We start from the raw sequence: 288358 nt of genomic DNA, 5'->3' as shown, positions 1-288358 counted from the left end.
CATCTGCCCAGCTGGGGCACAATTTTTCTAATTTGCATAAGTGCATTATATGGGCTAGTGCTTGAGTATCACACCCCCTTCATCAAGGTTCCTCTGTTTCTGAGCTGCATCTTCCCTTGCCTTCCCCACGTCCACACTGGCTGGACCTCCCCTGTCTCCTCATGTCTACCCCATTGGGGACCCCACCCTCCCACAGTGGCCATCCCTGTTGGCATCACACCTACCCTAATTGTCTCCTTTTTTTGGAGCCTCTTGGCTGGATCAATTGTCCCAATTTTTCTATTTACTGCTCAGGCTCACCGACTCTCCTGTCATATTTTAAGATGACATAGTAACCAGCAGACAAAACATCTTTGTCCATTTAAGTTTGAGGTCATTTCATTACAACATCTCTTAAGACATTCCATTCATAGATGTGCTGGGAAGGCCTTCCTTATATGGCCTGCCTGATGTTTCAGCCCTTGCACCTTCTGCACATTAGGAGCCGGGCTCCCTCTGCCCCAGGGAAGCCCTCAGAGACTTGGAAACCATGCTCCATGCTACCTGGATCTTTTCTTCCTCTTTCCACTTTTGGCTTGGTCTCTCCCGTCACTGCAAGTCAAGCTCTGCTATGTTGATTCTGCTAATTGATTTTTTCCAGACAATTGAACACACACCAGTAGGCACCTAACTTTTCTATTTTAACCACTTGGGATTAAGAAAAATCTTTCTAGAACATAAAGTATTCTTCTCCACCTCCTGTAACAGATGAAAGAAGACATCTTGCAGCCTTTTCTTGGGGTCTCTAGATAATAATTACTTTGTGAGCCACTGTAAAAGCATTTACAACAACTCAAGTAATTAAATAATCTCTGTGGGGGAAAAAAAAGGAAAATATAGATGAATGAAAAGAAAAAAGAATGGTATCACCTGGTATCTTACCAACCAGAGACAATGAGTAATGACTTTTTGTTGTATAACTTTCTGGACTTTTTCCTAAGCAAACACACTTCGCCAGTCTGGGGCATAAATTCAGTCACTTTTATTTATTCAATAATTGCTTGAGTTCCATATGCCCATACAAACAGGAAGCCTCATTCCACACCCACTATTCCACACCCACCCCCCCAACAAATCGGGGGCATACTTAGTCCTACCAGTAATTCTGATTGCAAATGGCAATTGGAGAGAAACTGGAAAATCAAGAGGTCCTGATTTCCATGGCTTCTGGCACAGCACTGAGGTGTCTCTATGAAAAATTGTCTTGCAAAGTCTACTGGGAACATACCTCCCTGGGTCTGCCCCTTGCCTGGTCTGCAGAGGTGTCCAATGTCGGGCTCCAAGGTTATCACTCTCGTAGCTCACATTTCCAAGTTCAGCCATGTTCCCCAGCAGAGGGTGACCAGGCAGAGGCAGCTGAGTCCAGGGGGGCGTCCATCCTCAGCCACACTCCGGGCCCAGGCACGTCAAGACCCCGAGGTTAAGCCAGGTCACCAATTCTGACCCCTCCTTTCTTCCTAGTGTCATTCCCTTGCGGGTAGTGGGCCTCTCCTGCTGGAGCACTTCATCAGAGGAATTCCAGCTTCAACATGGGAGGGGCCTTTGTCTTCATCCCTTTCTTCCCAGGTTTTCCTCAGCCCCAAAATCCTGCTCCTCCATGCGGGCACTTAGATGTTTCCACCTTTGTCAGGCCACCCAGGAAGCTGTTCCAACCTTTCCCCTGGGAAATCAAGTTCCGCTAGCCTAACCTTTGGATAACCAAGAGGGGCCACTCAAGGGACAGTTCCCTGAAGAAAGAAGTCAGTTCTTACCCAGTTGTCTAGCTAAAGAAGGAGCTGATAGCAACTTGCATTAAAAGAAAGAAGTCTCATCTACTGGGCTGCAGGAACCAGCGTATTTGCCATACGCCCAATCTCCAGATGAGGTCACTGAGGTCATCCACTTACTACTTAAGAGACTGAAGCGCCAGCCTCCAGCACTGAGATTTCATCAAAAGCAGTTTCCTTGATGCCCTGATACATCAGGGATCCCTGTCCTGCTGGGAAGAACCGAGTACACCGTCTGGCCCCTGGCCCCTGGGGCATGGAACCTGGTGCTGACCTGACAGCACTACTTACTGGGCTTCAGGTGCAGCCATGGTCACCTCCACGGACAGCTCAGCTCCAAGGACAGGGAGGGCTTTGCTTCCAGGCCAGAGGCAGCCATACTCTGTCAGCTGCTGCCTGGGCCAGGGAGGTGTCTCCTTGCCAGCTCAGGAGCGTGGCGGGAGCTGCCCTGGGACCTTCCCTGCAGTCAGTGCCTCCTCAGCCGCCATGCATACAGGGGGCGGGCGCTTTGATATGCAGCTGTGTGTTGATGTACTGAGGTGACCTGAGATAATTAAATGTTTTTCCCAGGTTGAGAGAAGAGGAGAATGAAGGGGGCCAGAGTGCTTAGGGTGCTGCGGAAGCCCCCGCTGGCCCCAACTTCTTACCCGTGGCTGGTACAGAATTTTCAAGTAGGAGGAGCAGGAGGAAATGGCTAGAGGCAAAGGACTTGCCTGGAAGCAGCCCCTGCCCAGCAAGTGCACCATTGTTATCTGAAGTGGTCTGGGAGGAGTGTTTCTCATGTTACACTTCATCTGCCTTCTCGTTTCCCCAGTTCAGTCCTCCCCTGATTCTTCTGCCTTCCTGCCTCCAGCCTCTCCTTCCAATCTATCCCAGCTGGCTGCTTCCTTCGTCTTCTTAGAACACCAATTCTATTGGGTGTCAGTGTTCTGCTCCAGAAACTTCAATGGCTCCCACTGTGACGAGGTGAAGTTCAAATCCCTTAGTCTGCATTCAAGGTCTTCTGGGGTTAGGGTGGTCACACAGCCCAGTTTGTCTGGGGCAGTCTAGGTTATACCAGCTGTCCTGGAGTAATGATTAATAGCACGTCCTCTCATGCAAAAGATGTCCCAGTTTGGACAGTGAGTGATGTGGTCAGCTTGCCTCCAGCTCAGTCCCCACCTAATGCTCCAGGCTGACGTCCAACCATCTCGCCTTGAGTCTTCGAGTCAGTGGTTTTTAACTCTGGCAGCTCATTAGAATCACTTGGGAAGCTTTTAATAGATACTGACTGTGCTCACGCCAAAAGCAATTTCATTAAAACAGAATCTCTAGGGTTGGGGCCCAGGCTTTGGTATTTTTTTTTAAAGCCCTCAGGTGACTCTGATGTGCAGTCAGGGCTGAGAACAAATGACTGGAGTAAAACAGGTGTCCCGGAACTCTGTCCCTCAGTCCATCTCTGTCCCTGACTTTTCCTTCCCATTGTCTATCACCCATGTAAGCCCCGCCCAAGCTGCCAAGCCCAGCTCCAGCGCTGCTTCCTCCTTTACCTTTCCCAACCCCTGAGCCAGAAGGGCCTCCCCCTCCACCCATCCCTGCCTGCTCCCTCCACAGCTACCCTGTATTATGCTGTAATCGGGGTCCAGGTTTTGCCTCCTTCATAGTCTATGAGCTCTGTGGGTTGGATCATGACCGATTCATCTCTGGGACCCCAGGGCCCAGACCCAACCTGCAGCAAAGGCCCCCGCCCTTGGCTGAGTGACGGTCACTGCTGGTCCTGAACTTGGGCAGCCCCTCCACCACACGTCTGGGCACCATGCTGCCTCTCCAAGTTACCTTTCTTTTCCTGTGTGTGGTCTCTCATTCATTCATTCATTCATTCATTCATTCTGCCAGATGCTATGTTCCCCATCCCCTCTTCTTGATTCCCTACACTACTAGAGAACTCATCTCCATTCCCTGGGCAGCCCAGCAGACTGTCTGGCACATAAATAATACTTGGCAGATATTGATTAATAACCAATTGATAATGGATAAACAAAATGCGATATATCCATATAGTGGCATATTACTCAGCAACAAACAGGAACGAAGTACTAACACATGCTACAACATGAATAAATCTTGAAAACATTATGCTAAGTGAAAGAGCCAGACACAAAAGGTCATAAATTATATATCATTTATTCGAAATGTCCAGAATAGGCAAATTCATAGAAACAGAAAATAGATTAGTGGTTGCCGGAGCCTGGGGTAGGAGGAAATTGGGACCAACTGCTAAGAGGTATGGGGTTTCTTTGGGGGAGGTTAGAAATGCTCTGAAATTGGATAGTGGTGATGGTTGCACAGCCTTGTGACTATACTAAAAACCACTGAGTCGTACACTTTCAAATGGTGAATTTTATGGCATTTGAATTATATCACAATTAAAAAGAAATACTGCTGATGGATTTTTCCTCCTTTACCCTGTTCTCAAACTTTAATATTCACAAGAATCACTTGGAATATTTGCTAAAAGTGCAGGTTCCTGAGCCTCACCTTGAAACTTCAGATGCCGTAGATGAGGACAGAGCCCAGGAATCTGCATTTGACGGTGGTACCCTAAATGCCACTTCTCTCTGCCCCAAAGGACTTGGGTCAGAGCATTTCTGAGCCAACCTCAGAACCTCAGAAGACAAATAAAAATTTTAACCTGTTATTTCAAGAAAAAAGCTGAAGATTTCAAACACAACCTACACTTTGTTTTTAGTCTGCTCCTTATTAAAAACAGACTGGGACCCAAAGAAACCCCGTCAGGGGTAGGTAATGAAGTAATCGTGATCATAATAAAAGAACAGCATGGAAAAACTGCCTGGCCTCGAGCAAACCACAAAAAAGTGGTCTTCTGCTGCCAGTGTTCAACTGAGGCATTCAGTTGAAAATATCCCACTAGCCACACGGAGAGCTTAATTTGGGGAAGAATTAAACATTAGAAAACCACTGCTCACTGCCCCTGTACAAATACATGCTTAGAGACACCCACGCCTACACAGCCAAAATTCTAATTTTTGGTATGTGCTCCATGATTAAGGCTTTCTTTGGAGTTACAAGGAAGCAGAGCTGTAAAACGGTATTAGAATGTGATCAAAAGGAATGTCTGTATGCAATTATTTTGTTTTGAGACCAGTGTTCAGAGGCACGGGCTTTAAAGTGCTGGCTTGGTCACATGATGTGCTCTCACATACATACACACACAAGACTTTGGTCCCCATGAAAGAGGGAAGACAAAGGCCTGGGTTTTATCATTGTTGCTTCTTTGTTACAGGATAGAGTCTCATCCCTAATAACTCAAAAAGGACCCTCTTCATATTCCCTGGCTGGTCCTGAACCATTGCAAGAGGAAGTCTTGCTAATAACCTCTTGCCCTGGAAAGTAGCAGTTACTGTAATTTGAGAACGGACATCCCTTGCTTAACAAAAATTCAGTTAACAAAACTCCAAATTGAATAAGGAATGAATGAGAGGAAATAACATTTGCGGTGCACGTCTACTGAGTTCTGGGTACTGTGCTGCGCAGTTTTACGTGGATTTTCTAATTTCATTCAATGCGTCACAACAACAACCCCACAGTGGAGGTATTATTATCCCCCAGAAGACAGTGAAGAATCTGAGGCTCAGAGTGGTTGTGTAACTTTCTCATGGTCACAAGGTTAGTGAGTTCCCACTTGTTAAATCAAGTAAAAGATCTCAAAGGTACAACACAGAAAAAGCATGGAGGGAATTTGGGTGTCAATGAGTCCATGTTGGGGTGGCTAGCTTGCTAAGGCTGCTGCCATCAGTCGTACATGCACATGGGAAAGCAAAACCCAATTTGTCAGACAACACCTGAGGCCATCAGCGCTTTGCCAAGCCCAGCAAGCCACCATTACCAATGGGCATAAAAGCAACAGGCTGTATTTGGGAAGGAAATTGTTAACACAGACGTGAACCAGTGATTGCATTACTGGCATCCTAAGTCATAGGCTGTGGTCTGAGACCCTGTCTACCAGTCCAGCCCTCATCTGTATCTGCCCTTCTCTTCCTCTCTGGGCTCCAGCCAAACAGGGTATGGTTGTCCCTTGAGAGTTCCATGTTCCTTTCTGCCTCAGGCCCTTGGCTCCTGCTTTCCCTCTGACCACCTCTCTCATGACCCCAACTTCACTCATTAACTGTGAGAAGGAAGCTCATGAGGGCAGGGACTTGGGATGGCTGGTTCACCACTGTATCCCGAAAGCCTAGAACAGTGCCTGGTACATAGTCAACACTCAATAAATATCTGTCAAGAGAATGAATGAATAAATTAATTAATGAATATTTCATACCTCAGCTCACACCTTACTTCCTCAGTTCAGCCCTCTCTGGGTCACATTCCCCCTTGTTAAATAGTCCAATTACTGACCTACTTTTTTCTTTTATATATATATTATTTGTCTAACATCCGGCTCTCCCACAGACTATAAGCCCATGAAGGCAAGGACTATACTGGTTCTGCTCATCATGATACTCTTAGTGACAGTTATATTGTAGGTATTCAATACATGTGTGATGGATGAATAAATGACTAAGCAAGTCTTAGAGAGGTCAAGTCTTTCTGAGCTGCTATTTTCATCATGAAGTACTCAGGGGAACTGAGGAAAAAAATGAGTCAGGAATCATCAGAAGAAATCTGATTTTAAAGGCAGTAATCTGATTTTAAAATGGTCAAAGGACCTGAATAGACATTTTTCCAAAGAAAACACACAAATGGCCAACATCACTAACCATCAAGGAAATGCAAATCAAAACTACAATGAGATATCACTTTAAACATGTCAGGATGGCTGTTATCAAAAAAACAAGAGATGAATGTTGGAGAGGGTATGGAGAAAAGGGAACCCTGGAACACAGTTGGTGGGAATGTAAATTGGTGCAGCCACTATGGAAAACAGTATGGAAGTCCCTCAAAAAGTTAGCAGTAGGACTTCTGGGTAGATATCCAAAGGAAATAAAATCAATATCTCAGAAAGATATCTGCACTCCTATGTTCATTACAGCCTTATTTACAATAGCCAAGAAATGGAAACAACCTGAGTATCTGGTGACAGATGAATGGATAAAGAAAATGTGATACACACACGCACACACGCACACACTCCCACAGAGGAATGTTATTCAGCCATAAAAAAGGAAATCCTGCCATTTGTGAAAACATGAATGAGGCTGGAGGGTATTCTGCTAAGTGACAAGAAGCAAGACAGGGAAAGACAAAACTTATGGTATCACTTACATGTAGAATCAAAAAAAAAAAAAGATTGAACTCATAGAACCAGAGAGTAGAATGGCGGTTGCCAGGGCCTGGGGGTGAGGGGGAGATATAGGTCAAAGGTTATAAACTTCCAGTTATAAGATGAAGAATTCTGAGGATCTAACGCACAGCGTAGTGACTATAGTTAATAATACACTACTGTATACTTGAAATTGCTAAGAGAATAGATCTCAAGTGTTCTCACCACAAAAAAGGTAATTATGTGAGGTGATGTGTTAATTAACTTGATTGTGGTAATCATTTCACAATGTGTGTTTATATCAAATCACCATGTTGCACACTTTAAAAATATACAATTTTATTTGTTAATTATACCTTAATAAAACTGGGGGGAATATCATATTTAAATGGCCAATTATTTTTTCTCCAGAAGAACACAGTCCTGATTTTAGAATGAAAATCAGTGGGGAAGTGAGGTTCACTTAAAAGTCTATCACCTTGCAGCCATTTTTGATGGAGTACATGTGCTCCATTAAGTGAGGGGAACTTCATGAGATCAATTTGATTTACTGCTCTTGCATTTCCTAAAGCATATGGTGGCGGGCAGAGATATGGGTTGTGAAAGTCTGAGGGGATGTATAAAATCTTCTTAGGAGCCAAAGGCCGTTTAGTTTTCATGGCTTAGTTTGCAGGGGCTGCCTGGCAGATCCTGATGCAAACCTCAGCTGTATGGGGCAGTCTGAAAACCTGGACATGTGGAGGCCAGAGATGGGGTTGGGACAAACCATGAATTGACAGATTCCCCATAGACCACCCTGCTACTTCCTATTTCCTGGCAAGTTTGGTCATCTGTGCCCATGCAGGGACTATCCTGGTTGTTGGTGTGCTGATGGGCATGGGAGGCCTGGGTCCTCTGTGGCTCCAAATACCGCAGAACTCCTGGAAATGGGCAGAAATCACTGGAGCACAGAGCGTGCAGAATCCAGGGTGAAGGGACTGCCCGCTGATGCCCTCTGAGGACCCAGTTATCCAACACAGCTCCCTGCTCCTAGGTCCAGATGTCTTATTTCTCACCTCTATTTTAGAGTGGACCAGGGGAGGGGATGTCTTTGGAAACAAGGTAGATTTTTTCTAACCTGTCCTAATAGGCTGGGTGGGTCCTGCTGTATAGCAGGCAGAAAGGCTAATAATAAATCCCCTCACACTTTTTGTGTATGTGAGGTGGTAAAACATACATTACATTTACCATTTTAACCCTTTTTAATTTGACAATTGAGTGACATTAAATCTACTCACAGTGTTGTGCAAGCATCACCACTATCCATTTCCAGAACTTTTCATCAGCCCAAACCAAAATTCTGCACCCATTAAATAATAACTCGTCGGGAATTCCCTGCCTGTCCAGTGGTTAGGACTCCATGCTTTCACTGCCAAGGGGAGATCTAAGATTCCGCAAGCTGCGAGGTGCAGCCAAAAATAAAAAAATAATTAATTAAATAAATATAATTTAAAAAAATTTTTAAATCCTCCCTCCCTGGTAACCTCTGTTCTACTTTCTGTCTTTACAAATTCACCTATTCTAGATACCTCATATAAGTGGAATCATACAGTATTTGTCCTTCTGTGTCTGGCTTATTTGACTTAGTGTAATATTTTCAAATTTCATCCATGTTGTACCATGTATCAGAATTTCCTTCCTTTTTAAGGCTGAATAATATTTCATTATATAGATGAACCACATTTTGTTTATCCATTCATCTGTTGGTGGACATTTGTTTCCACCTTTTGGCTATTGTGAATAATGCTGCTGTGAACATGGGTGTGCAAATATCCCTTTGAGACCTTACTTTCAATTCTTTTGGATATATAAACTGAAGTGGAATTGCTGGCTCCCATGGTAATTCTATTTTCAATTGTTTTTCTTTGGTGAGTATTAAGCAAGGTCATCAGCTGGCTGTGAAGCAGGGAGTGGGTGTGGGAAATGTGAGGAGAGAGAAGATACAAAATAGTCATTTTAGAAAAAGAAAATAAACTTAGGAGAGAAACGTTTTAGGATTACCAGGTTGTGTTGCATGATCATTTGAGGTTTGTGGTCATGAACATAAAACGAAAATTACCTCCAGAAACTGTGTGTATGCTTACATGAATGTTGTCTATCATTCTCTCTGTATTATTTAGCAACTTGCTTTTACTACTTCCAATGTGCTCTACACACAGTATTCCAAAGAATTGAGGCACCAGGGTTTATGTAACCATCCCCTCCGTGACAGACAGCTAGGTCAGGTCAATTCTTCACTATGATGAGGAAAGCTGCAGGAAGGACCATTTACCTGCTGCTTCAGGCACACAGGACTGTTCCAGGGATGAACCAAGAAGCAGATTTACTGGGTCATAAGGTAAGTGCATCTTAAAGTTTAACAGATTCTTCAGTTGCCCTCCAAAGTGATTCTACAAACTTATACTCCCACCAACAAAATATGAGAATACCCCCCATCTTCACCAGCCCTAGATCCATCAAATTTTCTCTTTTATTTGTCTGATAGAATAAAAGGTTTTGTTTTAATTTACATTTATTTGATTATTGGATATATTACATGTCATAGGTTTCTTGACTGTTTGAATTTCTCCTTTTGTGAATTGTCCTTTCATATCCTTTAACCTATTTTCTTGTGCCTTGTTTACTTTTTCATATTGATTTAAAACAGATACTTACATAATTTGAATATTAATTATGTGTATACTGTACCTGTTGCAAATATTTTTCTTAGTTTGTTGATTGCTTTCCATTTTGTTTATGGTGTCTTTTGATGTGGTTGAATTTATTGATATCTTCTTTAATGGCTTTTGTGTTGAGTGTCTTATTTTACAAGCTTTCGCTGTCATAAATCCATGAAAATAATATCTTATATTTTCTTCTAATTCTTTTGTAGTTGTTTTAACTGAACTTTTGATCTTGAGATAATTGTAGATTCACATTCTTTTCAAAGAAATAATACAGAGAGATCTCGTGTACTTTTTTTAAAAAATTTATTTAACTTATTTATTTTTGGCTGTATTGGGTCTTCATTGCAGTGCACGTGCTTCTCATTGCAGTGGCTTCTCTCGTTGTGGAGCACAGGCTCTAGGCGCGCGGGCTCAGTAGTTGTGGCACACGGGCTCAGTAGTTGTGGCTTGCGGGCCCTAGAGTGCAGGCTCAGTAGTTGTGGTGCACGGGCTTCGTTGCTCCGTGGCATGTGGGATCTTCCCAGACCAGGGCTCGAACCTGTGTCCCCTGCATTGGCAGGTGGATTCTTAACCACTGCACCACCAGGGAAGTTCCCACCCCACTTTGTTTAACCATTCATCTGTTGAAGGACATCTGGGTTGTTTCCAGTTTGGAGCTATTACAAATAAAGTTGTTCTGAACATTTGTGTACAGATTGTTCAAAAATGCAATTAGTTCGAATGACCATTGCATGTTTAGTTTTTTAAGAAACTGCCACCCTGTTTTCTAATGTCTGTACCATTTTATATTCCCACCTACAAGGCTTAAGAGATCCAATTTCTTCACATCCTGGTGAGCAGTTTTAATTGGCATTTCCCAATTAAACATATAGCTAAGTATGTTGAACATCTTTTCACGTGCTTATATACTCTTCAGTGAAACGTCTGTTTATGTATTTTGCCCATTTTTGAATTTCATTGTTTCTTTACTGCTCAGTTTTGAGAGATCTTTATATATTCTACATACTAGTCCTTTGTGAGGTAAGTGTTTTACAGATATTTTCTCCCAGTCTTTAGCGTATCAGCTTATCCTTTCATCCCCTTTACTGGATCTTTCACAAAGCAAGAATTCTTAATTTTGGGATGTCCCTGGTGGCGCAGTGGTTAAGAATCCAACTGCCAATGCAGGGGACATGGGTTCAAGCCCTGGTCTGGGAAGATCCCACATGCGGCAGAGCAACTAAACCTGTGCACCACAACTACTGAGCTCTGTGTTCTAGAGCCCGTGAGCCACAACTGCTGAGCTCATGTGCTGCAACTACTGAAGCCCATGCGCCTAGAGCCCGTGCTCCGCAACAAGAGAAGCCACTGCAATGAGAAGCCCGCACACCGCAACGAAGAGTAGCCCCAACTCACCGCAACTAGAGGAAGCCCGCGCGCAGCAACGAAGACTCAATGCAAACAAAAATAAATAAATAAAAATAAAATAAAATAAAAATGTTTTGTTCTGTAAGTGATCTAGAGTTTTTATTATGAATGGTGCAAAGTAGGGATCAACCTTGATTTTCATTTTTTGCAGTCATTTCTCCCAGCATTTTTAATTGAATGTTTTTTCATTCATTTGAAATACCAGCTTTATCATACACTAAATTCTTATGTATTCAAGGGTCTGTTTCTGCACTCACTGTTCCATTCCATTTGTCTATTTGTCTATTCCTATGTAGTTTTTAATTCTATAAGTTCATAACATGTTTTGATATCTGGAAGGATAAGTTTCCCTTCACTGTTCTTCCTTTTCAAAATAGTCTTTTCTTATGCATTTTTTCTTCCGTGGGAATAATAATAATAACACTGTAATTTTAATTAGAAATCTTAGTGAGATGGTTATTGGGGCTGTGCTGAATTTTATAGATAATTTCCACAATAGGTAGCTTCATAATATTGAGATTCCCTTATATACCAATAGTATCTATTGCTCTTTCTTGGGTCTTCTTTTATATCCGGTATTATGTTTTTATTTATTTATTTATTTATTTATTTTTGGCCATGCCATGTGGCTTGCAGGATCTTGGTTCCCAGCCAGAGATCGAACCCGTGCCCCTTGTGATGGAAGTACAGAGTCCTAACCTTTGGACTGCCAGGGATTTCCCCATGGTTTTCTTCTAGTAAGCCTCTCGTTTCTTTTTAGGACTGGTCTTAAAAATTTTGTGAGTTTTAATTGTGTTGTGAAGAGGATCTTTTTCACATATATTTTCAAATTTGTGGCTATTGTATAGAAACAAAGCCTTTTGATGTGGATGTTCCCATAGGATATGTATAGGAACCTTTTTATGAAAGAAGAAGCTTGGAGCTTAGAGAGAGAAGCTTGGGGCCAAATGCAAGTCCTCTGTCCCCTAAGTGCCAGGCACTTCCCAGAAGGCTCTGGAATGGGGGGAGGGACAGCCGCAGGGTCTCCGTTTCACTTGCTGAGTGGGGACCCAGCAGATAGCAGATCCCGAAAGACAGCACACAGCCTCCTCTCCACCACCCCCTACTTCCCTCGTTCCCTGTTGCTTTGCAACTTGTCTCTCAGAGGCCAGGCCTGCACTTCTACCTGGATCTGTGACCAAAGCCATGATCATTAAAAGGTTAAAGGGTCATTACTCGATGGGATGGATAATGGGGGCCTGGCAGCTGACTGGTCCCTGAGGACAAGATGAGAGGTTCAAGGTGAGTACGGAGGAACCTGCTGGGCAGGGTTAGAACCAAATCCCTGGCTTGGGCAGCAACGGGTCCAGGAATAAGGAGACCAGCCTGCACATACCAGGGCACAGGATGGTACCCTTTATGGGGAGGCAGGCCTGCAGCAGGAATTGAGGGGGAGGCCTGGCCAGAGGCTTGTGAAGTAGCCACCATGCTCCAAGAGAAGGAGCATCTAAGAGGATACAGGATCTACATCCTGGGGGCCAGTGTAGACAGGGTCAGTAGAATGCAAAAAGAGAATGCTACAGAGGGAAGGAAGGCCCTGGGCTGGAATCCACCTGCTCTTCCTCCCCTGAAATACTTGGTTTCAGTGGCACCATGCAAATTCAGGGCTTCATTAGGAAGTGAAGAAGGTTATTCAGCTTCTTAGCTATGTCACCATACCTATTTTCTCACCTGAAAAATAGGGGTAATAATTCTACAGAGTTTCCTAAATTGTAGAATGCTTATCACTGGAGATTTTAAATGGTATAATAGATTATTTTATGTAGTATGTTGACATACTTTTAAATGATGATGAATTACATGGTGGGAAATTTATTCCTTTTTCCTTCCTTCCCCTGCAAATCTTCTGATTATATAAGAAGAAAGTCTCTGATACCTGTACAAGTTGGGATGCTTTGAGTGCAATAATAGTACACTCAAATTAAAAGTGAATAAAACAGTGAGGAAAATGTATTATTTCACATAACTTTTCAGGGGAAGGCACTTTCAGGGAAGTTCAACAGCTCAAAGAAGTCATGAAAGACCCAGGTCCTTTCCATCTTTCCTTGTCCTTTTCATCTTATTGGCTTGGTTCTTAGGCATGTTCCCTCATAGCTACAAAATGGCTGCACCTGCACCAGGATTCGTATGCATCTATGACCTTATTTAAAGACATTAAGAGTAGCTTAAATCAGGATTTGTTCGTTTAAGATAAACACAAAATAAATGTTATTTAAGTGAAATTCACATAAAATAACCATCTTAGAGTGAACCATTCAGCAGTTCACAATATTGTACAGCCATCACCACTATTTAATTCCAAAACTTTTTTTTACTATGGTAAAAAATATATAACATAAAATTTATCATCTTAAGCATTTTGGGGTGCACAATACAATAGTAACTATGTATTACTATCTCTAGAACTTCTTACATTTTTTTGCAAAACTGAAACACTGTACCCAATGAGCAACTACCCATTTTCCCCTTTCCCCAGCCCCTGACAACCACCACTCTACTTTCTGTTTCTAAGAGCTTGTTTTAGATACGTCATATAAATATAAATGAAACTATGCAGTATGTCTTTTTGTGACTGACTTATTTCACTTAGCATGATGTCATCCATTGAGGTTCATCCATATTGTAGCATATGACAAGATTTCCTTCTTTTTTAAGGCTGAATAATATTCCATCGTATGTATATACCACATCTTTATCCATTTATCCTTCGGTAAGCATTTTGGTTGCTTCCAGTGTTTGTTTCACATAAAGGGGAAGCAAATCTTCCTTAGAAGTTTCCAGCAGACTTCATTCAGGTCACAGGGGCCACAGATGGGCCATAATCCCATGTCCTGGCTGAAGGGAGGCTGGGGAAGGGGACATAGCATTTCTAGCCTCTTTAGGAGGGGGTAGGCTCTTCCTTCCAGCCAGGAAGAAGGTGTAAGAGTGCTGAAGTTAACAGTGTAGCCACAGTGAGAGTCTGGAACCTCCCATAAGTGGTTAAAATACCTCCCCAACACCTCAGCCTACAGCAGGGAATACAATGATAACATTGTATTTAATTTTGCATCTATTTATGACAGGTGATAGTGGATGTAAATTTTCCTTTAAAAATAAATGGATTTAAGGGTTTTTTTTTTAAAGTAAATTAACTAAAGAAAAGAATTAAATTAAAAAAATAGTACAGGTACTATAAATCAACTATACTCCAATAAAAATTAAAAAAAAAAAATAGTACAGGGCTTCCCTGGTGGCGCAGTGGTTGAGAATCTGCCTGCCAATGCAGGGGACACGGGTTCGAGCCCTGGTCTGCGAAGATCCCACATACCGCAGAGCAGCTGGGCCCGTGAGCCACAATTACTGAGCCTGCGCGTCTGGAGCCTGTGCTCCACAACAAGAGAGGCTGCGATAGTGAGAGGCCCGCGCACTGCGATGAAGAGTGGCCCCCGCTTGCCGCAACTAGAGAAAGCCCTCGCACAGAAACGAAGACCCAACACAGCCATAAATAAAAAAATAAATAAACAAAAATTAAAAAAAAAATAGTACAGGTGTTGTGCAAAAGGTATGGCAAACATCTTAAAGGTATTAGGAAAATCATCCAAGTTTGGGATACGGGGTAATGGGGAGGTTTAAATGAAAGAACACATTCAAAGGCTCAGCCCAGTGCCTGGAACACAGAAAAGACTCTCTCAATGACTTTCGACAATAGCTGTGGTTCCCTTCAAGTTAAGGTTGCCAGATTCAACAAATAAAATCATAGGATGCCAAGTTAAATCTGAATTTCAGATAAACAATGAATGATTTTTTTTTTATTTAGTACAAGTATGCCCTGTGCAATATTTGGGACATAATTATACTAAAAAAATTACTCTTTGTTTAACAGAAATTCAAATTTAACGGAGCCACCTGTGTTTGATCTGGCAACCTTACTTTACACATACTTTCCCTGGAATGAGGAAGAGCTGGGACATAGCTTGGAGATGCTGGGACCCTCCACCACCACGGAGCTGGGCAGAAGCTAATCAGGGAAAGTGGCAGTTCCTTGGGAGGCTGAAGAAGCCCTGCCCGGTGGCCGCCTCCACTCTTCCCCCAACCCTGAGACAGCCACCTGGACTCTCCAGCCACCTCCCCACCCCCATCTCCCCCATCTTCCCATCCCCCCCGCACCCCAACTTCTCCATCTCCCAGTGGCTGTGACGTGGGAGGGGACCAGCAAGTGTTGCTGGGGCAACATATTACAGACAGAAAGGAACTTATGAACACACAGGAGTCTGCTATGTGACTTTAAAGGCTTACCGCGGGGACCTGGGCCCATAAACACTCAGATGAAGAGGTTTTATGAGTGTTGGGGCTACACCCATCCCACCCTCCCCCCCCCACCCCCCTCCCTGTCTGCGCTGAGCCGGGCCAGGGAACCTCTTCTGTCCAGAGAAGGGCAGGAGCCTGGTCCATGTGCTCTGGAAGCACAGGGGCCTCGGGATGTGTCCCATCCTTTCTCCATCCTTTCTGGCCATGCTGAGCAGGATCCCCACACACACGTGCGCACGCGCACACACGCACACACAGGGACCACTACACAAAGCATGCCTCCTCACCTCAATTTGCTGACTCAGCTCTTTTGGGGCGGCTGTGTGTGGGGGGGGGCTGTCCTTCAACCCAAGACTTTCAAGCAATCATCTACATCTCTGGGTTGACAGGCCAGCTCATTGGTCATTCCCAGAAATATACCCAGCAGGGAGATGTTGTCAACTACAAAAGCCTGGATACGTGAGTCCAGCGCCTCTGTATTTCATAGCAGACCCCACTTGAACTCTCCAGATCTCCTGATGCCGCCTGCCAGTTATGGTGAGCATGAGTTGGATTTAAGTGGGATTCACTCCAGATGGCAGGAGAATATCACAATCTCCAGGGCGGAGAGCCTCAAAACTCCGTGGATGCTCGCGCCTGGCAAATGGCAGCTGTGATTCACACCAAGCCAAGAAGAAAGAGATTCATGAGCCCGGGGTGTCTTCTGCGTGTCCCATGGCATTGCTTAGCCCCATTACTCACACCGCAGACCAGGGTGACACAGCCACTGTCTAGTGCTTACTCACACTCTGATTATCCCTTCGGTGTCTGGGGTCGGGGTGTGGGCGGGGTGTGTCTTTCCCAGACAGATTGGAACCCCTCTCCGACAGAGAGGTCCTCTTCTTCCTTTGCGGCTCCGTGGAGACACAGTAAGTGCACAGTGCTAGCTGCCTGCCCTGCTGGGAGCTTCTGTCTGAGCATACCTCGTTCCTGGAAGGGTGCGTGTGCATGCACAAGTGCACATGCACAGACGTACACACACACCCCTGTCTAGTCCACACATCTGCTGTTAGCAGTCTTATTATTATTGCACACCTTACCCTCTGTCCATCAGGCTCATACAGGGAGCCCCGGAGCAAACCCAAGCAGTCCTTTATTTCAAGGTCACGTCTACCAGCCCAGGCAGAGGCCCCGCAGGAAAGGAGGTTCTGCTGGGGCACCTCTGCTCCATTTCATTCACCCCCTTGTGCTTGGGGGCGCCTCACAGGACCCTACTCTTGCAGGTCACAGGGAGCAAGCCCCTCCCTCTTGGCCTCTCTCTTCTGTCCCCTCCCGAAACCACTAAGGTCCTTCTCCCTTCTCCTTTCTGGCTGGACGCTGACCCTTTGACCCCCAACCAATGGCTTGTGTTGTCAGCTATTTTGCTCCATCTGTTCTCACTCGAAATGTGCCCAGAGGGAGGGAATTGACTTCAGATCCCAGATGTAGGTCTCCAAGATAAATGGTCCACTCACCTTGCCACCGTGGGCCACCTATCTGCATACAGCCAGTGTGGAATTATGCTCAGTCTCTCTCTCTCTCTTCGCCTTGAGTTCAATGCTCTATTCATTACCCTGGCATTGCTATGTGCCAGGGATACCGGTGTTTGCCAGGTCCAGAACGGAGGATGTGGGCAATGTGGGAAGAAAGAAAAAAATCCCATCTCACGACGTGGGGACACGTGGGCACAGTGGCCCCCAGAAGCCTGCCCGGCTAGTCTTGCTGGGTCTCCTGGGTCTGAGCTTGAGTTACTGTTCCAGCTGATGGGGGTTGGGGGCTGCTCTGAGAGCACTTGTGCCCCAGCACTGCGGGGGGGAGGAGGGAGGCAGGAGCGCTGTGCTTTGTGGCCGGCATTAGACTGAGAGCTAAAGCCCTTCCCAGCTTATAAAGCCCCCTCACCCCCCTGAAAGCTCTGTGGCAATTCCAAGCAGCAGGTGGGCCAGGAGCAGAGGGTCCGGAGGAACCAAGAAAGCCCCCTAGGGAGCTGTTCTCCTGAGATGACCCCAGTTCCCACCATCGAGCCCACGCCCCTCGGGGGCGCCAGGGGGCCCGATGCTCACCATCTCTGGGCACGCCTGCTGTGGAGGTCGCGCTGGGAGGGCTCTCAGCCACGCGGCCAGGGGATGTCGTCCTCCTTGCTCCCTCACTTCCTTTGCAACTAAAAGATCCCAGAGTGAAGGCTGATTTCAGGCAATCAACTTGCACTTGGGCTGCACCAGTTACGGGCCACACCCTGTCCCACACACAGGGACAGAAGGAGTCCCTGTCTCAGGAGCACGGGGTTCCAGGGCCCTACCAGCGTGGGCGTGGACACTGAGACGCGGCTGTGACACGCCGCACAAGGCTGACCTGTCTTTCCATCAGGGTAGCTCCGTGGTGTCAGGGGTCAAGACATCTTCTGGGGTCAGGAATTGGGGGGATAAAGAAAGAGAGGGTGTGTGTGTCATGGCCTCCACGGTGGGGACTCCCCCGGCTGCTGGGCGCCCCTCCATCAGCCCAGCCCTGGGTCTGACAGGCTGTTTTATGTTGATAGTTAATGTTTTATAGATATTTCTCCAGCAGCAAGTTAAATCGCATATGCTCGGGCAGACATCCAGGCCCAGGGCAGGCAGGCGGATGGAGCAGCTGGGCCCTGAGGCTCTGGTGGGCAGGCCTTCCTGCTGCAGAGCTCTGTGTCTAATAGGAAGCGCAGGCTGGGGGTGGGGCTCAGGGCAGCCTGGGTTGCTTCCTTATGGTCTCAGAGCCTCGGAGGACGCAGCCTTTTCTTGGAAATGGTCTTCACGTGGATTTTAAGTTCTGGGTCTGGGCAAACCTTCTTGTGGGAAAACAGCAGTCAGAGCTGATATCAGACTGTGGCTTGTACGACCAGTTGGGCAGGAAGACGGAGAGCCTCACCCATCAGCTGTGACGGGGTAGGGGCTGGAGGAGGCTGGCCGCCGAGCAGGCAGTGCGCGGGGAGCCGGCGGGAGCTCCAGCCATGGGACCCCATCCTAGGGGACTCCCAGGACTGGGCAGGTTATTGCCAGGGGATTGGCCATGGAACATGGGGCACAAAGCAGGACAGGGCCTCCAAACTCGGCCTGAAGGGAGGGTGCTGCCCCCCTCCCCTGGCCTCTTCTCCCAGCAGGGAGGGCGGGGGGAGGGGGGATGCTCCCACTCTGGTCCTTCAGCCACCAGCACAGCAAGCGTTCGGGGGGCCACTTCAGCTCGTGGCCACCCCCTGCCCTGGTTCTGGCTACTCAGCGAGATGCTCAGAGACCTTCAGCACACATTTATTGGACACTTAACTCGTGCCAGCCTGTGTATTGAGTTCTGGGCTAACAAAATAAAGTAGAAGGCCTTCCCTGAAGGACTTCCTGGTTGTGAGGGAGCGAGAACAGCAAATAGATGTGTGATGGTACAGGCATAAGAGAACGCACAGCCAGTCTTGGAGGCACAGAGGAGAGGCCCCCGGCCTCGGGGTGAGGGCACAGAGCCCAGATGGCGGCAGGGCAGGCTGTGGATCCCAAAGGGACCACCATCACCCAGCCCAGCCTCAGCGTGTTGCTCCCAGGCCCTCCTCACTGTCCCCACCCCTTCCTGGGAACCGCGTGGTGACCAACAGCCAGTAGGAAAAAGAACACCCTCCCTCTGTGCGCTTTCCCCATAGGGCCTGTGTCTGGTCCAGAGGCACACACACCACCCCTCCCCCAAGGAACCAGCTGATTGGCTGGCCTGGGGTGACTAAGCCTTTGCACCTCTAGAAACCCCGAGTGACTTAGCTTAGTTAAACAGACGTGCTAGTGACCAGATTATTCTGCAACATGACCGACAGTTGCTCACACTGGCCCGATTTTAGGTCACAGGTATTCGGTTTTATTGAGTACCTACCATGTGGAAGGTATCCTGCTAGGTGATGCTTACGACTTCCTTTGAAGGTAGGCAGGGTGTTGGGTTATCATCTAATGCTACATAACTAACCACCCCAAAACTTAGTGGCTTAAAACAACGGCAACATGTATTTTGCTTGTGAATGTGCAAGGTGAGCAGGGCTCAGCAAGGCCAGCTTGTCTCTGCTCCCCTTGCCATCAGCTGGGGCAGCTCCAGGGCTGCGGCGAACAGTCATCTGAAGCCGCTCACTCACCTGCCTGGCTTCCGGCCCGGGAATACCTGATGGCTGGGGGCAGGACAGCTGGGGATCCTCCCTCTCACCCCAGAGTCATGCCTCCTATCTCTCCAGCATGACCACTTCTGCGCAGCCAGACTTCTGACATGCGGGCTCAGGGGCTCCTGGGGCGTGTATCCTGGGTGAGAGAAAGCCAGGCAGACGCTATACCCCCTTTTCAAACCTAGCATCTGGAGTTACACCGCCTCATTCCGGCCTCTATTCATTAGAAGCATCTCAGCAAAGCCGGCCCATACTGAAGGGGAAGACAGATTCCACCTGTTGATGGGAAGCATGTCAAAGATGTGTGAACGTGACTGTGAATGTGTTTTTAACTCACCACACAAGACAAAGGCTATTGTCCCATTTTAGAGAGGGCCTAGGATAAAGTGGCTCCTCCAGTTCATGAAGTAATTTGGAACCAGGTGAGGATTCTAAGCCACATCCCCTGGCTCCAAGCCCAAGCCCTTCTATCCACCACCTGGCTCTGTGACAAAGGGCTCAGAATACCTTGGAGTATCTGACAAAATCTACAGACACTTTTCTGTAGATTAAAAATGCACATACATAAAAAAGTGTGTCTATAAATTTATGGGGTCACCTCCTGTTTTCCATCCAGCACACAAGAATCTAACCCTAGTAGGATGCCACTTCATCCTAACAAGTGAAAAGCTGGACAAAGTGAAAAATCAACTCTTCTTAGATTTTTCAGAGCAGTGGGGTCACTGAACAAGCCACCTTCCCCAAAGTTGGAGAGACTGACAAGCAAATCCAGGAATCACTGCAAATGTGGGAGCAGAGCAGAAAACTCCCCTGGGCTGGAAGCAGTTCTGAGTAGGGAAATTGAACTGTAATTGACAAATTGCTAGAGGCTCAGTAGAAAATCTGCAGGGAGACCAGTCATGGGGGCAGCGCCACACTTTTGTGAGATTTATCTCCAAGAGCTCTCCAGTAAAGTAGCAGAGAAAAATCCCCTCGGGCTTCCGGCAGGAGGAGGGAAAAGGAACTCTTCTAAAGGTTCTTCTTAACAAGCCTTGCCCTCAGGGGAAACTGGTTAACCAGAGCCTAACTTGCTGGGGTTTACATCAGAACCTAACTGATCTGGGGGAAGGGAAACACCCATCTCCAGTGCACTCTAGCCGTCCTGCCCCACTTAAGAGAGGAGAAAAAGACTAAGAAACAGAGTCCAGAGGCCTAGGCTCTCTAAAAAACTGACACCTAGTCACAGGCTATAGCACACTTTCCCATTCCCACACCTCACTGCCACATCACTAAACACCTACTTACAGCAATACTTTTTGCCCAGTACATCATGCCTGGCTAGCAAGAAAAATTATAAAACATACTAAAGGGCAAAAAACCCCCACAATTTGACGAGACAGAGCAAGAGTGTCAGAACCAGACACGGATGGGATGTTGGAATTTTCAGAGCAGGCGTTTAAAACAGCTGTGATTGAGATGCTGCGGCTCGAATGGGTAAAGTAGACAACATTCAAGAACAGATGGGCAATGTAAGCAGGGAAATGGAAATTCTAAGAAAGAACCAAAAGAAATATGCTAGAGATCAAAAGCAGTAACAGAAACGAGGAATGCCTTTGATGGGTTTATGAATAGACTGGACACGGCTGAGGGAAGAATCTCCGAGCTTGAGTTTATCTCAGGAAATTTGTGGGGTTGCAGAACAGTGTCCAAAAATACAAGGCTGGGCGAAAACAGTTCTGACCTCAGCCTGCTTCCAGTACAGCCTCCACACCCAGGGCAGCCAGCGCCAAGAGCAGGTTCATGCCCCTACACCTGTCCGGCAGACTGCAGGCCTCTCCCAGCACCCAGCCTTGGGGTCTGGGGAAGGCCTTGCTTGTGGTCGTGCCCTGAGGCTTGCTGTGCAAGTGCCGCTGTAGTGCTGTGTCAGCCGAGACCTCCTTCCCATACACGCCTCATGGCCGAAAACCAGAAGTCCCTTCCTGCTCCTGATGTGGGTGTGTTAGGGGAGCCACTGACCGGAACTGCCCGCCCTGGCCAGGCATGATGGTCACCACCTGCATGAGTTATCTTACAGCAGGAGGTCCTGGTAAGGAACACAGAACTGACAAGCTACCACCAACTGGAAGAATTCGAGAAACGTCAAAAGGAGAGAGGAGGGGCTTCCCTGGTGGCGCAGTGGTTAAGAATCCGCCTGCCAATGCAGGGGACATGGGTTCGAGCCCTGGTCCTGGAAAATCCTACATGCTGCAGAGCAACTAAGCCCGTGTGCCACAACTACTGAGCCTGCGCTCTAGAGCCCGTGAGCCACAACTACTGAAGCCCGCGGGCCACAACTACTGAAGCCCGCGGGCCACAACTACTGAGCCTGCGCTCTAGAGGCCACGAGCCACAACTACTGAACCCTTGAGCCACAACTACTGAAGCCCGTGCGCCTAGAGCCCGTGCTCCGCAACAAGAGAAGCCACTGCAATAAGAAGCCCGCGCACCGCAAGGAAGAGTAGCCCCCGCTCGCCGCAACTAGAGAAAGCCCGCACGCAGCAACGGAGACCCAACGCAGCCAAAAATAAATAAAACTATTAAAAAAAAAAAAAAAAAAAGGAGAGGGGAGATGCCAGTCCCTATGTCCTGCCAACCTCCTAGAATCCTTCTTGCTGGAATCAACCTTGTCTGAGCAATGCACGTGCCACCAGGAAGGACCCTGAGCCAGAATGATTAGCCAGAGACAACCCAGAAACTAACTCTATTACCATAAAACCCAAGACTGCGAGCCACGTGGCAGAGCAGTTCTCCTGGGTTCCCTTACCCTGCTGCTCTCCACCCGGGCGCCCCCTCCCAATAAAGTCTCTTGCTTTGTCAGCATGTGTGTCTCCTCAGAGAATTCATTTCCGAGTGTTAGACAAGAGCCCACTCTTGAGCCCCGAAGGAGTCCCCACTCCTGCAACAGGCGGACTCCAGCGGCCTGGAAGGAGGGAACCAGAACCCAGACTCCCCTCGTGGCAGCCCCAGGGCAGCCACACGACAGAACAGGAAGCTTCCTACGGGAGGTTTCAAGTTCTGCACTTGACACGATGAGGGGTAGCACAGTGGGTCCCCACCCTCCTTTCCTTCTGTTTACACCTGAGGGAGGAACAGGTGCATCAGACTCTGCAGGAGGGAGGGGGCTTGAAAAGTCCTTTGGGTGATTGGCATAAATGACGCCCACCCATCCCTGAGGTAGAGACAGCATGTGAGAGGAAGACGTAGAGGCTTTATACGTGGAAAAGTGGGGTACACTCCCTGGCACTGACCGATGACTTTCAACAAGTCCCCCTCTGGCAATGTTCCCCTGATCTGTACTTAAGAGTTGGAGTGACATGGGACCCACATGTGCAGGATGGGGAAGGGAAGGGCCCGCCTAAGCAGACGTGCTAGTCAGATTGACAAGGAGTTTCCTGGGTATCCTTTTAGGCAAGTAGGTTTACCCATGGGTTTTCTTTTGCCCTTTCATTTATTTTGGGGAGGGGGGTGGTGATGAAAAAGAAAGGAAACCTCAGGTGTAAGAGACAGTTGTCTAAAGAGTGCGGGGGAGTGTATGTGGCCGAGCAGGACCTATGGGGCCTTCCGGGGACAGACCCCCGCCCCCATATCCTCTGCTGTAGCTCCTCTCTGAAGTGCCCAGATAATAGTATCTCATGCATATTTCCTGAGTTTTTCAGATGCTAAACACCACCGCCAAATGGAAGAAATTAACTACTTGATGATCATGAGCCGTATCCCCCAGACCTACTGGCGCCTAAGGATTGATGACGTCAACCACCCTGTGACCTCACCATCAACCAATCAGAAAGAATTGTGCACGAGCTGATCACACACCATGGGACGCCCCTCTCTCACCTGGCCTTTAAAAATCCTTTCGCTGAAACCCTTCGAGGAGTCCGGGGATCTTTGAGCACGAGCCACCCGTTTTCCTTGCATAGCCCTGCAGTAAACCTTTCCCTGCTCCAAACGCTGATGTTTCAGTTTGTTTGGCCTCACTGTGTCGTGCACACAAACTTGTGTTCGATAACACATAGGACCATGGAGGGATGTGACCCCATCTGGTCCCCTGCCCACCCCTTGGGCTAGTTTTTGAGGCTGTATGGCGAGAGGGGTTATAGACAAAAACTGAAAATAGTTTTGTTTCCTTTCATTTTCTTGAAATAAAGAGCTTTCTGAGAGCCTGGACATCAGCAGCTTACTACCTTAAGGCCCAGGTGACAAAATGTGACACAAAAGTTTGGAAGGAGAGCAGACCTGGAGATGTGGCCCATCCCAAGGGGGCCTGAAGGGACCGCTGCCCTGGGTTGGTGGCTCAAGCATTTGATGCTTTGGAACGAGGAGCAGCAAAAGTGGAAGGAGCAGGCGACACAGGTTTCAGTGGGCAGGTAAATGCCCCCAGGCCTGCTGGGAGAGAAGGCCGCAGCGCCAGCAGGTGTGGCTCGTTCTTGAACAGACCTGAGCCGTCGTGGGGTGGGGTGCCCTGCAGCCCTACAGTGGAAGGGGGAGCCATGCTCACGTGGCCTCCTTTGTGCCCACAGGATGGTGGGAGCTGAGAAGTTTCATCTCACTGGGGTCTTTGACAGAAGTTTAATAGAGGGATATACAGGGAGCAAGTGAAGTTGGGAAGATCGAGGTAGTAAAACATCACATTCAGTTGGGAAAGTAACATTGAACTTGGCCTTGAAGGACCAGAAGGGCTAAGACACACAGAGATAGACAGAAGTCAGGTCATTCCAGGAGAAGGAAACACCTGATTTGGGGAAATGAAAATGCACCATTCTGAGTGTGGTCATGGTAAAGTTCCTACAGGAAGGGAACAGATCTCTGAAAGGAGGTTTTGTAAGGCTTCTCTGGGGTTGCTGTGGTGTCACTGTCATGTTGAGGTACTGGATTACCGTTGGGCTTCTTCTGAGCATAGGAAATGCACCTAAACATTTCCTGGCTGACGTGGACATCCTCCAAAGTGTGACTTTATTCCTGGTGTCAGAAATGGGGAAGTTTGTCCTTGGATCCAACGTAGCCCAGAGAGGTTCAAGTAGGCAGAAAGCAAGTCAGCCTCAGCCTGGGCTGAGGGGCTATCAAAGGCCCATGGAAGAGAGGCCAGGGCTTGGGAGGGCATGCAGCCCTCTGGGGAGAGAGTGGGTCCATGTCAGACCAGGTATGGCCTGGGCTGACCCGGGAGCCCTGGGCACCGGTTCGAGCAGTGAGAGCTCACCTGTGCATACCTCTGCACCTGTCTTCCATGTACTGTGTCCCTGGGGTTCTCCCTTGGGGCTCGGAGAGGGCCTGGGAGCCTCAGCCTGACACTGCTACTAAGAAGAGCCCGAGGAAAGCCTACCTCGACTTCCTCATGACACTAAAGAATTGGTGGAGTGCCGAAGCACTGCTGCCAGACAATCCCACATCTGCACAACATTGCTGGAAGCACCAGAACTGTAGCTCTGCCTCCCCTCTGCTTTCCAGGTCTTTTGTGAGTGCATCTGTATGGGGGGACCAAGTCACCCCCAGAACCCTAGCTGCAAGGGAATGTATAAATGTAGTTTGGTCTTTCTCACCTCTAGAGAGCGGGAAGGCACGTTAGGAAGGGAAAATGGATGCCGACAGTCCATCAAGCTGCTGGCATATTTGACACGTTAAATTCCCATTTTACAGATGGTGACACTGGGGCTTAGAGAGGAGAAGCATTTGAATTAGTCACCCTGCTAGCAACTGGCAAAACCAGGACTTAAAGGACTTAAGCCAGTAGAGAGCTGGCAAAGTTTTGAAAACCAGTTCTCCACGTGTCATTCCAACAGGAATGTTGGTTGATATTTTTCTTTCTGGTAATGAATAAAACAGAAGTGAAACAACAAAGACATATATTGGAACTTCACTCTTTCATCACTGACACAAGTGTCTGCTTTGCTGAATTGGATATTTCCTTAGTCTCTTATGCTATTCACAATGTAATAACTACAGACACGACACACATTTTACCTGCATTATTAACATTTCCTCCAGTGCTTTCTTACATCTAGACAACCAACTAAACAATAAATCAAGCCATGATTTATAGTTTTTGCCACTTTCCACGGTGTAAATATTCTCACTGTGGCTGATTTCAAGCTACCAAAGTGATGTTATGGGAAAAGAGTTGGTAGGAGATGTAAAGTGGGACACTGGCTGTTATGTAGGATTTCCATCTGCAGACACAGTAGTTGTAAATGACCTCAGAGTGTAGACAATAGTAAAATAATTGGGGAGTGATGAGTTTTGATCGTTTGCTATGTTCGTTTTTCATATGATTTATTCAAGTTTAAGTTAATTATTAACAATGGCCACATTTATTAACTGGCTTGCAAAATCTCCAAAAATTTCACAATCATTCTTGTGAAGTGTCCAAGCCGGGTACAGCACACACTGATTTAAACCCAGGACCTCTGACACGGAAGCCCACGCTCTTAATCCTACTCGACACAGCTAAACGTACCAGAGGTCCACAGGTAGTAAGTAGCGGAGTTGAGATTTGAAACCAGTCTGGCTCCAAAGCCACATTCTTAACCACTACCACTGGGATAATTGTCTCCAATATTTTTCTTTGGCTCTGGAAAGCCGTCCCATTAGCCACTGGTGGGCCTGATGGGGAAGAGGAGGAGAAACAAGGAAGGATGTCTAGCTGAACTGTACCTCTCTGGACCCCAGGCCACGGGAGAGCCATGGAACTCAGGCACCGTCAAGCCCTGTTCTGCTACGGTGGAGAGGCAGAGAAGCCCAGGGCACCACAAAGTCTGCAGTGAGTTGGGACCAGAACCCAGGTCTCCTCCATCATCCCCAGGCCGAGGCACGTCCACAGCCCCTGTGACCTGGGCCCAGTGGGGACTGGGCAACAGGAACCACTACTGCAGACAGGCGTGAACTGGGAAGAAGCTGCATGAGACACACAGAGACGAGTCAGCCTGAGGCCTGCCGTGTGCCCAGGCCTGTGCCAGGCCCTCTGTGTAGACAGCACGTAGGAGGAGAGCAGCCATGGGCCAAAGGGGGCCCTGCTCACGGTGGCACCATCCAGTTCCACTGCCACTAGCCACGTTTCACAAGTTATATTTAAATTAATTAAAATTAAGTAAAACTTAAAATTCAGTTCCTTAGGTCCAAGAGCCACATTTGGTTAGAGGTTATTGGATTGGATAGTCAGATACAGGACATTTCCACTGTCACAGAAAATTATGGGCTTCCCTGGTGGCGCAGTGGTTAAGAATCCACCTGCCAATTCAGGGGACATGGGTTCGATCCCTGGCCCGAGAAGATCCCACATGCCGCGGAGCAACTAAGCCCGTGTGCCACAACTACTGAGCCTGTGCTCTAGAGCCGGCGAGCCACAACTACTGAGCCCGCGTGCCGCAACTACTGAAGCCCACGCGCCTCGAGACCGTGCTCCGCAACAAGAGAAGCCACCGCAATGAGAAGCCTGCGCACCGCAACGAAGAGTAGCCCCCGCTCGCCACAACTAGAGAAAGCCCGTGAGCAGCAACGAAGACCCAACGCAGCCATAAATAAATAAATAAATAAATAAATAAATAAAAGAAATTTATAAAAAAAAAAAAAGAAAACTCTACTGACAGCACTGGCCCTAGAAGGAAGCCAGGTGAAATGAAAAACGCTGGAATTGAGCCAGATGCGGAGGTGTGCTTCTTGGAGGGAGAAGACCTTGAAGGACCAGCTAGCTGGGGAAGGGCCCCACCCAGGGCCCAGGCCTGAGCCCCTCTCTTGGGCTGCCTAACCTGACCGGACGCCTGTCTGCTGCTGCCCACACCCACCCAGGGACGAGGAATGCGGCTTGCGGGAACCTGCAGGCAGCTGACCAGGAGCCAGCAGTCATGGGAGCAGCTGAGCCTCCTGAGGCCCAGGGGTCTAGGGCCTACGAGGGCCGCCGCCCACCTGCCTGCATCCCAGGCTCTGGCGTCCGGAAACCCAGCACTGGGAAGAGAGCTGATTCTGTGTGCCTTTTGGAAGCCGCTCGCCTTGGTCCTAACGAGGGGCCCCAGGAGGGGGCGGGCACTGAGTGCTTGTGTTGCGGCATCTTTGATGCTCCTCGGAGCCTTTGATGTCGGAAGATGTCCCTAGCCAAGCCAGCCATGTGCTGTTTGCTCTGGGGTTTTCCTTTTATTCGTTTATAAACTCCTCTTGATTGGTTCTGTAAAGGGCAAAAGAAGGAACCCAGCGGAAAAGAAATGCTATATAATTCATAGGGGAAGGGGAGGTGGGCGGCCAGTTGTGGTGGGCGGGGCGCAGCCGAAAGCAGAGGCTGATCACCCAGCTCACACGCCAGGGCTTCCGCGCTCGACACAGTGAAATCTCTCAGACTCTTTACAGAGTCCGTGCAGACTTCTTGTGGATGAACCTAAAATCCTTATGCGATCTTAACGGAATCCACGTAGAAGATTCATAGAATCCTTTTAGAAGCCACATAAAATTCACATAGAATTCACCAGACTGTTTCTAGTAGCCTAAATCCCCACTGCCCACCCCACACACACACACTTCTGTCCTCGCCAAGGGAAAGAGAAAGTCACCTTGAACTGCGCTTTCTCTCCTCAGAGAGAGGCCACTTGACAGATCTATCTCTTATGTAAAGGTAGGGGCTGGGGTCCCCCAGTGTCCAGGGTAAGGGGGTAATGCGACCTTTTGTGGCCTGACCAGGGCAGGCCTCTCTTCAGGGCCTTTGACCTGCAATCCTGGTCCCTTGGGAAGAGGAGAATCATTTGCATAAGAATCCCAGGGCTTCCAAAAAAAGAAGGGACCCTAACCCCTATATGAAAACTCATCATGGTGACCTGGGTGCAAATGGCCCCTGGAATAAGAGCCCCACAGTGCAGGTTTGGTTTGTATTGCTTCAATGTGTTCCAGCACCTAGTCCTGTGCCTGGCACGTGGTAGGTCCTCAGTATTTGTTTCATGAATAAATGAATGAAGCTGTGCTGGCAGGAAAGGACTCTAAGGGCCCAGAAGGGTACCCACCAGGAAGACAGGGCAAACATGAGGCCAACTCAAGGCCTGGGCCAGGCACTGGGTACTAGAGAGGACTGGCTAGAGATCTGGACAAACGAGTCCTCCCTACTGGGCAGACAGAGGGAGACCTGTCTAGGGTGGGGAAAGCCAAGGAACGGGGTTCTGCAAGCACCAGGGCAAGGTCTGTCTTGATGGCATCCTGGTGGTAGGTGGCCAGGACCTGAACAGGCCAGTCTCCAGCCTGTCCTGGGCATGTGGCATGAGACAGAGCTGAGGGGTATGGCCTTGTGGGATCTGGAACAATTTTCTGGTTATTTTTAAATTTCATCTCAGTCAGTATGGCTTGCTTTCATTCTTCAGAGTCGTGGCTCGGCAAGAAGCCCCCCCAGATCAGGAGGTTTGTAGAGACGTACAGAGATAGAAGCTCCCCCAGCAAGCCTGGCTGTGGAGCTGGGGTTGCCAGAGAGGAAAGAGATTCTGCCTTTTCCAGGCAGAGAGGGCAAGACTCCTTTACTGGGAGCCCTGGGCTCTGAGGAGACCCTCCTGGGAAGCAGCAGTACTGACTCTGGACAAACAAGCTGACGTCTGTGTATGTCTGTCTGTCCATCTGTGCGGGGGTGATGGCCCCTCCACTGCTGGCAGCTCTGGCTATACACCTCGGCCGAGCCCCAGCTCTGCACCCTTCCCCGGGCATGGCTGAGGATGGATGAGAGCCTGAATTTGGGAGTAAGTGTTTTCAGTCCTGCAAAAGCAAAGTAGGGTATGTGTTTGAAAAAAAAAGAAAGGAGGGAAGAAAACAAAATTTTTTAATAAATAAGATAAAATAAAAAATAAAATAAAATGGGAATTCCCTGGCAGTCCAGTGGTTAGGACTTGGTGCTTTCAGTGCCCGGGCCCAGGTTCCATCCTTGGTTGGGGAGCTAAGATCCCACAAGCCGAGCAGCGTGGCCAAAAATTTAAAAAAAAAATAAAAGAAAGAAACAAGGGAGGGAGGAAAGGGACAAAAAAAACGTCAGACCAGGCTGAGCCCTCACTAGCCCAGAACATGTCTTTTACAGCAAACACCAAACATCCTACTTCTGCCAGCTGTCAAATTCATGTGCCTGGAAGGGAGAGCTAGAACTTAAGTGAACGAAGAAACCACGTCCAGGGCTCTCCCAGTGCCTCGCTGCACATACACACACCCTGCCCCATGTGCCAGCATTGTCTTTGGGCAGCAGGAAGCAGGCGGATGGTCTCCTTGGGAGATTTGGTCACCAGATGTAACCTCAGTAGCGGCAGGAGAGGGACCATCAGAGGATAAGGCAGAAGCAAGGGGAACCATATCATAGGGGGCCTTGAGGGTCAGCTTGGGTCGGGATTTTGTGTTTTGGCACTGGGTAGCCTTTGGAGGTTTTTGAGCTGAGGAATGACTCTTAGGACATGTGCCTTAGGAGGGTTCTGTTTAGGGAAGCCAAATGTTCCAGTGTGCCTGGCTCAGTCCTGGTTCTCCTGGACAGTCTTGATTTATGCCCGCCATCCCCATCCACTCCCCGTGACACTCTCAAAAGTATCCTAGTTTTACTTACTGGATATTTTATGATATTAAGGAATTCGTTTTAATTTTTAAAGATAGGATAAGAGCCTTGTGGTTATGTTTAAAAAAGAGTTCTTGTCTTTTAGAGATATATACCTCAATATTTATAGACGAATGTTGTCTGAGATTTGCTTCCAAAAAATCTGAGGGGAGGGCTGGTGGGAGGGAATGGGTGGGAGCAGAAACAAAACTGGCTGAGTTCATCATCGCTGGGGTTTGGTGTGGATACATGGGTGTTCGTTAACTCGTCTCTATTTTTATATTTGTTTGAAATTTTCTGATATAAAAAGTTTTTAAAAAGTGTCCCAGACTGAACAGAAATATGGTCACTCTAGTTCACTCATCAGGAGGGATTTTGCCCCCAGGGGACAGTTGGCAGCGTCTCGAGACGTTTTGGGTCATTCTGTCACAGCTGGGGGGGGTGATTGTCATCTCGTGGTACAGGCCAGAGATGCTGCTAGGTGCTCAGGCAGCCCCACAGCAAAGCATTACTCGGCGCAAAGTATCAGTTGCGCTGAGGCTGAGGAACCTAGGCATGTGGAATTGCCTGCAATTTACCTTAAAGCACTGCTGTATGAACAGGAGGAATGTGTATCCATGTGTGAGTTCATGGTAATTTATGCTCTAGGGATGATTAGTTAACACTGAAAGGAATTCACACTCTAGAAGTGGCTAGCCAGGGCTTCCAATATAGTCATCTAAATCTGCTCCCCAGAATTCATTAGTTAGCATAAAAGGTGTTCTAGGGAATTCCCTGGCGGTCCAGTAGTTAGGACTCTGTGCTTCTACTGCTGGGGGCCTGGTCAGGGAAATAAGATCCCACAAGCCACACAGCACGGCCAAAACAAAAACAAAAACAAAAGGTGTTCTAGATAATTTGTTATTGAAGAAATAAGTGATGTTCAAGAAATGTGTTTGGGGACTTCCCTGACGGTCCAATGGTTAAAACTCCGTGCTTCCAAGGCAGGGGGCACGGGTTCGATCCCTGGTCGAGGAACTAGGATCCCACATGCCACACAGCGTGGGCAGAAAGGAAAAAAAAAAAGAAAAGAAATGTGTTTGGCTGGAATGATTGTGCAAGCAACTTTGTCTTTGCTTAAACAAGACAGAAGGATCCAGCAAACCCGTTGCCTCACGCCCATGGACCAGTGCTCCGGGTCTATTCCCATTTGGTTCTGGGCTCTCCTCTGGGCCCAACCATCCCCAGTTCTGATAGACGTCTCTGTCTCCTGGTCCAGCTAGAAGGTGGGTTGGTCCTGATGACAGAGCATAGGCTTATTTTGGGGGTACTGAACTTTTCATGCAAGTGCTTGACAAAGAGAGGGGATGCCCCCAAGCTTAGTGAGGGGGTCAAATGACTGTTTCGGTGCTTACTTGCTATTAAAAATATGTCACTGTGGCAGAATCTGGTCTGAAATGTGCTTTTATGTAACATATGCTCCTTTAGGGCATCGCCTAAAGACTCAGAGTCCCAGCCTAATCCTTGGGGACACCAGTGTTTACCTAAGCCCCTGATAGCCATTGAAGAGCCAGATTGGCTGAGATCAGGAGGATAATGCTGGTGGTGTGTGGAGGGGGTAGATTAGAGGGGAGGTTAGACCGCTGTCACTTCCTTCAGGAATTTTCTAACATCTTTCACGTACCTCCTTGGCACCAGCACCGCGTATCACACCTCTTCCCACCCCGCCATGGTCTCACCCATGCTCCCAACGCCTACATCTGTGGCTTCAACCACGGCCGGGAAAGGTGTCCTTGTGCTCAAGGCCTCCAAGGCACGACAGTAAACATGCAGAAGCGCTCCGGGGCCAGAATCTGGCCTCTGGGCCTGGGATTCATCATGGTGGCCAAGCCTGGTTTTCGGCTCCCTTTCATCTGCTTCCAGCTGTAGCCAGGCGGGAACAGCCTGCCTCACTGTCCTATGAAGCCACGGGCCTGGCTGCTCAGAGCCGCGCTCCCTGGGCTCCCTGGTCACAGGTAGTAGCCACGCACTTAGAGGCAGGGCGACAGTCGTGGATGGCGGGAGGGGCTGGGAGGGGCCCCACAGGAAGCCTTATTCTCAGCCATCAACAGCTCAGGGGAAGCGAGTTTACCAGAGCGTATTCTGAGGGCCTGCTTGGCTGGAGAGAGGTGCAGTGGGTTGAGGGCGCTGAGTGTTTGAAGGGGGTGGGGGAGGGAGGAAAGGGGTGGGTGTCCATGCCAACAGATGGACGCAGGGAGGGTGGCAGGAGGATGCAGAGGGAGCTTTCTAGAGCTGTCATGAAATGAACTGCAGAATTCTGAGGAGGAGCACTGATGCCCTAGCCAGCTCTCAACACAGGCACACACACACACACACACACACGCACGCACGCACGCACGTGCACACACACACACACACACACACACACACCCCTGAGGTCTCCGGGCTGCATTAGTTGCCCTCATGGCCCTTTCTTTCCCAAGGTCTCAGATCACATGTCGGACAGGGATTTCCCTAGCTGCTAATCCCACGGTGTGCTGGCTCCCATGGGGCCCCCAAATGCTCCCCCTGGCCCAGGGGCAGGCTACCCGAGTCCCAGGACTCTCCCTCAAGGTACGCCTCTGAAATAGCAGAGGAGCCCCTGCAGGGGGCAGAGTCCCTCCCTGGAGGCGTGTGCTCCTCTGCCGGGGTCATTCAGCTGGAATCTCTGGCACAATCCCGCTGTGACTGTCTTTGCCTCCTGCTGCGCCTTGGGGAGGCTTGGGGTGGGCTGGAGAAGGGGTTCTAGGCCTCTCACAGTCCCCTCTCACGGCTCCCCTTCCCCAAGCCGTGCCACGTCAACACAGACTGCCGAAAAACCCCAGCGGGCCTCAAAGCCCTTGTCCCTCCAGCTACGACCCAAGCCCGGCCACAGTGGCCCTGGGGTTCTGCAGGCCTGTGCACGGCTCTTCCTGTCTCCTCGTCTGTCTGGGGTTCTCTGAGCATACGAACTGGGCTGGGCTTTTTTCATCTCTGTCTTTCTCACAGCAGAACCCAGCCCAGAACCCCTCGCCCCATTCCCACCCCCGCCCCCATGCTCCAAGGATGTCAGTGAGTGTGGGCAGAACTTAAGCGCCTGACAACTTCAGATTCACATCTTTGATCTGCAAACCTGGCAGCGCTGGGTAGCTGAGAGAACTCGGGATTGGGGCACAGATGCACCTGGGCTTGAATCCCAGCTTTGTCACTTACACCATGTGCCCATGGGCAGTCACTTCACTCCCAGAGCTGGGTGTCCTCATCAGGGAAATGGGGACAGTTGTACCTGACTCATAACGAACCACATGAAGGGTGATTACACAACGTGCACCAACAGCCCAGCCCAGCCCAGCCCCTTGGCTTCCTCTTGGGAGTTAGCAGAGCCCAGTGACGAGTTGCTTTAGGCCTGGTTCTGGGCACTGGGGTTTCTGTGTTGTTGACACAGTAGAAGCACTTTGTATATGTGTATCGTAATCCTCACAATGGTCCTTTGAGGAAAGTAGCAGCAGCAGCAGCTTTTTATAGCCCAGGAAACTGAAGCACAGAGAGACTGTGATTCTTGGCCAGCGTCACACAGCTGGTAAGTGGCAGAGCTGTGGTTTGAACCAAAGCCTCTTGGCTTTGGGCCGCCCTCCTAGCCCTGCCACTGAACTTCTCTGAGTTCACCCTAAGAGAGGAAACCGACAAAGGGACGCTCTTTGATGGGATAGAAGATGTTTGCCGAGTTCCTACGAAAGAACTAGGAGAGGTGGTCTCAGCCCCACTGTAGGATGTGGGGTCCTGGGGAGCGGCTCGAGCTTTGCTGAGAGCTGGCCGGGGCGGGGGGGCCTGCCCTTCCTCCGCAGCCCGCTCGCCTGCCAGGGTGTTTGAACAATGATTAACTGCAGCGGGCAGGCTGGTGCAGGCCAGGGCGGGCACGGCGGGTGAGCTCACCCCTTGCACAACGGCTGCCGCACCCGCCTGCCCAGCTCGGGGGTGACCCAGGGGGCAGGGCCGGGCAGGCTCCCAGACGCTGGGGAAACGGCCCTGGGAAGGACAAGGGACACCCTGGCTGGACCTGCAGACGTGATCACCACCACATTCCGCGCCTCCCAAGCCCCCAAGCTCGTGGAGCCTCTTCTGGGGGTTCCTGGGCACCACAGGAGCAGACTCCAGCCCCAGTGCTCACGGGGTCCGCCTTGAGGAAGATGTTCCTCAAACAATGTCACCTGAAATGGCCCCCTTGGCTCCAGCGACAGAGCAGCACGCGCCAGATTGGCCCGGAGGAGGCAGGAGCTCACCCTGGGCCCTCCAGCCCGGCTCCGGGCCCAGGACAGCGAGGGAGCCCCGCACACTGCTCCTCTGCACCTCCCTCCCTGCTCCTTGCCGGTCGAAGAACACAGGCACATGCGGGTCCCAGGCCTGGTGCACCCACGCACGCGCCAGCCCCCGGGGCCCCTTCCCCGGGAGCACCTTGTTCCCAGAGTGCTGGTGGGGGCGCACTCACACTCAGACTGGGCCAAAATCCGCCTGGAGACTCACTGCCACACCCGTACCCTCGCACCCCAGCCTCGCCTGAACCTGGGCCTCCGTTTGTTTGTTGAACGAAGCACTGAAGTCCTTTGTCCTCAATAAACTCTGTGCCCGTTTCAGGTCCAGCTTCGCCACTCCAGAGTCTGGAGAAGGCTGGGATGTGTGGGTAGGTGGGTGGGGAGTGGGCAGTGAGAGAGAATTTTCTCTGAAGGTGGGAGGGGGTGGAGGGCGCCTCGGACGAGGTTGCCCCTCTCCCCAGCCCCACTTGGGTTCCTCAATATTCCGGAAAGGCCCCTCAGCAGACCATCCCCCAGGCCCAATGGTGCCCACGAGTCTGGGCCTGACTGGGCTGCCCGGCCCTTCCTCACAACCCAGGGACATTGTGACCTCGAGGATTTCCAGAAACTTTGCGGCAACACAGGGTGGGCTCCTCCTGACCGACAGGTTGGGCCCTGTTTTGCCCCAGATTCACCTGCCCAGCCTCTCCGGGACCCCAAGTTCTGGGCTATGTACTCAGGGGTACCATATGCTGTTTATTCCCTCATAGGAGGACCCCCTCTCCAACCTGGACTGGGAAGACCCGGGTCTCAACTTCTCAGGGCCACGTGAGACCCCTGCCCTGACCCCTCGCACCTGCCTCCTTACGGGAAGTCTGTGTTTACTGAACACCTGCTCTGGTGAAGAGAATAGAATACGCTGACTGCCCTCAGGGCACGTGAACAAATGGCAGAGAACGAGTGAGAAGTTCCGTGACGGAGGCCAGTCTGGCTGCTGTGACATGAGCTGCGGCTCCTAGCAGCACCTTCTGTATACCAGGCCCTGTTCTAAGCGGGTCACAGGTATTTACTTGTTTTCATCACATGAGTTTCACGGCAAGATATGAAGGAGATAAATTCATGACCCTCATTGCAGGATAAGGGAAAAACCAAGGTACAGCGACGTTGAGTAACTTGCCCAAGGACATAAGTAGCAGGACCAGGATTCAAACCCTGGCACCTGTGCTCTTAGCCACCATGCTACGCTGCCTACAAAGCAAGGTAGATAAGACAGGGAGGGCCAGGGAAGCTTCCCAGACGGGATGGCGGCAGAGCTAGGCCTGGATTACAGGCACAACATAAACACACACGCCAACACAATGAAGACAGTAGCACATCAAAAAGCGACACTCTGAAGCAGGAGTTGGCAAACTTTTCCCGTAAAGGGCCAGACGGTAAATAGTTGAGGCTTTGCAGGTCATGCCTTTCCTGTCACAACTACTCAGCTCAGCCCATGGAGCCCCAGAGCAGTCCCAGATAGTATATGAACAAATGGGCCTGGCCATATGCCAATAAAACTTTATTAACAGACATTGGATGTCACATGATTCTCACAGGCCACAAAATATTTTTCTTGTATATTTCTCCGTGGTTTAAAATGTAGAAAGTGTTTTTAGGTCTCAGGCTGTACAAAAGCAGGCCCGGAAGAGTGATTGGGCCGCGGGCCACAGTTTGCTGACCCCCGTCCTCCAGGCTCGGAGCAGTGAGAGTGTATGGAGGCTGCAGAGAACTAGTTACGCAGATGGACCAGAGCCCAGAGGCCCCAGGAGTGAGGAGCGGGGCTGGTCAAGATGGGAGGGGGCCTTGAGGACCCAGAGAGGAGGTGTTGTCACAGCAGGGTCAGCCCAGCCTCAGGCTCCAGTGTCACCAGGCCCTGGCTGTGAGACCCAGGCGTTTGTTTCTCTGAGCTTCAGCTGTAAAATGGGAACCTGGCATTGACCTTGAAAGTCCTGTGCAAGGGGCCACCGAGGGTGAGAGTGTGACGGTTATTAATTCACCTGCTTCATAGGCAGGAACCTGCTCAGGTATGGGTTTTGGCAGCACTGCCCTGGTGGCTACGTGGAGAACGGTTGGGCATCTGTGTGAACACCGGTTTGCCCTCCAGATCCCTCCTCCACCCTCCTCCCCGCTGCCCTGTGCTGGGAAGACCAACCTGTGTGGACAGAGTCATGGGCTCCTCTGCTCTCCTACTGCCTGATGGGCTCAGACGATGGGGAGCCCAGCAGGAAGCGGGAGAGAGAGGAGAGTGAGGTTAACTCCCCAACCCCTCCCTGCGGAGTGTCTGCAAGCCGGCTGCCTCCCTTAGGGAAAGCCACAGCCGGAGGCCTGACTTACCTCACCAGTTCTAGGGGTCTCACTACCCTTGCCCACATCTTTGCCAACTCTTCTCAATTTATCCTGAGTGCCACTTGGCTGATTGATTCAAAGAGAGTGAGACTGGAGAGAGACACCAGTTAGGAGACCGTTGCTGCGATTTTGATAAAGGAAGATGAAGCAGCAGAATGGGACAGCGCTGGTGAGAGGAAGGAGGAGCTGGAACAGAGACATATTTAGAAGCTGAACAGGCCGAAGGAGGAACGTGAGGGAGCGGGAAGAAGCTCTAGGATGAGTGGCCTTGATGGCGGGGGTAGCTGGGAGGACGGAGATGCTGAGAGAGGATCCCCAGGGAGAGAGTCAGGGGTTTGGCATGGAAACGATGAGTTTGTGGTGGTGCCTGAAGGATATCCAGGTGGCTAAATGCACTGGTGTACCCCGCCTTCCTGCAGCCCTGATTCTCTTCCCGACCTTTAGCCATGACCCACTCAGTTCTCCCAGATGAGCCACCACACTGGGAATGACCTGGGAGCCCTGGAGAACAGTCCGTGAATAAGTATTTGCTGGACTTTTCCTTCTCTTTCTGAGGCAGGGAAAAGGCTCTCAGATGCGTGAACTTAGCTGGGAGGAGTGATGGGAGGATGCTGGGGTCTCCAGGAGAGGTCTAAGGGGACTCCATCCCCAGCAGGGCTGAGGGTTAAATAAAGCCAGAGCAGCCAGCTGACAGGAGATGCTTTTGCCCACCAGCCAGGGATGCGGAACACCATGAGGCACCTCTATTTGGGGGATATTTGGTTTAAATCTTCCCTTTAACCACTCATCTTTTGTGGCTTGCAGGAGGCAGGAGGTCAGGTCCAGGCTTTCCTCCAGGGTGGGTCCTTGTGTTAGGACAATACTACATGGGGTGAAGGGGGCGTGGGGATAACTCTATTAGACCTCTCCAGGGTTTCATCCCCTTCATAGCTGGACTGCCTTCTGATTACATCGTCCTTCCAAAAACAAACACTTGATTGAATATTTCTCAACTGAGTCACTGTTCAGTTTGCCTTCTCCCAGGAAATCAAACACACTCTGGTTTTGCCTCTCCATCGTGCTGACCACACTCATGCTTTACCCTCTCCTGGGACTGCTTCCAGGCTTCTCTGCTGGCTCTCACCCACCGAACACCAGGCAGCTACAGTCTTTATCTTACACTCAATGCCTCTGAGGGGGCGGTAGTTTGCACAATGTTTTTCTCCCTTTGCCCACCGTGAATTACCACATCGTCTTCTCCTGAAAGGCGCCCTCAAGCCCCCGCCACCACAGCTTTGAGCCCCAGTCCTTTCATGTCTAGTCAAGGCCTGATTCAGCCACATTGCTTCACAGGCAGCCCAGTGAGCAGACAGCTGATGCTGTGGGAAACCCAGGTCTGACTGACTGCTGGTCTACGCAGCTCACAGGAACAGCTGGGTGTACTTCAGCCTTGGGAGGCTAAGACAGGGCCCACGGAACAGCCCCTTGCCCTGACTCACCAGGTGATGCCTTGAAACCTTGAAAAACTCAGAAGGGCTTTTTTCCCAGAGAGCCTTCCCGGCTCTGCCATCAGGCCTGGGACCTCTCCTTAGTGTAGCCCAGCAATCGCTCCTGGTCAGTGCACAGTGCAGGGGGTGTTAGTTGGCTGAGGACTGCTGTCTGGGTCTTTCTTCTCCGACATCCCAGAACCTGCTGAGGACTCGGGCTTTCCAGAAGACCCATTAGGTGATCAGCTAGTGAGCCTACACCTTATTGGGCATGAAGGAATTAAACTGTAACTCTAGGGTTCCAGTTGTGAGGGTGGAGGATGGAATGTGATGACGTCCTCTTCCTCCTGGGATTCCCCTGGTGACTTTCTGAGCCTCAAGGCCTCTGTGGCAGCAGCTCAGATGAGCCTGTGGGGTTAGAGGAGCCTGGATTCCGCTGCCCAGGGCGGGCCCAGCCTGTAAGCATCTCTGCTTAGAGAAGCGTGACTCTCGGGGCTCGTTCTAACTGTGCACGGGACACTTTCTGAGGTCAGGAGCCCCAGGGGTCATTTGAACAGGAAGTTCTCAGGTCACATCAGATGTTCCATGTCACAAACCCCTTCCATTTAACCCCTTTTCAGGAAGTCATCAGTCTCCCTGGCAGGGTGGAGGAGGGGCATGGTATTGTAACTGTCACGAGTCCAGCGTCCAGCCACCGTCAGGGCACCTGGCTAAAGCACGGGCTCTCTGCGCTGGGCACCCAGGCTGCGTTCCAGAGCAATCTGCACAACAGCACAGCACAGGGAGAAGGGCCTCTCTGGGGACGGGCACCATGGAACCATCCTAAGATCACCAGGGGCTCCAGGGAAAAGCCGAGGAGGGGCTGCCTGGCGACAGAGATGCCAGGACGCTGATGTGAGAGTCAGGAGCGCTCCTGTGTTCAGGATGTAGGGGCACTGACGAGCGACAGCCTCACCCCCTTCCCTCTCTCTCCGGGTTCTAAATCCTGCTGTGTCCCCAGGCAGCCCCGGACCTGAGGACCCCACCAGACAGACAGAATTCTTTGTCCCGTACCCTGAGAACTCCTCAGTCTAGTCCTACCTTCTTCCCATTGCTCAACCCCCCACTCCCACTTGTGCCGGAAGAGGATCTGTCCGTCAGAGTGAGGGTGGGGAATGAGGGGCCCAGCTGCTTCCCCTCACAGTCTCGGCCCTCCCCTGGAAGCTCCTAGAAACTCCCAGAAGTTTCTAAAGTCACAGACAGATTGTCCTTGTGCTCAAGGACCCAGCTGAGTGAACACTCCCTCCTGGAAGTCCTCCCTGTGAGTGCGGATGGCCTTAGAATCAGAGCAGCTGCTGAGAAAGTAATAAGGAAAAGAAGAGGCCAGGGGAGTACACTGGGTGGGAGAGGTGGGGAGGAGGGAGGAGGAGGAGGAGGGGGAAGAAGGAGGAAGGAGAGGGAGAAGAAGCCACACGGTGCATCCTGGGCTCTTGCTCCCCGGGAGGCTGGCTCCGTGGGTTTGGGGACCCAGCTCCTGAAGACCCCTCCTCCAGGTGGCCGCCCATGGCACAAGGGGAGCTATGCGGAGAGGCAGCAGCGAGAGGGAAGCTCTCTGGACAGGACAAAGGGAGCGTCCAGGAGGCCCAAGAGAAGCCCCTCCCCCCACCAAGAGGAGGAGCTGGGCGGATGGGGGACACACTTATTAACTGTGCTGTCTGAGCTCCCCGCCTGGGGGCACCCACAGAGCTGACTAACCGGCACAGGAAGTGGTCCTCGAGCAGGGAGGGAGTGCTGGGAATCAGGGGTCAGGGGGCGGCCCCTGACTCACTGGAGCCCACGTCATCACAGTTCCACGAGACATCATGCCCCTCGGGGGCGGCCTGCTCCGACCACTGCTGTGGCTGCTGCAGGGGGCTGCTCCCGGAGAGCCAGTGCCGTCACCAGCACCACCCGAGAGGCTGGGGTCCAGGCCAACTTACTTCCCCAGCCTGGACTTTAGTTTCCGATTTTTTCATATCGCTAGACTTTTCCCATGGGGAATTCCTACCCATCCTTACAGGCCAGGCCGAGGACCCCTCCTTGACAACCCCCCTCCCCCCTCCCCCTCCCCCACCCTCAGCAGGCTTCTGCCTCCTTCCTGCACTTCTGCGGGACTTAGGGTCCAGCTCACAGTTTGCCAGGTCCGCTGGTGTGTGTTTTCCCAGCAGGATCGTGGGGTCCCTAAGGGCAGGGTACCTATCCCAGAGGGGAGCCCGGGCTGGGCCTCTTTGGGTGCTCAGTGGGGACGCTGATGGACTGATTCCCCAGCTCCAGCCCCTTCTGGTCTACACCCTCTCGCCACTCTCCGAGGCCAGCGCTGGCCCGCCTGTAAGAGCCACTGGAATTCCTGCCTGCAGGCTCAGCCCTGCTCCAGGAATGCGGGCCGCAGCCCAGCTTCTTGCAGCCTGCACAAACCTGGGGCCTGGTCTTAGCAACTGACCGCCCAGGGAGCTCTCAACAACTTCTTTCCTCCTGTCACTGGCCTCTGCTCCTCTCCCTTCGAGGAACTAAGTGCCGTCTGTGAGTCAGTAACTGGAGGCAAAGGCAGAGGGTGGTCTCATGTGACAGCTACAGTCACGGAGGGAGGCGCATCGCTTCTGCTTCTCCCGGGGGACGGCTCCTCCCGTTGGAGGGAGGCCCCCAGGCACAACATGGGCTCGATGTACCTGCAGCCTAACCAGCATGGGTTTCTAGAGCCCACCCGGAGCAGCGCAAAGAGAACTGGGCTGGGAGCAAGGAGACCCAGGGAGTCTTGGTCCCCCCTCTGCCTGGCAAATCACTTCCCTTCTTTGAACCTCCGTTTCAAGGTGTGGCTGCAAGAACCCTAAGAATCTTCGCAACTCTGGGACCTTCCAGAAGAGTCCACATCTGAGAAGAAGCACTCAGGAGCAGCCCATGTCCTAAAGGAGCCCGTTAGGGGCATGTCCCAGCTGGCACCGTCTGCCCTGGCTGGCAGAGCGGCGCTGTGGTGACGCGAGGAAGCTCTGAAACCAGCAGCTGTGGGTTCTGACCCCAGCTCTGTCTCTCACTTGCACATTATGTAACTTTCTGACCTGGTTTTACAGAGGGGAGACCGGAGGGTCCCCCAACACACACACGGAGGGAAGAATGTGCCCATGATCTAGGGCCGGTCCCTGGGCCTGCCGGCCTGCAGCTCTGTGTTCTTCCCCTCTTTTCCCAGAGGATTTGCCCTAAAGGGTGGACCGTCAGAAGAGCGCCCGCGTGCTGGGAAGGGTGTTTAACTTGCAAGGGCTGAGCTGAAGGAGCCACCTCTCAGAGCCCAGCCGGCAAGACCAGTTCCTCTGCCCAGGAGGGTCTGTGGCTCCGCCCCCGATGCCGCCTGTCTGGAGGTGGGGTGGGGGCCAGATGGGACCACATGGCACCGGAGGGAAGCCCTGGAGGGGTGGCGGGGCTGCAGCTGGTCCTGTGCCTTTCATCTCCAGATGCCTGGGCCTCCCTCCCCACCTGGTGCCCAGAAGGAGCGCGGGCCTTCCTCTCCTGGAAGCGGCCGCAGCAGGACCGTCAGCAGGGGGTGGGTGGTCCGAGTGGGGTGCAGAGTGGGTGACGCTTTCTGCATTCAAGGCACCCCTCCCCACCCTTCAGGTCCCTCCGATCCTTTCCAGGGCTGTTTATGACAAGGGCTGGGGTGGCCCATGGTTGGGGGCAGGGCAGGGCGGGCATGGCAGCCCTAGTTGTGTGTATGCACACAGAGCCTCTTCTCCAGCCTCTGGAGCGTGTGCTTGGGGCCACCGTGTGCCCGCTGGTCACCTCGGAAGGGCTGCGTCTGCTTGAAGAAAGTATCCTCCTTCCTACTTGCAATCAAGGTCGTGTCTCCTCACCAAGCCACGTGCCCAGAGGGCTGGGTCTCCCCAGAGGGGCTGCTGTTTCTAATGTACACTGAGGTGATCTGTGTGCCCCTGAGGCCCTGAGACGGTGTCTGGGAGTCACCCATCCCTGGGCAGAATATGGATGGGGAGGAGGGCTCTGAAGGTGCATAACCGGCGGGAACTCAGTTCACAAGCTGGCATCCCCCAGTGACAGAACAGCCTTTTTCCAATTTCTGACCCACCCGGTTGTTGACCACTGGCACTTCCAACTGGGAGCCTCAGCTCTGCCAGTGGGCACGGGGACCGGGAGCCCCATGGATGCTTCTGCGCCAGCCCTGGACGGTCTCGAGAAGCCAAGAGAAATGCTGCCCAGTTGGAAGTGCCCTCCCACCCAAGGCAAGTCTTGCCCTGTCAGCACCTCCTTCAAGAGAAGGGTGGGCGGAGGACTGGGGCACAGCCTCCCCAGTGGCCACCTTGGTTCTCCAGGCACCAAAGCCCATGGGGCAGTTCAGATATGAAGGCCAGGCTAGGCCAGGCCAAGCCCCAGTGGGCTTGGGGATCAGCCAGTCTCCCCTTAGGGGTCTCAGACACTCGCTGCCCTGTGCATCCCGGGCAGTGGGGGAGAGGGTGGGCGGGGAACGGGGGAGTGACGCTCAGCCTGCATCCTTCCTGCGTTCTCACCGATCAACCCCTTAGCCCCACGCAGGACTCTCTGGGGAAGTCGTGGGAGACCCAGGACCCTGCCTGTTGTGGCTCTGACACGCTGTGACCTTGACCAGAAGCTTCCATAGAATCAGCACCCACGCAATCAGCACCTTGCCTCAGATGATCCCCGGGGGCCCGTGTGCAGTGATCCCATCACTGTGACTTCTTTTGCCCCTCTTCCCCCAGCACCCCATTCTCCTCCCCCAGGCCCAGGCCCCAGGAGCTGATGAACCAGCAAGTGAATGCATGGACCACTTCACTTCCAATCCCCTAATCCCCTCGGGTCCCAGCTCACAGCCTGGGCTGGGGCAGAGCCCAGGTGTTTCTCGTTAAGGGTTTTGTTGCAGATTCTCAGGCTCCGGCTGAGAAAGGCTGAGGTGTTACCCAAGCCTCCTCCCCACCCCCAGGCTGCGCCGACACAGCGGCGTCAGGTGACCCATGGGCCAGTCCTCTCCACTCCCTCCCTACCCCTTTCCCTTGCCGGGAGGTCACCCAAGGCCAAGCTCCAGTCTCCAAGTGCGTTGCTTTCCACCCATCCTTCACGCCAGACAGAGCATCCTTCTGAGGAACAAAGTTAATCATCCTGTGCCCTGACTTTTAAATCCGCCAAAGTCTGCCCTTTTGTATTTTTTAAACGACCGACTCTGATTTGTAGCACTTGCCAATGCCCACCATGGCCAATTTCAAACCACCAACGTGAGGTCACTGAACTCGAGCTCCCACAAGCCCGGAGGAGCCGGCTCCTCACACCTCTTCGCTTTACCCCGGCCTAGGGTGCAAGCCCTCCTTTACCGGCCCCTGTTGTCCCTCCTGCCTCATCTCCCACTGCTTTCCCGCCTGCCCCCCTACAGATACCGCCCACTAGATAGGACCTGCGGATCCCTGAGTGCACCTAGCGCATGCCCCAAACACCCCTCTCCTGCTCGGCCTGGCCAGCTCCTTTAATAATACCCTGCTCAGATGTTTCCCCCTCCAGGCCGTTTCTCAGACTCCCCAGGCTGGACTAGGTGCCCTTCATCTGTGTCCCTAGGATACTGCCTTGGACATCTATATTGTTCAATAATGCGGGTCTGTCCATATCACGAAACTGTAGGCTCTGCAGAGGCTCTGACCCAGGAAAAGCCTCAGTGATTGTGTTGAGGGCGTGAGATGCATGAAGTTGCATGTTCAGGGCTCCAGGGGGAGAGCCGCCCCAGGGGCCCGAGTCGAGATCTTGGATGTTTCCCGGCAGATCCCAGCGCCACCTTCTTGGCTGGCTTCCTAGGAGAGCTACAGGACAGGGATTGGGGGAGGGGGCCATCCTTCAGCTCCTGGATCTGAGATATGCCAGGTGTCACCCCCAGCCCACCCCCAGGGGCACAGAGCTGGCAGGGGCTGGGGCAGAAGGGAGCTGTTGTTTGTATCCTTGTGACCGTGGTGTCCTGCAGGGCAGGTTATCATTGTTGACTTTGGCACCAGCACCCAGGCATTTCGGGGGTGGGGGAGCATCTTATCCTGTGCCTGGAAATAGCCTCAGGGCTTGCTGGGGCAGCCCCCGCCTAGAAGAGCCTCCTGCACCTGTCCAGGTGGTCCTGTGTGACCAAAATGGATGAGACAGGAAGCAGCAGTGTTCAAGGGAGTGCCATGTGCTTCCGAGTGAAAAAGACCTGGGTTTACGTGTCAGCTTGGTCACTCAGCAGCTGTATGAAGTCATGGCTTGGGACCTCAGTTTCCTCATCTGTAAAACGGGGTAGTCATGCCTGCCTCTCAGGGCTCTCGTCAACATAAGAGTAATGGCCACTATTTATGGAGTGCTTACAAAGTGCCACAGCAAAATTCAGTTTTTGTGATGCGGTTTACTCACATTATCTTATTTAATCCCCGCACCACCCTATGAGATAAGAGCTGTTAGCCCCATTTCATGGACGAGAAAACCGAGGTTCTAAGGGAGTCACGCAGCAAGTAAAGTGGGGTCAAACTGCAGAGCCCCTGAATTTAGAGGGTAGGTGTGTGTCGGGCTATTATTAGTAATTGTTGCCAATCCTGCTGACTGGCATGTGTCAGGACATGGAGTTTTAAAAAAATCTCTTCCAGGGAACTCCCTGGCGGTCCAGTCGTTAAGACTCCACGCTTCTACTGCAGGGGGCCCGGGTTCGATCCCTGGCCAGGGAACTAAGATCCCGCAAGCCTCGCGGTGTGGCCAAAAAAAAAATATCTCTTCCAAAGTCTCTGAACCTGAACCTAAAGGTAGGCACCAGCTTTCCTAGCTTTCAGACGAGGAAAATGAGGCCTAAGGAGGTTCAGGCTTTGGTCCCACATATAGTCCTGGCAGACCCTGGCTGAGCACCGGGTCCAGGCTCCCAGGCTGCCCTCTGCAGGGTGAGCAGCTGCTCCTGGCTCGTCGGAGAAACCTGCTCTGTCTGTGGGTGCGGTGAGGAAGGGGGCTGGAAAGACAGGGCTGAGGAGAAGGGCTGACCGTTGGGTCTGGACCGGGCGTGTCTGGGCAGAGAGACCCTCCGCTCCCCACCGGCCCCCTCCTCTGCCCCCCACCGTGGGCCACAGAACTTAGTGGGGGGAGGGGTGACCTTCAGCAAATTTTTCTCCTCTCCAGACCTCTGTTTCCTCATCTGTAGAACGGGAACAATACCGATACCTGCACCACTGTGAGGCCCCAGGAGTCTGTGAGAACGCGAGGAGCTGATGATTGATAACACCCCGTAAACCTTGTAGCGGGGGAAGGAGCCCTGTCTGGGGAGGGGTGTCCTATGAGCCTTGGGTAGCCAGCCTCGCACTGAACTGTAGCTGAAAAGCACATCTCAGGGACAGCTAAGCTCACCTTGGGAACAGTGATTATGTGGGCACTTAGGTGCACAGAGCATAACGAGGTCCCTGTGATGGAAGGAAGGAGGCTTTGCTTCTTTTCTGCATTCTCAGGCCTGAAAGCTGCTTGTCTGTCACACCAGGAAAGACTTCTTTCATAGTTTCGAGCGGTAGCACAACTGATATGGCAAAACGTCTTAATTAAAGAAGAGAAAACAGATACACATTTTATGTGGCCTTGAGAACCTGGTGGTATAGAGAAAAGTGGTTGGTAAAATTCTTCCTCCTTCTGTGGACTCTGGCTAGGCAGCCATCAGCTGGAACTTGGACGAGCCCACGCAGGTTCTGTCGTGGCTCAGAGCCGCCAGGCTGGACCCATCGGGGAGGCTCAGGCCGCTTCTGCACTGGGGACGCCTGGAGCCCTGTGTGGACCCTCAGGCTGCAGGAACGCCTCCCAGAAGGGCGGGTGCTGGGGTGGCATCACTGAAGCCCCTGGACCTGGTCCTCATGGGGTCTGGTCAGCCTGCTCTGGCAGAATCCTGAGAGGTGGGAGGGGTCATCTCACCTACAGCCACATCCCACCGGGGAACAGGGCAGAGGGAGAGGACCTTAGCAAGAGAATGTCCACCTGGGGCTCCTGACACCTTCTCAGCAGGTGCTGCTGTCACTGGTTTAACCCCAAAGTCTGCCACTTGCTGAGAGGAAGCAATGATCAAATGCTGTCTGTATGATACCTAGTAGTCCTCAGGACACCCCGTGAGGGCGGTCACGTGATTGGCAGATGGAGCAACCAGGATCTGAGCACAGGCCACTGGCTCTGGGCTTTTTCTTAACCACCATGCTAGCCTGCCTTCCCCACGAGCTCTGAAGAGGTGACCACACCTCCTGCTCCTGCACACCACCTTCACTTTGGGGGCTAACATGGGGGCCAAGAGCCCCCATCGGGGGAAGCCCTTAGATCTGGGGCTGCTGGAACAGGTGTGCCAAGGGGAGGCCAATGTGGGTCCTGACAGGTTAGCCTCCTGACAGGTCAAGATGCTCCCCTGGCAAGGTCTCTGGGATCCCGACTGCCCACTGGGGCCCTGAGGCAACACGGGGGACACCACACAGGCCAGCTCTGAGGCTCACACAGGGTCTCATGCTTGCTTGCCTCCTGGGTCTGCAGTCTCAGCACTTTGCAGCCTTTGAGGGTGGGACGTCCCAATCTGGGCTGTCCCGTGGGCTTTGTCTGGGTCAAGGAGCAAGTCGGGGCTGAAATCCTGTTGTCCTGCTGTGAGGCTTACCGGCCTAGAGGGAACAGTGCCTTTCTCTTAACGGATAAAGGCGCCATCCGCCAAATGAGCTGGGCCCCAAATGGGGAACTTTTTCCGACTCACCAGACATGCTGTGCAGTCTGGGGGTGGGCCTGCCTCTAAGGAGGTAGGGCAGTCAGTCCCACAGTCCTGGAGCAGGTGTCCTGTCCTCCAGCCCTGGTCCCCCTCTTCACAAGGGGCCTGTTAACCTCTGCAGGGTCTTGAAATTAACTTTTCACCCTCAGGCAATAGGCACCATGCTTTCTGCATCCTAAATCAGGATTTGTACTTGGACAAAGGAAGTGTTCTGACTTATGAATCTAGAAATAAGGAAGTCCTTATAGTTGAAGAGCACTTGGGTTTTTCTAGTTTGGGGTGATGACAAATAAAGTCGCCATATCGGTACCATGGAACACTACTCAGCGACACAAAGGAGCAGATCCTGGTACAAGAGCTCGGATGAAGCTCAAATGGAGTCTTCTAAATGAAAAAAGCCAGACTCAGAAGGCTCCATGCTATATGATTCCATTTATAGGACACCTGGAAAAGACAATACTACCAGGACACAAACAGATCCGGGGTTGCTGGGTCTGGGGAGTGGGGCGGGAGGTTCGACTACAAAGGGACGGGAGGGAGTTTTAAGGGTGCTGACACTGCTCTATATCATAATTGTGGTGTAGTTACACAACTGTATGTGTTTGTAGAAGAACTGTACAACAATAAGAATGAATTACTGATTGTAAATCAACTATACTTCGATTTAAAAAAACAAAAAATACTGGATTTTGATTTTTTAAATTAAAAAAAGAATGAATTACTGTACATAAAACAGAACTTAATTTTTTAAAAACAGAAAAAAATTACATTTCCTTTTCAGTCCCTTTCCCATTCATTTTGACCTTAACCTAAATTTGAATATTAACGAATTTCACTTGGTGGATATTTCTGAAGTGCCTCCTGTGTGCCAGGCCCTCTGCTCTGCACGGAGATGGGAGTGGGACTCCCGCCCCTCCTCAGCTGTGTCATCAGCCCGTACCTCCCCCTACACCTCCCAACACATGGGCTCAGGCCCAGTGCACCCCTATTTCCCTTTTGGGGGACTCTGGATCACTTCTGCCTAATGTGGGTCAATCGATATCTATGTGCTGAAACACTGGAATTTCTGAGACATTTCCATGGTTTATGGGACCATAATATATGAAGTGGGAACCTGGGAACCGTCCTCGACACCTCCGTCCTCCTTGTCACCTCACCCCTCTGGTGCCCCACACAGTCGGGGAAGATGAGCAGGGGGTGGCATAAACTACCAGGCAGGCGCTCTGGCCCAACTGTGTCTTATCAATACGAATCCAGTGTTACTACGTTTCGGGAGGGCAGCTGGTGATGTTTTTTTCTCACTGACCCAAGAGTGCCTGGACTATTGTGCAAAAAATCAATCCCCTGGCGAGTCCTGTAGGTGCTCCTTCCTGAATGTTTTCACAGCCCCCGTCCCCAAGGCCCCTGCTTGCTCCAGGCCAGGCACCTCTCACAGGGACCCCTGCACAGGCCTCCCAGCAGACCAGTCCCCCCTTCCCCTCACATCGCAGCCAGAGGGATATTTTCAAGACCAAAGCTTGACAGGCCGCTCTTGCTCAAAATCATTAGCGTGCAAGAAACCCATGCCAATCGATGAGGAAAAGACAAGGGGCCCGTTAGAAAAATGGGCCAAATAATATGAAGAAGCAGTTCGCCTATGGAAAAAAAAAATGCAAATGGCAAAAACATATGAAGAGATTCCTAACTTCATTTATAGTTAAATAAATGAAAATCAAAACAACCATGGGATACCACCTCCATCCCCCATCCCAGTGGAGAAAAGAAAATGGAACCATTTGATGATATGTGTGGTGACATGGGAGGGGGTGGTCTCAGGGCCTTTCCCACACAGGCTGGGTGTGGCGACAGGTGTGGCAAACTGGTGGAACTTTTGGAAGATGATCATAAGGAACGGCCCCTTCCATCCAGAACCCACTGCAAGAGAGGTGCCCGTGGTGTATCCTTCCAGCAGTTGCCTGTGTCTGGACCACGTGATACCCTGACGGCTGTCAGGGAAGGTTTCCTCCAGCAAGGTTTATAACAGCAAACGCCTGGAAATAAGACGCCCACCCAGGGGGAAGAGTTGGTAGTGTTCATCTGCTGCATCCGTACAAGCAAATGCTCCGCAGATGTTAAGAACAATGGGGTAGAGACTTCCCTGGCGGTCCAGTGGTTAGGACTCCGCGCTCCCAATGCAGGGAGTATGGGTTCGATCCCTGGTCGGGGAACTAAGATCCTGCATGCCGAGCCATGCGGCTCAGCACCCCCCAAAAAAAGAGAACAACGGGGTAGGACCGAATGCACGTGCTGAAATGAAACCAGGTCAGAAAAGGGAGCTGCAGTCTCGGCATATAGCACCATCCCTTTGGTGTAGCTCTGCGAAAGTGTAGACTTATCCTAACAAGTATATGCACGGAAAAAATTTCTGGAAGCACACACCAAAAATCTGTTAAGTGAAATTGCCTTTGGAGAGAGAGACAGGTGGGGAGAAGGAGGCTTTAACTTTACATGGTGTACTCTTCTGTTCTGCTTGGATTTCGAATCGTGTGCACAGAGTATTTTAATGTTTAAAATGTCATCAGGAAAGATCTGGGGCGGTGGGGGATTTGAGGCCAATTTCGGTTTCTTCTTTACACTTTGCTATATCAAAAAGAATCGAAATCAATGTGTTTAAATGTTGCAAAACAAACAAAAACTTTCACTGCCCTGGGATAAAGTCCACGCTCCTGAACTCACGCTGGGAGGTCCCACGGCGCCAGGGGCAGCTTCCGCCTTCAGTCTCCTGACTCCTGGGTCTCGGCCACGGCCAACCCCACCCCCCGTCCACACCCCAAAGCCCCTCGCTCTCTCTCGCTTCTGGGCCTCTGACCATGCTACTCCGTCTGATCGCCCCTAACCTTTGCTTCCTCACCCCTCAGCCTGACGCCAGGTGCCCGCCCATCCTCCCCCAACTGACAGCCTTGCCTGCCTACCCTGGCCCCAACTCCATCACTCCACAGCTCCCCCTAGGCTGTCACGGCCTCCCCACCAGTCAGCCTGCCTCGCTAGCTTGCAAGAGCCTTGAGGTAAGGGCAGGGCCTGGTTCACCGACAGTGTCCAGGGCCCTGCACTGTGCCAGGCACATAGTAGGTTTCATAACCGTCTGCTGACGAGACTGACAGATGACTGCCTGAACGGAATGAGGAAGGCAGGAGAAGCTGGCACCCCAGGCCCACCCCTGAAGCAGGCCCGTCTGTGGAGTGGGATTCCTGGGCCTGGCCCGGGACGGCGGGCCTGAGAGCCTGCGAGGCAACCTGGAGGGGCAGACAAAGCAACCGCAGCAGGGCCGCCTGCTCGACTCCAAGGTGGCTTTTATTTCCTCCTCTACGGGTGCCAAGTCCCTGAGCAAATATTTTCCTGGAGTGGAGGAGCGGCTGAGCTCCCAGCCTTAAGTGCTGGAAACACCACTGGGTCGGGCAGGTTCCAGGAACCAGAGGAAGAGCGGGGTCTGGCTGCAGCTGGGGGAGGAGGGGGTCATCAGGGCTGCCCTCTGGGCAGTGCCCACCCTCCTGGTCGGGAAGCAGCCCTGGAAGGCTTTTGTCCTGGGTCTCTCCGCCCATAAATTAGAATCCTCTGCGATCCTGAAGAAAACGTGGGTCATGCGGGCCTCCCTCATTTTTGCTGCAAAAGCTACAGTGGGTTTAAAGGAACTAATTAGAATCTCAGAAGCCCTTTTATAAGCTGTTTTCCCCCTCCCTTTAACTTTCTTATTGCAGAATAAAACAGAGTACACGCATCTTAAGTGTATAGTTTGATGATTTATTTATAGATACATACACCCTTGTAATCACCACCTACAACAAGCCAGGGAACCTTTCAGAGAAGGGTCCTTCATGCCCCCGCCTTGTCAGTACCACACCCCCAGCAGAAGTACCACAGGCTTCTATCACCAATTAGTTTTGCCTGTTCCTGAACTTTATATAAATGGAATCACACAGTCTGGGCTCTTTTGTGTCTGGCTTCTTGTGCTTAATATATAGCCTGTGATGTCATCTATGTTGGATGCGTAGCAGTCGTTGGTTCTTTTTCATCACTGAGTAGTACTCCATTGTAGGGCCGTAGCACAATTTATTTATCTGTTCTCCTGTTGGTGGAGACTTGGGTTGTTTCCACATTTGGGCTGTGATGGCGTGAGGCTGCTGTGGACCTTTTCACACACCCCTTTCCACAGACACGTGCTCTCCTTCTGCCTGGAGCATAGCATAGGCGTAGGTTTGGCTTTAGTTTCCCAAGTGCTCATACAATTGGCACATTTTCCAGCAGCACAGGAGCTTCCTGGTGGCTCCACGGGCCCTTCAACAATCGTCCGATTTTAACGTCAGCCTTTCTGGAGGGTGTGTGGTAGTGTCTTGCACCGTTAGTAAGCTTCTAACAACCACCTGACTTGCAGAACAGGACAGCAGCGCCAGGCGTCCACAGGGAAAACCCAAAAGCAGAGGCTCCCATATCTGCAGCGAGCTCCCCCATGCCACGCCTCATGCTGGGCTCATAATAATGCATCTACCCTCAAGAAGCACCCGAGGTAACAGGAAGCCAGTGTGGAAACGGACACCTGCGGTAATGGGGCGAGAGGTGCCGAGAGCAGTGACCCAGAAGTTATGGGGGCACAGAGGATGCAGGGGCACAGAGGATGCAAGGCCTCTCCCTGGAGGAGCTTTGAGCCGAGCCGTGAAGTCGCGCAGGCACTGGGGTAGCACAGCCGAGGGCCTGATTTGGGGGCACCCTCACACTCACTCTCACACCTACACACCATGAGTGGGTGCAAAGCTGGCATGGCTCAAGGATCAGTACTGGGGGTGAGGGAGTGCAGCTGTTAGGGATGGGGAGGAAGACAGAAAGCTAGGCGAGGGCTGTGCCCACGGCCCGGTGGAGCTGGCAGAATCCCAAGCCCCTCTAGGCTCCCTGGGCTGGGGCCTCCCCAGCCCCTGTAGCTCCAGGAACCAGGAGCTCCCCTCCTCCCGAGGTCAACTCAGCCTGACTTTCTCTTCTGCCAGGATCCAGGGACAGAGGGTGGGTGGGGTTGATGGGGAGAGAGGTGGGAGCGTGGCCCCGGGGCGCCTCTCCATGCAGGAGTTCCCTGCACCTGTTCAAAACTGCCTTCTCTCCCAGATGCTGTTTTGAGGTCTGCCTACCAGCAGTGTCTAACCTAGGAGGGGTGAGACCAGGCTCCTTGAGGCCCAGCTCTGGGACTACTGTCCCTTCTGCCCCTGTTAGACCCCACCCTTGCCCGCCAGCTCCGAGGACCACCTCATCACAGGTGCCTTTTCCCTCGGGCTCCATGTGAAAGTGGAAGAGCAAGGTGACGCCGGGCGAGGTGGAGACACGCCTCGCAGGTCCTGCCAGTTTTACTTCTTAACAAGCTCTCCAGTCCAGCCCCTCCTCCCCAGCCCTCCCCACCTAGCCCTCCTCTGTCCCCGGGCTTCCGTCCCCACCCAACCCCCATCCCTCTGCAATTCCTAATCTTTCCTGCATCTGCTCTGAGCCTCTCCTGCAGCCCTCGGAGAGGTCACTGCCACCTTCTCACCACATTCCAGCCCCCTCTCTTCTCACACCTGCTTTCAATCCACATCCAGCACGAAGCACCTCGAGTCCTTATTTTTGCTGAAGCTGTGCCTTCTGCCTGGAATGCCTTCTCCCCCTTGTCTGAGAGGCTGATTTGAATCTGTCCTTCAAGACTCAGATCAAGTGCCACCTCTGGGAACCGAGGTGCCCTGACTCCCCCTCCAGCCCGCACAGAGCTCTATCACCGACACCACTCTCTCGGCGTCCGTCTCCCCCTGGACCGCAACCTCCCTGAGAGCAGGGCTGCGCGTCTTTGTTCTTTAAGTGAAAACACAGTGCTTGCTCTCCAGAGCAAAACCCAAGAGGCAAGCAAGGCAGAAAACGCAATTTCAAGCAGAAACTGGCTGCAAATTAAGAAGGCAACACAATCAATCTAAGAGAAGATGGCTCATTAGTTTAGAAAATAACTTGAAAGAACTCAGTGGAAATGCAGCAAGTCCCCCATCCCCATACAATGTACAAACTGGCATACGCGGACATGGACACACACACACACACACACACACACACACACACACAGGCCACATGGGCGTGATCTAAAGGTGAGGGGAAAATGAAATAGTGCTCAATTGCTCCGTTCTCGGGCATGGGGGGGTGGCAGGGGAGAATCTTGGGAAAGTAGAAAAGAGAGAAGGAGAAGGGGGTCAAGGTCGTGGGAAGTAGGGCAGCAAGCTGACATCTGAGGATAGATGGGCAGAGAGAAATTGCTTGAGGCCAGGACGCTAGAGGAACCCCTTCACATTTTCATTTCTTCACTGTTCGTCTCAAACACTCAGGAAAGCCTGTTTTATGGCACCACGCTGTGCTGGCGGTGCCCTGGGATGGGGGGGATCCGGGGCAAGCACAGAGCAGTAGGGATATCAGCAGAGTGAGAGGAGAGTGGTAGGCGGGGCGCGGTTTAGCCCATTTGAATACGAGGAAAGCAAGTGGCCCAGGAGGCTGGGGTCTTGGGACTGTGCAGGTCCCACATTGCGGGGACGTCCTCCCCAGTCCTGTCACCCAGGGTCACCATTGCGGGCTCAGGGGTGGTTGTGAGCTCCACTGCTCTCTGGCATGCAATCATGGGCAGGGTACTTACCCTCCATACTGCAGGTTTTGCCTGCAAAGCGAGGATAAATCAGAGAAGTGTGTCTCCAACACGGCTGAAGTTTTTCCCAGTGAATGAAATCACCCAGGTGCTATGTCTAGCAGTGTCCAGCCCACAGTGAAAGTATTAATATCCAGGTGGCCAGTTCTGCAACTGTGCCCTTACTGTCCAGTCCGGGGACAGGCAGAAAATAGACAGTGTTTGTTGAATGAATGATCTGAGGACTTCGTCTCTGCCTCTGAACCCTTCAAGCACAATGTGTCGGTTCAAGCACAATGTGTCGGGGAGAACAGAACTCACTCTGCAAAGCCGCCCTGAACCCGCAGTGCCCACCCCACCAGCAGGTGCAGGGCCCTGGGAGCAATAGTCCCTCCCGCTCTGTGTTCCCAGGACACACTCGGGCTCTGGTGTCAGGGGCTGGCCTGCACCCAGGGCCAGAGAGCAGGTCTGGTGCCAAGGGCCCCAGGTGGGGAGACCTGCCATGGAGGGGCACCTGAGGGGCTGGGAGGGGGTCAGCAGTCTGGACGAGAATCAAGGGGAGGGTGGCCAGATGCCCTTAGAACACTAGGGTTCCTGCAGCGCACTGCGTTTTTTCAACCCCCCAAATTTTCATTATAGTTTTCCCCTAACATGCAGACATTTTTAGACCTTTGGCACTGAGACCGTTTGCTCGTGAGTTTCCAGGAGTTGTACAACAATGAGCAAACAGAATAGGTAGCAAACTTTGAGTCAGCAGGGAGCCTTGTGTCCTTGGGGAAGGGAATGATCTAGAAGGAGAGGCTGGGCAGGACAGAGTAAGGCAGAGAGTAAGGCCCAGGAGGAGGTGAGATGAAGATCTGACACAGGGCTTGGGGGAGGGGAGCAGGGGTGGACACGGATTCCCTAACAGCAAACGGGACTGGCTCCCATCCTGCCACAGCACAGAGCCAGGCTCCCCACAAGAAGGTGACAGGCAAGGACATCACCAGGCCAAGAGGAGATTCAACCACCACCACAGCCCGAATGACAAGTACCGTTTATTAGCTACATGAATGGGCCCAGCCATGGGTTGAGCGCCGTCCCATGGACCAGCAGAGATGAGCACGGTCACAGCCCCTTCTCCACCCCGGAGTCGTGTCCAGTCATACACTCTGGTAGAAAGTCTCTGTATGGAACACAGGGCACAAGTTCCTTCGTTGGGCAGGGCGTCTCTCCGAATCACAGACGGTCCCCTCTCGGAGCGGCCAACAGAGTAGCTGGAACGTTGTCAAATTAAATAAGCAACCACAGGAGTTCCCAGAAGCCAGGGCTGGGGGTCTCTGGTCCCAGCAAAGGTGTCTGAGAGGCAGGCCTTGGCTCCAGGCCTCCATGGGGCACGCGGCCTCGGATCAAACTGGACTGGGGCTGACACAGCTTCGTCACCATTTAGGAGACTGTCCTTCGAACTTGGCAACGCGGAAATTTACATCAGGCCTTGTATAACCTTGAATGAACCTACCAATCTCCAGAATAATTTCAGCAAAGACAAAAAACAAAAAGACAAACAAACCAGAGGGACTCTGGCCCCAGAATCCCTCCCCACGGGAAAGATGAAGGCACAGAGCTTTTAGCCAAGTTTCCCAATATCATTGGCGTTTAGAGAAAAGGCTGGTCACGGCCACAAGATCAGCACAGAAAGAAGCAAAGGCAGTAGAGTTCACATGACTACTTTATATTAAAGTTTATTACATCTGGAAAATCTACTGTACAGGGAAAAACCCATTGGATTAAGCAGAGTTTTGCCAAAAGCAAAAGACTATCAACTCTTTGGAATATTCCTGATTCCAGCCCAGAGTCGGGCCACAGGAGCTAATCAAAGTGAACCTGGTCCTTCGTGGGGCAGCTCAGTGGCAGGTAGGGCCAAGACCCCTCTCGTCACCTTCCAGGAGAAAGTGTCCCCGAGAGATGGCATCAAAGGAAGGGCCTGGTCCTCTCTCCTCGATCCCCAAGCCTGAGGCTCCAGGATTCAATTCTCACACAGGCTTCCCAGCATCCCAGCCACTTGGGCCATGGCCCTGGCCCCGAGTTCATGGACACAGGCATGACTGCTCAAAGAGGTGACCACCCACGGCAGCCGGGATGGGCCAGCCCACCAACAGGGCCACCCAACAGACATTCCATACCCTGTGGCACACGTGAGCGACAAACTCAAGAGACAACACACGAACTAAGCCTATATGTTGGCTTCTGGATTTGGTTCTCCTAGTCAAAAAAAAAAAAAAAAAAGTCTTCTTAACCCTGATGCTATCTCCTGACCATAGATTAGGGAAGCAGGATGGGGGATAACCAAATCAACTTACTTAACTTACCTCTGAAGTAACAAAGTCTACTGGGCTATAAACAAAGAAACTAGAGGAAACATGTGCAAAAACAATTTGACATCTAAATTAGACCTCTCCACAAAACAAAGTGAATTCCGACAGAGCCCTGACCTCCTGTCCCCACCACTCAGCGGGACACACCCCCAGCCAGGCCTGCTGGTCTCTACCAGTAAGTGCTACAGACATGTCAGCCCTCCCACAGCATCTTCCAGCCATCCGGGTCCCGGGCAGCGGGGTCCCCTTCTCTCCAGAGCTGGGCCTGGGGACGGGCTGCTCCGGTTTGGAGAAACTGAGTCAGCGTGGTGGGCTGCCAGGTGCCGGCTGTGATGGAAAGGTCAGTCATATGCAAGAAAGCCCTTGTGCCCAAGTCTCCAGGCAGAAGTCAGAGAAGCGGAGACGAGCCCTCTCCCCGGCACGCCCAGGACTCCGCGGGAAGGGAGCCGCCGGCGGGGCTGGGTGCGCCAGGAAGGTGGCGTGGTGGAGGAGCGCAGGGTCTGCAGTTCTTCACAGAAAAGGCAAGTGGGGGCCTAGCGAGTGGCAGGGGGAGGGGGAGGCATCCCCCCCATCAGGCGTAGAACTCCTCCTGCTTGCTGGGCTTCTGGTAGGCCCCGCCATTGGCTTGTTTCGGCTCCTCCAAGGAGTAGCTGCCCTCGTCCTTCTTCTTCATCCGGTACAGCATGAAACCCACCAGGCACACAGCAAAGATGAGTCCCACGAGGCCTCCGGCAATGACCCCTGGGGCGGGCGGGGAGGACAGAGCTGAGCTCGGCTGCTCCTTGGGCTGAGTGGCGGCCCCGCCAGGGCTAAAGACAGCCCCCCGCCCCCAGAGCAGCAGTTTGTCCCCCATCCTACCCACCGGAGAGAAAACTCACCTCCCAGCACTTCCTTCCTGTCCAGGAGGCCCTGCGAGGCTCCCGTGGCCCCGGGATCCCCTGGGGGCCCATTCCGCTGGCCAGGTTCCACAGTGGCCCCGGCTGAGTTCTCCGCGGACACGTCAAAGGTGAAGTCCTAGGGGAGGGCAGGTATGGGATCAGGTTTGGGCGACCACAGCTAAAGCTGCATCCAGGTCCACTTCCGGCTTCCCTGGTCACCTCTGCCACCAGCTCAGACACACCCAAACCCAGGTCCCTCTCGCCACATCACACTGGACCCTGCTGGACTGTGGCAAAGGTATCCCATCAAGTGATATAAAGCCCACGTTTTTATGTGAAAATAAATAGGCTCATTTTAGTGTAAAGTGTAACATTACCATGATGCTATAAGACGAAAAATAAGATCTGGTAGAACTTTCACACTCGCCGCAGAGGCGTACGTTTTAGGAAGCCCTCTCTTCGGGGATCTTGAAGGGCTCTTTTGCACTGGTCTCGTACTTAGTCTGTCCCACCCTGGGCTCAGCCCTGGGGGCGGGGGAGGATGGGACCTCGGGACCCTGCCTTCACTGTGGGGATTACGACGTGCTCACAGGGCGTAGGGGGTTGGCTGTGCCAGGTGTCCAGGCCAGTGCCCCCCACCCAATGCACTGTGCCCCGCCAGGCACTAAGGGCCACCCTACCCACTGGCCACCCAACGTCCCAGGAAATGCAGAGGACGACAGCGGGCCGACACCCACCTGCTCCCCAGAGTCCTCCCCTCCTGGGAGCTGGGTGGAGGCTTCGTCCTCAGCAGCCTTCTCAGTGGCAGAAGAACCTCCATCCTCCACGCTGGGAGCCTGAGGCTCGGGCTGACTGTGGCCTGTGGGAGCTGAGGTCTCGTGGTGGTCAGGCTGCACGTCCCTGTGGGGATGGGAGGTGGCAGGCCCCTGGGCCGTGGTGGCTCTGGCTGTTGATGCCCGGTGGGTGGTTGGGTGCAGCGTGGTCTCACTGGGTGGGTGGGTGGCCTCCTTCTCCTGGGCGGTGAGGCCAGGTTCCACCTCTGCCAGGAGCACCACCCCTCCCTCCTCAGGCTGTTCTCCAGTCGGCAGGATGGAGGTGGAGGTGGAGGTGGCGGAGGTGGAGGTGGAGGTGGCGGAGGTGGAGGTGGAGGTGGCGGTGGTGTCCGGGCGGCTGGGCTCTGGAGCCGTGGGCATGGCCGTCAGGAGCCCCTTGTCCTTCCAGGTGGAGGGGGTCTGCTGTGACAAGGTGATATCTGGCAGAGCACCTGCAGGGCCAGAAGCAAAGCGTGTGAGCTGAGGGAGGCCCCTGAACATCAAGACCAGCCAAGCTCAGGCCATGCGGAAGGCCTGGCCAAGGACCCGAGGCTCTGACTTCCAGGCCAGCACAGCAAACCCCTCCTCCCGTGAGAAGCTGTGTTTCCTGGGGTAGAGCTGGCTAAGGCGAAACTCAACTTTGGAAAATGAACTAGGAAAGCTGCCCTTTTCTGCTGCACGTGCCTGGGGACAGCCTGGTCTCTGGAGCCATCTGGGAAGGGATCTTTTCTGCGACCGCCGAAGCCCGCTCCCTGGGTGGGGGCATCCTTAGGGGCCTGAACGCCATATCCCCGTACACACACCTCTCTGGCCCCCTCCCTGATCCACCTGCCCTCTCCCCAGCCTCCCAAGTACAGAGGCCTGTGTCTTACGTCCTAGCTCCCGGGCCCCTGCCTAGGCCACTTTCCCCAGGGATGACCATAGCCCTCTTCTGAGGTCTAGTTCAAGAGCATCTCCTCAGAGAGCCTCCCTGACCACCTCTAGGCTCAAGGATTTCATTCCCCCAGGGAAAGGGGAAATAGGGAAGATAAAGAAACATTTATACCCCGCTAGGCTCTGCGCAGCCTAACAGCTCCCAACAACCTTATGAAGTCAAGATGTTATTCCCATTGTACAGATGAGGAAATAGAGGCTTGGAGAAGTCAAATCACCTTCCAAAGATTGCCCAGTGAGTTAAAAAGGAGAACACGAGCCCAAGTCTGTTTGCAGCAGGCAGCCCCCAGGACCTCGTGGAATCCACACCCTTCCCACCTCAACCCACACATGTTTTCTCCTTGCAGCAGGGTGCCCATTCTCTTCCTTAGCCTCACCCTTCTGGCCCAGCTATGGGCGCTGTCTGACCGCCACCCCCAGCCCACGGCCTGCTGCCGTCTTGGGGTGGAGCCCTCATGCCCACTCACCTGCGCCCGAGCCAGAGAAGTTGTCCGAGTCATCTCCAGAGCCATCCTGATCTTCGGGGGGCACATTTATAGCCACAGTTTGCTGGAAAATGATCAGAAAAGAATATGAGTGGAGGTTTGGCTGGGGCCCTGCTATTCTGGGGTCCCCATCCTAGGTAGCTGAGTAAATCATGCACCCCCCCTGCTCCCCAAACACACACACCACTACACACAGCACAGGAAGGAAGCCCTCGTGTGTGGCTCTGGAACCCTCGGTTCCGGGCTGCCCCTTGGTTCCCTGCCAACACACACACATCCCCTAGAAGCTCCGTCTGCTCAGGGCGCCCCACACCTCTCAGAGGAGCAGACAGACAACACCACTGGTGGGAACAGAGACTGTGGCCCCCCTGGGACCAAAGCCCACCGTACACTGAGAATCAGGTCCTCGGGGCCACTGACCAGGGAGCTTCAGAGTCCAAGAGTGGGGCTTTCAAGGGCACCCCGGAACAACATCACAACCACCTGGCTCCACGGAGGCCACCTCCAGGCATGCTGAGCACCAGGGTGCGGACACCGAGGGCCCCATGGCAGGGAGGGGCAGGGATGAGCACAGGGTGAGTTGCCTGTGCTGAGGCAGGCCTGGCCACGATGCTCCTTCCCACACTCAGCCTGTTTTCTCATCCACTGGAAAAACTGGGTCCAGACCCACTTGGGGAAGGAAGGACAGGACATCCATCAGCCTGGGGATAGATGAGGCTGATCTAGAAGGGACCCTGCACTAAGGAGGCAAATGGTCTGTGAGCCTGGGATGGGCCCTGTGTGCAAAGAGCCGCCCCAGGGATGCTGCCTGCCTGGCCGAGTCTAAGAGGCTGCAGGTGCCAGACTGCAAACATATACCCAGGCCCTGAAGCAGGGGCTGTGCCAGCAGGGCCAGGCAGTGGGACCAGGCGGAGGCAGCACACACCACACACAGCCGAGCTGGCCTGCGCGGAAACCCGGCGGCCTGGCGGACCACCCCCACCCCTAACACTGGCTCCAGGACAGCAGATGGGGAAGGGAGGACCCAGCAGCCAGGTGGCAGGAAGAGTAGCCCTAAGTATCCTGTTCAGCAACAAGACTTTGACCCAAATGACCCCGTGCTGCAGTCCCAATGTCAAGGGCCAGAACAAAGAACGAATGAAGAAGCAGGACAGCATAGTTCAGAGCACATGGGCTCCGCAAGCCCCCCTGACCTCTGCCACTTACTAGCTGAATGGCCCTGAGGACATCATTAAACCTCTTACGGCCTCAGTCTTCCCATCTGTAAAATGGGGACGGCAGTAATATCTACATCCCAGGACTGTTGCAGAAGTTTAATGAGGTTATGCATGAAAAGAACCTAACAGAGCCTGGTTCGCAGTAAGGGTCCCACCAACAGTGGTGGCTGCTCTAAGCTGGGGATGCAAGAGCCACTCAGCCTGGGGAAGAGGATTCTGGGGCCTGTCTAGGAAGAGGGGGAGTGGAGGTTGGTAGGGTTTCAGGAGAAGAGGGGGCAGAAGGGAGCCAATTCATGGGTAGCTCTGTGCAGACTTGTCAGAGGGCAGGCCCCGCCCAAGGCTGGGCTCCAGGGAATGGGCCTCCTCAGCCCAAGAGGCCTTGCCAGGTCCTGGCCACGGGCCACGGGGCCTCCCTCTTGAGTGGAGCAGAGCAGGGAGGGACAGGCAAGACCTCTGGTCTCCTGAGGCAGAGCTGGATCAGGTGGAGGCTCCACCCAAGGGCCCAGGTCAGAGGGAAGCTTCAGAAACGTGTAGAAACCGTGAGGCTTGAAATACCACTGGGCTTCCTTTGAAAGTACAAAACGCACACTGTACCTCCTCCCCTCTCCACCGCCCCCCCGCCCCGCAAGAGAAAAGTTTTGGCCGCAGCAGGGCCTGTATGAGCTGCCACGGCCCATCCACCATGCACAGTCACAGCCCCTGGCCTCCAGCTGCGCCTCAGGCCACATCCTGTCTGTACTGTCCCCAGGTGGCACTTCAAACACCTGTCCTGCCTCCACGGAGCTTCGATCGAAGCTGACCCTCGCCTCCCCAAAGCCTACCCCCTCCAGTAACAAAGAACACCGTCCCCCAGGCAGGTGCAGAGTGGGTACCCGCACCCTAACATACCCCCGCCCCAGGCCCCGGCAGATGCTCCCAACAGGGCAGCTTGAGGGGGACAAGCATTCAGGGGACACGCCCCACCCACACTCACCAAGACCCCCCTTCACTTCGCCCAACACCTTCGCAGCTCTGGAGGAGACCCTAGGCGGCAGTGCTCCAATTCCCAGCCTTGGGCAGAAAGCTGGACCTGGAGCAGGGGGCCGGGGCCGCAGCCATACCAGCCTCGGCCGCACACTGTGAAGCAGAAGCCAGGGTCCCCGGGCCCAGGCCCTGTTTCACAGACGGGGGCACTGAGGCCTGCAGAGAACACGTTGCACCAGGACCCCGTCCACCTTGGAGGCACCACCCAAGATGCAGGCAAAACCAGGTAGGCCCAGCCTCTCACCTACACAGAGAGGCCCCAACAGGTTAGCAGTTTCCGGAGAGAAGGGCTTCTCTCAGGACTAGATAAGACTTTGGATCTGCCCAGGCCCTAGAAACCATTTGTTCCCTCACCTTATCGCAGTCTTGTTTATACAACAAGCTCTTAAGCAAACACCTTCTCCCCTGAAACCAGCTCCCAGGCCTCAGGGCAGCCTCTCCCCTTTGGGGCTGGGTCTCCACCAAGGAGAGAGGCTGTAGTGATCTCCCAGACCTCCAGCTTGAACCTCCAGTGGCAGCCTCAGCTCCTTGGGGAGGAAGTTCACAGAAACTGCTGAGGTTGAACTTGGATCACCAGGTGCCAGCTGACTCTGGAGTTTGGGGTGAGACTTCCGGTTTCACCAGCAGGCCTGCTGTGCTACGAGCCTGTGGTCAGCTGCCTCCAAAGCCCCATATGGGGCTCTCCTCGGCACGGCCTCTGACACTGTTCTGAGACCACACGGCCACAACTCAGGGATGCCAGGGGTGGGTTGGCCCAGTTTGGAACCCACTTCAAACAGCCTGGGAAGACAAAGGCGAGCCAGCTGTGCCTTTAATGGGGCCCTTTAACCTCTGTAAGGCCCAGGAAAATCAGTTTTTTGTACAACAAATCAAAAGCCGTATGAGAAGGTCTAGATGTTCACACCTTTGGTCTGCTCAAGGCAAAGGCCAATTTGGTCCTTCCCACACGCAGCACAGACCCTGGAAGCCCAGGGCCTGAAAGGCCAAAGCCAAATGGTCCCAAATTGTTTCTAGGGCCTGGGCAGATCCAAAGTCTTATCTAGTCCTGAGAGAAGCCCTTCTCTTAGGAAACTGCTAACCTGTTGGGGCCTCTCTGTGTAGGTGAGAGGCTGGGTCTCCCCGGTTTTGCCGGCATCTTTCGCTCAGGTCGGGGGGCAGACACGTGGAGCCTGGGGGACAAGGAACACGAGAGGAACGGCCAGCCCATCTCATCTCAGCCACACTGGTCTCCGGGCCACACCTGGGGCGGCGTGAGGAGGACACCGCGAGAGAGGACCTGGGGTCAGGGGTCTGGCGGAGCAGGAAAGGGAGTGTGAAAGGAGGGAGGCCTTCTCTGACACTGGAAACATTTTCCATCCCTTTCCTACCATTATCCTTTGATTTGAGGCAGGCAGGGCTGAGATCAGCATCTCCCGGAGATAAGGGTGAGGGTCTTGCCAATGGTCACCGGGCAGTGAAGTATCTGCAGACTTGCAGGCAGTGTTTGCTCCCTTCACCTGCCATTTCTCTCCCTCTCCTGCCCCGAAGGACCACCTTCCCTGATGGTCCAGCTGTTTTAAGGGAAATTTGCCTAAATCTCCTCAATGCACTGCAGGCCCCAGGAGCCATGGGATGAGCATGTCATCCTCAACAAGTAAGAGTTCCTGGGCTTCCCTGGTGGCGCGGTGGTTAAGAATCCGCCTGCCAATGCAGGGGACACGGGTTCGAGCCCTGGTCCGGGAAGATCCCACATGCCGTGGAGCAACTAAGCCCGTGCGCCACAACTACTGAGCCTGTGCTCTAGAGCCCGCGAGCCACAACTACTGAAGCCCGTGTGCCTACAGCCTGTGCTCTACAACGAGAAGCCACCCACGCACCACAACGAAGGGTGGCCCCCATTCAGCGCAACTCGAGAAAGGCCCGCGCACAGCAACGAAGACCCAATGAAGCCCAAAATAAATAAATAAAATAAATAAATTTTTAAAAAAGGCAAACCATTAAAAAAAAAAAAAAGAGTTCCTGACCCCTGCCAGCAGCTGAGACCAAGATGCCAGCCCAGCTTCAGAGGTGGAGAGAGGATGGCATGGACAAGCAGGGTCAGGGCTACCAGGGGCTAAGGGTCTCCATCACCAGGTTGTCAGCCATTCCCAAGAGCATGTCGGGAGTCTGTGGGCAGAGGGCTGGCAGAGAAAGCTTCAAGAAGGCAGCCTCAAGCCCACTCCTGCCATCGCTCACCCCACACTGGCCATAGGAGGGCCACCTCCATCTGAGCAGACCTCCGCCCAGGCTGGCCCAGGAGGCCTGGGGCTGTGTTGCAGCATCCCTCCAAGACACCTTGGGCATAAGCATGAAAGTTCCTTGGGAGGGTCACAAGTCAGGATACCAAGTGGGCGTCTCAGAGATGTTCAGGTGAAGGGCTTCTAACTCCAGGCTGACTGAAGAGGTTGCCTGTCTGACCCCTGACCCCAGCACCCCATCAACCCGCAGCCGTCAGATCCAAAGACCTGTGGTTTCCAACCCACACCCTGAGTCACTAATGTGTTACCCACTGCTTGATCTAAGTGATGGATAAACACAAATCCTTTAAAAAGCATTACTGAAGGGACTTCCCTGGTGGCGAAGTGGTTAACAGTCCGCGCTTCCAATGCAGGGGGGCCTGGGTTCGATCTCTGGTCAGGGAACTAGATCCCACATGCATGTCGCAACTAACAGTTCACATGCCACAACTAAGGAGACCACCTGCCACAACTAAGACCTGGCACAACCAAATAAATAAATTTTAAAAAAAGAAAAAAGCATTACTGAGGTCACATGCCAAAAGTACAATATCACGCAAGGTCCTTTGATAGTAAAGAGAGTCTTCAACTTCAAAACTCAGGGGACCATCATCCAGGGGTTTTGGGGAGAAGAGAGGGTAAGAAATGGTCTCGTCTTGGCCTTGGTGAGCTCCCAGGTATAGCCCCCACTCCAGGACGCTTCTGGAAGGGGGAGCTGCACAGGCTGGGGTACAGAGGGTCACCCCACTGGGGACGCTAGGGCCGGCAGATGAAGCCTCCAGCCAGACCCCGGAGAGGTTAGGACAACGTTCAGCCCTGAGTCACAACCTCGGTGACGCTGGGGCCTCACTGGTGTGGCAGCCTCTGCAGCAAAGTGGGAAAGGGAGGTTTAGGTATCTGTTGGTTGTAAGGCTTGGGTGTGGCGACAGAAGCCCTGGCTGCCGTGGTGGGAGCTCAGTCACTGAATCCACAAGGATAAAGAGCTGCCCCTTGTCACAGTGCCCAGGTCACAGCCTTTCCCAAGCAGCCAGCCTTGGTGCCCGCACTGGGGCTGAAGACAGCGGGTGGAGGGTAAGGGCCCAAGTTGTTCCATGAGCCCAGGCTGAGGAGTCTAAAGGCAGGTGGGCCGCACAATCACACCAGGATAAACACTCCTCGTTCCCATCCCACCAAAATCCCACCCAACAGCAGGCATTCTTGGGAGGCTTAAATGAGATTCATGGTTTTTTAAAATCTTTTTTACCCCCCTCGGTTTCCTGGTCAGATCTATGGATCTAAGGGAAAAGAGCTGATTCCCCCAACCCCACACAACTCTCGGGGGCTGAGGTGTCTGGGCTACAGAACCTCAGCCTTTGCCCCTGACCTGTGTATCAAGATGCCAAACTGGCCAAGGTGACATTCACACCATCACCTGCCTCCAGGCCAGGGGCTCTCCTCTTTGGGGTCCCTAAGCATCATCAGGAGACTGTTGGAGATGAAGTCTTCCAAGCTCTATCCCTGAGGCTGATTCAGTGGGTTTGGGGCAAAGGCCTAGGACTCTGCACGTTGCAAGCTCCAGCTCCTGTAGGTGGTCTGCAGACTGCACGTGGAGAACGACAGTCTGGACAGGAGAAGGCCTCACCCAGAGTGGCCTGGGGGCTGGGGGAGGCGAGACCCCACCCCCAGCCCCACTCAGGTCCAGTGTTCAAAGAAGAGGTACCAAGTAGCCCCGAAAACAAGTCCTAGGGACAAAGTGATCCGAGAAAGTTCTAGAACATTCTCTCTACATTTCTGATACATCCATTCTCTAGAGTCAGTACACTGTAGTGCCTGCCCGGTCTGAGGAAGAGGCCTCGCCGCAGAGCTGGGAGAACCCCTCAATTCCCAGTAGTGCTAGAAACAGGAAACAAAGAAAAGCAACACTCGTCTGTCCTGAAGCTGAGCTGAGCCTCCATCCTGCCTGCCCGGGGCTGAGCATGACCTCCTCGATTCTCTGGGCAACTCTCATCCCGTCAGCTGGCCTGATGCAGTGACCAGGCTGAAACCAACAGGAGCCGCGCAGAGCCGCTGATGCCCTCTCTCGGGGGTGGGAGTCGGGGGGGGGGCACCACCAATGAGGCCAAGGAGCCGAGAGGGGATGGGGAGCTGCAGAGCCTCGGTGCCATCGTCCCGGGGTGCCTGCCCGCCTAGGGGTGGCGGGGGAAGAGAATGTTACAAATACCCAGCCCCCTCCCGTGGCCCACCAAACGCCCTGGTGCCCGGCAGCAGTGGGGTTTATGACTCTGCCTTCCCTCATCGGAGGGATCATTTGCACTCCCTCCCGCAGCACTTGCTATCACGGCCTAAGCACGGACCTGAGGGGCCAAGCAGGCCAAAGCATCTTGGATCAAGGGTCTCCGGGAAAGGACCAGAGCTAAGGATGCCGGGGGAAGAGAGTCCTGACCAGGGGGGGCCACCCCAGGTGGAGGTCCTGCTCTACTGTTCCCTTGCTGGGGGACCTGGGCAGCTCTCTGCCTCTCACTGGACCTGGTTCCCGCCTGGACGACACAAGGGGATTGGCTGAAGAGCCTAAACCCTCTCAGGGTTCTGACAGGCTAGGCTGGGCCCTGCGGCCCCAATTCCTTACCGGTGAGGCCAGAGTGGCGTGGGGGTGATAAACTGGCCACAGATGGTCATGGCGGGGTGGGTGGCAGGGCAGGACCGCAGCCCAGGGCCCAGGAAGACGCTGGGCTCCCCCTAGCCCAGGAGATCACGGAGAAATCACTTCCTCTCTGAACGCTGCTTTCCTCACTTGGGAGCTGCCAGGGAGGCCTGCCGAGGCCACTGAGGAGGCCCGGATCTCCTGGCTTTGGCCTCAAGACCCTGAAATCTTCCCCCCACCCCCTCTACTTCCGGGAGGGAGGGGCCCCACCGGTGCCTCGGGGCAGCACCAGCATTTCCTGGCCTGACAGGCATGGTGATTTATCAGCTCACCAAGAACCAAGTCAGGCTGGGACCTGCAGAGGGGTGATGGGTACAGCTCAAAGCGGGAGGGGCCCGGGAACAGACAGGCAGGGAAGAGGGGGCTTCTTCTGCCCTCGCCCTGAGAACGTGCATCGGTGAGGGCACCCACAGGGGCCCCTGAGGAGGAGCACCTTTCAGGGGACCTCCTGGGCATGCACCCTTCGACACACACACACACACACACACACACACACACACACACACACACACACACACACACACACACGACCCAACCTCAGCTGTTCCCACCCTGCCCCTAGGAGACAGACTTCACTGCTCTGGGGGATTCCAGGGCAGGGCCGGGGTGCAGGGCGCCATCCACACTTGGCTTAAAGACCCTTTGCAGTAGCATTTCCCAGGGCACTGCACGTCAGGGCTTTCACAAGGGAAACCCGAGGTCAAGGTCATAGAGCCTTTCTCCCTTGGAGTACCCCAGGGGTCAGGCTTGTGTTGAAGGAGGGGTGATCCTGGCAGCCAGCTCCAGCCCCGATGCCCAAGCCAGGTCAGAGCTGCCACCAGCAACCCCGTACCCACCCCTCCGGAGAGCTGGCGCCTGCCTCACTGCCCGCGTGCCGAGGCTCGTCTTAGAACAGGCCCAGCTGAGGGCTGGGTGTGAGGCCAGGAGCTGGAAGACCAGTTCCTCTGCTTTTCCCCACCTGCCAGAACCTGGGCCAGGCAGGGTAGGATTCCACTTGGGCACTGAGCAAGGCCGCCTGGCCCGGCCCAGCCAGCCTCTGTGCCCAGCACTGTCCTGGGAGCCAGACAAGGGCTGGCCAGGGGAGAGTGACCAGACCTGGTACTGGAAAACCTGGGCTCTATTTCCAACTTACTGGATGACCTTGAAGAGACCTTGCCTCAGGGTGCCCTTCTGCACGACAGGGGCTTGGCCAAGAGGTCGAAAGGGGGGTCCGAGTCCCAAGTCTGTGGGTGGGGACTCACGGCCCGCCCGGGAAGGGCAGCCAACCACCAACATGGCACTCGGCAGGGGGAGGACCCGCAGTGGCAAGTGGGGGGAGGGGTATTTGATCACAGTGACTCGGGGTCACCACTCTCCGCTTCCCAAGGGCATGATGGCCTAGGCAGGATGCTGGAGATGTCCCACATCAAAGTGACTCTGGAGATGGCAACTGTCAACCCACAGGGACAGAACGAGCAGCCAAGGCCCCCAGAGCCTCTTCCCTCCCCCCCACCGCCCTGGCTGTCCCAACGAGACAGCTAAGGCCAGAAGCTCATGGCAGGATCCCCCAGTCGGACCCCACGAGGGCCCCTAGAGCTGCTCTCTAGCTGATTAATCCCCAAACTCCTCCTGGCTTGGGGGCCTGACACGTCTGGCATAGGGGCTTCTAGAGACATCCTCCCCCTGCTCTGGCTAAATAAAGTGTCTTCAAGTTTCAAGGAGGCAGAAACTTGCAGCTTTTGACACACCTGCAGCCGCTGGTCAGGGCTCCAGCTGTGTGTATGCAGAGGGAGGGGAGCACTTTATCCTCCAGATCTCCCCAGCAGTGTCCGTGCAGTTACAGAGCATCCCTTTTAAGATGAAAATGCCTCTGGGAGGGCTAAGGGGTGCTAGTCACTGACACCAGAGCAGAAACTAGCTCTACGGGGGAAGGGAAGCTCCGGAACTGGGGCACTGGGGATGGGCAGGGGCTTTGGAAGATGGGAAAGGATTGCAAAAAGGAGGCTGAAAGATGCCAAGAGCAAATTTTTTAACCTGTGTCAGAATGTGGCTGCCAGCCAACCCCATACCCAAGAAAGAACGACGAAATTCCCTTTGCTCCTGCTTAAGCCACAGGTGTACATGGCTTCTCCTCCCGCGTCCAGAAGAATAATGGGCTAGTCTGGGAACCTGCCTCTGGGATAAAGTACGATTCAGACCAAGTAGGCACTGAGGCTGCTGGAGCCCAGACAAAGACAAAGGAAGGTCAGAGCGTCCTTGAAGGGGTCCAGCAGCAGAGCAGAGCTGGTACTTTCCGGCCTGAGTGATGGAAGGCAGAATTTCCTGTGAAGGCCAGGTCTGAATAGGCTGGGCCTGTTCCCCAGATTACTGGTGGGACCCCCACCAATAAGAAGCAAAGCAGCCTGGGCCCCTTCACTGTCAGCCTGCCCTCCTCCAGTGGCTTCCTGATGGCTAGAAGGTTCGCACAGCTTCAAATGTCCGGCACTGAGTTCCCAGGCCCTGGCAGCCTCTGCACACAGTAGGTGCTAAGGCAGTTAAAAGGAGGACTGTGGATGCAGCCCCAGTCTTATGAACTCAGAGAAACCCCAGAAAGGGGAAGAAGCGCTAACACCTGCCCAGGACTCAGGACAGTCATGGGGCAGAAGGAAGAACCCAAGGATCTGACCTGGGCTGGAGGGGGGGGGGTCACTTGAAAAATAGAAATATTGGAATTAGGTCTTGGGGGGAAAAATAGTAATCACGGCTAATATGTCTTGAGTACTATGTGCCAGGTACTAGTCTAGGCACTTTACCTGAACGAATTCATTTACACCTCATGATAACCTTAGATTCTAGTACCAAACCCACCTTACAGATGAGAAAATTGAGGCAAAGGGGACGAGTCATCTGTCCCAGGGCACACAGCCACTGAAGTGCTTAGAGAGGGGGTCTGGGGCCAGGAAGTCTTGCTCCAGCAGGCATGCAGTTAGCCACTCCATCACAGGGAGGACTGCGGGCTCTCTGACCCTCAGGGAGAAAACAGCCATCATTTCCACTGGAGGCGGCACAGGAGAAAGTGCAGAAGGAAGGAGGACCCTGGGGTGGGGTGGGGCCCGGGGTGGGGCCCTCGCCCTCCACCCTGCAGCCTAGCCCCGCTCCCACTCCAGGGCAACCCTCAGTCTGCAGTTCTGGGCACAGGCCATGGGTCCCCCACAGCCAGGGGGCCCTGCTCAGCTGGCCTGAGACCCCCCCACCCCAGGTGCCCCGGCATCTGGCTTCACCGGGCCTCTTCCCACTTTTTACCAGCCTAGCCCACACCTCCTCGGGGCAGGAGCCGGCCCCTGGCAAAGGCTCAGGCAGAGGCGAGCAAAGTCTGGCCTGACAGGGACTGCTCATATTTCTGAGAAGGGGCAAAAGCCGTGTTTGTAGGTCCTGCTACATCAGCACCCTGGGGTAAGACCAGCTGGCCATTCACACTGAGTGACGACTACACAGGTCAGGTCAGACTGTGCCCCTCCCCCCAGTCACAGCCACGGGGGGCTCTCCCCAGGGGACTCCCTAAGCAGCGTCAGCCCCAAAGCTCTCCCAGACTTGCTCCTCTGAGCCCAGACAAGGAAGAGGCTCCCAGTCACACCACACAGGTTATTTCACAGGATCTTTTCAAAAGCCCTCCGAAGCAGGACTTAAAAAATCCCATTTTACGTGTAAAGAAACTGAAGCTTCGAGGCAGGTGACGAAACCTGCCCAGGATGCTCCGGGGAGGAAGCGGTGGAGCCTGGTAATGACGTGGGTCGCCCAGACTCCACGTCCTGTGCTCTTCCGGCCTCCGCACAACACCTCTCTCTGCGCCAGCCCCAGGTGGGACTAACCAAGGCAGACTGACTGGCCAGTTCTGGGTCCCACCTCGCCTGCCCAGGTCCAAGGTTTCAGGACCCCAGACGGGGCCCCAAATCCGCTCCACAGGCAGGCAGACTCAGACACTCAGGCTCAGGCTGCCGCCACTACCCTGGGAGGAGAGCTGGACCAGGGCATCCACTGGACGCCCAGCCCCTAGATGAGGCTCTGGAAGGATGATCTTGTTCCACAGAGGGTGGAAGGGAGAGGGGGTTAGGTTGGGGGTTTTCTGCTATTCACACGATTCCCAGAACCCAGGTGGCCTCAGCCACTCCTTCAGAGTCACCATGAAGACCTCAGGGCCGACTTCCTGGCCTGAGCCCTCCCGGAACTTTACAACAACCAGGCCTGCCCCAGCGAAACTCTGCACCCATGCTCACCCTCCGACCCCTGTCCCCTGCTCCCCAGTGCCTGTGGGGGGCAGGGAGGAGAGGCAGGGGCAGCACTCGAGGATCTCAGCTCAGCCCCAGCGGGCCCATTCTCCCAGCCCGGCAGGCCCTGGCCAGCCTGGAGGTCGTGCTGCCCAGGCCCTCCCCCCACGGCATCCTGGAGGAGTGTGGTCACCAGGGACAGCAGTATGGCCCCCAGCGGTTTTCTCCGGGAGAAGCTGGAGTGACCTCAGCCTCTACTATAGTCTCAGAGGTTCCTGAAACACCCTGCGAGCCCAAACTTGACCACATGTCCATCCGGGACACTCCCCAGAGATGGGACTCCAAGGCCCTAGACAGTGTTGTGGGCAGCAGGGATGTTGAGAAGCTACTAGAAAGAAGAGGCAATGCACTCTGTGCCCCTGCCACGGGACTGACACAGTCAAGTCCCCAAACAGGTCAGACGCGGCCAGGGCATCAGACGTGACGTGGAAACAGCAGTGCAAGTCCTCAGGTCCTCCTGAGGCCTCCTGGGGCCCAACACGTGCTAGGAGCTGGGGTGGACGAGCCACCTCGGCCCTCCAGAAGTTCCCCCCCACGTCCCCACGCCCCACCCACCCTGGGCCAGGCCCCAGAACCCCGTCTCCTAAGCCTGCTGGGGGGCAGAAGGCACCCAGTGAGGCCCAGCATGGCCACAGGAAGCCTCAGGTAGCCCAAGCGGGAAAGGTTGTGAATTCAACGTTCCGTGGTGGGACAAGTCTCTGCACTGCTCCAGAGACGAAGGGAGCCCAAGAGGGGCCCCAGAGCAGCACGGGCAGTCTCCGCCCTCCCGCTGCCTCCATCGGGGGGGGGCCCCCTGCCCTAACACAGAAAATGCCCTGCCTTACGGCCTGAGTTCCTGATTTGAGGGGCTCTGGGATGAACCCTTTCTCAGGCTGAATGACCGTTGGTGGTCACTGCCCCCCTGGCCTGTCTGCACAGACCGACCCTGCTGTCTGGTCCCAGTGACGGCCACCCTCTCTTACACGCGGCCCCGGACCTGGCGCGGACCCTTCCCCACCTGCTCAGGGCTGTGCACACGGCAGGCAGCCAGGCTCTGGGCTTTAGATCTGGTCAAGCCAGGTAGGCTTCCCAACCCCCCGCGCTTGCGGCAGAACTCTCCTGAGGCAGCAGGAGCAGAGGCAGGCCCCACCCAGACGCCACCAGCCCTGTGACACAGCCACGAGACAGTCACCAACATCCAAATGCGTGACCTCGCCTCTGCCTCTCAGCCGCACTCCCATTTCACACGCGGACTCACTGAGCCCAAGAGAGGCCCGTGCCCAGAGTCACTCAGCAGTAAAAAGGGTCGGGCTGGAAGCCAGGCCCCCGAGCCCTAGTCTTGCCTCACACACAGTGCGCTCAGGGGCAAGCTGGTTGGATGAGTCTCAGGGGAGGATCTGTGGGCCTGGCACCATGACTCAGCCGAGGAGTGGAGCGATAAGCACGCCTGCCCGCCCAACTGCCACAACCTGCCCGCTGCGGCTTCCGTTCCTGAGGATGAGCGGACCTGGGGCAGGTGGCCAGGAGGCCTGGGCGTGTGCAGAGAACACCACCCGGCCCTCACCCCCAGCCTGACCTTGCCCAGGGGCCTCCATCCACCTCTGGTTCCCACACTGAGCCCTAAGTCCACCCCTTCCAAGAGCAGCCTGCCGCGACTTCCACCCCACAGATGAGCCCTCGGGCAGGCAGTGCTCCCTCGAGTCCCCAGAGGAGTAATGTTGGAGGATTCTGAGCCCCCGCTAGGTCCCCCCAGGGCCACGTTCACCCTCCCCAGGACAAGGTCTCTTTGCAACCACATGGCTGTTAGAGCTGAAGCAGATAAGAGGGGCCCCTTGAGTGCACAGGGGAACTGAGACGCAGAGGGGCACGGACCTGCCCAAGTCATACCATGGAGAATTAAACTGAGACTAGGCGGGACAGGGGTCCTGGCCACCCTTGTCTGTAGGAATAACTTCCGCACTCTTCTAAAGCCAGGGATAGAGGAAGAGCTGCAGTTAAAAAGGGAGGGAGGGAGGAAGACAGCTTCCTGGTTTCTGAGGAGGAAGTTGCAGACAGGTGGTGACCAGGTTTCCCCAAATCTCAGAGTGCAGCCTAACCTGCGGGGAAGCCCAGTGGGGAAATCGACGGGCCAAGCAAAGCCCAGCCATAGCTGCAACCCATGCAGCGTGCACACGCACGCACGGCCTCTCGTGGGGCTGCAACCCTCAGGTGAGTCACTGGGCAGAGGAGTTTCTTCCCAGGGCTGAAGGCCAGAGGAAGAGCAGCCTCTCCATATAATTAGGCAGCACCACAGAGCCATAAACGCGGGAGAGAGACCCTCAAGCCTTCCCCCTCCTGATCCGACGGCCCCGAGCCTCACGACCGCCCAGTGCCTCCACAGCCTTGAGGCCCTGCCAGACCCCCTGGCTCCCCAAACCCACAACGGCATGACAGGCAGCAGGACCCTTTCCAGAAAAAGCTTAGCCCACCCTGGCCCGTGCCACCCCTCCTCTGCACCACTCCCCCGCAGGGTACCAAGCCCCAGGGAGCTGACCAGGTGCCCCTGCCTTGGACCTGGAAATGCAGGGGACTTTCTAGGGCTGACTCCCCACCCAATGTCAGCATCCCAAGGACAGGCAGAGGTGGTAACACCACACAGATAAAGCCAGCGCTTCTGGGGGGGCAGTGGAGGGGGCTCCCCACGTCCACCTGGAGCTGGAAGTTGCATAGCTGCTGAAGTGACCCCGAGCGCAGGGTCGTGCCTCTGTGGGTGAGGGGATGCCCACATGCCTGCCCTCTCTCCGCACTGCCAGGGCACTCATGGCCGCTCAGAGGGAGGTTCCAGAATGCACGCCCAACCTCTGCCAGAACAGCTGAGAGGGAAATGACACCGCACTGAATCTGTTCCAGGGTGCAGGATCCTGGCGCCAAAAGCCCTCTTTCCACAGACTCTGTTAATCCCCTTCCCTCTCTCTAGACACACTTACGCAGGCCCTCAAGGGGGGGGGCTTTCAACCCAAGACTCCAAAATTCGTTGCTGAAAAGAAGGAGGAAATCAGGAAATCGTTTGTTCTGTAAAAATCCCAGGGTTCCAGGACTAGAACTCATTTAATGACAATTCCTCATGGCTGCTCTTGCAGCGGCGGCGGGACCTGGCATTGAAGGGGCCGGGAGGTGAGCCCAGTACAGGAGCCACGAGTCCTGGGTTCTGGTCGCCCCACTGGGGCCGCGGTGCCCGGCTTCAAGGCTTAAAAAAAGATCTACTAATTCCACAAATGTCTCCCCAGTGTCCACGACGAAAGTCAGTGCAGGCTGGTTGTTGCCCTGGGGACAAGCACAAGGGCAAACCTTGCTGGTTTCAGCCAGTCTCCTATGCCGGGTTCGTGGGGGAGACTTGCCAGTCCTTCAATTTCTTCACGCCATACACATATGCACACACGTATGTACAAATCCTGGTTCTCCCACGTCGGCCCCTTGCAGGGGCTCACCTCTGCAGGCCTCATCCACAAAATGGGGACAATGACATACATGGCAAAGGTTTGGGGTAAATATGAAATAGGGATGCAGGAAAAGCATCGAGCACCCAATAGCAGGCACTCAATTAAAGGTGATCCTGGGCTTCCCTGGTGGCGCAGTGGTTGAGAATCTGCCTGCCGATGCAGGGGACACGGGTTCGGCCCTGGTCTGGGAAGATCCCACATGCCGCGGAGCAACTAGGCCCGTGAGCCACAACTACTGAGCCTGCACGTCTGGAGCCCGTGCTCCTCAACAAGAGAGGCCGCGATAGTGAGAGGCCCGCGCGCCACGATGAAGAGTGGCCCCCGCTTGCTGCAACTGGAGAAAGCCCTCGCACAGAAACGGAGACCCAACACAGCCAAAATTAAATAAATAAATAAATAATGATTAAAAAAAAAAAAAGTCAGACCTAGGCTTTAAAGTGTCTTTAAAAAAAAAGGTGATCCTAATTCTATCGACAGCTAACAGTCCTCTGGCGTTTTCATTAGCAAACACTTTCACACCTTCATTATGAAATGAATACGCAAATAAGAATGAGGACAAGGAGAACAAGTATGATGTTCTCTTTACACAGGACATCAAGACTTGGCTGTGAAGTGACTCGCCTGAGACTACGTGGTAAATTAGTGGTGGAGCAGAGACCCAATACCAGGGCTCTACCTCACCCAAAGCTGTTTCTGGCCTGCCAAACAGTATGGGTGCACTGCCACCCGAATAAAACACAGTGTGAAAACTAGAGACAGGGCCCAAGCTAAGAATGAGAGCCCTTCGCAGTGGTTGAGAATCCATCTGCCAATGCAGGGGACACGGGTTCGAGCCCTGGTCCGGGAAGATCCCACATGCCGAGGAGCAACTAAGCCCGTGCGCCACAACTACTGAGCCTGCACTCTAAAGTCCACGAGCCACAACTACTGAGCCCACATGCCACAACTACGAAGCCTGCGTGCCTAGCGCCCGTGTTCCGCAACAAGAGAAACCACTGCAATGAGAAGCCCACGCACCACAACGAAGAGTAACCCCCGCTCGCCACAACTAGAGAAAGCCCGCGCGCAGCAACAAAGACCCAACGTGGCCAAAAATAAATTAATTAATTAAATAAATTAAGAAAAAAAAAAAAAGGAATGAGGGCCCTTGCCAACCAGGATTTAGACGGAGTTAGCCTTACTGGGTCCAGGCTACCCGTGACTGGCAAGGGCTTGGAACATGGGGTCATCATCAGGTGCTTACTCCAGAGGTCACTGACATCTGTTCCCCTAGGGAGCCCATAAGCACCTCCCTTGACAGCCTCTTTGTTATTCTAGGTACTATCAGGACACCACCGAGGTCATTGCTCACAGGTGAGACCCTTACTCAGCGCTGAAAACTCTTGTCTTAGAAATAATTCTAACAAATCTGACTTGTTTCTTAGTACAGCTGGAGAAAAGTGCCAGTTAGAACTGAACTGAAAAGCCGCTTGCTATACTTAGGCCCACAAATGTCACTTTTGGCTGCTATCAGACAGGGATGGAAGGGGAAAAAGAGCAAACCAGAATTCCAAGTGCACCAACAGAAGGGCACCAGGCCCAGGGGGAAAGTGCTCTTCACAGCTCAATAAACCCGGGAGACAAACGCCATAACCTAACATGGTGACAGCTATGAGGACCCTGGCATCCAGAGATTAAACTATGCTTAGTACTCTTTTGTTAATAAAGGAAGGGAAATAAGTATTTCAGAGTCCCGCCCAAAGTAAGAATATTTTTGAGGGTAATAAGGATTCTTAGCTTCCTGAAAAAACCTGGATACCAAGGATACCTCATTCTCAAGAGACTTCAGAATCCAAAATTCTGCGGCAATAAAAAAAGGTTCCTCTATAAACTACTCCAAAATTCAAGCTTTTCATTAATTCTTTCCAGGCTCCTCTCCCTCCCTTTCTTATCCCTCTCCCCACCAATCTGGGTTAATGAGGTTTTATTGGAACCCACTATGAGCCACAGGTAGAGACTTAAACCAGCCCCACCCTCCCTGTGGAGCTCAAGCCAGGAGTGACATCACCTCCAGAAGGCTCTGAGCCCAGGCGGAGGAAGTTAATGCCTCCCCCAGCCCCACCCACTCCGCCAGGCCGTCGGGAAATGTCTCTACTAGCCCCCATAATTAAGGCAAAAAGGGATTTTCTGCCTTTCAAGAAAGAGAAGAGAGAAAGAGAGGAAACAGCAAATAACTTTCCAGAACAAGCAATTTTTCTTGCATGGCAAAAACAAAAGACCATGGGAATCTCACACACACACAACCACACGGAAACCTCTTTAGACAAACCTGTTCTCGTCTCTTGGGAGTGGTTTTGAGCAACCTCCTGCCCTAGCAGCCTTCCCTTGTCCAAAGTCAGGCGCCCAGGATCATACCCTACCTCACTGATCCCCAGGGGATTCTGACCTGCTTCCCACTGGGGCCAAAGTGAACCCTGGGAGAAGCCAGATCTCTGCAACCAGTGGACACCTTCTCCTATTTCAGCAAATCCCACTGCCTTATTTCTTTTAGGAAGAGAGTAGAAGAGGGCTCTGGGAAGGTACTTTATGCCCCCACTTTGAACCAAATATAGACAGCCACTGTAAAAGGGAGAGGACAGGGCTGGGAAAGAGAAAACAAACTACACTTAATAAACAAACAATCAAACAAACAAAAACCTAAGTTCTGAGCCAGTGTCTGACCCCAAAGCTTAGTGCTTTCAGGCTCAGCTCAACCACCCCCTCCAGGAAGCCCTCCCACCACTGCAGCTCTAAAGAGCCTCCCTCCCTTCCTCGTTTCCCCCTTGAAACTCAACTGCCCTGCCCTTCCATAATATATCACATTTTCTAGGGTAGAAAAAAAAATGCAGCATCTGCTCCTTCCCAGCACACAGAAAAAGTCCAGGAAATGTGGCCCACAGAGAATCTCTAATCCCATCTGCCTCCCCGTGTTAAAAGGCGCTCTGGGATCCCCGCTCAGGAATGCCAGCCTCACCTAAGGCAAGCAAAGGAACCACCACCAGCACTCCTGATTCTGGCTGGAAATAGGTGGAGTACCGCTGAGGCCCCATCTTGTGCCTGGTGAGAGTGGGGCAGCCAGGAAAGGCCAGGTGGGCCAGGGAGGTAAGCCAAACAGCTTCACCCTCTTCTCCAGAGTATTAACTATTGGTTCAAGGTGCAGTCTGAATCCCACAGAAGCCATGCTCTTCAAGAGTGAAGGAGAAGCCAGATGCCAACTTCTTGGACCTAAAAGCCAGGAGTGCTATGGAGACCCAGCTCAGAAATCCTGTCCTTCCCCATGGCTCCCCCAGATAGGGCACCCCACATGAACACTCCAACTCATCAGCAATTCAAGCGGCATTAGGGACCCTTTCCTGGACTCCAAAATGTTTCCAAGCATAACAGTCACCTGGGAAGCAAGGAGGGCACTTCACATATCAGCCTGAAAAGCACCTCACCTGAGCCAGACCCTGCAAAATACCGCAAGGCTCTCAATAACTGGGAGCTACTATTATTATGGAGGGACTCGCTTTCAGAGGGTTGCCGTTGCTGAGGGACTTGTCCAGATAATACATTATAAGTGGAGGACCGGAGTACCCACTCCCAGCAGCCGCTCCTTCCCCTCCCACGTGCCTCCTTTTGCCAGAGCTAGGGAAGTCGAGCCGTCCAGCTGTGGTGGCCAGAGACTGCCACTTCCGGCACGGGAAGAGCCCCTCGGTCCGCACCTCCCCTCTCCATCCCGGGGGATGGCCGACCCGGCCCGCGGGGAGGACCCCGGGACTCTATCAGTGGGTGTGGGGACTCGGGGGGTGGACATGACCACCCGGCGGCCAGGGGTGACACCTGGCGGCAGCCCAGGTCCCAGCCCATATTAGGGACGGCGCTGCGGGGCGGTTCCCAGGAAAGGGTTACAGGGGCCGAGAACAAAGCGCCCCCTTTGGGGAAGGCGGGCCAGCGGACTGCGGCTGAGGCGGGAGATCACTTTCTGGGGACCCTCGGGATGCTCTTTGTCGGCCAGGTCCCTCTTCAGAGGGGACTCACCCCTCGCCAAAGGTGGATGCTGGAGTCCTACCCAAAGGCCTCCCCCCCAGCCTCGGGCTCCACATTTGTCCCCCTTTTCCTCCAGCTCCACTGGGCGGGCCAAGGGACCCGCCTTCCCTCGGCGCGACTCCAGCACAAAGCCAGGCCGGGGGAGGGGAAGAGCCATTCGCGGGTCCACTCTCGGGGAAGCAGCCCGCGCGCCGCGGCGGTGCCCAGCGCCGGCTCGCGTCCCTCCCCGGGCAGCACAACTTCAGCAGCCCAGAAGTTGGGTTCTTGCGGGTCTCTAGCATTCCGGGGCCAACTTCCCGGAACCTCCCTCTACCAGCTCGGCCCGGCTCCTCTCGGGCAGCCAACGGACAGCCGAGGACCCCGCCTCCGCCCGCCCGCCCGCCCCAGTCCCCCTCGCAGCCCTGGCTGGGGCTCCTTAGCGAACACGCCCGCCTGCTCCCGCGCCGACACCGCTGCGCCCAAACTTGCCTCCGCCCGAGGGGCCAGGAGCCGGGGCTCGGCGAGTCTGGTTTGAATTAGGGTCCGCGGACGGGGCGTAGTTGCCGCGATCACCGCATCCTCCCGGGTCACAGGCGGGGGAGCCGGCCGCCGCGGCGCCCGGGGTGACCGGGTGGGAGCCGGCGACCCCAGGCGCCGCCGCAGGCTGGCGGGCTCCTTCGCCTGTGGAACCGTTTTACCTAATTGAGCTCGGAGCCCCGGCGCAGGTTCCGCTCCACTGGGCGCCGCGGGCCCCGGGTCCCCGCCCCGAGCGGCGGCACCCGTGCGGCGCCCCCCGACGGCGGAGGTAATTGGGGCGGGAGCCCTGATTTCGGGGCTCCGGGTACCGGGGCCCGCCGGGCTAGCGCGGGAAGAAGGCAAGTCCCCGCTTCCCCTCCCCCTCCACGTGCAGCCGCCGACATCGGCGGCTCTGCCAACCCCGGCTTCCCGCCGCCTCCCAGCCCGGCCCCGGGCCGCACTCACCGGGAGGGCCGGCTGCAGGCGCAGCGCCAGCGCGCAGAGCCAGAGCCAGAGCGCCGGGCGCCTCATGCTGCCCGGACCGGCGGCTGGAGCGCGGCGAGCTGCGCGGGTCAGGGCTGCGCTGCGCTGCCCGGACTGCACGGGGCTCCGGGTCGGCTCCGAGGGTTGCGCTGCGCGCAGCTCCTTCGAGCGATGTCCAGCGCGCGGCTGGCTGTCCTAGGTGAGGGCTGCGGGGTCCGCCGGCTGCAATCCTTTCTACGGCTGGATTCCTCCTCGCTCAGCTCGGCTCCCGCCTGCACCTCTCCCGCCGAGCTCCGCCTTATAATAAAGCCGTAGGCCCTTGGACGTTGCAAAAACTAGCCCTCCACCCCCAGCTCTCCAGGTCCTGGGGCCAGCCCCAGTCCCCACCCCCTAGGACCCCGCCCCCTGAGTGGCCCGGCCCCTCAGGAGCGCCCCGCCCCCGGCCCGCGGTGCGTGGGCAGAGCCTCGCCTACCTCCAGAGCCACCTTCCCAGCTGGCCGCGGTTCCGGCGTTGCAGCTCAGCAGCTCCAAGGTTCCCGGGTGGTGGGGGCCGAGCGCACTCCTTTGCGCCCCGGCCCAGGATACTGAGGCTCTGCCCGGGAGAGTGGCGGGAGGGGCGGCAGTTGGTTGTCGACTGTGGGCGACGGTCTGCAGCGCCCTCTGGGAGTGGACACCGAGCGCCCTCCAGGTGCGTGGGACTCCCAGATCCGGTCAGGAACACTTCGAGGCTGTGCGGGGCCCCGAGGTGATGGGGTCTTAAACGGATGGACCCTTCCCTGGCTGCGGATGGGGCTGTCAGCGCCCCCCATCCCTCCCCCCAGCACAGGTTCCCACATGCGCTCGCCTTCTGCCAGTATTGGGAACGCGGGGCCTTACTTTAAACAGCTGGACACGCTCAGGAGGGGCTGTTAAAAAATGAAAAATTTAAGAATCTCCGGTCACCTCCGCCTGCCAAGGCGGGGTGGGGAATTAAGAAAGGACTTTTCGGTGTCTCTATAGAAAGCAGTTCCCTCTCTCTTCATCCTCCGAGCTAAAAGGAAAAATAAACGGCTTTGTGTCCAGGTGATCTCTGGCCTGCAGGTCTGAGAAGCACCACTGAGGTTCCTGCTCCTTCATGATTCCCGGAGAGGCCCCAGACCTCAGTCTTTCCATCACCAATCTGGAACCTCTGTGCAAAAAGACTATGGAAGACCTGTGGGTGTAGTGCAAAAGGCCCCGAAAGAAAGGGGTGGGGGGAGACTTCCCTGGCGGTCCAGTGGCTAAGACTCCATGCTTCCACTGCAGGGAAAGAAAAGGGGAAGAACCGGCGGAGCCCTGCCGGCAATCTGGTAGGCAGGAGAGATGGTGCCAAATGACCTTGGACCTGGAGACCAAAGATGGCGTCTTCCCCACCCGCCCTCCGCAGGCAGAGGACAAGGCCCGCCCGGTTGGCCGGAACTAGGAACCAAAAAGCCTCCTGAGGCGTCTTGGCCTCTTGGGCAGTCTCCCGTGTTTCTCTTTAAACGGATTAAACGTTCCTGGGTTTTGCAAGTAGGGACAATTGGCTGCGGGCCCCTGGATTCTTCTCCACCCACCCTGCAGGTTTGCGGTGAGCTAAGCAACTTCCTGCGTCCCCATCTTATCCGCTCCTCCATCAGGCCACTAAAAAGTGATGCCCCCCCCCCACCCCCAAACAGCACTCAGCCCTGGTTTTGCCTCTGCTCCTGTATACTTGTCTGACCTCAGGCAGCTCTCCCTTCCGGGGTCTCAGTGTCCCCGGATCTGTCTATGAGGGACGACAGATCCTCATCCGGGTTCTTGAGGCCTGATGCAGGGTCTCTTAGTGCCTCGGTTTCAAGGATCGTCCAACAGCTTGGCACCAGGCAGGGCTCCTTCAAGGAGCTCAGGGGGTCCTGGTGGGGTAAAATGCCCTTTAAGTAGAAGACCATGAAAAAAAAAAGAAGACCATGAGTGTGTCTGCCAGGGGGTGGCTCATGCTCTGAAGTCGGCTCTCTAGCCCTTTCAACCCAATATGGAGGAAAAGTAGGTACGTTTGAGATCTTGCCTTTCTCTAATGCACAAAATAAAGAAAATTGAGGTCAGGGAGCATTTGATGGAGTCTTTTTATATTATAAAAATGACCAGTTCACTGTTTCTTTCAAACTGAGTAAATTTGCCCCAGATCAATGTATATTTCTTTGGACAGATTAGGAAGAGGAGGGGACTCAAGGAGGACACTTAAACAGAGAAAGGAAGTAGAGGGTCAGGGCTTGCCTTGACCCAGCTGATTCCCGGCCTGCTTGCTTCTCCTCCCAACCCAAATTCTGCAAGAAAATCTTCCTCCCAGAAGCTCTCTCAGAGTCCCATAGTACCCAGGACATGTGCCTCCTCAGATTCCCAATGACCCCTTGGAATGCCCCAGGGACGTCAGCCCATATGCACTGCTGTGGTCACCCTGTCTGCACTCTCACCAGTCCCTTCCTTAGGATTCCCCCAGACCTTCACAGATCTGACAACTAAAGGGTTAATGTCTGGCTGAGCAGAGGGCCTCTAGCCTCCCATCTGGAGGCACTAAGGCAAGGCCTCCTCCTGATTTGTGTTCCTAATACGGAGTATTAAATATTTTTAATATCCCTGTTGAGTCACTAACTGCCTTCAATGTTGCTTCCTTCTCCCATGAGAGCAAAGAAGTTCCTGGAAGGCAGGGCCAGTGTCTCCTCCCCTCATTTCTGTCGTTCTTCCCACGTACACACACGGCTTCCTTCTGGGAGAAAGGCTTGCTGTTGCCACTGGGGTGGCAGCTGGAGGAGAGAAGGTAGGAAGAGGCCGGCAGCTGGAGGAGAGAGGGTAGGAAGAGGCCGGCAGCTGTGTGTGTGGGCGGGGGGAGGGTGAACCTTGGGCACGGGGGCTGCCCTTTGAGGCATTAGGCACCTACATTGGCACAAGCATTCTCTGGGCAAGTTGACATCTATCAAAACTTAAAATGCACTTATCCATTAACTCAGGAATTCTGCTTCAGTGAATTCACTCTTCATAAGTATTTTCACCAGTGCCCAAAGAGGCATGTCTAAATGTTCACTGATAAAGGAACAGTGAAATAAATGTGGGTATTCCCACACCATGGAATACTATACAACACTTTCTTAAATTAAGAAAATGGTACAGAACATTTTTCAAAACCTATTTTTAGGTAAAAAATGCGATGCAAAGAATGATCTATATGTAGTATAGCCAACATTTTCTTAAAACAAAAACGTGAGTAAACATAGACTGCATATGTATATAGTAAAAAAGGTCTAGGGAAGGAAAATGGGATGGGGAAAGCAAAGGAGAACTTTAAAATTTTCTCAGCATTATTAAGTGTTTATAATTAGAATATATATATTACTGATCTAATTTTTTAAATTAGAAGTTATTTACTCAATCAGTGAAGATGCTTTCAACCTCAACTAATAGCTTCCACTCAAGTCGCTTGAATAATAGGACATTTATTGCATGTACCTATACCTGTATTACCCACTCAACAGCCAAAAACTCCACAACGCTGGAACTTAAGCCCCTCCTACCCTTCGGCTCCGCCTTCTCCTCTGTGGCTCCACCTTCAAGATGGTGGCAGAATGGCAGCATTACAGCCACGCCCAGAACCGAGGCCACCTTCTCCTAGTGTTTTTCTTAGGAGTAAGGAAATAGTTCCTGAAGTTCACTCCCCGCCACACACACACTTCTTTTCCCATCTCACTGACCTGAAGTGTGTCCCATGCCTTCATGAAGCCAGCACTAGCAAGGGGAGCTTGAATACCGGTGTGGGTGTAGCTTAACCTTCTAGGGGCTTTGATTTGGGGGAGCCAATGCCACATCCACTAAATATTTCGAGTTCTTAAAGAGTATCAGACGCATGTAAAGGCATTCTTCCAGACGATACGTTTTCAGAGTAACTTCTTCCCATTATGAAGCATTTTAAAATACCGTTAATCGTTTTACTGTGAACCATTTCAAACATATAATAAAAAATAAGGTTCCCTTATATGTGGAATCTAAAAAAATGGTACAAATGAACTTATTTACAAAACAGAAATAGAGTCACAGATGCAGAAAACAAACTTATGGTTGCCAAAGGGGGAGAAGGGTGAGGAGGGATAAATTGGGAGATTGTGATTGACATATACTCACTACTATATATGGAATAGATAACTAATAAGGACCTACTGTATAACACAGGGAATTCTACTCAATACTCTGTAATGACCTATATGGGAAAAGTATCTAAAAAAGAATGGATACATGTATATGTACAACTGATTCACTTTGCTGTACAGCAGAAACTAACACAACATTGTAAATCAACTCTACTCCAATAAAAATTTTTAAAAAAGAAAAATAATAATGTTCCTCAGAAAATTAAAAATAGAATTACCATATGATCTAGAAATTTCACTTCCGGATGTATAGCCAAAAGAATTAAAAGCAGGGACTAGAACAGATATTTGTACACCCATGTTCATGGCAGCATTATTCCCAATAGCCAAAAGGTGGAAGCAACCCAAGTGCCCACTGACAGATGTATGGATAAATAAAAGGTGGTATATAAGTACAATGGAATATTACTCAGCCCTAAAAGGGAAGGAACATGCCATAACACTGATGAACATGCTATAACACTGATGAACCTGGAAGATTTTCTGCTCAGTTAAATAAGCCAGTCACAAAAGGACAAATACCGTATGATGCCACTTACATGAGGTTCCTGGGGTAGTCAGACTCATAGAGACAGAAAGTAGAGTAGTGGTTGCCAGGGGTTGGAGAGAGGGGAGAATGAGGCATTATTGTTGTTGTATTTTGGGTTTTTTTCTTGGCCATACCGTGCAGCATGTGGGATCTTAGTTCCCTGAACAGGGATCAAACCCATGCCCCCTGCGGTGGAAGCACGGAGTCTTAACCACTGGACCGCCAGGGAAGTCCCCATTTTAACCATTTTAAGTGTACAGTTCAGTGGCATTTAGCACATTCACATTGTTGTGCAACCATCACCATCTATCTACAGTATAGATCTTCTTTCATCTCCCCAAAATGAAACTCCATATCTGTTAAACAATAATGCCTTGGACTACCCTGGTGGTCCAGTGGTTAAGACTCTGAGCTTCCCTGGGACGAAGTGAGAGAGTGGCATGGACATATATACACTACCAAATGTAAAATAGATAGCTAGTGGGAAGCAGCCACATAGCACAGGGAGATCAGCTCGGTGCTTTGTGACCACCTAGAGGGGTGGGATAGGGAGGGTGGGAGGGAGACACAAGAGGGAAGGGGATATGGGGATATATGTATACGTACAGCTGATTCACTTTGTTATACAGCAGAAATTAACACAACATTGTAAAGCAATTATACTCCAATAAAGATGTTTAAAAAAAAGAAAGACTCCACGCTTCCACTGCAGGGGGCACGGGGTTTCATCCCTTGTAGGGAACTGAAATCCCGCACCGCCAAAAAAAAAAAAAAAAAAAGTTAATATGGTAAATTTTGTTATGTATATTTTACAGTAAAAAAGAATACAAAAAAAGAACCTTCAATTGCAATCCTGAAAAAAGAATACTATAATGAACACCTGTACAATAATAATATGATGATGAACACCCAGTTTGTCAAATCTTCACATGATGTCTTTTTCTTTTTTTATGAAACGAAACATCATAGATTCGACTGAGTCTTCTCAATTTATATTTTGAAATGTATCCATGTTGAGACATGTGGTGCTGGGTGATTTATCTTAATTGCTGTATTATAATTCTTTGCATGCATATGCCACAATTTATTCATCCATGGACATGTGGTTGTTTCCAGTTTTTCAAAATTACACACAGTGCTGCAGTCAATTCTTTTTTTTTCACATCTTTATTGGAGTATAATTGCTTTACAATGTTGTGTTAATTTCTGCTGTATAACAAAGTGAATCAGCTGTACGTATACATATATCCCCATATCCCCTCCCTCTTGTGTCTCCCTCCCACCATCCCTATCCCACCCCTCTAGGTGGTCACAAAGCACCGAGCTGATCTCCCTGTGCTATGCGGCTGCTTCCCACTAGCTATCTATTTTACATTTGGTAGTGTATATATGTCCATGCCACTCTCTCACTTCGTCCCAGCTTACCCTTCTCCCTCCCCGTGTCCTCAAGTCCATTCTCTACGTCTGCATCTTTATTCCTGTCTGCAGTCAATTCTTGTACCTTTCTCCTTGAGTGCATGTGAGGTTTTCTCTAGAAGTAGATAGAGCTCCTGGGCTATAGGTATAAATATCTTTGGTTTTCTTAGGAATTGCTCTAAGCAATTTCTCTAAACAAATCTCTAAAGCTCTCCAAAGGGCTTACAGCAATTTACACTCCCAGCAGCAGTTATGAGAGTTCCCATTTTTCTACATTCTACGTGACTTGACACTTATCGGACCTTTTGTACTGTGCCAATCTGATGCATGTAAGATGATACCTCATCACCATTTTGATTTTGAATGGCTCTCTTGCTGTGAAGCATTTTGCTGAGGCCTTTTGTTGCTGACTGGACAGATGCTACTTGTTGCTTCCCACATCTGTTTTACTCCGCTTTTCCAGTAAAAGAGCCCCTAAATTTCAGCTGGGCTCACGGCCCCTTGTGATAAAAACTACCTTTCCCAGCATCTCTTACAACTAGGTGTAGCCACGTGATTAGTGTTTTGCTGATTAGACGTGAACAGAAGTGGCGCACTTTCAGGGAAGTGTCAAAGGGAGGAGGCATGCCCTTCTCCTTCCCTTTTCCCTTTCCTTTTGGCTGGCATGCAGATATGATGGCTGCAGCTGGAGCAGTTATCTTGGACCACGAAGTGAACTTGGGAACCAAAGCATGCATGGCAGAAGAACAGGTTAGAAGGAGCATGGGTCCCTGACCCATGAAGCACCACGCCAACCCTGGACTGCCCACCCAAACATACTCATGATGGAGAAATAGACTTCTGCTTTGCTTCAGACACTGTTATCCTGTATTTTCTATCCCTCACCAGCTAATCCAATCTAACCATATACTGATCAATTCAGTCTTCTACACAGGACCCAAGGGAGTGTGGGAGGACAGTTGTCCCTGGGGAGGACGGAGAGAGGAACGGCTCTGAGGATGCCACCAATACGCCCCTATAGGAGGAAACCCAGCCAGTTTCCTGGTCTTGGACTGTGCGTTAAATTCTGGATTTGACTTGAGTCACCTAACAACATCCGTCCCCAAAAGAAGTATAGACAAGAAATATCTTGTTGGAGTGAGGGGGTTCTTTCAGAGTCTGAAGGGTGTGCAGACCCTTTGCTTCTCTTGGGGACTGCTCCTGGGGACCGCTCTCGCAGGGTGGCAGGCAGGCACGGCCCCGACCTCCACGGAGGCTCAGCATGTAGCCCCTCACCCAAGCCTGCTGTGGTGCTGGGCTTGAATCCACTGGGAGACAGGAAGAATAAAAGCCGTGGGACAGTTTTGTTTCTTCTAAGCAACTAATGTACTTGTTCTCATAGAAAGTGAGAAAGATGTAACTGCATGTGTTCTGTTTTTACTGAAACAGACCAACGGGTGATTGGGTTATTACCAGTGTACTGGACTGGACATCCTGCTTCTCTGGTACCATCCTCACACCCTGCCTCACCCCCCATGCTACCTGCCCACTTCTGATGTATAGTTTCCCTCGCCTTCTTTTTTTTGGTGGGGGGATGAAGTAGGAAATAATAGCTTTATCGCTTTCCCACAGCAGGCTAATGCCCTCAAAACTGTGTGTCCTGACCTGGAGGGGGTAGTGAGGAATTTTATAGTAATGGTTCAAAGAAGACGTGATCAGCTCGTGGACATTCTTCTGATTGGTTACCTTCCGTGGTGAGGTAAGTGGGAGTCAACATCATCAAGCCTTCTGGTTCCAACCGGTCTGGGGTCTACATGCTTGTGGGCAGCATACAGTTAACTTCTCCCACCTGGTGATGGTTTCAGTATCTGCAAAACAGCTCAAAGATATTATGTATATCTCTTGATGGGGAATCCCTCGCCTTCTAAGGTGCCTGTAATATTTGATAGAATATCATCAGCAGGGGAGAGAATAAGTACATCCTATGTAAATATCATTAGAATTTACCTGTCCAAATCAGAGTATTACTTTCCCAAAGTGGTCCCCTCCGGAGACCGTGCTTATCTCCTGATGCAGTTGCTACCCATCCCATCATCACCCCAGGGAGGAGTAGGACTCTTTGTCTATGAGAATGACTTTTTTTTTCTTTTTGAGGAGAGTGGAGTGTAGTAGTTCATGCACTTGATAAATGTGTCCAAAGTAGCAGTGTTGCCCAACTCCCCGGAAATGCCATCCCCAGTGCCTTCCAGGTAAACAGTGTCCCTTGGGATTGTGCCCTAGGGATTCACATCCCATAGCACCTGGCCCGAATGGTGGCCCTGGAATTGGGCAGTGCAGCACTGCGACAGGTGAAAGAGTACCTGCTGGAATCAGCCCCCAAATAAGGTTCTCAAGTTTGAGGAAGTCATAGTTTTGGGGAAGAAACAGATATAGACAATCATTATAAAACAAAGAAGAACAACGTGTCATATCAGCCTGTTTATTGATAGCTGGAGGGAACAATTGATTCAGAAGGCAGCAAAAGGTTTCCTGAAAGTTTCACGGATGGGGGTTGGGAAAGCCATTAGTACCTGTCCTTAGATGAAAAGAGGGTTTTGCAGTGTATTAGTTTCCTGTGGCTGGTGTAACAAATTACTACAAATTTGGCTGCTTAAAATAACACATATTTATTCTCTTACAGTTCTGGAAGCCAGAAGCCCAAGATCAGTTTCACTGGGCTGAAATCAAGGTATCGGCAGGATTGCACTCGCTCTGGAGGCTCTAGGGGTGAATGTGTTCCTTACCTCTTCCAGCTGGTGGTTGCCAGCATTGCTTGGCCTGTGTCCACCTCACTCCAATCTACAAGGCTCTCTCTGCTCTGTCTTAAAGGCTCTCTCTGCTCTGTCTTAACATCGCCTTCTCATCTGTGTGCAGTAAAATCTCCCTCTGCTTCCCTCTTTTAAGGATACAGGTGGTTGATTGCCTTTAGGGCCCACCTGGATAATCTAGGATACGCTCCCCATCTCAAAATGCTTAACTGAATCACATCTGCAAATCTGCAAAAGACCCTTCTCTCAGATTTTGTTTGTTTGTTTGTTTGTTTGGTTATGTAAAGTAATATTCACAGGTTCCGGGGATTAGGACATGGCTATTTGGGGGCCATTATTCAGCCAACTACAGAGAGAGGACTTCCCGACCTGGTTCCAGGTGGGGAACCCAGCAAAGAACAGCCAGGGAAGCGAGAAAGAGCTTCAGAGTGTTCTGGAACTGGAAGGAGTCTGGACTGGCCAAAGCACAGGCCCCCCGGAGAGCTGGGTCAGAGGTCAGAGGGAGACAGTTTCCACTACCTGGGCCACACCCAGGCCAGAGGAGCCACCGAGCAGAGGAGGGACTCAATCAGGGTCGTGTGTTACAAAGATCCTGTGACCACTGCATGGAGGACTGGCTGCAGGGGAGACTTCTGGATGGGACACAGGGAAAGGCAGCAGAGGGAGAGGGGACACGCCTGCCTAGAGAGGGTGGCATTGAAGATGGAGGAGAGGGCAGGATGGAAAACTACGGAGGAGGTAGAATGTGATGAAGCTCGGAGATGGATGGCGGGGAGGAAGTGTGAGATTCTGAAAATCAGCAGTGGCATTTTTCCACCTGGTTTATGTAAATAGCGCGCGTCAGCGTGTGAAGTGGCCACCAGGGCTGGGGCAGCGCCAGCACTGAAGTCAGGCAGCGAAGCCCCCTGTGGCTCGTGACGCAGTTCTGGGCTGCCTCGGGAGCCACCTTTGCTGGGACAGGAAGCTCTCCTCAGGCAGCTGTGCCAATACCAGCCGTGCCCGCCCAGCTACAGACAGTCAGATTATTCCTGAGCCATTCCTGGGGGGGACCGCTTGCTCCTGGCCCACGCCAGCCCATCCCCACTCGGCCATCATCAGTGACCTGGTGTCTGCGAAGCCGCCTGGCTCTCTGACTCAGCCGCGGGTTGGGAAGGGGCGCTGATACTGCCTGGTGGAGGGCCAGGGAGCAGGGGAGCTGAAGGCCAAGTCCATCCCACCCTCCCCCTCCCTCCCAGCTAACAATTTCCTCTGAAAAATTCTTAGCACTACTTTAGCTGTGTGACCTTGAGCAAGTAATTTAACCTCTCTGTGCTTTAATTTGCTCCTCTGTGCATTGGGGAAATGCTAGCATCTACCTTGGAGAGTTGGGAGGATTAAATGAGGTAAGCTCTGTGAGGGGGCGGGCAGGGTGCCTAGCACACACACAAGGGCTCCCTGCATGTTGGTGATGCTGAAGATGTGACAGTGGGACTGGGAGAAACAGATAGACTGGAGTTTGAACTTCAGCTTTACAGCCTGAGCCCTATGTGACCTGCGGCAAGTTCCTTAAGTATTCTGAACTCCAGCTGTTGTGAAGTTGAATGAGAAAATGCACATACGACCGTTAGCACCTTACCCGGTTCCAGGCCAGGTAAATAGAAATAATTTTTAGAGAAGTTAAGCATTCTAAAGCCCCCCAGGGGAGACCCCGAGGTGGGCTCTGAAGAGATTCCTGAACTCACAGCAGTTGGGCTGTAGAAGACATGGTGTTATGTGGGTGCAGGTACCTGTGTGTACACACGTGTGCACATCTGCACACACACGTGAGCCTCACGTCCAGCCCCAGGATACATACGCAGATTCACTCCACAGATAGTGACTTCGAATTCCATCTGTCGACTGAAAAAAAATGCACAACCTAAGAGTTGTGAGTTATGTGTTTTTTTTATTTCATAACCATAAACTTAACTTTGCAATTCAGCTAAACTTGGAGGGGAGTAAGGAAAATATGGAACCCAAAGAGGTGCAATGGGAGCACAAAGATTATAGGATATTTCGAGCAGATGGGGTGAAGGGGTGCTCTCCTGAGCTGCAGAAGGAATGTTCTGGTGGTTAAGATAAAACACAAGTCAAATCCATTATTAGATTTGTCCACAGTCAGCAATGTGATCTTCTTGCTGGTCTTGCCATTCCTGGACCCAAAGCGCTCCATGGCTTCCACAATATTCATGCCCTCTTTCACCTTGCCAAAGACCACATGCTTGCCATCCAACCACTTAGTCTTGGCAGTGCAGATGAAAAACTGGGAACCATTTGTGTTGGGGCCAGCATTTGCCATGGACAAGATGCCAGGACCGTATGCTTCAGGAGGAAATTCTCATCATCAAATTTCTCCCCATAGATGGACTTGCCACCAGTGCCATTATGACGTATGAAGTCACCACCCTGGCACATAAATCCCGGAATTATTCCGTGAAAGCAGGAACCTTTATAACCAAAGCCTTTCTCCCCAGTGCTCAGAGCACGAAAGTTTTCTGCTGTCTTTGGAAATTTGTCTGCAAACAGCTCGAAGGAGACGCGGCCCAAGGGCTGGCCGTCGACGACGATGTCAAAAAACACGTTAGGGTTGACCATGGTTGGGCAGCGAGGGAGGTTCCGGGGTGGCGGCGTCTGCAAAGCCGTGAGTTATGTTTTATTCGGCAGACTTACTGAGGACTTAAGCCCAGGATACACCTCTCAGATAGCTCTGAGAGACAGTTCCAAGGGGGTAAGGGAGGAGACAGGATATATAAGAGTTCCTGCTGAAGAAAACAAAAAAACAAACATGTTGTTGGACTTCAAAAGATTACTGCCAATCATAAAAAACCAGACATCTCAAGTTAATGCTTTTAGTGCTTTTCCATGTATGAGAAGATGCAAGAGTCTGGGCTCATTGAAATTGTTCCTTTGATATGCATCTTAACTACCTAGGGTTAGTATCCTGTTTTTCTGAATTCCCTTCAGGGTACACCATGGGGAGGGTGGGGGAGTGGCTCCCGTGGCTGATGGCTTGGTGGCCGTAACATCCTTTGTTTACTGAAATGGCAGGTGACATTCTCTGTCCACACTTTACAGAGACTGTATTAGGCAGAGGTTGCAAACTGATAGCTTCTAGGGCTGCATTTGGCCTGTAAAAGTGTTTTGCCCTCACAATGTTTTACTTTTTGGGGGGGGAGAGGTGGCACGACACACGGCTTTCAGGATCTTAGTTCCCTGATCAGGGATTGAACCTGGGCCCCTGCAGTGAAAGCGCCGAGTCCTAACCACTGGACCGCCAGGGAATTCCCACCCTCACAGTCTTTTAAAGGAGATTTCCATAAGTGATTACACATAAGAATCCAGATTTCTGCTTTCCTAGAAGAATGAGAAGAGCTAGTAACAACGGACCCACATCCCTTCACGGCAAAGACCAAGGACCAGCTGAAGCCTCGAGTCGTGAGGTGTGTGCATTTCCAGCTCATCCACCAGCTGCTGGGCCTTGCGGGGGTCTGAGTTCCAGACTCTGGCATCAGATTGGATTTGAACTCTGGCCCTGCCTCCCTGGACAAATCATACAACCTCTCTAAGCCTCAGTTTCTTCATCTGTAGAATGGGTATAATAATTGTACCTTCGTCATGCATTGTGATGAGGGTGAAATGAAATACTATATGTAAAGCACTTAGCACCTGGCCCTTAGGAAGCATGCTATACTTTCCACCTATTGCTGTTATTATTGCTTCTGGTACCAGCCCATGATTTTGGGATCAAAGCTGATCTCTATGAAGACTGGGAGGAAACTTCCTTAATTTGGATAGCTTGTTTTCCCTGGTCTCACCCCTGCCGGTTGATAATCCCTGGGGACCGCACTGTAGGAACCAGAACTCTCTCCCCAGACCTGATGTTTCCACACGTGTACGTGTTGACCACCTGATACTGTCCCCCCACGTTGCCCAGACTTTTTAGGCCTAATCAGGAAAAACACTTATTGTTGACGCAGAACCCCTGTGAGTTCTCATGGGGTACCATATTTGTTTATCTCCCTATCCTCCTCTTGGAATCCCGTGGTATGGAATGTTGGTGAAGCTGAAAAGAAATTCCTTTAAGTGAATATCAGGACTAAGCTGTGGGGTCAGTGGAGGAGGAGATGATGCTTGCTCTCTGAGACAGATGGACATGCAGGCAGACAGACACTTATTCAGGATACTCGGCCCAATAGGAGCCAGGCAGTGAGGCCAGGCGAGTTCAGAGGAGGCCCCTGAGATGGTGGGAGCTTCTAATGACAAGTAGGCCTTGTCTCTGCAGAGCAGAAAGGGAAGGGCCCTCCAGGCAGAGGACACAGAGTGAGCAAAGTGGGAGGGGCTGGAAAGCGCCTTGTTTTACTGGAAACCAGATCACTGGGCTTATGCTGGGAAGGTGCAGTGGGCTGGGGTCGTGGAGGGCTGTGAACGCCAACGCTGGGTGGTGGTCCTGCACCCGCAGGTGGTGGAGAGCCCTCTGATGAGAAGGCAATTTCCCCACACTTCTCCTGGCCTGAGGGGGAGCGTCTGGGCCACCCTCCAGTCCTCCAGACGAGCCCTCTTTGGGGAGGAGACAGGCTAGGAGTGAGAGCCTGAACTTCCTGCCAAAGGGTCTCTTAATTTACCCATCTTGTTGATCCATTCAATCGCTCAGTTATTCATTCATCAAACCCTTCCTTAGAAAATGGGCTTTATTGTTATTTTTAAAGTTTGCTGGTCATAATGAATTCAAACAGTGTCAAAGCAAACAACAAAACTTGAAAAGTTCCTTTAGCCCACTCCTCGAGGTAACCACTGTTAAAAGTTTGTTATGGATCCTTCCAGATTTTTTCCTATGTATACACAGTTGCATGTGTGTGTTAATATTTAGGTTAACAGTATATATTGGGCCTATTTCCAAGTCAACATATATAGATCGATCCCATTTTTTAAAAATACAAGTAACCCAAGTATATATTCAGGCTATCAAAAATTCAAACAAATTCAAATGCTACGAGAAGGGTGGGGTTTATTCAGACCTTTTCCTCTGCATTTACACACATAAATGGTACTTATACAAACATCTGCAACTCGCCTTTTTGACTTAACATGTCTTAGAAATGTCAGTATCTATAACCAGACTCAGTCTTGTGGCGATTCCCTGGTTTGGCTCTATGTTGCTCTTTAACCATCTCCCTTCTGATGGGTGTTGTTGTTAAGACTCTGCTATCAAAAAATGCTGCCGAATATCCTCACATGGGCTTCTTCATGCAGGGAATAAACCTTCCTAGGATGGCAGTGGATGGGCTGCATGGAAGGAGATTCTGAGAACTCTGTTGAATTGGTCCCCCTGCAGGCTGGGCTTCTGCATTCCTTCCCAGGGCTGTTAAAATGGCATTGAACACCTGTCCTGACCCAGGTCCTGGCACAGCTCTTGGCAGGGATACAGTCTTAGGGTCCTATGATGGGGTGATTCAGGAGCCATGGGGGCCCAGAACTGAACAGGGAAGGCTTCCCAAGAGTAGAGTTTTGCTGGGCAGAGCAGCAAGCGGGAAGGTCTGCTCCAGGTGGACGAGGGCTTGCCTGCCAGGCCTGGAAGAGCCAGGGCCATCCGTGCCCTGGTGAGTACCGCTGTCCTCTTAGTGTTCAGGGCCACGGAGGAGGGAAGGGGCAGAGGTGGAGCCAAGCTAGGGAGTGTGAATGTCACCGAGGACGGTCACAGAGGGGCATAAGCAGAGACGCTTCATCCCCCTTTCTCCCCCACCCACGCCTTTCACGCCCAAGCACACGGTCAAGGCCGACCCAGGAGAGTGGGAAGGGAAAGAGGCAGGGAACTCCCGTCTGCTAAGATCCTACAATGAAGCAGGCCCTGTGTGAAGAGGGGTTTTCTTTTGTCCCCCCTCCCTCCTTCCTTCTTTCCTGCCTTCCTTCCTTTCTTTTGTCTAATTAATAGACTTTTTATGAGCAGTTTTAGGTTTACAGAAAAATTGAGGAGAGAGTACAGAGAGTTCCCATATACAAGCCCCCCATAGTTTCCCCATTACTAACACCCTGCATTACTGGGCGGGGGGGTTACATCTGTTACAATTGATGAACCAATATTGATACATTATTATTAACTAAAGTTCACAGTTTACATTAGGATTCATTCTTGGTGTTGTACATTCTACGAGTTCTGACGAATATATACGGTCATGTACCCACCATTATAATATCACACAGGGTAGTTTCGCTGCCCTAAAAATCCCCTCTGGTCCACGTATTCATCTCTCCCCACCACCCAACCCCTAGTAAACCCTGGTCTTCTTACTGTCTCCATAGATTGACCTTTTCTAGAATGTCATATTGTTGGAATCACACGGCACGTAGCCTTTTTTTCTTTTTCATAGCAGCATTATTTACAATAGCCAAGACATGGAAGCAACCTAAATGTCCATCGACAGATGAATGGACAAAGAAGATGTGGTACATATATACAATGGAATATTACTCAGACACTGAAAAGCATGAAATAATGCCATTTGCAGCAACATGGATGGACCTAGAGATTATCATACTAAGTGAAGTCAGACAAACATCATGATAACGCTCATACGTGGAATCTTAAAAAAGAATACAAATGAACTTATTTACAAAACAGAAACAGACTCACAGACATAGAAAACAAACTTATGGTTACCAAAGGGGAACGGGGGATAGAGGGATAAATTAGGAATTTGGGATTAACAGACATACATTACTGTATATAAAATGGATAAACAACAAAGGCCTAATGTATAGCACAGGGAACTATAGTCAATATCTTGTAATAATCTATAATGGAAAAGAATATGAAAAAGAATAACTGAGTCAGTCACTTTGCTGTACACCTGAAACATTGTAAATCAACTGTACTTCAATTTTTAAAAAATTAAAAATAAAATTAAAAAAAAATTTTTTAATTTGTGGTAGAACCATAAGGGATTTCTTTGTGAAATAAGGTGATCAGACACCTTATCTGATCTTCCCACTTATTCTATAATAAATGTCATAAATGAACAAAGGGATGGATGAATGAATGATGTCCATCATGATGGATTTGGCCAATGCTTGGAGAAATGTGTACATCGAGATTGTTCTTTGGCGGGTAACTCCAGGCCTAGACCCTTTCGCCACTCAACAACACCCAAATGAAGGCAAATATTCTCTTCCTTGTTGGAAAAGACCAGAACCCACCCCCAAGCCCACCCTAGGACAACCTGTGCACTTACCAGCATCAAATATTCTCATCCCAGCTCCACACATGACCCTGGGTTTCCACATGTTCTTCCAAAGGCAGGATTCTCTCCCCCACCACCCTGCCCTGCTGCTCTGGCTTGAGAATTTTTGCAGAAGAGAACCAGAATTGCCCACAAACGGCTTTGTCTTTTCTTCCCAAATCCCAGAATTGTTAGAGATTTGCCCTGGGCTACACTTGTTAGTGAAAGATTAACGAATAAGAGAAATCTCCAAAATTAACACCAAGTCACCTCACTCCGCTTTTCTCATTAGACAGCACACTTTTTTTAGAAAATAAAGTGAACATAAAGATGAGGGTAGAAAAATTCCTTCTCTCTTTTCCGTCCCAACCCAACCGGGTCTCATCTGAAAACTTACGCGTCTCCTGGAGATACCATTGGCCTCCTTTGTAAGTGAATTGATGCTCATACACCTGCAGAGACCTGTGTCTTTCCATTTGCTAAGGGTCTCCTGTAGGCCTTGCTCTGTTCTTGCAGTTTTATTGCCTTAATTTGTTTAACCCACAATCATCTTGCAAAAAAGGGACAGTTACAGTCTGTGTTTTACCAATGAGGACACTGAGCTCACAGCACTTTGGGACTAACTTGCTCACAGTGTTGGGAGGGGGCGAGGCCAGGGCTCATGGCAGGTAACCGGGCCAAATGCAGCAAACAAGGGAATGCACGAGTGTACGCTTGAAGGCCTGGATACACACACAGCAGCCATCCGCTGAGTGCCCGCGCACACCAGGTGCTGAGAATCCACAAAAGGCAGCAGGAGTGTTCAACGTCCACCACGGGCCTTGCATCCCGCCTCAAGTCCTGGATGTCACAGCTGGTGCTTCTCCTGGAGCCTCTGGGATGTTGTGAGGTCTGCTGAACTCTGCCTCCACAAAAAGCCAGCACTCACAGGGACATCCTGATGCCATCCAGGCGTCCGAACGCCCTGATCCCCTGGAGCAGCCAGTGCCCGTCGAGCGCATCCACTCTCCAACATTCCGGAAAGAGAAGCCAGGTTCGGTTGTGAATGATGTGGGCTTTGTCGTGTGGACCTCCGTGGTTTTCTAGCTTACTTTCTGCTCAATGAAGGAGCCGGGGCACCGGTGCTTTGCCCCTTGCTCACGGCCGTCTCCGCAGAACCATGGTAGATGTTTAGTGCAAAGCTTTTTTTCTCCTTTCTGCTTCGTCCGGTGTCACTGGCTCACACGGTGCCGCACGCAGAGGACGTAGCCTTTTCATATTGGCTTCTTTCACCAAGTAACATGCATTTCAGGTTCCTCCCTGCCTTTTCATAACTTGATGGCTCATTTCTCTTTATCTCTGACTCATATTCCATTGTCTGGATGCGTTCATTTGTGTATCCATTCACCTACTGAAGGATATCTTTGTTGCTTCCAAGTTTTGGTAATTATGAATACAAGCTGCTATCAACATCTGTGTGCAGTTTTTTGCATGGACATAAATTTTCAGCTCATTTGGGTAAATACTTAAGAGCACCATTGCTGGGTCATGTGGTAAGACTTTAGTTTCATGATAACAAATACAGTCACATAATAAAAAAATCATAAAAAATCGAACAATACTATATATAACATGAAGGTTGCACCTTGGCCCCAGCCCTAATCCTGTGCTTACCTTATTTTACAAATGAGGAAAGCATGTCCCTGGGATGTAAGTGACTTGTTCTGGAGTCCACACCAGTAAGCTGTGGAACAAACACTTGCCCTGCAGGCCGTTGGAAGAGAGTCAAGGGTACTGGCCTGACTGCAGGTGTGAGGGTGATGGAGGCGGGGGGCTTGGCTTATCCCCTTCCCTTCCCCTTGCTGCTCCCTTTGGAACCCAGTCAGCACAAAGTGAGAAAACCAGGCTATGGGAAGAGGCCTCCGTGTGTGGTTGACAGCTGACAGCTGGCCTCAACTGCCAGACCTGTGAGAGAATTCACTGTCTTATGATTCTAGCCCCCAGCCTTCAGGCCGCCCCAGCTGACACCGAATGCAGCAGACACGCTGCCCTGCTGAGTCTGGTCCACGCTGCTAATCTAGGAGTGGTTTTTTTTTTTTCTTTTTTTGGCTGCACCACTCAGCTTGTGGGAACTTAGTTCCCTGACCACGGATTGAACCGGACCTTGGCTGTGAAAGCGTGGAGTCCTAACCACTGGACAGCCAGGGAATTCCCCAACTAATCTATGAATTAAAAAAAAGAAGAAGAAGAAGAAGGAGAATTGCTGTCGTTTTAAGCTGCTGGATTTGGGGGTGGTTTATTTCACAGCAAAAATAAGCAAAATGCATTAGAATATGACAGAATATTGCAGGCTCCTCTTGGACACTTCCTACCCTAGACCTGTAATTAGCCAATGAGAAATGGCACTTGAAGAGCATAGTCTGAACTCTTTGGGTGAATTGAATTTATAGATTAATTTGAGGAGAAACAACAATTTGCAACATCAAATCTTCTTATCCAGGAATATGCTGTCGCTATTTTAATCCATTCTTCTTTACCACCTTTCAATGAAAATTATTTTCTTCACATTGAAAATTTATTTGCTTTTTTTCATGGTTACTTCAGAGCTTTAGGTACTATCATGAATTTTTTTTTTTTTTTTAAATTTAGCTCTTTTGGGTGGATAGAAAAGCTATAGCTGTTATTAGTTGTTGTATATTAATCTTGTATCTGGCCAACTGCTTGAACTCTTAATAGTTCTAAAACTTTTTCAGTTGATTCTCTTGGATTTTTTAGGTAAACCATTCTATCATTTTTTTTCCTTTCTAAAACTTATACCTCTTACGCTTTTCTTTCTTTCTTTTTCTTTTTTTAAAAAAATATTTATTTATTTATTTGGCTGTGCCGGGTCTCAGTTGCGGCATGAAGGATCTTTAGTTGCGGCATGTGGAATCTAGTTCCCTGACCAGAGATCAAACCCAGGCCCCCTGCATTGGGAGCACAGTCTTAACCACTGGACCACCAGGGACGTCCCTCTAATGCTTTTCTTAATGCATTGTCTAGGGCCCCCCGCTTTATGCTGAATAGCGGTGGCGATTGTGGACATCCTTATTTGCTTCTGTCTTTAATGGGATTACTTCTAATGTTTCAACATTAACCTTGCTGTTTGCTTTATTTATTTATTTATTTATAATACAAACACCAAGCCATTTTATTTTATTTTTTTAATTAATTAATTAATTTTTGGCTGCATTGGGTCTTCACTGCTGCATGCGGGCTTTCTCTAGTTGCGGCAAGCGGGGGCTACTCTTCATTGTGGTGCTCAGGCTTCTCATTGCGGTGGCTTCTCTTGTTGCAGAGCACGGGCTCTAGGCACATGGGCTTCAGTAGTTGTGGCACACGGGCTCAGTAGTTGTGGCACACAGGCTTAGTTGCTCCAGGCATTTGGGATCTTCCTGGACCAGGGCTCGAACCTGTGTCCCCTGCATTGGCAGACGGATTCTTAACCACTGTGTCACCAGGGAAGTCCCACTATTTACTTTAAATTTTTGATAGATACTACTTTTTAGGTTAAGGAAGTTTCTCAACATTGTTAGCTTGTTGTGAGTTTTTATCAGCAATGAGTAGTGAGCTAGACACCTGAAACTAACACAACATTGTAAATCAACTATACTTCAATAAAAACTTAAAAAAAAGAAATGGGTATTGAAATTTATCAGTTACTTTTCTTACTGTTTGATATGATTTGTTTTCCCTTATGTATTAATGTACTAAATTACATTAATAGAATTTCTAATGTTCAACTATCCTGAATTCCTGTGATAAAATTCTGCTTGGTCATGAAATATGACTCTGCTGGATGTGATTGGTTTACATATTACTTAAGAGTTTTGTATCTATACACATAAATGAAAATAGCCCACGGTTATTGTTTGTGTGCGTACTATCATTCTGTGTTGTTTTCCAGGTTATCATAGTTTTGTAGAATAAGCTGGGAAACTTTCATTATTCTCCATGCTCTGTAAGTTTATATAAAGTAGGAATTACATGCTCCTTGAAGATTTACAGTAGGTTCACCGCCCAGACAGTCTGGGCTTGTGCCTTTATTTTAAGGGTATATCTTTGATACCTTCTTTTTTCTTTCTTTCTTTCCTTCCTTCTTAAACATTTTCAAGTGTACAGCTCAGTAGTGTTAAGTATACTCACGTTGTTGTGCAACAGATCTCTAGAACTTTTTCATCTTGCAAAACTAAAATTCTATATTCATTTAACAGCGACTCTCCATTTCCCCCCTCACCCCTCCAATTCCTGGCAACCACTATTCTGTTTCTATGAATTTAACTATTTAAAATTCCTCATTTAAGTGGAATCATACAGTATGACTTTTTGTGACTAGCTACTTCACTTAGCATAATGTCCTCAAGGTTTATTCATGTTGTAGCATGTGTCAAAATTTCCTTCTTTTTTAAGGCTGAATAATATTCCATTGTATGTATATACCACATTTTTTATCCATTCATCCATCAAGGGACACTTGGGTTGTTTCTGCCTTTTGGCTATTGTGAATAATGCTGCTATAAACATGGGTGTGCAAGTATCTCTTTGAGATCCTACTTTCTTTTGGATATATACCCAGAAGTGGGATTGCTGGATCATATGGTAATTCTATTTTTAATTTTTTGAGGAACCGCCATACTGTTTTCCATAGCAGCTGCACCATTTTACATTCCCACCAGCAGTGCACAGGGCTCCAGTTTCTGTACATCTTCACTAACACTTGCTATTTTCTGTTTGATAATAGCCATTCTAATGGGCAAGGGGTAATATCTTATTGTGGTTTTGATTTGCAGTTACCTAATGGTTAGTGATGTTGAGTATTTTTTCATATGCTTGTTGGCCATTTGTATATCATCTTTGGAGAAATGTTTCTTCATATCCTTCACCCATTTTTAAATAGGGTTGTGTTTCTTCTTCTTGAGTTGTAGTTCTTTATATATTTATATGTATATATATATTTTTTAAGATTTTTTTGATGTGGACCATTTTTAGAGTCTTTATTGAATTTGTTACAACATTGCTTGTTTTATGTTTCGGTTTTTTGGCCAAGAGGCAGGTGGGATCTTAGCTCCCCGACCAGGGATGGAACCCGCACTCCCTGCATTGGAAGGCAAAGTCTTAACCACTGGACCACCATGGAAGTCCCATGTAATTTGGATATTAACCCCTTATCAGATACATGGCTTGCAAATATTTTCTCCCATCCTGTAGGTTGCTTTTTCACTCTGCTGATTGTTCCCTTTGATGCAGGCATTTTAAAATTTGATACAGTCCCATTTATCTACTTTTATTTTTGTTGCATGTACTTTTGGCATTACATGCAAGGAATCATTGCCAAATCCAATGTCATGAAGCTTTTCCCATATGTTTTCTTCTAGGAGTTGTATAGTTTTAGGTCTTGCATTTAGGTCTTTAATCCATGTTGAGTTAATGTTTGTACATGCTGTAAGGTAAGGTCCAACTTCCTTATTTAGCATGAGGATATCCTGTTTTCCCAACACCATTTGTTGAAAAGACTGTTCTTTCCTCTATTGAACGTTCTTGGCACTCGTGTTGAAGATAATTTGACCATATATGTGAGGGTTTATTTCTGCACTCTCTCTTCTATTCTGTTGGTTTATATGTTTGTCTTTATGCTAGTCCCACACTGTTTCTGTTTGTCTTGTTTTGATTTTTTAAGATATAATTGACACATAACATATTAGTTTCAGGTGTACAGCATAATGATATGGTATTTGTATGTATTGCAAAATGATCACCATAAGTCTAGTTAACATCCAAACACTGTTTTTTGATTGCTGTAGCTTTATAAAAAGTTTTGAAATCAGGACATGTGAGACCTTCCTTCAACTTTGTTCTTTTGACTACCTTCTTAATTTCTTTTATGACTATTGGTCTGTTCAAGTTTTCTACTCTTCTTGAATCAATTCTTTTTTTTTATTGAAGTATAGTTGATTTACAATATTGTGTTAGCAAAGTGATTCAGATATATATATGTATATATATATACACACACATGTACACATATATGTATATATATATTTCAGATTCTTTTCCATTATAGGTTATTACAAGATACTGTTTCCTGTGCTATACAGTAAATCCTTATTGCTTATCTATTTTACGCATAGTACTTTGTATCTGTTAATCCCATATTCCTAATTTATCCCTCCCCCGTTCCCTTTCCCCTTTGGTAACCATAAGTTTGTTTCCTATGTCTGTGAGTCCGTTTCTGTTTTGTATCTCAATTCATTTGCATTATTTTTTAGATTCTACATATAAGTGGTATCATATATTTGTCTTTCTCTTGAATCAATTCTTGAACTTTATATTGTCCTAGAGAATTATCCATTTCATTTGATTTTTAATTTACAGGTAGACTTTTAATATAAATGGTCTCCTATAATTAAAAAAATAGATGCGCAGCCCAGCGAGTACGTGCCTCAGATTTCAGGCAAACAATGAGCAAGAAATTCCCTTTCATCTTAGAAGTTTATTACAAATCCATTGAACACTCTGGAATGTATGGAATCAGAGAGCAAGATCAAGAAAAATGGCTGAACAGCAAAAATTAGGAATTTGACCATCGATCAAAGTTTGCCCTATTTCGTAGTATCAGGCAAGATTAAAATCCCAAAGTTGACATGGATGGATTTTAGACTAAGTGTAAACTCTAATTAAGTCAGAGGTTTTGTTCTTTGGACTGTGAAGAAATTGATGGAAGGTTTGTTTATTATGTGATAAATGTTGTTTTGCTTACTACTCAAAATAAACCTGTTCTTTAAAAAAAACTCCCCAGTAATTCTAAACATATAAACCTTTCAAAATAGATAAGATAGTAAAGTATCTATTTTTAATATTTATTACATTTTTTCTTTTCCATTATAGTTTATTACAAGATATTGAATATAGTACCCTGCGCTATACAGTAGGGACCTTGTTTATCCAATTTATCCCCCTTTCCTTTGCCCTTTGGTACCACAAGTTTTTCTTCTATGCCTGTGAGTCTGTTTCTGTTTTGTAAATAAGTTCATTAATGTTTATTACATTTTAACTCAAACTATCTAAAACTATATTAACTAAAAATATTGCTTTTATCCATTTTCACTTTACCTGAAACAATACTTAAAACTCTACATCAATGTCTCTACTAGAGCCACTTTGGAATAAAATTCGTCATAAAATAAAAAAAAATAATAATAATTTTATATCTGATTACTAATGTTTGCATCTTCCATTTTTCATAATTCAAATTTGCCAAAAGCATGTCTAATTCATTATTGTTTTTAACTGACTCTGTTCTTTTATGTGGGGTTTATTAATTCCTTCTACTTTTTTTTTTGGTAACTATTTTATTTTATTAAATTATTAAATTATCTTCAGATATTTTTTGCTAAGCATTTTCTCTGAATAGGCTTTGGCTCGAATCCCCCAGGTTTTGTATAGCACTCTCACTGTAATTAATTTTGAAGTTAGCCCAAATAGTTTATTCCAGATTAGAGTAGGTCTTTTACCTAGGAGTTATTAAGAATGAACAGTATTTTAAAGATTCCGAAGATATATTTCTAGTAATAGATATATTTCTAAGATATACTTTCAGCCTCCTTTTTAAATTCTATTCAGTGAATCCTACTGCATTCCATTCAATGAATGTGCCCTGTATGATTTCAGAACTGAGTTTCAAAGAAGTAGGGGCAGGGAGGGCTCCCAAACATCCCTCCTCTCCTCTGGGTGATGCACATGCTTTCCTCCTAACCTTTGGTGTAAGATGGGCCCACCAGATGTTGAGACTCCCTGACTTTTCAAGGCTCCTTCTCATGAAAGGCCTGGGTGAGACTGAGGCGAGAGATGGGAGTTGGCAGTTGTAATGGGAATTCTTTAGCTCTGTAACTCGCAGAGCTAACTTCACCCTCCCTCCAGTTTCTCCCTACTTCTGATGCTTTGCCCATCATGTAGGTGGGTCCTTTCCAGCACTGCACTTGTCACTCCCTGCTCAAGAACTTATGACGATTTCTTATTGTTAACCACAGCATTGCTTCAAGGACCTCATTCTTTGAGGTGCTCATCAAATACAACTCTAAGAAAACATAGTAGCTGATGCCACAGCCTCAACCCCAACCTCCCAGATCCTCCTACTCATCCTAGTGTAAGTCTATTCACCTCTCCTTCCCTTTCCCAGCCCAAGGCACTGCATCCAGTGCTGTGCTTTTCACCAGTATTTATCTTTGAAATCTTGATTTCTGTCTAGATTTAAAGCTATTGAGGTAGAAACTAATTTTTTCTCAGGCTTACTCTCTTTCCAAACAATAAATGGGACATAATGTTTTCTCAGCATGATCTTACTTGATCATGGAATAGATTAGTGGTGTATTCTTCTCCACTGTTTACCATTTTTTCCATAAGCCCTGTCTGGCTATGACCTAGGTTCTGGATACACAGGAAAGACCTGGTCCTGAACTTGAAGGGAATCTCCTGCTCAACTGCACGGGCACCAGCACTGCTCCTAAAATGTCTGCTGAGGTGGGAAAATCATAATCTTCTCAAGCAGCCCTTGACTTGCCTAGGAAGTCAGACGGCCATGTCCATGAGGAGTTATCGGGCAGACTCTGAAGGCTGAATTCTGTGATTGGTATCAGGAGTTGGGTGAGACCCTCTGGGTTTCTGATTTCTAAATACTTACTTTGAGGAGCCTTCAGCTTGTCTTAACATTGTTGTGCAGGCAGATGCCAGAGGGATTGATTTAGAAGGCCAACAGGCATTATTTGTCTCAATTAAATGCTTTCCTTGTTACAATAAGCCAAATTGGCAGAAATTACTGAGGAGTGTTACTGTGGCTTCAAGTCACATCAGTCGGATGGACCCATACAGAACGCTTTTCCTCACTTGGCTATCACTAGAGCTCACCTCTCAAAGCAAGCAGATACCCATAAATGATCCAAAGTGACTCTTCAATCTTACACTCAGCAAAACATCAATACAGGGCTTCCCTGGTGGTGCAGTGGTTGAGAATCTGCCTGCCAATGCAGGGGACACGGGTTCGAGCCCTGGTCCAGGAAGATCCCACATGCCGCGGAGCAACTAAGCCCGTGCACAACTACTGAGCCTGCACCCTAGAGCCCGTGAGCCACAACTACTGAGCCTGCGCTCTAGAGCCTTCGAGCCACAGCTACTGAAGCCCGCGCACCTAGAGCCCGTGCTCTGCAACAAGAGAAGCCACCGCAGTGAGAGGCCTGTGCACGGCAATGAAGAGTAGCCCCCGCTCGCCGCAACTAGAGAAAGCCCGCATGCAGCAACAAAGACACAACACAGCCAAAAATAAATAAGTAAAATAAATAAATTTTAAAAAAAATCAATATATTGGCAGACCACTCTTTTTACTGAAGCATAATCCCAGAACCAAGGGCTCCCAAACTACTCAGTGAAAATGATGTAAGGGATGGGTGTGAGGAATGGCAGAGACCAAAAACCTCAGTGGCTTCTGAGCCTCTAATATGCTTTCCTAGGTGTGTGTGTGTGTGTCTGTGAGAGGGAGAGAAAGAGATCTTTCCCACCACATTGCCTTTGATTTCCTCGCGTTGCCTCCATCCTGGCAGCCATACACATCAGGGCAAAGCTACTGTTACCTGTATTAGTACCAAGAGAAAAAAGACTAACTGTACCAAGGAAAAGAATTAAAATGCTGTAAAGTTCCTTACTCATATCTTCAGTAGTTTTCCTACTTAGTGATTTATCTGCAGCTTGAATCGAGAGCTCATTTGCAGAAACATGAGCTCCAAGCCACATGTTTTGAGGCTGTATGTAGGCAAATTAAAAACAAAAAACCCCTTTTCAGTTAACTGTAACAGGAGGCACTGAGTACTCACTGCCCCTGCATGTCACACATATTTTCATTTAATCCTCACAATTTTAGGAGGCGGGTATTTCTTCCCTTGCCTACACATGAGGAAATTAAGGCTTAAAAGATGAAAGTGCTTGCCTAACAATGTAAAACTAAAGGAACCTGGGCAGTCTAGTTCCAGAATCCAAACCGAACCATTACATGCTAATGCCCAGGAAAATTTGAATCTTAAGGTAGCCAATTTCTTTCTTAAACTATCAAATAGAATACAGAGCTATTTCATTTAAGTTCCTGGTAAATATTTAGAAAAAAAAGTGTATGACTGGAACATAAACAAGAAATTACCTACAGGATGGGGAGGTAATAAAGTTCAACAAATATTCAACCTAATTTTGAGCTTCCCACAGGATCCATCCTGTAGTTGTAAGGTTTTTAGCATCAAAAGTACTCTCAGATCTGAGGTTCTCTGGGAAGTCAGGATATTATTCCTACTTTACAGATAGGTAACTTAAAGGCCTAAATGGTTACCATACAGACCACACGCCTCAGGGCCCAACCTAGGCCTGACCCACTCCTTTTCCCTCCGCAGTGCCTTCCAGAGGCCCACTGCAGCCTCTTCCAAGTGGGCACTATTCCTTCTCACCTCTGTCTAGAGATGAATTTACTAAATGTCTGTAGCATCCAAATCCCATCAGATGTTAATCCAGTCCTTTCAAGTTAGATGGGTAAGGCAGACAGTGAATGCTGCTCTGTAGGGCTTTCTCCGCCTTCCCCTACTCGCCCACCCCCTTCTGAGAAACCACTGTCATTAGGGCAGATATTATAGAACACTACCCAGGTCACTTTAGGAAGCTACTCTTCTGAAATTGATAAGCTAGGGTGGGAGGACATGACATTTATTTCCTTTTTAGGATCTTTAATTTCATCACTACAAGTGGCGCAAGTAAACAACTCCAGAGGGGCTTTCAGTTTGGAATAGAACCAAACCAGGATAAAATTAAAACGGAGGATAAACAATGTGTGTGATGAAAACTCCTTTTCCCATTTAGTTTTATAAGATCACCATTTTGGATTCTACTGAATTATCTGTATAGATTAAAAAAAAATTAGCTATAGAAGGGAAAGGAAAATGGAAACAGTATTAGCAGCGGTTGAGAATTAGGTTCTAGGTATCTTTTTATATATATTCTCAATTCTTAAAACCATGGATTTAAAAATAGTTCCATCTCATAGTAAAGATGAAGGCACTGAGGCTGAGATAACAGACCTAAGTTCACAAGGTTTGTAAATAGTGAGGTTAAATCCATGCCTGAACCCAAACTGTACTTAATCTCCTGAAGTGCATGTGGAAACAAACACGTGTGGGTGAAGATATGTGATTTAATTTGATCCTCAAAAACCATCATTTTATCAGTATCATTTTATCAGTAAGGAAACAGGCTTAAAGTTTCATCATATGAGGTGTGTAATCACGCTATGTAATTAGATTATGAATATTAAAAGACAGAATTAATACCATCAGTGTAATCAGTGGCCCTAGACTAGCATCCATGTGACAAAGATATTTTTGTTTTCCTTAAATCAGAGTAAACCTGAATGGTCAATGGAACTGTAATTGAGGTACAGAGGGGTATTTTATCTAGAGAAAAACACAAGACCAGGTTTATTTCATACAATGTTATTCACACATTTTTCACTTTCTAATTTATACATAATATACAAAGAAGTGAAGATAACATTATTTCATATGAACCAATAAGAGCCAGGACTTAAGACAAACTGGTCCAGAAACAACCCATATCAAGACACCCAAGAGTAAAGCCTAAGTGGCTCTGCCCAATTAAGTTTATTCTGAAATGTCATTTTCAGATTATACCAAAAATCCATGCCAATTTATTAAAAGGTGGAATTAGAGAGGTGGGCACCAAAAATAGCAGATCGCAAAATTTCTAGAAAACAAAATAAACCCTAAAATACTGGGAAGATTAGTTGTCAACACTGGGATACATGGGAACATCAAGAACCCAAGACAATTGTTCAGTTTCCCAGTGTGCCATTCTCTAGGACTTTCTAAATTTGCAGAAATAATTTGCCTGTGTGAACAGAAGATAAGGGTAAAGGAAAACCAGGAATTCAACTGTGCAAATCCAGGAAAGTCACCACCAATCTGCAACAAGGACAACTTTGATCCTGAAACCATGAGCTGATACTGGGAACAAAAGTTCAACACAGGTCCAAGACATTCTGAGGCTGGCAAAACAAAGTGGGGAAGAGTGGCAGAGAGCAGTTCTGTATGGAGGGAAAAAAGCTCTGTTACTGTGACTGGGACATGCTGATGAACTAGTGTGACTATGAGAAGGGACCGTGACAGTGACAAGTGGTTAAATTTTATGGCCTCAACACGGAATGTTGGGTTAGAAAACCAGAATAACTCAACATCAAACATGAAAAAGTATGCCTGGCACCCCAAACTTTATGCCGTTATTCTTAGGTTCATGATATGAACAGCTATGTGAAAAAACCTTTATATTCAATATTGTGCTCAGAAGATAGCTTTTCTTCTGCAGACTTCTAATAAAAAAATCCCTCACATGTTCAATTGAAAGAGATAGCATGGTTCATTAGTTTTTAGCACTAAACATAAGTGGGTCAACATAAAAGTTTTATACAAAATACTGACTTCAACAAAATACAAAGCACTTTCTTTATCTTTCAGAAACTGAATATACAAAGCAAGTTTTTTTTTTCCAAAATATTTTCATAGGCAAAGGATTAAAAACGATTTTAATTATACACATATGGTCACAATTTTGCCTTAAAAAGATTGTTGGGAAATGTACATAAGGCCGCTTGTAAATGTACATCATGTTACTGTTATGTCTTATGTCCAGAGAAAAAATGTTATCATACAGATTTGCTATTACTTGGGAGTAGGCTATTCAAAAATACAGTACTCTTCTGTACAAAGAAAAAAAGTCACATCACATTTAATAAGATGGAAAAAGCATTGGCCTCCATGGTAACCAAATATCTCAGGTCCAATACTTTCTTTTATGCACAATACCCTGACTTCTTCAAAGTGATCCAAATCCTAGCATGTCCATATTAACAGAGTCAACAACTATGTTATAAAACAAAATGTTTTTCACAATAATAAAAAGAAAGCTGGTTCATACTTCTGAAACCATATAAAGATAAAAAATTTTTAAAAAATCACTCTTGATTTGGAGAAATAAATTTACATTATACAACACTATATGCCAGGTCAGAGGGCAGGGACATAAATGTACACTAAAATGCAAATGTTTCCCAAAGAGATAAAACAAATTCCATTTACAGCATTAAGGTTTACAAATGTACACCTGTACAACCAAAGAAAACATCATTACTAAATTAGCAAGGCTTTTTATAATAAACATTGAAACATGATTTGCTTTCAAAGTGTAAACTTACATCTATTACTACACACACACAATGCATATATTTATAGGAAGCAAAAAAAGCTATCTGAATATGTAATCATGCTTAAATGTTGAGCTATCAAATTCACTTTTCAGTGGCCCCTTTTCACCTCTATCTGGTTCCTACTTTCTGAATCTACTATGAAAAAGCAAAATAAATCTCAACACTTTTTCAACATGTCCTTGTAATTCTATAAGCAAAACAATATACAAATCTCCACTCTTTCTCATCGCAAACCAAACTGAAAAGTTAAAATGGAACTTAACTTTTCGTTTAGCGTACTTAACTGGAAGTGTCACCATGATTTTGTTTTTTCTACCTCTTACAACAATTACATATGTAAGTATATACAATACTTCTGTACATTGCCAGAGACATTTTGGGGGGCAGTATTTGTATTAAAACCACATCTACTGTAAATAATGTAAGTTCTTTTCATTTCAAATCACTTAACTCTTGTCTTACCTGCCGAGTTTTTATTTGCATGATAGTTTGTGAATTACCAAAATACAACTTAACTTTCTTTTAAAAATATTAATAATATTTATGCAGTTGATTGTTAATCTGTTATAAAAGGCTTCACACAAAGGACAAAAAAACCCCATAAGGACTATATTTCTATATACATTTCTATAAACCTGTTGTGCTATGGGGTCCGTAGACCTACCAGACTGCAAGCCAGTTTATTAAAAGAATACTGTACTTTTTCCTTTAAAAACTATTTTTGTGACTTTACAAGGTAAAAATTTACAAAATATGTGACAGCATTTTTTGATACAGTTACATCATATACAGGCATTCTGTGCTTTGCCAGCAATCCAATCTGATAGGTCTCCACTCAGGGCTGAATATAATTTATAATTCACCACCCCCCACCCCCAAATATACACAAGAACCTTAAAAAATTTACAAATGGATGAATAAAGTCAATAAATAGTTTCACTTTAAAAAAAATTTGAAGATTCATAGTTGAGTTGTGTTTTGATAATTCACAAAAGAAACGTTCCTCTCACACGGTTACATCATCTTCTCTTTTTCCTTTACAGCATTCCATTTGGTGGTCCTCCAATAGGCCCTAGATCTGGGCTATTTTTCAAATAATATTTTTCCAACTTGGCCAGTATATGCTTCCCATATGTGTATTTGCGCAAAGTAGTAATGTGAGGTCGAATCTGAAAAATAAATGATCTGCTTAGGAAATCTAAGTTATTTTAGTTTCTGATTCCTTAAAAAAGCGCCCCCAAATTTGGGTGATTTGGAAGAATAACTGAAATTTTAAAATTCAAATCCCAAGAAAGTTGTTTGCAAAAGCAGTTCTGTTCCATTCAATCTCTCCCAACTTCTACTCTCAAAATTGTTCAATGAATAAACAAACCACTATTCCTATAAACTATTACACATGCAAACAAAACAGTAGAGGGGCTCCAAACATAGCAGAGAAGTATCACTAATGAGCTATTATATTCTTGTAAGGTTTACGAGGGCAAAGTTCTATAACTCTAAGCAACTGGACAAAAATTCAATACAAAATGGAGCAAAAGACATGAACAAGCAATCAGACGTGTGATAGCTAATACATTTAACACGTTCAATATCTCCTTAACTGTTTTAAAACTGGAAATGAGAAGAATCATATCATTATCTTTCCATCCAGACTGGCAAAGATTTTATAAATAATAACTGGTATTGATGAGACAACAGTAAAACAGGCACTTTTCTCAAATACTAGATAGATGTGCAAACTTCTACAAGATTTCTGGAGAGCTACTTGGCAGAAATCTATTAAAATGTAACATGTTCACATACTCTGTGCCAGCAATTCCACATCTAGGGATTTACCTTACAAAAACACTTAATTATGCAAAGATGTTTATATAAACACTGCTAAGAACAGTTATTAAATAATCAAAATGCCCTAAATATGATATTGATTAAATAATGCAGTTGTTAAAAATAAGACTGAAAAAAATGTTATAGTTATATATTCTTAAGCAGAAATACTAAATTTTTAAAAACACAGAAAATCAAGAGGGCAGTGTTCTTTTTAACAGTAAGTTTTCCTGTGGAAATTAATGATTTCTTAAAGAATCATTTGATTCTAGCAGGACAGAGAGAGAAAACAGCTTAATTGATTAAAAAAAAATTAAACCGATATAAATTTTCTCTTTAAGAAAATTTACTAGGTTAGTAAGAAAATTTAATCAGATTTTAAAATCAATGTTCAGCCAATGTATTATGGCAAATCAAATATACCTAAATCAGATGGTGAAGGGAAAAACAATGCTAACGGTAGGTAAATAGATGAGAAATGAATGTGATTTTACTGCGTTGATTACCTTAAGAATTTAATAAAGGGGTATATCATACCTACATCTGCCAATGGTTTTCCACTGATTTTAAATTTTCTGCAGTTGTAACAATTCTGAGGAAATTAAAGCCTAGGGAAGTTAAATGAGTAGCCTGAAGTCACACAAAGTGAATCATCTATTTTAAGTGCTATAAACTGTATTACCTTGTGCATGATTATCTTTCTCTGAGCAGGTTCAGCCATATCAATCATCTTCTGAACTACATAGTTGGCATACTGGTCCTTCATCATGGTGTATAAGGCACTGTGAGGACCATCATTCTGGCAGCAAACTTCATCAATCAGTAATGCTCTCTCAGCACGGGACGCATGAGTAACACACTTTTCTACTACATTGCTAAAAAATTAAAGTACATACAAAAAAAATTATTTTGTTATTTTTTAATAGAAAAATTTCCTTGGTTTTTGAAAGAACTTGCTCAATGAACTGGAAGACAGAAGAGTCAAAATAGGATTCTCTTGTAATTCTCTTACAGTTACTTTCAAAACAGAAATTAATATCATAGAAGAACCCATATTGGATATCTGCAAGTTTAATTACAGGCCTCAAAATTATAATTAAATAAAAATTAAAACTGTAATTCAAGTGTGGGGGAAGTAGGTCATTAATAAGGTCTGAGGCTTTCATGAACATGCACTAAATAAATTAGATTTGCATTTATTTACACATCTTGGGGAGAAATAATTTTCCAAATACACATTTCAAAAATGGAATACATGAGGGCAAACCAATTTGTTGTGTAGATTCTATAAGAACAAAAACAACATTCTATTATGTACCTTTTGCCTCTACTAAAAAAAAACTATATTCCAATGCTATATTTTACATGCATTTCTGTGCTTACTAATAAAAGCCAGAGAGTTGAAAGACTTGACCCCTGGAATTAAAACATAACGCAATACCTGGCAAACTTGTGTTGACTCAGGGCTAAGACCTTTCCTCTGATTTCAGAAACAATCTTGCTCTTGTCTTCAGGTCGACCATGTTCCAGTACATGCTGAATAACATAATTGCCATACTGATCCTAAGTGCAGATATTAAAAAATTACTTTCCTTAAGAATAATGGTAATTCTTTAAAAAGACGTTCATCAATTTTCTAAAAATCCAATAGTACAATCAGGAGAATACAACAGGCTTTTGTCTCACTGAGTGTTTCTATAATGTGTTAACAATAAATTATATTTCCTTTTAAAAAAATCAGAATATTTTCAAAAATATATAAACATTTCAAAATATTAGGGAGTTTATACCTGTACCAACTGCTCTGTATGTTGGTGAAGTTCTTCTAAGATAGGTAAGGTCTGTTCTGCAGTGCAGTGCTCTAGAATGCGCTGGATTACTCTGCAGCCATAAGGATGAGTTGAAAGTACAAACACCTTAAAACAATTAGAAGAAATAAATTTCCATTTTGTGACATTTTTGGAAGGACAGGTTTTTGATAACATGCTGAATTAATTTAAAATAGAACGGGGAATTCACATTTATTGATAATATGCCAACTGTCATGTGACAAAGGCTGGGAAGCAGGGTACTGAATTTAGGAGCTAACGGATATCCTTTTTGTTTGTTTTTATACTGACTTTTTAAAAACTTTTTATTTTATATTGGAGTATAGCCGATTAACAATGTTGTAATAGTTTCAGGTACACAGCAAAGCGATTCAGCCATACATATACATGTATCCATTCTCCCCCAAACTCCCCTCCTATCCACGCTGCCACATAACATTAAGCAGAGTTCCCTGTGTTATACAGTAGGTCCTCACTGGTTATCCATTTGATATACAGCAGTGTGTCAATCCCACGCTTCCTAACTATCCCTTCCCCCACCGCCGGTAACCGTAAGTTCACTAACGAATATTTTGATCAAAAGGAACCTAATCAGAAGATGGAAGGCATGTAATAATGACAAGGAATGGATTGTGCAGTAGGGGTAGTGCATGTTGTAATTAGAAGCTATTAATTATTGTTATTGATTACTAACTGATATTTATTTTGCCTTTTATTATACAGTCCTAAGTCTTCTTCCCTCCTCTCCCTCTCCCAGAAAATTTGGAAAACACTGTTGGGCTTACAATTCTAACAGTAGTTGTCTTTACTTCTTAGAGTAATATAAATTAAACTCATATTTCTACATTTTTCAGCTGCAAAAAATGAAGCTATCTATTGACTCACTCTATTAAAGAGGCAGAAATTAAGGCACATTCAGTATTTATCTCCTATTTTTGTATGAAAGTACTGGGTATTATCTTTTGATTTATAAAAAATATGTTAGTTAACACTCAAATTCTAACTAATTAGAAGCCAAAAATCAATCTTACTTGTCCTTTGAAAGCATCAATGATGAACTGTAGTGACTGTGGCTGAACACATTCAATACATTTTTGTACAACATGGTTTCCATTTTGATCTTTCACACATTTGAGTACATGACCATCTAGCTCCTTTACCATTTCACTCTGCAAAAGAGAAAACATTTAAATTACCTCACCAAACAGCATAGAAGGATTTTACATAAAAGTACTGAGGTAGGAACAAAAGTATACTCAAAAATTTATTTGCAATTTTTTATATGTCAAAGTTTAAAATTCCCACCCCATCCCCCAAAGTGTAATAAGCAGAAGCCACTGAAGGTGAGAATTACTAAAACATTTTACAGGATTATAATGTAAATGATACCTGCTGAAATATAACTTAGTGATACTCAATTTGCTATACACTACTATCTTCACTGTGTACATCTTCCATTTATCTTTCTCAGCTGACAACTAATATAATGATTTTAGAATTCTACGTTTTTTCTCTACTGAGCATACCCCTTCCCCCATTTAATAATAATAATTATTATCATTTTTTGGCTGTGCCACACAGCATGCGGGATCTTAGTTCCCCAACCAGGGATTGAACCTGTGCCCCCTGCAGTGGAAGTGAGGAGTCCTAACCACTGGACTGCCAAGGAATTTCCCCAAATAATTATTTTTGATGGCTCCTTGAGTTTATCAAGCACCCAGAAAAGGGTAAGGAGTTGAGTGAGCACTGATGGGCTATGTGATTTTCACGTAATATCTCAATTATGAGAAGAAATTATTGTTGAGCATTTTACTCTTCTTTTTAATAATCTTATAACAAAGAACTTGATTCAGGGAATTCCCTGGCAGTCGAGTCGTTAGGACTCCGAGCTTCCATTGCTGGGGCCTGTGTTCGATCCTTGGTCGGGGAACTAAGATCCCACAAGCCGCTTGGTGCGGCCAAAAAAAAAAAATAAGAACCTGACTCAATATAACTTTCCTTTATCATTTGATACCTTCTTCAGGGACAGATTCTCAGGAGATTTTAGATTTTTGCTCATTTAATGGGCAAAAATGACACCTTTCAATTTATATTTGATTACTAATAAGGTTAAACTTATTTACAGTAAGGTTTATTTACTAAGTGCATTTTCTTTTAAACTAACAATCTTAGTATTTTTCTCATAAGTTTGTAAGACTTCATTAAATAAACATCTTAATCCTTAGGGAAAAATACAGGTAGCCACACAATAACCTGCGTGCCTTATTAGTGCAATAGGAAATAGTACTGTGAAGAAATGGAGTACACCTAGTGTAAACATATTCACATTTTTTTTTTTTGGCTGCGCCGTGCAGCATGCAGGGTTTTAGTTCCCCGACCAGGGATCGAAGCCATGTCCCCTGCAGTGGAAGTGCAGAGCCCTAACCCCTGGACCACCAGGGAATTCCCGGTATTCACATTTAAAATTTCTCTCACCCAGGGACTTCCCTGGTGGCACACAGGTTAAGAACCCACCTGCCAATGCAGGGGACACGGGTTTGATCTCTGGTCCAGGAAGATCCCACATGTCATGGAGCAACTAAGCCTGTGCGCCACAACTACGGAGTCTGCGCTCTAGAGCCCACTGAGACACAAAAACGGAGCCCGCACGCCACAACTACTGAAGTCCACGCGCTCTAGGGCCCGCATGCTGCAACTACCGAAGCCCCGCGCCTAGAGCCCGTGCTCTGCAACAAAGGAAGCCACTGCAATGAGAAGCCGCGCACCACAACAAAGAGTAGCACCTGCTTGCTGCAACTAGAGAAAGCCGGCGCGCAGGAACGAAGACCCAACGCAGCCAAAAAAATCCCCAAAACACTCTCACCCAAAAAACTCTCAACTGTATTCTGACATAACTAGAGGAATCCTTGAAGTCAAGATATCACACAAATGTTAGTCATAAACTAAATATGAACTAAATTACAAAATCAAATGTACTTAAGAATCCAAACAGGAGGGAATTCCCTGGTGGTCCAGAGGTTAGGACCATGCACTCTCACTGCCGAGGGCCTGGGTTCGATCCCTTGTCAAGGAACTAAAATCCCATAAGCCATGCAGAGCGGGGTGGGGCGGGGGTGGGGGAAGAATCCAAATAGGAAATGTAATACCACTAATCATCTGAAGCTTACTCCCAATGCTTTATATTTTCAAATATTAAAGACACGTAAAATATCGTTTTTTTTTTAAAAAGAAAGAATTGGAAAATTTTACTCAAGCCAAACTTGAGGATTATAACCTGGGAAGGGCATCTCAGAAAGCTCTGAGAACTGTTCCCAAAATATCTTTAAAGTATCTATACCAGTCTGAGAGTTAAGAGCAGAGAAGTTCTAAGTACCAATACAATCAAACTGTTACTCTCTCTCCATTATGACACATCTTCAATGACTCTAAAACTCAGGATTTCCTCAAGAGGAACAATGCTATTTTCTCACAGATGTTCACTGCTGTGATTAATGTATATACATAACACATACATATCCATCCATCCATCCATATATATTATTGCCTTTAATTCTGGAATTTATCATATGAATGTAGGTTGAGAGTCAAAGCCAATCTCTTTCCAAACTTACTAATTACCAATACCTTTTAAGAAATATTTTCTTTACTCTTATTATATTTCATTGTAATACATAAACCAGTTATATACAGTATCTATGGGAGGTTATGAATTTCATTTTAAAAGTCTGTTTACCTCATGTGCAAACCATGCTAGTGATGCTACACAGTTTCTTTAAAAAATCTAGTGGATAAGCAATTTTCCTCATCCCTTACTCTCCTTAATATCCTTGTCTATTTAAAATAATTTAAAAATTTATTTTGATCATTTACAAGAAAATTCCTATGAGCACATAATTGGAATTGTACTAATCCCTTTTTTACTTAGAATACTTAGACCTTTCCATCCAAGAACATGGTATACTTCCCAATTAATTTATATGTGCTCTCTTTTCTCTTAAAGAACTGTAAATCTTGTTAAGAGGATGCTTTAGGCTACTTTTCCTGTTGAATGAAATTTTTAAAACTTTGTATATACTTTTTTTTTTTTTGGTCACGTCGTGCGGCTTGTGGGATCTTAGTTCCCCCGACCAGGAACTGAACCACTCCCTCAGCAGTGAAAGTGCGGAGTCCTAACCACTGGACCACCAGGGAATTCCCTGTATATACATTTTTAACTGGCATATAGGAATGCAATTGGTTTTAAAATATTTATTCTTATGACAGAAGTATAAGTGCAATCCAAATAAACACTGGGAATAGTAAAATATATTCCTGATACTACAGAAAATCAAATGAGTTGTGGTAGCAGAAACACCCACCATCTAGCACTCTGCTTGACATATAGTAGGTACTCAAATCCTTTCACTTAGAAATGAAAAGATGAAGAAAATGAACAGAGGACAGATCAAAGATCTGTTGTGTAACTTTCAATTAATTACATACTCTTTTGAGATAGATTTAAAAAAATATTTTAGTCTGTGGAAATATTTAACATTTCACTCCAAGATTATTGTAAGATAAAAATTTAAAAATTGGATAAAATAATACAAAAATTTTGTCTTAACTTACAATTACCTGCTGGTCAGATGAAATAGACTCTAATGCTTTCTGAATAACACGGCAGCCATACATCTGCAATGCTAAGGGTAGAACATGACCACGAATACGAGTAGCCAGGGCTAATTTTTGATCCAAACTCCCAAACTGACAGAAAAAAAAAATTAATAAAAATGACTATAATATTACTTGGTTAAACCTGAATAACCCACTGTTTGCAGTCTATTTAATCTATTTATAAAATATCACATTTGGCAAGTATGTAGGGAGAAGGCATTTAGGTAAAAGCGAATTAAGATAGACCCAGAGGTCCTTGAAATAATATCACTTTTTAGAGGGTAAGTCAGTCTATCTACTATTTCCTTTTTACTAACATATTAACCACCTGTTATTCTTTTAAAGTAAACATCTTCACTCTTCATTTCAAACAAACACCCCCACTGTCTTTTAATAAAATGAATTTCTGAGGCATACATTCAGAGCAGATAATTCTCAACTATATTCTGACTGTGGAGGAAATCTGTTAAGTCAAGCTACAACATAGATGTTTAGTTATAAACTAAAAAATTTGCTGAATTACAAAATAAATGACACCTAACAAATCCACATAAAGACTGTACTACTATTCATTAATTGCTTCACATAAGACTTACTCCTAATGCTTTATATTTTCAAATATATTTCAAATATTAATCAGGATTGGTATTAAACTTCTCATTTAATGTAAGACCATATACTTAAAAAACATATACCATAAAATATGACATTTTAACCATTTTTAATTCAGTGGCATTGACTATATTCTCACCATGTGCAATCACCACCACAATCTGATTCCAAATCCTTCCATTGCCCCAAACAGAAACACTGTACTCATTAAGCAATAACCCCCTATTCCCCCTCTTACCCCAACCGGTCTACTAGTAAGACTAGGAAACCCTAGCCGACTTTATGTCTCTATGAATTTGCTTATTCTAGGTATTTCACCTAAATGGAGCCCTGTAATGTTTGTTCTTTTGTACCTGGCTTATTTCACTTAGTTCCATCCATGTGTAAGCATGTATCAAAGCTTCATTCCTTCTTATGGCTGAACAATATTCTATTGCATGTATATACCACATTCTGTTTATACATTCATCTGCTGGATTGTTTCCACCTTTTGGCTATTATAAACAATGCTGAAATGAACACTGGTGTTTATGTCCTTGTTTTCAATCCTTTTGGGTATATACCTAAGGATGGAATTGCTGGGTTATATGGTAATTTTATGTTTAGATTTTTGAGGAACTGCCAAACTTTTCCACAGTGGCTGCACCACTTTACATTCCCACCAACAATGTACAAGGGTTCTCATTTCTCCACATCTTCACAAACATTTGTTATTTTCTGTTTTTTAAATTACAGCCATCCCACTAGATGTAAAGTAGACTCTCCTTGTGGTTTTGATTTGCATTTCCCTAATGACTAAGGGTGCTGAGCTTCTTTTCACGTGCTTACTGCACATTTGAATATCTCCTATGGAGAAATGTCTATTCAAGCCCTTTGTCCATTTTTTAACTGAGCTGTCTTTTTGTTGTTGAGTTTCAGGAATTCTTCATATATTCTGGATATAAAATCTTTATCAGACATATGATCTGTAAATATTTTCTCCCAAGCTCACATATTTTTATATGAAAATAAACTCACCCAACTTTCAGAGCTTTTCTAAGCATTAAGCATATACAAACATGTATGTGTGCTTACCTCAAAAAATTTCTGTATAACATAGTTGCCAAAAACATCTGTCATTAACTGATAGGCTGCTTGCAGAATTTCATTAAATACCATCTGTCGCTCAGCTGGAGTAGCTCTTTCTAGCTTTTGCTGTATGAATCTATGTGGGAAAAATTTTAATGCCATGACAGTATATTGATAATAAGCTCCAGCAATATCCGAATCTGACTCCAGTATTATACATCCCGATATATATTGGATATATATATATACATGGATATATATATATATATATATATATATATATATATGTGGATATATACATATCCACATAAATAAAATCATTTCCAGAAATAGTAGTAATATATTTTATTCAATTTAAAATAAAAAGAACAAAAGTTATGGAGCATTTCTTTGTTAACACCTTAATTTAAAATAACTTCTAGTTAGACTGGCAAAAAATCTGGATATGAAGATGTTTAATGCCTCTTAAGTTAGTTCTGGTTGTATTATAATCAATGAAAAACTACAAAGATATTACTGGTATTCATTTATTTTTAATAATCATATTATTAGTAAGTATTTTTAGAACATAATAAAAGAAACCTTTAGCAATAAAATTCATGAGACACAACTTAATTCCTAACTAAGCTAGCCACTGTGGACTTCCTTGGTGGTCCAGTGGTTAAGACTCCGTGCTCCCAATGTAGGGGGCATGGGTTCGATCCCTGGTTGGGGAAGATGCCGCATGCCACGGCCAAAAAAAACAAAGCTAGCCATTGTGAGTGACACAAGGTCGATTTGCTACTCTTAAGGAACTTTAAGAACTTTCAACCATAGGGAGATAAAATTTGTATGCAACTATATAATCCAAAATTATTTTAAAAAATTTTAGATTTACTCTAAAACTATAAAAAGATACCTCAAATTTAATAAATGTATTAGAATTCTACTACTCTTTTCCTTTCTGTGTATTATCTTGAGAATACTAATTTGCATGTACCTCAAGCATTACAGTACATGTGGTCTGTTTAATGTAAACTTTGTTTTAAACATTTTTTTAAACAAAGTATATATCAGGGACACAAGTCCATAAATGTAATTTGGAGTATTATTTTCAAAAGGAAATTTAAAGAAATTAAATGTATTCTGTCAATGTAATAAAGATAATCCAATAAAAGGACATTGCTATATTTTTATTATAGAAAACTGAAGAACCATAAAAAATAAATTAAAAACCTGTATTTTTATAGTTTATCCTAACAGGAAAGAAAAATCCATATTGGATATTTATTTTTTAAACAATTCCAACTTTTATAAAGGTTAAATCATTCTAGTCAAGAAAAACTTTGGCTCTTTCAAAGCAAAAATGCAATAGAAAGTATCATAAATAATAATCACCTACCTAGAACCATGCTGGTCTTGAGAAAACTCAACTATGTGTCCAATCAAGTCTCTAAGTTGAAGGTTTGGGAAGCGGTTGTTTCTGAAATCTTCCAATAATCTACTTCGGCCAGAAGGCATAATATCAGACCTATTATACCGAAGCCGAGAAGGAGGAAAGAGCTGGCTGCTGGAGCTAAACAGACTGGAAGTGCCTGAAGCACTTCGATATTTTGCTTCTGCTCCAGGTGCTGCAGAGATATATCGACCACTACCATTTGTCAGTCCTCCTACAACAAAGCAGCTGTGGTCAGCAAATATTTTTGACAAAGTCATTCCTCAAATAAAAGTCATTTAAACCAAAAAGTCAGTCAATATAGAAATATTCACCCCACTAATTCCTATATGGTATAACAGAAAATTAAAGTTGAAGGAGAAATCTCACACATTTACTTAATGTGTGTGGCTATAATATGGGGGAAAAAGAGACTAGAAAACATGAGAAAAATAAACCTGTATTTGTTCTTGGCAGTTTAGTTTAAAAACATCTAATGTCATACACAAAACCTGTATTTGTTCTTGGAAGCTTAGTTTGAAACATAATTATAACAACTAATGTCATACATACTAGTATCAATACCAGAATACTGAAACCACCAACAAAATTTTCAGTTACATTAACAAGCAAGTTACAAACAGCTAGCAAATTCAGATTTTAAGCCACTAAAAGTTTAATTGAAATTTACTCACAGTGTTAATAGAACACCAACTAAATCTGTACTTTTTTGGAATATATAAAAATTCATTAAGTCATATATACTTGTATGTAAAGAAAAATGATTTCTTAGTTAACCCGATTAAATTTCAAACATAAAAAACCCACAATATCAGATAATAAAGCCAAATAACACACTATTTAAATTTTTTATTTAAAAAATACTCTCCATAAAATACTACTGTTTTACAGACAAGAAATAGTAGCAGTAAACATATTTATCATTCCTAGAGCTTTAATGTTGACCATTTAAAACAAATGAATAAAAAGCTTTTTTAACTTATATCCCATTCCAAAGAATACTACTAAAGGGCAGTTGATAAAAACAATAGAAGCAGGTAATTGTTTTTATTACAAATAACCATTTAAAAGTACTTGACAGTGTCCTTTTAAAAAAGAAAAATGTATAGAAAATTGTAAAATGCAGATTTAGTAGTTCAGATAAACAAAACCCACCGTCAGCTTTACACTATTGTGTATCACTTCTATTTAGAGTAGTGCTGTATGTACAATCCAGGCCACAAAGTATAGATGGTGCCAAGGACACACTGTCAGTGCAAAGTTATAGAGAGGCATTGAAGGCCAAAAAGAGTTACAGGGACAAGGAGCAGTAAAAGAGTTATAATCCTGGAGAGTGAAGTGGGTTAGAATATCCCTCTTTTACTTTCAGTCCCCACTGCCCTAGCTTTATTTTTCTTCATTAAATTTCCCATCATCCAGTATATTATACATATTTATTATTTACTTGAATCCTCAGCCCCATTTCCAATGTAAGTGCCATAGAATTACATTCACCTACATGCTAGATATGTGGTACCTAAAACGATGTCTCATAGACAGTGAGTACACAAATATTTATACATATTTAATGTAATATCAACTGTCTAAGGTCTAGTTCTGTAATATCTTTCTTAAAAGTGTGTAACTTTAACAAGCCGTTTTATACACCAAAGTCATTGACATCAAATTCTCATGTTCATTCCAGTTCTACATAAACTCGTGCTCATGTATGAAAAGTCTAAAAAGTAAAAGAATTCAGCTTTTTAATACTGTCTCGATCTCTTCATTATTAATCCTTCTAGTCCCCTATTTTTATTTCTGTTTATAGTACCATCAACCGTTCACAACAATAACTGATCATTAGCCCATTCGAGTCTCGATAACAATTCTTGAACCTTTTTGTAGGGTAGGGGCGCTCTGCTTATCACTCTAATCTGTTTTCATAAACAACAATTATATCTTCCCATTCAAAGGCCACTTTGACAATGTCATTTTATACTAAAAACCTACAGCATCCTGCTAGAGTACCTTCTCTATGTTCTTCAGCTTACTTTTCAAGTCATTATTCCAAACCTACTTTTCACATGAATTTCCTAATAGTACCCTAATTGTTCACTTCTCTCCTTCTTATTCATTACTATCTCTGTACCACTGCTTATCACTACCTGAAACAAGGCCTAATCCTACCTCTTTATTCTTAATGCACTAAAGATTTCAACACCAAATTCAAAATACATACTTACCCCAGAAAACGACAATTTTATTTGGTACCTTCCAAGTAGTCCTATCAGTATCCAACAGGAATTCCTCCTGTGTCTAGATATTTCTTGATTATATTCTATCAGCTCCTAATATACCAAACTCCTGATGCACTTTGACAACTTAAAATGTCTAATGATGCCAAATGCCTTGAGTTTTAAAAAATCTTGGACTTTCAGTTCTAGAAGACTAATTATAATTAGCACTTTCATTTACAAAGTTGAAAGATTAATTTCACAAAGGGCCAGGATACCTTCGTTTCCTTACAAATTAATTAAATAAGCATTTCAACTCAATTTAAAATATACATTAAACATTTAAAATTTGGTTTTTTAGGGAATTCCCTGGCAGTCCAGTGCTTAGGAATCCTCACTTTCACTGCTGAGGGCCTGGGTTCAATCCCGGGTCAGGAAACTAAGATCCCACAAGCCACGTGGGAAAACAAAACAAAACAAAACTGGTTGTTTTTAAACACTGAAAGCATGTCATTCGAAACTATTTTGGGATTGAGGAATATTTTACAAAATTGGCCTATACCTTTCAAAAATGTTGAGGTCATAAAAGACTGAGAAATAGTTCAAGATTAGTAAGAGTCATGACAAATAATTGTCATGTATGAGCCCCCAAATCAATCGCCCTCTCCGCCCCAATGCTCCCCCCCCGCCGCCTTTCTTGTAAAGGATATCAATGAGACAACTGGCAAAGTCTGAATAAAGTCGGCTGATTTGACAGTAATATTGTTAAGTTCCTGACTCTGACAAAAGAATGTCCTTACTTTCAGAACACACACACACAGTGATATGTTCATGAGTAAGGGACACTGTGCCTGCAACTTCCTTTCAAAAGTATCAGGGAAAAAAATGGGTGTGAAGGGACAGGCAAATGCAGAGAGGGGAAGCGAGGAGAGGGAAACAATAATAAAGAAAATTCAGTTAAATAACATTTGGAGAATCTGGGGATAAGCTAGATTTTTGTTTTAATTGTTAATGATTTCCTCTTAAGTCTGAAATTATTTCAAAATTAGTTAAAAACAAACATACAAATTGGTCATCTATACTCATACCATTGCTACTGGTCATCTAAAAGATGTGTTCTGCACCAAATGTGTTAAAAGGTAACAGTCCCTTCAATTTATCACTGACCTCACCCCTATCATTTATCACTTCTTAATCACTAGCTTAATAAGAGTGTATGGGACATGGAGATCTGTACTATAATTTCACAGATGAAATCACTATAGTCCAAAAGTGATGTGACATGCAGCTAGGCAGCCAGGACTCTTAGGCCAGAGCTCATCACACAGTAGTGTGCTGCCCCTCATACGCTATTTACATAGGTATCTATCAAGTTCATTCATGACAACTGAATGAAGGCAAACACCTCATAACTATCCTAGTAGAAATAATATGATTTTGTAAGTTTTCATTAATTTCCTTGAGAAGTCCATTGTTTTAGAATCCTTCCCTATTTAATACCAGAAATCAAAAAGATCTTAATACTGTGAAAAACACAGGGGAGAAAAATATAAAACAACTGAAACCACCACAAAATAAATCTCACAAGTTTTTTCTTGTCATTATTTTCCACCTCCCTGGGATCTGGAATAACAACTCCTGAGCCTATTCTTTTATTTATTTACATTTTCTATTTTTTAAAAAATAAAGATTCTCAAATCTTTCCCAGTGGATAGTTTTTATTAAAAAAAAAAAAAAGTCTACCTGAAGATTATTCTGATAGAGGTTTGGAGGCTAATAAATTAGAATCAAGATAAATGAAGGTTTCATTTTAGAGCAGGTTGTCAACTACTAATTTCAAATAAAAATGGTAATCCAAGTAGATTCAGGGTCCCGAAAAGGGTACAACTACATATAGGCTACTAGGCAGAGTCCCTTTCAGAAGGCGAGGCTCTGGAAAGCTCAAGAATGATAAGATGATAATGAAAGATGACTAGTTAGTTGGAGTGGGCAAAGAATAAATGATAAAGAATGCATACGTGGAAAAAACCTAAAATGAGGATGACCTATTTCACTTTAAAGTATTACCTTCAGTTACTTCTAACCCAGAGCCCATACACTTAGTACTTTCAGTTCGTTATTTTTTTTCTCTGATGACTTTTCAAAAGAAATATATGGAACATTCAGAGTAGACTGTAACAGCCATGTTAACTCCTTTCTTCCTTCCAATTTCTGCCTTTTGCAAATGGGACTGTCTAACCTATGCCTGTCCCATGACTGTATTTTGGAGGCAGATAACTTGTTTCCTAGGTTTCACAGACCCAAAGATGGAGAGGAATTTTGCCGCAGGATGGACCACATTCAGAATCTCAGCTGATTTAGAAAATAAGATTTGGGATTTTTGGAATGGTTCAAGACTCTTGGGGATGCTGGAATGGGGTGAATGTATTTTGCATGTGGGCTGAACGTGAATTTTGGGGGACCGGAGTTCAGACTGTACTGGGCTGAACTGGGCTTCCCCAAAAGATATGTTCAAGTCTTAACTCCTGGTACTTGTGGATTTGATTTTATTTGGAAATAGGATCTTTGCAAATGTAATCAAGTTAAAATGAGGTGTCATGCTGGAGTAGGTTGGGCTCTTATCCAATGACTGGTGTCCTTATAAGAGAAGGAAAGTTAGGACAGACACATAGGGAGAATGCCAGGTAATGATGGAGGCGGAGACTGGCGTGCTGTGTCTACAAGCCAAAGAATGTTAAGTGTTATCAGCAACCATCAGAAGCCAGAAAGAGGCAAGGAAGGCTTGTGCTCACAGCCTTCAAGGGGGGTGTGGCCCTGTGACACCTTAATTTGACTTCTAACCTTCAGAACTGTGAGACAATAAATCTGTTTTAAGCCACTTAGTTGTAATTTGTAACAGCAGCCTTAGAACACTAACATATAATGCTATCTTAACAACACTCTGAGACAAGGATATTATCTCCATTTTACTTGTGACACAATAGGCTTAGAGAAGCTAAATCCTTAATAAATCCTTATTCAAGGATGCATAGCTAATAACTAGACTGAGTTTTTTTTTTAAACTATTATATCTGAATAATTCTCTTAAAGCTTTCGGTTATATTCTGCTATACCTCATGAAGAACATTTAATGCCATATACCATACTTAAATCTGGGATATGCTTGAGGTTACATGGGAGAATAAACCACGTAAATTTTTTAACTATAAAATTTTAACTATATATTTGCCATACAAAGACACAACATTTTTACTCAGGAAAAACCAAGGCTTCAATGAATTAAAAAACCTACATAATTCTAGTTAAAAGTATAATTTTCCACATCATCTTAACAGACTAATATAAAAAGCAAAAAGCATAAGTATGTCACGTGTGCTACCTTAAATATGTACATTTTATGACCATATGTAAGCAAACAATATCAGGTGCAAACTACAAACCAAAATAAAAATCTGTTGTTTCCATTTCTATTGCTTGTAATTCTTTTCTAAAAGCAACTAAGTAATTAATCTACCTTTTAGCATCTAGTGCTTCAACTTTTTAAAAATATAACGGTAAGAGGGAGGCCATCTTCACAGAAGATACTTAATAATCTTCCCTCATTCATCAAAGAGCATTTAAACAGACTGAGTTTTTAACACATGAACTATGTAGCTCAGACTAGTATTATATCTCACTTCTACCTCTACTCACCTTGCCAATTTCCATGATTCCATCAAAAAAGGCTTATGTGATTTCAAGAACTGTCTGACTCTTACATCTTTATTGAAAACTAAACTACTTCTGTGATTACTGAACATGAGGACACTCTAAAAACCTACCCCTACCCCAAACCAAAGAACAATACATACAGGCAAAAATAAAAACTCACAACTGTCATAAAACTTCTCAAAGTGCAGTACTCCACAGAGTATGATCTTAACACACTGATCAGAGAACACACTGACTACCAGTCAAACAATGCTTTAATGTAGAAATCTATGTAGGATGTAAAATACTTTTTTTAAACAAGTAGCCAGTGTCCAAAAATAAATTCATCGATAAAACAGAAAGAAACAAAGCCACTCAAATTACTCCAACCATTTTGTTGAGATCTGAATACAGCTGACCCTTGAACAACACGGGGGTTAGGAGCATCGACTCCCACCCCACCAAAGCGTATGTATAAATTGTGACTCCCCCCAAACTTAACTACTAGTAGCCAGCCTACTGTTGACCAGAAGCCTTACCAGTAACATACAGTCTATTAACATGTTATATGCTATATATATAATTTTATGCATTCATGAAATACCTAACTTTTAAATTTTTTTGATATTTCTATGCAGTCTGTGAATTTTTTCAAGTTGTTGCAAATCTCCAAAAAAATTTCCCAATTTTCCCCATGTTTTGGGGGGAAAACAATCCATGTATAAGTGGACCTGGGCCGTTCAAACCTGTGTGGTTCAAGGGTCAACTGTACTGTTAAAGCTGTGGAGAATGGTTTCAGCTTTCTTGCTTCTAATCTAGTAGGGAGAAAAAACCCAGAAACAACTCTAATATAGTCTGTGGTTAATTTGGTACAAAAAAACCAGAAAGGAAAGATAATAATTCTAATGGAGAGAATCACTGTGTTAAATAAAGTGCAATAAGGCAATAGCATTACAATCATTATACTGTAATTGCTGGTTTACTCATCTGTATTCACCACAAAAAAATCAAACTTGATGATGGTGGGTAGAATGATGTTTTCTTCAACAGTGTCTCTCAAGTCAAGCACAGTCTGATATAGAGATTTGACACTGGTTGAATAAATTAAGTGAATTAATTAAGCAAAATAAATTAATTAAATAAAAACTTTCATGAGACCCCAGAATTCTTAAATGGGGGGCCAATAAAACTACACATAAAAGATAAACATAAAATAGGGATTAGTTTCAGTATAAATTAAGCTTATTACTATTCTATTTAGAATATCATGTAAAGACCCTTATCTGATCAGTTTTAATTTAAAAATTAGCAATAAAATATTATGAGATCCTTCAAGTAAAAAGTATTTAATCTAGATTAAAAGTCAATTGCAGGGGGACTTCCCTGGTGGCACAGTGATTAAGAATTGCCTGTCAATGCAGGGGACATGGGTTCAAGCCCTGGTCCAGGAAGATCCCACATGCCACGGAGCAGCTAAGCCCGTGCGCCACAACTACTGGGCCTGCGCTCTAGAGCCTGCGAGCCACAACTGCTGAGCCCGTGTGCTACAACTACTGAAGCCCGCGCGCCTAGAGCCCGCGCTCCACAACAAGTGAAGCCACCGCAGTGAGAAGCCCGCGCACCACAAGGAAGAGGAGCCCCTGCTCGCCGCAACTAGAGAAAGCCCACACGCAACAATGAAGACCCAAAGGAACCAAAAAAAAAAAAAAAAAAAAAGTCAATTGCAGGCAAGTGAAAAATGCCAATATACTGACATTCAAACTCATTTTCCCCACCAACTCACAATAGGCTAAATATTTTTTACCACAATTTTATAAAAAGTTCACAAAAATTCTAAACTTAGGGAATAGGAAAAGATCCTTTATTTATTTAGAGCGATAGTAGACAGAAATAAAAGCATTCTTTGAGAAGCAGTGTGACACCTTGGAATGAACCAGGTAGACCTGGACTCAAAATTTTTGTTCCTTACTAACTTCATGACTACAAGCAAGTTCCTTGATTGCTTTGAGAATGAAGTTGTGTGTGTGTGTGTGTAATGTGAAAGAGGAGGCAAAGTTAATTTCTCCCCATTTGGATATTCAATTGCTCCAGTCCAACTTACTGAAAAGACCATCCTTCCTAAATACACCAGAGTGGCACCGTGGCCACAAATCAGGTAACTAAATGAGCAGGTCTATTTCTGGATCCTCTATTCCACCAATCTATTTCTCTACCCTTGTGCCAATACCACAATTTTAGTAAAACTACCACTGCAGTTTTAATAAGTTTGATATCTGGCCAAGTTATTAAATTCTAAATTTGTTCTTCAAGACTGTCTTGACTACTCTTGGCTCTGTTTTTCCATTCATATTAAATAAATCAGCTTGTCAATTTCTTTAAAAAAGCCTGAAAAATTCTTATTGAGACTGTGCTAAATCTATACATCAATTAGAAGACAGTTGGTATCTTTATAATACTGAGTCTTTCAAGCCACAAACACGACATGTCCTTTCATTTATTTGCCTTCTTTAACTTCAGTCAGTGCTTTTATGGTTTACAGTGTAAAGATTTTGCCCTTCCTCCAATGGACTTATTCCTGGTTAAGGAAACAGTCTCATGTAAAAATATTCTAAACATAAGTCAATTTTCAGTATTACCCCATGAGACCCATGCTGCATTCATTTTTAAAGGTTATTTGGCTAAACTTCCAGATCTCTCATGAAGCACATCTGCCTATATTTTAAGAGTTAGTTTTTTGATCCTATGTTTACTTAATGTACATTATTTAGTATATAAACAGTGCAATAATGTAAGTTCTTGGTGAATTCTTGATAGATTGTTTTTAAGGCACATGAAGACTTATTTGATATCAGTAAGAAGGGAAGGTAGAGAAACAATTGAGGGAGGAGCTGAAATGCAAATATGAAGGAAAGGTAGAGCCAGTGAATAAAAAGTAAAACAACCAAATGATAGTAAACAATGATATACAGAATTATAGTCAACAACATTAAAGAAATGTCTCCAATTTGCAAAATACATATCAAGGAAAAAAATATTTAAAAACATATTCAGTAAGAGACCAGACTTTTCTATTTTCTCTCATCCCATAAGCTTTTTTTGAAAAATTTAAAATATGCAATGGCAAGCAGACTTCAGGTCAACAGAAGGAAACAAGGCAGGAAGAAAGAAATCCATTAGGGAGATGATGGGGGACAAGATCAAAGGCTGATATAACACACTAGAGATCCAGGAATTATGAGTTACAAAGAAGTGTGAACTGGAGTAACGCCTTATATAAACTATGAATTGTTCCAAGGTGTCTCTCTTCACGTGAGTGCTACTGGAAATTTCAGTGGGATAATCCTTTTTAAATGAAAAGTTTAGCATCCGGCTGCTGGGTATTTAATGTCCACAGAATCCCCACAATCATGATGACAAACAAAAACTGTTGCCACACATTTCCAAATCGTTCACCTCCTCACTCTAGGTATTTTAAACAAGCACTCCGAGTGATTCTGGTATGGTAAACCACTGAATCGAATCATCAAGTATTTTTTAATCTCAAATCTGAGATTACCTTAACTGAATTAGCTGGTGAAAACATTCTCAGTCATTAGAAGCCCAAAGTCATAGATAACATTATTAGAGGATAATGGATAAAACATAAGGGTAAAAATTAATCATTGTGACCCCAAACCAGAACTAAGACTAATGAATTTGTACACAGAAATGAAACATAAAATAATAAATCCTTCCACACAAGTAATAATTTTAGAACTTTTTCACAACATATTTCATACTTTTCAACAAATAAATGATTTTTAGATGCACCAATGGGTTGAAGCAGTGATTTCATTTACACCACCATGAGAACCTGTAAATAATATTCTGTTGAGAGCTGAGTATGTTGTCCTATCTATTCAGTCCTGTTGTCCAACATATATTCAGTCCCTGAGTGGCCTGCCTTATGAGTAACACATATTCTTATTTCACAGAGTACATAAGAGCTTTTCTATAAATCTCAAGAATAACTGAGAAAGGGATCTAGAAGTCTAGTAATCTTATATACACATTTTAAAAACACATAACCTACACCATTGTGAGGTTAAATTTGAGAGGCTGAGTAGAATATTGTTTTTGATATACTTTGTAAAATTGTTCAATTCATTATAGAATAGCAGAACAGAAAAAGAAAAGATAGTATCAGGAGTAAGAACAGTGTTCTAGCTTCAGTTCTGCCATTTACTGGTTTGGGCAAGTCTCTTGGGTTCATATGACCTATAACTGTTTCATCTTTAATGGGTAGATCACTCAGCCAGTCTATGTTAACAATTAGGATGAAATGAAATAATGAATATGAAAGTGCTGTAGAAAACTATCAAATGCTATTCAGTTACAGGGAACTTGCTACTTAAAGGATAATAATACTTTCAATGAAAACTTCAAAATAATTTATATTGTTTTCTGCTTTAAGGACCATATATGAAACTCAGAAAAATTGCACATAGCCTTACAACCAATTTGGCCATACTTGTTTTAATTCTCAAACATCTCATTCTAAGAGAAGTGGATGACCAAATCTGCCAAAGGTCAGCAATTTCAACAGATTAACTACTACTGAACAGGGAAAATGACTCTAACAGTGAATATTACCATGTCTACGTTTCAAATAAAATTTTCTGTGATTAGGAGAGAAGATAGGTTATAAAGTTTTTTAATCTACTGCAAGTTAAAGCACTATGTGACTACTGAATACATGACATTAAGGAATCTTCAAAACTGACAGCCACCTTTGAATTAACTAATTTCACTGAGTTCAAAGCTGGAATTAGACTTTTTATCACCCTTTTCTTAAGAAAAACAAAGCCAGTTCAAAAATGAAGAGGTACAGGGGCTTCCCTGGTAGTGCAGTGGTTAAGAATCTGCCTGCCAATGCAGGGGACATGGGTTTGAGCCCTGGTCCGGGAAGATTCCACATGCCACAGAGCAACTAAGCCCGTGAGCCACAACTACTGAAGCCTGCACGCCTAGAGCCCGTGTTCCGCGACAAGAGAAGCCACCGCAATGAGAAGCCCACGCATTGCAACGAAGAGTAGCTCCCACTCGCCCCAACTAGAGAAAGCCTGCGTGCAGCAACGAAGACCCAACACAGCCAAAAATAAATAAATAAAATAATTAAAAAAAAAAAAAAAATGAAGAGGTACAAGGGAAGAAGCCATTAGTTTGTCAAACCCTAAGTTAAATAAAAACACAAAATGTTACTTGATACCCAAGACGTTCCATATCAATCTTATTATGAGCATAAAGATTAGAGTAAATAAGAAATCACTAACAAATTTTAAACGTTTACTCAAAGAAGAAAAAGAAAGGAAACAAGGAAGGAAAGAACTAGTTAGCTAGCTCCAGGTAGATGAATAAAATAATACTTGAAATATTTAATCTTCTTTTACTGGGAGTAACGTATCTCAAAATAAGAGACTGACTTCTAACATAAAGAATTATAAAATACAACTACGGGTAGAAGATTTTTTCCCCCCAACTCTATAAATCAGTATAACATGAGAAAATAATTCACTTAATATTCAAGGCTGAACTTGAAGCCCAGAATTTGACATAGCTCTTTGCATTTCAAGATAAAAACCACTAATCTTAAAGTTGTTCTCCTTCCTTGTTCTTTTCCACTTGCTTCTCTAATCAGTATTTTAAGTGCTGCTTTTAACAAGTTGTAGTCAACGTGGGAACCAATGTGAAGGGACTCCAAATGGCCAAAGATAGTAATATTTTAGCATCAAGAAAAGGTATACAAAGTGTTATCTCCCAGTCTGCAATGGACAGAAACATAACAACTATCCTAAAATCCATCAATTTACACTATAGGGAACAATGATGATTTAAACACAAAAACAAAAAAACCCTGCAAGTCACCTTTAGAAGTTGCAAGGGCATCAACTCATTCTCATTCTCAATTCTCATTTCCCAAGGTCAGAAAATGAAGAAAAATCAAGCATTATCCTGACTCCTACATGAACTATATATTTTAGGGTAACCTCACAACTGATGAAAGTTCTTTTCCATAGAAAAATTCCAGCTAACAAATGTAAAAGGAATGACAGAGCATCACCATTCCGCAACCTCTGAAGAAATACTTAGGTGATGATCAAAGGCTGCTAAGCCATTAGGTGGATTTGACAAACAACCTCACAAAGGAAATAACCAGACATGTGTCTCCTGATATGGTGCAGCAGAAATACAGACCCAAATAACAAAGCAAACAACCAGATCAAACCCCTAAACTTAATTCCATTTTACAGGAAATTCAGAGAATAGAGGAACACGTTAAATACCACCATGGAGAAGAAACCATCGAGGTCCAGAATGTGGGATATTCAACAGGACAAAGTTTCTTCAACAAATAAATGTGAAGGAAAAAAAAAAGAGGATGGGGAAATGGTTCCATATTAAAAGACATCAAACAAATGACGGACCTTATTTGGACCCTGATGGAAACACAACTGTAAAAAGACATTTAAGTCAATTAGGGAAATTAGAGTAATGAGAATTTATAAATTTTAAAAGGTATGATAATGATTTTGTGGCTATAATTGTTTTTAAAAAAGGAATCTATCTCTTAGAAATTTCATACTAGAATATGGAAGATAAAATTACTTTTTCATGTTTCTGACTTCAATATATTTAAAAAGCAACAAGGTTGCAAATCTTAACAAAAATATTTTAGGTTACAAAAAAATGAACAACCAAAATTTATCAGTTGAAATACTTGTTCTTCAATCACAAAGCGACTACTGGTCATCCTGCTAAAAATACTTATGTTGATCAAATGATAACTATTTTTAAAAAATGAAACATCTTTGTTGGAAAGCCAGAAGCACACAATGTTGCTATTCACTCTTCCTGTGAATCAAGTAACTAGCATGAGCAAAGGCATAGGTGGTTTAAAAAAAAAGAAAGTTACCTGTTTCATCCAATATTTTAAGAATATAGATATCCAGACCTACCAATAACTATAATGGTTACGTGTCTTAAAAAAAATCTCATAAGAAAATCAGCTGGAACTAATTAATTCCAACCAATTCTAATGAAACTGAGAATTTATCCCTATTTTATGATATTATATTCTTAATATGTGAACAGAGTAAGATTATTTTTTAAATGGCTATGCAAATTCATTTTCATAGGTATTTTATCAATCAGCAGCCTTGATAACTTGATTCATGAAGAAATCCACTTCAGGGATATATAATTTAAAAAATATATATTTTAGACCGGAGAGCATGTAAGTCTTGCATCGTGATTCAATGACATGAAAACGAAAGATAGATTATTTCCATGAACACTATACAAAGAGCAAATTTATGAAATCTACTTAATTATTTTCAACTTGGCAGGGTCTATTCCTTGTTAACAAACAAGGTTGCTAGTCATAATATGACTAAAGCTAGAAGAAACTGGGGAATCACAAAAGAAAATAATCTACAGACAATTTCAATCAGAGGTGTGTTTAAATACTAGATTTCAAGGTGAAGCTAAACTAAGGAGTTTAGCTTAAACTATGGGCACAAAAGTATCAGGCTACAATGTAGAACTGCTGGCCCACACGATGATAACTTTTCATAATTGACTAGAATTCCTTCTAGAAGCATCTATATGCCTGGGTTCTTTATAGTCAAAAAAAATATCTAGATTGCTATTTAATTAGAGACATCTAAAAAGTCACTTATAATCCAATCTCTAAGCAAGCTATGTAGAATAATTAATGCCATTTACACAGGCACTAAAGCACAACGTAAGCATAACAGTTGACAGAAATCTGATCTGAAACTTATCTATGAAAAAAATGACAGGACGTGACAAATATAATCTTAACGAATAAAACACAAAACTACTACGAAAGGTCTATTTTTAGGTTTGCTTTGTTCCAAATTTTGGTGACAATTTCAAAGTCTCAAAGGCATGTTTTATATGGGAGTGGTTAGAGTGGGTCTGAATAGAAATAATAAAAATCAGGAATTGAGTAGCTCCTATGACTAAGAAAAGATAAATGAAGGAAAGTGGTAGGCTAAAAACTGGTAAGTTTACACAAACAGTGCTGCAAAGCAGATTTTAGGACCCCACTCAAATAAATTAATTGGTTGTATACAGTCAATATCCCCAAAAAGAGCAAAGGCCCAGAATTTGGGGTGGAGGACCAGTCTTTAAAAAAGAAATCTAGCCCATTTTGTAATAACATAAATCTAAATGATGATCACTGTAAAATATTCCTTTGTTACATGGACACTTACTATATTACTGAGTTTTAGGAAAAAATAACTATAGCCTTATGATGGGGGTGGCGGGGTCAAACATAATCACTAATTTACAATATATCTGCTTACAAAAGCAACATTACTTTTTAAATCACAAGCTGATTTAAATCTTCCTAAGCACCTAAGAATCAGCAATAGAATCTCTCAGTTTTAGCTGAAATGACTAGAATTACAAAAATCCAAAATCTAATTTTAATAAAATACTTTATTTGAAGAGACAGGGAGGGATTCATACACAGCCTCTGATATCCAAAAACCCTTCAAAATATACTGTTAACTACATGGCTAAATACTTCCTGAAGTGGGAAAAAGGTAACCACCAATTCAAATAATCTTGGGGTGGGGGCGATTTTAATATACAGATATAAACCAAAGTTCTAAATGTTCCGATTTCAAGGGTACAACAAGCCTAGAACATTTTTTTTCTTAAACAATGTGTTCAAAAGTAAGAGAACTACATGGACCAAACCCATACATAATAAGATTCTCTAACTCACAAACATACTCAATTCATATACCCTGATATAACCCTGTGGTAAAATGGCCAGGCATTCAAAGGCCAAAGCAAAAACCATCATACTAAACTAAATTATTTAAAGTTCAATAACTATGTGACCAATGATTGCTTTTGGTGTGCACAAACTTTTTTTTTTGAATTTTATTTATTTATTTTTATACAGCAGGTTCTTATTACTTATCCATTTTATATGGTGTGCACAAACTTTTGATGGTGAAATCTCTTTCACTACCACGTATAAATAATTGACTTTTCAGATGATCTAAAACACACACAAATCAAAAGCACAGACGAGAAAAGAAAACACACCACTGTATTTCATAAAAGGAACATACGATACAATAGGGGTCTTTACCTTACTGTACATTAGACCCTCACTTTGAATTTTCACAAAAGTAGAACTTTTTCAAAAGGCTAATATCTACAAGCAAAAGCAATTTGGCATGTTTTATCCAACATTAAATATTTTACACATATTATAAAACACACACACAAACACACTCACATGTATACATACAAATAAAAAGGGTTTTGGTTTTTTTTTACCTAAATGCAAACTGGATGAGGATCCATGTGATGAAAGTGATGGCGGTGGCGTAAGTGAATGTCCTGGAGTTTGGCTTGGCAGAGGCATGCCTATTGGACTTGGAGAGGAGGAAAATCCCAGACTATTGTAAAATGGTTGCCCTATGGGTGCTAGGCTGCTACTAGATCTTTTGTACAAGTCAGAGCTAGTAGATAGAGACTCTCTCCTTGTGGCACTACTACTTGCAGAACTGCCAACTGAAGAAGAAATAAAAAAAACCCTAATTACATACAGTGTTAACTGAATAAAACCTATCCCCAACTCTTGCTGGGAAATAACAGAAGTGATCACAATAATTATTTTTAGAAACATTATAGAGAAGATAATTACTGTGATAACTATACATACTAACTTATTAATCATAAAAGGGTATAAATGCACCCCAAGAAAATAACCAAATATTTAAGAGCAGTCACTCATATGTTCCTTATTTCACACATATTTACCATTGACACATATGATTACTGTGCTTTAATACCCTGGTATGATTTATAAACCCTGAAATTGTAAGTTGTCTGCTTTAGGATATGCTAGAGATTAAATTCCAATAAGGTTAAATTTTGGTAGTATCCTAATCTCTGGAACCAAGTTCTTAGACTTCAACCCAAAGCCAAGAAAAGATTATACTGATAAACAGAGTATTTCCTTTGCCATTCACATTTGATTTGGCTTCCAGCTTGTGTTCAAACCATAGTCCTTTAAAGTCCATATTGGCCCGAATATTAGTCAGCTGTGAAGTATAGATGGCAGCTAAGTCCTCAGTACTTTTCACACTACACATTCTCCCTATCCTTCAACAACTAAATTACAAAATACATATGGAAAAATCAAACTTTCTCTTAGAAAACTGATAGCTCTCATTACTGTTATCAACCAAAGACATGTGTTCACTTACCCCTCAGGATCTTCCATTCCTAAGATTCTATTTCTGGCCTCATGAGCCCCATACTCAGGTAAAGGCTGATTAGCCTTTGTTTTCTTATATGGTATACAATTGTATCACATCCCTTATTGTACTATATACCAAATATTTTTTGTTCTTCACTTAATCCCCAATTCAACTATTAACCTTCTAGTTTTTTTCTTCTGTACTTCATAAAATCATAAAAAAATGGTAGGTTCACATTACCATGTAGCTATGCATGCTCAGAAAAGCAACAAGATCTGGCTGTTAATCAACATGTATTTGGATAATCAAATTCTTTACTAAGTGTTTAAATGGGCTGTCCAAAACTCCCAATTCATAAGTCTCACTTAGAGCCCATATTTTCCAGTATGTTTTTTACTGTTTCTAAGCCTTTTTAAACTGAAGCCTTTTACATCCAAAATAATTTCATAATACATTTCTTAACCTATCAAGTTTTTTACGGACAAGCTCTATATTCGGACCAATATGGTAATTCTTTTCAAGAGAATTTTCAAGTTTCTATTAGGTTGTGGTTTTCTAATAGCAAGTCAATTATAAATAGATCATAAGGGTATAGATCAAAGAGAAAAATTAAGCAGAGCACATGATGGTAGACCAAGTTAAGCTTATTAATACAGATAGGAAACTTAATTACACTGGTTTTACCAAATTTAAAATTCTATAAAGGAAAAATACCAGGCTCACACTACTGTATTAAGCAAAATATTATATAAACAGTATTCAACCTTTTAAACCAGTGAGTGCAGTTTCTGGAAGACTGATCATGTTTTATTGAAATTCTCACTTTTTAATATATATTACAGGGAAATACTAGTAACTATATGCATTTTTAATAGCGAAAAATGAACACTATTGTAAGAGTGGTTTTGGCAAAACTGTCAATGTATGCTATATTAACTATGCTAATTTAAAAGGACACTGTCAAAGTGATTTTTCTAAAACATGGCTACATTTAAAATTCCTATTTATTTCAGAAAACAATTTAAATGACAAGGAAAAAGACAACAGCTCTGTAATGAGAGCAGCAGCACTATCATTCCCCTGGCAGATAATCAAAGAAACCATAGTTTTGACACATGCGATATTATTTTCCTCTAAAAAGGAAAAGCCAAGCCGAACACTTAAAAGTAATTCAGAAATAGCTTTACTTTAAACCTAACAAGCTGGCTCCTTAAATTTTACTATATGCCTAAATTATCTGCAACAGTATGACTACAAAATATAAAACAAAGTATACCTAAAATATCTAAGCGGCTAGACAGTGGAGTCACTAATCATTTATCAACTGTGGATAAAATGTTAAATTACAAACTTTCAATTGTAAAAGAACATTCTAATGGGTCATAGAAATGGTGATTTAATTACTTTATTACAATGGCTAAGCTTCCTGGTGAGCTGAGTTATAAACTAGGGTATTTAACACTACTAAGCATTAATAATTTCATCATATGGGTAAAAGAATGACTGTGTATATGTTACTGTGTGTGAACATGAGCACATGAACACATTATATTTTAGATTTCATATAGGTATGGAATTGCCATAATGTAAAAAGGCAATGGGTAGACTTCGAAGAGTACCTAAGTGCAGCACTTGAATGAACGCTCATGAAATGTCCAAGAGGAGGGAGATGACAGGTTATTTACTGGTATTTAGGGGTGGCAATTGTTAATGTCCTCTGAAGCAAGGTAAAACAGAGGTACCCCAAACTGGAAATCAGAATGGAGTAAGCAATGCTCATAAATAAGGGAGGAATGAAGATGATCAGTTTTTGGGAAAGAGGCATCTGCAGGGGACATCTGTAGAGAACAAAATGTTGATGGCTCACCAGTTCCAGAATGCAGGGGGAAGGCTCTTAACAACTAAGAGACAAATGGGAATTTGGGGTTCCTACAAATCTATACCAGAACATCAGTGACATTTTATTAGAAAAGGGAACATGAGATTTATCAAGTCTTTTCTCTATTTTTCCTGGATTATTTAGGGTCTACAATCTATAGAAACTAGTTATTTCCACAAAAAAAAATTTTTTTTATAAAGTTATATGTTCTTTTGATTTTCTCCAGCAATCTAGGATTATTTGGGGAAAATGCTTGTCAATTGTGTTAGAAACAAAAAAATGAGTCTATGGGAGCACCTGGGCTAGAGATAAAAAGACTAACCTCCAAAAGGAATGAAAAAAATCAAACAGGAAAATTAAGACTAAACAGTCTCTATGTTCACTAGACTCTTCCTCGGAAGATCCCATGCCCATTTCTTTAGGTAATTTTGTATTAGGCAAATATATTTCCCTTTTGTATTTCATTGTAACAAAAAAGCATTCTGCACCTAAAAGTTTATAGTTGTTCTAGACCATCATATTTATAAATATGAATGTTCAAGAAGTTCAGAAGATACTGTCTTAGAAAATTGGCAAGCACAGTTAGTAATGACTGGCATGTGTTAGTTTTGCCATTTTTCACACCAGAAAAGAATATAATTTAATGTGGTGGGAAAACAGATGAGAACCAGATTTTAAGACTCAAGGACACGAGAGGAATAAAAAACCTCTTGAGGTGTGAATACATGGCCCTGCCCCTCATAAAGAAAAGGCTGTCAATTGTACCAAGAGAATGAGAGTAAGCTGTTTTTTCCCTGTTTCCTGAATACTCTGGAAACACCAGAGACTGATAATGCAATGTGTGTCAACAGGGTGTCAGTGTGGGCCTCTTCTGATTTCAGCTCTTCCTCAGTTACAAAATCAGTTTGTGTGGGTAAATTATTTATTTTGTGAAGCTATTTAAAAATTGGATTTCTTAAGGATTATATATAGAACTAGGATATGGGAAAAAAAGTCCTTTTAAATGAACTTTTAGTGATAAAGGCTAAGTTGTTTAATATAAAGATAGGCATATTTATCTTAGGGGCTTCTGTTTAGAACATTACATCATATTTTATTTTTATATATTATACCAAATAAAGATCATTAACAACCATTAGCATTTAATAAGAATAAATCATCTGATGAGAACACAAAGATTATTATCTTAAAACACCAGAAACTTAAGATGGCAAAAATAGTTACTTCCTCGAACATTAATATTATAGAGCAAAGGGAAGAGCTAGTAATTAGCATAATATATATTATCCCAAACAAACCTTACTAAAACAAAAATTACAGTAATATAATTCTTAAAGCCAGGGGAAAATGTATTATATCTGAGTTAAAGCATGGGCTGCTTGAAATGAGTTAAGCATTCCTAGATGTTGCAGGAGGTGGTTTTTCAGCTACAAAACTAAACCAATAAACCAGTATCTTATTCCTGTCCTTTCTACACCACAAGCTATTACTGTTTATATTAATATTAAAAACAAATACATATACCTCATGTCCACTTAGCAGAGTACACTCATGTTAAAAAGAAACTTACCTGATGAACCAAATCCACTGAGGGCTGAGCCTATAGCAGCACCCAAAGAGCTACTGCTTCCAAAGCCAAGAGATGTACTTCCAGGTTGGCCAGGTCCGTGAGAAAATAAAGAACTGCTCTGGGAGCTATTAGTCAAAGAAGTGCTCCCATAAAATGAATTAGACTGCAGATTAGTGCTCGGCTGCTGCGGCTGCTGCTGCTGCGGTGGTGGCTGAGTGCCAAGTGGCCGGAAGAGACCATTTGTGCTGCCTGTGAGACTATTTGCAGTTCCTCCAGCTGCTGCTGCCGCTGCTGTAAATTAAATTTCAGACACTTCTTAAAACTACCCAGAAAACCATTTTCTATTTTTAAAACATCTCAAACAACACCAGAAAAATATTATCCCTGAAAATGTCAGTTACACTTACCAGCTTGTGCTGCTGCTGAACTAATTAAAACAGGTGTTGGAGCCATTAATCGAACTGGAGCTCCAAGGCCAGTTCTTGCTCCAGGGCCAACCACTAAGGCACCAGTCTGATCATAATAGGCAGTTGGAGTTAGTACTTGATAGCCTAGATAATATTAAAATAAATGTTTACCAATGAAAACATTTATTATAGAAAACATGTATTTATTTTCCCCCGCATTTGTGTTTTTATCAACCAGAAAACACAGCTATTTATGCTGTTAATATAAAAACCGTTAGTCACCATATAAAAAGAAAACACAGCTGAGAAGATATTACTAAATATATGAAAATATAGTAAAGCACAAATAAATTTTTTTCCTAAATTTTAACAGGGATGCCTCTCGCTTATGGACAACAAAATGATGAGATACATTCCTTGATATTGAAACCATAGGTAATCAAGGGCTGATGCTTGAAAGTTATTACCATTTAGTCAGTTGTCCCGAGAGGAGAATGGATAGAAAGACTAAGGGAAGTGAGGGAGAACACTGTACGATTTATTATGCAATTTTAGTAAATTTCTAAACCAAGTGCCTCATTACCAGCATTCCCTTAGATTTTCATTTGTAAGCAGCCCTTTAAAAATTAAATCATGATATAAACAGATAACTCAAAATCATAAGGTTTAACAGTCAACTTGTAAAGGTTCTCAAGCTGGAGTCCGAATAAAAATCACATAGCCATTAGTTTTATTACAGCCTTTACCACAAGGCAGGTGACAATTTGCATTATTCAGAACGACAGGTGAGTGAAGTTTATCTCTTCACTGACCTTCTCAGTAGGGACTCCTCATCTGAACCACAGAACAGAAAATGACTATTTCAAACAGAAAAGTGACTATTTTGCCAATTCTCTCAAGGATGGTGCATAGTAAGTACCACTCAAGATGCATGGGAGAGAAGTTAACTATATATATACAGTGGATACTTTAAGGCAATAGGGCTTATTCTCTCCCAGAATGCAGGTTGAGAAAGGCTGTCTTATACAGTAACAGAGACTCAGGCTCAAAAGTCTGAGGACCACTTGCAAAAATGCACTGGTAACCTTGGATACTTTTAAATTTAAACACTACTTTCCCCACTAAGACCAAAACTTTCACATGCAAAGGCTGTTTTAATTAAATACAGTAATTCTGCTTCACAATTACCATTTTACTAATACAATGGATATGATTTAGGAGAACCAGCCAAATGAAGAGAAGCATCGGGCAAAACCTAGGAGGGAATGTAGAGCTTTCAAGCCCTCTCCTCATGGAGTGAACATGATGAGTTTGAGAAGATTATTAGATATCCAACTGTAACTGTCGCATAGGATATGCAAGTCTAGAGTTCAGGAGAGCGGTTCAGGCTGGAATTATAAATATGGGAGTGGTCAACATAAGGATGGTATAAGCTAAAAAGGACGAAATCACCAAGAAAATAAAAGGGCAGGGCTTACAGCCTGAGGGTACTTTACATTAAGAGGCTGGAGAGAGCAGGAACAAGGGAAGAGACTGAGAGGAAATAGCCAGTAAAGAAGAAAGAAAATTCAAACAATTTGGTCTCTTGGAAGCCAAAGAAAAAAGAATTTGAACGAAGACTGAGTGATCAACAATGTCAAATGCTGCTAAAAGCCATTAAGAGTTGAGAACCTGACCAATGAATTTAGCAACATGGAAGTCATTCTGGTAAGGATAAAAGCCAAACTGTAGTGAATTCAGTAAAGAATGGAAGAACCATAAACAAGTACAGAAATGCTTTTGAGGAGTTTTGCTGTAAAAAAAAAAAAAAAAAAAAAAGGACCAGAGGGGAGCTACAGAAAAGGGGCTGAGAGTAATTTTTTTCTTAACCAGAAAATGTACTTGATTAGCAGAGCATGATACTTAGGTGTTTAAAAATTTTATTGTTATTGTGAAATAAAACACATAAAAAGTACAAAAAAACAGTACATTATAATGACTACAACACAAAAAAGTATAACTATTATCCAAGCCAAGAAATAGAAAACTGCCCAGCATCCCACCTCTCCAAAGTCCCTGCTCTACCAGTCTTCTCTTTCCCTTAGAGTTACACATTCTACTTCCCATAAATGCTTCTCTCTAAACAATCATTTGGTTTGAATTATTTAAAAAATTTTAGGTACGATTCATCCATGTGGTTATACATAGACCTTCTAGTTTCCATTTTCATTATTGTATAGCACCTCATTGGACAAACACCACAATGGATTTATCCATTCTACGCTTACACGGTTCCCAGTTTGGGGCCACTGCCGACAGTACTGCCATAAACATTTTTGTATATGTATGCTGGTGTGTTATGTGTACATATTTCTCTAATCTAAGGTATATATCTAGTAGTTGACACCCTGGGCCAAAGGGCATGTGTATTTTCAAACTTTGGCAAATAATGCCGAGCTGCCTTCAAAGTGGTTGTGCAAATTTACACGCTTACCACCTTGGTATTAGAGTTCCCACTGCTCCATGACTTCAGTAATACTTGATAATGTCAGACTTTTAAAAACTGGCCAATCTGAAAGATAGGCAGAAGCATTCTGTTGTGGTTTTGATTTTCTTTCCCCATAAGGAGGCTGAGCATCTTTTCATATGCTAATTAGGCATTGGGATTTCCTCTGGGGAAACAGCTGTTCAAGTCTCTTTCACCCATTTTCCTATTGGTCTGCCTTTTCTTATTGATTTATAATTCTTTATGTATGCTGGATTCAGGTGTTTCACCGTTTTAATGTATTGCAAATATCTTCTTCCATTCTTAGCCTGACCTGTGATTCTCTTTATGGTGACTTTTGAAGTAATGGGTTCAAATTTATTATTTCCTTTATTTTCATAAAAAAATTTCCCTATATTATCTTCTAATAGCTTTAAAATTCCACTTTTCCACACTTAGGTCTAAAATCCAAATGGAGCTGAGTACTGAACACAGGATAAGGCAGCGGTTCAATTTGTTGCCCAAATCATCAATTTTATTTCATCTTATTTATAAAACAAGTCATTCATTCCTCCCTACTGCTTTTTGCTGCTTTCTTTGCTATTAATTAGGTGGCCATTTCTTTTGGGATCTCACTTTTGGGGTCTCTACTTTGTTCCACTGGTCTGTTTGTCCATGCAGTAATTCAACTGCAGCTTTAGAGTAAATCTTACTCTGTAAGTTAGAACACAGCAAATCCTTCTACTTATTTTTGTTCTTTAAGATCTTAATGTTTTGGCTAATCTTGACTCTTTGCATTTTCAATAAATTTTAGTATCAGCTGTCAAAAAGAACCACAGAAAGAACCCATCGGGTTTTTGATTGGAAATGCACTGAAACTACAGGTTAATATGGGGAGAACTGGCAAGTTTAAAATATTGCGTTGCCCAATGGTTTGTTTATTTAGGTCTCCTTTAATGTCTAAACAAAGCTGCTTCCCATAGAAACTGGGCACATTTTCTATCAGACTTATTCCTAGGTACTTCTGACTACTGTAAATAATAACCTTCAAATTTTTCATTTCAAAACATTATGGTGTTGGGAGTTCCCTTGCAGTCCAGCGGTTAGGACTCAGCGCTTTTATTGCTGTGGGCCTGGGTTCAATCCCTGGTTGGGGAGCTAAGACCCCGCAAGCAGCGCAGCATGTCAGAAAGAAAAAAAAAAAGAAAAAGAAAAGGCTGTTGGTTAACAGAAAAAGATTTTTAACCTGATTTTTATATCCAAAAACCTTAACAAAAACACATTAATTCTAACACTTTATCTGCAGATTCAGTTAATACAATCATATTTTCTGCAAATGACAGTTGTGTTTTTCTATTTACAGAACTTTTTCATTTTACTAGAATTTCTCTCATGTTATATACTGGGTAGGCTCTTTAATATAATGTTGAAGAGAAGTATTGTTAGCAGAAATCCTTGTCTTAATCCCAGTCTTAGATGGAACACTTTCAAGTATTTCCTATAAATAGGAAAGTCTATCATCCTTGGGAAGTGGGGTGGGGTGTTTAATTCCCTCCCGACTCCCCAGCATATTAAAGATGTTATCTTCTGGTTCATATTTGTTAAAGAGGTTTTTTTTTTAAAAAGTCAATATATAAATTTATTATGCTTTTCCTGCATCTTTTGAGAAGTTCTTATGATTATTATCTTTTTTTTTTTTTTTTTTTAATTTACTTATGGCTGTGTTGGATCTTCGTTTCTGTGCGAGGGCTTTCTCTAGTTGCGGTGAGCGGGGGCCACTCTTCATCGTGGTGCGCGGGCTTCTCACTATCGCGGCCTCTCTTGTTGCAAAGCACAGGCTCCAGACGCGCAGGCTCAGTAATTGTGGCTCACGGGCCCAGTTGCTCCGCGGCATGTGGGATCTTCCCAGACCAGGGGTTGAACCCGTGTCCCCTGCATTGGCAGGCAGACTCTCAACCACTGCGCCACCAGGGAAGCCCGATTATTATCTTTTAATGTGGCGAATTACACTGTGATTTACTAATGCTCATCTTGCATTCTTCGGATAAAACCAACTTGTTCGTGATATATTATCCTGCTTTATATTGCTACATCTGGTTTGCTAATATTTGAGGATTTCTAAATCCATGTTCATAAGTCTGATGAGCCTACAATTTTCCTTTTCTGCAGTTTGACGGGTTTTAATATCAAGATTATGCTAGTACCATAAAATGGCATGGGAAGAACACCCTCTTTTTCTGTTCTCTGGAATTTTAAAAATTGGAATTGTTGGAATTATTTCTTCCTTGAATGCCTGATATCATTCACCACTGAAGTTGTGTTGGCCTGGAATTTTCTTGGAACATTTTTGACTACTCAATTGATTTAATGGTAATGAACTTTAGATTTTCTATATATCCTTGAGTGTGTTTGGTTACATTTTTCTAGTTATTTGTCCATTTTGTCTATAATTTCCAATTTCTTAACATGAGATTGGTTCCTAATACCCTCTTATGATTATTTTATTTTTCTGATATTGGTTATTATGTCTTCTCTCTTTACTTTTTTTTTTTGATGAACCTCTCAGACGTTTATCAATTTTATTAGTCCTTTCAAAGACGTAAATTTTGGGATAACCTGACTCTTTTAACTATATGTTTGTCGTCTATTTCATCCACATCAGTTTCTATCTTTATTATTTGGCTTCCTTCTACAATTCTTTGGGTTTATTCTCTTCATTTCATGGTTCCCAGATAGAAACTTATTTTCTAATGTATGCATTGAAGCCTATATACTCCTGCCATTTGCAGCAACATGGATGGACCTAGAGATTATCATACTAAGTGAAGTAATCCACACAGAGAAAGACAACTATCATATGATATTGCTTATATGTGGAATCTAAAAAAAAAAAATGATACAAATGAACTTACGCACAAAACAGAAATAGACCCACGGACAGAGAAAACAAACTTATGGTTACCAAAAGGGAAGGGGGGGTGGAAATCAGAGAAGTTTCGGATTAACATATACACACTACTATATATAAAATAGATAACCAACAAGGACCTACTGTATAGCACAGGGAACTATACTCAATATTTTATAATAACCTATAAGGAAAAAGAACCTGAAAAATAATATATATATATATATATAAATATAACTGAATCACTCTGTTGTACACCTGAAACTAACAACATTGTAAATCAACTATACTTCAATTAAAAAAAAAAAGCCTATATACTCCTCTTCTATGTTTTGTTTTTAAGTGTAGTCCACAAGTCTAAGTATGTAGCATTTTCATAATCATTCAGTTCAAAAGTTTCTAATTTCTATTGTATTATCTTTTTGTTACTTATCTAAAAGACACAAGAGATTAAAAGACATGGTCCCCACACTCAAGAATTATACAATTTGTAGCAAAGATAATGTACTATATTCTTAATTCTAAGATGCCACTTATTTTCAGACATGACATTGATCAAATAACTTTCCTTAGGGAGAAATACATAACTCTTCCACTTTAATTTTAAGACACTTTACACCTCCAAACCTGGTAAAATAATTAAATTAAGAAAACAAACCACAAATAGCTAAATGAAATGCAAGGCAGACAGAAGTAGTAAAGAAAGGAGCAAGTTATGTGCCACAAGAATGGCAAAAAGAATGATTATTATTATTTTTCTTTTTTTTGGCTGCGCCACACAGCCTATAGGATCTTAGTTCCCTGACCAGGGATCGAACCCACACCCCCTGCGCTGGGAGCGCTGTGTCTTAACCACTGGACTGCCAGGGAAGTCCCAGGAGGAACAGTATTAATGAACAAGCACTGGGAAAGATTTGGGAAGGCTTCATGGAAAGGATCATATTAAACGATGAGAAGGAAAGTTAATCACAAAGTATAAAGCAAGGCTTTAAAAAGGAAAATGTAAAAGTATATACCCCAATTTTGCTTAAAATTTATAAAAGTGTATTCTAAACTAAAAGTATTAGCTAGGGCTAAAGGCATAAAAGGATGTTTGTGGAACAGTATGTGGTCTAGTGTGTTAAAGCATAGGACCAGGACACTACTGATTCGGTTAAAAGGTATCAATATTTTGGAGCTATATTAATGAAAATGTTAAGAACCAGAATGGTATAAACTAACCTGTATTTTTGAAAGGTAACTGAGAGGAGAATAAAAAGATGAAATAAACAGAAGAGATTGGAGGCAGACAGACTTAGTGGGAGGATATAGGAGAAGCTGAACAAGAATAGCAGAGATGAAAAGAAGTGAACATGAGAGAATAAACAACAATTGGCAAGTCACTGAATGTGGAGCACAGAAGAAAACCAAGAGTTAAAGACGACTCTGAGAATGAAGCCAAAAATTTCTAGCTCAAGGGGATAGCGGGGTTAATACTGAAATAGGGTAAACAAAAAGATAAGCAAATTTGGGAGAGGTGAGTTCATTTTTGGACATTTTCAGTTTAAGGAGTGGCAGGAACATATACAGGCTAATATCTTGTACAAATGTAGAAATGTGTTAAGTGTTCAGAAAAGAATCCAAGATGCAGACGTAAACTCACTGGTTTACTGGTATAGGAATGACAGGTGAAAAGATGAAAGTAGTTAAGACTCTTCCACCAAAAAAATATAAAGTATCCCTATTTTTCCAATATTGAAACTAAGGTTCAAAGAGGAAAGTAACATGGCCAAGGTCACACAATTAAGTGGCAGAGCAATATGGCAGATCTGACTCCAAAGCATCTAGTCACTAAGCCAGAATATCTTTTACACTTAAGTGATATACAGAGGAAAGGGAGACTGACAAAAAGCAATGAGAAAGATGGGAGAGCCAGGAGAGTAAAATATCACACAAATGTAGTGGAGAGGAGTTGCAGAAAGTTGGACATACAACAAAGTTGTGTAATACAACAAAGAATTGAGAAAAGTAAGGATGGAGGACAGGAAGTCATACTTTGGCACTGAGTTACATTAGAGCTACTGAAAAGGAATCGTGGAGGCGGGGCTTAAAAGAAGTGTTGGGTAGAATGTAAATTCTGAAAGGTAGTATAAGAGGGGAGCACAAGAGAGATAAAGCTTTTTAGGATGAAGAGGCAGACTAGCATCGTGGTTATGGAAAAGGAGGTGACAGAGGGAGAAAGACGGAAAATACAAGACTAAAAAACAATGATGGCATATATAATCAAACAGAAGGATTGAAAGTCTATAATCAATACAGTACAAGGAACAGGGATTTGATGGATGAGAGGTGAAGGGTAGAAGGTGGAAAAGCTAAGGACTGCATGAGATTTGAAGAAATAAACAACAATTTTCTAAGCAAGCTTTTGTATTAGCTTTATATCTTTAAAACACATAAAGATACAACACATAAAACTTTATATCTATGTAACTATTTGAATAAGGGAGAATTATTTCATCATAGTCCTGGGCAGAATAAAGTACAGAAGGTATTAGAGAAAAGTTTTACAGTGAGGGAATCATATGAACAGTCAACAAGTCACTTAGGCACACAAATATTATTTCTAGTAAAGCCCTTTTTGTGAAAATGATTTTTACATTTACAGTTGTAAAGGGACTAAATGTTGTGGCTTAGAAGGTTAGGTAAAATAATCTGGGTTTTTTTCCTAAAAGTTTTACCTGCTTTTAATTTTCTCATCACTCCGAAGATAGTCAATTGTTTTTAGACAAATATCGTGTAAAAAGTGGTTTTCTTTTAGGAGTACCAAGACAGAGTTCACTGATGAACAGAACAAAACAAAACAAAAAAAGCAATGAAGAGCTTTCTTATAGAATGGAAAGAAGTGAACATAAAAATAAATTTTGAGAAGACCAAAGTTGATAAAATTAATAGCAAAATACCTTGATGTTTTTAGTAAATAAGAACATGAGCTGAATATGAGGAAGAGGAGCAAAGGCATTTATAAGAAATGGATAATAGGACCAGCACCAAAAGTCTAAAACAATAAGCAATAAGTTAAAGGGAGAAGCAAATAAACACAGGTCAGAAGCATTCTCTTAAATCAAAATCCTACTTAGAATCTAGTAAGACAGGACTGTTGTACTCCATGACTCTTCTCCCTTTTCTATTTATAGCTAAAACCCAAGAGGAACCCAGAATGGTCTTAGCAGTGGCTTTCCTAAACCCCCAGCTCAGTTCTTTTTAGCCCTGTTCCATGTCTCTCCATGTGCCTACAACTTCTGCTTCACAGTCCATTTCACTAAGGGCTGCTTTTGCCAGGGTCTCTAATCTACAGCAGCTCTGGGACAGCAGCTTCCATGAAGCAGGTATACAGCTGGGGTAAAAAAGGAAAATAATGAGAATGCCCCCATTCTATTATCATTTGTACTTCAGGGACAGCAATATTAACATCCTTTTTTTCATTCAGTAGGCTAAACAAGATGATAAACTCAGACCTTAGAATTTCAGAGAGAACAGAATGAATGTAATTGATACAGAAATCCTCAAAATAATATACAGAAATATTTAGCAGCATGTAAAAAAAAAACCCTCAATCATGTAGTCAGGATCATTTCCAATGCATTAAACACATCTCCTAAATGATCTGAATAGAAAATTTATCTACAGTACAATTAATGAAAACTGGAACACGTATTTCATTAATCAGTATAGTTGACTCTTAAACACTGCAGGGGTTGGGGCACCAACCCTCTGTGCAACTGAAAATATGTAAATAACTTTACAGTTAACCCTCCATATCCACTATTTTGCACCCGCAGGATTGAACCAACCACAGATTGCGTAGTACTATAGTACATATTTATTGAAAAATATCCACATATAAGTGGACCCACGCAGTTCAAACCCATGGTTGTTCAAGGGTTAGCTGTAATCTACAGCTGAAGGGGTAACTACTCATATACTAAAAGTGAAAAAATGGCATGCTTGAAAGTGAGTCTTTAGGAATGAAGAGAAAAGAAGGAATAGAATGGGAAGTGATGCATTATCTACGGACATTCAAATGTAGCCTTTAAAAACATAACAAGTGCTAATGGATAACTAATAAGAACCTGCTGTATAAAAATAAAATAAAATAAAATTCAAAAGAACCAAACATAACAAGTGCTGCTTCATTAGCTTAAGAAAAATACCTTCCTTCCATCTTCCACTATTATTATTATTTTTTTAAATTTATTTATTTATTTATTTTATTTATGGCTGTGTTGGGTCTTCGTTTCTGTGCGAGGGCTTTCTCTAGTTGCGGCAAGTGGGGGCTACTCTTCATCGCGGTGCGTGGGCCTCTCACTATCGCGGTCTCTCTTGTTGCGGAGCACAAGCTCCAGACACGCAGGCTCAGCAACTGTGGCTCACGGGCCTAGTCGCTCCGTGGCATGTGGGATCTTCCCAGACCAGGGCTCGAACCCGTGTCCCCTGCATTGGCAGGCAGATTCTCAACCACTGCGCCACCAGGGAAGCCCTCTTCCACTATTATTAAAGTACTAATTTTGTATTTAGTTTCACAAATTTACTTCACAAAAAATGTATTTTGTTGGCCTTTTCTAAAAGTTGTACTGTGGCAACGGGGAGAAAACTTTAGTGAATACTGATGCCATTAGGTTATAAAAACCAACAGATTAAAATACTATAAATGTGCTACACAAGACTGAACAATGTTCTAAGTGGAAAATGTTAGCTGTACACTTTTCAACATTAACTAATTAAATGACCATCCTTGTAAGGCAGAAATGGGAAACAGGTTTTGTCTGACATGCCACCTAATGGTTTTATTTCTTAAAGCACTGCATTAAGAATTCTGGGCTACACTCCACTGGAAAGATGCTATGATTTACGCCATAAACAGACTTAAGAAAAAAAGGTTTTTGAGAATTCTAACACATATTTGCCATCCCTGTCATTAAGTCTCACAAACAATACTGATTTCAACTATTGGCACCTGAGTTGTAAATAATGCATTGCAGGGTAGGCAAGATTTAAAGACATTTCTTGATTTTTCTCACTCCTCAGTGTGAGAATCTACATTTAATATTTTAAATCTATTCAAATTTCCACAATTAACCAACTATATACCTGGCATGCCGGTAGCAAGACCCTGACCAAAAGCCAAAGTTGGATTTGCTGCTGCTAGTGATTCAGCTTGCTGCCCTTGCTGGCCCTGATTGGGAGTAAGAGGGCGCTGACCTGCTCCAGCACGAAGAACCTACGAAGGACAAACAATTTCCTTAAAAACGAAATTATAAAATAACAAATTTATCTCAGACAACTCTGTATATATCACAGATAGCCTTTGGATATTCTTTGAACATATTTACATTCAATGAAATGTCAGTTTACCATAAAAAAATACAAATAACGTAACACCAAAAACATAATCTATTAAGCAACATGGTAGAGGGTCTTCAGGAACAATTATTTCTAGTATTTGTGCTCTTTAACCTACCAAAGTAGTATTAAAATGAGAGAGATATTTGGGCGGTGAGAGGGGAATGGCAAAATCTTAGATGAAGACAAAAGTTTAAATTTTATTATTTTCTGAGACTGAAAACTATAAATTAAGTATGATTATTCAATTAGTCTGGTACGAGATTATGGTACAGAGTGAAAACTTCAAATTGAACCAAGTTTTCAGAACTCAGAAGCTTTAATTAAAGTGAGTAAAAAGCTGCTTTTTACTGTAAAACCTTAGGGTTAAAAAAGGAACACAAGATTTCATCAAAAATGTGAAAACTCTTAAGGCTGGTCAAACTTTACTGCTTCGTAATACACAGTTGTTGCAGTGACTATACACAAGCATGATACACATTAATTTCACAAAGATAAATACTTAAACAATTCAGGACAAGGGGGATTCATCTTAAGTCCATCCGTGTAAGTAAGCATCACGCACAGGTATATGTAATGTTTAGGCAATGTGATATTTTTATCTGCCCAAAGAAGACACAGAGTTAAAAAGAATTTATTAAATGGTGCTGTGGTATAATCTACAAGGACTGAGCTAAAGGATAGCTTTAACAGAACATCAATATAGTTTAAAAGAAAATTCAACTGCCAAGTAACAAACATTATACTTGTCATTAAGTTGCTTCTTTGGTATAAATATGATAAATTTGACAACCAGAATTCTGGAATTTTTATCAGAATTTTTCTTTTACATTTATTTATAAAAATAGTTCCAGAAAAGTGGCTGAAATTAAAAAATCTTAAAAATAAACATTTTCTGTCTTAAGAAATTAAATCTAACTTTAGTGAAAATATTTCATCTTTCCTCGCTTAAAAACAAAGTACCCAGTAATCTCCTTTTTCTGGTCAGAAATATATTAATATTTAAAATAGTAACTTAAATACCCAGAAGAAAATGAAATGACAATTACTTTGATAGAAACATTATGAGCACACTTTAAGAAGTGATGAAAAGAAAATTAAAAATTGCTAGAGATTTCAAGACAGTTTCAATAATAGAAATGTTAAAGTGGAATACAACCAAATCTTTAAGTTCATATATATGACTACTGGAGAAACAAAAACACATAATCAATATTTGTATACCAACTATATGATAAGTACTGTGCTACATATTGGGGAAGATAAAAAGAAAAAAACACAGATCTTGAATGCAGGGAGCTCATGAAATTTCCAAGACTCTTCAGGTAGTATTTAATGAAGGCAGGCCTATACCTGTTGCTGTCCAGGCTGAGCTTGTGATGCTGCTTGCTGATTTGCTGTGCTGTTTGCCGCAGCTGCAGCCTGCTGCTGAAATAAATTGGCTGGATACACCCCCCACGGAACACCATAATACTGAGGTGGAACCACTGCCGGACCTAAACCCCACATCCCACCCCCCCAAAAAAAATAAAAAAAGTCACTACATTTTATAGATAAATAAGGTCAGTTACCATTAGATCATAAAAAAGGGACAGTGCATAAGACTCAGAGCAGATGTCCTTACAATCCTCTACCCACATACAACTGTCTTCCCCTTTCTCTTTTTCCCAATTTTACTAGAGAAAGTCTCACTGAGGTATGGATTATTAAAAAAGAAAGTATTCAGAGGTGACAGCAGTCGTCTTAATGAAAAGATGTGAACTAAACTCAAGAAGACCAATGAATTGACAGGACACTGAACCATCTATTCAACACCTATTGAATGCTAGTTTATGCATTTGATATCGGCAATTAGGAACATTAAACACCATAAAACTGTAAGATTTCCTATACTCAATTCAGCATTTTCTTTAAAAAGGAATTTTTAAAATTGAAAACATTTTTGGCTTTTAATTTGTAATCTATAACATAAAACTAGGGAACACGTTGGTACTAAGCTTGCTACAACTGTATTTTAATTGTAAACTGTGAATTTTAAAATATTCTTCATATCTGAAACAGAATTAGTTACAATTCTCACAAAACAATTGAAAATCACATAAAAACAAATGAAACATCAGTGTCTTTATGGTTAGGAAGATGGAACTAGTAAGTTAAGACAAGAAAGAACTATGAAATATAATCATGGGCATAGACATAAAAAAGCAAACCAGGAAAAATAGAATGAATTCTTGCTCTATTTTACTTTATTCAAGATAAAATTTGATTTCTGGACAGTAAATAGTATCACACAATAAGCCCTGTCATTAAACTAATGATTATGATGTCATGTTTCCTGACTGATACATGTCCCTAAATTCCACTGATATGATTTTAGTATATCTAATGTGTATACTTTAGAAAGTCAAACTCTTGGTTTCACTTTGTTTTGGAAGAAAATAAAGCCCAGTGTAACTGACTGAATCACTAAAATGAAAAGCTGTAAACAGTTTAAAGGTAAAATATATTTCTAAAGATAGTTTAAACACAATCTACAATGGAGACTCTTAAAATATAGAAAAGGATTTATGAAGAAAGGATACACTGTCAAAACAAAACAAAAGAATCAGACATCCATCTAGAACCTCTCTGTCCAAAAGTAGCTAGAAGTCATCTGTGGCTAAACAATTAAAAGCTGGAGAGCCTGAGTTAAGATGTGCTGTTAGTATGTAATACACACAGGATTTTGAAGACTTAGCATTAAAAATAAATAAATAAAATAAAGTATCTATTAATAATTTTTAAAATATTGATTACATGATATACTGGGCTAAATCAAACATACTGAAATTAATTTCATCTGTGGTTTACTTTTATAATGTGGTTACTAGAAAAATCTAAGTTATATTATCTGGCTCATGTTCTATTTCTACTGAACACTGCTGATCTTAGAAAGCCTAAGTAAGTTCAGAACACCAGGAATCCTTATCTCAAAACTAATGACCTCTTAAAGTTGCTTCTTTCAGTTCCATAGATTAATGATTCTATGTATGTATGATATACTAGCACTTTACATACTAACATCCGTTAAATAGTACCAGGAAAGCTCACATCTTTATGGAATCACATGCAGATCTATACCAAAAACTACTGAATGTGACAGGTTAGTTTCAGTCTAAGATATCAAACAAGAATTTGAAATTAACATTTTTTTCACGTCTTAAAGTCTTGAGTATAAAAAAAACGCCTATGAAAAGACTAACTGTTCTGCAGTCACAATAATAAAAAACTACCAGAAGCGGATTTAAAATTAATTGATCAGTGATAATTCAGTGAACTTATCAGTGACAGCTTAAAGTTATGAAAAGTTAGCCAATCAGCAGACTCAACCCAAGGAACACACTTCTATGGCTGACATCTCCCTCTTCCTGCCTTGGTAACCAACATAAATCATGCTTAAGACAAATTCATTCCTGTCTCTGTAACTAACTCAACATAAAACAACCTTCCCCCAAAACCTATAGAAGATAAGCAAATCACTCTGCTCAGTAAGACTGTGCCTAAATGGTACACAACTCTCCCTTACTTAAATAAGACATAAATACAGTTTGGTTTAAAAAAAAATTTTTTTCCAGCTTTATTGCCATACAACTGACATGTGACATTGTATACTTTTGGTTTTTACTTCAGATTTTGAGTGGTGGTTATCAGGCTTTGACAGTTAATAAGTTCTTTCCACCTCAATCCCACCTTTTTGTCCCTCAGCTTGCCTGCACATTTTAACACTGCTAATTTAACTTTACTTTTTAGATACTCATTCTCTTAAGATCACTGAACCTCTTTACCTTGTACTATCCCTGACCTGGGTATTTATAGCAGCAACCCCCAGTTTATTTTCTGAGAAGTAACTTTATTTGCACTGTCTCTGTGGGTAATGGGATCAGTCACAAGAATAAAGATTTGTGGCTGCTAATGTAAGATTTCTGAGACTATAAAACTAAAATGTAAAACAACTATGTACAGGAGGAAACGAGTTATCAGACCTAGGTTTTCTCCTGTAGCATTACAGTCGAAAAATAAACTAACTCTGGAAACTTCAGTTCATTCTGGATGAATGTTTCAGGTTTTTCCTAGAAACTTCAATTTGCCCAAACAGACAAAAATAAAGCTTATCCCAAAATTAAAACTAAATCCATAACAAGCAACAAGTATGAACAGTAAGTTACCTGCTAATGTTGCTGCTGCAGCCAATCCTGCTGCAGTATACGGATCAGTCCCTGGAGGAGCAGCACTAATAATATATGGATTTGGCACAAATGCAGCTGGAGCAAGGCCTGCTGAGAATACACCAGCTGTATTTTAAAGGGGGAGAAATAATAAATAAAAAAATATGTATGATTTTCTTCATCAGGTTAAAAAAAAAAAACATTTCTTCTGAAATTAGGGTTGGTGGGGGAGGAGAGGGTGTATAATGATTCTAATTCTTATTAACTAAGTGACCTTGGGCATGTAATACAACCTGACCCTGGGGTTCTTTGTTTATGAAACTGGTTTATCACCAGTGATTTTTGTTAGAATTAAATATATATGACTGTATAGTACTAGCATATACACACAATAAATGTTTAGAGCTAGAATTGCTATTGTTCAATAGTGGTTTTTCATTCAATCTTTATTAAGCCATACTGTTAGCTAGGGATTCAACACTGAGACAGATAGGATCTGCCCTCACAAATCACTCCATCTAGTGAGAAAAACAAACAAGTACGTTGGCAATTAGAATATAGTGTAAGTGCTATATGAGCACAGAAAGTAGGGGTAGCCAAGAAGCTTTTGGTAGGATGGAGTGGGGTTGTAGTGCATAAGATAAAACTGGAGCTATAATCTGAATGAAGACTCATGAAGAGTTTCCTGGGTCATGCTAAGTAGTTTGGACTTTATCCTGAAAGTAAAACAATGAAGAATTTTAAGCAGGAGCGTAAACCCACTTCTGAGTCTAATATATGCCAGTATAGATTTGGTTAAGGCTAAGAAAGATTTTAAAATATTCATCTGCAGTACTTATTAAAGAAAGAAGAAAACTGCTGGTATTGAGCAGGAATCAGTATGTAGACCTTTTATCATAAGGTACTAAAAAATTACTTTGAAAATATACTGCGAGAGTTTCCTCTTCTGGAAACCGTGACAAGTACAAGGTAGGGAAATAATTAACGAGAATGTGTTTAAAGTTAAAGGAGCTCAAAAAGGTTCAAGTTAAAAGATGATGGTGGGGAGATATGGGCATAAAGCAGGTGGACATAAAACGATTTTTTAAAAAGTATTCAAAAGGTACATTTATCTTAAAATCTAGGTCTTAAAATCAAGATTCAGAAACCTAATTCTAACTATATTAAAGTGGCTTCCACATTTTTTGACTGTGACCCACAATGTAAAATATATTTCCCTAGTGTCCATATACACACACACGCCACAAACAAAAATCTCAAAAAAATATTTATCCTTATGAAGTTCCAATGCACTGTTTTCTATTTAATTTTTCTCTTCATTGATTTCTAAATTACTTAATTTTAAGAAATACTGGCCATAAGCTACAATACTGATTTCATGCCCAGACATAGCATGGCCATTTGAAAAATCTGCTTTTAATAAAAGAAATAAGAATTAAACAGAGGGTTCAACAAAATCCTTGCACTATTTAAAAAATCATTTGCTCAAAGTTGCATTCTTAGCTATGCCCTAGGTCGAAGGTTTCAAGATTTCCTTCTGGTTCCTCTACTGTGATTATCTTTACGACAAGAATAAAGATGTACTGATATCCATGTTCTACTCCTATGACTACAAATCGAAAACTCAGGGCCTAATTTTATATTCTATATTTTTATGATTAAAAAAGATTGCTTTTAAAAAATGAAATACTATTGAAGTATATAACGTGGAAAGCCAAAGTCCTCATGTAACCTTTACTGACAGGTGGTTTATAGCCTTCTAAAACTTTTTTTTCAATTTTAGACATGATTTTAACACAGCTCTCTCCATATTTATATTACAAAGCAGATAAAACGCAGGAAGGTTTCAAATATTTTAAAAACAAGGAATTAGTGTGACCTAACGGATATATATTGAACCTTCTGTCAAAAAAATGAAGAAAACTTATTTTAAGCTCACATGATTCACTTAGAAATATTTGCAACACATTAGACACCAAACCATATGCTTGTTTGTGTACATATAAATATGTATATGTTTGCATGTATAAATACATGTTTTTGAATCTGTGTTTACATATGCACATATGTATAAATGTATACCCTTCTAAATTTTTACATTTATATAGACACAGACTCATACATTTTATATTACAGGGTATAACGGTATTTTAATATGCTTTTTTCACTTGCCAATTAACCACAGATCCCCTTCTATGTCAACAGATACCTATCTAATTCATTTTGGGGGGATGGGGGGTGGGAGGGAGGCAGGGGTGCTGCGTGGCTTGTCGATCTTAGTTCCCCAACCAGGGATGGAACCCTAGCCCTTGGCAGTGAAAGCACGAGTCCTAACCACTAGACCGCCAGGGAATTCCCTATTTCATTTTTTTATAGCTTCATAGTTTTGTATCCCTCTACATAGAAGGAACATGATTTAACCAGTCTACTACAGATATATATTTAGATGATTCACAAGTTTTTGCTATAAATAATGCTGCTATTATTCTTTAAGTATAATACAGTATCATCATATCCTCATGAAAATTCACGTAAATGGACAAATATATATAAATTCTTGATCCACATTTCCAGATTACCCTCCAGGAAAGTTATACCAATTTACATTACTACCATAAGTACATGAGAATACCACTTACACTCCCACTGAAATAGGATATTATCAAACTTTTTAAAAGCTGTCAACGTCAGAAGTAAAATAAAGCATTAAAATTTTTTGGTTTTAATCTATAGTTCTTCGGCTATCAAAGAGAAAAAAAACATATCAAATCTTTTATACCTTTATTTTTCCTCATTAAAATTTCTAATCCATCAGGAATATGACCCAATTATCTCCAACTTATTCTCCAAAGATATTCTTTTATAATTAGTTTGCAATGTCAAGGTTAAAATTACCCTACCACTGCACCCCAAACACACACACACACCCATTTCAGAGTGTTCTTGTTTACTGATCGACTTGTATATTTCCAGGCCAGTGCCACACCGTTTTAATCACTGTGGATAATAATTGTTTTGAAATATGGTTGAGTACGTCCACCTCTCATTTTAGTGTTCTATTTATTTTCTGGTTTCACTTTTCTGAGATAAACATCAAAAGCAAACTTTCAAGTTCAAAAACAAAAAAAAAATCCTGTTGGGAGTCCAATCAATATATTAAATTCACAACTTAAGGAGAATTGACCTCTTTACAGTAATGAGTTTCCCCCAAAGGGCATGTGTCCCCATTTACTTACGCTTTCAGAAAAAGTTTACAGTTTTCTTTACATACACCTTGCACTGATTTAGTTACTCCCCACTCCACCCCACATCTTGATTACTATGTGCTATATTTCAGTGTTCATAAGTTTTATCTTCTGCTTCATTTCCTCCTAGGTGATACCTAGCTAATTATGCAACCCACCTATGTCTTTTTTTTTTTTTTACAAGGTTCTGAAATGGTCTGTTTTCACATCATTCTGTTGTTTCAAGACCTCCGATCTTTGATGACTTAAGTCCTTTATCTCTTAATATTCTAAATAAACATTTTAAAGTTCTTTTCAGAACTTTAAAGTTCTCTTATTTCCACATCTTGGGTGTAAATTCTACTATATGTTATATGACTGCCTTCTGACTGCTCTTTCTTGTTTGCATTGTAAGTTTTGTTTTAGATACTATCTTATATGAGAGATTCTCTTACACTTACTCATCCCAATTGCCAACTACACACCATAAGGTGAAGTCTCCAAACCAAGTCTTTATTAGTGACTTGGGGGTCTAACCCTCCAACCCCAATCCTGGCACTGTGCAGGCCTTCTGCTTATTTATCCCTCTTGCAGCCTGCTACAGGCCTCACAGATTTATTTCCAGTTTACTCCTATGGATCACCTCTCAATTTCCTATCCTACAGAAATTCCCCAGCCATCAAAGCAACCCCACCTTTTCCTTCTCTCTCTCTCTCCCCCTTTTGAGTGTGGCTGTATATTTTAAAACATAAAATGTATTGTATCTATACCTCTTTCTGGTCCAGTCCATGGGGCAAGTTCTAGCCTGCTACCTATTTTTGTATGAATTAGCTAAGAATAATTTAAACATTCTAAAATGGTTGAAAATAATAATTTGTAACAAATGAAAATTATACAAAATTCATATAACAGTGCCCATAGTAAAGTTTTATAGAACACAGCTGTACTCATTTATGTATTGTCTACGACTGCTTTGTGCTGTAACAGCAGGGTTGAGTAATTGTGACTGAAACCATATGGCTTGCAAAATTTAAATATTTACTATCTGGGACTTTATAGAAAAAGTTTGTCAACCCCATTCCAGAATATGCACTGTCTGTTATGGTAGTTATTACCATATATAGCTACTGAGCATTTAAAATGTGACTAGTCTAAACTGAGATCTGCTCAACGTGGGAAAATGCATACCTGATTTCAAAGACTTTATATGAAGAAGAAAATTTAAAATTTCTTATTAGTAAGTGTTATATTGATTACACTTGAAATAGTTTGGATACAATGGATTAAATAAAATATTATTCAAACTAATTTCACCTACTTCTTTTTACTTTTTAAAATGTAGCTACTAAATAATTTTAAATTCTATGTGGCCCATATTATATTTCTCTTGGGACAGTGCTGTTCTAAACGAACTATCAGCCAGCTAAGAGATGACTGAGCACACCTGGATAAAAGGACTACGATCAACACTCTCTCTTTCTATTTATAACTATGGAACAAAGATGAAAAGATGGGATCCATTTTGCTAAGTTATGCTTTCTTAGAAATTTCCATTTTATTCAGGTTTTCAAATTTATTTGCATAGTTTCCCAGATGGCTTCACAAAGTTGTTCTAAGTTGTGCCAAACCTTTAAAGATCATGTAAGACCGAATGTACATGAAAATACTCCAAGGCATTAAAAAAAGGAACATTTCTAAATTATTTTTATGAAGCAAGTATATTGATATCAAAACCTAACAAGAAATGCAAAAATGCACACACACAAACTTAAAGACTAACTTCATTATATGTTGATTAAAAAAAATCCTAAATAAAACGTTAGCAAATTAAAAGAGCTCATTAAAATAATTATATACAATTCTTCCAAATTCTAAGAACACAGGAATGATTCAATTATTAGAAAATATCATTCATAAAATTAATAAATACTAATCAAGAGCTTTCATAGATACCAACTGAAAGATAAAATGAAAGACAGGAAGGCATTTACAATGATAGCAAAAGATAAAATACCAAAGAACAAACTTATTGAGAAATACGCAAACTTACATGAGAAAAACTTTAAAGCAATCATAAACAACACAGAAGCAGACTTGAACAAAATTAAAGATACACTATGTCCTGGATAAGAATACTTAATGTCATAAAGATGCTGATCTTCCTAAGTTAAGATTTTAACCTGATCTGGAAGTAAATAAAAGGATTCTAAAGTTCATATGAAAAAGCAAATAAGAACCAAAAACTTAAAACTCCCAAAAGGAAGAGCAATAATGGGTATCCTAGCCTGCCACATATAAATCATACCACAAAGCGTCAAGAAATAAAAAGTGTTGTACTGGCCCACGAGTAGACAGGAATCAGTATGTTTCTAACAACAAGTAAGAAGTACTGAAGGACAGGGATACAGAAGGCTGAAGAAAACTGGAAAAAACAGGTCCAGAGTACATGCTGCTATTAGAAGTCATCTAGAAATGTGTGGTCATCTTTGATTAAAACCAAAAATAAAATTTTAGACCTGGAAAGACTTCTTGGACTGACATAGAGCAATACACAGTTAAGGGAACAGAACCAGCTTAGTATGTCCCACCCCCTGCCCCCAAACATACTGATGTTGAGAGTGTTCACAACTTTTCCAACCAGGAAATAAATCAAGGTCAGCCAAAATCAGGTGTAAAAACGGTTCCACGAACATGATAAAATAACATAAATCTATACACACACATTTACCAATGTCACATACCTGGTTTAGGTATTGTACTATAATTATGTAAGATGTAGTCATTTAGGGAAAACTGGGTGGGGAATCTCTTTGTACTCTCCTTGCAACCTCATGTGAATCAGTAATTATTTCAAAATAACAACAACAACGAAAAAATCCAAGACACAAAAACACATACTAATGCCTGAACTCTACCAGTAACACATATGTAATTGTAATAATTCACATTATAGTAAAGACTATAAAGGTCAAAGACTAAATAGCTTAATGAACTAAGGAAGAAAATATTCAAAGAAATTTTCTTGGGATTCCTATTTCCAACCCATTTTAAAAATAAACATTCTGACTTGATATGAACACCCATAACTACACTTGAATTTCCAAGTGTTTGATGCTCTCGACTTCACACTGAGAAAAAAACTTATGTGCTCGGACTTCCCAGGTGGTCCAGTGGTTAGGGCCTTGCCTTCCAGTGCCAGGGGTGTGGGTTCAATCCCTGGTCGGGGAGCTAAGATCCCACATGCTTCATGGCCAAAAAAACCCCCAAAACATAAAACAGAAGCAATATTGTAACTAATTCAATAAAGACTTTAAAAATGGTCCACATAAAAAAAAAATCTTTAAAAACAAACTTATGTGCTGACAGTTTTTATCAAGTTATAGATTTTTATTTCACCAAGGATACAAATAAAAGCCAAACTGTTCTTCCCTAATCTTTATTCTTGCCATGTAATCTACTACTGTTTTATCTCAATGAGATGTTTCAAAAGTAATGAAATAACACCATTCAGTAAATACGAAAGGAACATTCTAAACACTTTAACGCAAGATCTTCTAACAGTGTAATCAAAATGGTAACTTATAAAGACTCACCTATATGTGGCTGCTGAGCTGTGGCTAATGCATATTGCTGCTGTTGAGCTGCAGTTAACTGTTGAACTGTCAGTGCATTAGTCCTCTGAAAGAGCTATTAAGAAAAATATTTAATACAAAGCTTAGTCTCAGAGCATTTCATTTTTGTTTAGAAAGCTAAGAACAGAATATTATAAATACATATTTGAATCACTTTCTCAACTACAAGGACATTTTATTCAATAAAACACTAAATGTTCAAGAATACCCCTATTATTTATGTCAATGTCTCATAGCACTTCAGGCTATACTAGTACATAGTTAAGAGGAACTTCTTTAAGGGAGTGGCATGCTTTACCTGCTGCTGGGAGTTGTAGTCGAAAAGGCCTACAGTAGCTCCTGAAGAGTCCATTGGTACCTGATTACCAGGATAGTCAAACTGTAAGGAATCCAGACCAACTTGTTCCATGGCATCTAGATTCTGAGTTTCAGGATTTGAAAATTCTTCAACGAGTGGTTTATTAGCTGTAGGATTAGGAAGAGGCCCCAATCCTTCTGGGGGATTAGTATTGGGGCCCAGGCGCTCAACTACTTCAGTTGGAGAGGCTTGACGACTTCCAGGAGTACGACTATGTAAACAAAACAGAAATGAGTAAAAGTAACAAGTATGTCAAAAGGTGAAATGGGAAAGTAGGAAAATCATGAAAAAACAAATGGCTGTAAAACACAGAGGGCAAATTAGGCACCCTAGGTCACTAACCATTCTACTTTATCACAGTTTTTTCTGTTAATCTAGCTTCCTCTTAAGAGCTGACATGGTTTCATTTTTTAAATATCATTAGTGACCATTGTCCCCGATCTGAATAGCATAAAGATATAACTCAATTTTACAGATAAGGAAATTTGACAATACCACAATTTAAGCTTAGACTACCCAAAACTTTTGTCTCAAATCAGACAAAATGAACCGTAGGTATGAACAGCAGACTATCAAGTGACAAATATGGGAAGGCTGAAAACCAAAACCCGCCTACCATACTCCCATCCTGTCCACCAGCACATAATTTTCCTAACATCTTGCTTAATATTTCAGAAAAAAAAACTGGCCATAAAGAATCATATGACCTTCCTGACTTAAGGGTGTAAAATACACAATATGACAGAAAAGGGCAGTGAACCAAGACAGAAAGCTGACTCCTGATTCTATCTTTAAGTATTATTTTGAGCAAATCATTTCATCTTCCAGGCCTCAGTTTCCTTACTGAGACTGAAGAGGTGACCTTGTGGTTCCAAATAACAAGAACAAAAAGACTATTTGTGAAAACCTTCTATGAGCGCTCCAAAAACCATCTTTATCATACCAAATTGTTTCAGTTTAAATCATGAGAAGAGAAATGTATAACATATTAATCAAAAATTAAGTATGCACATCAATGAAAAATATAATCCTACACACACAAAAAGCAACTTTCCCCACTGACTAGCCTTCTTAATTTTCTGAAGAAATTTATTAACATTGGACTAAATTTTAAGCACCGACTCTTCTCTTTTTATCAACATCCTTCACAGTCTAAACTTTATTTTCATTTTATTTCTTGACATAATTAATTCTCATTTACAGTCTCTTTCCTTCTACAGAAGTATTTTATGTAAGATCCTTTCCCTCACAAGAAACAAGTCTGTTCTGGAACCATCAGTTCATAGTATATTCAAATATAAGTACATTAAATAAATGGCAATAACTATTTTACCTGGCTTTCAATGTCAGTTGTTACACCTATGTAACTGACCCCAACTTCAGGTGCTTCACACTGGGATAAATTTGTTAACATGTACAGAACATTTCACAAAGCAATTGCTTAATTACAAGAATTGTTTTCCAGATATTTAGGCAGACTTACATTTTATTTCAAAATTAACCATTGTCCTTGCAACATCAGAAGAAATTTCAAACTCCTTTCCCCTTTATCCGCACCTAATTTTTCATATGAATAATCCCAAGGCTTGTTTTTCATTCAGAATATAGGGGAAGAAAAAAATAAAACTGAAAGGGTCCTCTTTAAAATCGGCCAATTAGAAAAAAGAAAGAAAGCCTGCTATAGTTCTTTCATTCCTTTCAGTTCTACTCCAATAATATATATATATGTTGATGATGCATCAGTTAATGTACATAATAATGATGTGTTGCCATGACCAGATGACCACAGCTATTAGTTTGAAATAGTTTTATATTGTTGAAGACAATATTGTATCTGAAACATTTTATAAGCAATTTTAAATACATACCCCAAACTTAAACAGAATAAAATTAGAATGCTATTGAATGTAAAGTTCATATTAATATGAAGAAGTATAGCCTCTCATACAAAACAACTCTAAAAGCAGAAAGTAGAGGATACAATAGAAAAAAGTCATTATGCTATGAGTGGTGCTATTTTCTTGCTATAGTTAACGGTGTATTAACACTTCAATTATAAATGTATACTCTGCAGGTTTATAGTCAACTCAGTTTTAAATGCATACCCTTGACTAAAACATAGATTAAGTAATAGCAGAAGCGCTAAATCAGAATTAGGTCCTAAAACAAACTGAATAGCATTAATTTCTTGTCAAAAGAGGTTTACTGGTTTTGGATGCTTTTTTGTATTTACAACAGATAGAAATGGCACTGTTTTTAAGAAGCACTGTTAGTCTGCTTTTGATAATTAAAGGCAATAAACGTAAACATGTACCTACAACTAACTGATATTCCATGGTTCACAAGATCGCAAAGAAACAGCTTATTTTCAGGTATGGGCCCCAAGGCAACTGACTACTGAAGTATAAAGTATAGGAAATCAGTATGAAGAAACAACTCCCTGTACGAAAAAACAACACCCTAATATTTAGATAAATGTGCACTGCCTAATCCAAGTCCAAAGGTTAGAAGAAACAATTACTTGTCATAAAGAGACAATAAAAAATCTGCAACTGAACTTAAATTCTGAACTTAAAACTAACTTTGGAAGTCTCTAATATGTTCCCCCCCTTCCTAATTTCAGCAAGATTAAGTATTAGCACAAACTCAGAGTAAAAGCGGGGATAAGAGATACAATACAGGGATAGAAGAGGAAACTCTACAGAAAGGTGCTCAAGAGCAAACCCAAGAAGAGTTTGCCAAGAAAACTCACAGATTAAACCTAAAATTCACTAAATTTTAGCAGGGAGAAAACAGTTAAAATTTAGACTACCATATTAGCAGAAAGGTAACGGCAGCTTCTAACATTATTCCTTCAAAGGAATGCATTGTTTTAGAGACTTTAAAGAATTGTTTTTTTAAAAAATGGCACATAATCATTAACTAATATTCCTTACAAAAAATTTTAAATCTTCCTCCAGATTAATACAAGGTACAAAGGGAAATAAAAAAACCAAAATTGGAAAAATGTCTACATCAGTCACATCAGCTAGTAGCAATAATCCCTAAAGAGATATGCTTTTCTTCTTGAGAAAGTTAAAATCTTACTTAAAATCTTTGCAATCGGCATCCATTCCATTTGGCAAACCTCTGCCATTTATTTTAGAATCATCATCATCTCCTTGTTTAAGATCTCTGTTTTGGTCCTCCTCAAATGGAGAAGCCTTGCCTTTTTGATCTCCTTTCTCAGGTCCATCTGTTTCAGCATCTCTAGTGCCCTGAGGAAAAAGAGTCTGTTTGATTCTGAATATTTAATAGAACACAAAAAAAGGCACCATGAGGTGACCTAAAACTATACTACAGTGCATGTAAACAATAAAAACATTGAATCTTATTTTAATTTCGTAGTCAACTAATTTATAAAAGGCCAAAAAAATTGAGTACAAACCAGTGATTTATAACAGAAGGGCTAAGGCAACCTTAACTATAGCGATGCTGGAAAAGCAGTAACACCACAAATCAGATAAAAATTCTACTTAATGCACAGATGATTTTGTTTTTTTACTTTCATATCAAGTACTACCATGAATATGCAATTTTAATCTTACAAATTTTGTTTTTTAATTAATATGGGTTTTTTGGGTAACATGGTTAAGATTAGAAATATTCCCAGTGGTTCTACCATTTCATGTATTTCAAGTGGCCAAGACAAGAAAACAAGAGCACCAATAGCTATGAAATTTCCTTTAGTTCTAGGAAGGGCCAGAAAAAGAAACTGGCTTAAGGACGACCAAATAACAATCAAGCAATTTAAAAACCTTTCTTTACTCAAAATACTTACAAAAGTTCCCTTCCTAAATCGAGAATCCAATTTATCAGCAGGAGAAGAACTTAATACATATTCTACCATGCTCACACCAAGGCCTCCACTTTCTGATCGCGGAGACAATATTGCATTTACTTCACTGTTTCCATGAAAACCCTGTCCAGATCTTCTCTGTACCATAATAGGCTGGGACATTGAATGGTCTGTTTGGAAGAAAGAACACAATTACAAATTCGTACTTTTAAGCTAACAAAATGTATTTACATGAATTAATATACTAAAGTAAGAAAAATCAGCATATTGTTTTATTTTGAATATTACTGTAATCCTTATAAAAAGATCTAGAGTCTGTTGAGACTCACTGGCCTGGGCACATTTCTTGAGAATACAGATTAAGAAAGCCATTTGCTAAAAAGCAGGTAAAAGCCTATGTGAAGAACAGTCAAACCCAAAGTTCAATGGAGATAGAAACTAACTTGACATCTCCACTGCCTGTAAGCATCTTATTAAAAAGTTCTAAACAATTCAAAACAAAAAACTTTAGAGATAAAACCTGAAATAAAAGTAACTTCTAAACCGGCAGAGGCACTTCTCAAGCTCACAGTTACGTACTGGACAGATTCAGAACACACGGCTGTACTGCTATAAACACAAATGACTAAGTTTAGAAAAACCAGTAATATCACAGAATTTTCTATTCTTGGTATAAAAAATTAAGTATCCCTTAAGATTTTTTAAAAAACACCTTCTAGTTTAAAAGTTTTCCATTTATTTTTAACAAAAAATTCATCCATATGGTACGAATACATTTTCTACATATTTTTGTGACAAAAAGAAAAAGCAATACTTAAGATCTGAAAGCAAAGAAGATACAAACATAATAAAACATTTGAGGAAGAGTCACATAGATTTGCAGAAAAAAATTTTAAAAAGGAACCAGTAAGCCACAATTTATATCTGGCTCATATGTGAACACGTACCACACTAAACACTAGGCATCATCCTCAAAGGGTTGAACTATCATAGAGGTATACTCACTCATCATTTTATTAACTGCAGTAATTTTTAAATGACTGGTACTTTCGTTAAACCATATTAAAACACTTCCATGTCAGTACCTTTATCCATGAGATTAGTCATTATATTTTTTCATTCAGTCATTCACCCATTCATTCACAGTTTAAATGTTGATTTACTGTCTCTCCTATGCTGGGCACTGTGCTATGTATGGGGAATCCAAGAACAAACAGTCCCTGACTTCAAAAGAGACTATAGGTGTAACAAGAGGCAATCATAATAGAGTAAAAGCACTTCAATAAAAATAACCCAGGATCCTATGGGGAACAGAAAGAAAGGGCATCTATCAATTCTTCCCAGTCTTAGAGTGAATCCCAAAGAAGTGATATGAAGAGTAGAGAACAAAAAACAGGTGAAAATGGGGGTGGAAAGAGCATTTCGGTTTGAACATCCTGGTTTCTCTAAGGCCTAAAAGTGCAGGAGAACACAACGAAATTAACAATTACAAGTAACTCAGTTCAGCTGAGAAGGAAATATGTGTATGATAAAATCTCCTGTAGTCATGGACAGAATCCTAGAATGACAATTCTTTTAGGACAAGGAATGTGTTATTCGTATTTGTACATGCTTGGCATTCAATAAATGTTTGTTCAGTAAACAAAATAATCCATTCATTTCTATTTTTCTCATTTTTCCTGGTAAAGACTAATACTCATCTTCAAAATTTTATCTGTACAACTAAAAAAGTTAAGTTGGAAGAGGGAGTGGGACAAGGAATTAACTAAAATTATAAACTTGACACTAAAAAGATACATCAGGAATATATAAACAGTTGCTTAAATGTTTTATTGCTGGTACTAGTTGTCCTCCAAATATAACATACCAAAGATATTTCCCCACCATCCATGTAGAAAATATCTCTCATTACCATGTTGTGCTCAAGATGTTTTGCTTTGGAATGCTTTAAAAAATTTTGGTTCTGGTAAATAGAGCAATTAACCATTCAACTTTCAAAATAAAAAACCAAACACGTCTATCAACCAAGTTTTCAAGCACATTATTTTAGCAAAGAAAGTGCTTTTTGTGGGAAAAATGTATCCTAGTCCTTATGAGTGCAATCTATATAGGTTAATACAAATCCAGAAAAAAAAATTCCTTGAGGATGGGGATCATATATCTCACTTATCTTTGTATTCTCCAAACCTGGCATATTATATTACATATTGTTTGAAATCAAAGAAAATTCCCAGTATTTTAGTCTAACTTAGTAGTTAGCAAAGTTTTCAATCTTTTTCAGTTTTGACTATAAAACAGTATTAATCACTAAAATTTTCCAGCTTTTCCTAACTTAAAAAAATTATTTTACCCTTAAAAACAAAATTTAAGACTATATAGGAATTAAAAATCTTTTTAATAATTTGGAGAATAAAAAAGTACCTGGTAATTTACACCCAAAATATAAGGTTAAGTTGATAATTATCATCCAGAAATTTGTTTTTATATTACTTTGATCATTTTGTATAGCTTTAGTAAGCTGCATTAAACTTAGTTACAAAGGGAAACTTATTTGTAAAATACATGTTCAAAGTTCCATGTGTATATCTCAAATTTTACTAGTCAGAAACATTTAAAAATATAATCAGTACTATTTTAAGAATATAACTATGCTCTTTAATTTACCAATAAATACTGTCACCCCTGTGAGTTATACTCCTTAAACCCCAGTTCCTTTTCCCTTAAGAGTTTCTTGGACCTATGTCTCTCTTCACTACTTACGGATATGAAAAACATTCAAAGTCTGCTCCCTTTCTGGGAATTCTACCTTACTAAGTGGGTTTACTTCCTTTGTGGGTGTGGCTGACCTCTAATAAAGCTTGACTGAGCTGCAATTAAATAAATCAGTCACTGTCCATTAATACAATTCAAGCTTAAAAATTCCTATGGTTAATGTGCCCTCTATTTTAATTGAAATTCAGAATTTTATAATCAGAGGTTAACCTCAAATAAAACTTCTTAATAAAATCTTATTGTGACAGACATTCCTAATCAATAAGTGGACCGTTAGATATGAGTTACTTTACATAAGAAAAGGTGCATTATAAGGATATATGAAATCCTCACAGATACTGCAAAGTTTCTCCAAATACTGTCTGGGGGCAGGGTTAAAAGAAAATTCAAGTATTCAACAAATTCAGAACTCTCACACATACACCAATAACTTACGAGAAGTTCCCCATGCAGTCTCTCTCCATTCATCATCTCCAAGAAATATGCCTTTTTGTCCATCTTTTGTTGAATCATCAGGTTCCCAAAATTTTTTGGTAGGCAAAAGCTATTTGGAAGGGAAAAAAATATTGTATTTAAATTTTATTCTAATTACAAAGAGCTAAAACATAGAGGAAAGTAAACTTACCACCAACAGGCACAAGTTAGTTTTCAATGCTAATGAAAATTCAGATGACCTATTTCTTAATTTGTCCAGTTAACAATAACTCCCCACTTATGCTTAGATACTGGCTCTAATAATTCTAGACTTGAAAAGTCGACTTCAGACTTTTCTACATTTTTCAAATGGCTTTACTGTCATGTGATATTTTTTATAATTTTTTTCAAAAGACTAAATTTCTTAATACAGTAATACAATAAAAATATCTAAACAAATGATTAAAATTTTTCCTTTACTTCCAAGTATTGCCCTTGGATCACCTCCTATCCTACAGCTTCAATGATAGAAAATTTTCATTCTTACTTCACAATGTAATGGAGGTGAACTACACAATTCTTCCTAGGTCCTCAATACTAACAATCTATTGATCCCAAATCAGGAAGCTATGGGATGGCAGAAGAGTCACATAGAAAAGACCCTTAAATACTTCTTGAGGTAACAATGTCAAAGCCCTGTGCCCTATCCTATACTGTAACATACACAAGTGTATAAAAATTGTGTTGATGTAACCATCTACACATCATCAATGATGATTCAAAATGTACATTTGGCCAATTCCTAATGAGACTTTAACGTTCATCCAGGTCTCCCCTCTCTACCTTTCCTGACGCTCAGAGGAGGCAAACTGAGGATATGTTTGTTTGAAAAGAACAGACTGGTTTCTAAAACATGCATTTGACATTTAAATAAGCATTTGTAAGACACCCATCCCTCTCAGCCCATAATTAGGTCCTCATAATCAAACCTGTATATACCTCTATTACTACACTTATCACACTAAATTACCTGTGTTTGCCTCCTTAAGGGCCTGGTGACCTTATCTTCAGAGAGCTCACAAATATAAACCAACCATAATAAAATGAACTTAGTGAAACCTGAATTGGGTCTGAGAGATAAGACTGTATGTGTGTTGGAGGTTTAAAGTGTGAATGGAAGGTGGGGAGGACACAAGAAATTATGAACAGAGGCACAACTTGAGAAAATGCACAGTTTGTAGAATAGGGTGTAAGATGGAGGAACAGAGGTGGAAGCTGATTGTTGTTAAAGCTATCTAGGCAGACTATGAGGAACCTCAAAGACATGCTAAAGAAATACCAATAGTATATTACATTGAAGCAACAGGGACTCAAGAGAGGATGGCAAGAGTGACACTGTGTTTCAGAAAACAATTCAAGTTGTAAGTTCTAAGAATAATGGATATTCTAGACTAGAGGCAAAGAAATCATTAAGAAGAATTACAACAGAGCCAAGACGACAAGAACTGAAACAAGGTACTGGCAGAAAGAACTGAGAAAATAAAATGGATTTCAGAAACATTCAGGAGAGTCAACAGGATATGAATAAAAATAAGGGGAGGTCTGGGACTCCCCTGGTGGTCCAGCAGCTACAGCTCCAAGATTCCAATGCAAGGGGCCTGGGTTCGATCCCTGGTCAGGGAACTAGATCCCACATGCCGCAACTAAGAGTTTGCATGCCGCAACTAAAAAGTCCCGCACGCTGCAACGTAGATCCTGCATGCTGCAACTAAGACCCGACACAGCCAAATAAACAAACAAATAAATATAAAAAAAAAAAAAATAAGGGGAGGTTGATAAAAAGAATAAAAGTTTAAAATGTGGGTAATGAGGTAAATGATACTACTGACCAAAACAGAAAAAAAACAGGATAAGCGGCTTTGGAGGGAGGAGGGAAAATTCAATTTGGGCATATATCCCTAGGATCTTTTGCTAAACTAAATATTGTTAATTTTACTGCTATTTTAAGAAAGAAAACTTTTTGCATGTTAGGACCTTTCTGAGCTGCAAACGGTTTGTATTTAAAGTATAGACATTTTATTTACTTATTTTTATTATTTTCAAAGATTTTATTTATTTATTTTGGCCACGCTGCATGGCTTGAGGGATCCTAGTTCCATGACCAGGGATCGAACTCGTGCCCCTGCAGTGGAAGGGCGGAGCCTTAACCACTGGACCACCAGGGAATTCCCTAAAGTATAGACATTTAAAACAATAATCTGCTCTAATAAAGACCCCGGTAAAATACAACCTCTGTTGCTGCAATTTTTAAAAATCTCACTATAAAAGTTTCATGAAAATATTCAAACAAAATGTAAATCTGATAATACAGTACTAAAACACTGCACTTGATATATTTAAATAATTGAACATTTATTCATAGTAAAACCCAAGTTAATCCCTTTAAAGTACTGTATAAATAAGCCATTTCAGGCAGAAGGAAATGGCTCCTGAGCAAATAATGCTTTTATCCTATACTTCATAAAGAAAAATGTTTTAACAGCAAAATGAGGATAACAAATAAGAAATCAGAAATGAAGTTATAACAACTTAGTAGAAGCATTTATTACAGACATAGAAGCGGCTGAAACAAACTAATCTTCTGAGGTAAGAGAAATAATAGAATCTTTTTGAGGAGCCTATTCCAGTCTTTCGGGATAAGAGTCCATGTAGTACAGTAGTAGTTCATAGATCACTGCTTTGACACCCAAACTGTAAAACCGGGGGCGGGGGGGAGTCTATGTCAAGCACTTACCCAGTGTGCTTACTTTCTGCCAGGCACTGGGCTATGAATGTCTCTTCATTTTGCAAACATTTATAAGTTATCACGGACTGGCAAACAATTTAGTAGTTAATAAAGTTAACACTTTTCCTAACAAAGGCCCTTATCACCATTCTAGAAACAGCTGTGACAGTACAGACACTGATTTCAAATATTTTTAGAGAAACTACTGGCTTGTGACCAAGAATTAAGTTAAAATGGACTAAATATAGGGGAAGGCAACAATTCAGGATATCCAGGATAGAACAGTTAAAAAGAAAAGAAATGAAAAGAAAAGAAAAGATTAAGTGGTACAAAAAAAAAAAAAAAAAAGATTAAGTGGTACAAAGGTTGGAATAGCAATAAAAGTAGTGTTTTGCCCCTGGAGACTCTTTTACTATAGTAGAAATGGGAGAGCACAAAAACAAGGGCTAAGAGATCTTGAAGATCTGTACAACATATTATCCAATACTGTTTCATATTAGTTCCCTAATTCACAAAAGCTCTAAACCAAGGTCAAGCAACTCAGTATTTCTTGTCAGCCTACTCCTCCATCCTTCCAACTCAGAAATCATTGGGTGGACATACAAATTCATCCCTCCACTATCCACCATTTTATTAGTTCTTTCCTTCAAGAGGCACTTATGGCTTGCCCTTTTCCATCTCCAAAGAAATCAGTCAACACCATAGTATACTACCGCAAAATAAATAATTATTAAAATTCCTGCTAGAATTTATACTATGAGGTGCACTTACACTTCAGATTTTTCTAATACAAATTGTTATGTAAAATCACCAAGCCAAGCAAATTAATATAATCCTAAGAATTAAAAGAACTTGAAGGCTCTGTGTCTACATTATAGTGTTCATATAACATCCAAACTGGGACACGTTTGAGAAGGGGAGTGCTATTAACAATTATGCCACGAAAACACGTATCTGGGCAGTCTGGGCAAATTAGGATGTAAGGTGACTCTATTTACAACGGAAGTTCATAAAAGATAGGCAGGCATAGATGCTAATAACCAAGTGTGTAGAAAACAACAGCCACAAGGGAACTCCAGAATGGTGCTTTTCCAGACTTTAATCTTTTCCGTTAATGAAAGATATCAATACTTAATGTTTTCAAATCATACTACTTCCCCAAATCTTCTACATTCCCAATATCCCTTAATATCAGCAGCAAATATTATTAGATGTCATCACTTCCAATGGGAAGCAGTACCGTAAATAGTCAAGGCACTCAAGAGTTCAAACTGCTCTTCAAGCACTGTTTACTTGGTATTGGGCCAGTTAACTAACTGTTCTGAGCCTCAGTTTCTTCATCTGTAAAGTAAGGATAATAATAAAGCTACTGTTATAGAGTTTTCTATGAGGCAATAATGAAATAATATAAGTAAACTACTTAGAACAGCATCTAGCACGTGACAAACATACATATTACGTATCTTCACTACGAAAAGTATGAATCCTTTAATATTCTAAAACATGAGTAACACGCTGGCCAGCAACATTTAACTGGCTGATTATTTTAAATGATTATAAGAGTATTCATTACAAAAATCTTGTCTATAGCTGTTTGCCTTCTTTTTTAGTTTGAGTATCCTAGGGGGATCATGAAACTACACTACTTACATCAATAAAAAACAGCTGCCTAATAAAGTCACATTTTGCATAAGGAAACAGAATCAGAGGTTAAATAAACTATCCAAGATTACATGTAAGATTACATATATAGCTAGTAAGTGGCAGCATTAGGAGCTGAAACCATAACTGTTTAATTCTAAAGCCCATTTTCTTTACACTTAACTACCACAGAAGATGGTTCTTTCCAATCATAGTCTAACTCATCAATATTTCTAAAAATATTCAGTTATTAGGCCACGACTAGCCATAATGAAAAAAATAAAACAGTTCAAGATGTTATCAGGATATTCAGACTATATAATGTGGGAATTCATTAGAGTGGATAAAGTTTATGATAGAATGTCTAAGATAGGGATTTACAGACATTAACGATCATCAGCTATTTAAAACAGCTGGTTTCCATTCCAGTTATCCCTAACAGCTCAGATCAGAGCTAGAGCATTTGGGAGATATATGTGATTCATACAAAAGGCTATTCTTATTACTACCTTCAAAGAAGTCAGTCTTTCTCACTAGTGATACAGCACTAGTGATAGATCACTAGTGTTATATCACTAGTGATAGATCTGAGAAATATATAGCACTAGTGATAGATCTGAGAAATATATAGCACTAGTGATAGATCTGAGAGAAAACAGAAGTCTCCTTACTCTTCTCTCCAGTACATTTTCCACTTCACCATACTACCTGGGATCTTAGTACATAAATTTTCTCTAATGTTTTCTTTAAATATTACTGTGTCAGAAAAGAAAGGAGGGAGCTTTATCATACTAAGCTATGAAAATACTCCCCCAAAACACATTAACTCAGTGATTTAAAGTTAAATTCTGGGTTCCCTAAAGAATTTCAGCCAGGAGCCTCTTTTTCCATACACACACACACACACACACACACACACACACACACACACAAGTTCCTGTTTAATTCTTATATATAAAAATAAATAGGCATGTGTCTCTGCAGTGCGGTTTTAAAAAACCATACTAATGAAGCTGAGTTCAACCGCCTATGGGTTAGCTTTGCTCTTTTTAAGCCATGTGACATAACACAAACTGTTAGGCCTTTTGACAAAAATGTGCTATGGAAAAAATTGGAAAGGATGAGTTTATGAATGGATGAATACAAATCTGTTCCTATTCTGGATGAACAACTAGAAGAAACCGCCCTTCTGATGATGAGTCAGTAAAAGCTATCATGATGTACATAACCCAGTACATTTGAAAATAACCCTGTATGTAATGCAGTGCTTTGTACATTATAGATTTACAGCAACTTAAGACATAATAAGTAAAGCTTTATTTTTAAAGAAAAAGTCAAGATAGGGCAATATATTAGAAAAGGATGTCACATTAAAAAAAATAAACAAGCAATTTTAGAAAACTCAAGAGCCAGAAACTCAAGGCTGCTTTTAGGTTATTAAAATGAATGAATTCTGGGATAAAACAAAAAACCTCACCTGTCAGGAAAGGAGGAGAAGACTGGTGAGAGAGAGACAGGCAAAGAAGGAAATCCCAGAAGGTTCCCTGCTGCCTGCGAGATGAGGAAAGATAGAAAGGCTTGTGGGAGAGAGAACCCAGAGACAGAAACCTCAATAGGTTTCTTAGCTATCTCTTAGAGGTAACAGAATTAGTTGGTAAACTGTTAAGAAAAAAACTTAATTAGTGAGTAACAGCTTATTTAAAAATACATTTTTAATAGATGAAGGTCACAGAAGCACTGACCTGCTGCTACCTGCCAACAACCAGACAGCCTAACCCTAGCCATTTTTACTCTGCATAGCTGACATTTCCATTAAGAAAAGCCTAGATTTAAGCTTAGATCATTTAACATGCTATTAAAACCAGCGTCTCTTCTCCAGAAACCTCAAATACCCCTCCCTCCACCCCCCAAATACCTAAACTCTCTCAACTACTGTTTCTGATCATGACATTTATTTTTAAAACTGCCAACATGTCTTTGGGTTTGTCAAATACTACTTAAAAAGGGAGAAAAAAAGAGCCAATTTGTAAATACATACACAATGTAGATCTGCAAAGTAAAGTGTCGTGGGGTCTAAACAGAATCAAGGTAAGGGTGTGACTTTGTCTGGTCTTTAAGAAAATCAAGTTCAAGTTTGTCACAGACTAGGCTGAAGCACTGTTCAAACCTGCTTTTAAGATATGTTATTCTGCTTTCTAAAGACCAAAGAAAACAAGTAACAGGGAAAAAAACAAAAGCCCTTTTCAACTGCTGCTTCTTATTCACCCATAGTGTAAATAATACCTAAGCCGCCACTGCACCGCAGTGAAGCTGCAAGGTTCTTTTTTAGCTAAAAAATTATTCCCTCTCTCAAATTTTCTTAGGGCCCAGAGTTTTACCTTAAGCGCTGGACTAACAAGTTTACTTTGGCAATACTTATGCTTAAGCACCTTAACTCACCCTTAAATCAGTCCTCTGAAAATGACAAACTCTTTGGAAAACGCTGTTCTGAAGAAGGGGAGGGTTAGCTAGCTGCAGGGTGCCCTCTTGTGGCCCAGAAGAGTGACTGGACTCTTTTTCTGCATCTGAAGAGCACAGCATTGGATGGAGTGAGTCTCATGAAGGTCTACCAAAGTAAAATAATCTCCAGGAGCAAGCGGTTAATTACACATCTTAGGTCTGTTCATGGTTATTTTCTATTATCAAAGTCCACACTATGTTAGTACTACAGAACATGACAAAACAAAAATGTGACGGCAAGGGTTTTCATAATCAAAGTTTTCTAAATATTCATTAAGTATATGGAAAACTAAGTATTTTTTATGTCTTAAATTATGTAATGGTGAGGTTAAATGGGATGCCCCAATGAAACTCATAGATTAACAGGACTGATAAAAGCCAAAATTTTAGAGTGCCCACTGTGCCCTAGTCATTCAAAGCTAACAATCTACAGAGGAGACTAATATAAAACAAATAAACTGTAACCAGTAATATAATAAAAGTATGTACAAAGATCCATGAGAAGTCAGATGAGGAAATTAATTTTACTGCAGATATCAATGGGACAATTAAGAGTCTTTTTCAGTAGAGTCCTGCAGAGGATTAGAAGTTTATTAAGCAAACAATGAACAAGGAGAAATTTTTGTAAGAAAGAACAGTGAACAATTAAGTGTGGCTAAAGCAAACATAGCATACATATATAAAACAGCAGGACAAAGATCAAGGAAGGCTCTTTTCTGATCAAAGTGATTATGGTCCATTACCAAAATAGAAGACATTATCTAATCAGGTCAATCAAATCAACTAGACACAAATAACCTCACTAAAATTACTGCTAAAAGTTAAAAAAAAAAGCTGAAAATCCCACAACTACAGATTTCAAAAGCCCACATCATTTGGAAGATATAACCACTATTTTCAAGGAGATTTATGGTTAAAAAACAAGTCTCAATGGCTCAAATAATCAAAGTGAGGTATACATTCTTAGTATTCATAAATATTTACCTCTCCCATTCCCCGAGATTCTAATGCAAGAGCTTGAAAATCATGATTCATTTCATCCACAGATCAAACCTGTTGAATAACAAAAAGAAACATTAGTAGAAAGAAAAATTTGAACAACAGACTGCATCAACTATTTTTATATTACACTGCTGCTATTACTGATGTTATAGCATGAGCTGAGATGGACAAGAATCCATTTCTCTACAAAGACAGGTTTTCCTAAATAGAGCACCATAGCAATCTACACTAAAATTAGTGGGAAACCTGGGGTCAACGGTCCTTGGATTATTCTGTGTGCCAAAAGAAACCCCTACTAGTTTCCTGCGCAAAAGAAAAGATGGAAAGTAAAGAACAGAAAAAGTGAGCTCACGTACTAAAATACAGTTACCTTTTTTTTTTTTTTTTGGCCATGCTGCGCCGCATGTGGGATCTTAGTTCCTGGACTAGGGATTGGATGCCTGCCCCCTGCCGTGGAAGCGTGGAGTCTTAACCACTGGACCTCCAGGGAAATCTCCAGTTATCTTCTTTTAAAAAAAAATGCTGTAATTCCTATTGCAAAATTATTACTTTGCACTACTTCTTTAAGATTTCTCAAAATTTCTCAGAATTTCATTATTTGTACATCTTATACCAATGATAAAAAAATTTTTTAAAGTGGTGATCCAGTTCTACCTCAAAGCAACATATAATCTGCTGTGAGAGTAATTATAATATTCAGAGGTTTCCTTAAGAATAATTCCTTTCCCTACAATAATCAAAACAGCATGGAAATGGCACAAACACATAGATCAATGGAACAGAAGAGAGCCCAGAAATAAATAAACCCATGCACTTATGGTCAATTAATCTATATAACAAAGGAGGCAAGAGTATACATGGAAAGAAGACAGTCTCTTCAACAAGTGGTGCTGGGAAAACTGGACAGCTACATGTATTAAAAAACAATGAGAACATTATCTCATACCATATTAAAAAAAAGCTCAAAATGGATCAAAGACCTAAATGTAAGACTTGAAATCATAAAACTCTTGGAAGAGAACATAGGCAGAACACTTCTGACATAAATCGCAGCAATATTTTTTGGATCTGTCTCCTAAGACAAAGTAAAAGCAAAAATAAAGAAATGGGACCTAATTAAACTTAAAAGCTTTTGCATAGCAAAAGAAATCATCAATAAACTAAAAAGACAACCAACAGAATGGGAGAAAATAATTGCAAATGATATGACTGACAAGGGGTTAATATCCAAAATAAACAGCAGATACAACTCAATTTAAAAAAAAAAAAAAACCCACCCCCAGCCAAAAAAAACACACATCCCAATCAAAAAATGGGCAGAAGACCGGAATAGACATTTTTCCAGAGAAGAAATACAGATGTCTAACAGGCACATGAAAAGATGCTCAACATCACTAATTATTAGAAAAATGCAAATCAAAACAACAGAGATATCACCTCACAACTATCAGAATGGCTGTCATCAAAAAAATCTACAAATAACACAGGACTTCCATGGTGGTGCAGTGGTGGGGAATCTGCCTGCCAATGCAGGAGACAAGGGTTCAATCCCTGGTCCGGGAAGATCCCAAACGCCGCGGAGCAGCTAAGCCCGTGCACCACAGCTCCTGACCCTGTGCTCTAGAGTCTGCGAGCCACAACTACCAAAGCCCGCGTGCCTAGAGCCCGTGCTCCGCAACGAGAGAAGCCACCGCAGTGAGAAGCCTGCGCATCGCAACAAAGAGTAGCCCCCGCTTGCTGCAACTAGAGAAAGCCAGCGCGCAGCAACGAAGACCCAACGCCACAATCAATTAATAAAAACATGGGCCAGAAATTCCCCTAAACTTGATGAAAGCAATATTTACGGATTCAAGATGCTCAGTGAACCCCAGGCAAGATAAATAGGAAAAACAAAAACGAGACCACACATCCACACACATCATAATAAAAGTGCTGAAAATCAAAGAGAAAATCCTGAAAGCAGCTAGAGGAAAAACATTACAAAAAGGGGAAAAATGATGAGTGACCACTGACTTCGCACTAGAAACAATGGGGACCAGAATAAAAAGGACAGACTTTAGAAGGCTGAAAGAAGAAAAATGCTAACCTAGAATTTTTATCTGATGGAAATATCCTTCAAGAATAAAGGCTAAAAGACATTTTTAGATAAAAGGAAAATAAAATTTGTTAAATAGACTTCCACCTCAGAAAATCCCTTAAAAAAATTCTTAGGCTAAAGGAAAAGGGTACCAGATGGAAACTCAAATCAGGAAGGAATTAAGAGCACCAGAAATGCTAAGTATGTGCATAAGTACAAAGGACTAGTTTTTCCTCTCAATTTCTTTAAAACACATATGCCCATGTAAAGAAAAAATTTCATTATGGGTTTGATAACATATGCAGATGAACCAATTTACATGTATAACCAATATCTACTATAAAAAATATCTCTAGCCATACCATCACGACACCTAGTGATTTAAAGCAAAACCCAGTTTGAGATCAAAATACTCTTTTATCACACAACATTATACAGTTGGCCCTCTATATCCATGAGTTCCACATCTGCAGGTTTCACCAATCAGGGATCAAAAGTATTAAAAAAAAAAATTCCAGAAAGTTCCAAAAAGCCGGGAATTAAATTCCCTGAGGGCTGGCAGTTATTTATCAATACGTAGCACTGACATTGTATTTACAACTATTTACAAAACATTTACATTGTATTAGGTATTATAAGTAACCTAGAAATGATTTAAAGTATACCCTAGTATGCACACAGGTTATATGCAAATACTACACCATTTTATACAAGGAACGTGAACATCCTCAGATTTTGGTATTGGGCTGGGGAGGCACCTGGAACCAATGCCCTGCAGATACCGAGGAACAACTGTACATCCATAAATACATATATAGTTTGGAGGGGCCCCCAATTATCTGATAAGTAAAGGAATCTTAGTCCAAAAGTGTCCTACACTTCTCAGTCACGCAATCAAAGTTCTACATCTCACATGACACAATTCACTCTAATGTCTAGTATGGTCTGCTCAAACCATCTTTGATTTCCCTTGTTTCTTTAAAATTTCCTAAATTTGGGCAAGGTCCATTTTATTTTTCTATTTAAGTACTTCCTAGGGTCTCCATATTGCCCTAGACTCGATGTCCTTTATATTTTTTCTTAAGATGATTTACATTTGTGATTTCACTTTCTTTAAAACTTACATTTTATAGACCTTGTATTTTCTAGATTTCCCATCCCATTACAGCCTCAACTTCTTCCAAGCCATCAACTGTTTCCCAAACCTAATGGCCAATCATTTGAAAGCTTTGAGATACTGCAGACATGTTATCAGGAATCATGTATTGATATTTTCAATCACCTAAAGAGGTGTTCTAATTTCTTAAGAACGCTTCAAATTTAAATCCTACGAACTTGACAACGCAGCCATATAATTCTGAGTTCATAATTCAATTTATGAACATACACTAAATGATATTAAGCCCTGAAATCTGGGCTCAACATACAAAGATCACACTAATTACAGTCATTAAAAAAAAATCTCGGGCTTCCCTGGTGGCGCAGTGGTTGGAAATCCGCCTGCCAGTGCAGGGGACACGGGTTCGTGCCCCGGTCCGGGAGGATCCCACATGCTGCGGAACGGCTGGGCCCGTGAGCCACAACTACTGAGCCTGCGCGTCTGGAGCCTGTGCTCCGCAACGGGAGAGGCCGCGACGGTGAGAGGCCCGCGCACCGCGATGAAGAGTGGCCCCCGCTCGCCGCAACTGGAGGAAGCCCTTGCACAGAAACTACGACTCAACACATCCAAAAATAAATAAATAAATAAATTTATTTAAAAAAAAAAAAAAACCTCCCACGTGACATCTTATTTATCTGTATCCTCTGAGGACAGACTGTCCTTATTAAGATAATTATTCCACTAGGGCCAAAAACATAAGATTTTTATTATTTAGGATGGAAATAGTTCTAAAATGGATTCATTATTCTGCAATCCTGAAGAAATAATGGACAAATTTTATATTTAAGATAATGTGGTAGAGTACAAATAGTATGTGATTTTGATTCAGAATGTAAGAGTTCGAGTTTTAACTTTTGCCCGTTGTCTAACCTCTAAATCTTACTTATCTGCTGTGAAGATCAAACTAGATAATGTATCCAAAAGTGTTTTGTGAGCAATAAGAAGTGTTCAACAAATAACTAGTTATTATTAAGACCATCATTACATACTACTCAAGAAAGAACTGATACTTCCTTAGACTCTTGGGGTGCTCAATGTTTTGTGTTTCTTGTATGCTTCTGTTAGTATTTCAGCCTCCTGCCTTCTTGTCAGGTTAAATATCACTTGACTTGAACATACAGTATCCCTTCTGACCTTTCTAATTAGGTTGCTTTTAATTTGTAGTAATCTGTAGCCTCAGATGAGTGTGGTAGACTTGTAAGAGTAAATAAGCTCTAAGAAGGAAACTACCTCCAACAAACAAAAAAACACATTCTAAAGTTACAATCCTTTCTTAGGAAAGCAATTTGGCATCATATATACAGGTTCGTATATCTTGAGCCAGTCTCCCCAACTTTGAAAATCAATCCTAAAAGAAAACCTAAATACAAAAAAGTTTTATGTAGAAAGATGTTTGTAGCAGTGTGGTTTGCAGATCCTGAAATTATAAGCTGCATAACTGTCTCACAATAGTTAAGTGATATAACACATCTATAAAGTATCGTGTAACTATTAAAAATATTAAAAATCACAATTTTTATTTTATTACAATAAATCTGTATAATCTATGAATGAGAGAAAGAAGATTTTTATTAGTAAAAAAGGAGTAGAGTTAAGAAATCTTCTCAGAAGTAAAAGCATCAGAGCTTTACCAAAGCCCCTTCTTTGCTTACTTCTACATTTTCATCTGTGGTCCAAATAGATAAGGTAATAAGTTAAAGAAACTCTGGATAAATGCGAGAGGTCTCTTAGCTATATGGATCCACATACTTTTGTGGTGAATCATGCCCTAGTGCAGGGGTCAACAAACTTTTTCTGTAAAGACCCGGACAGTATACACTGTAGGCTTTACAGGCCATATGGTCTCTCAACTTCTCAACTATGCATCTGTAGCACAAAAGCAGCCATAGACAATAAGAAAATGAATGAGCACGAATGTGTCCTAATAAAGCTTTATTTATGAACAGTGAAGTCTGAATTCCATATTTTTCATGTGTCACAAAATATTATTTTTCTTTTGATTTTTTTCCCCAACCATTAAAAATTCTAAAAGTCAATTCTAGAGAGCAGTTCAAACAAAAACAGGTGGTGGGCCAGATGTGGCCTGTAGGTCAAAGTTTGCTGACCTCTGCTCTAGTGCATTTACTCTCGACTGTTCCACAAAAAATCAAATGCAGATAATTCACTCTCAAACTCGAGCAGACCCAAAGTTAAGCATCAGGGCTTTGCTTTCAACCTTTTCATTTATACTCTCACCATGTACATTTTTTATTTTAATAATGAACGGGAATTTCAGATTACGTTTAAATGGAGGTTATTATTTTCTTTCAATGAACAGGGTGGGTTATGGGGAAAAGACTTTAAAAACAAGACAAAACAAAACTCACAAAGCAAGACTCAAGCTCAGCTTTTCAGTTTAAGGTGTTATCATTTATTTCAATTATGAGAACGCAAATGGAGGAGAAAGTGGGCAAAACAATGAGATACAAAGAAAATAAACACTTTCGATTCTTCTGCAATGACCTTCATATTAACCATAATGAAACTGCAGGGGTAGGGGTCACACATATGCCACTAAGGACTCTTAAAATTTCTGCGCTGGTGTCACCTGATGGCAAGGGAAAAGAATCTGGACATAATTTAACAACTCTCCCCTGCATGGTTAGACCTAAGGGAGAAAGGGAACAATCTCTTCTTTCAACAAGCAATGGAGTATCTAGCTATCAGTTATATAATACTGAACTAATAACTACTTCCCTTGAAGAAAATGTATCCCAGAATTATATAGTACACACTATACTGCTTGGGGGTGTAAAGTCTGTCTTCATTGTTTTTTTTTTTTTTTTGGTCTGCATTATTATTATTATTTTTTTTAAAGAAGATCCTTGCAATCTAAGTTTGTTTTTTTTTTTAAAGCTTCTTTATTTATTTATTTATTTTTAGCTGTGTTGGGTCTTCATTTCTGTGCAAGGGCTTTCTCTAGCTGCGGAGAGCGGGGGCCACTCTTCATCGCGGTGCGCAGGCCTCTCACTGTCGCGGCCTCTCTTGTTGTGGAGCACAAGCTCCAGACGCGCAGGCTCAGTAGTTGTGGCTCACGGGCCTAGTTGCTCCGCGGCATGTGGGATCTTCCCAGACAAGGGCTCGAACCCGTGTCCCCTGCATTGGTAGACAGATTCTCAACCACTGAGCCACCAGGGAAGCCCTGGTCTGCATTATTGAGCCATGAAGTTTTCCAATATTATTTCCTTAAACAATTAGAATTTGCTAACATAGAAAATACATAATAGAAACTTTTCTATGGACAAGACCATGTGTAATCTTGAGGTAAATTTAAATTAAAAAGTTAATAGTTTTTGAGGTTATGTTTCCTAGCAAAAGAAGGGTGTCTTATTAAGTTCTAAAATTTAACAGTATTAGCTAATTTTTCTGTAGACAACATTTTTACTAATTATGTGAGAAAAACAGATAAAGTACTTCAAATAACAACTTGGTTAGGTTTTGTGGGTTTTCATATTAACTAATGCATAAGCCAAAAGGTTTACAAATAGTTGGTGTAATGAACCAAGAATATGCATTATTTTCTCAGGTAACATCTGATCCAATTCCTTACCATATGCCTACCATAAAAAATAGGTTGGGGGGCAAAAACCATTTAAAGTTACAATAAATGGTATTAAAGCACCAGCATATAACACCAATTACATGTTCATAGTATTATAATTAGTTCTATTTTAAAGCCATAGTAGTAATTAAACTCTGGAGTTAAAGGGGCTAGGAACTGTGTCTTAGCCACCAAAATGCTCAATATATACTGAATGAAAAAAAATCATTCTATATTTTATGAAATGTAAATTCAGATCATGAAATCATCTAACATCTGGATAGTGACTGTTTATAAATGCCTTCATATATATTATTACACAATGCTCATTTTAATAGAGACGTAAACAAGACTTTTCCTCAGACTTTTTGTACAACTGAAAACATTTACCGAACATAAAATGAGTGCAACTTCCCATTGGCACTACTTCTCCAAACTGGTCCTCTAACACCTGGAGGCTGTTGCTACCTCATGCATCCATTACAAAAACAACAAAATTACATGAAAACTGGGACTTCCCTGGTGGTCCACTGGGTAAGACTCCGTGCTCGCAATGCAGAGGGCCCGGGTTCAATCCCTGGTCCGGGAACTAGATCCCTCAAGCGTGCCACAACTGAAGAGTCTGCATGCTGCAACTAAGAAGCCTGCATGCCCCAACTAAAAGATCCCACGTGCAGCAACAAAGACCTGGCGCACCCTAATAAATAAATTTTTAAAAAATTACATGAAAACTTAATTGATTCACATAAGTCAATACACACAAAGAGTAACTTAAGTTGCTTACAAAATATTCTTAGTCATACTCCTTGGACTGTTTTTAGTGAACATAATCATTGAACATTAGTGGTATCCATTGAAAACAGGTACTAAAGTCCTTAAGAATACCTTAGTCTCTTCAGCATAGTAAATCACGCAAATTTTCCAACAAAATTCATTTGTTTAGCAATGTCTTTTCTTATCCATATGACAAAGGTAAACGTAAATCCAGGTTTAAGTATTTCTGGTAGACCATTAGCCTTCACAGACTTAATATTAAAAATCTCTAGGAACCACCATCAACACCTAGTAATCTGTTACTTATCTGGGGGTACAAATTGAATCACACACTTTCCTAGTGGTGTTGGACAAGTCACTCAGGTGGTAGCTAAGCCAGGAGCCATAAATATTTTTTTGATATTTGCTACTCATTTGTCCATGTACTTCACGGGGGAATTACATACTTGTTTTACCAGCATTAAGAACAGTACTGTATAACTGACTTGACTATATTAAGGAAAAGTCAGACTTTACATTTTGAATAAAACTTGGCAAAAAAAATGTGTTATCAATATACAGACTCCCAGAAACTAGAAATCTTCAGAGACCCTAGCTCAAATCTTCTAACTAAGATTAGAAATTAAGATTGTTTCAGCACCGGCATTAAGACATTAAATAAATGCTTACCAAATATTTATGTGCAAGAATACTTTAGCTCTTTGAGGATCAATCTCAGATATCATATTTCTCAAGGAGACTAAATAGGGTAAATATATACTTATGTAATGCAAATATAAGGCAAGGTATTTTTTTTCCCTTAGAATTCTCTCAAAGGCGAATCACGATATATTTGAGTCCTTACAAAGTCTCTTATATTACAAGGCATTCTCTCAATTGGTTTGGTTTAAGAAATAAAATACTGCTTATGGAAATTCTTTTTTTTCCTTTGAAAAACAAAATACTGTTTAGAGAAGATCTACACACTAAAACAACCTCAATCAACGCTAGTTTTTCATGCTTTTACATATCACCTGAGAGAAGTAGGTCAAAAAACTTAGATGGAAATGAAGATAATTATTAGATAACGCAAAGTGGCTCTAATGAGTCCAAGATACATGTGAAATGTCCAAGATATATTATGAAGTGAGTCCCCCAAAAGCAGTATTTCTAAATTAATGTTCTTATATGTAATCTAATATGCCATCACCCTAAAAGTGGAACAAGCAGACATCATATGCCTCATGACATAATGTAATACAAAACAGTACCACCAATGAAGAATTACTGCCTAAAAAAAACCCCCAGTAAACATCAATCTAATAATAAAACTGCTAGATCTAAATACTGATTTATCAGAAATATGAGACAGAGAGAGAGCAAAGTCAATAGATAACACAAGGAAGCAATCGCCCAATCTAGAATACGGAAAAAATAAAAAATTCACCTCATTTCACTATCAATGAAATTTTAAAAGAGGAGGAGAGGGAGGATTATTATATACACTAAAAGACTTAAAAGTCAAATATATTGTATACACTTCGCTTGAATCCTGATTCTAACAAACCAACTATAAAAAAACTTTTGAGAAAATCAGGGAAATCTAGATATAGAATGGGTATTAGATGATATTAAGGAATTTTGTTAGCTGTGATAATAGCAAGAAGATTGCATTTTTTAATAAGTTCTCATCAGTAAGAGAATTTATGCTTAAACTGGCTACTGTCTGGGATTTGCTCTGAAATACTTCAAAAAAGTAAAATATGGGTATAAAGATTTCACACAATGTTGAATATGGATGATAGGTCTCCAAGGGTGTATTGTACTATTCTACTTGTGCTTGAAAATTTCCATAATAAGTTTAACAAAATAACAATATGACAAGCAGCCATGTGAAGCAGGTGGTATTTAAGCTGGGCCCTGAAGGATAGGTACAATTTGGACACCCCCCCACCACACACACACACACACACACACACACACACACTTTTAAACAAAACATTTATAAACTGCAGCTTGTAAAGGGGGTTACTCTCCAGAAAGTTAACTGACTTAGGGTCCAAGCTGTTGTTTAAACCTAACATCACTTATTATTTCAACCATATTTTTGACAAGTAGTATATGAAATTTAAAAAAAAAAAAACTGATTTCCAAATGAGCATAAACCTCTTTGGACTAATTTCTATCAGACACCATCCCCCAAAGAGAACAAGAAAATGTACTGAGCACTTCATTTTATGCCAGAGATGACACTAGGCACATTATATTTAATTCTGATTACAATCCAGCAAAGTAGGTATTGTATTCCTACTTTACAAATAAGGAAATTGTGGTCAATTTACCTACCCTAATAGACAAAGCTACTAAAATGGCAGAGGATTCAACACCATCAAGACCTCAAAAGCTCCGTGCTCTTTTCCATACCAACCAAGCATAAACCATCACTCTGTTCTCCAACCTTCCTTTTGCTAAACTATTGCAGTCCCCTGGACAGCTCTTTGCCATTTATCTCTTCATGTGCAAATCCTACAAATCCCTTAAAGTTTGGCTCACATGCCACTTTCTCCATTAAAACCTCCCCCAAGTCATCTTTTTCTCAATTCTCATGGCATTTAATTTGTATTTTTTTTTTTTAATTTGTATTTTTAAATGTACAAATATCATCTTATCCATTAGACTTTAAAACTTCTCTCAATCAGAATTATGATTAAAAAAACATGATAATATTATCAACTATACACCTGTTAAAAAGCATGAAATGGATGTATTTATGCATACATGGAAAAAATTCTAGGATACTAAGTGAAAACAGTGTTTCTATCATTCCACTTTTGTAAAAACAGGAAACAATCAGAAAGAGTGACACAACCATTAACAGTGGTCACATCAGGAGAAGGGTATGCATGATTTTTATTTTACATCTTATAGTTCTATACTCTCTGAATATTTCCCATTTGTTACTTATATTTTTAAAATATTTAAAATATATACATGTTAAAAATCACTAAAGTTAACTTGGAAATCAACAGTCTTATATGGTAGAACTCAAACATACATACTATCTATACATGAGAGGTATCATGACTTATAAACAAACATAAAAGAAAAACATCTTTTCAATAAATTAAGCATCACTTAAAAATATTTCTCTGGGGCTTCCCTGGTGGCGCAGTGGTTGAGAATCCACCTGCCAATGCAGGGGACACGGGTTCGAACCCTGGTCTGGGAAGATCCCACAGGCCGCGGAGCGGCTGGGCCCGTGAGCCATAATTACTGCGCGTCTGGAGCCTGTGCTCCGCAACAAGAGAGGCCGCGATAGTAAGAGGCCCGCGCACCGCAATGAAGAGTGGCCCCCGCTTGCCACAACTAGAGAAAGCCCTCACACAGAAACGAAGACCCAACACAGCCATAAATAAATAAATAAAAATTAAAAAAATAAAAAAGATATCTTATAAAAAAATATATATATTCTCTGGAATTCCCTGACGGTCCAGTCGTTAGGACTCAGTGCTTTCACTGCCATGGGCCCAGGTTCAATCCCGCCCCTTATCTGTAAACTTCTAAGGGTTTTTAAGATGATATAAAGGAATTTATACATATACCCAATACCTACTACAGTAACTATCTCTAGCCACACCTTCATGAGACTTTGAGTTTAAAAAAAATCAAAATCCAATTTGTAGATCTAAATGTTCTATCATCACCTGATTTAAAGGAATTACACTTGTGGTCAGCACTTAGTTTTTTAAATCTAAGTTAGTTCTACCCTACTCTTTGATACATTCCTGCAAAGTGTTAAAAAAAAATGGAGCCAACCAAATCATACATTTAAACACAATATATTTGACAGTATGCTATAATAAACATGATTTACATATTTCTAGCTTTCAAAGTATTTCATAGTATTGTTCTTTGCTTTGTAAGTATTCTTTGACAAAAAATTAGGAAAGAAGAGGTGAACTGGTTTAGAAACAATTTACCATTACTCCCTACCACTCAAGACTATCACTGATCCGAATTCAGAAAATCCCAATGGAAGCCAAAACACTCCAGTTCTAGGCTATATTTCATTCCTAACAGCAATGTGAATACATAAGATTAATCACTACAGGAAGCTAACTCCAAGTCTGGTGCCCTGAAGGTTTAATTATCCGGGGTAAAATACACCACATTAAAATCTGGGATGGATCAAAGATGTGCCTTTCTCAGTACACATAGCGAGGATCTGTAAATTGATCCTCAGGAAGCTAAATGTGCTAACATTTTGGAAACACTTCATGTACTCCTCAGGGATATTAGCATCTCAATTTTAAGGTCACTGGTTCACAAATCCTCACAGTGCATTAGAATCTAGACAGAAGGTTTGAAAACTACTAACACTCAGATCCCACTTATCTAAGACTTATTTGAATTAGTCTGGGCAGGGAGAAAGGCACAGATTTTTATTAGTATTTTTAAGCTCTCCAGGCAATGCTTCCCTGCGCAGATAGGATTGAAAGCCTTACATACACCATACCACCTACAGCTAAGGGATATATTCACAAGCACCCTAATGGTTTTCCAACTAAAAAATTTTGTGCCATTCATCATGGTGTAACAGAAACAGAAACCAGAACCAAAAGATCTAGAATATGGTACCACGTTTGCCTCTAACTAGCTGAATGAACTCAGACCACTTGAACTCTCTGGTTCTGTTTCCCCATTTACAAATGAGAATAACAACGCTTCCTCATAAGGTTATTGTGAAGACTAAATTAGATAATATGTGAAATTGCAATGTAAGTCCTTTCTAGAATACTGACTCACCATAATGAGTGAACATATTTTTTTCTGCTTAAGACTCAATATATAATCCTTTGACACAGTAATTTCTCTTCTGGTAATTTAACTTACATAAACAACAGCAAAAACATAAAAGAATGAAGTGAATAATGGTATTTGCTGCAGCACTGCTTGCAGTGGTTCAAAAACAGAAAATGAACAACCTAAACTCGACAAAAATGGGTTAGCAAAATAAAAAACCATACACTAAGTATTAAAAGTTATTAAAGTTATATGTACTAATACAATAAAATATCCATGATATTAAATAAAAACACCAAGTTGCCTATGGTGTGTAACCTGATCCCAGTTTTGTTTAACAAAAGAGGAGCAATGTATATGTTTGTGTGGAGTATGAAAAAAATAAACACCTAACTTTGGTAGGAGAGGGGTACTGTTGGCTTTATCTTTTTATATTTCTGTGTTGTAAGGCTCGTTGATGTTAGCAAAATAAAGTTTTTTTTAAAAAAGTCCTATATTAATACAGTTTAAACACATTATAGTTTAGAAGCTTCATCACAGTCAATAGAGTACAAGCAATCTTGTGCTATTTTCAGTTCACTTTAGTACTAGGCTGAATGCCCACCAACCGAAGACTTGTCTCCAATGGCTACCTAGTAATTTTCAATTGTTACACAGTATCAATAGAATCAGTATGGCACCAAGGAAAAATAACTTAAGAAATGTTAATTAGGTTGTAACAGAGAACTAAAGGAAATCATTTGAGTTCATGGTCTGAGACAACTGGAAAAAACAAAAACCACTTTAAGCAGCAGACTTCAGTGCAGTTTTTAAAATATTTTTTCTTCAGACAAAAATTTTCCAAAGTGTGTTCCTTAATCACCAACGCAGTGTTCTTTAAAATAAGAGGTTCCTCGTCCAATACATTTAAGATATGCTGCTCCCCAGCACCCACTTGTTCTTTTGCAAGCTGAGTACATGGTCATTCTGGAATTCATTCTCTGTGATAATAACATAGTAAAGGCTCTGAGAAGTCCCACAATTAAAACTGTTTAACTGGGAATTTCCTGGCAGTCCAGTGGTTATGACTCCGCGCTTACACTGCTGAGGGCCTGAGTTCCATCCCTGGTTGAGGAACTAAGATCCTACAAGCAGCATAGTGCGACATGCATGCATAAATAAATAAATCTGCTTAACTTTAACCCAGTATTATTGTAACTTTCTATAAGCATGTTAACACAAAGCTTACTATTTTGAGAAGCAGCTATTTCTAGTCATTTCCAAGAAAAAAATGAACGAGTGAGTTATCTATTTCAACTTTCTTGAACTTTTGTCTAGGAAAAGTCATAACCTATGACGGTTAAAAGTTTTTAAAATGTTTAGTTTATTATGCCTATCATGAACAGTCTAAGAAAAATATTAGCGGTACAAATCTTTGAATTAAACAAATATGAGGAAATCCTTTAGGTGATGAATATGAATTGTGATTTTTTAAAAAGTTCCTCAAATATTCAAGAAGAAGCCTTGAATTGGTGATCTGTTTCCCAATGACTTTAAAGTGATATGACCAAACCAATTTCCTAAAGATATAAAAGTTAAAAAAAAAAAAATTCTAAGTTGTTGCTTAGAAAACAACAAAAAACCAAACATCTAGACTGCAGTGTCTGAAAAGAGAAACCAAATCTATGTCAGTTTCAAGGAGTACTAAGTTATATGCCATAAAGTGTCTGTGGTAGAAATATACTTGAGTATAATCTAAATGAAATTTACTCTATATTCATTTAAATAAAAATTTTTGGAAGAAGGCACACCAAGTAACTCATAGGAAATGTACACAATAAAACAAAAACTAATCTTAGGAAAGTAAGCAAATACTAAATAACAAAAACAGTAAGTAAACTTTAACTTCTGAAAGACACAAAGTTGGGGGTGGTGACAGAACATTACATAAAATTTTCATTATCCAATTCCTTGGAGACAACCTTATTTCTAACACTAAGCTTTAAAAGAAATCTCTTATATGGGGTATTATAGAGAACAGAGAGTTGTAATAGAAAATATGCTCAACAACTCTCTTCGCAGATGCAAGGTTTCAGAATCTCATTTTTTTAGAGTCAATCCCTGAAGGAAAGTCATGTGTCTAACTCCTCTAACACAAGGCAGGGAAAGCGATTCACAGTAATTATGTTTAGGTTCCTGGAAAATATAGTCTAAATCTTCCCAAGATATAATCTTGGATCTCCAAAGTCTTCTTCAGAATTGTTCAAATTAAAAAAGGCCCTGGACTTCCTTGGTGGCGCACTGGTTAAGAATCTGCCTGCCAACGCAGGGGACACGGGTTTGATCCCTGGTCCGGAAAGATCCCACATTAGGGCGAAGCAACTAAGCCCGTGTGCCACAACTACTGAGCCCACGTGCCACAACTACTGAAGTCCTCGCGCCTAGAGCCCGTGCTCAACAAGAGAAGCCACGACAATGAGAAGCCCACGCACTGCAATGAAGAGTAGCCCCCGCTCGCCGCAACTAGAGAAAGTCGGCACACAGCAATGAAGACCCAACGCAGCCAAATAAATAAATACATTAAAAAAAAAAAAAGGCCCTTTAATCTAGTGTGCTGCTACCTGTATCTCCAATCAAATCTTTTCAATTCTCCTCCTTACCCCCACTTTAAGCTCTGCCATTCTCCCCTATCTGGGTCACTACACATACTAATCCCTCTGGCTAAATGCCACTTCACCCATCTCTTGACTAAATTAACTTTTCTAAGTCTTTTTATAGTCAACTTTACCTCTTCCGGAGAGCTTTTCCTGACCCCCTGCAGTGTCTACCTGAGTCCAGAGCACTTTTGCAACACCACCTCCAGTGGCACTTAGTGTACTGCACTGTGTAAACATGAGTTTAATCATCTTCCTCTCCACTGTAAACATAAGCTTATAGTTACAGTAAAACTATAAGAACAGGGATCACTGTACCACCAACATCTAAGGACAATCTGGCACATGATAGGCCTGCAAATCTCAAAAAATGAATGCAAGTTTCTGGTAGTCTAGCTTGATGAAATGATACAACTAAGAATATCCAGAGTAACAAATGGACTGAAAGTCAAGTAATACTCCATGAGTATCTTCTCAACCAGACTTACCATAAAAATTAGCAACAATTTGTCTTTGGCAAGACCTTGAATACTCCTATTTTTGCCAGTGTAGGAACCAAATAATTTAGAGATTAAATGAAGGCACCTTTGGATGAAAAGCAATCAATTATATTTCAACTGCAAGGTGGTCCAAGAAAACACCTGTAGGCAAAACCTGGAGCTATCATCTTCTCTAAACTTCAAATCTTAATTCTGTTTATGTTAAATTGGTTTCAAATGACTCAGGTTTTGCCACAGAAAGTATAACGTTTTGCATTAAATCATGCTAAAAGTGCTAATACTACATAGATGTTAAATAAATGACCTGGTCACCAAGATGGAAGACACAAGTAGCTCCTTTCTGTATACAATTCTTTGTTGGTATGTAACAAAGTCATACCATAGTCCATATTTTTCTCTACCAACAATTTGCCTCATTTGACTGCTTAGGAAAGACCTGTACTTAGAGTCAGTCTGCCTCTGCCATTTGTTTACTTTTTAAAGTCAGAATGAATAAAACCATCTTGTACATTAGTGAAGACTATCTCCTGCTGATCTCTTTCAGAAACAGTGCCTAAAATCAGAGATTACCACCTTGAGATCTAGAACTTGCTACTCTTGACATAAAATGTCCAGTAAAACTGAACCCACAAAGATTTCTCTAAAACTAATCTCTCTACACACTTTTTTTCTGGGGGACTAAAGGGAAAAAAAAAAGTTAACCTCCCTCCCCATACTATTTTTTATGTACTCTGGTGGTCAGCTACAGGTTTTATTTTCCTAGGCAGGTATCAAATAGGTGGTTTTGTAATGTCACTTTATAGTCAATTTCACCAAATCCCTTCCAGGAAGCAGATTTTTGGAGATTTTTATGGTTCAAATATACATATCGCCGTAGGTAGGTGAAAATGTCTGCCTTCTTTTTCTGTCCCATTTGCAGTCAAAGTATTCTGACACCCTAACTACCCCTTCTCCCTTCAGACTTCTTCCCCCTTTTTGTATTTGGTAGCTACAGTGAAATTCTGGAATATATAAATAAGGTGTACACAATCTAGATGTTTTCTAGTACTCTAAAATCTTTTCTCGCTCCACAATAGTAAGAGAACAAGAAGTGAAAATCTGTGATATGTAAACTGAAAATGGATGGGAGTACAGAAGCTATATTTGCAGAGGTGGTATATACTAAAGAAACTATCTTTTTGCCAACATGCTTGAATAACCATCCCTTTTAACTATTTTTTTGAATTTTTGAATTTTATTTATTTTTTTATAGAGCTGGTTCTTATCCCTTTTTAATTCTTTAATGCACTTTAGAAAAATGAGTCAGGCAAGGGCCAAATATAACTTTTCATTTTAAGAAAAATCAATGAGGGACTTCCCTGGTGGCGCAGTGGTTAAGAATCCGCCTGCCAATGCAGGGGACACGGGTTCGATCCCTGGTCTGGGAAGATCCCACATGCTGTGGAGCAACTAAGGCCCTGCGCCACAATTACTGAGCCTGCGCTCTAAAGCCCGTGTGCCACAACTACGTGCCTAGAGCCCGTGCTCCGCAACAAGAGAAGCCACTGCAATGAGAAGCATGCGCATCACAACGAAGAGTAGCCCCCGCTCGCTGCAACTAGAGAAAGCCTGAGCGCAGCAACGAAGACCCAAGGCAGCCAAAAACAAATAAGTAAGATAAAATAAATTTAAAAAGTCAATGAAACAAAACCTTCTGCAATTTCAATAAGAATTAAAATGACCCTCTGTGGGAATTCCCTGGCGGTCCAGTGGTTAGGACTGAGCGCTTTCACTGCCGTGGGCCAGGATTCAATCCCTGGTAGGGGAACTAACACCCCGCAAGCCTCGTGGCATGGCCAAAAAAAAAAAAAAAGACCCTTTGGAAGCTGACACTTGTGTTCAATTAGGCAAGCTTTAATTTCTCATTTATAAATAAATTGGATCTTTTGAGTTACTGAAAGGAAAAGTCACTAGGGAAAAAATATTAAGCTTATGTCTCTAAGCATACTGCTACATGAAAATCTGAGAAGAAAAAGCATATGCCATGCACCTACCTATGTAATAATTCTATACAATGTTTCACTGGAAAAGCATGAAAATAATATTTCTCTGTAAATTCACTTTTCCACTGCAAAAGCAACTTTTAAAAAAATGTCTTCTATCTATATTGCTAAATATGAAAATCACTATTTAAACGTTAGCTTCTAAATGACAGGGTTTCAAGAAACCTTTTTCCCACCACATCAGAATTCAGGAGTGAGAGACATTAGGAGTTAGGCTGATGGTAATCCAAATAGCTCCTTTATTACTGAAAAGCTACACTGGAAAGCATAATCTAAACCTAGACCAACAGGGCTTCCTAACACCACACCCCATAATTATCCTAACCCAGTCACAGGTAGCACCGGACAACCATGGTCCTCCTCCAAAAAGGGACAGAGTCTATCCCTGGTGGCCTCCAGAAAAAGCAAAGTGCTTTCTGCAAGGGGGGCAGGCTCTGAAAGAGAAAGAGGAAAGGGGCTGAGCCGTACTTGATCAGTTCCTTCTTACAAACTCATCAAAGGGAAGAGTGAGAAGGTGGGACAATAGGAGCAAGTCAGACTATTTTTATGCTTTCTTAAGAACAGCGAAAAATCTATCTAATATGTCACAAACCAATTTACACTATTATAAGTACAATTATTATCTTAATCACACCTGTCAGTAAAAATGGCCTTAAACTGTGAATGCAAGCTAGACAAAGCCATATGAGGTACAAACATTCAGATGTTTAAAATATGTATCCACAAGTCTTAAAAACATGAGAAAATACAGAATATTTTCCTATCTTAGAAACCCAATGAATTCAAAGGTTGTTAAATTAGAAACTACAAAGAACTTGAGTCCAGGAGACAGAACCAACCTCCACTTAAATTATGAAGATCCTATCAGTATCTATAAAAAGGGGACCATCTGGTCACCGAGAAGATTGGTTTTGGATGTCACACCTGGCCCAAATCTCTGATAATTACTTCTGTTAAATAGGATAAGTACCTGCACGAGAAAATAAATTATCTTTCAACACCAGAAACGTTTATAGACAAGTATGGAAGGTTTAAGAGAAACAAAATCCTCATATTTGTATCTGTGTTCAAACAGCATTATTTGGTTTATATACCTGTAATGCCTAAGAAAAATTGGCCTATTTAAAGTGACCACCTTGTAAGAACAACTTTAATACGGCAGTAATTAACTTACTTTTAAAAAAGCTGAAATCTTACTAATATCAAAACATCAAAGAACTTTACTCAAATTGAGAAAACCATGTGTTAAACAATTTAAATTGTTTGAAGATGTTTAAGCTTGTTAATCGCAAATCTAACTCGAAGATAAAAGACCTGTGCAAATAACAAAAATGAACTTTACAAAAAACTGAACTTTAGAAGTGAGAGAGTGGCATGGACATATATACACTACCAAATGTGAAATAGCTAGTGGGAAGCAGCCGCATAGCACAGGGAGATCAGCTCGGTGCTTTGTGACCCCCTAGAGGGGTGGGATAGGGAGGGTGGGAGGGAGACGCAAGAGGGAGGAGATACGGGGATATATGTATATACATATAGCTGATTCACTTTGTTACACAGCAGAAAGTAACACAACCTTGTAAAGCAATTATACTCCAATAAAGATGTTAAAAAAAAAAAGCTTAAGAACCAGGATTCTGAAATATAACTTTAATTTTTTAAAAAATACGGCTTACTTCATACAAAAACCGCCCCCAAGGACACCGAAAGACAATTCTAAAATAACTCAATTTCACCAAAAACTGGACTTCTAAAGACATTCTTGAAATAAGGGAAATGCTAGCAACTATTTAGGACTGTGCAGATACAGCAAATCATTTCTTAAAAGCAGGATATTAAAAAACTAAGAATAGAAACGTAGCCAATTAAAACTATTTATCTTTGTGTTTTTAACCGGATTCCTAGCCAGAAATCCTTAAATCATCCTCCAATGCTCCAGGTCACATGGTGAAGAGTCACCTATTAAACACGAATCCAAGCAGTAAACAAGCTTTTAAAATCCTTAGGTAACACCCTTTATTAAAATTTTCTTGGTATACAATACCTTTACAAGTATTACATTTCTCTCAAGCATTTAAAAGCCTTTTTCTAATAAAGCTTTCCTCAAAAACCTTCACCCCAAAAAATCTGTCACCAGTTTTCTTAAGTTAAAATCTCACAAAGTACCAAAGTCCAGATTTTAACATGATTGTCTTATTACACCTAATACGTCCGCAAGTCGCATCCTACCCAAATGTTTAAATATGTGTTACAATGTACAGCTAAGAAAAATCGGTTTTCCCTAGCTATGTTCTCAGAAGTAACATTAACTTTTACACGCGTGTTTGGGCATACAACTTTTAACAATTTATCTTCCCCAAATTTGGCCCAGTTCAGATACAAAACGACTGCTAAAATGTTTGAAGCCCCTAATCTCTTCTTTGGTTTTAATTTACACATTTCCCAAAGTATCGAAATCTGTTCCGATAACAAAAACACAACATTCCTAACACACCGAACCCAAGTCGCCTTTTCTTTCAAACCCACACCTGTCTACCGGAAGCTTTTCCTGCACACACTCGGGCCCTCGAGAATTCCCACACTTGTTTTCATAAGCCCACGCCTTCCTCTTCGCCCACTCCCAACTCGCACGCTTCTCGGGATCCACCCGGCCTCTCCCCCCATTCCCAGCCCAAGGGCTGGGCGAGCGGGCGGACAGCTCGGTCTCTAACCCCGAGCGCGCCGAAACCAAGGAAGAGCCGGGTGGGCCACCCAGCGCCGCGAGGCTGAGGCGTGGGAAGGAAAGGAAGCGCGAAAGCCGAGAGCACCCCCCGCCGGGCCCACACCCCCTTCCGGCACCCCTCCCCCTGCATTGTGCAAGCGGGCCCAAGGCCGCAGCCGTTCCGGGCAGCCCGCAGGCCCCGTCCGCCCTCCCTCCGGCAGGCGGCCCCCGCCGAGGCCGCCACACAAAGCCCGGGGAGCCAGCCCCGCGGCGCCAGAGCACGGGGAGAGGGTGCAAGCGCGACTGACTTACGGGGCTGCTGCGGCCGCGCTGCCTCAGCCGGGGACACCGACCGTTGGGCACACGGCGGCGTCGCTCTTGGCCGTCCTCCCCTCCTCCGCCTTCGGTGGCGGCAATATCTTCTTTCTCCACCTACCTCCCTCCCCCCCACCCCACCTCCTCCTTCTCCTCCCCCTCCTCCTCCGAACCACCGAAGTACCGAGGGTGAGACACAGAGACTCACAACAACATGGCTGCCACCGCCGCCTCCCCTCCCCTCCCCCCCGGCCACCGGGCGCGCGCAAGGCACTCCGGGAGATAAGGGAGGGGGAGCGCTCACCGACGTGCCGCTCCTCTCAGTGGCTTCCGACGCTTCTCCCGCGCTCCGGGCGCCGGCCGGCGGGAGCTCTGCGCGTGCGCACGCTCTCTGCGCTCGCGCGTTTCGGCCTTCCCTCCCGCGCGTGCGCACCCGCCCTCACCTTGCGGGCTAGCTGCTGGTTCTGGGCTCGGCTGGGGCGCCAGGCGAGAGCGCGCGCCGGGCTCGGGAGCGCGCGTCGGGCTTCGGCGGCGCAGGCGTGGTGTTTCCGAAGTCGGCTTACGTCTCTGTCTTCCCGCGTGGGGCCTAGTCTTCCGAACTCGCTTACCCTCGGCTTCCTGCCCCGTAGCTCATTGTTCTCCCCCAGCTGCCTGTGCGGGTGTCAGCGCCCCCGACCGTGGGGTACTCCTCGCACTTCGCTTTCGTGGTGCTGGCACCCACAAGGGCCGGACAGTAGTCCAGGCCTTTAGGTTTCACCCTTACCCTCTCCCCGAAGCAAGACGGTGGAGACTCAACTTGGGTGGAAGAGTGAACCCTTTAAGTGGACTGTCATTCTCCTAGTCGTTGCTGAATGGGCAGGTGGAGCCGGCACAGCAGATTGTCGCCCCCCCTCCCCCCCTCCCCCCCTTGCTTGGCCCGGTAAACACAAAGGAAACTCAGGTTGTTCGCTCGCGGCTCCTTCCCAGGTCTGGATTTCTGTAGCAGGCTCTTAATAGCCTTCCTGTGTTCAGTCTCACTACCTCCAGTGAGTTCTGGTCACTGCCATCTAACATGAAAATCTGATTCCTGGCACTCATCTTCGCCTTCAGCTTCTTGGTTTCTGTTACCCACACTGCATTTCCCAAGTGTGTTCTGTTCAATGCTAATAGATGTCCCTGTAAAAAATGTCCTATAATCAAGTAAGCATGGGAGACACTGGGATGTAAATATTTTGCCTGCTTTCTCCTTTCCCGCCATTGAGCTGATAACAGCAAAAGAGTCTTTATGTACAGTTGCTTAGTCTGGGTAAAAAGAGGCCCTCCCTGAGAATTCAGAACTGGGACTAAGAGACCCTAATCTCTCCCTAAGAGGTCTCTTAAACCTGGGATCTCTGGGCTGATTGGTCCCACCGTGTGGATAGGAAACCCATGGAGATGAGTGGAGCTGAGAGAGGAGAGTTCTGACATTTCTCTTCCCCTTCGTTCCTGGACCTCGTTGGCGGCCTCTTGGGTTCTGAAACAAATGCCTCGATTCAGATAATAAAATCTGCTTTTTTGCTTCAGCTAGATAAAGAGAGTTTCTGTCACAACCAAGAGTTCTAACTAAAAGCCATTTGTATACCATAGTTATTATTTATTTAGTGCTTATAGTATGCAAGCACTATAGCTTTTTCCTTGTCCCATTTAATATACTCATAAGCAGGGCGCTTCACTAGCATGTGACCTGTGCAGTCCCACAAAGCCTCAAGCTTTAGAAAGAAGCGTTCCGCAATTGGTTTAATGCTTTGTTGTTGCCATCTAGAAAGTCTTAGTTTTTGGAAAAGAGAGGGCCCTCGTTTTCATTTTGTACTGGGCTCCACAAATTATATAGCCCGTCCTGTCTATGAGGTATTATCGCTGTTTAACAAAAGGCTTCTTTACTCCCAGACTGCTTAGCACCCTTAAAATCAAAATATGCTTTGCAAATATCCAAGTGAGGGACATGGTATGCAACATTTCCCAGACAAATTTGACTGCATAAGACTTTTTTCCATGGTAAATCTCTTAGAGGTTTTGTGCTCTGCAGAACACAGAACAAAGCCCAGCCCGTTAGTGGTTTGACTGCCTATCTACAGCTCCTGGTTCCCTGTGCATGGTGAGCAGTTTCTTGCCTCTGTGCCTTCACGTATGCTTTGCAATCTGGCCTTGCTCATTAAGCACCTTCTGATTATAATTGGCTTCTCTTGTAGATTTACCTGCAAGGAAAGAACACGCACCTCAGCTACTATAAATATCAGGTATGCTTGATATTTAAGGTGGACATTGTAAATGTCGTTGACATTGACGCCTGACAGCCACTTTAATCACCTGGGAGCTCATTAGAAGTGCAGAATCTCGGCCCCACTCCAGACGTAATGAATCAAAATCTGCATTTTAACAAGATTCCCAGGCAGTTTCTCTACACAATAAAGTTTAAGAAGCATTGGTGATCCAATCACAATAATTCAATCTCACTTAATAGGAACTGTTTCTGGAATGGGTGGGTTACCCATTTTGAGCGAGTGAGACATGAAGATGCCAGCCCAGAGCATCTGGGAGGGGGGAGCGGGATCCAGTCTCTCTCTCCTTCTGGATGTGAAAAAGACAGCAAGAAAGCATGTTGCCTCAGTTCCTGCTGTCAGGCATCTTATGACTACAAGGGAACCTAGACTGTGGCCAAGTAGCCTACCCAGAGTATTCATTCTCCCCTTCTTGAGTAACAAACAGGTCCAGTGGATATTCCCATGGGACAGAGGAGGCATAGGATGGAATGAGTGCCCTAGACCTTCTAGCAACACGCATTGCATCTTAGGAATGTGTCTATATGGCCTGTTGAGACAAGTGGTTCTCAACCAGAGTTTCATATCAGGATCACCTGGGCAACGTTTTAAAGATATCAATTTCCAGGCCCCATCCCAGAGATTTTTATTTAATGGGTGTGGGCGGAAGTCTAGACACATGTTTTTAAAAAGCTCCTCAGTGGTTATACTGTGTAGCCATTGAGAACTACCAGCTTAGACAGATCACATCTTACAGCATAATGCCATTTCAGTATTCCCTATGCAAATGCCCCCTTTCCACTGGGACTGCTCAGGAAACTTCTTGTAAACTCCTTTTATAACTTTGTCATTTTTATGAAAATAATTTAAACCTTTTATAAAAGCTTCAAGAAATAAAAGCTCATATCATCCCAATTTTAATATCACAGAAATATTACAAATATCCACAGTTGGTGAACACCATTATTAAATAGATAAATACAGATAGAAGGATGGATAGAGAGCTACACAGATAGAGTGTAACAGGAATAGGCTCAATTCGCACAGGCTGTTTTTAAAGTACAGCGTTGAATTTAGTCTTACTTGAGTTTAGCAAAAGAAGTAAATGAAGGAAATACTCAGATGCATGTTTCTTCACTGCAAGAGAAATTGACTTGTAAAGGGTTTCTCAAAGGTTAAACACAATTATAAAAATCACTAATAAGACAGAGTAACTTTTTCAAACTACATGCTTCAATATTGGTCAGTACTGAGTTCCCTGCTATGAAAGATAGATCTGCACACTTTCACTTCCTTCTACCTCCTTCCTGTACTTCCTAATTTTTTGCTCATATTATTTTTCACTTTGTCAGGGTTTATAACATTTACATTCTATTTTAATCCATCATTTCCATATTGATTTGTCTTAATTTCAGTATTTAAATGTATTTTTATTTATTTTTTTAATTGAAATATAGTTAATTTACAGTATTGTGTTATTTCTGGTGTACAGCAGATTCAGTTATATATATATATATATATATATATATATATATATATATATATATATATATATATATACATTCTTTTCAGATTCTTTTCCATTATAGTATATTTAAAGATACTGAATTGAATATAGTTCCCTGTGCTATACAGTAGGATCTTGTTGTTTATCTATTTTATATATAGTAGCACATATCTGCTAATCCCAAACTCCTAATTTATCCCTCCCCCCCCATCTTTGTTTCCCCTTTGGTAACCGTTAAGTTTGTTTTCTATGTCTGTGAGTCTATTTCTGTTTTGTAAATAAGTTCATTTGTATCTTTTTCTAGATTCCACATATAAGTGATATCATATGATATTTGTCTTTCTCTGTCTGACTTACTTCACTTAGTATGATAATCTCTAGGTCTATCCATGTTGCTGCAAATGGCATTATTTTATTCTTTTTTATGTTGAATAATATTCCATTATATATATGTACCACATCTTCTTTATCCATTCCTCTGTTGATGGACATTTAGGTTGCTTCCATGTCCTGACTATTGTAAATAGAGCTGCTATGAACATTGCAGTGCATGTATCTTTTCAAATTAGAGTTTTCTCCAGATATATGCCCAGGAGTGGGATTGCTGGATCATATGGTAACTCTATTTTTAGTTTTTTGAGGAACCTCCATACTCTTCTCCATAGTGGCTGCCCCAGTTTACATTCCCAGCAACGGTGTAGGTGGGTTCCCTTTTCTCCACACCCTCTCCAGTTAAATGTATTTATTGTTCATTGCTTCTTCCTTTCTGTCTTCATTTTTTTTTTTTTAACATCTTTATTGAAGTATAATTGCCTTACAATGGTGTGTTAGCTTCTGCTTTATAACAAAGTGAATCAGTTATACATATACAATATGTTCCCATTTCTCTTCCCTCTTGCATCTCCCTCCCTCCCACCCTCCCCATCCCATCCCTCTAGGTGGTCACAAAGCACCGAGCTGATCTCCCTGTGCTATGAGGCTGCTTCCCACTAGTTATCTATTTTACATTTGGTAGTGTATATATGTCCATGACACTCTCTTACCCTGTCACATCTCACCCCACCCCCTCCCCATATCCTCAAGTCCATTCTCTAGTAGGTCTGTGTCTTTATTCCCGTCTTGCCACTAGGTTCTTCATGGCCTTTTTTTTTTTTTTTTTTTTTTTTCCCTTAGATTCCGTATATATGTGTTAGCATACTGTATTTGTTTTTCTCTTTCTGACTTACTTCACTCTGTATGACAGACTCTAACTCCATCCACCTCATTACAAACACCTCCATTTCATTTCTTTTTATGGCTGAGTAATATTCCATTGTATATATGTGCCACATCTTCTTTATCCATTCATCTGTCGATGGACATTTAGATTGCTTCCATGTCCTGGCTATTGTAAATAGAGCTGCAATGAACATTTTGGTACATGACTCTTTTTGACCTATGGTTTTCTCAGGGCTGTCTTCATTTTGATTCGGTTATATGCATTTCGTCATGTATCAGCCTCTACTTGGGCTGCAAACCACCCCCAACAGTCGTTTCCTAGATCCCAATTCTGTGGGTTAGTCAGCTGGGCTGCATTCAACTGGGAGTTTCAGCTGGTCTCTCCTGGGTTCACCTATGCAACTGCAGTCAGCTGGTGGCTTGGTAGGGAGCCTTGGCTCCAGTCAGGTGGTCAGCCAAGGCCCTTTGCAGCCCCTCCAGCAAGCTTGCTCAGACCTGTTCACGTGGTGGCAGAGAGGGAGACTGGAAGATGCAATGTCCCCTGAGGCGTAGGTTCGGACCTCATACAGTGTCCCATCCATTACAAGTCACTGGCCAAAGCAAATCATAAGGCCAGCATGGATTTGACAGAGGAAGACACAGACTTTATCATTTGATGACAGAAGTTTCAAAGTATTTGTGTCTATTTGCAATCTTTCATGATAGCTTCATATTCCCTAAGTTATTTCATGCTTGAAAATGCCTTTCTGTTTTAATTAAACTCAAGCAACAACTATTCTTGGGTCTTGCTGTTTTTCCCCTCAGGACTTTGTGAACATTGCTTTTAGGGGAAAGTCTTACGGAAAACCCGAGGCTGATTTGATTTTAACCTACTTTAAGAATTTTTTCTCTACTTTTGAACTTCAGTGTCTTAACCACAATATGTCTCACTGTCAGTCTCTAACAGATTTGCCTGGTATTAAAATATAACCTTGATATTTGGAAATTAAGTGGTTTTCTTTTATCATTTCAGGGAACTTTTTCTGTTTGTACATTTATATATTCATTTCTTGTTACAAATCCAAAATAAGTTATAATTCATGATTTCTGTACTAGCTCTGAATATTTTTTCTCTGACCTTTGATAGATTCTCTACTTCAGGGACAATGATTATTCTTATTGGAAACATTTTGTGCAACTACTATTGTAAAGCTAATGTAAAGATACTATTAAAAAGAATTTTTTTTGGCTGCGCTGCACAGCTTGTGGGATCTTAGTTCCCTGACCAGGGATCGAACCTGCACCCCCTGCAGCAGAACCTGGGAATCTTAACTACCGGACTGCCAGAGAAGTTCCTGGAACTAATTTTTTTGAAGTCATGTTATTAAAGTATATTATAGTGTAAACATTTGCAGAAAATGTGGCTGTTTCTTTTCTTTCTTTCTTTTTAAATTCCTTTTCCATGCCTTCATTGTGAATTTTTTCTGCATCTTATTTTTTGTTTAAATGAGTCTCTTTTTAGACAACTTTGCTGGCTTTTATTTTTAAAACAGATTTACAGGCCATGCAGTTTGCCTGTTTAACGTGTACAATTCAGTGTGTTTTAGCGTATCCACAGATAGGTACAACCATCAGCACAGTCAATTTTAGAATATTTTCATCACTTTAAAAAGAAAACATACCTTAGGCTATCACTCTACTGTCCCTGATACCTCCTAGTGCTAAGCAACAACTAACTCACTTTTTTTCTGTGTAGATAATTTGCCTATTCTGGACATTTTATATAAGTGGAATCATATTAGATGTGGGTTTTTGGTGACTGTCTTCTTTCACTTAGCATAATGTTTCAAGGTTCATCTATGGGGTAGCATGTATCAATACTTCATTCCTTTTTATGGCCAAATAATATTCCATTGCACAGATATGCCACATTTTGTTTATCCATTCAGTTGATAGACACTTGGGTTGTTTCTACCTTGTGGCTTTTATGAATACACTGCTGTGAACATTTGTGTACAAGTTTTTGTGAGGAGTGCTTTTGTTCTTCGATTATGGTGTCTCTCATAGTGGGTTTGCTGTCTTTTGTGTGATGTATTCCTTCTCCTCCCACCCCACCCCCTCCCCCCTTGTAGTACGTTTGCCTAATGGAAAGGCCCCTTTTATTTTCTTGCTACTCAAGGTCACCCTGGGCAGACCTGGCATGCTTTCTTTTTGCTTTGAGCAACTGCCAGTGAAATTTCTGATAGCGTTCTCACTCATCTGGGACCAGTGTGTCTTCCCTTCAAAGCGTTAGTTTGAGTACTGGGTATAGTTTGAAGCCACTTTTCTGTAGCCTCAGAGCACCATGGTGGGAGAGGGAAAGAGCTCAGTCAGCACTAAGCTGATTTCTTGCTGGATGACCTAGATTCTGGTCACTCAGTAGAGGTTCTCTTAAACGTTCTTTGCCAAGGTCCATGACACCCGGTCAAAGGTCTGTTCCACTCCCCTGGGCTTCAGCTTGTTGTGTCAACTAAGAGTGCCCTGCAGGTGGCAAACTATGGTGACATCCACTTTGCTTCCTGGTTTGCCCTATCGTAGCAGCTTGGTCTGTTAGCATCCTATCTCACTGCTAAAGTGAAGCAAGAGTCCTGACCAGCCCGTGCATAGCTGCCATAAGCCTCCTTCCCCTTCCAGGACAGAGCCCAATTATTTAAGAAATTGTATATTTGTAGAGGCTTGGTTTTATAACAATTTTCCATTTTCAAAATTATGAGAAATTTTTCTTAGATGTTCTTAGTCTGGTGAGTTTCCGTAACATGGAATAATCCCTTGCTCTCAAAGTGAAACATCCAGTCTCAAGTATAGCATTTCTCCAAAGCTTTTATTTCCAATCTCAAAGTGGTTTCTACAGTTTCCTTCTGTGATTTTGGTGGTATTCTAAGGAACGCACGGCTTGAATTCCACTCCCTTGCCCTAAAGCCTGTACAAAATAAAGAACCCCGCTGTTAGCTAAACCTTGACTATCATTGCTCTTCCATGACAGGCAATTAAACAATAGGATCTGGATTGTGGTATGTTTTGGGTTTGGGGAACAGGTGTTCTAGCTTGGGTAAGCTGTGGTGGCTGTGGTTTTATTTGCTTGTGTTCTCTAAATGTTTGTGCATAAAGCCAGGGCTGCTGTGATCTTATATAATCCATTGCCCCTGAAGGAGAGGCCAAATGAATATTAGAGGGAGAGCCAGAGGGGTTTCCCTGAATATAAACATGCCTGGATAGGGTGGGTTTTCCCAGCTTTTTGTGGTTTCTCAGAGGGAAAATCCTGGCCACTTGGGCATAGTGGAGAGTAACAGCTTCCTTGGCTTGAAATAAGGAAGGTAGGTCCTAGAAACCGGGAGATCTATGACTTTGTCCAATGTCTCTGACCAAAGCAAGGGCAAAACTGGAACAAGAGACTTTATACTATCTCAGACACACCGCACTTCCATAATTCTCAGAGTCTGACTTGCATACCATTGGGGTGCTTTCTGAGGCTGTGAGGTGAGTCAAGGAGTCAAACTATGCTCATAAATTAAAAAATAAATCACCATCAGTCCATAATGTCTAGGAAAATCTACTAGTATCTTCTGCTTTATAGACTGCCAGGGATGGAGATTTGGAAAGTAGATTGTATTTTCTCATTTTGTCATTAAACTAGAGATGCATTCCCATGAGAAAAAAATATATACAAAAAATATTATTGGAAACTTCCTAGTAGTGCAGCAGGCTCACTGTGAAATTGTGATTTATAATAAGAAATGTATATTTGGTCGTAGGGCCCATTCCTGGCACAGAGCTCCTAAAACCCTTGTAATCTTCTATGTGAAAAGAGAAACAAAGGTGTCTTTTGCTATTCATAACAAGTCTCTTTCAACCACACCTGAGTTTACATTAAGAAGGTGACTTTTGGGCTTCCTTGGTGGCGCAGTGGTTGAGAATCTGCCTGCCAATGCAGGGGACACGGGTTAGGCCCTGGTCTGGGAAGATCCCACATGCCGCGGAGCAACTGGGCCCGTGAGCCACAACTACTGAGCCTGCGCGTCTCGAGCCTGTGCTCCACAACAAGAGAGGCCGCGATAGTGAGAGGCCTGCGCACCGCGATGAAGAGTGGCCCCCTCTCGCCGCAACTAGAGAAAGCCCTCGCGCAGAAACGAAGACCCAACACAGCTAAAAATAAATAAATAAATAAATAAATTTATTAAAAAAAAAAAAAAAAAGGGTGACTTTTGGAAAACCTCTAAAGATGGGGACCGGTTGCCAGGGGAACCAATTGGGTAATTAAAAGATTGGAACTTTCAGCCCCACCCCTTGACCTCCAGCAGAGCAAGGAGGGGCTGGAGATTGAGTTCCATCACCAAGTCCAATGATTTAAACAATCATGTCTACAAATGAAACCTCCAAAAACCCTAAACAACTGGAGTTTGGAGAGCTTCCGGGTTGGTGAACATGTGGGAGTGATGGGAGGATGGCACACGTGGAGAGGGCATGGAAACTCTACACCCCTTTCCTCGTGCCTTGTCCTATGCATCTCTGCCATCTGGCTGTTCTGAGTGGTATTCCTTTATAATAAACTGGTAATCTAGTAAGTAAACTATTTTCCTGACTTCTGTGAGCCTCTCTAGCAAATTATCAAAACCAAGGAGGTCATTGTGGGAACCTGGGAACCTCTGATTTATAGCCAGTAGGTCAGAAGCACAGGGCACAACCCGGACTTGTGATTGGCATCTGCAGTGGGGGAGGGTGGGCAGGTCTTCCGGGACGGGTGTCTGCTCCAGCCCTGGGTAGATAGCGTCAGAATTGAATTGAATTACAGGACACCCAGTTAATGTCTACAGAGAACTGGAGAATTGCTTGGTATGGGAACCCGCCCTCCCCCACCCACGACATATTTGGTGACAAGAAGTGAAGTATGGAGAGTAGCAGAGGGAGAAAAGAGTTTTTCTATTAGTTGGTACATGGAGGAATCAAAGAGTTTTTCCTATTCCCTCGCCCTCTGTGTTCATGGTCCCCTGTATGCTACACGTGTCCAAGGGGCTTTAAGATATCCCTCCCATCGCTGACGCCCACAGAGTGGGCTGATCCCAGAGAGAAAACAGCGTGGCAGGGAAAACAGAACTGCCCTGTTGCACAGTCTTCTCGGGTTAACAAGTAGAGCCAACATTCAGCATTTTATAAAGCATGTTAGAGAGAAGCAAATCCTCCTTTGAAATACAGACATAAGTAAAAGCTGAGAATCCTTGGCCGTGAATAGTAACAAATGGGTTGAAGGAAGAGGTAAACCTCCTAGAGCAAACTACACCCTGTGGGACAATCTTGGCATGGGTCCCACAAAGTTGGACATGGAGGAAACCTGAGGGGAAGAAACTATTCTCTTGGCCACACTAGTTACAGACTTTCACCAGTTTCTAAGTGAGAAGAAACTGGAGCCAAGATCAGAACCTTCTGCCCAGCATTTATAATTCATTGTCTTTGAGAATTTAGAGTAAACCGATTGTGGTTCTCATTCCAGGGTATGTGCTCCTCGTTCTCAACTAATCCTTTTGGTGTCTACACATAGTCCCACATAAAACCTCAAGATTTTGCTATAGGTGATATCAGAGCTGGGAGAATCTTATTGCCCTATTCAAGTCAAAAGTCTAGGGCATACATTGGTCAAAACAAGATGAGTAACTGCTCTTTCAGTGCTGCTTTAACGAGATTCTGTCTGAGAGTACGTTATGGTACATGCATCTCGTGATGCACACCTGTAGTGTCACCCTCCACGTGTGCCGTGTGCTAACCTGCATCTGCACCCACATGCCCACCATCAGTGTCCTGTCTTCACTGTGCCCCTTGTGCACCTACATGCCCATCAACACCTTCGCAGGGTCACCATCGTCAGTGGGCTAAGATTACTAAGTCCAGGTCCTTGGCATGTCCTGATTTTTGTTTCCTTTTCAGAGAAATACAAGATCCCAGGGTGGAAAGCATTTACTCGTGGTAGCTTCATTCTTCCTCTTTGCCCAGATCAACAGTCTGAGTCGTCCCTGGCGTCATCTTTGACTTTTATCTTTCCCTAATACCACACATGCAATCTACCTGAAAATCCTGTTGGCTCTGCCTTTGAAATATACTCAGATTCCACCCATTTCTTACTACTTACACCATAACCTCCAACCACTGTGGTCTAGGCTACCATCATCCCCCAGGTGGATTATTGCAAAACCTTGTCTCCCTACCCCCACCCTTGCCCAGCTCTAGTCTATTCTGCACCCAGCAGCAAGTGTGTCCCTTTTATAACTCAAGTCAGATCATGTCTCTCCTCTGCTCAGAACCCTTTAATAGCTTCCCGTGTCACTTGGAATAAATCCAGAATCTTTGCCATGACATTCGTGATCTGGCTCCCAGCTATCTCTCAGATCTACTCCTCTTACCCTTACTTAAGCCACACTGGATGCTGGGCTGCTCCTAAAACACATCAGACACTCTTGCTTCAGGGTCTTTGTGTGTGTGTGTTTTTTAAAATAAATAAATTTTATTTATTTATTTATCTATCTATCTATCTATCTATCTATCTATCTATCTATCTATCATCTATTTATTTATTTATTTTGGCTGCGTTGGGTCTTCGTTGCTGCGCCCAGGCTTTCTCTGGTCACTCACGTTCTTTGCAGCCATTTTGTATCCTCTTACTCTGATTGATTTTTCTTCTTGGCATGTAGCACCGTCTCAAGAATTATTTGTTTATTTATGATCTGTCTTCCCATACCAGGATGTAAGCTCCATGAGGGCGGGGACTTTGTTGTGTTCAGTGCTGGACCCCAGCTCCTAGGACAGTGCTTGACGTGGAGAAGGCATGTGAGAAATATGTGTGGAGTGAATGAATGAACTCCTTGTGGGAGGTGTCTACTCACACTTGCACGTCTGGGGAAAAAGCTTTCATAGGGATTTCCTCCAGACCCTCTGAAGAGAAGCAGTCAAGGAAGCCGCTGTCTGGCTCTGCTTTTGTCCTCACCGCAGCTGGCACCTGTCCTGGGAAAGGGAGGTTGAGGTGTGGGAGAGCTGGAAAAGTGAGATGCTTATGCCAGTTTTTAGGAGTGCAGGCCCCGTGCAATGGAGCCATCTAAACCTGTCTGACAGGAGTGAGGGCGGGATTCTGTCCAGACTTGTCAAAATTCTGCCCAAACTAGAGAATCTTGGGGCCTTCCCAAGTCCTGATTCTGTCCCTGCCAAGTGAGACTTGCAGAGAGGGCACTGTGACAGTCCCAGAGTTCTTGCTAAGGGCCAGGGACCAGGGACTGAGTCAGTGAAGGAATGGGGCATCATCCCAATACACAAAGGAGGTAGAAGCTGCAACCTGTTTTGCCATGAAACCAGCAGCTACAGGTAAACAGAGTCTTACCTTTAGAGTCATCCATTCATTGGGTGAATATTTCCTGTGTATGTGCTATGTGCTAAGCACAATTTTAGGCCTTATAGGACTGCTCTAGGAGCTGAAGATTCTGGGATGTGGACCACGGGGCCACAGGGAGGGACTGAAGTTGGCTCAGGAGAGTGCCCAGATCCCCTTCAAGTCCCAGGCCCCCTCCCGTCTCCCCTTGTCTCTGTAGGAGAGGCAGCTGAGGTATCAAGGGCTGCTTTTCCACCTCCAGCAGGGATCGGCACTGCCTAGGTCACCGAGGCTGCTGGTGACCCATGGAGGCATTGGGCAGCCTCTGAAGGTTCCTACCCCTTCTCCTCACCATGAGGGCCCCTCGGTCCCTCCTCCTAACTCCCTAAGGGATGGAGGGTCGTCTCCATCACCTGCTGCCCTGTGCTGTGGACCCAGAGCTCAACCTGCTGACGGACTATCCCCTTCGGGAGAGACAGGAGAGGGCCAACTTATAAACCAGTCAGTCATGCTGGGAGTTTAGAATGGAGCCCAGGCACTGACGCCCAGAAACCAGTCTTGACTCAGGCAGAAGTTTCCCCCTCTGGGTGCCTCAAGGCCTGGAGGGCAATGGGAGATCCAGACTCTCCAGCAGGGCATGACAACCCCGAGGTCTTACAGGCTGGCCTCACCCATTCACCCTCAGGCACAGGGGCCTGGGCGCCAGCTCAGATTCTATAGGACTTTGGTAGTGGCAGGACTTCTGCGATAACTGTCTTCTCCCTGGCAGCTGGAGGGGGTGTAAACACTTGGGTGGACGTCTGAAACAGCAGGTGAGGCTAAGAACTCACAATGGCTGATATGATCCGGTTTCCAAAATTTGGCACTCCCTGCCTGGCCCATGGAACCCATCCTGAGTTCCTGTGATGACCAGCCCAGTGGAGCTGGGGCTGTCCTCACAAGTAGAACAATGGTATTACTTTGTGTCACCTCTGGGGATGCTTTCAGCACTGCTGTTCTCTGACTCAAGAGAAGAGAGCTGTGTCTACTGAGTTTTATTTATTTATTCATTTATATTTATTTATTTATTATTTTAAAATTTTTTTTGGTCGAGCTGCGGGATCTTAGTTCCCCGACCAGGGATCGAACCTGTGCCTGCTGTAGTGGAAGTGCTGAGTCTTAACCACTGGACGCCCAGGGAAGTCCCTCTACCGGGTTTTTAGACTTTTCGGTTTCTCTATAAGAACACTCAGAGCTCTGAGCACAGCACTTTGTATTTTTCAGGGCATATTTATACATGGTTCTTCGAGAGTATCCAGACCCACTGGTGGCCTGGCCAGAGGTTGGCGTTTGCAGAGTCTGGGCACTGGGATTGTGCTTGAACCTCGGTTCTCCAGGCGAGGGAAGCTAGTGAGTGACAGGAAGGGTAAACCACAGACAGCAAAGCATTCCCAAGGACCTCAAAATACCTGAAGGGAGGTGCTACCAAATGGGCTTCCACCTCAGAAAGAGGGAGGGAGGTGGGAGGTCGAGGAGGATCTCATGATTGTTAAAAATTAGTTTGATTTTTTTTTTAATGACCCTATCTGGCGGCCAGAGGTTGCTGAGATATGATCATTTGGGTGAAATAAGCAGGGTTGCTCCAGGGCTGGGGAGGTAAAATATTTCACAAAATCTGGGCCATTTCTGCCTGGAGCCCAGCACCTCTGGCACCTCAGGCAGCAGCTTTGGACACAGGGGAGAGAGCGTTCTTGGGAACCATGGCATTTGCATAAGGGGCACTGGTGCTGAGGCAGAGGAGAGGTGCCCTCCCTGCAGGATCCTGGGAGGGGACTTGGAGGAGCCGGCGGGAAGGCAAACGGGGGAAGGTGGTCCACGCTGACTGTAGCTGCCCGACTGGTTTGTGAGCACGCATGAGGCACTGCCTGAGAGCTCCTCAAAGTGCTTAAGAAGTTTTCAGGGCCCTGGAGCCCAGAGTGGGCAAGTGGGAAGGAGAGTAGGAATCTGACTTATTGAATCTGCATCCACAGGCGGACGGGACGTGGGGACTTTTGGGTTGTACCTACAATGTTCCTCTAGTCACTTAGGATTTGTGTTTCACAGAGTGGGAAGCAGCCCGTGAGGCTCATGGTAAAACACAACGTCTAAAGCACAGTGTCCTGGCCTTGAGGTGCTGCCCTTCATCCCCCGAACCCGCTGCTGAGAGCAGGGTCTGCCTCCTTGCGCGAGTGATGACAACCCAGCAATGGCTTCATGGGGACCCTGAAGCGACCCCCCTGTAGACGCAGGACACTTAGGCCTGACAGGTGGGAGACGGCTGGGGAGGACAGGTTCAGGTCAGTCACAGCCAGCAGGCCTCAGCCTCCCCAGTCCTCTCAGACCGAGAGCACCCTGAGCTGGCTCCCCCCCCCCACCATTATTTTTTTGGCAGTTCTAAGCTCTAACCTTATTTTCCTTTTTTTAACTTAAAAAAAATTTTTTTTTTTTTCATTTTTGGCTGTGTTGGGTCTTCGTTGCTGTGCACGGGCTTTCTCTAGTTGCAGCGAGCGGGGGCTACTCTTCATTGCGGTGCGTGGGCTTCTCATTGTCGTGGCTTCTCTTGTTGCGGAGCACGGGCTCTAGGCGTGTGGGCTTCAGTAGTTGTGTCTCGTGGGTTCTAGAGCGCAGGCTCAGTAGTTGTGGCGCACGGGCTTAGTTGCTCCACGGCATGTGGGATCTTCCCGGACCAGGGCTCGAACCCGTGTCGCCTGTATTGGCAGGCAGATTCTTAACCACTGCGCCACTAAGGCAGTCCCCCAAAATTGCTGGCTGCTTACCTCAGATACTAGATAATTTCCCTTTCCTGCTGACCGCATTCTACCCCTCATTTCCCGTCTATTTTCTTCTTTCCCAATCTTTGCTACCCTCTCTCTAGTACTTCCCCTGCATAAGACCCCACGGGTGCTGGTGGGAAGAGAACCACGCTGCCTCCTCTTTTGGCCTCTGTCTGATAAGCTTTGTGGAGAAGGTGTAGGTGGGAATGGGATCCCTGGGGAATTCTACTCCACTGAGAAGTCTCCGTGGCACTTTACCTATTCACAAAGCTTCTTCATTACACGAGATAGCAACTGGTCATCATCGTGCTCCAGTAATGTGTGTCGGGGAGCATTTTCTCATATGCTTCCCCCACTCTGGACACCACCGTCTGGACCACAATTAGCAGCTGAGTTCACTTACCATGCCTACATGCGACTCCAGGGCCCTGCAGACTTGACTTACATGAATTAAGAAGGATTCTTCAACTAAGACTTTTATTTATGCAAGAAATATTTTTTTGATTATCTGAGACAATTGAAAACAACCAAAATAACTTACACAGTACACCGGCAGTCAATTATACAATGATCACAAATTCTGTAGAGCTGCGCTGTCTGCTGTGGTAGCCACTAGCTACATGGGCCTATTGAAATATTTTAATTAATGAAAATTAAGTAAAATTAAAAATGCAGATCCTCAGTTGCATTAGTCACATTTCAAGTGCTCAATAGCCACACGTAGCTAGTGCTGCTGTATTAGTGCAGATAGAGAACATTTCTACCATGGCAGAGAAAATATATTACAACTCTGTTCCACAGTCACCCAATCTCTGAAATTGCTGAAACTCTTATCCAGGTGTGACCAATGAAAACAGTCCTGTCCAGTCCTGTCCATATGTTCCTCATCATTAATTCTGAAGCTTTCCTACCTGTGACCCTCATCCCATGCTGTGTGACCCACAAGGAGTAACTCTTGATATCTTTGCTGATCTGCTCATTACAAAGAATTCTGTCTTTCCATCTGCGATTGCTTGGACTTTACATTTTAAGTGCAGAATCCTCTTCAGCAAGAACGGCTTTAGAGAGTGAATCCTAGGAGCTTGCATGAAAACCTCTCCTTTCTGGAACTTGGCTGAGTTGTCCTGGGAACATGTGTCCTGCATTTACACAAGTCTGAGTCAGTAAGGTGCCAGACACAGAGCTTAGGGCAAGAACCAAGGTCTTCAGAGTTGCCTGCTTGTCCTTTGGTTCAAATGCCCTTGGGCTGTTGTAATCATTAACTCTTTTTATTTTTTTTAAATTTTATTTATTTTATTATTTATTTTATTTTTGGCTGCGTTGGGTCTTTGTTGCTGAACACAGGCTTTTCTCTAGTTGCGGAGAGCGGGGGCTACTCTTCGTTGCGGTGTGCAAGCTTCTCATTGCGACGGCTTCTCTCGCTGCTGAACATGGGCTCTAGAGTGCAGGCTCAGTAGTTGTGGTGCCGGGCCTAGTTGCTCCGCGGCATGTGGGATCCTCCCGGACCAGGGCTCGAACCCATGTCCCCTGCATTGGCAGGCGGACTCCCAACCACTGCACCACCAGGGAAGCCCTGTAATCATTAACTCTTGCAGGAGGCTCAGAGCATCTGCTTCTGATCAACTACAGGCAGCTTCTATTGAAGTCCTGAGTTGGGGAGAAGAAATGGGTGAGAGGGTGGCCGGCAAGAGCTTAGGGACGGGACACTGGGGAGGGAGGGAAATTGACCTGCAATGCAGTGTCCCTGATCAGCTCTGGCACCTTTGTGTCTCCACAGTTGTGTTGGTCCCCAGGGACAGCCCTGGGGCCAGCTGCATGGTCTGAGCAGCCTGCGGTCTCCTGGTCGTGCTGGGCGCTGTGCGCTATACTGCGCTGGGCACCCTGGTTCCTGAGTCCAGGGGCGGGAGGTGTTCTACATTTACATCTCCCCTACCCATGGCTCCTTGTCTGCCTTTCTTATCACCTACACATTGGCCCTGATAACCTGCCAAAGCTCTCTGAGCTTTGCTGAGTATGCACGGCCCCAGGCCGTGGTCAGGCCACAACATGTCATGCTGGACCGCCTCCCATCCTGTGCCATTATCATGCTGCTTGGGCTCAGCACCCTGTGCTGAGCTGTCCCACCATGCGGAAGCCCTCCTCACCCACTTAGGCTCCAGCACGGACACTTACCTCACTCCACTCAGGCTGTGACATCCTTTGCAAGCCAGCTGTTCCCCATGTGGCACCCTCCTTAGGCTCCAACCTTACAGGACAGGTCACTCTTTGTCTTAGTTCAGGCTGCTATAACAAAGTGCCTTAGACTAAGTGGCGTATTAACAACAGACATGTATTTCTCACAGTTCCGGAGACTGGACTTCTGAGATCAGGGTACCAGCAGGGTTGGTTCTGGTGAGGACCCTCTTCCAGCTTGCAGACTGCTGACTTCTCGCTGTGTCCTCACATGTGGAGGGAGAGTGAGGGAGTTCTCCGGGGCCCCTTTTGTTTACAAGGGCACTAATCCCATTCATGAAGGCTTCACCCTTATGACCTAATCACCTCCCAAAGGCCCTACCTCCTAATACCATCACATTGGGGGTTGGGATTTCAACATATCAATTTTGGGGGACACGTTCAGTCCACTGCACTCTTCTACCCAGATGTCCTCCTTACTCTGCTGAGGCTCCAACATCACTGCTTTCCTCCCCTCCCTCCATGCATGCCTGTTTTGCTTGGTGCCACCAAATGTCTTTGGGACTGAATTGACTAGAAGGGAAAGGGAAAAGAAAGAGGAAGAGAAAGAGGAAGGGAGATTGTGTCTTTATTTTTAACATCTAATATGTTTCGGCACATACTGACCACTTTGTGTTCACTTCCCCCGGTGCACAGTGTGTCAAGTTGCCTTTTATTTCAGGAACATTCTTGCATGATTTGTCCAGTCCCATGGTATTGTTTCCCTTCTTTGGGGACTCCAGTTCTGTGCTTGTTGTATCTCCACTGTCTGTCTTCTCTGTGTATCAATGTCTTTAGGATTTATTTAAAAACAGTTTCTTTTCTATGCTTATTTCATTTCTATCCCCAAAAGATTTTACTGTATTTTCCACTGTAATTGTACCCCCTCCCCCGTACTCCTCTACTTTTGTTTTGATTTCTGTGATGTTTCTTTTTTTCTTGTACGTCTTTTCTGAGTTCTGCAAATGTGTAAGATCAAGTTTTCTCTTGTCTTCTCACCATTTCTTCTCTGGGACTACATTTTTTTTTTATTCATTCTTCCTTATCGAGGTTATTTCTTTATTAAGTCTTTGAAAGTAATGGCCAAATGTTTGGTCAAAATTTTCACTTATTTCATGGCAACTTGATTGGTGATTCTTTGTAGCTGGTAAGTTTTGCAGCAATTTCCTGCCTGTTATTATTTTCCCCCCTTTGAATTAAAGCTGGCTGCCTTTGAATTTCTCTAGTTGACCTATTTGTTGGGGTTTGCTTCAGGGGACAAAGTTTTGCTAATGTTTTTCTCATACTGGTTGTTACTAGGTTGTTTCACTTCCCCCCAAAGAGGTCTCTATCCTGTCCTCCTAACTATCACAGCTCTTATATTGTATGCAAGGGGTACTGATTTATTACTTCAAGTTGAGCCTTTTACCAAAAGCAAGTTTTCATGCTGGGGTTTCTGGGATCTGTTCCTTCTGGGCTGTTTTGCGTTTCATTTCCCTTCTTTACTCCAAGGGGCTTTCACAACATATTACCTTCATAAAGATTATGAAGTAAATTTAGCAGCTTTTGGTAGCATTTATGCATTTTTGAGTTGTGGATTGTATGTTTCCTAGTTTGACAGAAAAAGAAGTTTCTATTTATTTCCATTATTTATGCTAAAGAAAACTCCTGTTTCCTTTGCTACTACTCACACTACTTCTGACACCAAATGTGAGGGATTTTCCACACCAAGCAATTCTCCAATTTTCGGTAGACACCAACTGTGTGTCCTACAGTTTAATTCTGACACTAACCGCCTGGAGTTAGCACAGACCCCACAGGTTAAGGGCTCAGTTCCACAAGATTGCCCCTCATTTCAGATGCCAATTGCAAGTCCCAGGTGGTCTGTCAGCGTCCAATCAGGTGACAGAAACCACACAGCAATTTTATTAACAGTAGAAAGTTAATATAGAGAATTGTCAACTCCATAAAACCACTGAAAGGGCAAAAGAAGAATGGTATATGTGAAATACTAAGAAATACATATACTGGTCTCTGTCCCCAGCTTCTGCTAGTATTTGGTCTTTGACCCCAGTTCCACAAACTTTCTAAACCCCTTGTAATTCCCAGAGTGATAAAGGTGCGAGGAGCACCTTCTGTACTAATATTTGTTCTCTGACCCTATTCCATGACACATAGCTCCTAAAATCCTTGCAATTTCCTGAGTAATGAGGGGGTGATAAGAGTTAGCAGAGCTCCTAAATCCCTTGGAATTTCCTGGGTGATAGGAGCATTTTTGTTCTAATGCAGTGACTCCGGGTGGGCTCCTGGGTGGGAGCTGGTCACCAGAAAAACTAAGCATGATTGGAAGCTTGTAACTCTCAGCCCCAAACCCTGTTCTCCAGGGAGGGAAAAGGAGCTAGAGACTGAGTGAATTATCCATCATGCCTATGGGATGAAGCCTCCATAAAAATCCCTAAGGTATGGGCTTCAGGTAGCTCCTGGGTTGGTACAGGGTTGTGCACCCCAGCTCCACAGAGACAGAAACTCCTGAACTGGGGACCCTTCCAGACCTTGCCTTATGTACCTCTTCATCTGGCTGTTCATCTGTATCCTTTATTATGTTCTTTATTATAAACTGGCAAGCATAAGTGTTTCCCTGCATTCTGTGAGCTATTCTAGCAAATTATCAAACTCAAGGAGGGAGTTGTGAGAAACCCCAGTTTATAATATCAAACTCTAGCAAGTATGTTTCCTGCAGCTGTTGAGATAATATTTTTTCTCCCTTAATGTTTTAATATGTAAGTAAGTTATATTAATAAGTTTTCTGAAATTTAGACATCTTTGTGTTGGTGAGATAAACCAATTTTATCATGAGAAACTAAAAAAAAATTGTTGGATTCAATTTTCTAATATTATGTTCAGAAATTCTGCATCTATATTCATAAATGGGTTACATTTTAATTTTTCTTTTTTTTCTTTCCTTTTTTTATTTTGGCCATGCCGTGTGGCATGCAGGATCTTAGTTCCCTGACCAGGGATTGAACCCGCGACCCCTGTAGTGGAAGCGTGGAGCCCTAACCACTGGACAGTCAGGGAATTCTCAACATTTAATTTTTCTTTCTTGACCTGTTCTTGTCTGGTGGTGGTAAGACTATTCTAACCTCATCAAATGATTTGGACAATGTTTCCACTTTCTTCTTTTCTCTGATAATTTGCATAATATTAGAATGATCTGTTCTTTGAAATTTGACAGATTGTTTCCTTTTTTTTTTGCTGTTGTTTTTCTTCTAAACTTTTTTTTTTTTAAACATTATGCACCTTTTTTTTTTTAAATTTATTTATTTATTTATGGCTGTGTTGGGTCTTCGTTTCTGTGCGAGGGCTTTCTCTAGTTGTGGCAAGTGGGGGCCACTCTTCATCGCGGTGCGCGGGCCTCTCACTATCGTGGCCTCTCTTGTTGCGGAGCACAGGCTCCAGATGCGCAGGCTCAGTAATTGTGGCTCACGGGCCCAGCTGCTCCGTGGCATGTGGGATCTTCCCAGACCAGGGCTCGAACCCGTGTCCCCTGCATTGGCAGGCAGACTCTCAACCACTGTGCCACCAGGGAAGCCCTCTTCTAAACTTTTAAACTTCTGATTTAATTTATTTAATGGTTTAGCATACAAGCTATCTATTTTTTCCTAACTTTCAGATTTGTCGAAAAAGTAGTTCGTAATGTTCTCTTACTCTCTTTCCTTGAGTTAATTTTATTTGTATTTAATTGTTTAAAAAGTCAAAATATTACAGATCTTGGTTCCATTCCTTCCCACTCCTCTTGCTTCTAACCCAGAGAGAATCACTTTCGACTCTCATAGCTATGTCTTCTTTCTTCTAGAATTCAGACTTTCTTTTTCCATGAGTATATTTCTGTCTTTTAATTCTTCCATATTTTCTTTACATTCCTTTATAACTTTTTTGCATGATCTATTTAATCCATTTAGATTTTTTAAAATGACATTAATAAGGGAACTAGCTTTTTTTCTCATTGTGTCTAGTGAATTGTACCAGTATAATGTATTGAAAAGTCCTTTCTTCCCCTGAAATCCATTTTCTGAGGGTCCACGGAGCCTGTGCTTCTCATAGCTACTCCCAGCTGATTACTTAGTAAGCTGGGGATACTACGGCAGGCCCTTTCCTGGGAGACAGGGGACTCCTGGAAGGGTGACTCTGGCCTGAGAAGTTCTTGCTCAACTTTCCTTCTAACTGCACTGAAAACTTCCCCCCAACTTTCCTTCCTTCCTTGCCTTTCTCCTTCACTCCAGGTCAGGCATATATCATGGGCTGACATCTCTTCCAGCCTTTCCTGACTTCCTCCCCATTTTCCTTCACTGAGGATTCCCCTGATAAATTTTCTGTACATTTAATTTTGTCTTGGTATCTGTTCCTTGGAGGACCTGTGGTAACACATATGTGCACGTATTGGGACAAGAGTCATGTAGAGATAAGAGAACCTCCAGATATGTTTGGGGATCTGAGGGTGGAGGAACCTTTGCTTACTTCCACGGGGAAGACCCAGGAAAGCACGTTAGGTCATAGAATTCCCCCATTGTGCAAGACAACATGATGCAGCATAGAAATGTAGAAATGTTGGCATGACACATTTAAGCAAAATGCCTCAAGATAACCTCTCTGGTCTCCTGTGGCTCCAGAGTGGCGCTAGAGTATCAAAACATTCCCCATGCTCCTTACACCTGCAGCAATAGCAGGTCAGCTGTTAAGGTAGAGCAGACCCCAACAATGGCCGTGGAGGACCTGGACAAAGTGAATCCTCCCTGTCTATAGAGCCTTTAGCAACCTAGTGGCTCATTTGAAACTTAATAAGTAGCTGTACCTTATAACTCCTGTTTAGCAAGATATGGTATAAACTCTGGATTGGTGACTAATTGTATCTGGCAGCATTCTTAGTTGTACACAACAGACACTGACTGATTTATGCATAAAAAGGAATTTATTACTATGATATTAAGTAATAAAGCAATACTAACATTTATTAAGCGCTTACATTTTGCCAACCATCATGTGAAATTCTTTGCATGTATGAAACTCATTGTAATGCTTACCACAACCTTTATAACAATAATAGTACCTCTGACACTGATACTATGGTTAACCCCACATTTTGGATGGGAACATAGCATAGAGAAGTTAAGGAACTTTCTCAAGGTCACACAGCCAATTGGTAATAAAGCCAGGGTTTAAACCCAGGCAGTTGGACCCCAGAGCTTCTCCATTGCCCTCGACACTCTGTAGAACTGGTGATAGGAGTATTGTGTGTGTTAGGCTGGAAGGATATGAAGGCAGGGACAATAGTCTAGATCATAACATACAAATTATGTGGTGAAACCCTGAGGCTTGCCTTGCCCACCCAATGATGCTGCCACTGGACACTGTCCCTAGAACTGTCACCACTCACAAACCAAATGGGTTTTCTGCCTCTTCACATCACAATTCTCTGATTCAAAAGGTAAATGCATCTGAGTGGCAGAACCAAGGCCATGTGCCCACACCCAAGCTGGAAGGGAGTCTGAGGGATATTTTTTAGCTTCTATAGTGGGATGTATACAGGTTCTGCTTCATAAGGTGAGGGACTCCTTATATGTAAAAAAAAAAAAAGTTCAAATGCTGGGCACCCAAAAATAATGACAAATGTCATTATACTAGATATTTTGCCTTTCTTTTTCTGTTTTCTGAAAGGGACTTTGTTATCTTGTTTTTCTGCAGCATTGTTTACCAGGTGTTTTGGAGATAATTGAATTCCACACTTAATATGTGGGTTGCTCAATCATATCTTAAACTTACAGAGAAGAACAGAGATAATTAAGAGATCCTGGACGCAGAGCGGTTTGGTCGTTAGTCGGAGGAGCTTCTTCTATTAGTTCGGCGACTGCGGCTCTTCATTGGGCAGCAGGAGCGGCGCGGCTGTCGGAGAAGCGGCGTAAAATTTCGGCATTGGGTGAAAGAAAATGGCCCGAACCAAGCAGACTGCTCGTAAGTCCACGGGTGGCAAAGCGCCCCGCAAACAGCTGGCCACTAAAGCGGCCAGGAAAAGCGCTCCCTCTACCGGCGGGGTGAAAAAACCTCATCGCTACAGGCCCGGGACCGTTGCGCTTCGAGAAATCCGTCGTTACCAGAAATCCACGGAGCTTCTGATCCGGAAGCTGCCTTTCCAGAGGTTGGTGAGGGAGATCGCCCAGGATTTCAAAACCGACTTGAGGTTCCAGAGTGCCGCCATTGGTGCGCTTCAGGAGGCTAGTGAAGCGTACCTGGTGGGTTTATTTGAAGATACTAATCTGTGTGCCATCCACGCTAAGAGAGTCACCATCATGCCCAAAGACATCCAGTTGGCTCACCGGATACGGGGAGAGAGGGCTTAAGTGAAGGCAGTTTTTATGGTGTTTTGTAGTAAATTCTGTAAAATACTTTGGTTTAATTTGTGACTTTTTTTGTAAGAAATTGTTTATAATATGTTGCATTTGTACTTAAGTCATTCCATCTTTCACTCAGGATGAATGCGAAAAGTGACTGACTGTTCACAGACCTCAGTGATGTGAGCACTGTTGCTCAGGAGTGACAAGTTGCTAATATGCAGAAGGGATGGGTGATATTTCTTGCTTCTCATGATGCATGTTTCTGTATGTTAATGACTTGTTGGGTAGCTATTAAGGTACTAGAATTGATAAATGTGTACAGGGTCCTTTTGCAATAAAACTGGTTATGACTTGATCCAAGTGTTTAACAATTGGGGCTGTTAAGTCTGACCATACATCACTGTGATAGAATGTGGGCTTTTTCAAGGGTGAAGATACAAGTCTTAACCACAGTGTAACTTACAGTTTCCTTATTAAAAAAAAAAAAAAGTAAACCTGGCAGCTATAGAATACACTATGTGCATTTATAATAGCTATTTTATATATTGTAGTGTCAACATTTTTAAATTAAATGTTTTACATTCACATGTGGTGGGGAGTCTTGTCATTAAGGTGTGTGTAATATAGAGTCCGGTTGGTTTTCTCCTAACTAGACTGCACTTGTTTTTCATACGTAGTAAAATGCTTTGCGCATTAAAAAAAAAAAAAAAAAAAAAAAAAAGAGATCCTGGACAGCAGACTGTAACAACTGGATATAATCCTTGGTTGTTTCCCTTTGGGAATAGGATAAGTGTATCAGTTAGCTTTTGCTGTGTAACAAATTACCTTAGCATACAGTGGCTTAATATAGTCATCATTTATTAATCAATGATTCTGCGGGTCAGCGATTTGGGCTGGGTCCAGTGGATAGTTCTGTGGGTCTCGGCTGGGCCCATGCAAGCTTCTGTGGCCTTCCTCCAGTTTTGGAGGCCTTCGGTCAATAACCCCCTCACATTTCTGGCTGTTGGCTTGAAGAACAGGACAACCGGTTTTGTGTCTCTCACCACTCAGCTCATTCACCTACCTCATGCACATGATTGATGTCAAGGTTCCAAGTGGAATAAGAGAGGGTAAGCTTGAACATGCAAGCAGTTTTTAAGTCTCTGCTTGCTTCAAGTTTGCTATTGTCACCTGAGGTGACATGAGACCAAACCCTGGGCTAGTATGGGAGGGGACAGAATGATGAGACCTTGGGAGCTGATTGTTAAATTTGCACAAATTTTGCAAGCTAGTGGTCAAACTGCTTGAAATTGGCCATGGTGCGAATATTTATACCAAAGAAATTGGCAAATGCTACAAACCAGGGCTTTTTTTTTTTTTTCTTCTCTTTTCAGAGAACCAATTTAACAGTATGTCACTAGATCTATATGAGGGCATGGGCACATGGAGAGAAATTATAGCAGCTGTTCTGGAAACAATCTAATGAATATGGTCTTTTTTATATTTGAGACTCACAGTTTCTAAGCATGACCATTATTAGAATTGCATATATAAAAGATAGGATTGCATGTGTGTCAAGCAGCCTAGGGTTCACATTATAGTGGTCATTTACTTCTTTTAAAGCATCCTTTCATCTTTTCCAGTAACAGACCCTGCTTGAACCAAGCTAAGCCACTCTCATGACATAGTGATTTATCCAAAGGACAAGCACATGAACCAAACTAATTCAGCCAGAATTATTCCCCAGGGTTTTTTCAAACTGAAGTTGGGGGAGGAAAGTCCCTCTCCTTTCTCTTACAAATTATGATGATATGAACTAAGAGCTACCAGCAGTCGTAATGACATTTTTGTAGGGGACAGCTGGCCTAAGAGAGAAAAAGCTAACAGAGAGGGATTTGCATGACAGAGAGACAGAAAAACAGAGAGTGAAAGAAGGAGAGTTGAGGGAGAGAGAGGAAAAGATGGATCCATCCCAACCCTTCTTGCTGTTTGGTTGTGTCTAACACAATATATGTATATTTTTGCCTATAGTAGATTGAATTAACAGTTTCTGTCACTTGCAACCAAATAGTCCTGACTAATACATGAACACAGATATCTTGTTGAAGAGGCAGAGAAACTAGGACAAGGAAGGGACCAGTATTGCAGTGCAAAGACAGCATCTGGGTCAGGGTGTCTTGTTCATTCTTGGGAGGTAAATTATACAAAGGAGAACATTGGTAATATCATATGAAGAGCTCCTCTGAGATTTGTAACTCTCCTTTCTACCCACTGTGTCAGTTCAGGGTATGGTTGCAGATAATGAAAATGACTCCAGACAACTGAAGTAGAAAGAGATTTAATACAGGGAGTTAGGTGATTACAAAATTATTGGAAGGGCAGGAGGGCCAAACTGGACGCTGAGCTTCCAGGACTGGCTCCCCTATAACAATGCCACAGAACTGGCCTGCCAAGGAAATCATTGCCCCAGCTGCTGGCTTAGGGATATGCCACCTCCACTGCAATTCACATAAAAAAATTGGATGCCCTGTACTCTATCTCTTTGCAACTACAAAGTTAGACCAGCCAAAGAGGTTTCTGCTTTTGCAACCACAGAAGAAACAAATACCTCCTTGACCATACTTGCCAGCAGAAACACTAGCAGCCACAGAAGCATGTACTCACTTCCCCATCTCACTCCTTACAGGCAACTACAGTTAACCTTTTCTGAAATTTTCCAAACATACACAAACATATGTGTGTGTGTGAACATGTGTGTAAAACAAATGGGATCACGCTGAATATTGGTCTGGTTGCTAACTGATTTAAAGGACCTTTATTTGGATGCCTTTTCTAGGTGAAGAATGAAAGAATATAACTGGGTTTCTTAAGCAGATCACTCTGAGCCCTAATTTTAACATGGAAACAGAATCCTTGGGAACGAAGATAAAATATTTAGGGACAACATTAAGAATTAAATTAAATAAATAATGGAAGAGGCACACAATTCCTTGAAAATCACATCAAAATGAAGTATTCTTTTGAAAGTGAAGTTTGGATTTGTATATAGGCACCTTTTTCATTTAAAAACGAAAAGCTTTTATAATTTATGAAGGTAAAAATGTACATTATTAATTTTTAAAAAGCAGAATTTTATAGTTTTATCTAAATGCCATTTCAAAACTTACAGAGCAAAGAGCAAATACATGGCTCTTTCAAAAAAACAATATAAAGAGCAAAAGTTAAAACAATTTTTATATACCCACCAAAGTTAGAAACTAAAGAAAACCTTCAAAAATATAGAAAGAAATAAAAATTCCTGAATCTAAGAGCAAATGGCATGTATAGGCTTGATTTCACATAAGAGATAATAAGATCATATATCACCTAGTCAATGCCACAGAATCTGACTCTATATAGTTCAGTGCTATAAGACAAAAAATGTCTAGATGATGAGAAGAGAAAAAAGAAAGATAGCCACTTGTCGGAGAAGAGCAGCGGCCTCATCCTCACTTCTCACTGGGCGCACGCATGTCCCGGGCCCTCCCACACGCCTGGGGACTGTGTGAGGGACACACTGTGTGAGGCTGGGGGAACCTGAGTTACTGCCTTTGTGCGCTGACCCTGCTCCGGGAGCCCATCTCTGTCTGCGATTCATCGATCCTGGCGCCGCTCACGACTCTTAATCATCGCAGCCCAGAGGGGGGCCTCTTGAGTGGGAGCCTCAGACAGGGAGAGATTCCACCCCGTCTCTATGGGCAACCAGTCGGTTCTAAAGTCTGCATCACCCGCTTCCCGCTGCAGCATGGGAACGTGCCCCTGGCTAGCCTGCTCTGGGAGTGTGGTGGGGCCTGTCTGGGTGGCCCAGGGAGTGCTATGGGGTCGAGACAGGGAGAGGCTGAGAGGGCAGTTTGGCTCAGACAATGGGGGCCCCTGAGTGAGGCATCCGGGCTTGAGTTAAACTGCAGCTTTGGGGAGGAGAGTGGTGCTTTGGAAGATGAATCTGGCTCCTTGTGCTGTAAGGAATTGAGGGTGAGAGCATCTGTGGAGGGGACCTGGGGTGGTAGCAGTGGGTGTGAGGGTCGTGGAGGGACCTGGGACATACGTCAAGGAGGAGCGGCCTGGTCTCCTTGCTTGTGGGTGAGGAGGAGGGGACGTCAGCCAGGACTTGGGGTTTGCGCCCTGGTTGCAGACTGCATTCCCTGGAAAGGGGGCTCGGAGACAGAGATTCCAATTCCACAGGTTGATTAGGTAGTTCTCTTGGGATCAACACCTGTAGGAGGAAAGGGAAGGAAGCAGGATTGGGAAGATGGACAAGCTGAGTCACAGGCAGCCTCAAGAGAGATCTCAGCTGACCCTACGTGGATGACCCCGTAGAGCTGTGGCAACTCTGGCGATGGAGCTGGGCTTTGCATTCCCACATTGATGGGGCTTTGGATGCAGACCTCCCTGGGAAAGGTGTGGCCTTAGGTGAGGTGGGTCCCTGCTGCTGAGGAAATCCCTAAGGGAGGCTGACAGATGAGGGCTTTCTGCCAGCAGCACTCCTAGCAATTGGGGAATAAACCTGTCCTTCCTGCCTGGGACCTTGGTGGCCATGGATGGTCTACCCATTAAGGAATCATGGCAGGGCTGGTAGGAGGAGTGGGTCTGGGGAAGGTGATGAGTTCCGTTTTGGACGTGTTGAGTTTGAGGTGTGTAAGGGACAGGTGGGTGGGGTATCCAGTAGACAGCTGGGTGTATAGGTCTGAAGCTCTGGAGGAAGGTCAAGGACAGAAATACAGGTTTAGCAAAAACATGAAAGGGGAGTGGAAGTCAGAGGGATCCGTGGGGCGGTTGGATGCAGAGAGATGCAACCTGAGCTGACCCATCTGGCAGCTGTTCCTCAGAGGGGCCTCTCAAGAGGAAACATCTGGACCAGTTCAGCAAAACCCCAGTGGGTTCGGGAATTCCTGCCTCGGTCAGAGCTCTTGGAGTTGAGTAGCAGCCCTGGTCGCACTCAACCAGATAGAGCTCTTAGTGGCTGATGTACAAATCAGGTGGGAATCCTGACCACATGGCGAGAAAGAGAGCTGCCCAGGGGATGCAGATGCTCTCACAGAGGCTCCTCCCCTGCGGCTCACTCCATCTCCCATGCCTTCCCTCCTCTGACTCCCTCTACCCTCCTTTGCTTTGAGGCCTTTCTCTCTCTCTCCCTGCCCCTTTTCTCTCTCTCCCGCTTTCTCCTTTCTACCCAGTTCTCTCGCCTTCCCTCCGTCTGGGCCACTAGAGGGCGGCAGCTCACGGTCCAGGCCCCAGTGTCCACCCTCTGCGCCTCTGCCTGTGCTCTGCCTCTGGCTGGGGGTGGCGTAGCTGCGGGAGCACCAAGATTGCCCTCAGGCCCTTGTGGCTCCTCTCCCGAGAGTAAGGTCAGTACTTGCAGGGCTCTCCTGAGGTGGGAAGTGCCGCGCTCAGTAGAGAGGGCAGGGACTGCTCCTTCTTTGCTGTGCTTTGTTGAAGCGTAGAGACACAGTAGCCATCTGGGCGACCTTAGACAGATGGGGAGTTTCAGGCCAGAGAGGAGCCAGGGCCTCCTCAAGATCTCTGAGTTGACAGTCCCTTTCCCCTGCTTTCTCATGGGGCTGTAGGGCCCCAGAGCCTTAAGAAATTGGGGCTGGGCTTCCCTGGTGGTGCAGTGGTTAAGAATCCTCCTGCCAATGCAGGGGACACGGCTTTGATCCCTGGTCCAGGAAGATCCCACATGCCACGGAGCAACTAAGCCCGTGCGCCACAACTACTGAGCCTGGGCTCTAGAGCCCACGAGCCACAACTACTGAGCCCACGTGCCACAACTACTGAAGCCCGCGCGTCTAGAGCCCGTGCTCCGCAGCAAGAGAAACCACTGCAATGAGAAGCCCGTGCACCACAAGGAAGAGTAGCCCCCGCTCGCCACAACTAGAGAAAAGCCCTTGCGCAGCAAAGAAGACCCAACGCAGCCAAAGATAAAATAAATTAATTAAAAAAAGAAACCAAACCATTCACTTTATAACAAAAAAAAAAAAAAAAAAGAAATTGGGGCTGGGTCTTGTTCCCACCATTCCTGTTCCAGGGTGTTCTTGAAAGGAGTTTTCCTGGAAATACAGGCTCTCATATTGTCCAGGGTGTCGAAAGTCCAGTGCTGGTCCCTGGGTTGCTCCATTTAATTCCACCTGGCAGCCTCACCTGGGCCTGGCTGCCTGGCTGTGTGAGGCCCTGTGGATTCTGGAAAGGCTCCTTGTGACCACAGGTCAAAGGGGCTGTGTCTGAGCAGTGTGCCTGGGCCTGCATTCCTGAAGGTAGGGTCAGGCCAAGAAAAACTAAGTTTTTCCAAATGAGGGGAAAAATATGGAATGATCTGGTTGGGGATGGGCATGCTGGGAGGGAACCACTACAACAGCAGGTTGGGGACCAGAGTGCTTACGTGGGGTCAGGCCCCGTTTGCAACCCTTTCCTCTTTTCCCCCTCCCCCCTACCATACGTGCACACATGCACAAATACATACATACATAGACCAGCTTCATGGCTGTCTGTGGGGCAGCCTCGGCTCCTTTGGGCTCTGAGAGCAGCCCTAGTCAAGAGGAGTTTGAGGAGCTGCACCTGAGGGCAGGGGCTTCGGTAGCAAGTCACTGCCCCTGACCAGGGTCCTGCGGATCCCTAGATACGGGGGTTACTTCCTCTGAGCTCAGCCCCACTGCTCTGCAGAACTAGTCCGTCTCATCTGCTTTTGCTGAGCTGACATGGCTGGCTCTACGGCCCCTATTCCTTCCAAAAGGCGGTGGAAGCCCAGCAACCGGTGAGGTCGGGATAGTGCTAAGAAACACCACTACAGAACAGCCCTGGCTGCAGCCTGGGAAGGCCAGGAACGGAGCCTCTGGTGGCTGGCATAGGCGTCCGTAACTGCACACGTGCGCCAGTTCAAGCCCAGCCCTTCTCATCCATGGTTCCATGACCCCCGCCGGTCTCATTTCAGCAACAGCCATGATGTCCCTGATGGAGAGTTAGGCCCTGAGGTTTTGTGGACATTTGGTTTTACCAAATTTCCCTCTGATTTCAGTTTTCAAAAACTTGTTTCATTTTGGTTTTTCCTCTTTCTTTAAATTTACCAAAGCTTAAGAAGTGTTGTTATTCTAGTAGCTGGCCCGTCCTTCCTTCATCTGACTTCCTGCCGTATTCCTCTCAGAGTAGCAAAAAATGGGGCCCCTGGCCTGTTGAGATCCTGCTTGTTTGTGGGAGATGAGGGTGGTACTTGAGGATCTTAAAGCAATGTCTTTGGTAACCTCTACTTTCTGGATGTTCTTTAGCTCTCATTTTAAGAGCCAAGCCTGATGGACTCACCACAGAGCTTCTCCCAGAAAGAAGCAAAGCCTCCACAAGGCTTCCTGCCTGAGGGAAGAAGGATGTGATGTAAGAAGGGTTCCACCCAGACTGGAGGTAGAGACCTGACCTCTTTGGCACAGAGGTATGTAGGAAGGATAACAGAGAGATAGGAGAAACAAGAGGTCAAGTAGGTATGTCTGGACTTCCTCTTCCTGTTCCACATCTGGTGGGGGAGTTATATAGATACGCAGATTAAAGGGAAAACCGAAAGCGGAGGCATTTTCTACCTTGCTCTCTGTTTGGATCTCTGGGAGGAGACTGGTGCACAGGGTGACCTTGGCAAATGGGGACAGACCCTGCCAATATCCACATGGTATAGTTATTTAGGGGCAGGACCTGAGCTAGTGCTCCCTAAATCCCCATGTGGAATGGAAAAGATCTGGATGTTCTTACATGCTCCCTAGCAGAACACACTTGGTCATTGTGTGGAAAATCACTGGGGGGAGGCAATGTGGTGTCACCAAAGTGGCTGGGGGATGGCCAGGCTAAGTTTCAGGCCAGATGGAAGATGTGGAGTGACCCCCTTTGTTCAATGGACATGCTCCTGGAAGACTCCATTGATCAAAATTTTAGTTTCCCTTAATGCTGTCTGGTCAACCGGTGCTGATATCCCCTACCAAGATGGCGCCATGGCTGGTCCACCCTGCCACACAGGCTGAGCCACAGAAGCCTGGAGAGAAAGAAAGCTCTAGTTTGTTGATGAAAATTGTCAAGGGAAAGCCACCAAAGACAATTCTTAATGTATTTGTAAGTGAAAACAAAAGCAAAGGTTAAACAACAGTATGCAGAGGCAGGGAATGGGGAATTAGTGTTTAATGGGGATGGAATTTCAGTCTGGGAAGATAAAAAAGTTTTGGAGATGGATGATGGTGATGCTTGCAGAACAATCTGAATGGACTTAACGCCACTGAACTGTACATTTAAAAATGCTTAAAATGGTAAATTTTATGTGAAGTATATTTACCACAGTAAAAAACAGTGTGTCCAGTATAATCTGGAATTTATAAATTAACAAAACACATATGCACAGGAAAAAACCTTCAAGAACACACACTAAAGTGTGACAGTGTGCTGGAATTGTAGGCGATTTTTCTTTTCTTCCTTCCTTTCCTCTGAACCCAGGGCTTTGTCTGGCCCAGGTTCTCAGACGCTCTTATTTTTACAAAGGTTTTTTTCCCCCACGGAGTTTCTTGGTAAGTGTAGAGGCAACTCCCTCCATAAATAGCCTCACTGGTCTCCCTTTTCTCTGATCAAGTGGAAGAGGTAGAATATCTTTAGCATCTTGCTTACCTGCTCTTTCTCATGTTCCTTCTGGGAAGGTCCAAAGCACTAGCCAGAGCTGGGCAGAGGCGTCAAGTTGGAGGTAGAATGGATGGACAAGGGGCTGGGCAGGCAGAGGGGAGAGGACTGGTCCCGTAGGCCAGGTCAGCCCAGGGCGTCTATATAGCTGAGGTCAGAAAGAAAAGAGGGCATGGAGCTGCCCTTCTGGAGACTGAGGGAAACAGGGGTCAGGATCCCTGACATGCAGGGAGTGAGAGAGGCCTGTGCTTATGTACAAGGACCTAGCAGGAGCCTTGTTTAAACTTTGCACTGGGTGTGGGCACCTCCAAGCTCATGGGAGAGTAGGAGGGTGAACCCTGCTGCATGGATCAGGGACAATGCAGATGAGCCTCTGCTGAGATCCCAGGGTCTGGTCAGTGATGGGAACGGCCAGCTGAGCCTCTTCCAGCCTGTTGCAGGCAGTGTCATTCGGGGCTCTGCCCGGGGACTCATTCTACTGTCTCCTTACACTGAGCTTCTCAAGGACGCTTCCCCAGGCCTGTGTAGAGCTAACAGCTCTTTCCAAGCTACTTTCCGCTTCACCCAAGGGACCCATGTGGTAAAATCCCAGCCAGACCATGGGCACCAATCACTTGGTCCTCAGACTGCTCTGGATTCAGAGCTTAGTGGGGAGTTTGTTCATTCACATAGGCTCTTATTCATACTTTGACTCATTATTCACTTATCTCTAATCTATTTATTTACTTGCTCACTCATTCATTTATTCACTTACTCATTAATTCTCTCACCCTTCCAGAAAATGTTTCTTATCACTCCTGCTGGGCTCAACTGTAAAAGTTACAGAATCAAATGAGACCTGTTTCCATCTTCCAGGAGCTCACCTGGTGAGAGGGGAAGCTAAAAAAGGAGGTAATTACTTAGAAAATGAAAGAGGAGGTGGTGAGTGCCATAGAAGGGGTACAGAAGCAACTGAAGCTCAGAAGAGGAAGAAATCTCTGGAAGGGCCATCTGACATGGACACTTTGGTTTTGATCTGTTGTATTGGGACCGGAGTTCACTCGTGGAGCCTGTAGTCACCACTCAGCATGGCTGGAGTCACTGGCTGGCTCCGGGTCTGGGCCCTGCATTGCCCTACTTTGCACTCCAGTGTCAGCACCAGTAAACAGGATGTTAGTGGGTCAGCTTACCTCTGCACTCTACACTGCCAGCACTGTACTTCTGGTGGCTCAGGAGGGGGTACGATAGTGCCTCATGGGGGATCGGTTAATATTTAGTTTCAGATACAAAGTTTGCATTTATAAACCTCTTACGTATCCACAGCACTGCATTTTCTGGGTACTCGGGGTGCGTTATGCAGATAGGGCTCTCTGTAAGTAGTAATTACGGGATCTGGCCACAAGGGGCATGTCTGTTCTTCCACTCTCCCAGCAGAGTAACTGATGGGCAGGAAGACTGACTCAGGGACATCGGGGTTAACTGTGGAGGAGAACCACAGGGAAAGACTGGACTTCCTGCTATCTCGGTGTTGGAGAGACAGGGCAGATTCTCCTTGAAGCTAACAGAACTCAGGCTTTGGGATCCTTAACTTGCATATGTTCCTTCCAAAGCCCAGCAGCTAATTTTTTTTTTTAATTAAAAAAAATTGAGATAAAATTCACACATCTTAAGATTTACCATTTTAACCATTTTAAAGGTACAATTCAGTATTTTTTAACATAGTCATAATATTGTACAGCCATCCGTACTATCTAACTCCAAAATCTTTTTATGTGTTTGATGGCCATTTGAATATTCTCTTTGCAGAAATGTGTATTCAAATCCTTTGTCCATTTTTAAAACGGATTGTCTTTTGCTGTTGGGTTGTAGGAAATCTTTATATATTCTGGATCTAGACTCTTATCAGATATACTGTTTGTAAATATTTTCTCTCATTCTGTGGGTTGTCTTTTTACTTTCTTGATAGTGTCCCCTCATGCACAAATTTTGATAAAGTCTAGTTTATCTATTTTTTTCTTTTGTAGCTTGTGCTTTTGGTGGCATATTTGAGAAACCATTGACTAATCCAAGGTCATGAAGGTTTACAACTGTTTCCTTCTAAGAGTTTTATGGTTTTATCTCCTACATTTAGGTCTTTGATCTATTTTGGGTAAATTTTTTGTATATGGTGTGAGATAGAAGTCCTAATTTATTCTTTTTCATGTAGCTATCCAGTGCCCTGCACCATTTGTGGTTGTCTTTTAAATTAGATAGGAAAAAAGGAGATGTAAAGACAAAATATACATTGATATTGTCTTTTACATTTATCTAGGTTAATACTTTTACCAGTGTTCTTCATTTCTTCCTGGGGATTTGAGTTACTGTTCAGTGACTTTTCACTCCGGCCAGAAGAACTCCCTTTAGCATTTATTTTTCATGATTTTTCTCTCTCTTTATTGGTATTCTCTATTTCATGAGACATTATCTCGTGATTTCCTTTAATTTTTTAGACATGGTTTCCTTTAGCTCTTTGAACATGCTCAAAATAGCTGATTAAATGTCTTTGTTTAGTAAGTCCTGTATCTGAGCTTCCTCAGGGACAGTTTCTATTGATTACTTCCCCTCCCTGCCTTCATGTATGGACCATATTTTCTTGCTTCTTTGCATGCCTCATCATTTTTTTGTTGAAAACTGGACATTTTAAATACTTTAATACGGCAACTCTGGAAATCATATTCCCTCCCCTCCCAAGTGTCTTTTGTTGCTGCTTATAGGAGTTGCTATTTGTTTAGTGACATCACTATGGGTGTGTGTGGCCCCTAAGGTGTCTGTTCTATTAGCTTAGTAGTCAGCTAATTATCAGATGGAGACTTCCTTCAATGCCTGATACCAAAAAATCTCCTAGCCTTTGTAGATGGGCTCTGTGTATGTGCTGGGGGCACACCTTCGATATTCAGCCAGCTAGGTCACAAAGCTCCCTGTTCTGACCAGGATTCAGCATTTTTTCTTGTTTAAGCACTCCCCTGATTATAAGCTTTTGATTAGTTTCCAGAATTCGGTACACCCTACGAAGCCTACAATACTTACTATCGGGCCTTTTACAGAAAGAGTTGCTGACCCTTGATATCAGGCATTGACGGGGAAGATTGGAGCAGGAGGGAGAGTAGAGTGGATGTCATATATAGACCGAGGCTGGCAGGCTGGTTTTGAGCACAGGTAAGATTTCTTGAGAATTCCCAGATATACTTAAGGAGACTTTGCAGGGGCCTGGAGATCATGAATGATCAATGGAGGCAAGAGCAGGAAATGTGAGTTTTTGATGTTAACATAACTCCATTCATTACCCCTGGATGATGGGATATAAGGATTTTGGGTTTATTCTCATGAACACTTTTGCAGGAGAATCATCAGCCCCATTTTAGTGATGGAAAGTTGAGCTACTGAAGATCCTGTTGAAAGCACAGTGATGGAAAACACAGTTCTCTGGTTCTCAGACGCCAAATTTCTTCCTGCTACGTCCGTTCTGCTGAGCCTCAGACTGGGTCACATCAGCTACCCTTGCCACCTGTGGTGGCATCACAGGGATGCCATCTGAGCTTGTCTCTGCTTCAGGGCGTCCCTTCTCATAGGCAGATCCAACCCTGGAACTGAAGGCCACACTGTGTCAGATTCTGGAAAGGCTGCAGGAGTTGCTAATTGAAACCCACAGAACCTCAGCGTCTCCAGTCCCCCCAGCCAGGAAAGACCCTTCCTCACTGTCACTTCCACTTGTCTCCTCCTTCCTTCCCATTCCTGGCTGGTCCCAGCTCCTTAGCCTGGCATTCAGGGTCCTCCTCTTTTTATACACTGCTTGACAAGATGAGTCATTAAAAACAATATTTACGTTTTCATAATGTTCTTCAAGTCACAGGTACCTCCACATCTGTGTAGTAAAGAACTTAATCTTGCCCCAGCAGAGGTCTGTCCCTTGCTCTCAGCTTCTGGGAGGTAATCTCTAAGCCCTTGGAATGTCATGCTTGATCAGAGCGTCTCTGTTTGCCTGGGGACTTTGGGCCAACCAGATAGTAACAATGTGATTTTGGATGGGGGCTTTGGGTCATGAAATATCAGCCTGACCCCTTGAGGGGCTGGAAACTGAGGTCAGCCACAGGAGCAGTCAACTATGTCTAAGTGATGGAACCCCAGTAAGGAGTGGACACCAGGGCTCACGAGAGCCTCCCTGGTTGGCAGTGTGCTATGCGTGTTGTCACACATTGATGTCAGGAGAATAACAATGTCCTGACTCCAGGGGGAGAGGAGGGCTTGCAGCTCTGTGTTTGGACCCCCTTGGATTCTGCCCTATGTCCTTCCTCCTGTGGCTGACTTTATTCTGTATCCTTTAGGTGTAATAAAACATAACTTGAGTATAAAAACTTTTGGTGAGTTCTATGAGTCCTTCTAACAATTATTGAACCTAAGGATGGTCTTAGGAATCCCCAGACTTGCCACTGATGTCAGAGGTGACCATGACCTTGTGGACTGTTCTCACCCTCTGCAGTTGGCTAACTTTCACAACATCCACCGGCAGCAGCCCCTGGAGAAAGAGAAATTTGAGTGCCTTTGTTACTACTTAGCTACTTCCAGAAAGGTAGCTGATTTTCTTTCCTGAGCCTCCAGGACTCACCTCTTTCTTATTTTCTTTCCATCCAATTCTTCTCTCTACTTTTTTTCTTATCTGCTTCTCTGCCCTCTTCTTTCTCTTCCTACTGGGTAGAGATGTTGGAGGACCTCCTGTTGAATCTTGGAAAGCCCCTTATCCAGGGATTCTTCTGAAGAAGATGGCCCTACATTTTCTGAGGACTGATGCCCAGCCTTCAGTACAGCAAGGGGAGGAATACAGCAGGATGGACACCCCAGAGACCACTGACAGCAAAGCCCCTTGCATCTGTTTTATTGATTACACAGGTACATGGGATCCAAGTAGCCCATATGGCTGGCTTGAGCTAGGCCAGTCTCTTCAGGTGACTGCAAATACCTTTCTGCCCACTTTGGATGCCAGCATCTTTACTCCAAACGCCACTGAGTTCCACTGACCACTCTATAACAACACTAGTAAAGGTTCCATAAGCCAAGATTTGAAAAATATAAAGGATGATTAATAAAAAGCTATACACTATATCCTGAAGTGAATATTATAGATCAATAAAGTTAAGTGTTAAATGTATGCTTGCTTATGTATGTATGTATGTATCTACCTATCTGTCTTAAGGAAACTAATGAAACTCTTAGCCAGATAGTAATGGCTAACATATAAGGAAAGCTTACTACATGTCATATGCTATTCTAGCTACTTTGAATGGGTTTTATGTTATTTAATCCTTAGAGTAACCCTATGTAGTGTGCCGCCGTCCCAGCACCTTGATGGGTTCCTCAACCTGGAAGCTCTCTGAATTCTATCCTTTAGGGATTTTTCTGGAGGCTCCATTATGTCGGTGGATTAAATCATTGGCCATTGGTGATTGAATTCAATCCCAGATCAGGGGTGCAGGTAGGGGTTGAAAGTTCCAACCCTCTATTCAGGTCTTGAACTTTCTGGCAACCAGTCCCAATCCTGAAGCTATCTGGGGCCCCCAGCCACCAAACAGCCTCTGGTGATATCATCAACTACCATCTCATTAGCATTTAAAAGACACTCAGCACTCCAGAGACTCTAAGAGTTTGGGGAGCTGTGTGCCAGGAACTAAGGACAAAGACTCAATATTTATTTTTTGTTATACCACACGTCTGAACTGTGAGCTCGTCGTCATCTCTGTTCCTGAGGACACGTCTGCCAGTGAAATTTTAGGAAAAGCCTCAGATCCCTTTCCTCCAGCAGCACAGCCTGCCTTGGGGAAAAGAAAATTATGAGACTGGTTCTATCCAGCTCGCTGTCAAACGAGGCCATGGACAGGCTGAAAGTCCCCAGGAAAGGCTCTGGACACCCCGAGCAGGATTTAGTCCTTTCCTCCTCTGGGTCCCACCAAACTATGCCTGTGTCTCTGTGAGCCTCGTATTTGGTTTCATGTCATCCTTCCCTCTGGGCTGTGGGCTTGGTGAGGGTGGGAGTTAGTTCTTAGACACGTGTGTACATCCCTTAGTTCCCGTCTTGGTCCTGGGCTCCTTGCGAATCAGTAACGATTGGTGAATCAAAATAATGAAATATTTGTTGAACGATGAAGGAATGCACCACATTTATATTTGTAATGATGTGCACTCATGCCTCTCTACCCCTTTGGCCCTGCTCTGCCCTGGGCTCGGTGGCCCTGTCCTGAGAAGCTTGTCTTAGGAAGAGTAACATCTTCCAAGTCTTGAGCTGTTCCCCTCCACCTGGCAGTGGATGCATGCCTGGATGTGGAAAGCAGAGCAGGGGCTGAACCACCACTGGCCCTGGGTCATGCGCCCCAGTTAGGCTGTTTCTCACTTTGTGACTCCATCTTCCCCTCCTTTCCATGACCAACTGCCTTTTGGCTCCCGGTTCTGCAGTGATGGCACAAAGGGTCCCCAAGGCTGAGCTCTGGAAGGGCAGCCTCCTGCCCCTTGCAATTTCCCGACACACCTTCCCTGAGCTCCTGTCCTGCCCAGGACCCCTTCCCAGGCCCCAGGATGGTAGTGGGAGGCAGTCCCAAATGGAAATCTGAGACTTCTTAAGAAATTAGCACATTGAACTTGCTTGCTCGGAGCCATGATCATGGTGTTCACTGTTGCTTTTCTTCTCTAAGTCCAGAGATGATATAGTAAGGGTCCTTTGGACAGCAAAAAAGTGTTCTGAGTCTTGGGGACAAAGGATGGAGTCCTCACTGTTTCCTCCAGACAAGCCACAAGTATGAGGAAATATATGGGGCAGGTGTTGGCTGGGTTCCTGGGGGCAGGGCAGTGTCCTTTCACCCGAGGTTAGTCCCATCAGCATATGGATGATCTGTTTTGGGCAAAGCTTGGTTCCTCCAAGTCATAAACACTCAATTCTTTGGCCATTTATACTGTCTTCTGCTGAGTAGTTAGAGTGGGGAAGCTGGGTCTCAGAGATAAATCCACACAAATGAATGTCATGATTAAAATTTCAAACATTGCAAAGGGTATACATTGAAAGGCAAAATTTCTTGCTCCACACTCCTCATTTCCAGAGCAATGAGGTTCCTTGCTTACTTCTAGAAAGCATCTGCACATACATGTAAACCATGGAAGGGGGTCCACTGCTGCTTTGCTCATTGGAGAATTCACAACCTGTTCAGTTCCACCTGTTGAGGGGAAGCAGTTCTCCCTTCACACCTCCATCTCCAGAACAGGGGTACGAGTTCTCCACTCTGGTGGTCATTTATGCTGTTCACCATTTCGAGCTCTTCTTCTGAGGTCATGGTAGGATTGCATTTCCCTACCCACTTGGAGTGAGATGGGACCATGTGATCCCATCTCTGTGATTTTATTGTTGTGATCAGTAAAATGTGAGTTGAGGGAATTCCCTGGTGGTCCAGTGGTTAGGACTCGGAGTTGAAATGATGCATGCTGCTTCGAGGTTGAAGCTTCAAGAGCCAGTGCACAGTCTCCTACACTTTCCACTTCCCTATGCTTTGGTGACTGGCAGTCTTCTGGGGGCTGCCCTGTTAGCCAGGGTCCTGGGATAAGAATGACACGGAGGAGAGCCAGCCCCCAGCCAACCTTGTATGGGCATGGAGTGTGAGCCAACTTAACCTTTGTTGTTTTAAACCCCTGAGATTTGGGGATGTTTGTTACTGCAGCATAATCTAGCCCATCCTGACCGTTCAAACTTCTTCCATTCAGGAGTCTTACAAGTGCCTAGGACTGCTAACCAATTGAGATGGGTAACTCCTCCACTGGAGAGTTGGTGAGGGAACCACACTTGATGTGAGCTCACCCTCTCCCCAGTCTCCTCAGCGTTTCTCCCCCTCCTTCATACCACACTGTTTCCTCATCCGTCTTCCCTGTCCTTCTCCTTCTTACCCCCACTGGCTTCTTCCTTCCTTTCCACAGTCACAGTCTTAGTTTACCTCTGGGAGAGGAAAAACTGCTTCTGCAAACACACATAAAAGAAATTTTGTCTAGTGAGTGCTTTTGAATCATTGTTCCTGTTTAGGCGTGGGCTGAAGAAAGAAGAACTATCCAGCCCAGCTCTTGGGGTACCAGTGAGAGAGACAGAGGGAGGTAAGCACACACACAAAAGCCGACAGATTATTACTTTGAGATGTAACCCTGATGCACACAGATAAACACACGTTAGCACCATCCTTTTTAAAATAGAAATGGGCTATATTATAGCTCTTTCTAAAAATTCCTTAACAATTGATGTGGGAGAACTTTTTATATGATCCTTTTTATATTAGTAAAATATCTAATTTTTTTTAATTAATTAATTAATTTATTTATTTTTGGCTGTGTTGGGTCTTCGTTTCCACACGAGGGCCTTCTCCAGTTGCAGCGAGCGGGGGCCACTCTTCATCGCGGTGCGCGGACCTCTCACTATCGTGGCCTCTCCTGTTGCGGAGCACAGGCTCCAGACGCGCAGGCTCAGCAGTTGTGGCTCACGGGCCCAGTCGCTCCGCGGCATGTGGGATCCTCCCAGACCAGGATTCGAACCCGTGCGCCCCGCATTGGCAGGCAGATTCTCAACCACTGCGCCACCAGGGAAGCCCCTAATATTTTTATATTAGATCCTTTTGAATGGATTCTTAGTCTTGTTAGACTGTTGTTCATGGGTATTTGGTTGTTTCCACTTTATTATAAGTCAAGCTGGGGGGTCATCTTGGTAACAGGAAAGTGACGATCCAACAATAGGCAGTCTTTTTCTTCTTGAATTGTCATCATTTGCTCTGTGATAGTCATCCTCCTAAACTAGTGTTTGCCATTATTTTTTCCTATAAATTAAATATATGTTTTAGAGGTAGTAAGATGCATCTAGACCATAAAGTTACCGTGATACGGACTGTGAGCTTTGTTCATTACTGATTTACCTACAGAACATACATGCTCTTAAATTACATTTGTTGATTTTTAAAAATTTATATAAACTCTGGATTGAGACTTTTCTGTAAAATGAAGAATCTTAGAACTTTCTTTAAAAATATCTCTTACACTGAACCCAGAATGTATCCTATAATCAGGGCTCTTGGGAGACAGTGTAAAGCATTTGGGAGCCATTAAGATAGCTAAATAAATAGAAGAAAAAAATAGCATTTTGCAAGCCTTCTTGGAATATATGCCCTTAGGAACATCTTTTTCATGGGAATAAAACTTAGATTTGTAAACCTATGCTTTTTGCCTTATTTTATTTTGTTTTATTTTATTTTATTTTCTTGGCTGCGCCACGAGGCTTGTAGGATCTTAGTTCCCCAACCAGGGATTGAACCTGGGCCCTCAGCAGTGGAAGTGCTGAGTTCTAATCACTGGACCGCCAGGGAATTCCCTATAATTTTCATTTTAGAACCAAAAATGCTATACAATTTTAAAGGTGGAAAATTATGTGATATTATATATATTTTTAAAAGGTCAGAATTTTATTGCTTTGGTCCAAAAACCCTCTTTAGGCCCTTCAGAAAAAAGGGTTAGAAACAAAGCTATCTTAAAAACGTAACACAGAAGTTCAAAAAAAGATGAATTTCTGAATGTAAGAGTAAAGGGCATCTTTAAAGCTAGTGTTCCATTAGAGGTGATCTGATTGGTGTGCCACCCTTGCTACATGATCTGGTCAGAGATGGAAAGGCAGAGAAACACTTAGGTGGTGACACAAGAACCAGGTAGAAAGATAGCCACTTGTCGGAGAAGAGCAGCGGCCTCATCCTCACTTCTCACTGGGCGCACGCATGTCCCGGGCCCTCCCACGTGCCTGGGGACTGTGTGAGGGACACACTGTGTGAGGCTGGGGGAACCTGAGTTACTGCCTTTGTGCGCTGACCCTGCTCCGGGAGCCCATCTCTGTCTGCGATTCATTGATCCTGGCGCCGCTCACGACTCTTAATCATCGCAGCCCAGAGGGGGGCCTCTTGAGTGGGAGCCTCAGACAGGGAGAGATTCCACCCCGTCTCTATGGGCAACCAGTCGGTTCTAAAGTCTGCATCACCCGCTTCCCGCTGCAGCTTGGGAACGTGCCCCTGGCTAGCCTGCTCTGGGAGTGCGGCGGGGCCTGACTGGGTGGCCCAGGGAGTACTATGGGGTCGAGAGAGGGAGAGGCTGAGAGGGCAGTTTGGCTCAGACAATGGGGGCCCCTGAGTGAGGCATCCGGGCTTGAGTTAAACTGCAGCTTTGGGGAGGAGAGTGGTGCTTTGGAAGGTGAATCTGGCTCCTTGTGCTGTAAGGAATTGAGGGTGAGAGCATCTGTGGAGGGGACCTGGGGTGGTAGCAGTGGGTGTGAGGGTCGTGGAGGGACCTGGGACATACGTCAAGGAGGACTGGCCTGGTCTTCTTGCTTGTGGGTGAGGAGGAGGAGACGTCAGCCAGGACTCGGGGTTTGCCCCTGGGTGACTTGGTGAGCATGTGATGGTTTATGGAAACAGGGAAGGGGGAGGAGGGGCGGGTTTGAAGGAAAAGGAGGTGTTTTACTTTGTTCCATTTGAAATGCTGCGGGCGGCTCCCGTGATGATAGGGGGTTTGTGTATCTGGAGCTCAAAAGCCAAGTCAAGGCTGGAGATGCATATTTAGCAATAAAGGTGGAAATGGAAGCCATGGCAGTGAATAAGAGTGTTGAAGACAGAAGTTTTCAATGCCACAGACAAGCTGTTTAAGGGAATGACCAACCTCATAGAAATCTACCAGGCCTGTTCTAAAAGTACCCCCCACTGTTCATCACAGATACACACGTGCATGTTTCCTGGGTTCGGGTCACAGCACTCACGCCCCTCTCTGAAGTGCATCTCAGAGAGGAGCTCTTAAAGACCTTTCCCCTTAACATGGGGGAGGGGCTCAGGGCTCTGTCCACGCCGGCAGCAGGGCACTCAGCGGATAGTCAGCTCCCTCGTTGTCTGGGGGCAGTCACAGCGTCCTGTCCTTAGAGCGGTCCCCTCCCCTAACCTGCCGCACTCGGAGTCCTGGCCCTGGGTCTGGCCTCGGGGATGTCTGAGCAAACCACCAGCGCCGGGAAGGCAGCGTGGCTTCCTTGGCACCATAGATGCCCTGACCCAGGCCCTGCCTCTGGCCCCCGCTTCCCGGGGCCTGGGGTTTGCTTCTGACCTGCTCCGGCGCTGGCTCCTGCCCCCAGCTGTCCCTTGCTGGTATCAAGTGCTATGTAAGAGGGCCACCCTCACCTTGACCTTGCTGTTGTCCCCTGGGAGTCTTTCTGATGCTCCCTCCCCACTGCTTTACCTGGGTGCCCTCTGCACAGCCTCTCGGCTCCTGGTCTTTGTCAATTGCTCAGCCGCTGAGGCTGAAGAGACCTGGAGGCTTTCCCTGCTGCTTTCCGGCCCATGGGCTCGTGCAGGGGAGAAGCTGGCAGGACAGTGACCAAACGAGAAGGAGCAAGTGCCTTCTCTCCTTCTGCCTGCCAGTCTGCTTCTGGTGCCACCTATTGGCAGAACATACCAGGGACCACTGACGAGGGAGACGTGGAATTTGCAGGGCTCCAGCCCCAGCGGCACAAAGTAGAGGATCTACGTGGGTCTGGAGCAAAGACACCACAGCTTGAGGACTAACCAGCACAGTGCCCTGCTCGCTGCATTTCTTCACAAACTCTTGCCCGTCCTCTGGGTCTCAGCTCAGGTGTGGTTTCCTCCTGGCAGCTTCCTCAGGACCCAGCGCCCTCTGTGGTTTCCCACAGAACCTTGCATCCACTTCTGAAGAGCACAAGCCAACTTGCAGGAAAGCCCTCTCTTTATATGACTGCCCCCTTACTTGGCTGTGAACTTCTGAAGGAGAGAGACTTTGTCTATCATCTTGTGAAATTCTCAGGGATACCACACAGCTCAGGAAGTCCTTAGTGAACTGCAGTTCCTGAAGTTGTAAGCACTCTTTGGAAGAAAGCTGGGAAGCAAGTGAGCAGCGACGGTTTTGTTCCCGCTTATGTCCCAAACTGGGGTTCCTGGGCAAGCCACTTTTTTTTCTGACAATAGTAACGAGTAGCGTTTATTGAACACCTGGGAGATACCATCCACTTTTCTTCACATTCTGCATGTATCAACTCATTTAATCTTCACAAACTTATGAATGAAGGTACAGAGAGTTTTAGCAACTTGCCTAATGTCGCACAGCTAGAAAGTGGTAGAACCAAAATTAGAATCCAGGCAGTCTGAATTCCAGAGCCTGTGCCTTTAGCCGCTCTTTTGCCCAAGGATAATGGGAATTAGAAAAATGTGGCCAGGTTATGTGGCTGATGCCAATGATAATAATAATACCACTGATAAAACATGACCTTCATAGTAGATACCTTTGCATTATTGTCCCCCTTTCTGAGGAATTCCCCCCTTCTCTTTTCTTTTGGGGAACAAAGGCTCCCAGATCTCCAAATATATGGTTCTAGAAGAGGGCGCTAAACCTAGTACCCTGCATCCACGGGTGGACACGTGACCCGGGTGGACACGTGACCCAGGTGGGACCGATGAGAGCCCTCCCTGGCATTTTTCATGTTGGTGCCAATAGATGAGGGAAGCACCTCGTGGCAGGTGAAGCTGGGAGATGCTCCAGGCTCATGGGAGAAGCCAGACTGCCAGAGAAAGAAGCTGATTTGCAGAGAGAAGCAGGGATGAGAGAAGAGGAGAGCGCCACCTTTCCCTGTGTCGCTGTTGATACTCTGAACCAGTGAACTCCCCTTTTGCCTCATCTGCTTTATGTCTGGTTTTCTCACACTTGTGACTAAGAGAGCCCTAACTCACAGCATTTTATAGTTTATGAAATCCTTTCACAAGTAGTTGGTTCTTACACTAGCCCGAGGAGGCAGGTGGGGTAGTATCATCTCTCCATTTTACACAAGGGAAACTGAGGTTTGGCGCAGCTAAGTGACTTGCCAAGCACCAAGTGAGGGGCAGAGCTGGCAAAGTGGCCAGTGGTTTGCCCCTGGGGCCAGGCTTCTGTCTCCTCTTCTGCCTGTGCTCCAGGGGGGCCCGGCGCAGGGGGTGTCTCGGCCTCGCACCTCCCTCAGCACTAGTGGCCTTTGCCCTTGACCTGGCCTTTGCAGCCCCTCATTCCTCTAGTTGCTTGACATGGGGGCTATGGGGGGTGGGGCCACAGGGTGGGTGACCGCTGACTCCAGGACCCTGTGCTGCCCACGACCTTGGAGCTCACAGGGCCATGTAGGACCAAGAGGTGCCGACACAGAGTATAGCATCTGTGAGACCTCCAGCAAACGGAGCACCCGGGGCTGGGGCGCCACTCACCCTGCACTGCGCCCGTCCTGTACTCCTGGACACGTTGACAGCCTGGGAGAAGCTCTTGCTCTCACCAAACCGGGTTTGGAGTTCTCTCTCTGGTCTGGGCCCTGGCACAGGGAGGGGACTGGGGGGGAGTGAGGGTCTCTTCTGGCTGGGAGCTGGAAAACTGGAGGCACCTCTGGGTTGGGGGCTTGGCCATCCCGCTTGGGGTTGCCAAACGCCAGCACTAGTGACTCTTCTGAATCCTGGTTTAGAATCATCTTGACCCTGTAACCCTGGCAAGAAGAGCAGTGAGCCTGTGGGTGGAGGGAACTTCCTGTTTACTGCTGGTGTCAGGGCTGATCTGAGAGGGACATCCTTCTGTGGTTGATGTGAGCTGTGACGTCCCCCAGCCTCCTCTCAAGCTGACTCACCCCCCGACCCCAACCCCAGCCCTGGGGAAACAGGTCTGCTCCCCCTTGGTGGCCTGGCCCTGAAGCTGTCATTATGCTCCCCTGTCTGTGCAGCCCACCTGAAGCCTTCTCACACCCCCTTTGGTGGCACCCCATTTCACAAAGAAACTAGGGTTGCCAAATTGAGCAAAAAATAAAGTACAACAAAAAAGAGGATGCTTAGTGAAATTTGAATTTCAGATAAGCAACACATAGTTTTCAGTGTAATGTTGTGCAATGCTTTATCTGTGAACTCTAAAAGGAGCTCAAGCCCAGGGAGGTGCTGTGGGCTGCACAGGCCCTGTGCCTGGCCATGCAGGTTTCCTGCCACTCAGCCAAGGGCTCTCTACACCCCATGGTCTGCAAGCAGGTCAAGCTTGGTCATTGCTGTAACACCTGCCCCAGAGTCATGGGTGCGCCCCTCTAGACTGTGAGGATGCTGCTGGAAGAGGGGATAATGGCCTAACCCCACCTCAGAGGGAGGCAGATGCTCTGCAGCAGTGGTTTCAAAGCCTCGTCATGGACCAGCAGCATCCGCATCTGTGCCAACTTGACTGTGTCACGTGGAGCCCAGACATTTGGTCAAATGTTATTCTGGGTGTGTCTGCGAGGCTGTTTCTGGATGAGATCAACATTTGAATCCTTAGGCTGAGTAAAGCAGAGTGCCCTCCCCAATGTGGGTGGGCCTCATCTAGTCAGGTGAAGGCCTGAATATAACAAAAAGGTTGACCCGCTGCAAATAAGGGGGAACTCCTCCTGCCTGACTGCTTTCGAGCTGGGACATCCGCTTTTCCTGCCTTTGGACTCAAACTGAGATATTAGCTCTTCCTGGGTATCAAGCCTGCTGACCTTCAGACTGGAATTACATCATTGCTCTCCTGGGTCTCCAGCTTGCCGGCTGCTGATCTTAGGACTAAGATCACCTCTAAACCATACATAGGTAGCGACTGCTACAGAATGATAACAGCTAAAGCTTACATCATTGAGCAAAGTCCTGTTAGGAAAACACTCCAAAAGATAAAACTGAGTAGTGATACATCTAACCCAAATTAGATTATCGATTATACGTATTCTCAGCCTTCATAATCACGTGAACCAACTCTCTCTCTCTCTCTCTCTCTCTATATATATATATATATTCCATTTAGACCCTCAATAGTATATATATATAGTATAGTATATATATTCTATATACTATATATATTATTTATATATATTTCTATATATTCTATATTCTCTCTATATAGTATATATATTCCATTTAGACCCCCAATAGTGTGTATACACACACACACACACACACACACACATATATATTCCATTTAGACACTCAACAGATTGGACGATGCCACGTTAGGGAGGGTGACCTCCTTCACTCAGTCTCCTGAGATTCAGATGCAGATCTCTTCCAGAAACACCCTCACAGACACACCCAGAAATAGTATTTTACCAGCTGTTGGGCATCCCACAGTCCAGTCAAGTTGACGCATGAAATTAACCATCACAGGCACCCACGATCATTCTCCACTCCTCTCTACTCCGCTCACCCTGTTTCTAAAAGATTCTCTTGCCTAGTCTGAGGCATCTGGTTAGTATTCTTGTTGGTTCTGTCTCGCACTGTGGAGCATTTCTGAACAAGTTTCTTCAACTCTGTGTGCCTCAGTCTCCTCATCTGTAAGACAAGGAGGTTGAGCCTTGCTTCATGGGGAAGTTGTTAAGGGTTTAGCAAGCTTCTGAGGATTGAGCACATGAGGTGGGGGAGTTGTTAAAATTATATGTTTACCCCCATCTTGTGGCCACTTACACTGGGCATCATGTGTCACCAGAGGGCTGGGAAAGGCTGGCTGGCTTGTACCAGGCCTGTGCACTGGACAGCATGAAGGGCTCTGCAGCGGGCCCCGGCTGCAGCCACAAGCACCTCCTGCCACTTGGGCCATATGGTCCAGTAGGCCCCGTGGTGATGGAAGTATCAGTGGTGGGAAAAGATGCCACGTAGAGCTTGTGGCTGGTCCCGGTGGGAGAATCACAATGCAGATCCTTGCAGTTCTGGAGCGAGGCCATGCCCTCTGGGGCAGAGAACTAAATGCCTTTTGAGAAACAACTTCTGGTATGCTTCTGGACCGTGGAACAGACAGAATTTCTGAGCACAAGACATCAAGTGACGATGTGGCTGACACTGACCATCGTGAACTGAGTCCTATCAGAATCACCAGATCATAAGGTCGAACTGGCCAGCAGCACTCCACAGTGAGATGGGAGGGGGCATCTCTGAGTGCCAGCAGGACCAGAGGGCACAGCAAGTGGGTAGCCCAGAAACCCCACGGCTCCCAGCACAGTTGCACCAGTGGCTGTAGGGAGGACCCTAAATGACCAGCAGAAGGAGGAGAAAGAAAAACAAGCTTGCTTTCTGGATAGATTCCCTTGCTTATGTGGGCGTAAGCTGGCAATGGATGGCAGCCACCCTATAGACTCTAAATAACATAGGTTAGAGTATCACGGGTGTTGATTATCATTAATTCATTTTCTCATCTATACATTAATTTCATCCATTGATTCTCTTTCATAAAGCACCTGTGGGTTGGCCCCAGTGCCTCCTGCCTCTTCCAGTAGGACCTGATGCTTTTACTCAGGTCTTCTCTCTAGCACATCTCTAGCACTTACCTTTATGTGGGACCCTTTCCATCAACGTTTAAAAATGCTTAAGTTTCTTTCACTTTATAAAAAAACAAAACTTAGACTTCCTTGGAAAAAAAAGACCAAAGAAACAAAACTTCACCCCCCTTCCCTCTATGTCTATTGCCCATCTCTCTTCTCCTCTTTATGGCTGAACTTCTTTTTTTAAGTTTGTTTTTTTTTTTTAATTAATTATTTATTTATTTTGGCTGTGTTGAGTCTTCGTTGCTGCCCGCGGGCTTTCTCTGGTTGCAGTGAGCAGGGGCTACTCTTTGTTGCGGTGCGTGGGCTTCTCATTGCGGTGGCTTCTCTTGTTGCAGAGCACGGGCTATAGGCACGTGGCCTTCAGTAGTTGTGGCACACGGGCTCAGTAGTTGTGGCTCGTGGGCTCTAGAGCACAGGCTCAGTAGTTATGGCACACGGGCTTAGTTGCTCCATGGCATGTGGGATCTTCCTGGACCAGGGATCGAACCCGTGAACCCATGTCCCCTGCATTGGCAGGCGGATTCTTAACCGCTGCGCCACCCAGGAAGTCCCTGAACTTCTTAAAAGAACAGATACCTGCTATCTCAGTTTTTCACTTCCTTAGCACTCCTCAACCATCTCCTCCAGGCAGGCCTCCATCTCTGCTGTTCTCTCTTAATGATCCGTATCTCTGGCATGCCCCCCTTCTCTCCATCCCCGCCACCACCAGCCTCACCTCCTACACAGGTCTCTGTGATAGCCTCCTAACTTATCTTCAAGTAACATTTTTTTTTTTTTGGCCGCACCATGCTGCATGCGGGATCTTACTTCCCCGACCAGGGACTGAACCCGTATCCCCTGCACTGACAATGAGGAATCTTAACCATTGGATGGCCAGGGAAGTCCCCAAGTAACGTTTTGTATTCCTTGGGTCTATCCCACACACAACAACCAGGATGATCTTTTAAGAACATAAATCTCAGTATTTCATATGCTTTATTTGTCTGCTAGGGTTACCATATCAAAATACCACAGACTGGGGGGCTTAAACAACATAAATTAAGTTTTTCACAGTCCTGGAGGCTGGAAGTCCAAGATCAAGGTGCTGGCAGGTTTGGTTCCTAGTGAGGATTTTCTCCTTGACTTGGAGGTGTCTGTCTTCTTGCTGTGCGTCCTCACTTGGCCTTTCCTTGTACAAGCCCAGGCCGTCTCCCGGTGTCTCTTCCTCGTCTTATATAAGAACACTAATCACGTTGGATTAGGGTTCCACGTGTATGACCTCATTTAACCTTAATTACCTACTTAAAGGCCCTATTTCCAAACACAGTCACATTGGGGGGATTAGGGTTTCAGTATATGAATTGGCAGGGGACACAATTCAGTCCAGGATGGACCAAAATCCTTTATATGGTCTTCAAGGTCCTGCATGATCTCCTGGCTCTTGTCTGTTCTCCTGTCTCATGTGATCAACTCTCCCCTGTCTTCTATTTATTTCTCACTTCCTCAAACACGCAGGCTTCTTCCCTTTCTAGGGCCTTAGTACACACTGTTTCTTCTGCTTGAAATATTCCTTTTTACTACCCTCCCCCATGCCCTTAGCCTACATAATGCCTACTTATTCCTCAAAAATTAGCTCACATGTCTTACTCAAGGAAGTTTCCCATGACTCTAACACCAGGCCAGGGCCCCCAACTTATATTTCTTCCTCGCATGACTTACTTCTCCTATGACACTTAATACCATTGTAATTAAATCTTTAACTGTATAATTAATTGTTTAATGCCTGTCTCCCTTCCATGGGATGAAAGTTCCAAAATAATTAGGGACTATGTCTGCTTTGTCCAGTGCTGTATCCCCAGCACCTAGCATAATGCACCGTACACACTGAGACCTTAAAAACAAAGTATTTAAAGAATTAATTCACAAAAGTTGAAGGTAGATTCTTTATTGGATTTTCAGGTGAAGAGAAATGCCAGAATCATCAATAATTTAAAAACTATCCCTCAGTGAACCTCTTTCTAGTCAGGAAAGCCAGGGTGGTGAGAATTATATCATCTTGACCTATTTTGGAAATTACACAGAAGACTCTGGCTAAAATCTCCGTGTTAGATTTCTAACTCTGCCCATGTTTCTCAATCCTGCGAGATCATTTTCGAAGACAGTTGAAGCAATTTGTCCAATGTGATTTTGCAATATCCTATGACTTGCTCTTCCTTCTAACAAGAGGGAGTGACAACTAGTCCTCTCCTTAAATCTGGACTGGCCCTGTGACTTGCTTTGGCCAGTAGAATTTGGCAGAAGTGATGCTACGTGAGTTTTTGGCCACGCCCACAAGAGTCCTTACAGCATCTGCTTCCATGCTCTTGGAATGCTGCCCCAGGACCACCATGCAAAGTGGCTGGGTTAGCCTCTTGGAGGGTGAAAGAGCGAGTGAAGGGGAATCAAGGCAACCCAGTCGACAGCCGGCACCAACTTCCAGACATGCAATCAAGAGACTCTTGGGTCTTTCTGCTCAGCGAATCTTCCAGATGAAATTAACCACATGAGCAAGCCCAGAAGAAGCCAGCAGAGGAACCCACAGAATTGGGAGAATAATAAATCTTTGCTGGGTAGTTTATTACCCAGAAGTGGCTGAATGGAATGTCAGTCCTCCTGACTTCCACCTCATAATTCCATTTCTCCTTCTCTAAACAGTCGTGCCCTCCCTCCGGACTCTCTCACCATCACACTAGGTATGAATCATCAGAACACTCCAGAATGTCAATATTTCCAACTATAAATCCAAAAGGGAAAACAGACAAGATAAATGATTGACAGTGGGTTCTATATATGTGGGGTCTATATATGAGTCTGGATGTAGGGCGTTGTCAGGACCATATTCTTGGAAAGGGGGCCACAGTCACTCACCTAGGACGTGGAGCTCCCCAGGCGGAAACAGGAGCCAGAGTCACGGTGCACGCTTCATTTGCCCTTGGCTGCAATTTCGAAACTTGAAATGAAACCCAGGATTTTTGTCATATGAAAAGCTCCTTCCCGTGACACAGGTGGACATCCTAGAAACCCTTGCACATGAACACATCAGCCTGTCCAGTTGCAGCACTTCTCACTGCAGCATGGTTTGTATCAGAAAAAACTTGAAATAAACCAAATGCCCAACAACAGGACAACGGGTAAATATTTACACAGTGGAATATTATACAGGTAAAGTGAATGAACAATAGCTATGTCTCAAAAGACATATCATTGAGTGAAAACAGCAAGTTGCCGAAGTTATGTAAAGTATAATACTATTTGTGTAAAAATTTAAAACATGCAAAACTCCACCAACTATTCTTTAGGACACATTCATATGTAGTAAATATGTAAGTACAGCATATCTGAGGGAAGGAGGGTGGGGAACAGGATTGGGGAGGGGTACACAGGAGTTTCATCTGAACTAAAATGATTTGAAATAAACACGGGATATTCAAAGATTGGCAAAGCTGGTGGCAGATATTATTCTCTATATATTTTTCTTACGTTTGAATCATTATGTGACAAAAAATATAAAGCACCCAGCTCCCACCCTCAGCCCCCCCACTTCTTTCTGGTCAGGTACATCTTTTCTACAGTCCAAGGTTTTCAACATTGCTTTGCTGGCAGCCCTTCTGCCGCTTGGGATAAAGCAAAAACATAAAAGTGTCAATGACCTGCTTAGTTTTATTTTATGACAATAGAACTTTAAGTCACGGAGAGTTTCAGAGGGAAAGGGAAGTCGCCTCCAGGGAGTGCTGTTTTCCCAGCGTGAGCTCAAGAAATGACTGCGGAGGGAGTGAATGATTTTGGCAGTACTTCCTGTTCCGACAGCGCTCTGCCAGGCCTGCTGGCCCCTCATTAGCCACGGCAGGCAGCTGCTGGCTTTAAAGACAGACACTGCCTGGTTAGAGAAGCTCATGCAGAGACCTGCTTCTAGAAGGGAGCAGGTGATTCACTGAGGAGGGACAGGGGGATGAGGGGACAATTTGGGAAACCCACTTCAAGGAAGGGAGTGAACAACACAGTATTCACAGCCCAGGAGTTCTGGAGTCACTTCTCTGTGTGACCTGGGCGATTAGAAAACCCTCCGCTGGAGGACCCTGGAAATAGCACTGAGTTTTCAGGCTCCTCTGAGCCAGCGTGGTAGGCGGCTGCTGTCTCCAGCCCAGAGTGCTCACTACATGCCGGTTTCAACATTTACTGGCAGTGTCACCTTAGGCCCTTTACTTAAACTCTCTAATCTCGGCGTCCTTATCTCTGAGTGGTGGAGCTAATCATAGTGTAATGCAAACAAAAGTGGGCCGGCTCACTTCTAGCTCAGTGCTGGGTTGCCTCTAGAAGATGCATAACTCCAGCTCAAAAAAATCTTGAAAAGAAATATAAATATGTATATAAATCCCCCAAAGAGGTGGCAAAGGGGAGCAATAGTGCAAAACACACAAGAAGAGCTCCCTGAAGATCCTCTTTCCCCAGCAGATTCCCCAGAGCCCTGTCCTCGAGGCAGCCCCTCTCCCAAATCTCTCTTCTCTCAATCTCCTCTCACACCCACTTCTCTCTGGACCTCTCCTCTGTCCTTCTGGACAAGTTGTTTTCTTCTGGGAGAAGCTCCAGGACCTTTTAAAATGTAAATCAACTTAGCCTTTTGGCTCCTTTCAATTCTCCTCTCCACTAATGATCACAAAGAAGAGTCTGCGGTCCAGTGGGCAAACCCAGAATTGCTCTGGAAAGGGGTGAAGGGGAGGTGGCAGCTGGATAAGACTCTCAGTATCAGACCCCTTTTGTCTCCGCCACAATCACACCTTGCTCAGGCTTTTTGTGAGAATTAGATGAGATAATGCATGTCAAGAACTTAATAGTAACTAACACATAAGTCCTCAAACGGTTACTTATCATTCCTATTATTATAATCCCTGTCATTGGTATTATTATTTCTAAGGACTTATTTACTTCGCTTGAATTCCAAGAACTTTAGCCAAAAGTTTAAAAAATCCAATTGCAGTCAGGACATTGTGGAACGTTCTCCATTTGGGATGAGCCACCGTCTGCCCTCTCCTACCTGTGACCAGGGACATTGGCTGTAGTTGGTTCATGGAGATGCGAGCGGTCTGCTGGGCCACCCTCTCATGGTTCTGGGGAGCCCACCGAAGGGCTTTGCCTTCCGCTGGTCTCCCCTCGCGTGCTGGCCAGGATGCCAGGGTGCTTTACACTCTCACCATGCTGTATGGACCATCTTGGGCAGCTCAGCATCCACTGGACCTGGGACACCTTGGTGGCAGAACCTCTGCAGAGGGCCTTACCCTGCAGCCATCTGACTGGCCTGGCTGCAGAACCAGCAGGTCTGAAGACCACCCCTGGCTCAGCGTCCTGGCCTTGGGAGTGTCCCTTAAGAAGGGCTTAGGCAAACCGGTGTGTGCTGAGAGGCCTGCTCTCAGGAAGGCAGCCGGGACCTGCAGAAATTATGGGGTTCTGGGGACTAGAACAGCCTGAATACAGGAAAACTTGGTCAGAGAGTAATTTCCAAGAACTGAAGGCTGTTCTGTGACAAGGGAGCGACTCCTGTGTCACCTCAGACCCAGCTTCCAGGAGCCACAGGAGGGCGCTCTCCCTCAGGGCCGTCTAAGCATGGGATGCTCTTCCCCCGTCCTGCGTGCACGCGTGTTGCTGGGAGGGGTGGGGCAAGGCGAGGCTGGACGACCCCTCGCTTAGGAATGACAGCTAAGAGTTTCCAGGTACTTACCACGTGCCAGGTTCTGTTGTAAACACTTGACACGCGACAGCTCATTTAACTCGCGATAGCCCAGTGAGGGAGGCAGTGCTAATGCCCCGAGGCGTAGATGAGAGACTGAGGCAGAGGGAGACGCTGCCCAGACCACACAGATGGTCAGCAGAGGCCGGGGAAAGCTGCAACCTGGCTACAGCACACGTTCCATCAACCCATGGCCACCACCCTTCCTCCAACATAAGGTGAGGACAAGCAGTGCTTCTCGGACTTTACGTTCAAACGAATCACCTGGAGATCGTGTTGAACTCTGGATTCTGAGTCTGTAGGGGCCTGGGCTGGGTTGGGGCCTGAGATTCTCTGTTTCCAACAAGCTTCCAAGAAATGCTAATGTTACTGGTCCCTGACCACACTTTGAGTAGCAAAAGCCGTGAAGCCCACAGAATCCTTCGCAGCTGTAAGGTTCACGTGTGCCCTAAGGCCCTGTGGGCATCCAGGAGAGCTGGAGCCCTGTCTGGATGGTGGTGGGAGGGAAGAGAGCAGGGCAAGGGTCCTGGGGCATTAGGTCTCCAGAGAGCTGACTCCCCCTCCTCCTAGACGGACACAGAGTCAGCCTTCCTCTCCCCTCCTCTCGTAGCCACAGCAGGTGCCCTCTTTAGGGCATACCTCTCCCAGGAGGGTGGGCGTGCGAGGTGAGCTGCCCCCAACACACAGACACATAGACATGCAGATACAGAAAGACACACAGGCACAGATGGACACAGACACAGACACACATACATAGATAGACACACGCAGACACACACACACAAACACACACACAGATACACACAGACATAGAAACACGTAGACACATAGATATAGACACACATATGCAGACAGACGCAGACATACACAGACACACACACACATAGACACACAGACACAAACACACATATACAGATAGACGCAGACACATAGGCACAGACACACACCCAACCCCTGCCAGGCCTGGCAGGCCAGATCTCTCCAGGGACTAGACAGAGTGCACATGGCAACCTCACCTGCAGAAGGCCTTTCTCCAAGGCTCCCACTGATGGGGAGAGGAGGTGACAGCCTGGGAAGTGACACCTCCCACAGGTCCTGTTGTTTTCTCAAACCTCCCCCTTCCTCTCCATCCTTACTCTGCCTGGATGACAAGAGGGGCCTCCTAATCCGAAGCCTGCTTCTCTACTTCCCCTACTTGGGCTGGCTCCCATATGCAGTTAGCATGGCCTTATGACACGAAACATAACATGCCACCCACACTTTAAAATCTCTAATGGAATAACATATTTACATTAAAAAAAAAAACTCAGGGACTTCCCTGGCGGTCCAGTGGTTAAGACTCCATGCTTCCAATGCAAGGGGCATGGGTTCAACTCCTGGTCAGGGTACTAGGATCCCACAAGCCACGTGGCATGGCCGAAAAAAAAAAAAAAAAAATTCAAAGACTTTCTATTGCCCACAGTATAAACTACTTACTTTCCATACAGAAAGGAGTTAGGTCTGACTGCTTATTCTTAGAAAGGCCTGTTCACCAGGCTGGCCCTTGTCTGGCATCTGGGAACAGAGATTTCGAGTCGGGGGGGTTCCTACACATTAACTGAGAAGAGTGGCTCCCTGTCCCTAAATTGTCTGTAGAAACAGCCAATATCATTCATGCTGAACCCCTGCTTTCCTTCTAGGAGTCTGGAATTCGGGTACGTGCCAGGCAGAGGGTGCCTCTGGGATCAGCCCCTGTATTAGTCAGAGTTCTCTAGAGAAACAGAACCAATAGGATATATTTATGGAGAGGGAGCAAGTGATTCATTTTAAGGAACTGGCTCATGCAGTTGTGGGGTTGGCACATTTGAAATCTGTAGGGGAGACTGGCAGGCTGGAAATTCAGAGTCGATGTTGTGGCCTTGAGCCCAAATTCTCAGGGCAACAGGCAGGATGTCTATGTTGCAGTCTTTAGGAGGATTCTCCCTTCTTAGGGAAATCTCAGTCTTTGTTCTTAAGGTCTTTGACTGTTTGGATGAAGCCCATCTATATCATGGAGAGTAATCAGCTTTACTCAAAGTCCACTGACTTATATGTTAATCTCCTCTAAAAAATACCTTCACCAGCAACATCTAGACTGGTGTTTGACCAAACTGGGCATGGTAGCCTGGCCAAGTTGACATTAAATAGTTAACCATCACAGCTCCCAGTAAAAATCCCGGGCCCTGAGTCTCTAATGAGCTTCTTTGGTTGGCAGTGTTTTCTGTGTGTTGTCATAACTCATTGCTGGGGGAAGTAGGTGTGTCCTGTGTGGCTCCCTGGGAGAGGACTCTGATTGCATACTCTCAAGAACGATTTCTCTTGCACCTGCTGTCCCCCTGACTTCGCCCCATGTTCCTTCCCTTTGCTGATCTTGTTTTGCCTCCTGTTGTTCTAATGAATCACAGCTCTGAGTACAGCTAACCACTGAGTCCTGTGAGTCCTCTTAGTGAATCGTTGTCTTGGGGATTCCCAACCCATCCTCAGATGCTCTTATCTGGGCCTGGCCGGCCTCCTCAGTTCCAGCCCCTGCTTCTCTCCACAGTATACCCCACATTCCCGCCATATTGATCTATCTAGTACCTGAATATGCTATGCTATCTCATGCCTCCATACTCTAGAATGCCCTTCTTTTCCTTTCTTGGTCTGGCTAACTTGTATGCAACCATCTAGACAGCCTGTTTGGTTATCCATTTTTGTGGAAGAAACCATCCCGCAACATAGTGGCTTAAGACAGCAACAATGTATTATTTCTTATGATTCTGTGGGTTGACTCAGGCAGTTCTTCTCTTTCCCATGGTGTTGGCTGGAATGTTAGGAAGGGTTGGTGCTGGCCACCGGCTTGTAGTTTAGCTGTGACTCTTGGCCAGGGACCCAATTCTTTTCCATTTGGGCTTCTCCACGTGGCTAATTGAGTTTCCATAAAGCATGGCAGCCCGGTTCCAGGAAGAAGCACTCCAAAAGGGCAAGCCCCAATATGCAAGTACTTATCAAGCTGTAGCTTGCATCATTCTTGCTGATGTACCATTGGCTTAAGCTAGTCACATGGTCAAGCTCAGACTCATCACGGGAAGGCACCACACAAGGAGATGAATACTGGGGGGGGGGTGTGGTTCATTGAGGGCCACCAAAGTACCAACATAGCTCTTAGTTCAAGCCTACTCTGGCCCCTCCCCTGTGCCTACCCATTTATAGCACTTACCACACTAGATTGAAATAGTTTAATTGTTATGACTATTGTACTGTATTGCCACTTGTATTTATGGACTGGAGCTGCTCTGAGGGCTGGGACTCTGTCAAATTGCTCCCTGGCACGGAGTATGTCTGCAGAATAAATGATTGAATGAGAGCAGCAACTGTCATTACCTCCTTCATATCTGCCTGGTTCAAGCCCTGTCCCTACGTCAATTTAGACGTAGGAAGTTCAACAGCTGTGAGACGCCAACTATGTCAGGTCCTTGAGTGCCTTAAAGCGTGGCAGCTAGCCCTATACCGAGGTCCAGGCATACAGGAGGCACCTAACACGTGTTAGTGGAATGAATGGATGAATGAATGAGTGAGTGGATTTCCTAGGCATATCACTGAGATTTGCAAGCTACAAATGCATCAACTTCTTTCTTAAACATACATTGTGACCAAGCTGATCAGAAATCACACCACTCCACTTCCCAGAGATGAAACAGTTCCGCGAGAGAATTGTCGAAAAGAGAGATTTTTCAGTGTTCTCCTTTCTGATTGAGGACCCTCATGAAGAACCGCCTTTTTTGCTGAGCCGTGTTCCACCAACCCGTGTGGCTGGGGCCGAGGCAGAGGTCCTGGAATGGTGCGGAGAACTGTGTCCTTCATAGTCTCCCCACGGCTGTGACATCTGCGCCCTAGATTGCCCGGTTCTGAGCAGTGGCTCCTAATAGAGGCTCCGTCTCATGCTATAAATAGTCACAGAGCCATCTTCAGTGATAACACACTGGAGTGTGGAAATCCATTGTGTATTCAACTCCTCCCTATTGCAAAATTCTGACATCATCAGAGAATAACAGGAGTGAATCATCCCTGTATAAATACTTTGATTAGGTCATTTGCTTTCAAGACTACAAAAAAAGGGAAGAGGAAAAAAACTTGGTGTTATTGCCCTCTGGACTGACATAAGGGTGTAACATCTCCCACCCTGCTCAATGCTAACGCTGAGGTAGCTGTGAGAATAACTTATTCTTTTTTTTTTTTTTTCCTAAATGAATTTATTTATTTACTTTTGGCTGCATTGGGTCTTCACTGCTGTGCGCGGGCTTTCTCTAGTTGTGGTGAGCGGGGGCTACTCTTCGTTGCAGTGCGCGGGATTCTCACTGTGGTGGCTTCTCTTGTTGCAGAGCACGGGCTCTAGGCGCGCGGGCTTCAGTAGTTGTGGCACGCAGGCTCGGTAGCTGTGGCTCGTGGGCTCTAGAGCGCAGGATCAGTAGTTGTGGCGCACGGGTTTAGCTGCTCCGTGGCATGTGGGATCTTCCCGGACCAGGGCTCAAACCCTCATTGGCAGGCGGATTCTTAACCACTGCACCACCAGGAAAGTCCGAGAATAACTTACTCTTACTTAAGACTATGTTTCCCTAGTTTCCATCCTTTGGAATATTTCATCTTTTGGACCTTGGTATAAATAACTCAAATAAAAGAAAGTTTTGAAAAATAAAATTCAAGAAAAAGGATTTTTTTGTTTTATAAAATTATTTTTTCAGTTTATGAAAGGATTAACAATATTATTTTCTACAGGTGAGCCCTCGATCTGTAAAAAAATGAAATTCATCTAGTCAGGGGCCACAGACTTGTTCTGCCTGGCCAAATCCAGCCTGTTCTGTTTGTGCCTTTTTTGGACAGCACAGTAGTTGGTTTTTAAATTCTGAACTTTTATTGCTTAGATAGGGCATGTTCTCTGGTTCCCCACAGTTTCCACCACTGCCATTATGTCTCACACACAGTTAACTGCAGGACCCCTGTGGACATTTGAGTTTCCAACCTCTGAGTTCTCTCTCTCACTTTACAAATGGGGAAACTGAGACCTGGAAAGGTTGATTTGCCCAAGGCTGTACAGCTAGGAATTGGAAGACCTAAAAAGTAGGTCTCCAGGTTCCGGGTACGAGGCTCTCTCTCTTCTGCTTACTACATCTCCCCATCACTTTCTGGTAGCGTTGGCGAAATTAACAAATCTGTGTGAAATTTCAGCATCTGCCACAGAAACAGTAAGCATTGCTGGGGTGGATTTTGTAATAACAACACTTACGTAAGAGTGAGTTCTTGTGACCTTCCTCTTTCCTCTCTGCCTTCCCATTCCTCAGGGTGAGACAAACCTCACCCAGCAATGTCTTCAGACAAACTCAGGCGTGGAAAGAGGAACATTTTCCTACTTCACCCTCTCAACAAATGGCTCTGATTGGAACATTTCTCCACATAATACACGCAGTAAATGTTTCAGATGGTGCAAATGGGCACCTCTTCTGGAAAAATCCTACTGGTTACCCAAAGCCTTGCTCAGCCGTGAACACCAGTGTGAAGCTGGCTCCATCCTTCATTTACATATTAGTGAGGTCTTGTCCCATGGCGGGGGAGGGACAAGTCTTCACTAAGTGTTAGTCCTAAGCTTACTTATCTTTTGTGTCTTCACCTCCCCATCTCCACTCTCCTCTCAATCTACATTACTGAATTGAATTGAGAGAATTGAGGTTGATATGAGAGTTCCAGAAAACAATCTACACTTCCCACTTTTCTACCAAGGACTAGATGTTGATTCCCTTTTCTGGAAAGGAAAATAAGACGTGTGCAAAAAGGCCCAAATAACCTCTACTGTTCAAGAAAACATCGCCTAGTGCTGGGATGAGAGCTGGACAGACTAGGGAGGGGGCTGCTGTTTAGGGGGACAGATGAAAAGTCCTAGAGGTGCCTGGCCTGGAAAGCAGTGATGGAAAGTGGGACAGGGAGGTCCCAGATGGCCCCAAACCACACTGTTTATCTGAGTGTCTGAGCCTGTCTGAAATCCAGCAGTGAGTTTAGAACAAACAAAAGGAAATCCTACCTCTAACCCCCACAGGAAGATTAAGGGGATCCAGGGGGTTCATATAAAGGTGACTCCCCAAAAGGATGGTGAGGGAGGGAGTAGCCAGGAAGCCACATGAGCTTGTAGACATTTTAGAGCAGTACTGTCCAAGAGAAATACAATGTAAACTACATGTGTAATTTAAAATGTTCTAGTTGTCACAGTAACAAACAGAAAAAGGTAAAATTTATTTGAATTATATATCCAAATATATCTAACATATTAAATCTCATATTTAAAAAAAATCCACTATATCCAAAATATCATCATGTCTACATGTAATTAATATAAAAATATTTTGTGGACTATTTTACATGTTTTTCAATCTAAGCCTTTAAGTTCTAGTGTTTATTGTACAGTTACAGCACATCTCAATTCAGATGCTAAATTTTCATCAAAGATACTCAATCTGTATTTAGATTTCAAAAAATTTCCGGTAAGAAAAAGTAGCTTCATATACTCAAGTTGTTTCAAACATACATAAACATTTCCCAATAACTGAATCGAATATCAGTTTTTATTAATTTTTTATTTTAAAAAATTTTTGGTGGTCATATCAGTATTTTTTTTTAATAGGTCTTTATTGGAGGATAATTGTTTCACAATACTGTGTTATTTTCTGTTGTACAACAAAGTGAATCAGCCATATGCATACACATGTCCCCAAATCCCCTCCTTCTTGAACCTCCCTCCCATCCTCCCTATCCCACCCCTCTAGGTGGTCGCAAACACCAAGCTGATCTCCCCGTGCTATGATGCTGCTTCCCACTAGCTAACTATCTTACATTTGGTAGTGTATATATGTCGATGCTACTCTCACTTCGCCTCAGCTTCCCCCTCCCATCCCGTGTCCTCAAGTCCATTCTGTAGGTCTATGTCTCTGTTCCTGCCCTGCAACTAGGTTCATCAGTACCATTTTTTTTCTCTAAGATTCCATATATATGCGTTAGCATACGGTATCTGCTTTTCTCTTTCTGACTTACTTAACTCTGTATGACAGACTCTAGGTCCATCCACCTCACTGCAAATAACTCAATTTCACTTCTTTTATGGCTGAGTAATATTCCATTGTATGTATGTGCCACGTCTTCTTTATCCATTCATCTGTCGATGGACATTTAGGTTGCTTCCATGTCCTGGCTATTGTAAATAGAGCTGCAATGAACATTGGGGTACATGTCTCTTTTTGAATTATGGTTTTCTCAGGGTATATGCCCAGTAGTGGGATTGCTGGGTCATATGGTAGTTCTATTTTTAGTTTTTAAGGAACCTCCATATTGTTTTCCATAGTGGTTGTATCAATCTACATTCTCACCAACAGTGAAGGATGGTTCCCTTTTCACCACACCCTTTCCAGCATTTATTGTTTCTAGATTTTTTGATAATGGCCATTCTGACCGGTGTGAGGTGATAGCTCATTGTAGTTTTGATTTGCATCTCTCCAATAACTAGAGATGTTGAGTCATCTTTTCATGTGCCTCTTAGCCATCTGTATGTCTTCCTTGGTGAAATGTCTATTTAGGTCTTCCGCCCACTTTTTAATTGGATTTTTTACTTTTTTGATATTGAGCTCCATGAGCTGTCTGTATATTTTGGAGATTAATCTTTAGTCCATTGTTTCATTTGCAAATATTTTCTCCCATTCTGAGGGTTGTCTTTTCGTCTTGTTTATGGTTTCCTTTGCTGTGCAAAAGCTTTTAAGTTTAATTAAGTCCCATTTGCTTATTTTTCTTTTTATTTCCATTTCTCTAGGAGGAGGGTCAAAAAGGATCTTGCTTGGTTTATGTCAAAGAGTGTTTTTCCTATGTTTTTCTCTAAGAGTTTTATAGTGTTTGGTCTTACATTTAGGTCTTTAATCCATTTGGAGTTTATTTGTGTGTATGGTGTTAGGTAGCATTTTAATTTCATTCTTTTACATGTAGCTGTCCAGTTTTCCCAGCACCACTTATTGAAGAGACTGTTTTTTCTCCACTGTACGTTCTTGCCTCCTTTGTTGTAAATTAGGTGACCATATGTGTGTGGGTTTATCTCTGGGCATTCTATCCTGTACCATTGATCTATATTTCTGTTTTTGTGCCAATACCATACTGTCTTGATTACTGTAGTTTTGTGGTATAGTTTGAAGTCAGGGAGCCTGATTCCTCCAGCTCTGTTTTTCTTTCTCAAGATTGCTTTGGCTATTCGGGGTCTTTTGTGTTTCCATACGAAATGTAAAATTTTTTGTTCTAATTCTGTGAAGAATGCCATTGGTAGTTTGATAGGGATTGCATTGAATCTGTAGATTGCTTTGGGTAGTGTAGTCATTTTCACAATATTGATTCTTCCAATCCAAGAACACGGTATATTTCTCCATCTGTTTATGTCATCTTTGATTTCTTTCAACAGTGTTTTATAGTTTTCTGAGTACCATATCAGTATTAAATCAATTCTTTCTCCAGCTTTATTGAGATATAATTGAAATATAACATTGTATAAGTTTAAGGTGTACAACAGTGGTGTTGATTTGATACATTTACATATTGCAAAATGATTACCACTATAGCAATAGCTAACGCCTCCATCACATCACATCATTACCATTTCTTTTTTTTTTTAATATTTATTTTTATTTGGTTGCGCTGGGTCTTAGTTGTGGCTCGCCAGCTCCTTAGTTGTGGCTCACCAGCTCCTTAATTGTGGCATGCGGACTCTTAGTTGTGGCACACATGTGGGATCTAGTTCCCTGACCTGGGATTGAACCCGAGCTCCCTGCATTGGGGGGTCAGAGTCTTAACCACTGCGCCACCAGAGAATTCCCAACCTGTGCTGAGAACGTTTAGGAACTACTCTCTTGGCAACTGCCAAGTATATAATATAGTATTATTAACTAAAAGCACCATGCTAGACATTAGATCCTTAGAACTGATTCATCTTCTAACTGGAAGTTTATACTCTTTGACCAACATTTCCCCTTTTCCTCTACCATGAATATCAGCTTTTAAATTTAAATTTATTAAAATTAGATAACATTGAAAATGGTTCTTTAGCGGTATCAGCAGGATTTCACATGTGGCTATCGGCTACTGGATTGGATGGTGCAGTTTTAGAGTGATCAGGAGCTGGGCCCTGTTGCCCACTGCCAACTCCCCTTAGCATGACCCTGGGCTGGACAGACGGGGTCTGATCAGAGTTCAATGCCTACATTCCAAAGTTTAACATTCTAGCTATGGTGATTCTCCTGAGAGCCCAGCCTCTCTGTCTTAGGCCTGGGTCAAACTGGGTCACAATCTCGGGACAGGGGAGGGGTGTTTGAATTGCTGTTGCTTATAGCTTGGAGACCCCAGAAAGCAGTTTGAAGGCTCAGCTATGTAACTCATGGCTAAATGGGCCCAAACAGACCATATGGGACCACTTTGGTTTTTCCATGTGAAATAGTATGGCTAGGTCTAGAAGAGCCTTTCCCTTTTTAAAACTCATCGCATTGAGAAGGAAGGTTGACAATTTTCCTAGAGACCCTAAGCTACTGCTTAAATTAGAAATAATTTAAAAATTAAATGACTGCCAGGAATGTCTATAGTATTGCTGGTTTCCAGTAAATGCTTATTGGTAAGTGAATTATTATTACTTCCAGTTATACCAGATTATCCAATAATGGCTTTCTTAGCTGGGGGGAAGAAAGCAGATGATTTTTGCAGTTCAAGTTGTTTTACAACTTTCTGTACATTGTAATTAGGTTAAAAGGAAGTCCATTGTTATATAAATTAGTAAGGTTCCACAGCTGTTATCTTCTAATCTCTTTTAGACGTTACTATTTAACTAGGAAGGAATTAATTTTTTTAAGTGTATATGAAAAAAGTTCTATGTGTATATAAATATATATGTGAAGAATTTCTAAAGAAGCTGCTTGTGAAACAAATAGGAGTTTTACATCCTGTGAAACATCTTAAAATAAAAATAGTCATAAAATGCATGCTTTTTGGCTAGATAAGTTTTTATATAATCATATATAATATATAGAAAATATTTATAAAATATTTAAATATAATTATATATATATATATATATATTTTTTTTTTTTTAAACCTGTAAAGATTACCACAAGGTGGCACTAAAATCTAATGAACACTCCAGTCTCTGGCTGGTCTTTTCTCCGAGGAGTTGGGGGGTGATTTACAGGAGATCTGTAGGAGAGAGTGGACAAAACAGGCCAAATCAATAAAGCTGAAGGAAGATTGGAGGTAGATTAACATCTCCCTTTTGTCTGAAGGATAACTTCCCTCTCTCACTAGTGTGGGTATCTGTCATACAACGAATCTATAGGTTACTAAAGTTAACTATTAAAATGATTTGCTCTCCTTGACAAGTCAGTTTTATCCTTGTCCTTTGCCAGTGTGTTGTGAAGGGAGAGCAGAGGCAGTGAGGAGGCCATTAGGCACATCCCCTAGTTTGGGAGAGTTTATCCCGTGAGTGGTACAGTATTTGAAGTAGCCAGTCTTCTCAGAGCTTGTCAAAGGATCCTGGACATGAAAATGAAGACCATGAAAAGAAGCTGCTGCAGAATACGGATTTTTCTACTTGTTTACTTTGGCATAATTTACCAACTGAATATTTTTAGAAATTACTGCAATATTGAGAGTCAAGCTTGGAACACCTCATATAATATGTCTGAGAGTCAGGAAATGAGTGAATTGAATCCCTCTTCCTGATTCTTTGTATTCCAGTTTTTAAAAAAATACATGGTACAAAACTTTAATTGTTTGATATTTTCTTAATATTTGAAGCTTAAGCCAAGATTCCCAAGCTATATTAAGATAAAGGAAAGCAGTGTTAACAATACAGCTATAAAAGGTTTTGATTAAAGGAAGAAAAATTTAGATTTTTCTAGATTTTTAGATTTTTCTAACAGGCAAATTAAAATTAAAAGAAAAGAAAAGAAAAGAAAAAGTTGCTAGATTGGAGCCCTAAACAAATGATCCCAAAAAAAAAGAAAAAAAAAAAAAAAAAACCCTTACTTTCTCCCATGGGATTCCACTTGGAGAAATTATTTACTTATTGACAGTTCAGTTCCTTAGATCTGAAAAACAAAATTCAAAAAACAAAAACGCTAGGCATTGTAGTGGAGATAATCCAATGTGAGGGAAGCAGTTTTGGTCACTTGAATGAGGATGGGCTCCGGGGGTTAGTGGCACTAATGTTGTATTTGACCTGATTATATCTGCGGCATCCATTCGGGGACCTACATCTCAACATATGAATCATCTGTGAAAACACCATGGCTCAGCTACAGCTCGCTGCCCGGGGTTTGGTTGGATGGTTGGTAAAGCAGTCTGGAGTCTGAGGGAAGAGACTCCAGAAAGTTCCAACTGAGTTCCTGAGCATTTAGGCGAATTCTCCACAGTCATTTACTGATGCTTGCATAGGGTCAGGCATTGTGCTAGGGCTTCAAGATGCTGAGATAAGACAGAATCCAGGCCCTCCAACAGCTTCCAGTCAGAGGGGGAGGCAGAAGTATGAGGCAATAACCTCATCATGATGTAGTGGGTCTCTCCTTTCTGAAAAACCAGTAAGCATCCCACTGCCTCCAGAATGGATATGGCCCAACCTGTGTAGTTGGTTCCTCCATGATTGGCCTCCATCCTGAGTTTCACCTCTCTCTCTCTCTCCACCGAGGGCAGCCACACTAAGCTATTCCCTGTTCCTAGAATTTGTCCTACTCTTTCCCACATCTCTGCTTTTGTTCAAGCTGTTCCTCCTTCCTGGGAGAGTCTCCCTCCCTCCCTCCCCCTTCCCACCTCTTCTGTCGATTGAGATCCATTGACTTAGGTTCTTCTAGCTCAGACGTAGGTGTCATCTCCTGCAGAATTCATGGAATAGATGAATTAAGTCCTGGTGGGACCAGAACACTGGGGATCTAGCACCCCACCACACACTAATTTGCTGTGTCCCAGCCTGCAAGTTTCTCCTCCCACTCCCTGGGGCCTCAGCCTATTCTTGCCCAATGGGGTGTGGGGTGGTTGGATTTTATTGTACTATTTACTCCAGACAGTTCTCAACCTTATGACCAGGATCTGAATTAATCCTGCCAAACCAGGGCTGAGGCTGCCTTTTTCTGCCCGGTAACTTCCTCCAAGTGGACCTGAAGTTCTGCAACCAGCCTCGACCTTCACCTTCGCTTTTCATTGCCCCTCCTTCTCCCAATCATCTTCACCTAGGGACCTAGGCTGGGTGCCGAGAAGCGGGTAGGAGGCAGGACTTGTTAGAGCCAGAGGCTGGGCCCAGGCCTACCCAGCTTACAGCCACCCTCTCGGAGATCCAAACCCAGGAGTCAGGGAGAGTACCGGGTGGAGGGATGGGGGCGGCAGACTCGACCAGGGGAGGGGCCGCTTCTGAATTAAAAACAAAAAACCCCAACAACCTTGCTTGGAAACAAACGTGTGTGTGTGTATATGTGTGCCTCTGTGTGTGTGTGTGTGTGTGCGCGTGTGTGTGTGTGTGTGTATTTAAAAACAAAACCACATTAAAGGAGCCGCTCCCTCCCCCACAGGTCCGACCACCCGCTGGGAGTTTGAGAAGCAAGAGGGCAATTTTGAGTGGGAGGGAGTCATCAACGGCCCGCAAAGTGCCGCCTCTCTCGGAACCGTTCGTCCAGGCTCCGCGGGCTCCGGGCAGCTAGCTCCAGCCCTCCCGCTTCGCGCGCACAAGCTGCGGCGAAGACGGGAACCCAGGTGCCGCCCGAGCCCCGCAGGGCCAGCCGCCGCGGCGTTAAGACTCCCCACTCGCTGCCTCTCCCAGCCCGGCGGCCTGGGCCGTCAATCAAGCTCGCCCGGCCCCGCCCCTGGGCTGCAGCGGACGGCCAATTAGAGCCAAGCTCCGCAGCGATGAGCTCAGTCGGCTTGCTTCCCATTGGGCGGCTATATTAAGAAAGTCGCCGAACTCTTTAAATAGCGGGCGCTGGGGCCGCAGCCCGCATCTGCCACCGCAGTCCGGCTGCGCGCGTGTGTTCCCTTGTACCTTTGCTGAGGCCTAGAGAGACCCGGGAGGGAGCTAGGCCGGGTCCGCTGCTCTAGCCACCTTTCGCGCCCAAAGGCGCCGACCCCGGGCCCGGGACGAGGAGAGCGGCCACCGCTCCGGAGCAGCGCGGAGACGCAAGGCGCGCCCTATGCCCCGGCGCCCCCACCTACCCCGCCGCGGCAGCCCGAGCACAGCGAGAGAACGCGCCACCCCGGGGCCTGGGTGCAGCTAGCAACCCTTTCCCCCAGCGCGCAGCCCGAGGTGAGCAGTGAGCGGCGAGCGGGACGGCCGCGAGGCGTTCGCGGGCCCCCTCCTGCTGCCCGGGCCCGGCCCGCTCATGGCGGCCATCCGCAAGAAGCTGGTGGTGGTGGGCGACGGCGCGTGCGGCAAGACGTGCCTGCTGATCGTGTTCAGTAAGGACGAGTTCCCCGAGGTGTACGTGCCCACCGTCTTCGAGAACTATGTGGCCGACATCGAGGTGGACGGCAAGCAGGTGGAGCTGGCGCTGTGGGACACGGCGGGCCAGGAGGACTATGACCGCCTGCGGCCGCTCTCCTACCCGGACACCGACGTGATCCTCATGTGCTTCTCGGTGGACAGCCCGGATTCGCTGGAGAACATCCCCGAGAAGTGGGTGCCCGAGGTGAAGCACTTCTGCCCCAACGTGCCCATCATCCTGGTGGCCAACAAGAAAGACCTGCGCAGCGACGAGCACGTCCGCACGGAGCTGGCGCGCATGAAGCAGGAACCGGTGCGCACGGATGACGGCCGCGCCATGGCCGTGCGCATCCAAGCCTACGACTACCTCGAGTGCTCGGCCAAGACCAAGGAGGGCGTGCGCGAGGTCTTCGAGACGGCCACGCGCGCCGCGCTGCAGAAGCGCTACGGCTCCCAGAACGGCTGCATCAACTGCTGCAAGGTGCTATGAGGGCCGCGCCCGCCCCGCCTGCCCCTGCCGGCGCGCCTCCCCCTCCCGGGCCCAGCCCCCACGAGCCCGGGGAAGGGGAGACCCGCGTCCCCCAAGGACCCCACCGGACTGCCTGGTGTCTGCCTTCAGCCCCGGCAGACGTGGCCCGGCGGCTCAGGCTCTGGCGCCGGGAATCCGCGTGGTAGGCACCGGGCGCCCGCTTTCCAAGTGTCTGTGCGTCCGGCTGTGTTGCACAGGCCTGGCCGCCCCGCTGAGTGCCAAGGGTCCCCTGACCACCCTTTTCTGAAGAGTCAAGCCTCTTCAGAGTGTGTGGCTGTGTGTATGTTCGACTCCCCGCCGCCGGGTTTTCACCCCATGCCCGCCTCTGCCTCCCGGAGACGAGCTTGGCACCGGGGTGCGGCCGCGCCCCATCAGATGTTCGTCCATAACCAGCGAGCGCCTGCTATCCCCTGTCTGTACCATAGACCTCGGGAACTGCGGGAGGGGAGGGCTGGGGAGGATGGGGTGTTATATAAATATAGATATAATTTTATTTTCGGAGGTAGGATGGTGTTATTTAATGGTGGTGGTGGGTGGAGTGACGGAACAGCTCCGGCCCAGCCTGGGTCAGGCGTCCATCCCAGCACGAACAAGACTTGGCCATCTTTCCAACCCCTGGGGAAGACATTTGCAGCCGACTTGGGGATAAGAGGACACAGCTTCTAGACTCATGGCTCCTGCGGGCCAGCCCCCCCCTCCCCCCCTGCGAACCCCCTCACCAGCCACAGGCAGGAGGAGGGAAAGTGTGCTGCAGGTTGTTTTTGCCATAAGCGAACTTTGTGCCTGTCCTACAAGTGAAAATCGTTCAGTCCAAGAAACGGATGTTATTTGATTTATTTAAAGGCTAAAACTTGGGTGTTTTTTTGGGGGGGTGTGTGGAAGAATTCTTTGCACAATTGTTTCATTGTTTGACATTTAATGCACTTGTCATTTGCATAAGACAGTAGCATTCTGACCACACTTGTACACTGTAACCTCATCTACTTCTGATTTTAAAAAAATGATGACTTTTAAAAAACAAGGAGAAGATAAAGAAACCACTAATTTTTTTTCTTTTGAAAAAAGCGGCAACACTGTTTTGCGATTTTATTTGTGCAGGTATGCGCACTCGTTTGAGAAAGGGCAGTAACAAGCGTTAGGGCCTATCTAAAACCTTTTTTTTTTTTTCCCCCACAAGGCAGTCTCTAAAGCTGTGTGAAATTTTCTCTGCATCTCTGTACAGAGAGTAAACCTGCCCCTAGTGTCTCTTTTCACCCCCCTCCCTTCCCCATCCAGTGGTACTTCTACTAAATTGTTGTCTTGTTTTTTATTTTTTAAATAAACTGACAAATGACAAAGTGGTGAGCTTATAATGTTTACATAAAAGTTCTATAAGCTGTGTATACAGTTTTTTTATGTAAAATATTAAAAGACTATGATGATGACATTTATAAAATGGCTCCTGTGGTTTAATAATGTGGAAAAATATTCTTGTGAATTTGGGGGCAAGGGCAGAATTCTGCAGTGGAGGTCCCACCAACTCAGTTTCCCTCATAGTGTTTGTAGGAAATGGGGATGAAATCCCTTCGAGGACGTGTGGGGTTGCGTGGCCATGGGAGACCAGGTTCCTCCTGTCCCAGTGCCAGAGGTTACCCCGGCACCCAGTGCCCAAACCTTTGACCTAACATGTACTGTTTGTATGTCTTAAGCACTTGTGTCGAAGTCTATTATGGGGCCTTTGCTTCCTATTCTTTGAAACTTGGAAAGGTGTCATTTGTGCATTTAAAATTTAGATGACTTTTTTGTTGTTGTTGTTAATCACCGGTGTGGGACCAGGCTCTCTGTCTAAAACACTGGTTCCTGGGTTCCCTTCAGATCCTCATGGGGTTACACAATACCCCCTGAGATTGTAGGGTGTTATCTCTGGCCTGAGCTCCTGGGTGGAAGTTGGGGAGAGCCCAGATCAGAAGCTGATTCTTCTATCATTGAAGTTTCATCTGAAGGTCTATATGGAGCCCAAAATGCTTTATTCTAAGTGCCAGGAGTGGCTGCATTACGGACAGAACACGAGGTTTTGGGTGGCTGTTATTGAAAGCTGGGGCAGGCACACTTTGACGTGGAATCATATGAGCTCTAATTTCAGACAGCCTGCTGCAGTGGGTCCCAGAACCAGACAGGCAGCTTTATCTTCAGAGACCGTATTAAAATCCCGCTACAGGTATGACGGCTCAAATCTGCCAGCCTCAGCAGCTTCGAGGAAAGGTAGCAGATACTGCCAACCTCTCCCAACTACCAAAGACGTGGTTTTTGTTTTTGGAATCAACACTTTCTGGGTTTCCAGCCCTTAGTTGCCTGCTGCCACCGCCTGCCGCCCCCCACCCCCCACCCCCTGCCCCCCGCCAGCCCACCTCCTGCAGGCAGAAGCAGAGAAGGCCCCTTTTGAATCCCTTTGCTTTAAAACTTGAGGCTTCTGTTTCCCTGGCTTTCCCTAGACTCCCAAGAGCTTTTGTTGAGTGAGGCAAGCCTGGTTGCTGGTGACTTTTCACCCACTTAAAAAACAAAACAAAACAAAACACATTAACAGGGCCTCCTGCACAGCCAGGCTCATTGGCCGACAGAGGGGAATTGTCTGGGCAGCTCCAGGCACAGAGCAGCAAGGAGAGGGTCCACCAGGTTGGCTTCTCTAAGCCACTGCCTCATCCTTTCCTTAGCTCCTGGCCTCACTCACCTCTAGCCCTCAGCCTACTTTTTCATCTTCATTTTAAAGCCAAAAATTTCCACATAAAGACAAAATGTTGATTTGCAAGTTTTACAGCTTGCAAATCCTTTGGTACCAGGGAGTGCAGGACTCTGTGAAGAGCTCAAGCTTGGGCTCAATGCCCAGTAACTCAGCTTTGCAACCAGCCAAGAGCCTGGAGTCCCAGCCCCCGAAAGGGCCTTTTCTGGGTTTCCTGCCTGCTCAAATCTGCCTGGTACCTATAGCTGCCTTTTTTTTTTTTTTTTTTTTAATTTTAGGAAGACCACAACCCAGGTGACACATGGCAGCCTGGGTTATGCTTGTTTTAAAATGCATGGCATTTAATAATCCTGCCGGAACACTCTTCTTGCTGCATTAGATCCAACTGGAAAATATAAAGACGAATTGCTGTAGGCTGGAAAATCAATTAGGAAAAAAGAGGTAAAACATCTGGTGTTACTCTTAGGATATGAAAATTCATTATGCACATTTAAAATAAATGTGCTGAGTTCGTTTAATTGCCTGTTGAATGGTTTCGTGGAGAATAGTGGGGTGTTTCATTGATCCTGGGCATTTCGTAGCAAGGGGCATTGGCTTGGGTTCTTGTTTAATCTTAATTTGAAATCAATCTGGATTGTATTTCTAGGGTCTTTTTCACATGTGTTTCAGTGTTCTTAGAACAGTGGTTTTCAAACTTAAGCATGCATTAGAATCACATGGAGGGCTGGTTAAAACACAGATGGCTGGGCCTAGCTTCCAGAGTCTCTGATCAGTATGTCCGGGGTGGGGAACAAGTGATGCTGATGTTGCTGGTCTGGGGACCACACTTTGAGAACCACTGGCTTAGAATAAAGGAGAGTTCATGTCATTGCACAGAGGAGGGAGGTGGTTTCAGCAGGAAAGTAAATCACATTCCCGAGGCTGAGGGTGTAGTGCCCTGTAGTCCCGACTGCCCTACCTTAAGGAGCACAGCACTTTCAGAGAATTTCCCTCCCAGGATGACCCATGCATAACCCCTATCTTCTCTTCTCCACATTCTTGTGCAACAGGGGGGTTAATGCCCTTCTAGAGATTTCTTTCTGCCATTCCAAATTCAGAACGCAACAGCACTCTGCTGAGACAAGGGATACAAAAACAAACAGGACACAATCCTTGCCGTGGTGGGCCAGGCAGTTCCGGGAATGCATTCACTGAGCATGCTCAAATGGGGGCGTTAGGCCCAGGGCACAACAGGAGCCCAGGGGAAGGTGGGGAGGGTGTCATGGAGGAGGAGACATTTGACCTAAGTCTTAAAGCAGGAGTGGGCGACGTGCAGATGGAAGATACAGCTTCTTTATATTACTGTGGGGCCTGGCCTCTGGGGAATAAAGCTCTCTTGGGTGAGAACTACCTTCTACTTTTAGCCCTTCTGGCATACATTTCTTCAGTCAAGAAAAATGATGTTACCCAGCCAAGTCAAACAGCCTCTCCCTGGCCCTCCCTGTCCACACACAGGCCAGGAGAGAAGGTTGGTGAAGACAGTTTCATTGTTTTCTCTGTGCCTCCCAGGGATGGGGGGCAGACACAAGGGCTAGCTTTGTGATAACTTTGCTCCTGGGAAACATGCAGCCTGGGCTCAAGGAGGCTGCGACACCACAAAGGGACCTCGTACTCCAGCTTGTTGGGGGACAGACCTTAACCACTTTACTTGGTCCATCTTCTAGCTGGGGGGAGAAAGTGGGTACTCAGGCTGCTCCTTCAACTCTCAGCAGCCCCTTTCTTGGGCTGGGAGTTAAGAGTCATCTAGAGGACCCCAGTTCATTCCTTCCAAATATTTATTGTTGACTAAAGGACTCTGTGCCTGGCACTGTGCTAGGAGCTTGGGACTCAGTAGACAAATGGGCAGGCATGGTCCCTCCCCTCACAGAGCTTTCAATCTCTACGTGTGTCTGCACAAGTAATAATAATGATGACGATGATGACAATAGCTAATGTAGGCATCAGGCACTCTTCTAAGCGCTTCATCTTGTTCTAAGCGCTTCATCTGTATTGTTCTATGTGTGTATTAGTTATCTATCATTGTATAACAAATTATCCCCAAACTTAGTGGTTTAGAACATTTATTTCTTCACCATTTCTGTGAGTCAGGAATCCAGGCACAGCTGAGCTGAGTCCTCTGGCTCAGGGTGTCTCCTGAAACTGTAGTCAAGGTGTTGGCTGCGGCTCGATTGATCTCCAGGCTTGACTGGGGAAAGGTTTGCTCCCCAGCCCACTCATATGGTTGCTGGTAGGATTCAGTTCCTCACTGGCCAAGGCCTCCTTTGAGCTCCCTGCCACGTGGGCCTCTCTGTAGGGCAGTCCAACATGGAAGCTTGCTTCATCACAGCAAACGAGAGAGAAGAGCCAGAGAGAGACAGTGTGGGCAAGGCAGAAGTCAAAATCTTTTATAACTTAATCTTGGAAGTAACATCCCATTGCTTTTGCTGTATTCTTTTTATTAGAAGCAAGTAACGGGGTCCAGCCCACACTCAATGGGAGGGCATTACCCAAGGGCATTCATGGCAGAAGGTGGGGTCGTTGGAGCCATTTTCGAAGCTGCCTACCACAATCCTCCATGAAGACTTTGAGGTCGGTGCTATTATTCTCAATTACTGATGAGGAAACTGAGCCATAAGAGGTTAGATAACTTGCTCAGGGTCACAAAACTCATATGGATTTGAAAACCCAGGCAGTCTTGCTCCAGCACAACAAACTTACATATGTGGTGGGATGATGATTTGAGAAAAATCACCCTGAATGCAGTGTGGAGGATGGATTGGATGGAGAGGGGAAAACGGGAGGTCAGAAGATCAGTGAGGAAGAATTTGCCCTGGTCCAGGTAGAGATGAGAAGGCCTGAATTAAGGCACCAACAGGGGAGGAGAGGGCAGATTGGAAAGACATTCAGGAGGTAGAAGGTGTGGGAATCAAAGTGGCGGGTGCTGTGCTGACCACCAGGATTCTAGTGTGGGTGACTTTGAGGATGCTGATGCCATTATTTAAGACAAGAATAAGCAGGAGATGAGCAGTTTTGGAGGGAGGGCCCAGAAGGACATGTTGATTTTGGTTTTATATACATTGAGTGTGAGGTACCTTTGGACATAGATACTGTCCTTCTCATTCTCCTCACCTTCCCTCTTACACCAAAATCTGTGTAATTTCTTTACAGAGTTAGACTATTGTGTCCCGTTTAGGTCATGAGGAAAGATGAGGAAAGGCCATAATCTATACAGATGAGAGAAGTCTCATCTATATGGGAGGAGACATTCATCATATCAACCTTCCTTGGAAGAAGCAAGTCGTGGGATAGGAAGTGTGGTCTTAGAAAGTAGACCTTATGCAACAAGGAAGGAGTTCCTTGCTCCCTCTGAGGACCCACTCTAGGTGAATTTAAGGTATTGCTGGGGGGTGATGGGGTATGGGGAGGGAGGGAGACTTCTGCTGTAATTGGGAAGAATATCATCCATGTCTAGGCAGGTGGGAAAAAGAAGCAGCACTTCTGAGGGTTTCCATCATGGTGGTTTGAGCTGGGATCAGAGCAAGTATCACCAGGATAAAGGCATCCTGGGATAAGAGTCGTCATTGTGGTACTCAACCATCCCTCTTTACGAGATTGGTTTCCTCACTGCTAACTATGAGATACTGTCTGGCACACAGTTGGGTGGGTTGATGGGTCAGCTGAGCAAAGTGGGAGCCATGAGGGCACAGGTGGCAACAGAAGCCTTGGAGAAGGAACGAGATGATCCGGGAAGAGTGTGTGGAGTGAGAGGAGATTGTAAATCAGGGTCTAATCTCCACGATGAGCATAGAGGCCATGTCTGCTCCATCACTGCTGTGTCTCTACTGCTCAGCAGGTGCTTGGCACATCTAGGATCTCAATAAGTAGTAGTAGAATGAATGAATTGATTAAAGAAAGGACAGAAATTTAGGGAGTGCCAACTTTTAAGAGACCCAAGGAAGTGGCAAAGGCTGGGAACAGCTGCTATGGTGAATGAGAGGAAGGTCAGTTAAAAAATGACGGGGCTGCATGGAGGGTCCAACAGTCCTCCAATACTGCATGCTCGGAATCAAGCAGGTGAATCACTCTGTTTTGACATGAGTTATGTGTGACGCAGCACTGACAAGTAACCAACTGTTTTTGGCGCAGGGGCTGAGTCCAGGGAAGTTAAGAAAGTGCTCCTGTGAGGCCAGGCTTTGGGCGCTGACAACACCAGCTGAGGGAAGGCCTTCTCTGGACCCCACCCCTGCAGAAATCACAAGGTACTCAGGCCCGGAGAGATCTCTGGGGAAGTCCTCCCGGTGATCCTGAGATGAGCAGGCAGTGGAAGCACATTTCTGGGGCTGCAGGCCACCCTCTGCAGGGTTACCTGGGGGATCCGCGGTTGGTTGATGCCGGGGCTGAGCTTCGAGCATCAGAGGAAGCTGGGCAGTTTTGGCTTCTGGGTTGGGAGCCTGGCACCACTGGCCATGTTTTTCATTTTAGAAACCATGATCCGAAAGCACAATTCTTTTCTTCTCTTTTTCTTTTTTCTTTCTTTTGATTTTTCAGGATCTCTTTATATATATATATATATATTTTTAATTTTTATCGGAGTAGAGTTGCTTTACAATGTTGTGTTATTTTCTACTGTCCAGCAAAGTGAATCAGCTCTACGTAGACACAGATCCACTCTTTTTTGGATTTCCTTCCCATTTAGGTCACCACAGAGCATTGAGTAAAGTTCCCCGTGCTCTTAAGCAGGTTCTCATTAGTTATGTATTTTATACATAGTATCAATAGTGTATGTATGTCAATCCCAATCTCCCAATTCACAAAACAGTAGTTAGATGCCGCGAAGTAGGTGGCAGTGCCTTAACCGTATGTGTGTTGTCAGTCCCAAGGGCCTCTTCCGTCCTTGTCAAGGAGAGTTCTAACCTTCTCTCCTTTCATACAACACTGAAAGCACAATTCTATGGGCTATGCAACTAGGCCTTGGGTTTTTATCACTCTGTGTGACCTCTGTCCTCTGGCTGTCATTTGGAGCTATTTTTTTTCTCCCTTCAATCCTGAAAAGGGAAGAAACAAATGTTCCCAGAAGCAAGTTTCTCATCACTTTGTTAATGATTGATTTCATTTGATTCCAGAACATGTTTAACCTTTGGATAAACAATCAAAACCTTCTGGAGGCACCTAAAAGGAATGCAGGAATGCATGTGCTATTTAATTCTGGAGAGATTATAAATGGGACTCTGACAGAATAAAAAGTATTATTTATATGAGTGCTAAAAAAAGTCACTTGTAAAATACACACTTGTCCGTAACGGCCAAATATGGGAAAGGGTAAGATCTGGTCGCATAACCAGGCTGGCTCTGTAAATGGGAAGTTCTGTCCATCCATCCTCTTCCTCTTGGTTGAGCAATTTTGTGGCTACAGATTTCCTCCAAGAAAGTCAAGCATTGTAGGCCAAATGGAGATCCAGGCTACACGCATAAGAAAACACCAACATAAATGAGCCAGCCCGGGATCTCTGAAGTTGTTCTTATCTGTGCCAAGGGAGAATTGTTCAAAGTTTTTACTTCATGGGTAATGGTAGAAATTACAGACTGTATAGTTGGTTACCTGCCAAATCTGAAAGAACAAAGATGAAATGCAGTGAAGGCATAAACAATTCAAAGGGAAAAAGAGTACTAATCGGGCTTAAAATGCCACGAGTTCTCTAGCAGGCTGATAGGATCCAACCTCCGTCCATGACCTAGTGACCAACTAGTAAGCAGTCTCACCAGTTAGCCAAGGGAATTTAGAAGGCCCAGCACTACCATGAGTGGGGTGCAGAAGAGGCCCGACTCTGGGCGAGTGTAACCCTCTCATTCTCAGCTGGGTGTGGGAAGAAATCGCGGGTGTGGGAAGAAATTGCAGCTCTGGGAGTTTGCCGGGGACCTCAAGAAAAAGGAACAGGGGTGGAGCAGTGCAGATGTGTCCCCCGTCCTGTCACGTCACTTCTCCCCCTGTATTGTTCATCTCTGTCACCTGCAGTAAAGGCAGTGTGCGTGGTGGGAAAATCAAGGCTTACAGGCAGCAGCCCTCACTCTGTCCTTCACTGTCTGGGCATTCTTGACCCAATTATTTTTACTCTCCACTGCCTCAGGTTCTTTATTTGTACAATGGAAATAATTCTGAAGATTAAACAAGATCAAACCAAGTACTCGGCACAGACCCAGCTCATTCTAAGTCCTCAATAAATCTTGATTCCCTTCCCTCTGTTGGACTCATCTTAGCACCTTAAGCACAACTAGAGGTGGAATAAACTTTACTGGATAAATGAGTGTGTAGTAATAACCACTGTTTTGTTTGTCAAGGACTTTTTCAACTGTAAGCTCCTCAGGGTATCTATCACATTATACTCATTTTTAAAGCCCTAGCATCCAGCGCGGGGTCTGACACGTGGTAGGTACTTAGTAACTACTAAGTTTCTGAATAAAAGCTCGAGTTCAGAGGGTCCTTGATAAACTGGAGATTCTCAGGGTTGCATAGGATGAATTTCGAACTCAGGGAAGAAGTGCCCACTGTGCGGGTCCCAGAGGATGTGGTGGTAGAATCTGAGCCATCTGAGTGCCAAAGGGAAGGCTATGGGGTCTGGGGAGCAGCAGGCTTTCTTCCTAGGAGGACGGTGCGCATGTGTCCTCAGCAGAGGCTGTACGGGCGCTATACCAGTCTGTTGACCCGGTGACACATAAGGAGGAGCAGGGCAGACAGGGCGCAGAGCCAAGGAGAGCCTGCACACCCTCACCTTGCTGACGTGGCCACAGAGCGAAGGAGAATCAGCAATTTCTCCAGGCGAAGCAAATACCAGGAAAAATGCTGACAACCTCTACGTGATGGAGAAACGTAGGCTAGAAAGATCCAGCCATTAGTCCTGTGTGTGCAAGACCCAGGGCTCAGCTGCTGCATTTGTAACCCGAGAAAGAGAGTCCCTGCCTATTAGGCAGCTCAGCAAAACCAGCAGACCCCACACCCCACCATGAAAGGGAAAACAAAGAAATGAGGAGACCTGATTATCACAGTGCCTCTGAGAGCAAGAGCCCACAGCTTTATTTCTGCGGGAGTTTACCAAACTTACCACAAGTGAGCTGGTACAGTAAGTGCTTTAAGTCTGGGCAAACTGGTTCTCCTGGCACGGAGGTAGGAGCCGAGCTTAATTAGACTGCAGGATTAGACTGGAGCAGAGGCCTTTGTTCAGAGTTAGCTCCAATTTTGTTTGTTTTTTTACTTTCTCATTAAATAAGAACAGCAACAAAAATTGTATCGTCAGGGATAGAAGCACAGGAGGAGGGGTGCAGCATGGAAATTCCCATTCAAAGGTGAATCCCTCCCTGTTCACCCTTCCCATCTTTTGGCTTTTTCAGAAAGCTGACCTTGAACTTGAGTTCCTGGTAATGCCTGTCCTTGATGGGATCTGGGTGAGTGTCCTGGGGAGGGCCGGTTGCTGAACGGAGACTTGTTTGTTCCCATCTCACTTTGGCAGGTTTTCTCCAGGTGACTTGGAAATAGATGCTTAAATCGGCTCAACTGTGCCAACTTCCAGGTTCTGAGGAGTCTGGGCCAAATCTGGGGGTTTGTGGTCTGATGACCACCGGGCCTGGGGAGGTTGCACTCTGGCAGTCAGTGGTAGAAGGCGAGGTCAGGGCTGGTCACTTGCCTTATCGTTTTTGGAAGCAAGGTCTAGTTTCAGAGATTGGGCTGGAAGCAGACACTGGGATGAGCTGGCTTATGGCGCATCCCCTTCAAACCACACTAAGATTTGTGAGGCCCCTCCTTGGTCAATAGGCCAAGGGCTGAAATGCCGTTTGAGTTCAAGGAGGCAGGACTTGCAGTGGATCTGAACTTGCTTTCCGAAGGGCGGTAGACTAGCCCATATGATGGGAGTAGCCCATCAGATCCTGGCAGTCCAGGAATCAGAGAGCGAGAAACTCAACCAGTTAGGGCTACCAGGAATGGGGTCAGGCCCTGATGAAAAAATCTGGGGGCTCCCTCACAAAGGCAGACAGGCTAAAGATCTACACGTGGGATTTGATCCAGCTCACATCTGGACCCCTGGTCCCTGCTAATCAGTATGGTCCCCCCATCATAATGGGCCCGGCAACCTGCCTGTGTGCGTGGCTGGTGAAGGGCGCTGGGCTGACGAGCGGGCTGAGGCAGCAGGCTTGGGGTGAGAGCAGGAGGATGGGCTCTGGGCTCGGGGCTAGGACCCTCGAGAGCTCTTCCTCAAGGAGAGCCTGGCTTCCTCTCTGGGGGAGACCTCCTGCCTCTTCTCAAACACAGCTGTTGTGCCTTCAAGGGATAAACCCCATCTTGATCTAGCTCATCCTTCTGGGCCCAGAGCTGGTGGGAGGAGGAAGGCGAGAAGCCGCACCCTCCCTCCCCTGCTTCCCAAAACAAAGGTCTGGTGCCCACCCCATCACCCCCTTGTGTCTTTGCCCTTACCCTGGTTTCATCAGCCTTTCACAGCAAAGCTGGCTGGAGTGTATCAGGACCAGGCTTGGGAAATCACCCAAAGGCTGCCTGGTCCATTCCACACACATGGTTTGTACACCTACTGTGTGCCAGGCCTGGGTGAGCTGGTGCTGGTGAGCAGGTCCTGGGTGAGCCCTGGGCGAAATTCCCATCTCTAGGAGCTCTCTGTGGTAGTGCTTCCTTCACCATCTGAGTATTTCAATAAACAGAATAGAGGGCAGGGCTGCCAAAATTAAAATCCTCTAGTATTTGTGTCTTGGGAATAAACATGGTATTTAAAGGGTAATTGTCTTTCCATTTCTCGTGGGTAGTGGCTTCTCTGTGCCTCTGGGGCCTAGACAGGTTTGCTCCACAGGCTTTGGGGTAAATATCACTTCCTTTGGGAAGCCTTCCCTTGACCTCTCAAGACTGGGTGGGATAACCCACTTACACGCTCTCCAGCGCCTTGCCTTACCCTTATCCCAACACTTACCATCGTATTCCAGAAGCCACCAGCAGACTGTGAGCCCTGGAGGGCCGAGACTGTGCCCAGCATGCTGGCTGGGACACGGACGGTCTGGTGGGTGAACGAGTTGATTGGTCCAGTCTATGTGGGGCTTCAGGAAAGAACAAACAGGAGAAGTTCAAGGGGCAGATTTTGGCTCAAAAGAAAGAAAGATACTATAGCGGTCAAAACATGAGTCAAAGGTCATGAACTCTGCATCACTGAACATGTTCTTGCCGCAGCTGGATGACCCCAGTTCAAGATGTCATAGAGGGAATTCAAGTATCAGATGGCGGAGCTCTCAGGAGGCAAGACCTGCTGAAGGTGCTCCCAGGTGCTGGAGAAGAACAGGATGAGGGGAAGGGCGGGGAGGAGAGTTAGCTAGGGATGCTCCTTGGAGAGGTCCCCATGAAGAGACAAGCCTGAGTTTTGTTCCCACTAAGTCTTCAAAGCAGGGCTCAGACGTCATCTGCCTTCCCTGACTTCCTCTATCTTCCTCTTCTGCTCAAAACACATGGTTCCTTTCTTACCATTTCTTATCCATTTTATTTTATTTTATTATTTTTATTTATTTATTAATTTGATTGCACTGGGTCTTCACTGCAGCACGTGGGATCTCCGTTGCTGCGTGCGGGATCTTTAGTTGCGGCATGTGGGATCTAGTTCCCTGACCAGGGATCGAACCCGGACCCACTGCATTGGGAGCATGGAGTCTTAGCCACTGGACCACCAGGGAAGTCCCTCTCATTCATTTTAGATGGGATCTCCTAGAGTATGGGGACCGTGTCTTACTTATAATGACCTGTATCCCGGGCATATAGACCTGGGCCTGGCACAGGTGCTGAGTAAACATTTGTTGAATGACGGACTAAATGAGGACCTTTCGTGTAAGACAAAGAGCTTGTGGACCTACTGGGGAGGCAAAAATAGCACATGTGCAAAGAATTCAGGGAACAATTCAGTATTGAACTGTATGGCTTTCGCCCCAGCAGTTGGTTCATGAAGGAGCTAGCTCAGAGTCCGCTGGCCTGCCAGCCATGTCTGAAAGGTCTGGGGAGGGACGGAAGCAAGATGCTTCTTCTCCTGCTAGAATGTGAGCGCCACGAGGGCACGGCCTTTGTTCACTGCTGGGTGCCTGGCACGAGGTAGGTGCTCAATAAATATTCATGGAATGGAGGCACTTTAGTTGTTATAGTTTAGTTCTCTTAAAGCAGATAGAAATGGTGTTGACAATTAACTTGTCCTCAGACTATGAAGGTGAACTCCAATAGGAAATACACAGAATCAGAAAATCCCTGCAGAAAGCGCTGGCGTCATGGCACATGACCTGTGCAGTCACACAGAGCCAGCGCTCAGAAGAGCCCTGATCTTAGATAATGTGATGCTCTTGCCATCTTGAAATTCTCAATTTTTGAACAGGGAGCCCATGTTTTAATTTTGCATTGGATCCACAAGTTATGTAGCCAATTCTGTCCGCAGAAGGGGATACTGTCAATCTGTAGCCTGGGCTGGCAGAAGCAAGGAAGACTCTTTGGCTCTGGGCACTCACCTGGCAAACAGACTTGCCCTGTGGACTCTGGGCAGCTCATGGGGGCTCTGGGCAGCCATTCAGGTGCTGTCTCCTCTTTTCTGCCTGGTCCAAATCTGCAGCTGCTTCTGTTGTTTTGTTCCATCTGCCCTGAAGTGACCTCAGGGAGTGGCAGAGCAGCCACAGCCAGTGACTCACACCTCCTGTCACTCCATTGCGCTGTCACTGCCATGGGGAGGACTCTCTCCCTACCAGTTGGACCCTTTTATGGCACACTTCATAAAAGTGGCCTCACCAGTATGGTTCTAACAGGAACTCCCCACCCTACCCTTTCAAGGAATTTGGGGCGTTTTGCCTCCTGGGTTGGAGGACATTGAGTGGCACCCCCAGAGTATCATTTTCCAGTTCTTTAGGGGTGAATCCAAGGAATCTTCTAGCTAAGAATGAGTTTACGGACAACTGGAGCACCATCTCAGGGTGGGGGTGATTTTTCTCTCCCTCTGGTTCAAGGTCTTTGATTCTTGCTGGGCTGGAGCCCTCCTGCAATGCCCAGAGCCCTGCTCATTTCTCTTAGGGACACCACCGAGCTGTCATGCTTATAAGGCACGTGGTGGCAGAGTTTCACAGGGAGAGCACCTTCTATCCCAGGGATCCGTACCTGCTGGTCTGGCGGGATGAGCTGGCCACTGGTAGAGTCACACTTGATCCTGAGAAAAGCCACCCTCCTCTGTCCCTAGAGCACAAGACAGGGTGGCTGGGCTTTGAAAAGGGGATCCCAAGAGCCATACTCATGCTGCCCAGCCCCTGTTGCCCACTGTTTCCTGCTGCCCTGGGGCAGGGCCCAGGATGGAACCAGCAGCCTCACGACCTCCCTGAAAGGCTGCTTTGGTGAGTTTCCAGATATACTCTGGTTGTCCAGTGAGTAGTCATGAGTGTGTGTCCCTGGCATTGTTTTATCATGAAGTCTTCCGGCTGAAGTCAAGGCTCACTAACAGGACAGGTGCATGCCAGACTTCTAAATTTACCCCAGAGTACTGCTTAACATTTGCTACTTAGAAAACAAAAAAATGGGAATTCAAGTTCATGAATAGAAAACAAAGATTGTGAAGGTAGATTTTTACAATTTCAATGTCAATGCCATTACTAGAATTAAGATTTTTTTCCCGTAAGTTACTATTGTTTTAAATTTCCTTTTTTTAAAATTTAAAAAAAAAAATTATTTATTTATTTGGCTGCTTCGGGTCTTAGTTGAGGCACACAGGCTTTTCTCTAGTTGCGGCTTGTGGGCTTACTTGCCCCGCGGCATTCGGGATCTTAGTTTCCTGACCAGGGATCCAACCGGAGTCCCCTGCATTGGAAGGTGAATTCTTTATCACTGGACCACCGGGGAAGTCCCTTAAATTTCTATACACTGCCAGAAGTGGGAGGGAGAACACAGGTTATTCAGTCCAACCCCTTCATTTTAAAGATGGAAAACTGAGGTCCATGGAGGGTGGGGGGCTGCCCAAGGTCACACAGCTCATTAGGAGCAGAAGTAAGAACCCTGGTCCCCTCCAACCCCCCAGGCCCCTGCTCTCTCTCCAACATAAATTTCATAAGATAGTTTAGTTATTAGCTAAACATTCACAGCTACAGATCTGAGCAGTAGCTGGAGCAGGGCGTGCTATGTTTTCAGTACACTGGCAGTGTAACCTCAGTGGATTTTATGAGTACAGATGGTCCCTGGCTTACCATGCTTCGACTTTGGCTTTTTCGACTTTTACGATGGTGTAAAAGTGATACACATTCAGTAGAAGCCATACTTTGAATTCTGATCTTTTTCTGGGCTAGTGACATGCAGTGATACCCTCTTCTGATACTGGGCAGTGGCAGCCGCAGCTCCCAGTGAGCCGTACGCTCATGAGGGTAAACAGCCGAAACACTTACAACCACTCTGTACTCAGACCCATTCTGTTTTTCACTTTCAATACAGTATTCTACCAACCACATGAGATAGTCAACACTTTGTTATAAAATAGGCTTTGCGTTAGATGATTTTGCTCAACTGTAGGCTAATGTAAATGGTCTGAGCATGTTTAAGCTGGGCTAGGCTAAGCTATGATATTTGGTAGGTTGCACTTTCTACTTAAAATATTTTCAACTTATGATGGGTTTATCGGGACACAAACCCATGGTAAGTGGAGGAAGATCTGTATTGTTCTTTTATTTCATCATTTATCACCAACACTTTCGTGAGCAAATGCTTTGTGCCAGGTCCTGGGGTCAGTACTAGGAATACCAAGTAGAATCAGATACGGTTTAAGCTCTCAAAGGCAACTTTTACCAGAAGTGTGTGTGTGTGTGTGTGTGTGTGTGTGTGTTCGTGCACGTGGATGCATGTGCCCCCAGCTAGAAGCCCCATCCATAGTATCTTTTACAAGAGATCAGTTTGCCTTCAACACATCCAGTTAGGAAACTGGCTTCGATAGCTCTGGTCCAGTGACTTTGAAAGTCGGAGGAGTTAACATTCCCAGTGTCCTATTAGGTAAAGGTGTCTTTCTCTGTTTTATTTCCAGCCAGAGCTTGAGGAGGATTCACTGGCCCTGAGCGTGCTGTCTCATTGGCTGATGGAGGCGTCTGTGCCAATGATTAGACATGAACATATGTGAAATCACACACACACACACACACACACACACACACACACACACACCATGCAGAACGAGTTCTAGAAGCACAGACTGTTCTGGATTATATGATTCTTCTTTGGCAGATGAGAAAATTGAGACCCAGAGTAGTTTAACCACTTGCTTAACTTGCTAATTAGTTAATCCAGATAGCTAGTGGATTCCTTAAACCATTTAAACTTTTAGTTTATTCAGGAACTAGAAAATGGGAAGGGGTTTCTCTTAGAAGTGATTTCATCTGAAATGTCACTGCTCCTAAGATAACATCTTGGAGAGGCATCAAGGCGGCCGTGGTCTCTTCAGTCCCTTCATAGAACCCCAGGAAGTCACAGCTGCTAGGGAGGATTCCAAGCGAATGGAAGTCAGATCAGGCTGTCCCAGATGCCAGTTGCCCCCCTCTGACAGAGGCCTGAGACACCACAGCTGGGGCGGGGGCAGGTGCTGGGCAAGCTTCCATCTCCCCCCACTTCCAGCCCTTGGTGTCCCTATGGGGAGCTGGCAGGTGGCGGGAAGCATGAAGGATGTGTTCCCAGCACAGGTCCCACCACAAGATGTTTTGGTTTAAGCATGAGATTATTGTTCTCTCTTCAAAGCCCAGTGATAAAAGCCTCTCAGTCATGCCCTGCAGAGGCAGGAGGCTTTGCTGCCAGACCCTCTCTCAGTAAGTAAGTGAGCCCATCCACAGTCTCAGAACCCAGGGATCCTTGAGTGGGAGAGACATCCTAGTCGACTGAGTACAAGTTCCCACTGATGGGTTCCTTCCAGAGTATTCTGCTCCTGCTTGCACTCCTCCAGAGATAGGGCATGTGCTCCTTTACAAGAGCACCGTTTCCAGCTTTCATGGGGAAAGGCCGCTTTCCTGTAATGTCGATCTGGGGTCTCAGCCCTGCAGCCGGGAGGCTCACCCTGCTCTCTGTTGTCTGCTGCCCTGTGGAGGTTTGAGTCCGGTGTGTACAGTACTCCAGGCCAGTCATCCACAGGTCAGCGCTTGGCCACCCCTCCTAGACGTGGCTGTGAGACCCTCGCCCTCCTCTGCACAGGGGGCTCCTGAAAGGGTGAGCTCCAGAATTGCTGGAAATAACCGAAAGCCAAAAAGTCCAGTCGCAGACTGACCAAAGCAGAGATAAATAGGGCTGTGGTCTCCCTGGCCTCAAGGGTTCTCAACAACATGGAACATGGAAGCCACAGAGCGATTGGGATTTCCTACCTACTGCCTTGCAAACTCTGCCATAAGTGCATCTTCTCACCCCGGGAGCTCGGTTAGACGGCCCAGAGCTGGCCTCTACTCTACTCCTCTCTGAGTCCTCCCTCTCAACATAAATTCTAGCTGGAGGCAGAGAGTTTTCTAGGTGTTTTAGAAATAGCCAGAGTACAAACCACTATACTGCCGGCTGCTGTTGATTTTATGGGCTCCAGCTTGGGGATTCAAGACCGCAGGCTCACTCAGCACTGTGTTCTGGGCCACTGGTCACAGGAGCCTGTGGTCAGGGGAGCAGTGCAAGTGAGTGGAGATCTGTGCGCTGGGGCAGGAACCCCAGCTCCAGTGTCATGTCAGACTTGACGGTTAACCACCGGCCATTTGACTGGCATCAGGTAAGTGGCGGAGGCCAAGGCTGGGCCAGGTTGCAGCACACCTGGGGGAACTCTCGGAACAGAGTGTGACCCTGACGTCCCAGAGGTGACGCTGGAGGACTGGGCAATGTTTGCCTGGACTGTTCCTTAATGAACTCTCCCAGGCACCTTTCACCCACTCAGCAACATTTATATTCAGCAGAGTAATCCTGGCGAAAACGATTCTTTGATTGCCTGCCTAACTGGATGAGCAAACCCCCTAGGGGTTATTTGGACAAGAGTATAAACGATCTCAAGAATGTGACCTGACCTAGTAAGTACAGGGGAAAATAAGGAAAGCTTCTGTGAGGTCTTTGGGGATTAAGTGGTTGGCATGAGGGTGGGTGAATGACTCTGTCATGTGTCCTGTTTCTTATGCACCTATTGGGCACCATCTAGAAGCAGGAAGAACAAAGGGGAGTTCACCTGCTCTGCAGTGGGCTAGGTAGCTGCGCAGGCCTGTGCACTTAGAAAAATGTTGTTTACGCTTCCCATCAACACACAGTAATGACTCTGGGAATTAATGTTTGTGCTTGGGAGAATGTGTGTGTGTGTGTGTGTGTGTGTGTGTGAGTGTGTGTGTGTGTCTCCATTTGATGACCTACAAGAATGAGGGGGCTATTTGTCCTGTACATGGATGGAGAGACGACCTAGGAAAAAACCCAAATGTAGTATCCCAAAGCCCAAGGCTGATGTGAATTATCCTGCTGATCAGCAGCCCAACTTGAGTTATCCTGCTAGGCCAACAATGGCATTGGATTAGAGTTACACTAAATAATTCAGCCTGGGAAGTAGACTGCCAAGGATTATGGTGTCTCCCAGATTACTTAAATAAAGAAGAAAATGGAAGAGGCAGATCATCATAAGGTCAGACCACTTTGTGTCCACTCAGGGAGATGGCCTGGGGTTTCCCTCAAGTAGGGAGGGAGATCCACTCTGTAGAGGTGAAACTCTGGAGTTGCTCTCAGGAAGAGTCATGGATCTGAGCTTAAGCTCTGTTCAGCCCTGGGTCTGTGTGAAGAGGAAAAATCCATTGAACTCAGCCGCTGCCTCTTTCAGGGTGACGACCCTTTTGTGATTGGGAGACCCTTTTAGTAGCAACTGCCCTGTCTTGATTCCAGCCACTCTCAGCCCAAGGCTGCCATCTAGGCTACTGTCACCAGGCCTATTCCGTGAGGAGCAGAGACGTTGGCTACTGTGTGGATGGGCCCTGATGGAGATCTGGGCAGCTGCGGGCCTCTCAGGGGCCACAAGTGGTTAGGACCAGAGCAGGGCAAATTCATGGTGTGGCCTGGAGAGTTGGTTTCCAGGACTCCTTGATGGCTCTCTTTCCCAACTTTTATCCACAACTCCTAGAACTGAGGCTGGTACAGAGCAGATCCTCCATACATCTTTGCTGAATAAATTGATCAAATAATATATAATAAGTCAACTTCTCTATCTCAGTAAGCAGAGCTCAGACATCACAGACTTTCTTTGGTGACTTCTAAAACTGCAGGGTCCTGGGACTTCCCTGGTGGTGCAGTGGTTAAGAATCCACCTGCCAATGTAGGGATCATGGGTTCAATCCCTGGTCTGGAAAGATCCTACATGCTGTGGAGCAACTAAGCTTGTGCACCACAACTACTGAGCCTGCGCTCTAGAGCCCGTGAGCCAGAACTACTGAAGCCCGCACACCTAGAGCCTGTGCTCCACAACAAGAGAAGCCACCACAATGAGAAGCCCACGCACCATAATGAAGAGTAGCCCCTGCTCTCCGCAGCTAGAGAAAGCCTGGGGACTTTAACACTCCACTTACACCAATGGACAGATCGTCCAAACAGAAAATAAATAAGGAAACACAAGCTTTATATGACACAATAGACCAGATAGATTTAATTGATATTTATAGAACATTCCACCCGAAAGTGGCAGAATACACTTTCTTCTCAAGTGCACCAGAACATTCTCCAGGATAGATCACAACTTGGCTCACAAATCAAGCCTTGGAAAATTTAAGAAAATTGAAATCGTATCAAGCATCTTTTCTGAACACAACGCTATGAGAATGGAAATCAATTACAGGAAAAAAAACTGTAAAAACCACAAGTACGTGGAGGCTAAACAGTGCACTATTAAATAATCAAGAGATCACTGAAGAAATCAAAGAAGAAATTTAAAAAATACATAGAAACAAATGACAATGAAAACACGACGACCCAAAACCTACGGGATGCAGCAAAAGCAGTTCTAAGGGGGAAGTTTATAGTAATTCAATCTCACCTCAAAAAACAAGAAAAATCTCAAATAAAAAATCTAACCCTACATCTAAAGCAACTAGAGAAAGAAGAACAAAGAAAACCTAAAGTCAGTAGAAGGAAAGAAATCATAAAGATCAGAGCAGAAATAAACGAAATAGAAACAAAGAAAACAGTAGCAAAGATCAATAAAACTAAAAGCTGGTTCTCTGAGATGATAAACACAATTGATAAACCCTTAGCCAGACTCATCATGAAAAAAAGAGAGAGGACGCAAATCAATAAAATTAGAAGTGAAAAAGGAGAAATCACAACTGACACCGCAGAAATACAAAGGATCATCAGAGACTACTACAAACAACTATACGCCAATAAAATGGACAACCACAAAGAAAGGGACAAATTCTTGGAAAGGTACAATTTTCCAAGACTGAACCAGGAAGAATTAGAAAATATAAACAGACCTATCACAAGTAATGAAATTGAAACTGTAATTAAAAATCTTCCAACAAACAAAAGTCCAGGACCAGATGGCTTCACAGGCGAATTCTATCAAACATTTAGAGAAGAGCTAACACCTATCCTTCTCAAACTCTTCCAAAAAATTGCAGAGGGAGGAACACTCCCAAATTCATTCTACAGAGCCACAATCACTCTGATACCAAAACCAGAAAAAGATATTACAAAAAAAGAAAATTATAGACCAATATCATTGATGAACATAGATGCAAAAATCCTGAACAAAATACTAGCAAACAGAATCTAACAACATATTAAAAGGATCATACACCATGATCAAGTGGGATTTATCTCAGGGATGCAAGGATTCTTCAATATACACAAATCAATCAATGTGATACACCATATTAACAAATTAAGGAATAAAAACCATATGATCATCTCAATAGATGAAGAAAAAGCTTTTGACAAAATTTAACACCCATTTATGATAAAAAACTCTCCAGAAAATGGGCATAGAGGGAACCTACCTCAACATAATAAAGGCCATATATGACAAACCCACAGCAAACATCATACTCAATGGTGAAAAACAAAGCATTTCTACTAAGATCAGGAACAAGACAAGGATGTCCACTCCCACCACTCTTATTCAACATAGTTTTGGAAGTTTTAGCCACAGCAATCAGAGAAGAAAAAGAAATAAAAGGAATACAAATTGGAAAAGAAGAAGTAAAACTGTCACTGTTTGCAGATTATATGATACTATAAATAGAAAATCCTAAGGATGTCACCAGAAAACTACTAGAACTAATCAATGAATTTGGTAAGGTTGCAGGATACAAAATTAATGCACAGAATTGACATATATACAGTGCCAGATGTAAAATAGATAGCTAGTGGGAAGCAGCTGCATAGCACAGGGAGATCAGCTCGGTGCTTTGTGACCACCTAGAGGGGTGATATAGGGAGTGTGGGATGGAGGCGCAAGAGGGAGGGGATATGGGGATATAGGTACACATATAGCTGATTTACTTTGTTATACAGCAGAAACTAACACAACATTGTAAAGCAACTATACTCCAATAAAGATGTTAAAAAAATTAATGCACAGAAATCTCTAGCATTCCTATACACTAACAATGAAAAATCAGAAAGAGAAATTAAGGAAACTCTCCCATTTACCATCACAACAAAAGGAATAAAATACCTAGGAATAAACCTACCTAAGGAGGCAAAAGACTTGTACTCAGAAAACTATAAAACACTGATGAAAGAAATCAAAAATGAAATAAACAGATGGAGAAATACACCATGTTCTTGGATTGGAAGAATCAGTATTGTGAAAATGACTATACTACCCAAAGCAATCTACAGACTCAGTGCAATCCCTATCAAACTACCAGTGGCATTCTTCACAGAATTAGAACAAAAAATTTTACAATTCATATGGAAACACAAAAGACCCCAAATAGCTAAAACAATCTTGAGAAAGAAAAATGGCGCTGGAGGAATCAGGCTCCCCGACTTCAAACTATACCACAAAGCTACAGTAATCAAGATCAGCTCGGTGCTTTGTGACCACCTAGAGGGGTGGGATAGGGAGGGTGGGAGGGAGACACAAGAAGGAGGAGATATGGGGATATATGTGTGCATATGGCTGATTCACTTTGTTATAAAGCAGAAACTAACACACCAGTCTAGAGCAATTATACTCCAATAAAGATGTTAAAAAAAAAAAAAAAGTATGGTACTGGCACAAAAACAGAAATATAGATCAATGGTACAGGATAGAAAGCCCAGAGATAAACCTATGCACATATGGTCATCTAATTTATGAGAACGGAGGCAAGAACATACA

General features: G+C 44.5%; 3 protein-coding genes, 1 long non-coding RNA gene and 2 pseudogenes across 15 annotated transcripts; 3 read left to right on the top strand and 3 right to left on the bottom strand.

The window, feature by feature from the left end:
* Positions 1 to 54744: 54744 nt before the first annotated feature.
* On the bottom strand, positions 54745 to 79474 carry SDC1 (syndecan 1). Its single transcript, XM_082428098.1, has 5 exons — positions 79111 to 79474; positions 59170 to 59251; positions 57695 to 58221; positions 56958 to 57093; positions 54745 to 56820 (listed from the first exon to the last, which is right to left on the bottom strand). The coding sequence occupies exons 1-5, from the start codon at positions 79174 to 79176 to the stop codon at positions 56651 to 56653; spliced, it is 981 nt and encodes a 326-aa protein (XP_082284224.1). The 5' UTR covers positions 79177 to 79474; the 3' UTR covers positions 54745 to 56650.
* Positions 79475 to 79601: 127 nt separating this feature from the next.
* Positions 79602 to 84523, top strand: LOC309644393. The gene is made up of 2 exons (XR_014254401.1): positions 79602 to 79816; positions 80413 to 84523. It is a non-coding gene; the product is annotated as an uncharacterized lncRNA (long non-coding RNA).
* Positions 84524 to 90094: 5571 nt separating this feature from the next.
* Positions 90095 to 90668, bottom strand: LOC309644392 (peptidyl-prolyl cis-trans isomerase A pseudogene; annotated as a pseudogene). Its single transcript has one exon. The product of its transcript is annotated as a peptidyl-prolyl cis-trans isomerase A pseudogene (transcript).
* Positions 90669 to 106781: 16113 nt separating this feature from the next.
* PUM2 (pumilio RNA binding family member 2) lies at positions 106782 to 197899 on the bottom strand. 10 transcript variants are annotated; one of them, XM_082427447.1, is made up of 21 exons: positions 197744 to 197899; positions 177166 to 177234; positions 169278 to 169386; positions 166053 to 166240; positions 165320 to 165489; positions 162173 to 162443; positions 161836 to 161929; positions 155019 to 155144; positions 152167 to 152309; positions 150562 to 150691; positions 140063 to 140206; positions 139656 to 139946; positions 135278 to 135514; positions 119955 to 120222; positions 118580 to 118709; positions 116849 to 116983; positions 113272 to 113409; positions 112202 to 112327; positions 111853 to 111974; positions 111094 to 111286; positions 106782 to 109753 (listed from the first exon to the last, which is right to left on the bottom strand). In XM_082427447.1, the coding sequence occupies exons 2-21, from the start codon at positions 177214 to 177216 to the stop codon at positions 109622 to 109624; spliced, it is 3198 nt and encodes a 1065-aa protein (XP_082283573.1). In that variant the 5' UTR covers positions 177217 to 177234; positions 197744 to 197899; the 3' UTR covers positions 106782 to 109621. The 10 variants fall into 10 exon arrangements, with proteins under 10 accessions (XP_082283573.1, XP_082283574.1, XP_082283579.1 ...); XM_082427448.1 differs by having other exon boundaries at positions 116855 to 116983; XM_082427453.1 differs by lacking the exon at positions 135278 to 135514.
* Positions 197900 to 220945: 23046 nt separating this feature from the next.
* Positions 220946 to 221836, top strand: LOC309644096 (histone H3.3A pseudogene; annotated as a pseudogene). Its single transcript has one exon. The product of its transcript is annotated as a histone H3.3A pseudogene (transcript).
* Positions 221837 to 265260: 43424 nt separating this feature from the next.
* On the top strand, positions 265261 to 267624 carry RHOB (ras homolog family member B). The gene has a single exon (XM_082428084.1). It carries the CDS (start codon positions 265658 to 265660, stop codon positions 266246 to 266248), a length of 591 nt encoding a protein of 196 aa, XP_082284210.1. The 5' UTR covers positions 265261 to 265657; the 3' UTR covers positions 266249 to 267624.
* Positions 267625 to 288358: the final 20734 nt, after the last annotated feature.

The sequence above is a fragment of the Balaenoptera physalus genome, assembly GCF_965194825.1.
Source record: "Balaenoptera physalus genome assembly, chromosome: 15".
Taxonomy (NCBI): domain Eukaryota; kingdom Metazoa; phylum Chordata; class Mammalia; order Artiodactyla; family Balaenopteridae; genus Balaenoptera; species Balaenoptera physalus.
This window is presented reverse-complemented; position numbering and strand designations above follow the sequence as displayed.

Excerpts from the sequence above, each read along its gene's own strand:
- SDC1 (XM_082428098.1), bottom strand. The coding sequence starts at position 79,176 with ATGAGGCGCCCGGCGCTCTGGCTCTGGCTCTGCGCGCTGGCGCTGCGC. Across the intron at positions 59,252-79,110 it reads GCCTGCAGCCGGCCCTCCCG|CAAACTGTGGCTATAAATGT; the intron begins GTGAGTGCGGCC and ends ATCATTTTCCAG. Across the intron at positions 57,094-57,694 it reads GGGAGGACTCTGGGGAGCAG|GACTTCACCTTTGACGTGTC; the intron begins GTGGGTGTCGGC and ends GCCCTCCCCTAG.
- PUM2 (XM_082427444.1), bottom strand. The coding sequence starts at position 176,262 with ATGCTGTGCTCTTCAGATGCAGAAAAAGAGTCCAGTCACTCTTCTGGG. Across the intron at positions 152,310-155,018 it reads TGCAGCAGCAACATTAGCAG|GTCCGGCAGTGGTTCCACCT; the intron begins GTAACTTACTGT and ends TGTGGGGTTTAG. Across the intron at positions 118,710-119,954 it reads CAAGACCAGCATGGTTCTAG|ATTCATACAGCAAAAGCTAG; the intron begins GTAGGTGATTAT and ends TTTCCCACATAG.
- RHOB (XM_082428084.1), top strand. The coding sequence starts at position 265,658 with ATGGCGGCCATCCGCAAGAAGCTGGTGGTGGTGGGCGACGGCGCGTGC.